The sequence below is a fragment of the Lissotriton vulgaris genome, chromosome 10 (genome assembly GCF_964263255.1).
Source record: "Lissotriton vulgaris chromosome 10, aLisVul1.2, whole genome shotgun sequence".
NCBI classification, from domain to species: domain Eukaryota; kingdom Metazoa; phylum Chordata; class Amphibia; order Caudata; family Salamandridae; genus Lissotriton; species Lissotriton vulgaris.
The window spans coordinates 969,960,737-970,219,350 of NC_141698.1; the positions used below are offsets into that span (position 1 = coordinate 969,960,737).

The 258,614-nt window shown below is 45.4% G+C and overlaps 2 protein-coding genes and 1 pseudogene across 4 annotated transcripts in view; 2 read left to right on the forward strand and 1 right to left on the reverse strand.

The window, feature by feature from the left end:
* Positions 1 to 20,791: 20,791 nt before the first annotated feature.
* Positions 20,792 to 129,869, forward strand: LRRC72 (leucine rich repeat containing 72). 2 transcript variants are annotated; one of them, XM_086940005.1, is made up of 10 exons: positions 20,792 to 20,896; positions 21,188 to 21,235; positions 46,662 to 46,738; positions 60,951 to 61,020; positions 76,529 to 76,610; positions 90,819 to 90,932; positions 93,615 to 93,704; positions 95,947 to 96,111; positions 117,249 to 117,276; positions 129,431 to 129,869. In XM_086940005.1, the coding sequence occupies exons 1-10, from the start codon at positions 20,876 to 20,878 to the stop codon at positions 129,594 to 129,596; spliced, it is 861 nt and encodes a 286-aa protein (XP_086796131.1). In that variant the 5' UTR covers positions 20,792 to 20,875; the 3' UTR covers positions 129,597 to 129,869. The 2 variants fall into 2 exon arrangements, with proteins under 2 accessions (XP_086796131.1, XP_086796132.1); XM_086940006.1 differs by lacking the exon at positions 21,188 to 21,235.
* A 59,308-nt stretch (positions 129,870 to 189,177) lies between these two features.
* Positions 189,178 to 189,371, forward strand: LOC147689080 (metallothionein pseudogene; annotated as a pseudogene).
* A 28,095-nt stretch (positions 189,372 to 217,466) lies between these two features.
* ANKMY2 (ankyrin repeat and MYND domain containing 2) overlaps positions 217,467 to 258,614 on the reverse strand; it is a 125,804-nt gene continuing 84,656 nt past the window's right edge. The window contains exons 9-10 of one of the 2 annotated variants that reach the window (XM_086941970.1): positions 231,512 to 231,653; positions 217,467 to 218,592 (exon numbers count right to left, since the gene is read on the reverse strand). In XM_086941970.1, coding sequence (XP_086798096.1) covers positions 218,543 to 218,592; positions 231,512 to 231,653 — 192 coding nt within the window. In that variant the 3' untranslated portion in view covers positions 217,467 to 218,542. Of the gene's footprint in view, positions 218,596 to 231,511; positions 231,654 to 258,614 lie in introns of both variants that reach the window. The other variant, XM_086941969.1, reaches the window with a different exon arrangement.

Here is a 258,614-nt window from a genome sequence, read left to right on the forward strand (position 1 = left end):
TTAAATTTTCTTTGGGCACAAATTACGTTTTCTTTGGTTTCATCGGGGGACGAAGCAACGATAATGAAGCGTTTATGATTCTATAAATTAGAAAGAGGGGAAAGATCATGTACCCTATTACTTTAGTTTCTTCTATATCTAACAATCTATAAGATTAGTTTAATAACAAACAGAGAGTCTCATGCTTATACCGCTAATTGTAGCTACAATCTATTTATATATAAATAGGTACTCTTAGCTATTATTGCTCAACCAACAACCCTGATGTGCAGAATGCTGGCAAAAATAACTGCTTCATTCTACATACTGTGCGGCAATCTCTCCGACCTGCAACCTCATATTAAAGTCGCTAATGAATATATATATATATATATATATATATATATATATATATATATATATATATATATATACACATGTGGCCCTTAATTAGCCACTATACTGAGCATGATGACACGCTAATACACAAATGGGCTGTAATGAGAAAACTGTTTCATAATAGAAATAAGGCGTCACTAAATCTTATACAGCTATCTCTAAGCGTTTTTGGGTACGTAGCAACAAGAGGATTGTTTTACCTAAAAATACAAATAGCAGTTATAATGGGGCCCCCTCAAAATTTGAAGTACGGCCAGGGAACAGAGGGGAAGAAATAGGACACAGCAATAAGAAGGTTGTTCCCTCAATGGCCACAATTTTTCAATACTGGTATACATCCCATTCTTGGTATATCAAAAGTGACAGATTCACGACAAACTTATTTTATTTTCTTCAAAAAATATATGAAGCTTTTTATTTTCTATTAAGCATTGCTTTCAAGTTTTTGTATTTTTTCATAGTATTTAAATTCATAAGAAACATTTAGTCACAATTATAACACTTTATAAATAATTTCATGGTTCATACAGTGATTTTTTTTTTTGACATGACAATAACTATGTACACAAAAAAACAATTTATACGAATTCATGTACCCCTGATATCACACAATCAATCACAACATACTAACACATTCATACCCTCATTACATTCACATCCACAACATCTGAAAAAGGAAGCTGAAAAATTGTGGCCATTGAGGGAACACCCTTCTTATTGTTGTTACCTAAAAATACAGCCAGTGTACGACGTGTTTGAAGTAACGTAACAATCCTGGCTCTTGTATCCAAGTATGTTCGGGATGAGGAATACGCACTCCCGTTGAACGTTAGACGGCCCGCAGTGTGTAGAAGTAAATTATATACACGTTAGTCAGAGTTTGAACGCAAGTACCTACGATTATTTCGCATGTTCCTAGGCTACAACACATACCTCTTTATAAATATAGCGTAGCGGCGTATGATGGTGTTCGTGCCTTGATAAAAAAGTGCATCATGGGAGTCGAGGAATCACTGTGTTTTAAACACCAGTAAACGCGCAAAAAATGAAGTGCGTAACCCCTAGAATAATTGCTTCTGGTATTTTAGGGTTTGAAATAGATGGCGGACAGGTATATTAGCAGTTTAGTAAGAATATAAATCATGTTATTGGGCATTATAGGTCGCCAATAATATCAAGAGATCCTACAACATCTGTAATACACCTAGTATATTTAAAGCGGCAAGTCGTAATCCGACAAATTGTCTCCTATAAATATAAAAACTGAGATATATTTTATGTATTTTAACAATAGATGAAGCCTACGATCAGACATTAATTAGTATATTCATATTACATGTGTTTAAAGTGAACCGCCATAAGCATTCTTTCACAACACTACATTCCAAGATGGCGGTCGGTGATTACTCATACTCGCCAAAGGAAGCGGTTGCTAATTAACCTCAGAAATCGATTTCTATCATTAAAAGCTATTGGGCTATATTAATAGTAGTCGAAATGCCCAAAAGGATATTATTGTACAGCTCCTCCATATCGAAAATGCATCCTTTATGTCACATTAATCATCTCAATATAAATGTAAACAATTGCTGATATTCTACTACAATGTATTTGCAAAGGAAACATATAAAAATGTTTATCCTATCAAAGGAAACATATGAAAACACTATTTACAATGGCTTTTCGTATTCCCTTGTCTTTCTTAGGCAAACATATGATGACATTTATGGCAAAATCAATACCCGCCAAAAACAAGCTTTGGTAAATTGAGCTCAATTGGCTTTACCTGTGATGGTTTCTTTTCTTTTTCACTGAAGCTAATGGCATAAGTACATTCTATGCAGCAGTTTCATTGCAAGATTCCCTCCAAAATTGTGTCACCCTCCGCTGCCTACCTCCAGTATAGCACAAGCAATACTAGTGAAAACTTATGACGTGGGCAGTGCACCAGTTTCCTGGGACCTGTGGACTTATTTTTTGGCATAATACTTATAATTGTGATTTGCAAACATAGGCAAAGACCTTGAAAAAGACTGTGTGCAGGTAGAGCTCCTGTCATGCTCCACGGCTACCGATTGCTTCAGTGGAAGGCAAAGGCGTCCTGGCTGCTGGCAGTGTGAGCTGATGTTTCAGCTTGCAGAAGCAATGAACTGCAGCACTCTACTTCGATCCTTCAGCAGCGACAACCGAGTAAAAGGTGCACTGAGCACTTTGGAAGGTTGCAGTTTCGATGCCTCATATGCAGCAAGACGGCCTAGAGAGAGTTTAACAGGAGTCGGAGCTTAAAATAGCACAGCTCAAGTGATGAGGTAGCAGGAATGTGAGACACTTCAGTAGTATTATTTAAACAGTGAGAAGCAGACACTAAAGGGGTCTGAAGGTTTTTGGCCTTCCCGGTGGTAAACATAAGCAGGACTGTTTGTTTAGATGTTCCAAAAGGGAAACAAGGGCACGCGCCTCGCACTGAAAGTGAAAAAAAGGCGTGCAGGCTCCAGTAGTAGGGACGTCAGAGAGAGGCGGAAGAGTGCACCCACGAGTGGTGTGCGCACGCACACTAGCAGTCTACTCATTTTTAAGCACTGCACTCGTGCTTGTGGCACGCCCCTGCGCGCTCCTGCAAGGTGGATGCCGCCACGAGCACAAGTGTGTGCTTGAAAATGAGCAGAGCGACAGCTAAAGGTCCCCTAAGCAGCGCATGAGCGCTGCGTAGGCAAGACTTAAAAACAGGGACATTTAAAAGTGGAACTCTTCCTGAGCTGTGCTTTTCATGGCTACAGCCTTATTGTGAGCTGCAGTGTTAGTTACCATTTCTGGGCTGAGCCGATCGTCACTATCAGTGTTCAGTGTACCCTACCCATGAAATATTAGTTTGACCTTATGTGTGTGACGTGTAATGTCAGTTAATTGTGTCATTGCATCAATCAATTAATCAAATACCATTTATAAAGTGCCTGGTACGCCAACGATATGTCCCCGTGCTAGAATATGACCAAAGAAAAGTGACGAGGCAGAATAGTTACAGCACAAAGTGTTACATGTGGTTTTAATTGCGGCTATTTTTAAAACGTACTCATTGTTTAAATTATTATTGCACTGCGGTGATTACGATCGCCTACTGTCTTGCCTTGTTCTGGGCTCCCTCTGCTGTGTCCCCGGTCCGCCACGGCTTGTGCCGGTTGAGCGGAGGGACAGGAAGCTGCAGAGCACCAGGCAACGTCAGCATAGCGGCCCTGCCCTTTTTGCATACTTATTCCCACCCCCAGCGCAGACGCACGCAGCGGCGCGCCGGCGGTGCGCCAAAGGCAAGCCCGTCTGCGCCCGTCCACACCAGGACGCCACCTGCCGCCCGGACTCCTGGCTTTACCGTGGCTGTTTACGGTGAGGGGATTATTATTGTTGCAGATATGATTCGTTATTCCAGGCAAGAACTCATGTCTCTCAATCCAAAAATTGCGGCCACCACTCACTATCCTCAACCCCTGCCTTGCACACCCACGAACAACCCCTATATTACTGCTGCCACCCTAGTGTTCATGTCCACCCCTGCGATTCCCATACCTGCCGTGAAATCTGCAGACCTTAAATCTCTCTCTGCTCTTTACATAAATACCAGGTCTATCCCTTGAGTTATGGAGTCTACTAGACAATGAACGACCACATATATGTTTCCTTACAGAAACGTGGCTTCACAGCCAAACATCGCCAGATATTGCCATTGCTTTCCCACAGGAATACTGTTAGACCTGGCATCTTTGGCGTGATTACCCCTATCTTTTTGCCTCTGCCTCCTGTGTTTTTGATGCTGTGCTGGATTTCGTTTTTGCTGGTTTAGATGCTTTGGACACTCTGCCACTGCTGATCAGTGCCAGAGTATAAGTGCTCCCTATGTAAATTGTTATTCTGATTGGATATACATGTTTGGCATATTTGCATCACCAGGAAGTCCCTAGTAAAGTGCACTGGGTGTGCCAGGGCTGGTGAGGGCAAATGCTACTAGTGGGCCTGCAGCACTGATTGCGCCACCCACAGGAGTAGCTCTAAAATGGTGTCTCAGGCCTGCCACTGCAGTGCCTATGGGCAGTTTAGAAACTGCCATGTCCGCCTGGCCAGTGTCCCCATTGACCAGGCCTAACCCTTCCCTTTTTGTGCACATCAGTCACCCCTATGGAAGGCCCAAGGTACCCCCCTGGGCAGGGTGCAGTGTATGTGAAAGGTAGAGCATGTACTAGTGCAGGTGACATGCTCTGGTACTGAATTACAGCCATTTTCGTTTTTCACTATTGTAAGGCTATCTTGCTCCATAGGTTAACATGGGGGATGCTGGCTACAGTGGTTAACAGCATTTATTCCCATAGGAACAAGATAGGACATAAGTATCTAGTATCCCTGAACTCAGAATTTAATAACACATCTTTTAGGAAAGGTGGTTTTTAAATCCTGTGTTTGAGAACAGCACCTTTAGAAAGTTGCTGTTCTCTTGTCTGACCCTTCTGTGTGCCTGGGCCTGTTTGTGTATTGACTGTCTGGTTTGTGAGTGACAGGGGCTGGGGAATTCCCCCAGAGGCTGGATGAGTCAGCACTAGGCTGAATGAATGCAATTGCAACCTGAGTGGTGGGAGGAGTTAGCACCTGGGCCTGAAAGGGCTGTGCCTGCATGCCACAAAGCTGGCTCCACCTCCTGCTGGGCAGCTGAGGACCCTGCCCCTCACTCTGAAAGGAAAGATGCAGCCAGCACAACAAAGTGCTCAGGATCCACCCAGAACTGGTTCAGACCGGGCTCAGGGCCCACATGCACAGAGAGAACAAAGACTTTAGGGGTATAAGTACAGGACCCCTGACAACAGAAAATCAGATCATCCTGGAATCAAGAAGGAACCTCTGCCAAGGAGAAAGCTGAAACTGAAGAAGGAAGACTGTCCTGCTGTTGCTCTGCTGGACTGACCTGCTGTTGCTTTGCTGCCAAGGAGAGGGGAAGGACTTTGCTGTGAGCTGTGTCCCCTGTCTTGAAGGAATCTCCAAGGGCCTGAGAAGAGCTGGCTCCCTGTTTTGAAGTCCCAGGAACAAAAGGACTTCACCCCCAGTTTCCCTGAACTCTGCTGAGAGAGTTCTGTCCTTCCTAGAGTGCTTGATCCAGTTGTGGGGCCTCTGGAAGTTGTACCTGAGCTGGGAAGCTTGAAACTAAGCTTGAGAGACTTTTGCAATTGAAAAGTGTCGCATCGCTCGCTTGCGGAGCGCATCCCAGACAGTGTGAGAAGTTTCCCACCGCTACGAAGGTCGAGATCGTCGCAGCACCTGACGCCGCTGCCAGAGCCGTCGCATCCTTCGTTTGCGAGACGCACCAGACTGGTGCGGGAGAATCAAACATCGCTGCGAGTGTCGTCGCAGAGCCTGCCGTCGCTGGGTGAGATCGCCACACCGCTTGCTTGCGGACCGCATCACGTCGCTGCGAGCATCGTCGCAGAACCATCGCATCGAGGAGCTGCGAGAGAGAGGATCACCGCTGGACCGCGCATCGTCACCCCGGAGATCGTCGCAGCCCCTACGAGATCGTCGCATCGTGCCTTTGCGAGAACAGACTTCTTACGGAACCTACGCACCGGAATCCATACAAGTGGCCTTCCTCCCCATACAGACCGGATTCGTCGCAACACGCCCGCTGCTGCAGCGGGGCTGTCGCATCGCCTCCCCAGGGTCTCAGGAGCAACGCATCGCTTGTTTTCCACCGCACCAGCTTCTGCTTTTGGAACTTTGTTGCAACTAAAAGGTACTGTGAGTAAACGTGACGCAACTGTGAACTTTTCACGCATCTGTGGATTATTTTACCGCAACTTGAAGAACTTTGATTATAACCTTAAGAACTCTTTTGAAACCATATCCTTGAACTGTGTATGTTGGATTTTTGTCGTTTTGGTCTTGTGTAGTTTAGAATAAATATCTTTATTTTCCTAAACTGTTTTGGAATCAGTTTGTGGTGTTTTCACTGTGTTACTGTGAGTGTTGGTACAAATACTTTACGCATTGCCTCTGGTTAGCCTAGACTGCTCAGGCCAAGCTACCTAGAGGGTGAGCAGGGGTTATCTCAGAGGGTTATCTCCTTGCCCTGACGAGAAGCAAGGGTCCCTATTTGGACAGTGGTATCTACCTCTGCCAACTAGAGACCCCCAGTTCTAACAAATACCATGTTATTAGACAAGATAGAGAGGGGAAGAGAGGAGGTGGAGTTGCAGTGGCATCCAAGGCCCGATTGGTATCTCCCTGCTCGAATCCTTTTCAAACCCCCTGTTTGAAATTCTTATAGTCAACATTACACATCTCAAAACGACGATGGGAAGAGCTGTTCTGGTCTATAGACGCCCGGGCAAAAAATCCAAATTTGTTAATGCTCTTCTGGACACTATTGCCTCACATGTGATAGCCACTGATTACTTCATTTTAATAGGAGATTTTAACTATCACATGGAACTTATTCACGACACTGACTCCTGTCATCTAAGGACCACTTTGGAAACCTTGGCATTAACGCAAAGGGTTCTAGGACCCACCCATCAGGCAGGGCACACTCTTGAATTAATTTTTACTAATATGCCCAGTTTCACCTGCGAACCCCCTCTGCCTATGACCTGGACGGACCACTTTCTAGTGAAATTCCGCTTCCCTGGTCCTAATAAGCCTAGGATTTCGAAGTGTTCAGGTTCCAGGCTCATACGGCCCTGGCATAAACTGACACTGGAGGCTTTTGAGACCCACTTTAATCCTCCTAATGATACAACCAACAACATTGACCTAATGGCCAACCAGCTGGAAGAATGTGTTAAGATTGCACTGGACAAGGTCATTCCCGAAACAAGAGTTAAAGTAAAATCTATTGCCTCCCCATGGTTTACGGAGGAATTGAAAATAGAGAAAACTGCTAGTAGATCAGCAGAAAGGTTGTGGAGGAAAACAAAAATGATGGAACATCGTAAAATTTATAAACCGACCCTCTTCAACTTATTTACAGCCAACTTACCACCCGCCCTAGAAATCTGCAATGGGCACGCCCCACGCTTGGGAGGTAAAGCGTTGCCCAGTATATCTTACGCAGACGACGTGGTCCTGGTCAGCCACACCAAAATAGGTCTCCAAAACCTCATCAACGCACTGCAAGGATATGCCGAAGCGAACCTGTTGGAAATAAATCTTGACAAGACCAAAGTTCTGTCTATAAATGGGAACAAAAAGCTGCATACTTGGTTCCTTGGAACAAAGGTTGTCGCAAACTGTTTAGAATATAAATACCTGGGAATATTGTTTGACAAAGGAGGTCGCTTCTCGAACCAATTAGAGGGAATCAGGAGGAAAGGGATGCTGATAGCGACCACGCTCAAACAGCTAAAGTCTAATCTAAATGGTCCTACTCTACTCCCACTGCTCCGTGTGGTTAAGCTAGAGTCATCTATTACATACGGCAGTGAGGCTCTAAAAGGCAAAGACGCGAAACTGCTGGACACAACCATTGCAAAGGCTTATCGACTTCTCTTTAACCTGCCAACCTATACCTCACAGGCCCAGATCCGGCTAGAGTTTGGACTGACCTCCCAAAACCTTGCGAGGAGAGGCGCGTACATAAAGTGCTGGCAGAAAATCAAGAACTCGCCAGAAAATCCACTTAACCATCTGCTATGGCTAGACTTAAGCAGCTCTCTTCAATTGCCGGCAAAAACTTTCTTAGAGGAATCCCTGACTGTCACAGGTCTCAAAGAACTATGGGAAACTCCTTTACCGCACGTGCAGTTCAAGCGTGTTGTAAACAAGAGCATAAAAAGTCAATCGCACTTGGAAGATAAAGCGACTTTTTCACAAAGGCGACACGCTTGGATGACTCTGGCCACATATAAATCGCCTGGGCGACAGGCATACTTTAGTCTGGGGTACGGCAGGAAATCAAAAGAAGCCTTTTTAAAATACAGGCTAGGAATTTTACCCTCTATTCCACATTTGCAACCATGGTTGAGAAGGGACTGTGGGACAAAATGCAGGCTGTGCGGGGCAGAAAATGAAGATCTCGAACACCTATTATGTATCTGCCCAAGGCTGAAAGAGGAAAGAGTAGCCCTGTTAAAAACTGCCTTCAACGAACAAAAATCCGCACACGTAGACAAGCGGTTCTTGCTTGTTTTGACCCAGGCCTTCCCCCACTAAACGGGAAGTTGGTAAAATTCTTGAAATGTCTGGAACTGAAACTAAAAAATCTGGCAGAGAGCACAAGACTGGACTAGTTGAAAAATGGCCAAGACTTTACATCATGACCACATACCCGTACCAAAACGTTTTTATTAAGTTCTCTTGTTTTAAAAAATAATATATCTTTCTTTACAATCTTTTATCTGAATGCATGAACTATCAATGTACTTTTGTAATGGTTTTAATTAACCTAAAAACAATAAAAATACTTACTACTACTTACTTACTCTGCCTATGACCTGGACGGACCACTTTCTAGTGAAATTCCGCTTCCCTGGTCCTAATAAGCCTAGGATTTCGAAGTGTTCAGGTTCCAGGCTCATACGGCCCTGGCATAAACTGACACTGGAGGCTTTTGAGACCCACTTTAATCCTCCTAATGATACAACCAACAACATTGACCTAATGGCCAACCAGCTGGAAGAATGTGTTAAGATTGCACTGGACAAGGTCATTCCCGAAACAAGAGTTAAAGTAAAATCTATTGCCTCCCCATGGTTTACGGAGGAATTGAAAATAGAGAAAACTGCTAGTAGATCAGCAGAAAGGTTGTGGAGGAAAACAAAAATGATGGAACATCGTAAAATTTATAAACAGATCCATTTAATCTATTTGAAAAACATAAGGGAAGCTAAATCCAGCTATCTCACCCAAAGAATCAACAAAGCATCCCACTCCTCTAAAGAACTATTCAAAATATTAAATGAGTTCACTGCACCTCAGGTGGAACAATCATCTTTCATCCCCACCATGGAGTGGGTAAACGCATTAGCTGCGCATTTTAATAATAAAATCAAGTCTATCTACTCCACGTTGGCAACCTCCGGACCCAACATCACCCAAGTTGATGAGGTCTCTTCCTGTAACTCTCTGATCCCATACCATACTGAGTGTCCTTCGCTTATGGAGTTTGAGCCTACCACGGCTGCGGAAGTGTTAGTTGCTCTTGGGAAAGTGAAATCGGGTTCACCCACAGACTCACTGACCCCCCGAAAGTGCAATGAAATATTCCCATTCTTGGCCTGCTCTCTATCTAACATCTTTAACACCTCATTTGAGCTTGCATCTATGCCCAGCAGCTGGAAGGTGGCTCATGTAAAACCCATCCTCAAAAAGCCCACCAGTGACCCTACCATTGTCTCTAACTATAGGCCTATATTGTTACTGCCCTATTTTGGAAAGGTACAGGAACACCTAGTTAATAAACGCATCTCCAGTTTTGTAGAATCCCATTCACTTTTAGACCCCTCGCATTCAGGCTTCCGTGCTGCGCATGGCACAGAAACGGCAGTAACGGAAGTGGTGGATAACATTTGTCTCACCATGGACAGAGGTGATTCTGCATTTTTAATCTTGTTAGATCTCTCAGCAGCCTTTGACACCATCTCTCACAGCATTCTTTATCAACGGCTGTGAGAGATTGGTGTCAGAGGCAAGGCTTTGGCCTGGTTCAAGAGTTATCTTGGGGACCGGCTTACTTACATTAAGGTCAACTCCTTTGAATCCAGTAGGACGCCTCTCTCTGTCGGGGTACCTCAAGGGTCCATTCTGAGCCCCATGTTATTCAACATTTATTTGACCCATTTAGCCAGAATTATAAAATCTTATGGTTTTACCACAGTATCCTATGCGGATGATACTCAGGTGCTTATCACCTGTAGTTTAGATGTTCTTGACACCCGCACTAGGTTTAAGAGGTGTATGAATCAGATTAGCGAATGGATGACTGGAAATAAACTCCAACTTAACTATAGTAAGACAGAAATTATGCTATTTGGCAAGGCAAAGACACTGTGGTCGCATGATTGGTGGCCTTCAGAACTAGGACCATGCCCTGAGCCCAAAGAAGTGGTTCGTGACCTGGGAATAATGATCGAATGTGCCCTTTCTATGAATGCTCAGGTCACCCAAGTATCAGGCTCCTGTTATGGCATACTGCAAAAACTGCGGAAGATTTTCAGATGGCTACCCATTGAGTCCAGAAAACCTCTGGTTCAAGGACTGGTCGTCAGCCGTCTGGATTATGGCAACGCAATGTATACTTCCATCAATGAGGGCTTGTTGACTAAGCTTCAAACCCTCCAAAACGCCGCCGCACGCCTGGTGCTAGGAATGCCCCCTAGGTCCCACTCCTTGCCCTGTCTTAGACAATAGCACTGGCTCCCAGTGCGACAAAGAAGACAGTTTAAGATCCTTAGTCTTACACATAAACTTCTTCATGGGATAGGACCCTCCTACCTTGCTGAGAAATTGGTCTGGTACAAGCCTTCCAGAACCTTAAGATCTAGCACCAAGTCCCTCCTGGCACAGCCAAGGGCCAGAACATCGAGAATTGGATGTAGAGCTTTTTTCTATATAGCCCTCCACTTTGGAACAAGTTACCTGCACATCTACTGCCTCTATCCAATCATCAGGCTTTTCGTAGGGGCTTACAAATCTGGCTCTTTCTAAAATAATTCCTCACCTACCCCGCCATACACTTGGTTGTGGTTTGTTGCTAAGCGCCTTGAGACTCTGGTGAACTGTGCGCTATACAAGAAACTATGACTATGACTATGACAAAGAAGCCAGGAACTAGAACCTAAATATCCACGTTTTTAATTGTTTGTGAAAGTTTTGTTCTACTGAAAATGCTTTCACTGGAACGGGTGAAATTACATCTTGTGCCTACAAGAGACCTGGGCCACCAAATCATGAATTCTTCACAACTTCTACGAATTACATTCCACAGCTATAAAAAGCAACATCTTCGGGAGAGCGTCTGGTGGGCTGTCAATTTACATAAACCAAGCATGCAGACTAGAGACTACTCTTACTTCTACCAACATCCCAGACATGCAAGCAGTCCTAGTTAGTGGACTGAAAATGAACAATAACCCAATTCTTCTCTTGGTAATCAACTGCTATGTAAACCCTGCCTCCCAACAAAAAAACATGTTCTAAAAACACTGACAACAAAAATGGACCAGCTCATAAACAAATATGTTTCACACCTCCCTGTTATTGCTGGTGACTTGAACACTCAGTAGTTAGGGAAGTCGAAAGTGCATATTCTTTCGCACATCGATGGTGCCTCACTGCAGCAGCTTTTTCTAAATTATAGTCTGGTCTCTGCTCACACCATCAAAATAGCCACGGATCCTCTCTTTCTCCCACTCCCCACCTTCAGGGATAAGTCCACAATAGACTACATTTTCGTCTCAGACCATATAGTACCATACTTTAACAACTTTGAAGTGGACAACAAGGATGAGAGCGATCACAGGCCACTGAGGATAACCCTGCAGCTAAACTGTAAATCTGCAACACAACTGGAAACACTAGGGGTTTCAACTGGCGAAGAACGCTACAAAGTCCTGAGGAGAATAAAAAGGACTCTCTATCTTGGCCCCAAACTCCTGGAGTGGGTAACTCACAAAGAATCAAATTCCATAGTCATGCGTCCAGTCTCGCCTCAGGTGCACTGGGAAGCACTCTTAGTAGAATTAAAATCAGCCCTAGGGATACAAATTGGAGGCACCCAAGTGCTGGATACCCACTCTCTGAGACCTCTGCAAAGTATTAAATCAAGAGACCTAATTGATACAAAACACAGTCTTTCAAGGGCCTTGAAGGCAAGAAGGAAAGGCATCAAAACCCCGCAAACTCAGGAAATAACAGCTCTCCACGCAGCGCACAGGAAGAAAGTCTGGGAAATACGCTCCATGAAAATCGAAGCAGAATGGGTGAACATTTTTGCCTCCTCAAAGAAAGGGGACACATCCAACTTTGGAGATATATTAAGCAATTCACCTACACCGGCCAGATAAAAGAAAATGGAGTGTCCGCCTTGGAGTGGGTTAAACATGCAACTCAGCTGTACTCAACGCAACAGTATATCACTCAAACTTACTCCCATCAATAATCTACAATAAAAGATAAAGTCATTAAAACTTCCAATATCACAGTGGAAGAGGTAACTACCCTGATCAAAAATATGAGGTCAGATGACGCTCCAGGACCCAATGGAGTTCCCGCATCTGTGTTTAAAGCCTCGCAGGAATTCTGGGCAGAACAGTTAACAACACTTTTTAAGAACACCTTCGCCACCTCTCCTGTTCCACTATCGTGGAAAGGCTCAATACTTTCCCCAATTTACAAAAAAGGGGACAGTACAAAACCCGAAAATTTCCGGCCTATTGCTTTATTAGATGTTGAAGCTAAAGCATACTCCAGAATACCTTTGAAAGAACAGGAAGCCTGGGTAACAGATAATAACGTTCTTCCCCTTTTTCAAACAGGATTTAGTGCCCAAAGCTCTACCACGGATAATATCTTAGTACTGGGCCACCTGTCTAACCGCGCTACCCAGAAATCTCAGTTACCACTTTTCTGCTGCTTTGTGAACTATAGTGCAGCTTTTGATAGGGTTGATCATGGGAAGCTGTGGGAAAAACTACATTCTTGGGTAATTCCCGAACAGCTGCTAAAGGGATATATCAAGGGACCTGGGTCCGCATTTAAATCAGTCAAACATTAGTGACCGCTAAGGTACCAACTAATAACGGCTTAAAACAAGGGTGCGTACTTGCCACTATACTGTTTAATCTGTACACAGCTGAGCTGACCCTGGGAAAGCATTGGAGGGGGCAAGTCTACTGCCCCCTAAACTGGGGAATACGCAGCTTCAAATGCTCCAGTATGCAGACGACATCGTAATTATGAACCACACGAGAACTGACTTACAGAAGGCCCTAAAAGCTTTTCACGGATATAACCAACAGGACAAACTCCTGGTGAACCAGGAGAAGACTAGGATACTTATATTCAGGAAGTACCCTTGTAAGGAGAACACACATTGGTGACTTGGGGCCCTGCAAATTAAAACAAGTATGAGCTACAACTATTTGGTCTTTTGGCATCTGAGAAGGAAAGCGGCTGGCATAATTTTTTCTTTAAAAAGCCTTAACCAGTGACTTCACAGTCCAACTGCTGAACCCATTTTGAAAGTTCTTAAGGCAAAACTAGTGCCCTCTCTTAATTATGACCATTTAGTTTTCCCCAGTGCCTTCAATAAGTTCCTCGCGAACCATCACATTTTGGCTTACAAAAAGGTCCTAGCTCCCCCTAGACAGGCCAGGAGAGCAAGAGTAAGGCTGGAGCTGGGTCTCACCAGTCCGGACATCACTTGCTCAGGTGATTTAATAAAATACTATATCAGGACTATGGGAGCACCAGAATTGTCATTAAAAAGACAAATTAAAACGCTCTTCGAAGAGGAGGGTTCCCCATGGCAGGTACACTTGGCAGCAGGCACTAGATTATTGGACATTAACGTCCAAAATCTGCACAATCCTGACATCCCACTAACAGCATGGAGGAAAACAGTGAATACTCATGCCAAGCGAATATCTTTTGAAAGGGACTTGGAAAGCCTGCACTATCAATTCAATCTTTCCTCACTGGACTCCTCATACACCATGGGAAAACTGTAGCCCTACCTGGAGAAAGCTCTTGCAGTCCTGGCTCGGGGAAGAATCACCTAAATGAGACTTCTTGCTTTGCCCATCACGGATTTTAAACCAACTTGGGCCCGGCAGAACAATTCAGTGGCTTGTCGACTCTGCAATTACCACTGTGAATCCAGGCTCCATCTGTTGTGCTGTTGCCCAAAGTTAGTCAGTGAGCGGCAGTGCTTGGTTCTCCCCAGCTGTAGATTGCTTGGCCTACAAAGTTGCAGGGAAGTTTCCGACTTGTGCTTCTCTGCTAAAATACCTCAAATATGGCCCAACTGGGGAAATTCACAGACACAATCCGAGCCTTCTATCCCTCCGCTATCCTTCTCACTCCAAATAACTGACTAATATCCACCACTCAAAATTACTTTCATATTTCACCATACTAATTCACCACTAATCCTTTATGGGTTTCCGGAGTAGCGTGTTTCAACACCCCATCAGGGGTAACAAGCGCTATATAAATACAAACCTTTTTTCCTCTTCTATCTTTCTGCTATCCTTTCGAATACAAATAACTGACTAATATATCCACCACTTAAAATTTACTTGCATGTTTCACTATACGAATTCAACAGTAATCCTTTATGTTCTCGGAGTAGCCGAAAAAAGCGCTTCAACGCCTTGGCAGGGGTAGTAACCGCAATACAAACGCAATTACAATGCAATACAATATGTAAGGCTTCTGCTTTTCCGTTTTTACTGGATTTTACAGATAAATACAGACAGAAAACAATGTGTTTTCTGTCTGCATTTATTTTTAAAAGTGGATAAAACCGGAAATTGGGCTACTTTTAAGGGATTCTCAGTGCTTTTATGAATTGTAGGCTGACAGCTGAGCAGATAGACAACATTGGGAATTAAAAACATGATGACATTTCCTTAAATAATGGCATATGTCAACATACATTTGTGATATAGTGCTAATATTTACCAGTTGGTGTATTGTTATGTTCTATTTGGCAGCTTAAATAGCTAAAACACGACAGACATCATAATATGGCTGTGCATCTATCAGTTAAATAAATATGGAAATGTAGAATTTTACATCTTCATTTATCCACACACCACAAAATAAATATGGAGAAATACCAGTAAGATGGCCAAAAAATAAATAAGGATAAAAACAGACCGAAATGTTAAAAATATAAATGCCATATAACCTAATCATAGGCTTGATACAGCTGCTCTGTTTCGGTGCAAATGTATGATCTCTGTGCCTGGTTTTGTCCCACCCCTTTGACCCCAAAATAGCTGTCAAGAATGGAAATATTGGTTTATTGCCAAAGAGGCAGGCTCGAAGTCGGTTGAATTACTCCTGGTTCAGTTGTCAACATATACAGGCATTCCTCAAGCTAGCTCTATTGACTCTTCTTGTGAGGTTGCAGGGTATCTAAAATATCAGAGTGTGCAATGAAGTCTCAAAGGGGTTAACGTCTCCTGAATTGTAAGGTGCTTTTGTTGCCTTCTGTATCTCCACAAGAGATAACACCTTACAAATAAAGCAGCTCCCAAAACTTTCCATTCTCAAGGACTTTGTGTGGGCCAAAGATAGTGTAGGAGTAAATTCTTCCATATCACTTTGGCAGCATTGGTGCATTTTCACCATTGATGGTATACACATGAACATTGCTAGTAAAGTGAGTGGTCACCACCAGTACTTCTGATTTCTTTTTCTGTCATTGAGCAGGGGCAAGAGGTTGATTGTCAGGTTTTCAGATTCAACCAGTGAAGTCCCATCCAAGCCTTATGTACGAAGGAAATGCCAGACAGAACATGCAAGGTAAGCAAAACTTTCAACTCTCATTTATGCATCTGATGTCTGCTGCTGCTTTAATTACTCCAGCAGGACCATAGCTCGAACTTCCACTTGTATAATGTTTCTCACTGCATACTTGTACCATTGTCATCAATGCTTGATTCTAATAAAAAATAACTAATGAAATGAAAAAGGCTACACAGCTAACTTTATCTGACTCTGACATCCAAATGTCTATGACACTTTGGAATTGACAGACCAGCAACTGGAAACCGTTGAATTCAGTTATATTTCCTTTTTCCACTTTTCGGAGCAGTATTTACAGCAAGACTCTTTTCTTCAAGGGAAGATGGATCAATGCACGGTACAGCTTTTAATTTTAATATCTGTTTTAGTTTTTCAAAATATATTGAGGGGTTAGTTAGAGATAGTCACTGCTACTTTTGTTTCAATTATTATTTATTGCATGTAGGTTTCAGTAAGTTTAAAAAAAAAAGATTATAATGATTTGTATTAATCAAACAATAAAGACTTATTACTACAGTAAGTTATTTAGATATTTCACCACATTAAATGGGTTTCCCGTAATGCTAAAGGAAGGCCAGTGACCGTGCTCACAAGCACACTTGTATCAAATTTTGATATGCTTTGTTGTATAGCATAGTCTTCTCAAGTACCAAATTCTGCCAGAAACCTGCATGTATGTGTCTAAGAATTTGCCACATTTTCTTTGAAATCTTCTATTGTTTTGAAAAGTGGCAGGTATGGTACTGTTGGCAGTTTTTGAGATTAGCAACCTTGAGGCAGGATAAATGATGATTACAGTCAGAAGACACATTTTGTAATAGACTAACTATAATGTTACTCCCATGTATGTGATCTTCAGTTCGTTTTCACTCATTTAACCCGTTCTGAATTAATATCCTCTTAGAATTTTATGGAATTTTGCCGGACTAAATGGTTCAACACATCTAACTTTCTTGCCTATTTCTACTATTGGTTATGAAATTACCAGATCCCCCATTGACACATATTGGCTCCATGTAACTTCAGTTGTCTAATCACCATGACGTAATTCTTTAATGTTAGTATCACCCAAAAAACTTGATAATTATACTCCCAGTTATTTGCAGCACTTAGAATGACGGCAAGAATAGCTTTTTAATAAACACATTATTAACATTGACAAGTACAATGGGGTGGAAAGAGCATTGTGCTGGAAGCATTCAAAGCATGGAACATACTGCCTCTGCATAAAAACATCACCCAGTCTCCTTGCCTTCCGGAAAGCTGTAAAGACCTGATTGTTCGGGTCCTGGTAGCTTTTGTGGTCCTGTGATACTCTGAGCCAGAACTGAATAGCGCTTGTAGACGCGAGGGACAGACTTTGGTGCGTGGAGACCTTTTTGGGAGTGCCTTTCCCCAGCAAGGACCCGGGAAGCAGACGGACCATCAGCGCGGGCAGAGGTACTCACAGTGGGACTGCGAGTCCCAGGATTCCTGGTGGCGTGTGTTCGTGCCGCCCCTGGAGACTCTTCCCCTGAGACCCCGCCTTCCTCCTGGGCGTTCATAACCGCGACTCGCGGCCCCCGCTGCGCGGGAGCCGCTCGTAGACGCGAGGGACAGACTTTGGTGCGTGGAGACCTTTTGGGAGTGCCTTTCCCCAGCAAGGACCCGGGAAGCAGACTGACCATCAGCGCGGGCGGAGGTACTCACAGTGGGACTGCGAGTCCCAGGATTCCTGGCGGCGTGTGTTCGTGCCGCACCTGGAGCCTCTTCCCCTGAGACCCCGCCTTCCTCCTGGGCGTTCATAACCGTGATTTGCGCCCCCCGCTGTGCGGGAGCCGCTCGTAGACGCGAGGGACAGACTTTGGTGCGTGGAGACCTTTTGGGAGTGCCTTTCCCCAGCAAGGACCCGGGAAGCAGACTGACCATCAGCGCGGGCGGAGGTACTCACAGTGGGACTGCGAGTCCCAGGATTCCTGGCGGCGTGTGTTCGTGCCGCACCTGGAGACTCTTCCCCTGAGATCCCGCCTTCCTCCTGGGCGTTCATAACCGCGACTCGCGGCCCCTGCTGTGCGGGAGCCGCTCATAGACGCGAGGGACAGACTTTGGTGCGTGGAGACCTTTTGGGAGTGCCTTTCCCCAGCAAGGACCCGAGAAGCAGACTGACCATCAGCGCGGGCGGAGGTACTCACAGTGGGACTGCGAGTCCCAGGATTCCTGGCGGCGTGTGTTCGTGTCACACCTGGAGACTCTTCCCCTGAGACCCCGCCTTCCTCCTGGGCGTTCATAACCGCGACTCGTGGCCCCCGCTGTGCGGGTGCCGCTCGTAGACGCGAGGGACAGACTTTGGTGCGTGGAGACCTTTTGGGAGTGCCTTTCCCCAGCAAGGACCCGGGAAGCAGACTGACCATCAGCGCGGGCGGAGGTACTCACAGTGGGACTGCGAGTCCCAGGATTCCTGGCGGCGTGTGTTCGTGCCGCACCTGGAGACTCTTCCCCTGAGACCCCGCCTTCATCCTGTGCGCCAGGCCTGCCCACTGGCTATAAGACTACGCCTCGCTACGCGCAACGCGGGACGTGCGCGGGCTAAGCCCGGGCAAAGGGCAGGCCGTTTGAGGCCGTTAGAGAACGGAAGAGACCGGACCGGGCCACCCCCCTAACGCTCCGTCTCCCCGTTCCCATTTACTGACTAGTTGGTTGCCTTGAAGTAGGACGCTACATAATGGCCAGTAGGGAATCAAGAAGCAAGACTGCTTCTGTGGTCTCAGGTACTTTGGACAAATTTCTCTTTAAAGCAAACTCTGCGGCTAACATTGGTCCTCTGGTGCTTGAAAAACTGACAGAGGAGGGTGTAGAGAATACTGGTTTTTCTTCTCCAGGTTTATCAACTAATACCAGCACACCGCTATTGCTTGATGCTACCCATCTGTCTCTAATGGATAGTATTGACCAAACCATAGAGTCAGCTTTACAACAGCTTAGGACACCATCAACCTCGCTAAGGGAAAGGGACACATCACGTATCATCAGTGATGTGGAGCTCTCCCCTGTCGTTGAGTTGGTAAAGCCCGGGGCTCAGGGAGAGGGTCTCAATTCACTAGAGCATACGGGGTGTAGAGAGGATCCTGTATTGAAATTGAAAAGGAAAAGATCTAGAAAGCCCAAAAGTGCTAAAAGAGCCAAAACTGATCCTATAATGCCCACGCGGGAAGACAACATGGGCGTTTCTGAGACACCAGCTACGGGTAACGATAGGGAAATGTTGAGTACTCCATCTATCCCCTCTATACCTGTGCACACTGAGCCATTTATCTTCGGTGGGGTTACCTGAGAAGATAGAAAACATTGGGAATTAAAAACATGATGACATTTCCTTAAATAATGGCATATGTCAACATACATTTGTGATATAGTGCTAATATTTACCAGTGGGTGTATTTTTATGTTCTATTGGGCAACAGTGGTCCCTTACAAATAATTATACTTAATCAATAAATATAGACAAAGTTGTTGCTATATTTGAAAACGACATGCCCAGCCGGGCAGAGGTCTTGGTATTTACTTTTCAGTCAATGTAAAACATGAATAACACTCAATATACAGGACAGGGCACAAGCCTGTGCCCAGTCAATCACACAAGAAATATCAGGACAGGGAACAATTAAAGGGAACAAACAAAAGGGCTTAGGCAAGAGCTTAACGTTCTGTAAACTTGTTAATCGCACAGTTTTGATTATATAACAGAACAATCTTAACACCTTGATATTTTTAAAGGACAAATAAATCATTCCATGTGTATAAGGTGCTCATAGTTGTCGACGCAGTTTCGGTCCGTTTAACACATTCTACGGCTCTCATCAGGACATTTAATGTATGCCTAATAGTAAAGCAGCCTCATTTGCCAAGGAAGAAGCCGAGGGGTTCAAGGCTTATTGTGTACCCGATCACAGGAATTTCCGGACGGGCTGTTGCTGTGACCTGTTGGGGTCAACTTGGATTCGATTGTGGTTAGCAATGTGCTTATGTAAGACTGAAGAAAGGCCAAGGTTTGGCCAGTCAAAGAGCGTCAGGCGGGCCACAATCGGGAATATAGGGACGTTCAAGATAGTACGGTACGATAACGTAAGGTTAATAATATTGAATTCCAAGGTCCCTTGCCGACTTCTTTGGGTTCCCTGGTTGTTTTCAAAATGTTCTATTTGGCACCTTAAATAGCTAAAACATGACAGACATCATATTTTGGCTGTGCATCTGTTAGTTAAATAAATATGGAAATGTAGAATTGTACATCTTCATTTATCCACAAACCACAAAATAAATATGGAGAAATACCAGTAAGATGGCCAAAAAATAAATATGGATAAAAACAAACCGAAATGTTAAAAATATAAATACCATATAACCTAATCATATGCTAGCTAATAGGCTTGATACAGCTGCTCTGTTTCGGTGCCAATGTATGATCTCTGTGCCTGGTTTTGTCCCACCCCTTTGACCCCAAAATAGCTGTCAAAAATGGAAATATTGGTTTCTTGCCAAAGAGGCAGGCTCGAAGTCGGTTGAATTACTCCTGGTTCAGTTGTCAACATATGCAGGCATTCCTCAAGCTAGCTCTGTTGACTCTTCTTGTGAGGTTGCAGGGTATCTAAAATATCAGAGTGTACAATGAAGTCTCAAAGTGGTTAACGTCTTGTGGATTGTAAGGTGCTTTTGTTGCCTTCAAGATCTCCACAAGAGATAACATCTTACGAATAAAGCAGCTCCCAAAACTTTCCATTCTCAATGACTTTGTGTGGGCCAAAGATAGTGTAGGAGTAAATTCTTCCATATCACTTTGGCAGCATTGGTGCATTTTCACCATTGATGGTATACACATGAACATTGCTAGTGAAGTGAGTGGTCACCACTAGTACTTCTGATTTCTTTTTCTGTCATTGAGGAGGGGCAAGAGGTTGATTGTCAGGTTTTCAGGTTCAACCAGTGAAGTCCCATCCAAGCCTTATATACGAAGGAAATGCCAGACAGAACATGCAAGGTAAGCAAAACTTTCAACTCTCATTTATGCATCTGATGTCTGCTGCTGCTTTAATTACTCCAGCAGGACCATAGCTCGAACTTCCACTTGTATAATGTTTCTCACTGCATACTTGTACCATTGTCATCAATGCTTGATTCTAATAAAAATAACTAATGAAATGAAAAAGGCTATACATGGAACTTTATCTGACTTTGACATCCAAATGTCTATGACACTTTGGAATTGACAGACCAGCAACTGGAAACCGTTGAATTCAGTTATATTTCCTTTTTCCACTTTTCGGAGCAGTATTTACAGCAAGACTCTTTTCTTCAAGGGAAGATGGATCAATGCACGGTACAGCTTTTAATTTTAATATCTGTTTTGGTTTTTCAAAATATATTGAGGGGTTAGTTAGAGATAGTCACTGCTACTTTTGTTTCAATTATTATTTCTTGCATGTAGGTTTCAGTAAGTTTTTAAAAAAAGATTATAATGATTTTTATTAATCAAACAATAAAGACTTATTACTACAGTAAGTTATTTAGATATTTCACCACATTAAATGGGTTTCTCGTAATGCTAAAGGAAGGCCAGTGACCGTGCTCACAAGCACACTTGTATCAAATTTTGATATGCTTTGTTGTCTAGCATAGTCTTCTCAAGTACCAAATTCTGCCAGAAACCTGCATGTATGTGTGTAAGAATTTGCCACCTTTTCTTTGAAATCTTCTATTGTTTTGAAAAGTGGCAGGTATGGTACTGTTGGCAGTTTTTGAGATTAGCAACCTTGAGGCAGGATAAATGATGATTACAGTCAGAAGACACATTTTGTAATAGACTAACTATAATGTTACTCCCATGTATGTGATCTTCAGTTCGTTTTCACTCATTTAACCCGTTCTGAATTATTATCCTCTTAGAATTTTATGGAATTTTGCCGGACTAAATGGTTCAACACATCTAACTTTCTTGCCTATTTCTACTATTGGTTATGAAATTACCAGATCCCCCATTGACACATATTGGCTCCATGTAACTTCAGTTGTCTAATCACCATGACGTAATTCTTTAATGTTAGTATCACCCAAAAAACTTGATAATTATACTCCCAGTTATTTGCAGCACTTAGAATGACGGCAAGAATAGCTTTTTAATAAACACATTATTAACATTGACAAGTACAATGGGGTGGAAAGAGCATTGTGCTGGAGGCATTCAAAGCATGGAACATACTGCCTCTCTGCATAAAAACATCACCCAGTCTCCTTGCCTTCAGGAAAGCTGTAAAGACCTGGTTGTTCGGGTCCTGGTAGCTTTTGTGGTCCTGTGATACTCTGAGCCAGAACTGAATAGCGCTTGGATGCCTCTGTGCAGTAATGCGCTCTACAAATCCTGTTGCCCAAACCCTATTTACCGTATTCTGTCATCTGTACTGGATTTCTGTAAACAGACCTTTAAATTTTGTTCTTATCTTGTCACATTTGCTGTGCATTCAAAGACAAAGGTCAAATTGTAGGCTCTGTCTTCTATGGAGCTTAGTATGTATTTTTCTTTCTCTGACTTCAAAGTGAGAGGATTTACACGACAATCCTGCTGCCTTCTAGGGGTCTGTTTGAGGAAGGCTGTACAATGTTATTTTTTTCTAGCACACAACACATTTAAATGTCTGCAAATGAACTGTGCCGATGAACAAAACAGATCAATGCACTAGGTGATAACATTTCCAGTCATTATCGTTTGTGCACTGTACAATTTGTATCAGTAAAACTATATGTCAGTAAAAATATAATGGTCATTTTAATTGAAGATGTGTTGTTTCTAATGGCAGTACACCACCACGCCATGCATACTCCTCTGTACCCCACTCCACTCTGCACCACTCCACTGCACTCTACTGTGCACCATTCCACACTACACCACTCCACTCCCAGTGCGTCACTGCACTCTAATCTATACCACTCCACTCTACTTATCTTCACTCTATGCCTCTCTACTCTGTACCACTCTACTCTGTCAATGCACTGTAACCCACACTGCTCATCACCGTTGTACTCTACATCACTCTATGCCACTCCACTATATGCCTTTCTTCTCTGTCATTTTATGCCACTGCACACTACCACAATGCACACTACTCCGTACCACTCCACTCTTTGCAGTGCACTCTATGCAAATACACTCTACACCACTCTAATCTACTCTCCCTCTTGCACTATACACCATTCTACCCTGCATCACTGCACTCTACTCTAAAACAATCTACCCTACACCACTGACCTCAGCACCACCAAATTCAGCGCCACTCCACTTTACTCTGCACCACTCTACTCTAACCACTGCACTCTAACCACTGCACTCAACGCCAATCCCAAAGTCAAACAAAGCTTTATTCGATTTTCATGAAAAAGACCAGAAAAGCATACACATACAAAAATAGTTTGTGCAGTCATGATCATGAACAATTAAACTAGTGGCTAAAAAAAGTCAATAAAACCTCATTACTAAATAGCCATTTGTTTCCTAAGATAAATCATAGACCATAAAAAGTTAGAAATCCTACTGAAAATGGGTAAAGAAGTGAGTTGTAAAAACACAAATGCAGTGCAGCATTGTTTAAAATTATTATCAGGAAGAGTAGGCAGTATAAAACATTTCTGAGGGACCTTGGAAAAATTGCAATAAAACACAATATGTATAATGTATTGGCTGGATAAATCATCAAAGGGGCATTTGATCAATACGGCCAACCGGTCATTAATGTTCGGAAAAGTTACTAGACAGGAAATTGTCCTTTTTTTTCAAATATCAGCAAAAACACATGAACTCCAGCCAACGCGTTTCGTTCAAAAGGTTGAACTTCGTCAGGGCACAGAAAAGTGGAAACTGTAGGAAATCCGAAATAAATGTTTTCCCCACTTGTTTACGCTGAAGATGAAGCACAGAATGCATCAATACTGCATGTCATCTTGACTGTCATCGCTCAGTATGTGACTCACAGTCCTGAATTGGCCACCTTGATAAGGGCCCGGTTAGTAAACCAGGAGCGCAGATCGTCAGAAGGGCTCCTCACCCTGTTACAGAGTTCAAGCTCTGTAGCAGGGCGAGGAGCCCTTCTGGCATTCCGTGCTTCATCTTCAGCGTAAATAACTGGCAGACAGACAGACTTTTTTAACTTCTATCGGAGGGTTATTGGTGCAAATGCCAACACGTGTGTGTCCTGCTATATGCGTAGGCTCACAAATGATTTGATTTAATTCAAAACTACCAAGTTTGTCTAGTAAACAGGTAGTGTCAGGATTGTTATTGTCTTCCAAATAAAAGTTAAAATCTCCCAATATAGTGAAGAATTCAGAGTCTAGGCAGGACTCCAAGTATGTCTGAAGGGAGACAGAAAAAGGCGACCTAGGGCCAGGGGGTCTGTAGATTAATAGGCCTGAAAACGTTTCTATATTGTTGAGTTTAAACACAAAAGACATAGCTTCTGCGCCTGCTATAGACTCAGGAGAGATCATGACTGTGCAGAGAGATCGATAAATTATCGCAATTCCTCCACCCTTTGCCCCTGTTCTATCAATGTTGGCAACTACATATCCATTAGGTATCGCTAAGTGCCAGTCATGATCACTGGAATTTGCGGAGATGCCCTCAACTGGATCCGATCTTTCCTCTCCAAACCCACCGACATCATCCGCGGGGTCCCCCATGATCCTCTCTGAGCCTGACTCTATTCAACATCTACATGGCCCCCATCGCCGCCATCATCGGACAGCACGGACTCAGCATCATATCCTACGCCGACGACACCCAGCTCATTCTCTCCCTCACCAGCAACTCCGAAGACACCAGAGTGAGCTTCCAGGAGGGAATGAGTGGAGTAGCCACCAGGATGAAGGACAGTTGCCTCAAACTCAACTCCGAAAAGACCGAGGTTCTCATCTTTGGACCCAGCCCCTCAGCCTGGGACGACTCCTGGTGGCCTTCCTCCCTCGACCCCCCTCCGACCCCAACAGATCACGCTCTGAACCTCGGCATAATCATCGACTCCTCACTCTCCATGAAAAGCCAAATCAACGCTATTGCCACCGCCAGTTTCAGCTGCATCCGAACCCTATGAAAGACTTTCAAATGGATCCCCTAAGACTGCCGAAAGACCGTCACCCATGCACTCATCACCAGGAGGCTCGACTATGGCAACTCTCTCTATGCCGGAATCAACAAATCACTACTTTGCAACCTTCAAACCATCCAAAACGCTGCTGCCAGGCTCGTCCTAGGACTACCACACCGGGAACACATGATGCCGCACCTACGAGAGCTCCACTGGCTCCCCATTGAGAAGAGGGTCACCTACAAGCTACTCACGCACGCATACAAATCCCTGAACAACATCAGACCCAAATACTGGAATGACAGAATGAGTTTCCACAAGCCCAAGAGGAATCTTCCCTCTTCCGACCTCGCCCTGGCAGAGGTCCCCCGCATCCACCAAAGCAGAGCCGGAGGAAGAGCTTTCTCCTACACCGCCGCCACAGCATGAAACGCTCTCCCAGTTGAAATAAGACGCTTGACTACCCTACTCACCTTCAGACGGGAACTCAAGACCTGGCTTTTCAACTGATCGGAGCTGCTAGACCTACCCCTCACCCAGCGCCTTGAGACCCTTACGGGTGAGTAGCGCGCTTCACCAACCCCTGATTGATTGATTGATTGATTGACTATTTTCATTTGCCCATGTTTCAGTTAAGAAAACAATATCCGGATCCTCCACTTGAATAAGACATTCTAAATAGAATTTATGTTTCACCATCGATCTGGTGTTAAGTAGAATACACCTGATAGACTTAGAATTGTTGTTTGTGGATACCGAGGTTTGTACCACTTGGCCACTTGACTCGACATTGTTCGCAGGCAATGAGTTATTCAAATTGAAAAGTGGGCCACCCAATCAGACTCATTAATGTAAGCCTCAAGTCTGGGGGCACTGTCTTCCTTTAGTAGGGGAGTGTTAATTACACGCCAGAAGACTGAGGAATCTTTGGTCAAGCTAGCGTCAATCAAGGATTCCCAAGCCACATTCTTCAGTTCTTTCTTCCCTATTTTCTGCACTAAATTATACTCACGTCTGCGCATTCTCACTTCCAAAGGGCAGCGCAGGATCTTATGAAGAGCTGCCATGAGATGCTTGTTGGCTTTGGAACAAATACAATCAAACCATCCTGGACTATCAAAACTGGACTAGGGCAGGGATCCGGCTTGTCCTTCTTTAATCCCTCTTGATATATTAAGGAAAGCTGTCTTGATAACATCATTGGAGCATTTGATCAATACGTTCGACCAGTCATTAATGTTAGGAAAAATGACTAGTTGGTAAATGATGCCTAATCTAAACACGTCAAAATGAACCTATGGTGACAATCCTGCGGAGAATTAAGATATGGCTTCAAGCCATCAGTAATAAAGGTCATCTGATTTTTGACAACACAGGATTTCACCAATTTCCGGCATAATCTTTGTTCTTCGTGCAAAGACAGACATTGTTTCTTTAGTTCACTTCTGCTGATGGAGTGAAGTAAGGCAGGGTTCTCAAAATATTCAATATGACCCAGATCTGAACAAGACTGTGTAAGAAATTTGAAATAAGAGAATAAGTGTACCGGGACAGTTTAAAACATTCATTAATAAACTTGTGGTTTAAATCAGTGGGTTTTAAACAAATGTCAAAAGCATCCCTGTGAACAATAACCAGTTTTTCAGGAAAGTTATCAGGGTTGACCAAGGACCAATGTAATGAAGCTCCATTGTGAGTGGCTAACGCAGTATTATCAACGTTGAGTTTGAGATGATTGCTTTTCTGGCCCCACACGTTTTACATTTATACTTTGGGGTAATAATCCCTCATCAAAATGAGATGGGCAATGAAATTGGATATTGTTAGACCTGGCAACATTGGCGTGAGTCTCCCTTCCATTTTTGCTGTTGCCTCATGTGTTTTTGCTGGTGTTAGATGCTTTGGGCACTGTGCCACTGCTGTCCAGTCCCACAGTGCAAGTGCTCCCTATTGTAAATTAATGTACTACATGTGGTTCCATGATTGGCTGGTTTGATTTACCTGTCAGACCCTAGTAATGTGCACCAGGAGTGCCCAGGGCCTGTAAACCAACAGCTGCTGGTGGGCTTGCAGCACTGGTTTTACCACCCACAGAAGCAGCCTTGTAAAGTGTGTCTAAGGTCTGCCATTGCAGAGCCTGTATTCAGTCTTGTACTGTCATGCTGACTGGGCAAGTGCACCCACTTGCCAGTCCCTAAACCTTCCCTTTTCTTCATATCAGACAGCCCTATGGTAGGCCCAAGGGCAGGGTGTATTGTAAGTATAAGGTAGGACAAGCCCTTATGTGTGTGGCATGTCCTAATAGTGAATTACAGCCATTTTCGTTTTTCACAATGTCAAGGCTACCTGTTCTCTATAGGCCAGAATGGGCAGTTAGATTATTAAATTCTAATCCTAACTGACTAGTATGCCTGAACTCAGAATGATAAAATACATCTTTTAGTGAAGTTGGTTTTATCATTCTGTGTTTGAAAATACCACTTTTAGAAAGTAGGTCTTTTCTTGCCTAAACCTTTCAAGCCTGCTAGGTTGTGTATTTATTGTCTGGAGTTTGTGAGTGACAGGGCAGGGATATTCCAGGAGATATAATGAGTCAGCCATGGGGTGAATAGAGAGATCTGCAGCTAGATGGGTGGGAGGAGTAGCACCTGGGACCTGACTGGCTGTGCTTTCTCTCCACAATGCTGGCTCCACCTCCTGTGGGGCGACTGATGTTTCTGCCTTGCACTGTAAAAGTAAAGGAGTCATGTACACAGTGTTCCAGAACTGGTTTGGACTGGGCAAAGGCCCCTCTGCCCTCAGAGGACAAAGGATTTTGGGGTATAAGTATTGGGACCCTTATCCCAAGAAATTAGATCACTTTTGGACTACAAGAATAAACCTCTGCTGAGGAGAAGGAACCTGAACAAACTGAGGAGAGACTATTCCTAAGCTGAAGTCCTTCTTAGGGGATTGGCCTGCAGTGGTTGCCTGACTGCCAAAGAGAGGAGAAAGAACTGTGTGTGCTTTACGTTCAACTTGTGAAGGATCTCCAAGGTCTTGGAAAAGAGGTTGCCTCCTGCTGAAGTCTCAGGGACAACAGACTTCACCCCCAGCTCCCCAGTGTTCTTTGGAAGCACCTACTGCTGTTTTGGGCCTTCTGAGGGACTGCGTGTCGCAAGAAGCTGCAAGCGCGACTCAACGAGGAAAAAGCGTGTCGCCGTCGCTGCTGCTGCCATCGCATCTCTGAACAAGGATGTCGCCGCTGGAGCTGTTGTATTGCACCGCATCGAGAGAAGCATCTCGTAACGAAGAGGAAGCGTGTCGCTGTCGCTGCTGCTGCCGTCACATTTCTGGACAAGGGTGTTGCCGCTGTAGCTGTCATATTGCACCACATCGCGAGAAGTGTCTTGCAACGAGGAAGAAGCGTGTCACCGTCGCTGTGGCTGCCGTCGCATCTCTGAACAAGGGTGTCGCCGCTGTCGCTGTTGCATTGCACCGCATCTAGGAAAGCGCCTCGCATCCTCAGAGAAGCACGCCACCGTCGGAGCTGCTGCCACTGCATTTCTGAACAAGGATGTCGCAGCGGTAGTTGTCGCATCATGCGGAAGCTTCTCGCAAACGCCGGAGAAGAGTGTCGCAGCTGAAGCTGTTGCCGTCACATCGCTGAACAAGGGTGTCGCCGCTGCAGTTGATGCATCGAGCCAAGACTTCTTGCATCATTGGAGAAGCGTGCCGCATCTGGAAGATCTTCAAGTCTTTATTTCTTTGCACCGGATCTTTGCTGCATTTCCATCGCTGTAACATTACTTGTTGTGGAAGTGCAACGCATCATAAGGTACATTGACGCAAAGTGTCGCATCTTAAGAACTGAACTAAGCTAAAACTACCATTTTTAAGTATAGTATTGTGGATTTCTGTTGTTTAATGGTCTTGTGTTAAGTCTATATAAACAATACCTATTTTTGATATAAACCTTGTGTGGTGTCCATTTGTAGTGTTGTCACTTGGTTACTGTATGTGGTCACAAATGCTTTACACACTGCCTCTGAGATAAGCCTGTCTGCTCGTGCCAAGCTACCAAGGGGGTGAGCAGGGGTTATTTTAGGAGTGTACCCCCTTACCCTGACTAGAGACAAGGGACCCTATTTGTCACAAGTACCTACCTGTGCCAACTAGAGACCCCCCAATCTAACATTGGTGGCAGCAGTGGGATTCTGGACTTGCATTTGTGACTCATGTACAGTGATTGGTGAACACTACTTAGTGAGTGCAGACCATAACGCAACCACATACTTTTTGGTAGATTCCTTTTTGTTTTGATTTTCTTTTTTTGAAAGATGCCAGATTCAGTTGCCATGGACAGAGCAAAATCCATAACCTCTATAGATTGTGATTGGGAAGAGGAAATGCTGGAAAGCTACAAAGTAAGACACCTGAAGTACTTCTGCAAGAAATTCAATGTTTCCACTGTTGGGCTCAACAGTAAGGAAGAATTCTACAAGGTGATGAGGGCCTATGTAGAAGCAAGGAAAGCCCCTGAGAATGAGGAGGGGGATGACCATGCAAATTTACAGCTGGAAGGGCCAGTGTGTCCAGGAGGATGGAAGGCACCTCCCCCCGCAGGTAGCAGCGCTTCTGGCAAGAGTCTGTCTCCAGAGGAGCTGGAGGACAGAGCGAGATCTAGGAGGCACGAAATGGAGATAACCAAGTTTAAGGTGAATAGGCAACTGGAGATAGAAAATAGGAGATTAGACATAGAGGAATAGAAATGACAGTTTGAGCATGAAAAGGTTTTGAGGCAGTTGCAGTTTGAAACCAAAAGTTTAGAGGTTACTCCCTCCGGTGGCAGCTTACCGCCAGTGTCTGTGGAAAGTAGAGTGTATATTCCCAAAGATGTGGTGAAGGAATTTTACAAAAATGATGATATTGGTCAGTGGTTCAGAGCCTATGAGGTAGCCATGTCTTCCCACCGGGTCCCTGAGAGAGATTGGGGAGCCGGGTTGTGGGGAACGTTCCTTAGTGAGGGGCGGGACACACTGTTAGACTTGCCTTCTGAAGTACACAATTCATACAGCCACATGAAAGATGCATTAATGTCTAGATATGGTTTGACCCCTGAACTCTATAGATAGAGGTTCAGGAAATGCAAAAAGTTAGAAAACAGTACCTGGGTTGAATATGTCACTTTCTTTTGCAGAGCATTGGATGGTTGGGTGAAGGGCAGCAAGGTTAATGATTTTCACGGTCTCTTTGATTTGATTGCATGGGAGCACTTGTCTGATAATTGTTTTTCAGAGCCGCGCCAGCATCTGATAGATAGCAAGCTAACTAACCCTAGGAAGCTTGCTGAGGAGGCGGACCGCTGGGTGAGCACCTGGGTCCACAAGGGTCACATGGGAGACTCAGTCAAAGGTGGGCAGGGTCCCCAGCAGAAGAGATGGGGGGACAAGGGTAAACAAAAAGAGTTTGGCGAAGGACCCCAAAGTAGTCCCCAAGGGAACCAAGGGAAAGGTTCCCAGCCTCCCCCTGAGAGAAAGTAAAGGGTCCCGACACGTAGTCCCGTTTCACAGGGACCCTAGAAATGTTACAAGTGTGGTGACCTGGGTCATAAAGCGAATGATACCAGGTGCCGCCTGTTTGGTAAACCAGCACCCACTGGTGCTCCGGCCCGGCAGATGGCTAGTGTAGCCTTGGGGGATGAGATTGATGTCCAAGGTGGGTGATATCCCGCACAGATGACCCTTGTCTCTTTAGGCGATTGTGAGATGGTCTCAGTAGCTCAGCTGCCCAGGAACACTAAGAAATATGGGCAGTGGCTGACCATCAATGGCCAAAAGGTGGAGGCTCTTAGAGATACAGGAGCCAGTGTGACAGCTGTCAGGTGACACCTGGTGTCTTAAAAGCAGATTGTCCCTCATGCATTTTGTTGAGTTGTTGCCGCCGACATCAGAGAGAGCCGTTGTCCAATGGCTCAGGTTCCCTTTGAGTGGGGGGGGGGGGGTCTCTGGTACTCTTCAGGTAGCTGTGTGGCCCTCCATGCCTGTAGACTGTTTGTTAGGGAAAGATTTAGAGAGCTCACCTTGGGAGAAGGTGGAAAAGAGTACTCACTTGAAGATGGTGGGACTGCCTGACTGGGGGCTGCGTGACCACCCGGTCAATGGCAGCCAGTAAGGGTGCTCAAGAGGACCTGGAGCCTGAGAGGGAGGCCCAGGAACCTGCCTTAGAGAGAATTGGCGAGGCGCAGGAAACCAGCCCCTGAAGTTCCCATGGCCCAGGAGGAGGTAGACCCTGAGGGGGATGCCCTGGAGCCTACCGGGGAACAAGTAGCTGACCTGGGGGACCTGCCTGAGCTGACCCATTGGCAGCAGGAAGGAGGCTCCTCCAGGGAAGAATTCTGCCGGGAGCAGAGAGAATGCCCTTCTCTTGAGGGCTTTCGGCAACAGGCTGCAAACCAGGCAGCAGGTGATCAGTCAGGATCACATTGGATCTACTGGGAGAATGGTCTCCTGTATAGTGAGCCTAAGGTTGCTGAGCTTGGGTCAGCCTGTGTGCTGGTGGTACCCCGAGTTTCAGAGCCTTCCTACTGGGGCTGGCTCATGATGTGCAGTTGGCAGGACATTTGGGGCAGAACAAGACCTTTGAGAGGCTTGTCAACCACTTTTATTAGCCCCAAATGCGCAAGAGTTCAGACACTCATTGCAGGATATGTCAGACTTGCCAGGCAAGTGGAAAGAGTGGGAGAGAGCACAAGGCTTCTCTCCAGCCATTCCATATGGTCATTACCCCCTTTGAGCAGGTGGAGATTGACATTGTGGGGCCACTGGACCCCAAGACAGCCCTGGGCAACAGGTTCATCCTGGTCTTGGTGGACCATGTCACCCGGTACCAGGAAGCCATACCTCTGAGGACAGTGATGGCCCCCGTGGTGAGACGAGCACTGATGGGAATTTTCTCCAGAGTGGGATTCCCTCGCGAGGTAGTGTCTGACCGGGCAACCAACTTCATTTCTTAGTATATGAAGTCCCTGTGGCAGGAGTGTGGTGTAACTTGCAATTTCCCCCCTCCATGACCACCCCCAAGGAAATGGGTTGGTTGAAAGGTTTAACCGAACCCTGAAAGGCATGATAATGGGTCTTGAGAAACCCATGAGGCATAAGTGGGACGTCCTCTTACCATGCCTACTCTTTGCATGCCGGGAGGCGCCACAGAAATCTCTAGGGTTCAGTCCCTTTGAGCTTCTCTATGGACACCCGGTCAGAGGACCTCTGAGTCTGGTCAAAGAAGGCTGGGAGCAATCTCCCACAAAATGCCCCCAGGATGTATATAGCTACATGCTGGCCTTCAGGAACCAGACTATGTGTTTCAGGCAACTCGCTGAGGCGATTCTGGAAGCCAGCCAGGAGGAGATGAAGCGCTGGTATGACCAGAATGCCACTCTGGTAGAGCTTCAACCTGCTCAGAAAGTGTGGGTTATGGCCCCAGTGGAGCCCTGTGCGCTCCAAGATAAGTGGACCGGACCGTTTGAGGTTGTGGAGCGAGGTTGTGGAGCGCAAGAGTCCAGTTACCTACTTGGTGGACTTGCGGTCTCCCAGGAACTCCTTGAGTGTCCTGCATGTTAACTGCCTTAAGCCCCACTTAGAGAGATCTGAAGTGGGCATGCTCTTGGCAACAGATGCTGGGATGGAAGAGGAGACTGAGCCTCTTCCTGACCTCCTGTCAGCCTCAGAGCAAGATGGGTCAGTGGATGGTGTTAACCTCTCTTCCACCCTGACCCGTGAGTGAATTTGAATTTGAATTTAAAGGTATTTATTGAGCGCTCGTTCACCAGGCGGTTTCATGGCGCTGTTGAGGAGGAATCCTGAGTTAGATGGCAAAGCGGTTTAGATTTTAAAAGCCTGTGAAAACAGAGTAGTTTTTAGGGCGCTGCGAAACTCCAGGTAAGATGGTATTGATCTCAGTAGGAGTGGTAAAGAGTTCCAAAATTGCGGAGCAAGGACGGAGAACTTAGAGCCTCCCATTCTGCTCTTCTTGAACCTGGGCACCACCAAGAGGGACAAAGAGGAGGAACGCAGTTGTCTGCTGGGGATGCAGGGTTCGATTTTGGACTTGATAAAAGACGGGGCTGTTCTTGCAAGGGCCTGGAACGTAATGCATCCCATCTTAAAAAGGGCCCTTTCTCTGATAGGGAGCCAATGGAGGGATCTTAGAAGGGGTGTAATGTGGTGTGATTTAGGTAAGCCGTAGACCAAGCGAGCAGCTTGGTTCTGCACCAGTTGGAGCCGCCGGATGGCTTACGCGGGGGCGCCATTGTACAGAACGTTACCATAATCTAAACGGGAAAGGACCATAGCCATCAGGATCAATTTAAGAGCTGAAAAGGAAAAAAAACGTGAAATCTTTCGAATGGTGCGCAAAATAAAAAAACAAGAAGAAACCACCGTGCTGATCTGAGAGTGTAAGGTGAGATGTTGGTTGAGGGTAATCCCCAGTGTCTTAACGGAGGGAGAAGGAGAGGGGGGGGGGGGGCAAAAGAAGGGGGCCAAAAAATAGAAGACCAAGGGTTGAGTTTACCGCCAGTGAGGAGAAGCTCGGTCTTATCAGGGTTGAGCTTGAGATGGTTAAAGCTCATCCAATCCCTGATAAAGACCATCACCGACTGGAAATTATAAATAGAATCAGGAGAATCAGAGAGGTTGAAAATGAGCTGGAGGTCATCGGCGTAATTAAACACCGTGACCAACAGAATAACTGCTGCCAGTTGCTGGGACAGTTTTCTGATCTGTTCTCCCTGGTGTCACAGATTGGTGTGTCCATGATGTGGACACAGGATAAGGTTTACCTGGGAAGCATAAAATGTACAGGGTAACTGACAGGGTGAGGGCTTGCATCAAAGAGGAGGTCTCAACGATGCTTGCGCTAGGGGTGATTGAGTCCTCCAGCAGTCCTTGGGCCAGCCTAATGGTCTTGGTCCTGAAGGCTGCAGCGCCGGGTGCCACACCCGAACTCTGGTCCTGTGTGGACTACAGAGGGCTCAATTCAGTCATGAAGACTGATGCGCACCCCATCCCCAGAGCTGATGAGCTCATTGATCGGCTAGGGGCTGCACAGTACCTCAGCACGTTTGACTTAACGTCTGGGTACTGGCAGATCGCCTTGACTGATAGGGCAAAGGAGAGGTCTGCATTCTCCACACCAGATGGGCATTTCCAGTTCCGTGTTATGCTCTTTGGGATGAAGAATCCCCCTGCCACCTTTCAGAGGTTGGTCAACCAGGTGTTGGTTGGACTAGATGAGTTCAGTGCCACCTACCTGGATGACATCGCAGTGTTCAGTGCCAGTTGGGAGGAACACCTGCGCCACCTCTGGGAAATGTTGGCGCTGCGGCAGGCAGGCCTCATGATCAAGACGAGTAAGTGCCAGATCGGGCAGGGTTCCGTGGTGTAATTGGGACACCAAGTTGGGAGCAGCCAGGTGGCGCCCCTACAACTCAAGATTGAAACCATCCTGGCTTGGGAGCCACCCAAAACCCAGACAGAGGTGAGGGCCTTCTTAGGACTCACAGGGTATTACAGGAGGTTTATCAAGGGGTATGGCAACATTTTTACACCCTTGACCGAGCTGACTTCCAGGAAGCAGCCCAAGAAAGTGATTTGGACTGACACCTGTCAGAAAGCTTTTGAGGCCCTGAAAGCTGCCATGTGCACAGCGCCCGTGCTCCTGGCACCCTACTTCCCAAGAGAGTTTATCATTCAAACAGATGCTTCAGAGCATGGTGTGGGGGCTGTTCTGTCACAGATGAATGAGGAGGGCCTAGATCAAGCTGTAGCCTTCATCAGTAGGAGGTTACTTCCACGGGAACAGAGGTGGAGTGCTATTGAGCGTAAGGCATTTGCTGTGGTCTGGGCACTGAAGAAGCTGAGACCATACCTGTTTGGGACTCACTTCCGGGTTCAGACAGACCACAGACCCCTCAGATGGTTGATGCAGATGAGGGGTGAGAATCCAAATCTGTTGAGGTGGTCCATTTCCCTACAGGGTATGGACTTTACGGGGGAACACTGCCCTGGTACAGAACACGCCAACGCTGATGGTCTGTCCATATTTTTCCACCTTAGTGATGAGAACTCCCAGGAGTTAGGGTAGTTCTCCCCACATTTCAGCTGGAGGGGACACGTGTTAGACCTGTCACCATTGGCGTGGATCTCCCTTCCATTTTTTGCTGTTGCCTCATGTATTTTTGCTGGTGTTAGATGCTTTGGGCACTGTGCCACTGCTGTCCAGTGCCACAGTGCAAGTGCCCCCTATTGTAAATTGATATATTAATCAGTGGTTCCATGTTTGGCTATTTGGTTTACTTGTCAGACCCTAGTTTAGTGCACTGAGTGTGCCCAGGGTGTGTAAATCCAAATGCTGCTGGTGGGCCTGCAGCACTGGTTGTGCCACCCACAGAAGCAGCCTTGTAAAATGTGTCTAAGGTCTGCCATTGCAGAGCCTGCATGCAGTCTGGTACTGTCATGCTGGCAGGGCAAGTGCACCCACTTGCCAGTCCCTAAACCTTCCATTTTTTCGTATCAGTCACCCCTATGGTAGGTCCAAGGGCAGGGTGCATTGTAAGTATAAGGTAGGACATGCCCTGGTGTGTGTGGCATGTCCTAATAGTGAATTACATCCATTTTCGTTTTTTACTATTGCAAGGTTACCTGTTCTCCATAGGCCAGAATGGGTCGTTAGAATGATTACATTTTATAATCCTAACTGACTCAGAGAACATGGTAGAAATTAGAGTTTAGTATGCCTGGACTCAGAATGATAAAATGCATCTTTTAGTGAAGTTGGTTTTAACATTCTGTGTTTGCAAATACCACTTTTAGAAAGTAGGTATTTTCTTGCCTAAACCTTTCAAGCCTGCCTCTGCTAGGTTGTGTATTCCTTGTCTGGAGTTTGTGAGTGACAGGGCTGGGAGATTCCAGGAGACAGAATGAGTCAGCCCAGTGGTGAATAGAGAGATCTGCATCCAGATGGGTGGGAGGAGTAGCACCTGGGTCCTGAAGGGCTGTGCTATCCCTGCACAATGCTGTCTCCACCTCCTGTGGGGCGTCTGATGTTTCTGCCATGTACTGTGAAAGGAAAGAAGGAGTCATGTAAACAGAGTGCTCTAGAACTGGTTTGGACTGGGCAAAGGCCCCTCTGCCCTCAGAGGACAAAGGATTTTGGGGTATAAGTATTGGGACCCTGATCCCAAGAAATTAGATCACTTTTGGAGTACAAGAAGAAACCTCTGCTGAGGAGAAGGAACCAGAAAAAACTGACTATTCCTAAGCTGAAGTGCTGCTTAGGCGATTGGCCTGCAGTGGTCGCCTGACTGCCAAAGAGAGGAGAAAGAACTTTGTGTGCTTTACTTTCAACTTGTGAAGGATCTCCAAGGGCTTGGAAAAGAGTTTGCCTCCTGCTGAAGTCTCAGGGACAACAGACTTCTCCCCGAGCTCCCCAGAGTTCTTTGGAAGCACCTACTGCTGTTTTGGGTCTTCTGATGGACTGTGTGTCGCAAAGAGCTGGAAGTGCGAGTCAACAAGGAAGAAGCATGTCGCCGTCGCTGCCGCCGTCGCATCTCTGAACAAGGGTGTTGCCGCTGAAGCTGTCGTATTGCACTGCATCGAGAGAAGCGTCTCGCAACAAAGAGGAAGCGCGTCACCGTCGCTGCTGCTGCCGTCGCATTTCTGAACAAGGGTGTCACCGCTGTAGCTGTCGTATTGCATCGCATCGAGAGAAGTATGTGTCGCAAAGAGCTGGAAGTGCGAGTCAACAAGGAAGAAGCATGTCTCCGTCGCTGCCGCCGTCGCATCTCTGAACAAGGGTGTTGCCGCTGGAGCTGTCGTATTGCACTGCATCGAGAGAAGCGTCTCGCAACAAAGAGGAAGCGCGTCACCGTCGCTGCTGCTGCCATCGCATTTCTGAACAAGGGTGTCACCGCTGTAGCTGTCGTATTGCATCGCATCGAGAGAAGTGTCTCGCATAGAGGAAGAAGCATGTCGCTGTGGCTGCCGTTGCATCTCTGAACAAGGATGTCGCCGCTGTCGCATTGCACCGCATCGAGGAAAGCGCCTCGCATCCCCGGAAAAGCACGTCGCCGTCTGAGCTGCTGCTGCCGCCACATTTCTGAACAAGGATGTCGCCGCTGTAGTTGTCGCATCGTGTGGAAGCTTCTCGCAAACGTCGGAGAAGAGTGTCGCAGTTGAAGCTGTTGCCGTCGCGTCGCCACTGCAGTTGACGCATCGAGCCGAGACTTCTCGCATCATCGGAGAAGCGTGCCGCATCTGGAAGATCTTCACGTCTTTATTTCTTTGCACTGGAACTTTGCCGCATTTCCATCGCTGCAACATTGCTTGTTGTGGAAGCGCAGCGCATCGTAAGGTACATTGGCGCAAAGTGTTGCATCTTAAGAACTGAACTGAACTAAGCTAAAACTACCATTTTCAAATATAGTACTGTGGTTTTCTTTTGTTTAATGGTCTTGTGTTAAGTCTATAAAAAGAATACTTATTTTTTATATAAACCGTGTGTAGTGTCCATTTGTAGTGTTGTCACTGGGTTACTGTATGTGGTCACAAATGCCTAACACACTGCCTCTGAGATAAGCCTGTCCGCTCGTGCCAAGCTACCAAGGGGGTGAGCAGGGGTTATTTTAGGAGTGTACCCCCTTACCCTGACTAGAGGCAAGGGTCCCTATTTGTCACAAGTACCTGCCTGGGCCATCTAGAGACCCCCAAATCTAACAGATATTAGCTTGACAAGTTTGTAGGAGGAAAGGATGTAATCAATGACGGTATTATGGCCACAACCATTAAATGTGGAGTTAAAATGAGGAGGAGGGGTACACAATTCATTAAAAAAACAAGGTCGTACTTTGAGATTAGATCATTCAATTTTGCTCCTTAGTCACTATAAAGAAAGTAGGTTTAATCGTTGTTGTGTATGTCCACCATACCACAAATCTTTTTAGATGGAAGAATGGCATAGATATATGTTAAAATCTCCAACCCACAATAAGAAGGACTCTTTCCATTCACTGCAACATAAATTGTCCCACTCTTGGTCAAGTTGTGATAGGAGTTTGAAGATATAAGGTAGAGGGTGCATTGCTGTAGGGAAACAACCTTTACAACGCAGCTTTTACAACGCACTACCGTTACAACAAAACTTTTACAACGCAAGATCCATTACATCGCATGCCATTACAACACAGTCATTACAACGCATACTATTACAACGCATGCCATCACAACGCATGTCATTACAATGCAGTCATTACAACGCATACGATTACAACGCATACCATCACAACGCATAGTACCCTTACACTATTCAAAACCTACCCTACTGTTGCACTCCCTGGAGTTAAAATAGTAATTTTTAACCCTACACTATCCAACACTTACCCTACTATTGCACCCCCTGGAGTTAGAATAGTAATTTTTACCCCTACACTATCCAACACTTACCCTACTGTTGCACCCCCTGGAGTTAGAATAGTAATTTTTACCCCTATACTATCCGATACTTACCATACATGCAATGTAATGGTATGCGTTGTAATGGTATGCGTTGTAAAGGTAGTATGCGTTGTAATGGAATGCGTTGTAATGGTAGTTTTTAGAAAATTTGTTGTAATGGCATGCGTTGTAATGGAATGCATTGGAAAGGATTTTGCGTTGTAAAGGCATGCATTGTAAAAGTATGCATTGTAACGTCATACATCCATTGTTATAAAACTTTACAAGTGTAACCTTAAGATTGTATGAAATTTCAGTAAAAATAATTAAATAAGGAGAACTAATCTCAGATTTTTTTGTGACATAAGCCAATACATTTGAAACAAAAATGTATAACCCACTGTTAGCTCTACAAGATTGAGAAGGAACTGCGGGTATGTGGAATGTCTTAAATCCATTGATATGGATGGGCTCAAGGACCCAGGTCTCCTGGAAACAAAGGATATGAAATTTGATTATAAAGTTCGTCCAGAGTGGAAGAAGCACCTTGCTGCGCAAACCTGTCACATTCCAAAATAGAAAACTGCAATGTGGTAGTTACCCCTGGTCCAAAGACAAAAGGCCTAAGGGAGCACAACTGGCCAAGCTAGATGAAGGGGAAATGTAGGAAAATATGGTGCTGCCGAGTGAACCTTAGAGACGGTCCAATACCCATAAACATAGGGTCAGCAGGTGGTGTATCTTCTCTGGCCAAAATAAATGTCAAACTCTTCCTTCTAGCTCAGCCAAAGGAGTAAAACGATTGTGAGTAATGACCATTGAATGGAGTACATGAGACTGTACATTACCAGAGACAGAAGTTCGGCATAACCCACCATTAAAATTCGGGGGAATGTAGAAATATCCCAGTGGGAGGGCTTGTGGAAGGCTGTATGATGTTATTTGTTTCATAGGACTAAATCAAAATTTTGATGTCTGTAAATTAACTGTGCAGATGATCAAAACAATTCAATACCCTAGATGATGACATTTCCAGTCAGTATCATTTTTATCAGTAAAACTGTATGTCAGTACAAATGTAATGGTCATTTTAATTTAACATGTGTTGTCTGTATTGACAGTAAGCTACCACATCATGCATACTGAAAAATTTCCTAGCTATTGTAACAAAAAGTTTCAATTCTATTAAGGACTCGGAGGCGAGGATTATGCTTTACTTTATCTGCTTTGTTCTACAGAAGCCATTCAAACGAAACAATAATCAACTACAATTCCCAGGAAGCCTTGGAAATGTGGTAAAGAAAAAACCAAGAAGCCAGTCAGGAGTCAATCCTGGTCTCCAGCTAATGAGAGGGAAGCCAAGGTCCACGTAGTCCATCATCCCTGTTCACCATGCCTCTTTCGATGCACGAGAGCCACATCCTCTTTTTCACAAGTCTTATTTATTCCAATTGCCTCCTACAATGAGAGGCACATATTACACCCAGCACCTGGCTTAGGTTGAACAAAGCATTGCAATGATTTCCACCTCGAACTGACTACAGTTAACATCAACATGGTCAATACAGCATTGAGAATATAGTGACTCAGTACTTACCAATCATGCGGGGGGGGGGGGGGTATTCCATTCCGTAATCACTGGGTGGGAAAATCCTCGCCTCTGAGTCCTAACTAGAATTGAAACTTTCAATTACGATAGGTAGGACATTTTTCCTTCGAAGCCAGGACTGGAGGCTCGGATTATGCTAGTTTAAAGCTGATTTATCACCAAACTAGTCATATCCAGGACTGGCTTGAAATAGAACCTCTTATAGGTTGAGTCTGAGGACCAATGCGCTGCATTGAGGATGTCCTCCAATCGGGCCCCTAGAGCAAAGGCCTTGGAAGCCATCGCACCGTGAGCTGAGTGGGCTCCAAACATGGGCAGATTAATGCCAGCCTCTTGCATCACCCATCTGACCCAAAAAACAATCGTGGGGGAGAAGACAGCCCTTTGAGGCTTCCTCAATGCAATGAGGAGCTGTTGTTCCCCAGGAGGTCGGAATTCTACGGACATCTCCTCATGCCTTGAGACAAGCAACAACGCACAACTTAGGGGAGTTGGGAAAGGCATGGTAGGAAACTGAACTGGTTCCACATTTTGTCCATCTACGGATCATAAAGGTCACACCAGAAGGTGAGAAAGTGTGCCAGGGCACGCACATCAGAGACTCTCTGAGAGCAAATTAAGAAGAGTAACTGGGCAGCTAGGCTGATGTTCTTTCCTGGACGCTTCTTGTCCAGATGGGTCAGATGGGTGATGCAAGATGCTGGCATTAATCTGCCCATGTTTGGAGCCCACTCAGCTCACGGTGCGATGGCTTCCAAGGCATTTGCTCTAGGGGCCCGATTGGAGGATATACTCAATGCAGCGCATTGGTCCTCAAACTCAACCTATAAGAGGTTCTATTTCAAGCCAGTCCTGGATATGACTAGTTTGGTGATAAATCAGCTTTAAACTAGCATAATCCGAGCCTCCAGTCCTGGCTTTGAATGAAAAATTTCCTACCTATCGTAACTGAAAGTTTCAATTCTAGTTAGGACTCAGAGGCGAGGATTTTCCCACCCGGTGATTCCGGAATGGAATAACCCCCCCCCTCTGATTGGTAAGTACTGAGTCACTATATTCTATATATATAGATATATATATATATATATTAGGTTGGTACAATAGGAAGAGGTTGAGTACCACATTGACATCCCATAGCACCGAGTACCTTGGCTCTGGAGGGAGCGACAGGCGTACCCCCCTCAACAGGCAACACACAAAGGGGTGCTCGCCTATAGGAGCACAGTTTACTGGGTGGAGTCCCACTGAAATTGCAAGCGAAAGGAGTTGATCGACCTGTCCAAACCCTATTCCACTAAGGAGGCCAAGAAATTCAGAACGTGAGTCACATCTGTTGCCACCGGATCTAGACTCTGTCGCAACACACACGGGTTCAGCGATTCCATGAGGATGTGTATCATTTGACCATGCTATTGGCCCAGGCTCTGGATAAGAGTCCCTTATCCGCGTCCCAAAGGCCTGGGAGTGACCATCGTACCATGTAATCCTCCATGCCATGAGCGACATCGACTCCCCCAGGATCAAATGATGAGGCCGATGATCCAGGTTGAGCAGAACCTCTGGAAATAGGAGGAGAAGGATTGGAAAATCCCAAGACAGTTCCAGAAGAACTGGCAACCACAAATGAGATCTCCACAGCGAAGTGACCATCACCACCTCGCCCTCTGAAGCCTGATCTGCGCTGAGGCCCTTGTAATCATTGCGAACTGGCGAAACGCATAGCCCCTCTCTTGAGACCAGCCCTAAAGAAATGTGGCTGTGGCTGCCACCATGGCATCCGGCTTCCAGCTGAAGAACTTGGGCATCTGATGGTCCAGTCTGGACGCAAAGAGGTCGACTGTGAATGGAACCCTCTACTCCCAAAGAGAAGAAAACATCGTCGGTGGAGCTTCCACAGACTCAAATCCTGGAAATTGCAGGACTGGAAGTGCACCAGTTGGTTGGCCTGGCCCGTCAAGTACTCTGCTGTGACTGCAATCGGATGGTCCAGGCAATATTGCCAGAAGTTGATGCGAGATCTGAGAGGGCCTTGGAGCGTGTGCTTCCCAAGTGATTTATGTATCACACAGCCGATACGTTGTCCATCTTGAGAAGGACACACACCTGCACCGAGTTCTTGGTCCAGCATCAAACCGCGAATGAGCCTGCCAACAGTTCGAGACAATTTATATGTAACTGTTGTTTGCGAGGAGACCACGATCCTCCGATGGAGAATTTGCCACATCTGGTGTACACCACCCTGACCTGCTGGCGTCTGACTCTATGACGATGTCCAGAGCCAACCCGAAGATTGCCCGACCATTCCAGGCCTCCATATTGGTCAACTACCAATCGATATCGGCACACGTCTCTCCTGAAAGGGTTACCATCGGAGTGTAAGATAGGCCCCTGCGAAAGTACGCGGCTTTCAATCGTTGTCGGGCTTGATAATGTAGAGGTCTGGGAAAAATGGACTGAATCGAAGATAATAGGAGGCCTGCCACCCAGGCTAGATGGCGAAGCGAGACCCGCTGCCTGGTCAAGGTTCTCCGCAACTCATGTCGGATATTTGTCACCTTCCAATAAGGGAGGCAGAGAGTAGCTTCAACAGAGTCTAGCAAGAAACCTAGAAAAATCACCTTCTGAGAAGGAACCAGGAGGGACTTGGCCTCGTTGACCACGAATGCCAAGCTCTGTAGAGGGTCCACTGCTGTTTGTAACTGGAGCAAATGCTTGTGGGGACACTGTGCCATGATGAGGATTTCTTGAGATAGACGATCAACCGGCGTCCTTGTGCTTGCATGCTTTCCATGACTGGCCTGAGAACCTTCGTGAAGCGCCATGGGTCGGAAGAGATACTGAAAGGCAGAGTGATGGATTCAATAGTTTGGCCTTGCCATAGGAACTGCAGGACCGCCAGTGTGTGGAAAAAGCGGGGACCGCGAGATAGGCATCCTTGAGGTCCAGAAGCACGATCCAATCCTGGGGGGCGAAGCACATCTGGTAAGAGGTGGATTCCCTCCATTTTGAAATTGTGCTAGACAAACCACTCGTTGAACTCGCTGAGGTTGATAAACGGCTGTTGGCCTGCACCTACTTTGTCAACCAAAAAGATATTGCTGATGAAGCCCTGTATGTGCGTGGCCGCCCGTGAGATGGCCCCTTTGGCTAAGAGGGAGCGTACTTCTTCATCCACCAACTTCTCCTCGGTCTCTGAAAAATGGAGCGGTCGCTGGGTGGCAACTTGCCAGGGTGAATCCTAGAACACTATTTGAAATCCCCGCACGGTCTGTAAACCCCGGGCATCATTTCTGATGGAAGTCCAAGCCAGGAAAAATGTTTGCAATCGGCCTCCTGCTTTTAAAAGGGAAGAAGGCAGAACACTCACCGGAGATGTTGGAAGCGGCTGCGCCTCTGCCACGCTTTCCTCTGCAACATCGCTCTCTTGTAGGTTAGAAATTGACAAATCTGGCCTGGTCCTGAAGCTGGCTATTGTGGGAGCCTTGTCTCCTGGGAGGGTTTGGGTTATTTGGGCGCCCAGACGAGCAGCCCCTACCTCGGCAGGCCCCATGGAAAACCCTGTTGGGGAAAACCTTCTTCATGGAAGTTTGCGCCTGGTCAAGGGAGGTAAATGTACAACATATGGCCACGAAGGAGTGAGATTGTTCCCGTGGCCATGAAGGACAACACAAGGCACTTGAAAAGCGAGGAACAATAGGGACTATTAACACAACAATTAAATTACATAAAAACATGCACATACCACTTTTATATAGTCTTTGACACAAGAAAGAGAAAAAGCCACTTATCTTGACTGCGAGCAGCAAAGATAGAGGCATGGTAAACAGGGATTATGGACTGCCGAACCATACTCCTGTCGGACAGCCCGCGGAACGCCGGGACGAGGGGTCACGTTCACTTTCAGGTCTTACCTTGTGACGATATATACTCTGGATTGTTACGTATAGGAACACTTACAGACGCATATTAGGACGTATCCGTCTTCACGTAGACCCTGTGATCGGCTATATACAAGCCCACTGTTTATCGCACAGCGGAGCTCTTTATATTTCACTGTAATTTGAATCGCTTCTCCAATCAAATCCGACCCCAACCGGGTTGGAATTATCACCGGTTTTGGGATTTGCCTTCTCATCTATTAAGATCTGGCCCTGAAAAGTCACAGTGGAATGTACTCTGATGAAACACGTGTCGGCTGGTGTCTATGCAAATAAGCATTAAATCAACAAGAGAAGACATGGCAAACTTTCTGTTTTTCTGTTCTGTGGATTGGCATATTATATGTTGTAATCATATGTGTACACAGGTCCTTGGTTTCTACTGTAGATGCTTGGAGTTCCAAATATTACTTTAGGGGTTGTGAGGGTCACCCCTTGCCTGTCAGCACCATATCACTTGATTTTCCTCCGGTACATTAGTCAGTTATCCTGCAGAGCGCAATTACTCCCTTAACACTAAAGAACCCTTTTCTTTGGATAACATGATGGACTGTGTGGACCATGGCTTCCCTCTCATTGGATGGAGACGGGACTGACTCCTGATTGGACAATCTGTTTTTTCTCTACCACATTCCCAAGGCTTTATGGTAGTTGATTGTTTAGTTTGAATGACTTCTGTAAAATCCGGGCCTGACATAGAATCCCCTTTACCCAACTCCACTGTACTCTGCACCACTCCACGCCACTGTGCTCTGTACCAATCTACGCTACGCCACCTCACTCAATGCTTCTCTTTTCTGCACCACTCTACCCTATGCCAGTGCACTCTACCCCACTCCACTATGCATCACTGAACTCTTCGCCACTGAACTCTACACTACTCCAGTCTAGGCTACTCCACCCTACTGTGTCCCACACCACTCTATGCCACTCCACTTTATGCCACTCCACTTTATGCCACTCCTATCAGCAATACTGCACTCTATTGCACTGCACTGCCAGTACTCTTTACCACTGCACTCTACCCTGCTCCACTCTACCCTGCACCATTCCACGCCACTTTACTCTACTCTGAAACAATATACTCTAAGCCATGGCACTCTATGCTACGGCTCTCTATGTCCCTGCACTCCACTCTGCACCACTTCACTCTGCGCCACTCCACTCTGCACCACCGCAATCTACACCACTACTCTATGACACTGCATTCTACCCTGCTCCACTCCAATCCAGTCTACACCGGGAAACAATCTACTCTCTGCTACCGCACTCCACGCCTCTCTACGTCACTGCACCCTACTCCAAAATACTCTACACCACTTTACTCAAAACCTGTGCACTCTACACCAATCCACTCTGCACAACTGTACTTTATGCCACTTCACTCTAGGTCACTCTACGACACTCCACTCTATGACATTCCACTCTATGATACTCTACTCTATGATACTCTACTTCATTAAACTGTGCACCACTCTGACTCTCTACTCCACTCTATGCCATTCTATGACACTACTCCACTCTACGATACTCTATACAACTCCCTCCATACCACTTTACTCCACTGTATTCTACAACACACCACTCCACTATCTCCGCTACATGCTTCTCCACTCTATGACACTTTATGCCGCTTGACTCTACAACCCTCTACTCCATTCTAAGACAATCTAATTCACTCTACCCCGCTCTACTCTATAGCACTCTATGCAACAACCTGTATGCCTCTCCACTATGCTCTATACTACTCCAGAACACTCTATGCTACTCCACTCTACTCCACTTAGACACTCTATTCTACTATACTAATCTTTACTCCACTCCATGCCATACCACTCTATGGCACTCAACACTCTCCTCTACGCCACTCCATTCTATGTCACTCCACTTCACTCCTCTCCACAATACCTAACTCTACTCTACCCCACTCTACACCACTCCACATCACTTCATACCACTCAATGCCACTCCATAACACTCCACTCTACTCCAGTTTATGACACTCCACTCCATGCCACTCTCCTTTACCCCACTAACTTTTAGCCATACTGAACAGCAGCCATGCTGGTGTACAATATGGCTGAAACATATTGGCAAAGCCAATAGCTCTTGCATAGAGGAGACCTATTGGCTTCGCCCACAGCTTGTTTTATTGGTGGTCACCTGACAAACATAGGAACTCCATAACTGGATCGGATGAGGATTTTGATGGGGTCTACTGTAAGAAGGATTAGGGCTTGTTGTAGCATTGGTATTAATTCACCCCTTAACTGAAGTGTAGAAGCTACAGAAATCTGGATCAGGTTGTGGGGAGGAACACGGAGAACATTTTGAGCAATGCGAGCAACCTGACCACAATTACATCATGTCTCCCATGGTTGCAGGTTGGCATTCTTTGTTTTGGAGAGATCAGTTTTTGGAAAAGTTGGGAGGTTCAGAGGCATCTGAGCGTAGATTGAAGTTGCAGGTGGGGGTGGGTGGGGGGCTTGTATGCTGCCCAGAACGCAGATGTGGTTACAGAGTGGTGCTGACAAGGGCACCTAAAACATCAAATGGGTACATTTTAACACTGTTGCTGCTATACAAGTTGTAAGTAAGATTGTCGATCAGGGACGTGCATTTTGAACTAAAGTGTTGTTTCTTTGCACGGTAGCAAGGTATTGAAGAGCAGCTAAAGAAGTGCGCCTATAAAAGATCTGCTGATGTCCAGGAGCTATACCTGGCAAGAAAGTGAGTACATCTTCAATTGAGATTAAAACGAATACTCACTACTGATTTATTCAAGTCATTTACAATATGTGTTGATTTTTAACATAAATGTAAAGTGTATGCATGTACATGTCTATTATGACTATTTTCAAATCAGTCCACCTATTTAATTACATTCTGAATCGCTCAAAGTGTATTTGTCAGAGACTCAGAGGACTCCGTAACAACTGAGCAAATTCATTATTTGACTCTTTAACTTAGTAGAATTTAGCACATACTGACTAGTGTAAACAGGCTTATGCCCAGATGTGTTTCCCATTTATATTGTATTTTTTCATAGTGCCCACATAACCTTTTCAACTGTCTATTATTACTCCTAAAGAAGTTTGTGGAGTAAATAAACCTCTGCCTGTTCCTTTGATGGACTTGCTGTTTCAGGAAGATTATGCACTGCTTAGGTACCCTAGAATGGTATTATCTCGAAGAGATTAAATACAAAACATTGTATCAGGAGAGGCAGTATCGTATCCCTCAGGGTGTTGTATTGTGCCCTAAAGAATAATGTGTACAGACCTTGCCACGTCCCCTTTATCACAAACACACAGAAGTCAATGTGTTCACCCGTCTGACTTTACTAGTGAAATAATTGGGACGACAATGGGAAGAGTGAAGTATATATTGTCTAGGGGTGATGTTGCAGACTGCTGCATCAGGACACCTCTGGAACGGAATAAGGCTTTTTGGCTCTCCAGGCAAAATTACATTTTGCAGTTGGAGTGCCTCCTTGTTACCAGATTCAAACGACATTGTGTAATGGAAGCAGCGATCTCGTTGTATCTGTGTTTGAATCCTGGATTCCCCACTTGAATAAATTGTGGTTTCATACAAATACCTTTGTCTCCATACACGTTCGGTTTGCTTCTCTTATTGGGATCACCTAGAGACATTTCTGAAGTGAGTGTCCAATATATTAGAGAATTAATTGCTTGGGAATGTTTTTAAAACTTTATTTCAGTTTCTCCTGTCTTTCATTCTTGATGCCTAAAGAAACCGTGACATATAATTATAAACTGCCCTTTGTCACCTCTCAGACGTCTATGGTCTTATGTCACCAATGTTCCTGAAAACATTGCTGCTTGTCTGTTGTGACAGCCTCTTTCCACAGGAATCGCTAGGAGTGCCTTCTATATCCCTTTAGTGTATGTAGTACTCAATGGCTACCCACTCTTGAGTCTAAGGCTGAGGTCTCACCAGAACACTGTGTATTCTTAGACAGGTTTGGCACCTGTTACCTTACTCTAGTCCTCTCGATTTGCCTATGAAATCAAATCCCAAAAGGAGATGGTAAAAGTTACAGCCCTACTATTTGTTCCAAGGATATCTTTCCTAGAGAGGAATTAGTTCTTCCCGTGGCCAGACGCAACTACAGCCATAGAGTTTTCCTTTATGAACTCATTTACCTTTTTCCAGAATTCCAATAGAGGCAGTAATGACGGAGAGCAAAAACAAGCGAACATCTTCATGTGTGTTGTACATTCCCCATTTAGGGTAATGATGTGTTTAGCCCTTGGTGTACTCAGATTTTGTACACAAGTATTATGGGATATCGCTTTTATAAAGTACTAAGGCACTTTTCCTGGAATGATTTCAAGACATTAGGCAGAACTTTGAATGTAATCCTTTGGTTGGCTGGGAGCCATTGGAGTTCTATCATTGCTGCAGTTGAATGGTCTTATTTTGTTAGATGTATTCAGACCCCAGCAGTTTTGTGCTGAATTCTCTGGAGTTTCCGAATGTCCTTATTTGAACCACCATAGTCTAAGTGTCTAAGTGTGACTGTGGAACTGCTCTTGCATGTCCAATTCTGTGGTTCAGCTGGTGCACTGAAGACTCTTCTAAGCATCATGATATAAAAAGGACTATTTTCTTTAACTCTGTTGCAATGTATTAGCTGAAGTAAAGCTATCAGCCAAAACAAGTAATGAGCTTTGTTACAATGAGCTGTGTTACAGGAGGTACCCCACTCTATTGATCGATCAAACGGTAAGGATGCCTCTTTTGTATGACCCCCTAATATAATCTTTATTTTGGAACCACTTATCATAGAAAATTCACTTTATTCTAGAATTAGATGTGTCTTTGGCATTTTCAGATCGTGGCGTTCTGCTCTTGGTTGTTTTTAGTTAGATGTTAGATGTGAATTTGCATATCAACAAACATACTTCTGAAACAATTACATCCAACAACATATGCATGCAAATGGTGGGAAGTCGTAGCAAAAGGGCTGAGCATTATGGAACACCTCTTCTCAAGGGCTTGAGTCATGAAGCAGCTTTGCAGAAACTCACTTGTTGACTTTTTCCCCATCAGGAAGGACTGTGTCCATTCTATCAGTACCCTCCCTTCTTCTTATGCTTCTACATGCCAAATCCTCAAAAAACAACAAAGGACACAGATTGTTCCTGCTTTTGGACAGACACACACACTTTTAATGAGATCAAGAACAGAAACCATCCTTTTCGACAGATTCATCTCACAGTCGCGGCATTCCAGCTCAACCCAGCTTGATTCAAGCTGTACAAAAACATTTGAAACAAATTGTGATTTTGTCATTTTTTTAATTTTGAACAGTCTTTTTTATTGACATTCAGAAAGTAGAGATCCGCTCTACTGCAATGTGGTCTAATCTCATGTTATAATAACAACATGAAAACAAGCATTTACAATGCAATATGTCTCGCATTATTAAAGTTTGAGCTATTGGCATTGTAAATGACAATGCCTTTTATTCATTTGTTTTTAAAACCTGCAATCGGTGCATAAACACGCACTTTGAACATATAGTCCTTCCTTAAGATGAGCAAGGCTGGCAGTAAAAGAGACTGCCAGCCTTGCTTCTCATAAGCATGGACTAGAAGTACAAAGTGCTTGTTTACGCACCAATGCAAATGAATAAAAGGCATTGTCATTTACAATGCCATTAGCTCAAACTTTAATAATGCAAGACCTATTGCATTGCTCTAACCATAAGGCTACATCCTCTCCCCTTGAAAATCGAAAAGTTTGCACCTTAACCTGCTTTGCTTACTGTACAGAACCAGAATGACAGTGGTTTACCAACGTCCACTAGGCCACAAGAATTTACGCGTATGAAAATCTTGGGAAAAAACAAACATTTTCACAACAAATATCTCAGGCCTACTGCCTTCAACATAACTTTACATAAACAGATCCGGCACACAGCCAAGATCACTGGCTTGAGACCATAAGCAACAATGTCCTGCTACTCAAGGCAACCAACATGTATGTGGGTGACGCCTAAGCCCCTTTCAACAGTTGTTATGAAATCTGTTTTTTACGTTGACTACAAAAGGTCACTCGACAGCTGCATTAGGAGCAAGAGCTAAAAAGTTTTGAAACTGCGATGAAAAAGTATATTGCAATGTGGTAAATAATGACCTGGTGGGGCACAGAGGGAGGTGGAGAAAGGAAGAACTCAGTGCAAGGGCCGATACTTAAGTTTGTAGGAGGGAGCGAGGAAACGAGAGCAAGAAATACAGAAGGAAAAACATAAAGAACTAGTTTTAAATGCGTGCATGCTGTTTGCGAGGAGCAAATTTAAAATACAAAACACGTGTGCAATGTTATCAAGTGGATTCTTGACGCAAAAACAGTGTTCAGTAAGTGTCAAATACTGGCCAAAGACAAATACTGCAGCTTTCACATAGGACATGCAAAAGAATTGTCAATGGCAACGGGCGCCGACTAGCAGGAAATGCAGCAGGAGGTGGTGCGGGACAGCAGGCAGCATCCCAAAAAAATAAATAAATAAATACCGCCTTCGGGTAAAGTCCGCGCTATATAAAAATGCATAAATAACTAACTAAATACATACCGCAATCACCGCCGTCACTCTGCCGGCCTGCGACCAGGAAGTCAGGCAGGCCGGCGCGACAACAGGAAACAGGAAGTAGGGGGGCGGGAGCCTACCCCGCCTCTCACGGAAGAGCCGCGATTGGACGGAGCCGCCGTGTTTGGAGCACCGGAGCAGGCAGGAGCCTACCCTGCGCCCCGGTGCCGAAGGAGGGAAGAAGAGTCCTGCTGCCGGGCCCTGCAGCTGAGGAGAGCCGCCGCACGAAGGAAGCCGGTGAGTGCGTTGCCGAACGGGGGAGCGGCGAGGGGGGCGGGGGAATAGCATGTGCGCGCGCGAGTGCGGGCGGGCGGGCGGGCTTTGTATGTATGTGTGTGTGCGTGCGTGTGTGTGACTGTGGGGGAGGGGGGGGTGTGTGTGTGAGCGAGTGTCTGTGTGCCTGTATGTGTGTGCCTGCGTGTGCATGCGCTCGCCTGTGTGTGCGTGCGTGCGTGCGTGCGTGCATGCAGAGGGGTGGGGGCTGCCTGCCTGCGTCTGTAAAAGCAAGGGCTGTGAGTTACTCTGCGCATGCGCGGGGGCAAGCCTGTTCATTCCAAGCCAGCCTCAGCCAGCCTCGGGAAAAACGAAAGTAATAAAAAAGCGAAACTGACACTGCCACTGCAGACAATGCTGCGCGCTCCCGAGGTGAAATCCGAGACTGAAAAAGCTCGTAACACTTTGGTGTCCACTCTCCTAAATAGTGATCACAATAGTTGTCGAGCTGACGTTAGCATTCTGGTGTCCACTCTCCTAAATAGTGATCACAATAGTTGTCGAGCTGACAGCATTCATGCTTCGCATGAATGCTAACGTCAGCTCGACCTAAAAAGACAAAAGGAAGTAAAATAATAAAACTATTTAACATTATCCGATCATTAATAAGTCATACAACCAACACTAAATTGTGCTTCTCTCCGAGTAGACGTGACACACTTTAATATACTGTATACTATACCAAAAGTTTACAAAATATTCTCTTCTGTCTTTCTATTAACCTCCCTATCTTCTCCTCAAGTGTCACAGGGGGGAAATGATTCTCTATAAAGGCCTTCGTTCAATAATGCCAGCTGATTGTGAACAAGCAAGCTCTTATCTACTATACCTACTGTCAGTTTTGTTATTAGTATCGCTATGGATCAGTATGTCTTGTTCACATAATTGGCTTTATACTACCAGTTACAGGATTACCTTCCTGGGAACAATCTGCACAAGTAACATATGATGACTAGCCATGTCCAGCCTGTTTTGATCTATTCCATCCTGATTCTAATAACCAGTTTCATATTTGTTCATATTTATCCATTTGATCGTTAATCGTGTAAAAATCTTCTCACATGAGGCTATCCAACACATTGCTGCCATCCGTTCTTCTAGTTTTGGCACAGACACAGTACACCATTCTTTGAAGATTTATATTTTAACCATTAGTAATGCTGTAGTTAGCCATCTGTTACTGTGGTTATTCAATCTTATTATCTCAGACATATCATGCAAAATGGACATATGTGCTCATGACTGTATACATAATCCAATTGTACCCCTCAATGGGTCTGTCTGCCTGTCCAATAAACTCGTATGATTGCTCAATGCCAGAGTTATGTAGGTTATCACATCCTTCTTGGTTTCATCTCCAACTTTGGGTGTATGGTCACAGTCTTGCTCTCTGTAGTTTTATTGGAGACCAATGCCAATCATTAAAGATTTTAAATGATAGAAATAAGAGTGTCCCTAACCTGTGCGTGTTCAGCAAGGCAGACCAGTCATCTTTATAGTAGTCTCTTCCCCGTAGTCTCTGCCAATATATTTTTTAGCTTTCCACTGTGGCGAGCAGAAAATATGTTGGATTATTGGGTCATAAAGGGGAAATAATATTCCTTATAATGCCCCCTGCCTTTGAGAAACTTTGTCAAATGTGACATATATAATGTGTCTTGTCCTGTGCCAATATTTCGTTCAAGCAATGGGTAAATTGCTTTTATTCCTATGCACAGATATCATTTAGTCTGAATTCCACTCTGAGGGTAGGAATGATTTCAGACTTCGGTCAACATATTATTGTCCTAAATGTTTCACTTTCTTGGTTATCTGACAACGGAGGTCTAAAGTCATTCAAAACCCTCAGAGCAGACTTTGGACTAAATGAGACCTGCATCATTGTCTTATAAATGGGGTAGCATGCCATATACATAATTGTAGCATGGTATCACCGACATCTTCATCACGTACAAACACACCCCCAAAAAAAGAGAGAGTTACAGCTATTCCCCAATCTATGACATCATTTTGTGTTCTCAGAGCCTATCCGCATACACTGGCCTTGATGGTTACATAGGACATTGGTAGTGCATCACTCTTGTCCTATTTGAGCTTATATCCGGAAAACTTGGAAAATTCACAGATCAAGTAGATCATTGCTGGCAAGAATGTGTCCTTGCTGGTGTCAGTAAAATATTTTCTGCTGACAAAAAAACTTCAATTGACCCACTGGCATAGTGATTCCTACTATCTCTGTGATTTGCATGTGACCACTGAGAGAGGTCCAAGTGGTAAAAGGAAGAACAAGGGAGACAGTGGGGGCATCCCTGCCGCACCCCCTCCTGATTGCAAACTGTGTATGGAGACAGCCTCCACAACTGAGCTGGGCTTCCAGCTTTGCACACAGCCATTTCACTATTGAACTAAAGCCTTCACCTTGAAGCACTCTGTGAAGGGTGCTAAGTAGGTATCGCCATTCAATGCAACATAAGGCAAGGGCTTCCATTCATAATTCACTGGATGGACTAAACAACCTTTTGCAGCTTGGTTGTACAAGTTTTGGTTGATATTTTTATGCCAATATTAATTAAAGCTATCGGCCGGTAGTTTCTGCATTAAAAGATGTTTTACCCCTTATTGGAAATTAAAGAAATAATAGGTTTATTGGTGACATGGCCTAGGGTCACTGTAGTTTCAACTTCGTTATAGGCTGCTCATAACACTGGAGGTAATAGTGGTGAACCTATTTTTATAAAACTCTCTTAATGACCCATCACTATCTGGAGATTTTTATATAGCTAATTCTTTGTTAACTTCCTGAAAGTCGCCTAGGGTTATTTCACCCTCCAGGGGTGATCTACTTTCTGGTGACATTGATATTATCTGTGAAGGTGTTAAGAAATTCTCTTCAGCTGTCACCGTGTCTTCCACCCAGGCTACATAAGCCTTCATAAAAGGATGCTATCTCTTAAGGTATGATCAACCTGCTTACATATCACTGAAATGGCCATCTGGGATTCCCACTGTTCAAATGATAGTCTAGCAGTCTCCCCGCTTTTTCTTTTTGATCATAATGACAGCACTCAATTTTACATAAATGTTTTCTGGTTTAAAAAAAGGTGTTGGGTGCCACTTCCACTTCAATGGTTTTCTCGAGTGAGTAGAGGGTCTGGTCACATACCTTTTATTGATTGTTCTAGCTTATGTTGTTCCATAGGGGCTTCCTACCATACTGTGACAGAATTTCTCATTAGCATCCCTCTCCACATGGCTTTGCCTGCAGCTCATAGTGTCTGTGCCAAGACTTCTGTAGAGCCTTTTTCAAGCTGATAGAGTCTAATATGGGAGCAAAACTTTTCTTTCTCAGAAGGGGTTTAACATTTAGAGGCCTGCATGCGCCACGATGTTGTAGACCGAACAACAAAGCCTCCCTCAATCTTTGCCTCCAAGGTAAAGATCAGAGTTCTGAAAAAGAAAATTATATGCGATTCAATGCCACACAGGGTGGATAAAGTAAATATCTTGTCTCACTGATGCAATCAATCAATCACACATTTGTAGAGCGCTCTACTCACCAGTGAGGGTCTCAAGGCGCTGAGGGGAGGTGGAGAGCTGCTTCTGGTCGAACAGCCACGTCTTGAGACTCTTGAAGGTCAGCAGGTCCTGGGTCTGGTGCAGGTGGATGGGGAGGGTGTTCCATGTCTTGGCGGTGAGGTGGGAGAAAGATCTTCCACCGGTGGTCATTCGGCAGATGAGTGGGACGGTGGCGAGTGTGAGGTCGGCCGAGCGAAGCTGTCGGTTCGGGGTGTAGAAGGAGAGTCATTCGGTGAGGTGTGCTGGTCCGGCGTTGTGGAGTGCTTTGTGAGCATGTGTGAGGGACTTGAAGGTGATCCTCTTGTTGACTGGGAGCCAATGCAGATCTCTCAGGTGGGTGGTGTTGTGGCTGTGGGGAGGGAGTCCGAGGATGAGGCGAGCGGAGGCGTTTTGTATGCTTTGGAGTCTCTTCTGGAGTGTGGCCGTGGTTCCTGCGTAGAGGGCGTTGCCGTAGTCCAGCCTGCTGCTGACAAGTGCTTGGGTGACCGTTCTTCTGGTTTCCGTGGGGATCCATCTCTATAACTTGCAGAGCATGCAGAGGGTGTTGAAGCAGGAGGATGACACCGTATTGACTTGCTGGGTCACAGAGAGCGTTGAGTCCAGGATGACTCCCTGGTTGCATGCTTGGTTGGTGGGTATCGGGGCAGCTCCCAGCGCGGCCGGCCACCAGGAGTCCTCCCATGCAGAGGGGGTGGAGCCAAGGATGAGGACCTCCGTCTTATCCGAGTTCAGTTTTAGTGGCTTTGCAACGGCCTTCATTCCCTCATGTAGGTTGGATTTGGCGGTGGCTGGGTCCTTGGTGAGGGAGAGGATCAGCTGGGTGTCGTCGGAGTATGAGAAGATGTTGAGGTGATACTAGATATCCATTAGTCAAAAGTCACTACAGACATCAATAGAAACAGGCCTGTCATTGTTAGACTGGTAATCTACTGGCCCCGTCTGGTCTAATTTAGGGTCTAACACAATGTTCCAAACCTATTAACATTTTATTGATATCAAATTCAATCAAAAGTTGCAAGAGTGTTGTGAAAAGACCTAGTTTGCTTAGATTAGCCTGCCAACAAAATTATACCCATCATTTTAACTTTCGCAAAGACATATCTTCCACATTGATCTATCCGTTTTCTCAGAATAGATGGGGTAGATTCTTGATCAAATATGGCTAGCCAGCATATTTTTGTTGGTCTGGACTCTACATGCTGAGACTCTAGTTGAATTCTAGACCTTCCACTGCCTACCACAATACCCACCCAATCCCATTTCAGTTTCAGGGCATCAGAATCTGTTAGGTGTGCCTCTTGCAAGAGAGCAATATCTATGCATTTAGTTTTTGGAAAAGATCTCCTGTGACATAAGTGTTCGGTCCATATACATTAGGCAATGGGATGGTCATTGGTAGTGTCATGCTGTCACTGCCGCCTCCCTTGCAGCATCACACCTACACCACCCACTGCTCACACCTCACCCCACTTTGATGGCATGCTCCTCAATACCGGATCTCTCTAACATGCCACCTAGGTCTGGGACCTCATCGGCACCCACTTCCTGGGCATCCTTTTTCTCACTGAAACCTTGCTAAAACCGTCATCCACTCTAGCCATTGCCATGGCCATCACTTCTGGCTACAAGATCGTCCGACGAGACAGTCACTACAAACCTGGTGGAGGTCTCGCCATCCCCCACAATGAAATCATCACCTTCACCACTCCAACGGACGAACCCACCGCTTTCATGGAACACATGCACTTCTGACTACAAATTAGCCACGTCACGACCGTCTCAAGCACCCTCGCCTACACACCTGCAGGACTAAGCACTCCATTCAGCAAAAATCTCAAGGACTTCATCACTCCCACCGCCAACAAATCCAATGAATTCATACTGCTCGGTGACCTCAACCTCCATGTCGATGATCCAATGGACCACATCACCGCCACCCTTTCTAGAGAGCCTCGACAACACTGGATTTCTACAGCTTGTCCAAGGCATTACTCACATCGCTGGGGGTACCCTCAGCCCAGTCTTCACAGCCAGCAACAAGATCTAAATCAGCCACCTCATCCCGCTCACATGGGCAGACCTTACATTGTACAATTCTATTTCAACGTGCCCCACTCAAGCATACCGAAGCATACCATCAACATTAGTCTAAACTGGAACAACATAGCAGAGGCAGACTGGACACACAACCTTAGATCCAACCAGCCTATCCTCACAGGTGGCCAGCAGAATAACCCAGCCACATTCAACAAATGGATCACAGATTATGCCAACACCGTGGCTCCCTTAAAGAAAATAAGGCAAACAAGAACTCATACTCAAGCATGCTGGTATATGGAAGACCTAAAAGGCTTCAAGCACTATTGCAAAGAACTAGAAAGAAGATGGAGAACCAGTTGAGATAACACCATTAGATCTGCCTACTAATCCACACTCAGAAGGTACCACGCCCAGATCAAAGGATCCCGGAAAACAGCTGTTGTACTAAGACTAGACTCCTGCTCTAATTCCAGCAAAGAACTTTTCAACATCATCAGAGAGTTAACCAATCCAACAGCAGCCACCAACACCATTACCCCCTCACAAGACCTCTTCCACAACCTCTCTGACTTCTTCCACCACAAAATATTCAATATCTACTCCAACTTTGCACCCTAACCACAAGCAGAAGACACCATCACACAACCACCCACCACCACCAAGAGCACCCACCATCTAACAAACTGGAAACTACTGACCACAGAAGGCACTGCCAGGATTATGCTGACCATCCAATCTGGATCCCCCACAGATCCCTGCCCTCACCACATTTACAGCCAGGGAAGAATACTGACCAGCATCAACCACACCAACCACAATCAACTCCTCCATCCTTAGCAGAACCTTCCCGGATAGCTGGAAACATGCAGGAGTCATAGCTCTCCTGAAGAAACACTCAGGAACCCTGAAAGAACTTAGCAATTACAGACCCGTCTCGCTCATTCCTTTCCCATCCAAAACGATCAAAAGATAGCTTTCCACTCATCTAGAACAGCACCACCTCCTTGACTCCGGCCAATCGAGGTTCTGCAGCAACAACCGTATGACACCTGCCCTCCTGGCTGGACCTGATGACATCAGATCCATTATAAACATAGGTGAAATCGCAGCTCTCATCCTGCTTGACCTCTAGGCGGCCTTCAACATCGTCTCTCTTGCCACCCTCAACAAGTCAGACTCCCCCATACACCTCTGACCCAAGAAGCTCATCTGCAAAGTCCCCCAGGGTTCCCCCCTCATCAAAACCCGTTTCAACGTGTACATGGAACTCTCAGCCGCATCATAAGAGCCCACAGCATCAACATTGTCTCCTACGCCAACATCACACAGCTCATCCGCTCGCTCACCGATACAAACAACACCACCAAGTTTAACTTCAACTCCTGCATGACCAACGTGCCCAACTGGATAAGAGAGAACTGCCTTAAACTCAACATGGACAAAACGGAGATCCACATCTTCAGAAACAAGAGCTTTCCCATGGGACTCTTCCTAGTGGCCATCCAAACTGGGTCCCACACCCACCCTTCCAGACAACGCCAGAAACGTCAGCATCATCCTTGACGACAAACTCACAATGAATAAACAGGTTAATGCTGTGGCCGCATCCTTCTGCCTCATTCTCAGAATGATTTGCAAGGTCTTCAAATGGCTCCTCATGCACACAAGACGCATGATCACCCAGGCCCTCATAACTAGCAGGCTTGACTACGGCATTACGCTGTATGTCGGCAGCAGCAACCAGCTCATGCAAAAACTCCAAACCATTTAAAAGACCACAGCCAGACTCATCCTTGACGTCCCCAGAAGTTCTCACATGACTCCTTGCCTCACTGGACTTCCCTGACTCCTCATCCAGAAACGTTGCCAATTCAATCTGCTCATTCAAGCCTACAGAGCCCTCCATAACACCAGACCAGCATACCTCAATGACAGCCTTGAACTCTACCAACCACCCAGACAGCTACACTCTACCTCTCTTACAGGTCCCTCGCATCCACAGAAGCAAGTCAGGAGGGCGTGCCTTCTCCTTCATCGCTGCTAAGCAGTGCAATGAACTTCCTCAACACATCAGGTCAGCTCCTTCACTTCTCAACTTCTGCAAGAAATAGAAGACCGGACTCTTCAACCAGGTGCTTCGCCCTGCCTACGTTCCTGCTCCAGTGCCTGGATACCCTCATGTAATAAGTTGCGCCATACAAATCAACTTAACATAACATAACAGCACCTCACAATCCATCTTTTAGCGGCCATTGTGACTGATCCCTCAGTGTGTGATGTCTGTTGTGTCAACAGAATTTGTTTCATTTGTCCTCTCCCTCTTCACTCCCTCCAGTCTGACTCTTTCTTCAGAACCACCTTGTTTCACTTCAGTCCAATCATCGAGTTGACTGTGTGTGGTAGCACCTTTGGGTTTCAATTGTTTATTCCTGCTTTGCCCACAGCATCCAAGAAGTTCTCCAAGTCTTCAGGTTCATCATACTCGCTCGTTTTACCATTCGCAGTAATCCACAATCACGCTGATTCCAATATGCCTTACCTAATTTCTCCCTTGTCCAGTCATGAATGAAGTTCAGGAATCCCTTCCTTCCTCCAAGCCTTTCTTCTCATTGGAGAAGTTTGCTGTTATATATCTTTGCTGATTTTCATAGTAGGAATGGCCCATGCTTCCTTGCTGCCTATATAATCTGTCTCACTTGTTGGTGCTGTAAACAACATGCTAGGATGTGTTGTGACATGCCTGCTCTGTTGTCATACTGAGACCTGGTTTCATGGGCCCTTTGGAAATTTAGTGAGGAGTACAAAGATATGTTGAAAAGATTCAGCAGGAGCTGGCCCATGAAAAGTATCATATTGTCTAATCTGAGTTTCTCTGATAATCCTGTAATTCATAAATTGTCTTTGTCACTTCTGTCCTCTAAGTCAGTGATTTTCTTGTCTAATTTCCAAATTTCTAGGCCCCATTCATGCTGATTGGGTAGCCTTTCCTTCACTTCCATCATCCGCTCTTCGGTTGGTTCTAGGCAGCATTCAAAAGCAGTAATATTCTTTTCAACCATTAAACTTCAAAGCCTGTGTGCGCTACTGTGGTATTTACTGAATTTATAGCTACCTTAGTACCAGCACTTTTTTGCGCAGCGTGTCTAAGGCTGAGTGAGCGATATTTGCTTTTTCAGCCATTTCCATTTGTTTCTGTTTTGCCTTATTTGCAACAGCTTCTGAGAACAGAAGCTGTCTCACTGATTTTGCTTTCGACATATGCAAAAAAAGCAGTCCATTAGACATAACCAATCTGGGGCTACACCTTTATGAACCTGGTTCCTTTGCCCTCTCCTGGGCTGTATTGGAATATACTGTCTAGAACAGCCCCAACTGGTATTATGGAAGAATCAGTGCAAGGCCAGGTCTTGGCTCCAGTGAGAGTCCTTGTATTTCTGTGTTGTCATATATTTACAATGTGTGTTGCTTAATCATACAACAGAAAATAAGGATGGTACAGAGACTGCATAGCCTGATCTGTGTTTTATTATGTCAAGAACTATTGTCAGGTTGTGGAATATCAAGGTCCAGAAGTCTTTCCACTCTCTCACAGACATAGATACAGAGTCCTCTCTTTATATGGCTTGCATCATGTCACATACCAAGACAGCCACTGCCATACGTTGCCCACGTTCCTCCTTTTATTGCAATATGTGTCAGTTAGGCCTTACCTGCACAGTACGGAGGCACGTCTCTCACTTTCTTCACCGCCGCCTTGAGTACACCTCCTCTGTGCCCCACTATCTTCTCCTACCCGGAGATGTCCACTCTTCTGCGGGGATTCGCCTAGGCGCGCTTCAAATTGGAGCCAATTCTCAATGCTTTCCCCCTATCTACCTTCACTACATGCGTCTAGTTTGTGAGCTGCTCGCCCTTCACTGGCCTCTGCACCAGCAGCATTCCTCTCCGCTGTCACAGGTCCAATTTCCACACAGTCTCTGCTTGCACTGAGGCTCCACCGCACAGGCCCTGGTGCCCACCAAAGGTAAGATCACTCACACACTGGCAGTGTGCTTATTATAGTTTCTAGTTGTGCTTGGGGCCTGCAGGTGCTGCAAAGCTTTGTAAACCTGTGGCCATGCTCCCCTGCGCCTGTCCACGCCCTGAATTGAACCTTTTCAAAATATATTAGTTTAGGAGAGTCAGGACCGCAAACCACCTTTGTTGTCTATGTAACCACTATCGAACAGGTGGTAACTAGTGGACTTTCCTTTCTATTTGAATTGGGATACACAATTCGGTGTCTCAGGACATACTAATTAGATGTTTAAATCACCTTATGCAAGCTTTAATAAAATTGGTGGTGGGGCAGGGGGGGGGGGGGGGTTTAAATGTGTTGATCATACAAAAACACATTTCATCGCAATCAATATGGTTCTACTTTACTTTTTCTAGAGGACTGGAAGAAGTTACTGATTTGTCAAGGTTCCAGACTCTAAAATACTTGTGGCTGAACCATAACAAGGTAACAAGTGAAGTTATCCCGAGCCTATTTACCAGATAATTACTGAGTTAATTATGTAATTTTGATATGTTCATAAATCTTTATTACTTTTGGTGTTAAGTTTAATTTCTGCTTTTCACCTGCAAGCATTCACTCACAATTCGTTTTGTCCTATTTTATCAACATTGTATACTATTAATTTAGCTATGCTGTTTATATTGTGCTCCAAATAAAGTAACCCATGACGTAACCCTGTATACCTACTAACCTGGGTTTCAATGACTATGGTTATGTTGGATTCATTTAGCTAGGCAGTTCATTACTCTAAGGAGATTCAGGAATGCATTCCCAATTGATGAATATAAAAATCATTTGAAATGGTGCAGCTCAGGTACGTTGTGAAAGGAGTGAATGAAGAATGGAATCTGTCAATGTAAAAGGCAGTGGCTGATACAAGGAGAGCTAGCAGGGGCATTAATTGTAGCACTCGTCTCACAAAGAACATTTGAGCTTCTCTGAATCTAAACGTAAATGGCGTTTCAACCCCACCAAAACTTTAAGAAGCTTTGGCATAGCCAATAGGTCTCGCCTTTGGGATCGTATAAGTGTTTAGCCAGAACTATTGGCTTTCCTAATGTTTTTAAGTATGTTGTAGAGCATTATGGCTTCTGTGCAGCATGTTGAAAAGTTAAACTAAAAAAATATTGTAGGCATTTTTGTTACCTTATCTATAGCCAAGAAGAAATTGTGTACTCACATTTGCTTGAATTAGGAAGTGGGATTGTGTGTTATGGAGTGCAATTATGTGGAAGGGTATTTTGTGGAGTGGTATGTCGTTTAATCATGTGGTGTGTTGTTGAATTTTGTGGCATGATGTGTCATTTTGTGGTGTGGATTGCATGTTTGTGGTGTGTTGTATAGCTGCATTGTTGAGTTTGTGGCAGGTTCAACAATCACGCAAGATGGCCTACACCAAACAGCAAGTATTAAAGAACATGCACACATACGATGGATACAACTCCACTACTCTAGCACAGTGATCCTCACTTTATTGGTGTGTGCATACCAGAACCATACAGCAACCCTTTGTCCAGACAGCACAGAGTACTCCTGCAAAACATATTGCAGACAGTTGAGAGCCATGCTGCATTGACAGCTGAAAAACGGAAAGCACAAAAGGACCAGTAACATAACATAATCCGATGCATTTCATACTCGCTGTTCCCCGTGCTAGAATTGGAAATATAGAAGTGGATGTACTCACTATTTAGAGTACCTGTTTGCTCCTGAGAAGTGCCAGTTGTCTCCCATTAAACATACTGCAGCAGCACTAAGAAGTGGCAATACTCTTCCTTTGAAATTAAAGAAGTGCAGGTACTTAGTACCGGACAATATATGCACATTTAAACCACTGCCTGTTTTTGACCCACAAAGCTCCTCCATGCACCAAGGAAATAAAGAAAGCTGAGGTAGTATTCCACTTGGCGAGTGAAGTAACCACAATGCAGTGTGTCTTGTGTTTAGGTAATTACTGCGGGGTTTATTGCTGACAATACTCAGCTCATGCATGGGTCTGAGAGCCCGGCCAGACTACCCTTAGCTCGGCTCTCCATGTTAATTTGTTGGCTTGCCTATCTCTATTAAGTACACAGCAAATGTGACAAGATAAAAACAAAATTTGTACATATTTATTGCTCATTCATCTTCTGAACTCCTCTTGCAGAGGCATTGTTAAAGATCTGAAATCAATCTCCTATTCTCAAACAAAATGTCCTGTTTTCGGATGGGTTTAAAATGTAAAGGTAAAGCAACAGACTTGGCATGTTATCCAGTAACTCTACCATGGGGTAATAAACTGTACATGATTGCAATTTCAATGCAATACCTCTAGACTAAGTAAACCGACATGCAGCAGGTATACCATGGCCTTGTCCACGCCACTTTCATAAGCTGAGGAGCGGAGCTCTGACATCACTGTAGGGCCCCTTTTGCAGGTTGTCCCTGGCTCTGCTGGAAAAACAGGAAGTAGGAGCCATAACATGGCAGTGGCGTTGACGGCTCTCAGGGTAGCCGGGGTACCCTCCGGGAAGTGTTTAGAAGGGGAACAAGAGCCAGAAGGAACTTTTACTGTCAGCAAAATGTCCATCTGTTCATTACCATTGTTTCATGTTGCCTGACATTGCGTTAAATGACATGAAACAATGGCAATGATGTGTATAGGACAGCCAACTGGGTGGGAGCATTTGAAAGTAAGAAACAAGTGGCACAGGTTACATCTCCTATGCCTGCTGCCTGATGTCCAGGCAGCGGCTACCACGTGCCCTTGTTAATGGTGTGTTCATAGCACAGGACTACTTAACTAAAAAAAATGTGTGTCAACAACCTATAAATAGATCCAATAGTAAATTGATGTGGAACAGGGACAGTTACCACAAAGTGAAACAACACCCCCAAAGGCTGAACAAAGACCTACTTCTACCAGTAAAAAATAAAGGACTACAGAAAGGTACATGAATGAACAAATGGGAAGTGGTGGGTGTGGTCTAAACACTCTGAGTAGATACAGCATGCCTTTCAGAGCAGCACGTGCGTGCTGCTCTAGGCTCGACCTAAAAAAGGCTCTTTATAGCTAAAAATCTTCGATCCACCTTTGTCCAAGTGGAACTTATGCCAGTATGGCAATAAGAGAAGGATTTGATGAAGCAAAATTGTTTAGCTTCATGTAGTCAGTAACAAATGGGATCACAGAATCCCAAGTCTCCGTGAAGAGAAACAGAACTGAGATCCATAGGGCTAGTTTCCTAATGGAAGCAAGTGCACTAATGTGGAGAAAACAAGAAAGCAAATTTATTAGCGCTCACGCTTGTTTCTTTTCACAGGCCGTAGCAGGCAACACATGTGCAGACATATTAAATAAACAGAGCCTGCTGCCGTGTCTGTAGGAGCGCAGATATCTATAAGAAAGACTTCAGCCCAAAAGAGATATATGCCAGCAGCACCACTTCATTATTGGCTAGTGCATTGTCCTGGAGAAACTGAAAGTAAACACACATTTTTATTATTCAAAAAAGAGGTGCGAAAATGCTATCTGAAGCTGGCGTCATCGCTCAATGATCGCTAGGTTTGAATAGTAGAGACATAGCTAACGAGTACAAAGAACCACTCTACGTGCCCGTCAAACATTAATATTCAACAAATATAGCAGAACATACAGCATTTCTCAAAGCCAGAAATGAGGAACCTAGCTGAACCTTGACAGGCAAGGATTTCAAGGGGTTTTGACACCCTAGAGAAATGCTTAAAAAGTGCTTCATTTCAGGTTTTGATTTTCTCCATTTTGTGTCACTGAGGCAATACCTTGACTTCTGGTGGTTATTAAGGCACAGAGTTTGAGCAATGGATCTTTTTTCAAATAAGAGGAATGCAGTACCATTTGAACCTGATTCGCGTTTCTAAGAATTGATTACTGAGTGCGTGTTGCAGCTGGGTGATGTAGTCTGTTGTCTTCACCTTGAGGATGACGTGCTGTCATGTGGTGGTGGATTATAAAGGGGCCAGTACATAGGTTGTTAGGGAAAGAAGTAAAGTGTGTGCTTTATATTTGTGGGACAGAGCTAAAACAGAAACTGCTTGGCAGATGTAACAAGTGATTCAGCATTTATTTTCCAAAGATGAGGTGATAGTACTCGGTTTTTCAGAGATTTGCTGCTTCCAGTTATGAGAGGTCTAGCACAAGCACTTCGGTTCTGAAGTGGATTTCTGTAAAGAAGGGTCTCACTGTTTCACCATCAACACTGCCCGCACCATCAAAGGACACATCTTGGAAAACCTAAGTTGAATAGTATAATCTATATTAGGGACGTTCCACATCTAGTCGGCAACAATAGTGTCGTTTTCTCCTTACCATTGTATTTATTTGAGACTTTATGCTTGAATTGGCCATAGCCAGCTGTTGTGACTGGCAATTCCCCTTGAAATGGCTACTGCTTGCAAGGCAGCATCTGCTGCGAGGAGAACGTACCAGGAGAGCTGTGCTACCACGGCAGCATGGACAAATGATCATCATGAGTCCTGGAGGTAGATCTCCACAGTGGGTGCCCTGTTCCAGGACCCACGCAACAAATGTTCCTGATCTGCAGGACGTTTTCCTGTCATTTCAGGGTGTTTAATTTACTGCCCTGATCCAATGGCAGCCCAGGAATGCTGGCTGAAATGACATCCGCTGGGCCACACTAAATTGAGCGGCCTGTCAAGTTGCATTCAAATAGCAGATGCCAAATTGGAACAGTGTAGAGAAGACATACCTCTATTTTAAAGGAATCCTTCTACCACTTTCCTCCTGATGAAACCCGAAGCTCTTGGGAGAGAAAGGTGTTTGTGTGTTCTCAGATTGACGAGCAGCAGGAACTGACTGGTGCAGGATTCTCTGATGCCAGACGCTAAACGCGGCGCTCCGCAGAAGGAGAAGCTGCCGCGACTTCCACTACTTAACCGCCTGCCGCTCATCGGCTTCTGACACCCGAGCTCTGAGACCCCAGGGTGGCGGCTACACCCGCCCCTACAACTGGCCAGAGGTGTGGCAGACTCCATATATTCCCGACCCGCATCCTCGGCCCGCAATCTCGGCGCAAGTGAAGGAGGTTGCTCGGGCCCACTATTCCGCCGTGCAGCGGGTGCCGCTGCTGGTCTCCAGCTCCAGAGCACCGTAGTGGCGGTGGTGGCTGGGTATAAGGTAAGGGGCCTGAGTTCAGAGGGGGCTATCCCCTTCTGTGGAAGAGTGAGCCGCGGAGCTCAGCGGAAGCGGCTTGTTGGGGTCCCCAAGTGCTCCCACTCGGGTCCTTTTCTTTCTCCTTCCTCCCCCTCAAAAGGCTCTTCTAAGGCTCTGTAATGCTCTCTAAGCTACAGGGACAGCAGCCAGTCGCGGTCTAGATGTTCCAGCTGCACCAGCTACTTAATCATATAGCCCAGTGGTTCCCAAACTTTTTTGACCTGTGGCTCCCTTGGACTAAGTGGCAGCTGGCCGTGGCTCCCCACCACTTTTTTTACCAGTGAAAGGTGGGGGGGGGGGGGGCAGTGAGCCCGACCTCGGGAATACTTCCTGTCGTCTTCCGAAAGTCAAGTAAAAGTAAAGTGAGTTGGGGTGTTTTAGAATCTTGAAGATGTCAGCAAGGTTGTTATTGTTTCACTGTAGTAAGAGAAATGAAAGAATCACATTTCAGCAATAAAAGAAGTGATTTAGAATAGCATGCATCTCTTTAATTAAGGCATGGTCTTCAAAGGTACGTCCACGGACTTAGAAAGGGACGGCTCTTCTGGAAAGGAGTACAATGGAAAGATTAAAAGAGGCTACACGAGAGGTAATAGTGGGGAGTGGGGATACCCAGAGAGGGCCGGGATCATGCTGTGCCTATAATTTTCTCAATTAACAAAGCCCTAAAAAGAACAACTGGCAAACCTAAATGAAAAACATTTAGCTATATATTTGTCAGGCTCCACTGACACTGCCCTTACACAACAGAAAGTTTCACACCAACACAATAAGCTGGTCCATGTTTACATTTTATTACTTGCACTTTTGAGGTTTAAAATACTATTTTTAAAGTTATACTGATGGACAGGGAAACTTGTATTAGTTTTTTAATCAGTGAAGGAAGTTTATATGTTTGCTATGCATATATGTTATTATACATAAGTATAAATAAACAGGTTAAAAAAACAAAGGCATGATCTTCTATCCACAGAGCTGCAGAAAATTTCCCTTAACCTGCCAAAGGAGTTTACTTCATATTTTACTCTCCAAAAGAAGTGGGATTGATTAATGTTTAGTTTTCACACCAGCTCGAAACAGAACACTGCTCATTATACCCCATCTGATTTCATGATATCACCTCAAGCGTCTGCCCAAACTTAGCAAGTTGGAATGCGAGGTTCAAATCAGCACACTCTGCCCAATATGTGACAGGTCTACAACATCTTAACGTACATTGTGCAAATGCGTTTTTCAGAAACCTACCATTAATGTGCACATTAGATTTCTTACCGTTAACAGTGTCTGAAGGCAGGTTAGCAGGTCAAAAGCAGGACCGGCATAGGTAGCGTTTTACCACCCCCAATGGCCCTGAAAACAGTGGAAGTGTGCAGTATTTTATAGCCCCCCTTCAGCCCTGTGTCCCTTCCACTGTAAAATCTGAGGGGATAAAGCCCCCACATCCCCACACTTCCTACGTTCATGCCTGTGTGACGCCCCCCGCCCGGTCCAGTGAGAAACATAACACCTCCGCCTGAGTAGTAAAAGGGAGATAAGAAGAGAGGCCCTACTACCTCTTGAAAAGCTGCTCAGGCGATTAGGCAGACCTGATAGGGGCTGGGGAAGGGCAGGATGCAGGCAACAATCAACAAACATCTCTCCCTTTGTCCTGGAACCGCAGACTGTGGTGGCAGCGAGAACGAGTTGTGAAATCATTCCTGGAGCTTTTCAGCACTACAAAAGGGAAGGTCACAGGTCAAGGGCAGGGCCATTGGCACATCAAAGCATTACTGCAATGAGCTTCAGTTTCCGACATCGTGTCCGCGGCGCCCCTGGCTTCTCATGACGGCGCACCGGGGTGCTGCGGCGCACAGTTTGGGAACCACTAATATAGCCACATAGCCACTTAGCTTAGCGCACAGGTTGTGGTGCGAGGAGAAGCTGGGGGGGAGCCCGCACAGGAGCTTCTATAGGGTCTTCTGTAGGGTCTCCCTCAGAGCCTCCAGACTAGCCTCCCACCACCCTACCAGTTCACCAGCCACCTACACGAGAGTCATCAAAGGGCCATTAAATAGTTAATAAAAACTAAATAAAAGGCTACTAGCATCAGGTTCAAACAGCCAATTCAGCCTCACCCGGCATCCCTCCTGGATCTCCTATCCATCTGCCCAGGCTTTCCAGGGCCACCATTAGCACAACCGCAGACACAGCCCTTCTAGGGCCCTAACACCAAGTCCATCCGAAAAAAGGGGATATATAAGGGAGCAGAGGGGCTCAATAGGATTAACTACAACGAAAGCAGCAACATCAATAACACCTGGGATATCCGTTCCTACTCCCATATCCCAACTCCACTTCTGGAAGGGCGCAAAGGCCTGCCAAGGAAAAAAGTCTGCAAGACATTGAGGTACAAAGAACGGGACCTCTGAAGTGATCTCCGACGCATCAGCTGTTAGCAATCTCCAGCCACCCTAAGTGATCCTAAGCATCACACATTTAATGAGGTCAGGAAGAACCAGGGTTGTCATGCCCTCCGGGACAGGGGGGAGAAAAGGAAAGAAACAAAATTTCCGCGTTCAGCAAAGCGCCGAACCGCAACTCCTAGCAACAGACCAGGTCCAAAGTGAAATATCAGTACCGACAGGACCTACTCATGCAGCACATTCATACCAAACCAAAATTTATACAAATGTCAACTTTTTAGGGAATGCGTGATCCGTTCTCTGCTCAAGCAATGCCACCCTCGAAGGTCTGCAAACTCCACTGCAACCCCTACAGTCGCAAGTGTCTGCCCCAAGCACATTGCCATCAGAGGAAGTCAGGCTGGGCAATAGAGGCACTGGGGTCCTAAAGAGCCCACCTAAGCCAGGAAATGCCACGGCAAACGGGTCAGCCAACCAATACGTCTTAATACTTAGCTCAACAGCTCAAGAGGCGGAAGGCACCTGGAGATATATGTGTATGGCTGGGCCTGAACAACAAGGCAGCCCAGAGGCCCAGCCCTTCGGTGCAGGAGACAACTTGAGTCCAACACAGCCATCGGTCCTCTTGGACACCCAACACTGTCGGCTCACCTACAACAACAACAAGTCCAGCAACAAGTCCAGATCAAGCTTCGATCTACAATGTATCCAGTGGAGGACCTAGCAGCAGTGACTACATCTCCTTCAGCTTCCACTGGGGCGTCTGTGAACTCTGGGCTCCCCCCAAAAACACTTAACCAACAGGGACGCTCACAGAGGGTCCCCACTCCAGGAAAACACGGATCAAAAAACAACTACGCAGTCACCACCCCCTGGGCATAGGGCAGGGGACAGCGCCACCAAGACTAAGGGAGGGAGTGATGCCACAGGGGCCACACGGAAAGCAAAATGGGGTCAAATTACCGATACCAATCTCAGCCCCACACAGAATACGATGACCAGTACCCACAGCACTCCCACTCCAACATCATATTTAGCAAACGCAAAATCACCAACCACTCCATTACTCTTTGCCCTAGTGAGTCCGCTTATTCAACAGGTAGGGACTCTGGACCCAATTCAGTAAGAGAAGGGGAAGGCGATTATTTCCTACTTGAACACACAAGAATGGGAAGATATGCTCGCCAGTTACTCATCAGATCAGGCACAAAGGGAGAACCCTTCCCAAAAGCTACACCGGGCACCCATATCTCACGGACCTAACCAAAAACGAGCCAAAGGAGAGTGCGCGATTAAAGGAACATGCTAGTACCTGGGCTTCCTTAATAAATACAATACAACTGGCCATCGAAGCACTTCAATATCAGTTTGAAAAGATAGAGATCCCGCTTACATTACTGAATACGTTGGCACTCTTCATGGCAGGCTTCAACAAGAAATTAGAAGACCTGAATGGCCTGATAAAGAGAGCTCAATCTGGCATTCTTCTCATCTTTACCTGCAACCAGATCTTAGACAAACTGTCCACTCTGCCCTCAATGCTAAGTAGCATGATGAAGGACATAAAATGCGCAACAGCTGGAACCACAAGCAATTGCCAGGGCAGCCTCAACACTATGGAGGGCATGATCAACGGTCAATCAATAAACACCTCAAAAAGTAAGATGCACCAAGGCAATTTCAATGAGAACACTGAGAAGATCGGAGGGCTCGGCAACGGAGGATCTCACGGTGAACCGACGAAAGTCCAACTATTAGGGGCGCAAGCTCCAAAGATAAATGCCAAAGAACGCTGTCAACCAAAAAGGAAAGGGCGCTACCAGAAGCCCTCCATAAATGCAACAGCCTACTTTTCCATCTTCTCAGGTCCTCACAATAAACGAGACATCAACGTAGGCAATTAAAGTCCACAAAATCAAGCACAACGGTCGCCTAACAGTTACAACAATTCATCAGAACAAGGATGCGTCCCAACCCGGACAAATGAAGCCAGAACTCATGCAGGAATCAGAGAAGAAAAACAACAAGGAACCATACCCATCCCCCTAACAAAAGAAATCTGGTACAGGCTACAGTCTACAGTCACCGCACTGTCAAGCCCTCCTAGGAGAACCATTGGCTTTATCCAGCAACCCTGAATATTTCCAACAGCCAAGAGGAGAGGCGGTTAACTCTGGGGCCCCAAGGTTGTCAGAAACAATGGGCAAAGAAACTAACATGAGCTTAAACAGCAGGTCCAGTGGAGGATGCATTGGAAACAAATCTCGGTCAAACCGGGACAGATAGGTCACAGAGCTCAGATGACTTTTCCCACCAACCAACGACTGCCCCTGCTGGAGGTTCCTGGATAAATAGGTCCAGGATGGTGTGCAAGATACAAGACAAGCACCCCCAGCTAATAACATTTAAGATAGACCCATGGAACGTTATGCCACGAACATCAAGTAACCAAGTGAATATCCAGCCTAAAGAAGCAACCAGCCTCATACATCAATCTGCACCGATTGCCACAGCAACTGCACATTTGCTGGCAATACAAATATCAAGAACCACGCAGCAAGAAATACAGGCTTTGATTTTCCACCCCCTGTACACCTCCAAAGGCCATCAGGACACGTTAAACAGAGGCAACATTATAAGACTAATGAAGGAAATTCCAAATCTCGCTGGTATAAGTCCAAATGATCTACTCTACATAGAGTTCAAACGCACTGCTAATCCTCTATGACCAAAGCTACAAAGGCAACGTAAAATTGTAGAGATAATCCTAGCAGAAAAGGGAACTTTACAAGACTGGGGTATTGACATCTCCCCCTTTCAAAAACCAGGCTATCCATCTCCTTTATTACCACGCAATTCAAGCTCTGGACCAACAATACATTAAGCACACACAAACTCCATGCTTGGAAGGGCTCGGGGAAGATCATGGCAACAGAGTGCTAGTGGACTGCCGGTCCCACGAGAAAAATTCTAGACCGCATCAGCCTCCAGGAGCCAATTATCAGACAAGGAGGTAATCTCCCGAACTATAACCACACGCGCAGAGGGGGATTGACGCTATTCACATGACGAAGGCTACAGTAGTGCAAAGGGGACCCAACTCAGACTATTCTCGTGGAACACTAATGGTCTAGCAGCAAAATTAGAGGACCCGGACTTCCTGAGTTACGTCAGAAATTTCGCTATAATCTTGCTGCAAGAAACTTGGCTCACGGACCCACAGCACATTCAGGGTTTTATGTGCTTTGCCACACAAGCCACAAGGGGTGGCAAATTCGGACATCGCTCTTGGGGGGCTTGCTACTTATGTGTTTACGCTCAGCATACCCTCAGCAACTCTCGTGGGCTCGAAATTAGCAGCAATAATAGCAGTTACAATTCCCATCTCCCTCCAGGACACAGAAATAGAGGTGGGCCTAATCAACACGTATATCCATCTAAAACGTAAAGCGAAAGATTTAAAAAAAACTCACGACCAAGTGGCAAAGTACGCAACAGAGATGAAAACACCAACGTTTATACTGGCAGGGGACCTAAACCAATACCTCTCTGGCTTAGCAGGGGGAGAGGAGGCAACTATACAAACTGGAATCTACAACATCCCTATCCAATGCACCCCATTGCATGGTAGGAAGAAACACATCAAAAGCCGCCTTCTAGATGACTTAGAACATCTAAACCTCCGAGCGCTTAAGAGCAGATTCCCCTACTACTCACCTCCAGTCGAATCATTCTATTCCGCAACATCAAGTTCCATACTAGATTACATGTTTGCAAGCCTCTCTGTTTGCTCATATCCTTGGGTTTAGAATGGGGGATCAGGGGGATAGTGATCACCACCCCAGATCAATTAAGCAAGATCTAGACCCTGGGGCCCATCTACACCTCCAACTTAAGAAGGATCAAATGTTCAGTATATAACACAGATCCTCAGGCAGAAGCTACAAATAAATTTCAAGCATCCAGCTCAAAAGACCCAATCGCCCATGGGGACAGTTCACTGCCACACTTTTAGAACACTACGTCGCCACTCATTCCAAAAGAGACCACTCTCAGAAATTGTGCTAGAAAACACAACACCCAAAGGCCAAAGAGATCGCCTTAAGTTCCTCAAAAAATCAATAAGTATCACAATGCGCAGGTTGAGAAGCCTTCCAGGTGATGCTAGCGCACGCTCACTCTTGAGGGATCAAAAATCATCATCATTCAAAAAACTAAAATATAACATCAGTAGAGATCAAGAGAACGCAACCTGGCCAAAACTTCTACATGAAATAACTCACAACGACAGTGCCTGCTTAGGAAAAACTGTGAATGGGATCACCAACCCTCATCATGAGGGCATCGCGTCATATATCTCAGAAGCAATCTGGGTTAAATTTCTTACCATGCACTTTAACAACCAAACGGGAGGCGTAGGAGCACAAATCTCTTACCGTATTTTCCGGCGTATAAGACGACCTTTTAACCCCTTAAAATTTTCTGGAAAGTCGGGGGTCGTCTTATACGCCGGGTACAAAATTTTATGGTATTTTTTCATGCGCTTTTTCATAGCGAGGACTTCACTCGAAGGTGTCAGACCGCTTCACAATACGAAATAACAAGAAACAACACACCTTATGTTAAAAAAATACAGCCACCGACCCTGGCAACGTCCACAAATACAGCCACCGACCCTGGCAACGTCCACACCCAGGCCCCGCGCCATGAATTGTGCAAGTATCGAAAGCGAGCGTGTTTTTGTCATAGCGAGGACTTCACTCGAAGGTGTCAGACCGCTTCACAATAGGAAATAACAAGAAACAACACACCTTATGTCAAAAAATACAGCCACCGACCCTGGCAACGTCCACACCCAGGCCCCGCGCCATGAAGTATCGAAAGCGAGCGTTTTTTTCATAGCAAGGACTTCACTCGAAGGTGTCAAACCGCTTCACAAGCGAGCAAATGGCGCCATGAGTCTTACCTCGACTGCCGCTGCCGCTGTACACGCGCCTCCAACCGCTTGCACATCCCCAGGCAGACGAGGCAGCAGGACGAGGCAGCAGGACGTCCGAAACACGGTACATGGTAATGGGCAGCCAGCGCCGAAGATGGCAGCGCCCAGTGTGTGGACACGTTTGGCACGTTTGGCACGTTTTGGCACGCTCACCTCTCCCCTTGGCATGGGCGTGGCATAGAAAGGGGACTGTACAATGTTCCCGAATGTTCCCGAAGGCAGTAGAGCACTTGCCGTGATTGGCTGGTTGTTGCTAAGAGGAAAAACAGTCTCGTGACCAGATAGCGTATTTGCCGTACCGTACGTGTGGTGTTGAAGACAGTCTCTGCACCTGTCCATTCTGTACAGCACCAGTACCGTACATCGAGTGCAAATGGCAGACAGCGAAGAACCCGGCAAGGCTCCAGCAGCGCATCCAGAGCAAATGGCTGGCAGTCTAGAACTCAGCAAGGCTCCAGCAGTGGCAAGGAGAAGAAAATATGAAGCCAGCTACAAACTCAAAGTTGTGGCTTTTGCCACGGAACATAATAACTGTGCTGCTGCTAGGCAATATGGAGTGACAGAGAAGATGGTTCGGGCCTGGAGAGCAAATGAGCAAGCATTGCGGAGTATGCCAAGGGGCAAGTGTGCACTAAGAAGAGGCACCCCACATTGGCCAGAACTGGAAAAGCATGTAGCAGACATGGTGGCCGAGCATCGGCAAAGCGGGTATGTCGTGACCCGAAATAAAATCCGCTTGGTTGCACTTCAGTGGGCCAAATCTAATCCCGATCTCAGCCACAGATTTAAGGCCACTGTGTCCTGGTGTACCAGATTCTTGGGAAGGCATAATCTGGTATTGCGGCAAAAGACAAAAATTGCCCAGAAATTACCAGCGGATCTTGATGCCAAAATGCATAGCTTCCATCGCTACGTCATTAGGCTGCGCAATGAACATGTGTATGCGCTAAGTAGCATCGGAAACATGGATGAAACTCCGATGAATTTTGATATGATCGCCAACAAAACTGTCCATCAAAAAGGCGAAAAGACAATTTTAATAAAAACAACAGGACATGAGAAGTCCAGTTTCACTGTGGTACTTGCATGCACAGCTGATGGTGGCAAACTGAGGCCAATGGTTATTTTTAAAAGGAAAACAATGCCGAAACTCAAGTTTCCTGCTGGTTGTTTTGTGCATGTGAATGAGAAAGGATGGATGGATGAAGAAGGGGTAAAGCTATGGCTTGATAACGTATGGAGCAGGCGACCAGGTGGACTTCTACAAAGGCGTAGTCTACTGGTGTGGGATATGTTCAGGGCTCATTTAACTCCCAGCACCAAGCAAAGGCTGGCAAGACTGAAAACGGATGCTGCTGTTATACCTGGAGGACTGACATCGTTGGTGCAGCCACTGGATGTGTGCCTAAACAAGCCATTTAAAGATCGCATCCGAGAACAGTGGAATGAGTGGATGGTTAGCGGTGAAAAAACATTCACAAAAGGAGGAAACATGCGTGCGCCACAGTTGGATGTTTTGTGCAACTTCGTCATAAAGGCCTGGAACGACATCGATGCAGAAACAGTCATAAAGTCTTTCAAGAAGTGTGGCATATCGAACTCATTAGATGGTATGGAGGACGACTATCTGTGGGAAGGTGAAGAGGATGCCGAAGAAGAGACCACATCATCTGATACGGAATTGGTACAAGATCCATACGATGACTGCCTTACAGATGTACCACAAGATCTCATAGACTTACTTATGAGATCAGATGACGAAGAGGAGGATTTTGAAGGTTTTTAAAGGGAACGTTATAAATCCTGTAGAAATCGCTTGGATTTATGGGAAGTTATGGAACGTTTAATGCACTTGCACTGTTTCTTGCACTACGTTATTTATGTTTGCCGTTATTCAGAAGTGACAGTTTTTGATATGGTTTTAAATAAAATGTTTCCGAGTAAAGCAAGATTGTTTCTACAACCAATTTCTTTGCGTTCAGTCTTTCAGTTTGTAAAATAAACGCTTATAGGTACCCACTGCCCACTGATAAAGCCTTACTGCTCACCCACAGGGAGGAGGACTAGACTAATACGGTAAGTTCAAAATACCGGTACATACTCGGAATGGCTATGCTGCGCTGGAAGTGGGGGGTCGTCTTATACGGCGAGTATAGCACTAAACCTAAAATTTTTCTGCCAAAGTCGGGGGTCGTCTTATACGCCGGGTCGTCTTATACGCCGGAAAATACGGTACTTTATTGAGAATGTCTTTGCCAATAATTAAAGTTGTAAAAGGAAATAGGCCAACACGTATTTGTGATTACTGATATCGCTTTCTTTTGGCCAAACGGAAACAAATAAGATCTTCACAACAGTCAGTTATCCAGTTTAAAACATGCTACGCTCCGATAAGCAATGAATTTGTTAACTTCCTAGACTATCATATACAGAATGACTTTAATTTTGGTATACAGTATTTTACATGTATACATCCATGGTTAATTTACGGCATGATAACCGAATCCAACCTCACAGTTAAAACCCCTCCTTGTAAGCTGGTGTTTCTTAGAATGTCAATGCTGAGGGGAAGACACAACCATACTTTTTGAGATCTGATTTGTCTGATCTATAGAGCCTATTCTCTCATGGTTTAGTTTCCTTATCCTTTGTAGGAGATATCAGCAGGGAGCAATATAGAGACCTAACAAGAGAGTTCAGAGGACTCAGGGTTGGGTTATGATGACTGTGAGTATGGCCCATGATGAGTGCCCGGAGACTGATAAAGATCTGTTCGCAAATGACGAGGATAAGCTGTCAAGTATCATGACTATATCACCTAGGAAAGAGAGGGCAGTAGCAAGTTGCAGCAGTCAACAGAGTTGAACGCAACAGAGTTACCGGAGGCGAGGTGGTGGTAGTGGTGGGCAGAGATGAGGTAGCTCGAGCTATGTGTGCTAATTGTTCTGGTAGAGCCAGGTCATACTGGATATATTTATTATGTAGTCCTAGATGGGGAATTGAGTGCGCTGTCCGAATTTTAGAAGTTCAATGGTTTTGGAAAAGAAAGACGTTCTTGAGACGAGTTGTTGATTGAAGGAGAATTGGATCATCAGTTGCCTCTCGGAGCTTGGGTTGTACAAGCACTCTTTTGAAAGATCTTTAAACATGTTTTTACTACACCTCAAATGGCAAAAGTAGGACAGCAAAACTGGAAATAGACCCCAATTCTTTTAAGGGATGTGCAATAATTCATGGTGTGATGTTGTGAAGAAAATATTTAAAGATTTGTCATAGAAAGCATTTCAATTTCAATCACAGTCCTTTCTTTGGTAAATTAAGAGCAACATACCATGTATAACATCTGTTCTCGCATTTCAGATACAGAAAATAACATGCTTGAAAAATAACTACTGTCTCTCAGAACTATATCTGAACAACAATGAGCTCAAGGATATATCAGGTACTATCATATTTTCACTAACTTTGTTATGAATATAAATATTAAGAGAAAACGTTTTAAATGACTCTACCCCTCTCCAAAGCTGTCAGGGTTCAGAAGCCACATGTTTGTGTTGATTACAAATGCTGCTCAAATTATCATCTCCATAACTACCCGAACAGCAAGGGCCAAAGGGGCAATCCTGTCTGGTGCTTCACTGCACCTTGAATGTGTCTGATGTGATTCTCCCAATCTTGACTCATGCTGTTAAATCAATGTATAGTATTCGCACAGATTGACAGAATTGGTGGCCAATGTCTAACCTCTTCTGAAGGAGAAACAGATAATCCCACCGCACCAAGTCGTAGGCTTTTTCAAAAACAGTCCGGAAGTGCTCCAATGGACCCTATATTCTGTCCTCCAGTGCGAGTGCATTGTAAACCCGTTTGATATTATGTCATGTTACACGTTTGGGCATGAAGCTAGATTGGTCCTTCTTAACCAAAGAGACAATTAGCTAAAGAGTCGGTTCATGAGGGATTTTGCAATGATTTTAGTTTCCGCGTTTAACAGGGAGATAGGGCGATAGAATGAACAGAGGTCAAGTGGACGATGGTACCACATTTAACAGCAAAATCTAATTTAGGTGTTAAAACATATTACGGTGCAAAATCTCTATTTGGGCAACATTACCAGGGTATTAAAACAACTGCAGTGGAAAAAAAACACATTAGCAGCAAAAGATAATTTAGGTGCATATGGGTGTGGGACATGTTTCCATGCAAAAACTGGTGCAAAAATTACATGTAAGCACATAAAACAAAGCAAGGTGAAAAATCCATTGGTGTAAAGTCATCATAAGTGTAGTATACATTAGATACAAAATCACTTGGTATATAGAGGAAATTCTGGAGTGAAAATTTCACCTTAATGCATCGGTATGACATCATATTTAGTGGACAGAATATTAAAGTGCAAAGTCACCCTTGGTGCCATATTAGCATGAGTAGGAAAACACTTTAGGGGCAGAAATTAATTATGTCCCTCTCTTTTCCATAGCTGGCCACTGCCATGACCATCAGAGTATACACCCTCTGAAGTGCGATGGGGAATACTATACACGCGTTTACCTTGTCCAGTTTGCCCTCTCACAGCAGGTTAGGCCTTCGTTCTGCCACTCTGACATTTCCACAGGAGGCTCTGTAGGCTAAGGGGGTGCTTTCTGGGCAGGAAAGGCTGCTTTCAGCTAGCCAGTCCTTTATAGCCCCTTTCAAGTCAGGATTCCTGCAATGTGGGACTGGTTTTAACATTTTTGCTTGGGCTGATTTTGGTTTCCAGTCTGGCCCCATCTATCGGCACAGTTGTCTTCAGGCATGCTTCCTACTTGGCGGAGTGGAATACCCATGATCTGCAGTTCAGAAGCACTTGCATTAAGGATCATTCGCTCTAAGAATACAATGGAGTTCACATGGCAGATATTTGCATACAGCTAGCCATCTCTCTTTTCCTTCTCTTTAAAGTCTTAGATACCTTACATTCATAAAACTGGTACAAGAGTAATTGAGTACCCTCCAATATGGTTTTAACCATTTCCAACTTCCCCTCTATGACTGTGATCTTAATTTCAATATTGCCTTTACCGTCTTGCCAAAGCTGCGTGGAGCTAAATTTAAGGATTTTTGGCACCCGGGGCAAACCATATTTGGTGGTCCCATTTCAAGAACAACTTTGAATTAATTACCTATTTATTGCGAATTTAAGTCCTCATGATGCTAAAAAACACTGAATACGATCCCTTAAACTTACAGAAACACTGGCAAGCAATTACAAATGAAAGCTCAAGCTGCTTGCGCTAGCCATCCAAATGGCACCAAAAGATAGCGCTAATAAACACTGACAAAGGAAAGACAGAGTAAGGATGGTTGGTGAATGCCTGGGCTGATGCATAATACCAAAATAGCACATACGGGTTATCACTTGAAATTGTAGCTTTATTAGCCACATATTCAAAGTCACATATCTATCCCCATTCAGAACATACATTTTACCAGCAAAAGTTAAATTCAAAGTACTGCTCCAAAGATTTTCACCATTCCATATTGTGAAAGCTTCTAATCTTCTCTTTAACTCTCTCTCGCTGCCTTGTACCTATTTTCCATTTTCTAGTTGCATGCTTCTCTAGCTATGCAGTGGCCTCTGAAATGAAAGAGGGCAGGAAACAAAAAAAGGACATCGAAGGAAAGAGAATGGGACACAGAGAGATAAAGTAGAGAGAGAAGGAAGCGTGAGATAGAATTGAGGTAATGAGATAAGTGAGTTAAAGAGAAAAGTAATATAAAGAGAGGTGGTCAAGATGGCCAGAAAGAAATAGATAGACAATGGGAGGTAGAAAGAGGAGAATGTAGGGAAGGAGAGGTCGAGAAATATCTAAGGGTTTAGAGTGAGGGAGAGTGATAAAGAGATACGGATAAAGAGAAGGAAATGTAAAGTGAGGATTGGGCTACACATAGAGAAGGAGAGGTGAGGTAAAAAGTGAGGCAGAGAGGATTTGTTGAGAGAAGGAAGTACAGATTAATAAGAGAAAGGGAATTAGTGAGTGATGAGGAAGAAGTATATGAGGTTCAACAAAACCGAGAAGTAGAAAGAGAGAAATAAGAGAAAAGTGATGTACAGAGAAGGGGAAAAGGAGATGCAAGGTAATCAGAAGAAGAGTTCAAACTATTTTTTATTGTAAAAGTGGACATGGTCTTTCCAGTGGGTGGTGTCGGAGACTCTCCTGTTACATTCTCATACCACTGCTCCTTTAATTCTAGTGGAATGTTAGTTATTCCTGTGTGTGCATCAGAATGTAGATTCTCAGTTGAAGCTATGCTGCTCATCTGGTGATATCTTAGGGTCTATTCCTCTACTAATAAACTACAAGTTAACCTCTATTTGCAAGAGTCTTCTTTACAAAAGTGGCGATGATGATGAATATCTTGATGCACTGAAAGCTTTGGAGGAAAATGTTGGTAAAAAAACCAGTATTGTGGTGGAAAGACATAAATTCTTTTCAAGAGCACAGTTAGTTGGTGAGACAGTAGAACAGTATGTCACTGCTTTAAGAAGGGTAGCAGTTACTTGTAAATTTAAGAATTTACATGAAGAAATCATAAGGGATCAGTTCATTAACAGAACTAACAATGTCAAAATTCAAGAGAAGTTACTAGATTTAAGAGATCCATCTCTCCATAAAACTATTTCTGTTGCTAGAAGGGTTGAGAATAATTCTCGTTATGTCAAGGAGTTAAACAGTGTACATAGTACAGACCGTAAACCTGATAACAAAGACTCCAGTGATGTATGTACTATAACTAATAAGTCAAAAACTTTTGATAGTAAGTATAATGTCAAACGTGATATCAAGGTTAAACCTCGAATTTTTTCTACTAGTAACAAAAGCACTTTATCATATAGCAAACCATCCTCAAGTAGATCAATGAGTTCTAGCAAACAGTTTTGTTTTAGATGTGGTAATACTAAACATACTACTGAAAATTCTTGGTGTCCTGCATCAAATATTACTTGCTTCAAGTGTAATAAGTCTGGTCATTTTGCAAAAATGTGTAGATCTGGCAATCCTAATGCTTGGAAAAATTCTGTCAATCTTATTGATGAATCGATTTCCAACAGTGATAGTGACATTGAGGTCATGGCAATCTGGAATAATGAAGTTAACCAGATTTCTGAAGAAATCCAACCTCCTAAATGTGAGGTCACCATCAACAACCACAAGTTATTTCTTTGGGCGGATTCTTGTTCATTATATACCATCATTGACAAGATCATGTGGGAAACTTGTGGTAAACCAGATCTAGTTTGTTCACAAAGAACTCCTGTGGGGTACTTAGGTATTAAATTGCCTGTCATTAGATGTTTTACATCTGAAACCATTTTTAAGGATAGGAATACTCTAGGAACTGTATATGTTGTGGAAAAAGGGAGAGCGTTGCTAGGTTGGAAAGAACTATGGAATTTAGGGATGACTCTTGATCCTAATCATCCTGACCAAGTTTTATTATCTCCCAATTGGCATAAAAAACATTCCGAGGAAGTTTTAGTAACCCAAGATGACAATGCATGTTTAGAATGGCATAGAAAATTCCCTGATTTATTTAGCTCTAAATTGGGTTGTCTCAAAAAGTTTGAGCATCGCATAATCCTTAAACCTGATTGTGTACCTATTGTTCATAAGGTACGCAATGTTCCCTTGGTGTTAAGATCTCAACTTAAGGTAGAACTTGATCGCCTTTGTCATCAAGATATTATTGAACCAATCGAAGCATCAGATTGGCTTAGTCCAGTGGTTTTGGCACGAAAACCTAACGGAAAATTGCGCATGTGTGTTGATTTGAGGGATTTAAACAAAAATATTTGGGTGGATCGCTACCCTTTACCCAAAATCAATGAAATGGTTGCATCTGTTAAAGATGCTAAATTTTTCTCGTCGATTGATTTATCTAATGCTTATCATCAGATAAAATTACATCCTGAGTCTCGCCATCTGACATCTTTTATTACTCCTGAGGGTGCATTTCAATTTTTGAGAATGCCATTTGGTTTATCCTCTGCATCAGCTGTCTTTCAAAGAGTCATGTGCAAAGTTCTAGATGGTATACCCAACATGTTAGTGTTTCAAGATGATGTACTTGCATGGGGAGAGGATAAAATTGACCATGACATGATTTTAAATGATGTATTGTGCAAACTCCAAAAGGCTGGTTTAACTGTTGCTGCTGAGAAATGCAAATTTGCTACTAATGAGATAGAATATCTTGGGCACACTTTATCAGCTGAGGGTGTTAAACCAAAAAAAAATTTATTAGATGCCATCAAGAATGCTCCGTCACCATCTGATAAAGATCAACTTCGTTCTTTTTTAGGACTTGCGGAGTATTATTCAAAATTTGCACCAAATTTTGCTTCTAAAGTTTTTTGTTTAAGGCTGTTAATGAAAAAAGGTGCGAAATTTCTGTGGAGTATTGAATGTCAACCAGTTTTTGATGATGTGAAGAAAGAGATTGCAAATGCAGTTGCACTTAAACCTTTTGATCCCAACAAAAAGTCAATCGTTGTGGTAGATGCTAGCGCATATGGATTAGGAGCTGTTTTAATGCAAGGCAAAGGCAGGTTGGAATGGGTTGTGGCTTTTGCTTCGTGCACATTGAAGGGTGCAGAATCATCGTATTCTGTTATTGAGAAAGAAGCTCTTGCTTGTTTTTGGGGTGTAAATTACTTCAGGAATTACGTCTGGGGCACTAATTTTGAATTGAGAACAGACCATAAACCCCTTGTTGATATTTTTTCTACTAAGGGTGCAGGGAAAGCCACTCCTAGAATTGCTAAATGGATTTACAAATTACAGGAATACGATTTTTCAATGGAGTATGTACCTGGTATCAAAAACGTCAATGCTGATTGTCTATCTCGTCTTCCAGTTGGGGAAGAAGACAATGTGGTGGACCAAGATGAAGATTGGTCAATAGCTACTGTAGATGAAGCTTGTAATGGTGCTATTAGTTTAGAAGTATGGAAACAAGCTGTTCAGGATGATGTATTGAAGGAAGTGATTGCACGTTTAACTTCACCGTGTAATAATTTTTCTTGGAGTGATTCCGATCTGTCTGAATATAAAACAGTGTGGCCTGAACTCTCATACGACCTTGTGGTTGGTATAGTTAGAAGAGCTGACAAACTTGTAGTACCGTTTTCTCTTCGCAATAAGTTATTGGATCTTATGCATGAGGGGAATTCAGGTATGTCTGGCATGAAGAGAAGATGTAGATGTGATTTCTGGTGGCCAGGCATGGACAAGGATGTCGAAAGATGTGTGAGGAATTGTGCTGCATGCACTTGTAGTGATAAATCTCATGTTTCCCATGAATCTACTATTAGTTCTGTTCAGTTTCCAGACAAACCATGGCAGAAATTGGCTATGGATATCTGTGGCCCGTTTAGCATTGGTAGCATTGCTGGAAAGTTTGCCATTGTTCTAATGGATTATTACAGTAAGTGGCCAGAAGTGGCGTTTGTTAAAGAGGTCAAGGCTTCCAGTGTTATAGGTTTTTGTGAAGAAGTGTTCCACAGAGAAGGTTTTCCTGAGAGTATTACCACTGACAATGGTCCACAGTTTACCGCTTCTGAATTTCAAAGTTATTTGCATTTGTGCGGAATAAAACATATTACCACTGCAGTTTACTGTCCTAGGGAGAATGGTATGGTAGAAAGATTCAATCGTGTTTTGAAAGAATGTATTCAGTTAGCTGGGGCGAGTGGAGATGATTGCAAGATTGCTGTTAAAAATATGGTTTGGAGTTATAGGAATACCCCACATTCGGCAACTTTAGTGTCTCCATTCCATCTTCTCAAGGGGCGTTTGGCTGGCAATAAGGTGACTCCTGCATGGATGCTTAAGAATTCTTCTAGTCATTTCCACAAAGAAAATCTTTGCAATAGGATGAATACATACCAGCCAAAGTATGTAGATAGACACAATGATAAAATTAAAAAATGTGTGAGTAATTTTCGTGTTGGTGATTTGGTAAGATCTTCATGCTTTGGCTTGTCAAAAGATGGTTCTTCTAAATGGTCTCATCCAAAGAAAGTTTTAGAAGTGAAGGGGAATTGTGTTCTATTAGATGATGGGCGCAAATGGAATTTTTGCAATATTGTTCTATGCAATGATTTAGAACGCGACCTATGGTTGAACGAGAAACGTGACATTTCTGTGTTGAAGTCACGTCCAAATACAGTGCTTCCTGCCCAAGTTCAGACCATGTCGTCTGACCATTCTAAAGTTGGTGCTCCCGTGCCAAGAAGATTATCAGGACGCATTATAGTGAAACCTGTTAAGCTTAATGATTACATGTTGTAATTACGTTGTATATAGTTGGTGTTTTCCAAAATGTATTATGATAGTATATAGTTTTTTTTAATTATTTTTTTTTACTTAGAAAGGAAGATGTGTTACATTCTCATACCACTGCTCCTTTAATTCTAGTGGAATGTTAGTTATTCCTGTGTGTGCATCAGAATGTAGATTGTCAGTTGAAGCTATGCTGCTCATCTGGTGATATCTTAGGGTCTATTCCTCTACTGATAAACTACAAGTTAACCTCTATTTGCAAGAGTCTTCTTTACAAAATCTCCCACGTTGGATCCAAGTCTGCAAGCCTCCTGGCCTCGCTCTGTTAGTAGTAGCCCATCTCCGAGATCACAGCAGGTTCCAAGTGCATTGTTCCAAATGTAAAATGCAGTTGCAGTAAAGGACAAAAGGAATTAGCAGGCTATGCGCACAACATCCTAAAAATCACACCAAGTAAATGTCAGGGTTTCACGCTCCTCACCTCATCTCTCAGTTTTATGGTAAAAGTGGGCATGGTCTTCTCCAGCAGGTGAAGTTGGAGACTCCCCAGTGCTAGATACAAGGTCGTAGGCTCCCCGTTTGTCTCAGTGCATCACCCCTAGTGATGAACCCACAGTTCTAGGCCAAAACGGAGATCACACCCTGTTCAAAGTGGAAGTAAGCTGGAGGTAAAAAGCACGTATTAAAACGCATGCCTTGTACCGAGAATGGATTTTTCATTCTATTTCATCTTTCTTTGTTTCCATTTTTTAAATCTATTTCCGTCCATCTTTTCTTCTTTTCTTTCGTTCCATCTTGCTTTAGTTTACCTTCCTTCTATCATGTTCCTTCTTTGTAAATATTTAATCTTTCTTCTTCTTTTCTCACTGTCTTCCCTTTACTATGCTTCTTTCATTCTTTGTCTTCTAATATTTCCTTATTTACGTCTAGCCATCTTTTTGTGTATGTCTTTAATGCTATTCCTGTCTTTCCTGGGGTTCCAGTCTTTCTCACATACCTTCTCTTCACCTCACTTCTGTATTCATTCCATTTTAATTACTTTCTACTGAATTCTCTCTCTCTTACTTGGTCACTGTATGTGGCTGCTTTGGAAGCAAGGCCCCACCACTCATCCTTGTCATGCTGTTGCTCTGTTTATGATCTTCTGTGTGATATAACTAATTAAATAATTGTTATGTTATCACTTGGTCTATTCCTTTCTCCCACCCCTCTCCCTTTCCCCTGTTTAGCCTCTCCCGTGGAATCTTCAGGTAGAGGCAATTTAGAATGTTGATGTGCCCTCACACAGTCCTGTGATTGGCAAGTTGGAGGCGTTCTACTTATACTTCATAAAGAACCTACTACATTCCTTCTGGCGTGCTCTCTTCACTTCATTTTTGGGGACGACGACGAGCAAGGGATGAAGTGGCAGGGACCGCGGTGACGCCTCCTGTTGATGTACATCTTGCCATCTTCAAAGTCCACTCTGCAGTAAATTTTGTGATCCTTGCCCCATTTCAGCTCTGGATGGAAGTCGGTTGTGGTGTTTCCCAGATGTGGGGGTGAGTTTGCACTGTCCACTAAGGTTCAGTAGCCCTCCATGTTCATGGACAGTATTGTCTAATACTGCTTTGGAGCTCTTCGCTTATTGCTGCAGGACTGCTTCTCGCTTCCTGACTTTTCATCCGTGTTGTCATGGGCTTCTGCGATGTGAGACCCCGCAGTATGAGGAGAGAGTGATGTCTGTGCGCTGACCATCTACATGCTGGTAGTGTCTTCAGCTTTTCCCAGAGTGTGTCTGTGTTTACCCTGCTCGCTCTCATTTGCTTACTGCATCGCATGGTCCCGGGATCATTTCCAACCCCGATTGCCTGCAGTCTCCGCGTTATTCAAGCTTGGAAACCCTTGTCTACACCTCTGCATCGGGGTGCTGGTAGTGCGTATCATTGCTTTTCTTCAATTCCTGTGGCCAGCGTTGCCTCATTCAGCTGACTTCCTCTCCCGAGGTGCGCTGGAGGAACCTCCTGGGCTCACTGCTTCGTGCTCTTTCCTGCTTCAAAGATCGTCAGTCAGAGTGACGTTTAAGCATGTGTGCGCACTTCCTCGTCGTTTCTTCCTCACAGTGGTTGGTGTTCCTGTCAGGATCCTTCGAGAGCACTGTGTGTTCAAGGCATGGTAAATAGGTGGGATCTAAGCTTTCTCCCAGTTGACTGTTCAAGAACAGGGTGATCACCTTTGATCCTGAGGAAGTGGGAAGAAGAGTGGAACTCCAACAAAAGGTATACAAAGACACTTATGACAAGAAGTGGGGTGCCAAAAGGAAGTCCTGGAAAACAGGATAGTGGGTACTCATAAAGAAGCCCCAGGTGGCAAGCAGCAAATGTGACAAATTCTATGAACCTTAGAAGATAAAGCATGTCAAAACAATGTAGTGGTTCTGAAAAAATGGTAAAATGTGGAGCATGGACCGAATTACTGAATGCCCCCTAAATCTTATTCCCTCTGAGGGAATGGAGGAGGAATCAGCTCGAACTCAGTGTGGTACAGGGTTAGAGAAGAAAGTCAGTAGAACTGTGTGTCCTACCAAGTGGCAGAAAGATTTCGTAATGACCTAGTTCAATGGCATCTGTTTTGCAATATCCTGTATTTCTTATCCCTTGTAAATAGTATTTGACATTGTAACTACAAAATGTATTGTAGTTTTGTTGCCAATTATTCCTTTTCTTTTCTGGTAGACTTTTCCGTCCCAGGGTATCTTTCTTTCTCTCACTCTCCTTCTTTCTCCTCCCCTTTTCGTCACCCCTGGCAAGTTCTCTCCTTCTTGCTTTTCCTTCTTTCTGTTCTCCCTTCTGGGAGGGAGATGTGTTATATTATCACTTGGTCTATTTCTTTCTCCCACCCCTCTCCCTTTCCCCTGTTTAGCTTCTCCCGTGGAATCTTCAGGTAGAGCCAATTTAGAATGTTGATGTGCCCTCACACAGTCCTGTGACTGGCAAGTTGGAGACGTTCTACTTATACTTAATAAAGAACTTACTTCTTACCTTCTGCCGTGCTCTCTTCACTTCAATAATTCAATGTAATAATTTGACTTTCCCCATCACTTTATCTTGGGGGCCGTTGAAAAGTTGGGTCCCTCCCTGGGCAAGTGCCATGTTTGTCCATGCCTTATAACTGCATGATTCCATGCACAGCAGTGGCTTAAATTTAAAGAAACACAAAATTCACTGAAAAAACTGCTGTTGAAAACTAAGTGAGAGATCTTGCTCAAACATACCGCTGAAATTCATTAGTAATAGTTAGCAACATATACAACACACACCATAATTCACACCTTCACCCATGCTTAAAACACTGATTTGCCAATGGCGCCAAAACAAAAAGAAGAGCTAGCAAGAGACCAACATGTTGGTCAGAGAAAGTTATTGTGTGTTTTGTGTTCATAGCTAACAATTACAGTCTACTTTCAGTGGTTGTGCACATCTGAACCATAACATAGCTTCTGTATTTTTTCAGTGAATATTTTAACATATACTGTGTAGTTATAGTTAGGACAGTTTACCTATAGGAAAACATTTTTTGGTTTGCTCATACCTTTGGCGCTGCTTGACAAATCATGGTAAAACTTTCCCAAAAAAGTCTCATACACCTCAGCTCCTTTCTGGAAAATTTTGGGGTGATCCATCATGTGAGGGCAGAGGAAAAGGGAACCTCAAACTGCATTTTCCCCTTTCAGTTTTCCATAGGAAACCTGAACAGCGATACCGCAAAAACTGCTGAACGGAATTACACCAAATTTGACCAAAAACTTGTTCTTGGTCCAGAAATCGTTCTTTTTGTGATTTGGTGTCATTCCTTTTAGTAGTTTTTGAGAAATTAAGGTTAATAAAATATAGATATTTCACGCCACAGAGGATCGGCAACAGATCCGCAGAGCCAGGAGCTCAAACTCTGGTTTTGATTATCTGGCTGCAACCTGAAGGAAATGTTGTGACTGCCATCTTAGGACTCGGGGACTCAGTCCCCAACTCCTAAAATATAAAACTAATTTAAGTATAAGGGGCACAGCAGAGGCACCCTGAACAGCTGGGCCTGGCGAAGGGGGGAAGGAGGTCCCAGGGGCACTCCTCATGGAGTCAAATAAAAAAAAAGGTTTTGGGGGGATTGCGGGGGTGCTGGATCCACAGATCCACTGCGATGCCCAGCATAACACCTCTTGGGATTCACTCCAGGGTTGTGTGTCTGCGAGAGGTAGCATGCCAGCGGGTGGTTGAGTACAGGCCTAGCCAGGTTTTGTGCCCAAACTCTTGGTGCAATCAACATCTTACTTTACGTTAAAAAAAATTGAATTCACTGAAAACTAAAAAAAAAAGGTTAAAGTGATGTAATAGTTAGGAATTATGATAATATCTTACTTCAGAATTTTTAAAAAATGTAGAAATTTACTAAAAAAACAAAGGTTAAAGGGACATTATATTAGCTGAAAATCTCAGTTAAAACATACTGTTTTAAACTTACAAAACCACAGAAATTCACCAGTTATAGTTTTCTCAAGTAACAATCACTTTTGCCCTAAATTAACTATAGCTTACGCCCTGGCCTGCGGCTAGACCCTGTGGTCAACCCCAAGCATGGGGTTTGCTGTAGGTATGGTAATAAAATATTACTTTACGTTTAAAAAAAACTAAAAGTTCACTGAAAAAAACAAAGGTTAAACTAATGTTATAGTTAGGTGAACATTTCAGTGACAACATAAGGTTATAAACTAAAAAAAACACTGAAATTCACCCAGTGCTTAATTTGTGGAAAAATAAGTGCCAGGGCCCTTATCAGGCTACAGCTTGCATCAACCATTACCCCTGCCAGCGTTGCCAATGACACTACCAACCTAACTACTAACTATGATACTCCTACAAGTGTCACAATTCAGACTATTCCTGGTCCCCAAAGCTATAAGAATGGTTTGGGAGGCAGGTTTTTATCATTTTTGATGTATATTGAAATAATTAACAACTGTTGTTGTGCTAATCTCCTAATTAGACAAACTCCACCACCATGTGTCAGGCTTTCATGAGTCCTGACGCTAACAATTAAGGGTTGATGCCAAGCACTGGAAAAAATGGCTCAAATTAAGCACTTAATTCCCCAGTTATAGTCATCTTAAGTAAATATAACTCATGCCCTGAAGCATCTATAACTAGTGCAACTCTTCTATCCCCCAGTCTGTCAAAGGCAGGTGGACAACATTTAAACTCTTACCTATTATGACAATCTGTAAGATTCATGTAACAAAATACCTCTTGTGGGCTTTAATGCAAACAAAGGGTTTTCACAATAAATAAGTCACACCTACTGCCTACATTGTAACTTTACAAACTAAACAGATGGGCATATAGCCGTCGTCATTGACTTGCCCCTATAACCAATACAGTACTGCTGTATTGAGCATAAGCTTTCCCACAAGGCAAAATATACAATACAAGCATTCTTTTTTTAGCACACAACTTTTGCCCAGTAAAGGAATCAACAAGTGAGTGAAGCTAATTCCCTTCTCTCAGTAGTACGTCTGAACAGTTATTTTTCTGTTGATCATATAAGGTCTGGAGACAGCTGCGCTGTGAAGCCAGGCCTAATAAGAGAGCCCAAGGCAGGCCTCAACAGATCAGTGGCTGCTGCGCATCCTGACTGGCTCCAGCTACCCACTGTACTCATGATAACAGTTGGTAATGGTTTCAAATATTTAAAACTCATAAATGTATGAAACCATCCTGTGAGCCACATGACAAGCCACCAAAAGCATGTTTCTGAACAATAGCTCATGTAACTCAGTAAGTTATAAGGGCTGAATCTGGTGGAATGATGGACTAATGCACTCCAGGGATGTAGGTTTGGCCTAATGACAACAGGTTCAAATCCCATCCATCCCCATTGAGCCTTTCATCATTTCAAGGTCGATACAATAAGAAGCACTGAGTTGGGTAACTGACATTCAGTCCCGATGGGTGTACGTGTGCTCTAAAGATTATCTTATGTTCTATTATAAATACATATTATTCAGACATGAACAAATAGACCATCGATTTGCATTCGTCGCCCATACCCTCTGTCTGCGTTTGTCCCTGCTAAATAGAGTGTCAGAGACCGTGCAAAGCTTTCTTGGCAATAACCTAAACCTCTATCAAGATTTGAAAACAACGCTCTTTACCAATGTATGCGTGGTATAGATTTGCCATGTTATACCTGTTTCACGGCTGACATATGCAGACGACTAATAAAGATTCTTTAATATTCATCTATAAATGTTGGTCCCTTTTTTGGAAGGTGTTTTCTTTCCCTCTAAGCATTATCAGATGTTAGAAACCATGTGGGACATTGGGGTTGGTCTTTTGCTAAAATCATTTCATGGAACACAATTGATGATGGAACTGATCACTTTCAACCCTTGAGCACTAGGTTATGAAATGCGCCGCTGCAGAGGCCTCGATTAGCCATCTTTACACTAAATGAGTACACAAGCTGCAGCGGGCACTCCTTAACGCTGAAGAATGGTTGCTCGGATTAACTCTTATTACTATTGCCACTATCCCCCAGATGCACCAAGCATCCATTTTACGATTCCTTATTAGCGAAAAATAAGGAATCGCTAATAAGGAATAGCAAAATGCTATGCAAGAAGAACTCGCTAAAAAAATAGCAAATTCTTAAAATTCCTTAATTGCGACTCGCAAATTGCGAGTCGCAATTAAGGAATACCTTCCCATTCATTCCTATGGGCCTAAAGGCCCATAGGAATGAATGGGACGACATTCTCAATTTGCGAATCACAAATAGCGAATCGCAAATTGAGAATGCGATTTCAAGGGTGCAGGGGTGTCCAAAGGACACCCTGTTGCACCCCTGAAATTGATCTGTGCACATGTGTTGCACACACACATGCCCTTAGGGCATGTGTGTGCGCAAAATGAAACTTTGAAAAATGTACAAAAGTGCATTTTTCAAAGTTTTTGCAAATTACCATGAAGTTGAACTTCATAGTAATTTGCCACTCCTATTAGCGAAATCGCTATTTTTTTTTTTAACTTTGATGCATTCCTTAAATGCAAGTAATTGCAATTTAGCAAATTCTTAATTTGCGATTTTTGCATTTGGGATTATGCATCCCAAATGCAAAAATACTTGTCGCAAAGGGGCAGATTCTGAGAATCTGCCCCTTTGCGAGCAGATTTTACCTTGATGCATCTGGGCCTATATCTGGGCAAAATAGTCAGTGTTAACTAAACGCGCGCAAAAGCTTGCCACTCGCAGCACTCTGTCATTTTAAATACTGATGTCTCTGCTCTGCCCTCCAGGTGCGCTGAGGCACTTGACCTCCCTGCAGATTCTGCTGCTGCACAGCAACCACCTGACAAACCTGGAAGCCACAGTAAACGAACTCAAACGGATGACTGCTCTGCACACGCTAAGTAATTCGTTTTATGATTAATCGTGCTCAGCACAACATATAAACATTGCCCCCCCCCTTAGTATGTTGGGCTTGCTGTCCGTTTGGAATTGAAAGTGCTTAGAGGTTTAACTGTGGCTTCACCCTTACGCCCCGCGCTTAAGTACTTCTAGAAGCACTTTCCATTGCCACCCAACTCCAAGCCATGGGCCAGATGTATGACGGCTTTTAGCAGTTGCAAATGGAAAATTGGGCCGTTTGCGACTGCTAAATAGCCTTTTCACATGTACTAACCTTATTTTGCGAGTCTGTAAACTATTATCCACTAGCAAAGTAGAGTTTGCGAGTCGCTCGAGTCATTATTAGGAAATGGCTTGCCAAATGCGTTCCTTCCTAATAGCGAGTCGCATGGGCATGTATGATTGTTATGCGACCGGAATGCAGTCTCAAAACAAACTTACAACCTACTTCAAGTTAGGTGGTAAGCGACTTGCAAACGGGACGAGGTCCCCAGGGGACCCCTTCCCCTTTGTGAGTGAGAGCGAAAACTTATTTTTAGAGTGGTCCATTTTAAGACCAGGCAGTGGCACAACAGACCACTGGCTACTCTTAAAAAATAAAACAGACACTTTTCATTTTTCTTTTTGAAACAAATCCCGTTTTCCTTTGAGCAAAACAGGCTGCATTTGAAATAAAAGTTTCTTTATTTAAAAGCAAAGGCAGATATGGTGGTCTGCTGTCCTGAGCTGACCACCATCCCTGTGTTATTGCCCATTCCCAGTGAGTAGTAAATTGGGGCCTGCCTCATGAATATTGATATTGATGTGAGTCGCAAAATGTAAGGGTCGTACATCTGGCCCCAAGCCCTTTGATGTGAATATTTTTCTTAATGAAGTCTAGTTTTGCCCTTGTAACACTGTCGCTCTGGGTTCTCGATTAGTAGTTGCATGCTCCTACATTTCCAGGAATAGTTCACTACTACTCTTGGAAAAAATGATTGTGAATGGGTTTATGTCCCCAGTTTTAGGGGAGCGTTTATAGGTCTGCAGTGGCTGGTTACCTCACTAGCAGTGTTTGTCTCTAGTTTAATGGCCACATGAATACCAGCAAGTGTTCTAGCAGGGATACAATGCTCCAGAAATGGGCAGTGCAAGGAAGGCATTCCTGGCATGAACGCGATCGGAATGTGCCTCACAGGAGCGGAATTCCGGCCGCGGGCAAGGGGTTAAAACCCATTTTATTATAATTTTATTTTCCTTGTGCCGAGTCTTGAAGGCGGCCCACATTGATGACAGGCATTGAGGAGACTGGTATGTGCACTCTCTTCACTGCACATGACGGTTTGGCCGGTCGTCTCAGGCCGGCCAAACCGTCATGCGCAGTGAAAGTTCTCTCCAACCCATCAATGCAGCTAAGTTGGAGAGAGCAGGCACAGACTCCCAGTTTGTCCTAGAGCACAAATCGAAGGCACTCAGGCAAATCCTGAAGCTGCTCTCATGCATGGGAGCAGATTCAGGATTGGCTGCAGGGCAGGCTGGCACCCTGTGCCTTTGGAAGAGGAGAGGAGAAGACAAGCGCGATGCGATGGTGGAGGGCAGCGGGTAAGTCCTTTTTTATTTTTTACATATTTATCTCCCTTGTCCCACTTTCCACCCCCCTCGCCCGCCTCTTTTCCCTGAAATGAGCCGCACCGGTGTGATAGTAAATGAAACCCTATGTAAAAACACTTCCATCTCAAGGATTATGTAATGCTTCATATTTTAGAGTTTATTTTTGCAGTTTTGTATAGCACAACTTCGGCACTTGAGCGCTTTACACAAGCACCAGCCACATTACACAAGGTCAGATTCAGGGTTTTATACACGGGGACATTAAATGATTTACTCAAAATCACAGGATGTTGAACTGTCCCCTGTGACTCAAACCTGATCCCCTAGTTCCAGTAGTGGCTGGCATTGCTCATGGGTGGGGTGGCGGGCTCGAAGGGTCGCGGGGGGATCGCAGGGAAATAAAACATTTTTTTTAACTTACTTTCTGCTGGGTTCCGCTTCTTCTCTCCTCCCGCTCTCCTGCCTCTGACAGGAAAAGAAAGCAGGCAGCCAGGCTTCCTCCCCTAAGCCATTCACAACGCTGCACGCAGCATTGTGATTGGTCAGAACGGCGTCCAGCCAGGTGCTAAAGGGGTGGCCATGTTCTCTATGCAGGCTGCAGGCAGAGTGTACATGACTGGTTTGGGCAGCCTGAGAGGGCCGAACAAACAGTCTCTGCGCACTGAGGAGGTGGCAGACCACTCCTCCCCTGACCTGCTCAAAGAACAGAGCAGCCCCACCTGCCCGCCATGCGCGAAGCTAGCATAAAATGGTAAAAACTTTTACCATTTTATGTTTTGGCTTTCTCACACTGCTAGAAAACAGTGGGGAGACGCTCCTCCGCCCTAGGGGAGGAGCCACCCCTGAATATTTCCCTTCTATGTCTTCGACAAATACCCGCTCTTGATTCTGCTGCCCTCTACTGGCGCTACTCTGAATGTGTCCATTGATAATATTTATGATAAGATAACGTTACTTTTCTGTGATTTACTTTAAACATTTATGAAACAAGTTTTTTACTTTGTATTGCAACATATTTTTTCCAAATAGAATGTGCAAATGTATCTCTGTAAAACGTTCCGGCTTCCCCTTATTGTCAATGTGCTCCTTTTCAGACCTGTTTTATAATCCTCTTTCCCAAGACACCGGATACCGTTCTTTTGTCATCAACCACCTGCCCTCAGTGCAGCTTCTGGATCGCCAGAGTAAGTCCAATCAATGTCTTGCCCTTTTAGAAGCATCAGAAACCGGAGGTCCACAGTTAGAAATCCGGATTAGCTTCATTTGGTTTTAAGAATGTTTTGAGTGAGTGTTTTCCTATCTCTATTTTTCTCTACTTATGCTGTTTCTCCCTTTGTGTAAATTATGTGCACTGTTTAAAAAAATTAGCAACATTAAAATAAAAGTAAAAAAATGTGCACACGTTTTAATATAATTTTACAGCAAAGCTGAGGGGCTTATATTATGCTTTCTCCACCTGCCAGCATTTGATATAACAGGGACAGATAGCAGAAAACTGAGTTTGCCAGCAAATCATGGGAGTAAAAACAGGAAAAGAGAAGTAAAAAAATTAGTGAAGGGCTACTCTGTGAAGCCCCTTGTACCCCAGCAGCTCGTTTGTTTGCTGCTCAGCCACAATTTAAGTTCTACCCGCTATGCCTCTGCCTTCATATTGTTATGGTTGATTGTCTGCTGTTTAAAATCTAAGTAGGCTTGCATTACACACCAAGGAACGGGTAATTTGTCTTCTGTCTTGTTCGATTGTTTCAGGTTTCATTTTATGTTATGTGAACTGTTTGATTATCCAATTGAGAACGTTCCTAGTTCTTAAGCAACAGCTACAGCCTTCTAGTTTCTTTGGTTTGGAAACAAGCACTGGCAAAACCAATAGGTTTCGTGTTGTCAGCCATCCTTGTGGCTTCGTCATTCCTTGGTTTGTCTTGCTTTGTTTTAAAACTTTATATTTGAGGAGCTGCTATGCCCTCAACTAGCATAGTGATATTAATAAAAATGAGGGCTTTGCCCTGTTGTCATCCTGAGTCTATCCTTTATTTCTAGGCAGGACATATTTCGTCTAAACAGGATATAATATGGATATAATATGTAATATTTATGGCATCCCTTCACTTGCTGTAATACATTTGCTGCTATTGAAATTCTATGGGCCCTATCTGAAGTTTGTCAGACTATACTCCACCCATCAGGGTGGCTGTGGACATTACATCCTCCACCCTGACAGACTACCTTCTGTCAAATTTAGAGATCATCCTAGCCCAGATGTGATCTCAGTATGATGTCAGGAAAGTATCAAAAGTTTGGTGGTCATATGCCTTCCATTTTGATGACTGTCCACCTAACTTCAACTAAGTTTTTGATTTTCAACTACAAATTCCAAAAGACTTTGCTGTTGAAATAATGACCACCAACCCCAGGGCGTTTTGTCCTGGGTGCGGTGGTCATTATATGATTTTCTCACCACCAGGTTTTATCTAGCAGTGACTGCGGAAAAAAGTACTTTACACCGTCCACCCAAATTAGGTGCCTATTAGGATGGCGGACGGACCAGCGTCCGTCCGCCACCCCAGAGGTGGAGGGACGGTCCGCAGGGGCAGCGGCGGTCCCTCCATACCAATTAGGATGTGACCGCCACCCTGGCGGTCACATCCCGTATCTTTTACATTGCGGCGGGTGCTGCTTGAAGCAGCACCCGCCGCAAGGTTAAAAATGCATGCTTTGCACTTACATGCACAAAGCGGCAGGCACCGCGCGGTGCCTGACGCTTTGTGCATGCAAATGCAGGGGGGTACCATAGCTACCCCCCAAGTGCACCCCCCCCCCCTTCACCCTGGGGGCCCGCAAGGGGCCCCCAGAAGCAAAGGTCCACATGCTTTTCCACGGCGGAAAATCAGCTGCGGAAAAGCATGTTTAAACACACATCCTGATTTGGCTGACGGTGTCTTGCAGACACCGCCACCAAATTGCGGTCAACACCCCGAGGATCAGCAGCAGACGGACCTGCCGTCCGCTGATATTCCCACCACCATCATAATCTTGCGGTGGGTGTTTTCTGTGACCGCGGCGGTGAATCCGCATCCTCCGGGCCGGCGGTTGTTTCCACCGGCCCGGAGGATACGAATTCACCACCATCATAATCGACCCCTTTGTGTGGTGGTGTAATGCCCTTCCTCCAATGGCCCGTACTACAGGCTGTTGGAAGAAGCTTGCCTTCCATTCAGCCAATGAGGGAGGTCTCCATTGATGGAAAGCTGGCGGTCCTCCCGGCCATATGTAGGGTAAACAGATTATAATTTTGGTGGACAGAGTACTCATAACTTTTTCAAAAGAGTACCCTGTCAACAAAACTTTATTCCCACCTCCTTTGCTGTGCATTGATTAATCCAGCTGAAATTGGTTTTATGACTAAAACAATTTCTTATATTTGAACAGAAGTTACATTAAAGGAAAAGAAAGCTGCCTTTATTACATGCAACCCGAAAGAGGCCAGTGTCCTTCAATCCTTAGCTTTTGGGCGGAGATCAGGCACACCGCTGGTTCCTAAAAGTGCATCATTTTTTCACAGACTACCGATGTATCGATTAAGGACTCAAACAGGTAATGGTGGAAAATGTTGATATAGCATGTTTCAAATGTCTGTAATGAACTGTTTTGAACAGCTTTTTGAAACGAGGAGGAAGATCAGGTTTTCGACTTTAACGACTGATTGACAAAGCTGTTTGCAGTTGTTAGGCTCACTTACCTGTTCAGTTGTGAATGAAATGTCATTGTTGTAATTCATTAAAACATGATTTGCACTCCTAAATGGATTTACTTACACAGGGGTTTCCGTGTGGATAAATATTCCTGTTTGGGTGAGGAGCGGGATTTGCAGGACGGGAATGCCTCGAATTTTGTAAACACATGCAAAATCACATTTTGTGGGTGTTCATGAACACTTTTCTTACAATTACGCACCCTGCAAATGGCCAGAAATTAATTCTTTCAGGGGCAGGATTAAATCCATTCCCTGGATGGGAAAAGAGCACTCTTCAAAATCATTGTGGGTGTTGTGGAATGGGGTGTGCCAAGGGAAACATGTTTTCTTAGTGCAGAAAAAATAAGCTGGGAAGTTATCTAGGTTTCTTTTCCTCAGCTTAAAATGTACTTGTGTGTATTTTCATCCCAGAAAATGAATTAACAAAGTATTATCTGGATTATGCCAGGAAAGCTGTGACTGGTCATTCTTCCACGCGCTAACTAGACTCTATTTCGAATTCCAAACAGTTGTAATCTGCACCACTGCAAGGTAGTATATGAGGCCATACGTTGTTCTTTAGTGTTACTCAAACTAATAGTTGACACTTCCAGAAGGAAATAGTGTATTGTAGGAGGGAAAATGAAATTGTATTTATAAAAGCACAGGCAGGAGTGTTTAAAATGTGTGAATTTCAAGTGACAACGAAGGAGAGATTTGCAAAGTTTTGACTGAGCTAAAATGTAATTATTTTATTTTAGCTACATTGAAGGATTTTTTTTAAATTATTTGTGGTATCGCAACAGACAACAATGAATGTTGTAAGTAGTTTGTTTATAAAGTTCTTGTGGCTGTGGTGGTGTGTGTGGGGGTGGGGGATGGGGACACTACCCAATATGTTAAGTAATTAGTGCAGAGACCCAAAGTCTTTCTAAGGAGACTGAATTTGGCACGGCCAACTGGTGGGGTTTTGGAGTACCAAAGTATCTTATTGTTGAATCCACCTGATGCCTCTTTCTTCAACCACCCCATGCTTCTTGTCTCATTATCTCACTACAGTAGGCTTTTGTCTTCTGTACTTTGTCCCTTTGTCATTGTTTACCTATCTTTCAATCCTTCTTTTCCTCCTTCTTTCTCCCTTGTTGTTGGTCAAAGTCTAATGATAAAAATAAGTCCTGCTCCCCAAAAATGAGTACCGATACAGGGTCCATAATCTGCAAATTCCATCTCAAGTTCAGCGGTGGAAGTAGTGAGAAAAAACTTGGACGACAGTCTGGCCAGGTTTATCCCAATGCAGAAAATCGAGCTTCTCTTGACAGCTAAGGTCAAGTCTAACTGAGATGGCAGTGCCATGGGTTGTAGCGATCAACCAGTGTAAAGTCCAAACCAAGTTCTAAAAACTGGCAAACCTGTTAAAAAGTAACGCTAACTGTTTTAATGAAAGTGAATGGTGGCAATTCTACGGGTTTCACAAGTCATCTTTTCTAGAGGTCTCTTTAGCATGAGTTGGTCCATCGGCAGCCACATGACTGTAAAACTTGAAAGAGCACATAATCAAATACAGTTTGGAGTGAACAAGTTACCAACTTTTTTGGAGTACAAACTTCAACAGAGGGTAGAGTCCTGAAGTCTGATCTAAGAAAGGCTTTCCAGTATTGGATGTGTTGGAATGGCTGGGCGGTGAAGAAGATCAAAGAAAAACACAAAGCTTCCGGCTGGGTGTCCCTCAGAGGCCCTTGCAGCATGGCGTTAGTATGCAATATTAGATACACCAGGCTTCTTTTCATATTAGGTTTCATAGAAATTGCAGAGTTATTTTTTTCCCAGGGTAAGAGTAAAAGTTTAGTCCAAACAGGTTTAGGACACGCGTGAGGGAGTTTATATTGAGGTGCTCTGGTGAAAAGGATGCTCCATCCGTTCTTCCGCTGGATCTCAGAAACATTGTCCATTAGAAGCAGCAATGTTTTACAGATGGAAATGAAAATTGCACTTGTATAGCGCGTAGCTACCCGGAGGCCTCGCAGCGCTTGTGAATGATTACTTAGTGCGGGCTCAGGGTAGTTCAGCAGGTGTTGGCAAACAAGTGCGTTTTCAGGGCCTTCCTAAAAGACATATGGTTGTTGCGTTCCCGAAGAGAAAGCGGGAGGGAGTTCCAAAGTCTCGCCGCTGTATGAGAGAAAGAGCGGCCTCCCCAGCGGGCTTTCTTGACTTTGACGGACGTTGCCAGCTGAAGGGTGCAAGAGCGAAGGGAACGGGACGGGACATATGGCGTAACCATAGGGTGTAGAATTACAGGGCCCGTTCGATGGAACGATTTGTGTAAAATACACATAGCCTTAAATTGCACTCTTGCCGCCACAGGGAGCCAATGAAGTTCCTTTAGGGCGTTCTTTGCTGACTGCCAGCGGGGGATGTTGTAAAGTAGGCGAGCCGCACTGTTTTGTGTGACTTGGAGCTTCTGAGTGACGGAGGTCGGGACTCCCATATAAAGAGCATTCCCATAGTCCAGGCGGGAGAGTATCAGGGCCTGGACCATGACCCTCCTCGCCTGGAATGGGAGCAGAGGGAGCACCTTCCGCAGCATCCTCATTAGCCCGAAACAAGTGGCGGCCGTCTTGGTAGCCTGGACCGAAAAGTCAAGTGCTTTATCGAGCCAGATCCCAAGGCTCTTTATCTGGGACTTAGGGACGGGGGATGGGCCTAAACATGATGGCCAGATGGATGCAAGGGCAGAGGGAGAAGGGTTGCCCAGTAGGATGATGTCAGTTTTCTCCCCATTGAGCTTTAAACAGGAAGATTGCATCCATCTGGCAACAGCCTCTAGACAGGGGCCTAAGGTGGGGGACGATCCCTCAGAGTGGTCTAAAGAGACCACTGGAAACCGACCGTTGACTATTTTTAAACTTTGTTTCCTGCAGATCATGAGTCCGCTCCAAAGTCCTCTTTTCCATATCGCAGGATCTTACCGTTGCTCAAGATGGCCCTTTCTCCAGCTCTGCCAAGTCTGTCTAAAATTAGAATAAAGATAATCAAAGTGGCTTGTTGGGGGGAAATGATTTTTGGAAAAGAGACCTGCAAAAGCAAGGTTAGAAATTAGTTTGTTTTACTTCTTATCCCCACACCTCCCAGTTCAAAGACTGTCCTCACTAATCACTTGAGTGACTGCTTGCTTTCCCTGGCTATGAAAGAGCCTTCTGCTGAGAAAAAATGAACGACAACAGTTTTTACACATTGTACAATACATCCGTTTTACAATGTGATCCTTGAATTACTTCTACTGAATTTACTTTTGAAAATGCTGCAGATCTTGAGTTCATGCACTCTTCAACAACAGTCATATTCAATAAACCAGCAGTTTCGATCTCCTCTTTGAAGCCTTAATTAGACACAAGTCTCCAAAATGAAGTGAAGTTAAGGTTTGAGGGCTCTGCACAATGTTGTTCCATCAAATTGACCTTCCCAGGTTTTCTGTAGCCCACAGTCTACTCTACAATTTCAAACACACAAACTAACCAATATATCGAATATGGCTAAATAAAGATTGCTTTCTGCAATGTTGAAAGTCAGAAAACCTCCAAACACTGTTTGGAGTAAAAATAACTGGCATGCAGAAACATTATTATCAGCACTCAAAAGCATTGTAGTCTTCTAGAATGAAGTGCTTCAGATTTCCAGTTGAGTGCTGCTGCCACAAAGCTTTCCTATAGGAAGTCCAAAGAATACTGAGCAGCATTATTGTGATTGTGGCTGTATTTATAGGGAAACCACACCCATGATGGCTACTCTAAAACTTCTGGGACATATAGTCCCTAATCCATTCACACCACTGACGCCTCCACTAGGTCCTTTTGTGATAACGTATAGGTTGGAAATTGCTCTTAGCTGCTGCCACATGACCCATTAAGGTAATGGAATACATTTTAGATGCAACTGGGGAACGGTGTGTCCTGCCATCAGCCTGGAACCTTCAACCCAATCCCTTTATATCCAATATCTTTAGAATACCACTCCTCCTTTCCATAGCAAGACACTAGGCACAAAGCATACTGCTCCACAAGAAGTATTCACTGCAGAGATCTCTGGATCCCCTTTCTGCTAAGGTATCATTCATGCTTCCTGGCAAATAAAAGGCATGTCTTGCAAGCAAATATCACCGTGCTGTCCCTGGAAGGAGGTGTGTAAACTGACTCTGCAAGCTCTGGTTCGTAAGTCAAGCCTAGCAGTGACTCTAGGGCAAGGCAAACAAGAAGAGAAATCCAGGATTTCTCTTCTTGACTTCTCTGCTATCAAATGAAATGTCATTCAAACTTACATTTCGATAACGTTTATCCCTAACATTATTGCTGCAAATTATAAGCCATCAAGGAACACATCCTTGTCTTTCACTGAGATTTCCCTGAGCACTACAGTATCATATCTGCAAATTCTGCAGTTTGATTTCTACTACTCTCTCTAAATTCCAAATTGGCAGACTTCACAACCTCTTGCCTGGGCCTCTCTTTTGTCTTTACCCCTTGAACATCAAAGAAGAGGTCCCTTCTGACCTAGATGAGTGCTCCCTATTGGAACTGGGACTAAAAGACTAACCTTCTCCTAGTAAGAATAACAACATTACTACTTGAGCTAACTTTTGCTCCGATGGCTCTTCCTGGGCTGGCCCTGACATGATATTCAAAGCAGGCCTTCACAAGCAGACTTGTGTACATTTGGATAGGATTACTCAAGCCAGAACCAAACAAGGCTGTATGTATTGAAGTGACTGAATTAAAGCACTATGCTTCAGGACAGATAAAATATTATTTATACGCACAATTTTACCAAACTAACTTCAGATGAGTAGGTTGATAAAGGACTCCTTAGACTTACAGTTTTTGTGTATGTTGGCGTATCACTGGGAAATCTTGAAAATATGTTCATGGTTTAATCCAGAAGTTATTGGCAACTCTGTGTCATGTCATATATTTTGGCAGGGCCCAGAACAAGTGCATAACAAGGCACTTGGATGAAAATTAGCATTTTCCTCGCTTCTATTTTAATTGTAACAAAGTGTTTTGTAAAGGCTTTTTGCCCTTTGTGCAAACAAACGCTTTAAAAACACTGTGTCGCGTTGATTTTAATTGTAAAATAAAAATGTAGTCCTTTTGTACAGACCAAAATGCCTTGGTGATGCTAATACAAACTTACACTACCAGGGAGGAGGGACTTCCTTGTCCAAGTTAAATGCATTAAACATTCTGAGGCACAAATAGCCTTCAGCTGAACAGTATGCTTGGTCAGTGTTACGGGCAGCCAAAAAAAAGCCTTGCACGAGATAAGTTTCAGGTCACGCAAGACTACTAGCTCAAAAAATGTGTCTATTAATGTGGCCAGGATGCGGTTGAGGTGTCAAGAGACGGTCAGGCACCTGATCAGAGGGAACACATGCTCAAGGCAAGCTAAGCGTCTTTTGATGTCTCCAATGAGGGTAGTGAACAATTCTCCAGACCTCTCTCAGAAGACCTTCATGGGCTCAAATTAAGTCTTGCAGTGATTCATATGTATCTGTTTCTTTTCTAAATTGTGTGGTAGTTGTTCTCAAGGGAATAGTGATGTGGAAGGTGATGCAGTGATGGTCAGACCAATCACAGAGGATGATAGATTCCAATTGGGTAGAGTTATTTTTTGAGATGATAAGAGCTAAGATCTCTCTCCTGTTGTATGTGGGGCTATCACAAATTTGTATAAAGTTAAGATCCGTAAGAAAGATTTAAGGCTGTTAACTATAGGGTCATTTAGATCCCACCAGTCTCCTAGGAATATTTGAGTGCCATGTTGACCAGTGTGTGTTGTGATGATATCCATGATTTGTTCTACAAAGGAGAGATTATCACCGGCAGTTTGCAGAGGGGATCTTTGTTGCAGGCAATTTCAATACATAGATATTCACATGATGAAAGAGCAGGGGACTGTAATTGTTTAACTGAAAGGCTGTTGCAGTGAATAAAAGTGGTGCCACCCGCTAGTCTGATAGGTCTATCTAGTCTAGTGATATCTTAACTAGGAGGGACTAGAATGTCGAGGATAGGTGCAGAGGAGTCATTCAGCCAACTTTCTGTCAGGATCAAGAGGCCGAGATCATGTGCTAGGATGAGATCTACGAGGTCAGCTGCATGTCTAACAGCCAATCTACAATTGAGAAGAATGCATTTAGGAAAGGATTTGGGAATGTCTTTAGGAGACTGGGTAAGTTTAATTCTCTTGAGGTTATGTTTATTTATCATTCTGAGGTTGGATTTGATGTTTCTGTGAGGGTTTGTAGAGATAGATTGGATTTGACTCTGATTGTCAATATTCTCATGGTGTAGAGAGTTGTATGATAGTAGGAGTGATTCGGTATCTTCCTCTGATAATGAGAGGATCTTAAGGGTCTAGAGGATACGTTGGGGCAGGGAAGTGTTCTCCAACTCAGAAATTGGTGCTTCGGGACAGATTAGGACAGGGTGGGTGTAGGGAGAATTGGAAGCATTGAAGGGAAAGAGTTAAGTTGTTCGCAGCCAGGCGAGGTTGAACTGAGCTGCTTTCTTATCCCATAATTGGTAGTCGACTTAATGGTAAGATGTATAAGACTATGTAAGTCTTCGGTTATTTGATGTAATGTTTGTGCGATCTCATCCGTCCAGGATGCTAGTAGGATGTGTGAGGATAAATAGGGGGCTTGATTTATGGGGAGAGGGGTAGATGGAGTGTTGGAATCTATGCTGGTCCGGTATGTTTGACTAGCAAGTAGCGATGTGGGAGACGTGGCATCAGCCTTGTCATCTTGGAGTGCTGGGAATGTAGCAGGTGTGGTGTTGAATCCTGGGTTGGCGTTTTGCTGTTGGCCAAGGGTGTGTGCGAGTAGTGATAAAGGATCTGAGGAGTCTGAGGGCTTCTGATTAGTTCGTAGGGGGTTAGTGTGAGGTGAGGGAGGCAGGGTGAGTGACTGGTTGAGGTCTGTGATATTAGGTGTAGTCTTTGGGACTTCTATGGATTGTAGAGAGAGGCGGTGGATAGGCATGTCAAAGGAAGTGAATGGTTACCATGGCTATATGGTTCAGTAGTGTTTGCACTTGGTGTGCAGTGGGAATGTGGTGTGGTATAACGAGCGATAGGGGTTGGTTAAGATCCCCTTGAAGGTGAGTGCCTGTTGCACGCCTGTATAGAGCTGCCTTGGGAGGAGTAGGGCATATTCGTGGATACAGCTTTTTTGATATAGGGGAACATTTTTCTCAAATAGCTATGGGTTGTCATCTGATGCTTCAATGAGTATTGTCTCATAATTATAGATGGAGATGGAGGGGGTTACTGAGAGTCTTGAGTCATGGGGATTTTTTAGGATGTGGAGATCTGGAGCAGAGAGAGAGAAAGGCTTTCCTCCAACGTGCCCTTCTTCTCATATAGAGGATGAAGTCACAAGTGTTAACATATTTTTTTATGCAGAAGTATGGGTCAGAGATCAATGTTTCAGGAAGGGCTTTTAGTAGTCTGTGTTTAAACTTCTTATCCACATTTTTTGTAATGTTTGGGGGATAATTTATTTTATAAACATGTTTGCCAGATTTTACTAGGCTAGTATCCGTTGCTGTCAAAGGTTCCATAGCTGAACAAAATGCGTCAAGCAGGTTTTTAAAGTGCACACGATCAACCTTAGGAATGATGTGAGGCAAAGGCTTGAGTCAGGTATTCGTCTTTCTCGTGTTGTGAGGCGAAGGTGTGAGTCCATTACACATCATTATAGATGAGTGTGAGAGAAGGCTGGGGAAGGTGAGGGACCAAAGTGTTGACCTGATATCTATGAGTGAGTCCTCTAGGGCCCGCCAAGATAGTGAACAGCGATGACGAATGACATCAAGTTACTGGGGATCGTGCGAGTGAGCAAATTCAATATTTTTATAGGTTTCTAGGATAGGTCAAAGGCAAAAACATTGAGTTGGATAACTAAAACTGTAGATCCTATTCTGTTATCTGATAATCCGACTAGTATACAGTTTATGATAATAGTCCTAGCTTGCACGCAATTTAGGTCCAGTTCCAGTATAAGCATTTCAAACTAGTACAGGCCCTCTGATGATAAAACATGTTTACAAATAGTTTAAACCATGGAGTTGCAGGAGCTCGAGGTGATATTTAAAGAGGGCTCCATGTTTTAGACTGTATGCCTGGATAGTTCTTGTCCTCTTTTTATTTTTATTTAAAGGTGGAGCAGTTTCTTCGTCTATCTCTATAGGCTGAGTTAAGGCCCATCCTTTGTTAGTGGCGTGCTCGACTTTCAGAAGAGGCAAAGGTAGGGATTGGTTATACACAGGCGAGTAGTAAGCGAGATAAAAGGGGGGTATCATTTACCCAGCAAAATGGAGACAGGTGAAATGAACGTCTTGAGATCCACCAAGTGCACTGAAAGAATATGCTGCTTTCCGTTCTTGCACAGTGCGACTTCCCTCCGGTGGTGTACGGCGAGGTGAAGGGCATCTCACAGGGATCGCATCCCTCCGTAGTGTTTCGAGAGTGCACTTCAAGATGAAAAAAGAATAAAGGGAAGCAAACTCTTCCTGTAGGATTTCCCACTCATGCTGAGAGGGAAAATGCTTTCTCAGGCTATCTGCAATAGTGTTGTCCATTCCCACAAGGTGAGACCTTGCATTCTTGCATGGAAGAGATTTGTAGGCTTTTCTCTCATAACTGTTTTCAATGCTAGAAAGACCAAATTTAACTTCAAATCATGTAGGTGTAAGTGTGAATCTAACCTGTTCCTTAACTTGCTGATGAATACTTTGCGAACATATAAACTCCCAGCCTGTTTGACCTGACTGCCTCAGGGTGGTCTTCCCCCAAATCTTTTGCCTACTTACCTCCAAATGTGCTGATTTTGTGTTTGTTGGCCCAGTGGTGTAGCTAGTCGTTAGGTCTCCATTGGCGGCCCCTACATTTGCCGTCTGCAGTGGCCTGATCAAAGAGCGGGGGATAGGGCTGGCTAGTCATATGGTCACCACGGCTGCAGGTAGGTGGGGGTGCTGCTGATTCTTCAGGCCACGAGGGCCTCAGGTAAGAGCGAGGGAGGGTGTCCGCTACCCCATAACTTGTGCCGCTTGAGGCAGTACCCCCACCCCCCCAGCTACGCCACTGTGTTGGCCATAGGACCCTGTGCACTTTATCACTGCTGACCAGTGCTTGTGTTCAACGCTCTAAACATGGGCTTGATTGGCATAACCATGCTTGGCATATTTAATTTACTAATTTACCTATAAGTCCCTAGTAGATTACACTACATGTGCCCATGGCCTGTGCATTAAATGCTACTAGTGGGCTTGCAGCACTGCCTGTGCCACCCACTGAAGTAGCCCTTTAAAAATATATTGAGCCAGCCAGTGGAGAACCTGTTTGTGCAGTTTCATCATGCCATGTCAGCCTGGCAAGTTAACCCTCTTGCCAGGCCCAGACCTTCCCTTTTAATACATATGTCACCCCTAAGGTATGCCTTGGAAAGCCCAGAGGGCAGGATGCAATGTAGTTAAAAAGCAGGAGATGTACTCTTAAGTTTTACATGACCCAGTAGTGAAAAACTCTTACATTCGTTTTTCACTACTTAAAGGCCTATCTCTGCGATAGGATAACATTGGGATTAACTCATTACATTTCTTAAGTGAAATTTCTAATTGCGAAGAGATAACTCTTCAGGTCTGGGGTCCCTGGAATCACAATTTAAAATCCAAACTTATGGTAAAGTCGGATTTTAAAATGCCGTTCTGAAAATGCCACTTTTAGTAGGTGGGCATTTTCTTACTTTAGCCATTTGGTGCCTACTGCCTGTTTCTGATCACATGTCTGGGATGGGTGACAAATGCCTTTGTGTATTCCGCCTAGACAGCCACACACAATAGGAGCTTAGGTGTGACTTGATGGGCCATCTCAATGTAAATCTACCTTTGTGAATCAGTCCCAAAGTCTTTTTTTCTGCAGTGCCTTCTCTTTGACTGCTAGTTCGTTTCTGAGAAAGAGGAGGCTAATGTCAGGAATCTATAGTCCATATTTCTTAAAAGACTGAAGGCATTTATCAGATGAAAGAGCTGAGGTAGTTTTCGTAGTAAATTTTGCATGGTTCTCACCTATTTGGCTGTGATAATCACTCATTTCTTACATGACTTTGTCAGTTGAGGTATCAGACTAGTTCTTCTCATCAAAAGGAAGTGCAATCAACTTTACTTGGCCTACTGCTTAAGAGCCTAACATTTGAGATTTGATTGTTATCATAAGGAGTTATTTGTTCCCGTGGCAGTTTCAATGAAACCTGAGACATCAGCAGTTCTGCATGAAAGCTTCATCGTTCCCGGTTAGGAATAAACAAATAATCCTCCTAAGCATAGACTTGGAAGAAGGAAGCATATTGGTAAAACTCTTGTCACAGATGCAGACTGTTACTGTCTATGATCATATTGGCAATGGCTTACCTGAAGGAAAGACTATGGAATTGGTACATTTTCCTACCTGATGTTTGGAGACACTTGCACTTCTTGTACATGTGGGAAGACTTTGTCTAGCACAGCAAGAAAGTGACTATCACAGACTGATAAATACTAAGTCTCTTTGGAAGCCCATTATTTTTTGTTCTGAAAGCCTGAGACTGAAATCTCGGAGACTAGACTTTCCTGATCATGTTTGAGGACTAGAGGCTCAGTAGCTAGACCAAGCATAAGTGAGGAGCAGTTGCCACCACCAATTCATAAATACCCTGATTCTCTAGCAGCGGTACCAGCCCACAGTTTGCAGTTGTCTTTCAGCTATTGGTAGTTACTGTTTGCTACCATTTAGTCAGGAGAAGCTGCTTCTTGGGATTAATTCCAATAAAAAAATCACCTGCCCCTAAGACCCTTGGTAGGGAGAGGTTGAGGGGTGATTCGTGTTTCTGACATTCAGGTTTGCATGCAAAGCATCAAAGATGGAGTCCAAGTTTTAGATTTTAGATTGAAGACTTAATGTACACAGATTCTACACTTGAGACTGAGGAAGATTCTTACAGTGAGGAGCTATTCTCTACCTTTGTCTGCAAAGGAGAGCCACAAGATTGCTGCCCACTGCTCCTGTGGTACCTTCTGTACTTTTCTGGCCCTCTCCAGTGCAGTAAACCATTTGTGGATTTCATCCCCATTTTGATAGGGAGGGACAATCTTGTTAAGGTTTCTATGGTCATACAACCTATCCCTACCACTAGGGACATTGCTGCCACCATGGGGCTCTAGCCCCATCTTTTTTTTTTTGCTTTTTCAAGCTCTAGGGTCTCCTTTTCTAAGGCTACTTGTGTCTCCTTATTCTCAGCTGGGCTTCTTTCATCCTAGCTTGATGCTTTCTCTTCTCTAGGGAGTTACTCCTCCTATAAGAACAGGCAGAGGACCCTATAGATACCAGAATGATTAGACTCCACTGAAGGAGATCTGGTCCTTCTGGGCACACCATCAACTCTAACTGGGGGGACAAAGACAGGGCCACCTTGGCCTTCCTCCTCTCCAGGCAGAACTGGATTCCCCAGGTCTAGATCATTATCGATGGACTGGTCTTCATCAGTGTCAGAGTCCTAGTGAGGCAACCCACCAGGGTTCTCTTCCTCTGATGTACCCACCCCAATGCCTACCCTGTCAGGATCTGATGCTTTCTTAAAGTCATCAAGCAATAACACCTCTATAAGGCGTTGGGTATTGGGATTCTGTCCTGGCTTCAATTTCCTCATGGCACACAGAGCCCTTAACTCTTAGAAAGGGAATGTGTCATACTTAGATGTCTGTACTTGACTGACATCAGGAACACACCCACTAGGTCCTTCCTTTGAAGACATGTCTAGTGAGGTGTGGTCATGACTAGTGAGGTATGGTGTATGCACCTACCTACAGTATTTGGTTTCCTACTAAACCTCTCTTAAGCCGTGGTAAGGGTGTGCTAGGCCCTTAACACACAGTTCAGTAGAACTTACTGTATTATAAGCTTGCATTATATTATAAGCTTGCATTATATGTACCTATGGTACCTTTAGTGGTTTTTTAAATGATCAATCTTCAAGATTATCTGGTAAAACAATGCAAGCTGGAATCCCACACGCTGCACACCAATGTGAGAAGTTGACCTGGCATATGATGTCCACTATTCTAAAGGGCACCTTGCACCAGTCCAAACGACCCTTATTGATGGTAGGTTTAGACAACCTTTATAGAAAGCTATCCTTGTGGTAGCTGTGGAGAGCAGCCTTCAGGCTAAGTCTTGAAGGAATGTAAAGCAGCTTGTTTTACCAGTCTATAATCTCTTGAATGACCAAATAAAAAGAGCACTACACCAGGTATATATATAAAATATATGTATTTATTCTAAACACACCCCTCTAGTCTCTTTATGAGGCTAGAGGCAAAAGTACAATACAAGAACTTAAATAGCACACAGTAAATTAGCACAGTATACGTTTTGCCCTAGGGTCCTCACAAACCATGTACTAAGAAAGTGGTATAAGTACCGCTCTCAACATAGAGACCAGGCCCAGAGCCTGTAGAACCGCTGCAGCAACCAGGAACTACTCAAGGTAGAGACGCAGGAGACCCATGGGGGACGTGTGCAGTGTCTAAACACAGCTGCAAATCACCAATGACTTCTATGGAGAAAGTTAAAGTTACAATTTTAAAGAATAGGGACACTTAGGAGCGGACTACGGTGAAACCCTTTCAATACTGGACACTGCGAGACTCAAGACACACGGTAGCACCGAAGTACTCGTGTTACATCACCCAGGGAAGCCGGGTGCATAGGTGTCTTTTTGTGTCGTGTTTTGTCATCGATTCTAATGGAGAGCTGCAAAGAAGTGTTGCAGGCGTCTAGGTGAAGAGTGTCCGGATGGATCCAAGGGTGGATCGGAGATCTGAAGAACCTGAAAGCAGAGTGGACATAGTTTGAGTCACTAACCAGTGACCAGGAAGGTGACAAGCCTTGGCAACAGCAACCCACGCAAGATGACAAGATTGGCTTCAGAGCAGACCAGCAAGATCTGAGGGAGTCACCCTTTGGAGGGGAGTCAGGGCATGTCTGGAGCAACCAGAGAAGTCCAAGAAACAAAGGATTGTCCTTCATGGGAACCCACCAGTCGACGGACTAGGGATCGCGAAGGCGCCTCGAGCTGAAATGCTGAAAGCGGGCCCACGGAACACTCGTAGGCCCACATTCTTCGATGCAAAGGTGCTCAGGGTTTGGACTACAAGTAGCACAATGCACAACTTCAGGAAAGCTCGGGAAGTCGATGCACTAGTAAATGTGCAGGATGGCCAGAAGTTCCGGTCCCACGTCTCTCGTGATAGCTACAGGTCTCAGCTTCGCTGGGGACTTGTGTCAGCCTTGGAGATGTCTGGAAGTCCATGTCCTGTGTCGCAGATTCTTCGGGATCTATCGGGAGCCTTGAAAATACAGACTGGCAAGCTGCTTCTTTGGTGCCGGTTTGAAAAGGGGAGTCACTCCTTGACCCCAAGGGAGATTTCTTCCATCTTCCAGTCGATATGGAATGTCGAAGGTCCAAGATTTCTGATTCAGAGGTTCGTCCAGGATAATCTAAAGTTTTAGTGACTGGGTTCCTATACTTCTACTAAGTTTAGGGGTTGGACTAGGGTCCCACCTGCTGAGTGCCCCAGCAACCGGTTTGAACTAGGAAATGCACAGGGACACCTTGTGTGCCCCAGGCACTGTCTGAAAAGCATTCACTGAATGCAACCCACCCCCCAATACACTAAAGCCTGTCTGGGGAGGACAGGAAACCTATTGTCCAGGCCTCCCCTGCCGGAGCTTCATCCAGCAGCAGGAGGTCAGACTTGTGTCTGTGGCAGCAGCATCCATTTTGCGATGCTGGGGCTCTTTTAAACATTTACCAGGTAAGTAAGTGTGTACATGTCTTCTCCCTCTAAGGGTGGAATTCTACCCCCGCCGCCAGAACTGGCGAGGGGGGGGGCAGGGAGTAGGATTCCAAAGTGTTTGACATCAAACACAACATGTTTTGATCAAACCATTCCAAAGTTAGCATTAACCGCGAGGATTATAATGCATTTAGGAGTATATGATATGGCTATATCATAGAACAGCTATAAGGAAGGGATTCCGAAAGCTGCAGGGGGGCTCAGCTCATGCTAGTGCACCCTCTCACACAAAACTAAGCACTCTGCCTTCAGGATTGTCAATATTTACAACAAGGGGTGGTGAGGGACAGAGTCTCTGAATTAAGCAGAAAGCTCTCACCCAGTCAAGAGATCAGGGCTAGATCCAACACCGTTTTTTAGCTCACTGCACCATCCCAGTTTCAGAACCTGGCTGTATGCAAATTAGTCTGTTCCTGTCCCAGTGCATGATGGGAACAGGGCAAACCAAACTACAAAAGCCAATTCTTACACTGGGAAGGAAACAAGTTCCCGGAGACCGGTTTCTGGCATTACAGCCGTCTTCGGCCCGGTTTGCTTGAATCCTGATGGTGCAATGAGCAAGGGTCTCACATCTGAGAATACCCTTCCACGCTTAGGGTGGACAAAAATATTTACAACAAGGGGTGGTGAGGGACAGAGTCTCTGAATTAAGCAGAAAGCTCTCACCCAGTCAAGAGATCAGGGCTAGATCCAACACCGTTTTTTAGCTCACTGCACCATCCCAGTTTCAGAACCTGGCTGTATGCAAATTAGTCTGTTCCTGTCCCAGTGCATGATGGGAACAGGGCAAACCAAACTACAAAAGCCAATTCTTACACTGGGAAGGAAACAAGCTCCCGGGGACCGGTTTCTGGCATTACAGCTGTCTTCGGCCCAGTTTGCTTGAATCCTGATGGTGCAATGAGCAAGGGTCTCACATCTGACAATACCCTTCCACGCTTAGGGTGGACAAAAATATTTACAACAAGGGGTGGTGAGGGACAGAGTCTCTGAATTAAGCAGAAAGCTCTCACCCAGTCAAGAGATCAGGGCTAGATGCAACACCGTTTTTTAGCTCACTGCACCATCCCAGTTTCAGAACCTGGCTGTATGCAAATTAGTCTGTTCCTGTCCCAGTGCATGATGGGAACAGGGCAAACCAAACTACAAAAGCCAATTCTTACACTGGGAAGGAAACAAGCTCCCGGGGACCGGTTTCTGGCATTACAGCCGTCTTCGGCCCGGTTTGCTTGAATCCTGATGGTGCAATGAGCAAGGGTCTCACATCTGAGAATACCCTTCCACGCTTAGGGTGGACAAAAATATTTACAACAAGGGGTGGTGAGGGACAGAGTCTCTGAATTAAGCAGAAAGCTCTCACCCAGTCCAGAGATCAGGGCTAGATCCAACACCGTTTTTTAGCTCACTGCACCATCCCAGTTTCAGAACCTGGCTGTATGCAAATTAGTCTGTTCCTGTCCCAGTGCATGATGGGAACAGGGCAAACCAAACTACAAAAGCCAATTCTTACACTGGGAAGGAAACAAGCTCCCGGGGACCGGTTTCTGGCATTACAGCCGTCTTCGGCCCGGTTTGCTTGAATCCTGATGGTGCAATGAGCAAGGGTCTCACATCTGAGAATACCCTTCCACGCTTAGGGTGGACAAAAATATTTACAACAAGGGGTGGTGAGGGACAGAGTCTCTGAATTAAGTCTCTGAATTTGGCCACTATAGGTGTGGCAGGGTATACTCAGACATGAGTCCCTTTCTCACTGCTCCATCAGGATTCAAGCAAGCCGGGCCGAAGAAGGCTGAAATGCCAGAAACCGGTCCCTGGTAGCTTGTCTCCTTTCTGGTGAAGAATTGGCTTGGTAGTTTAGTCTGCCCTGTTCCCATGATGCACTGGGCCAGGGACAGACTGATTTGCATATAGCCAGGTTCTGAGCTGGGATGGGGCAGTGAGATAAATAACGGTGATGGATCAAGCCCTGATCTTTGGACTGGGTAAGAGTGGTCTGCTTAACTCAGACACTCTGTTCATCACCACCCCCTTTTCTAAATCGTTTTTGGCCACTATAGGTGTGGCAGGGTATACTCAGACATGAGTCCCTTTCTCACTGCTCCATCAGGATTCAAGCAAGCCGGGCCGAAGAAGGCTGAAATGCCAGAAACCGGTCCCTGGTAGCTTGTCTCCTTTCTGGTGAAGAATTGGCTTGGTAGTTTAGTCTGCCCTGTTCCCATGATGCACTGGGCCAGGGACAGACTGATTTGCATATAGCCAGGTTCTGAGCTGGGATGGGGCAGTGAGATAAATAACGGTGATGGATCAAGCCCTGATCTTTGGACTGGGTAAGAGTGGTCTGCTTAACTCAGACACTCTGTTCATCACCACCCCCTTTTCTAAATCGTTTTTGGCCACTATAGGTGTGGCAGGGTATACTCAGACATGAGTCCCTTTCTCACTGCTCCATCAGGATTCAAGCAAGCCGGGCCGAAGAAGGCTGAAATGCCAGAAACCGGTCCCTGGTAGCTTGTCTCCTTTCTGGTGAAGAATTGGCTTGGTAGTTTAGTCTGCCCTGTTCCCATGATGCACTGGGCCAGGGACAGACTGATTTGCATATAGCCAGGTTCTGAGCTGGGATGGGGCAGTGAGATAAATAACGGTGATGGATCAAGCCCTGATCTTTGGACTGGGTAAGAGTGGTCTGCTTAACTCAGACACTCTGTTCATCACCACCCCCTTTTCTAAATCGTTCAGGATTGTCAAGGCCTGCCATAGGAGTGGCTTATAGGTTTATATGTGTATATATATATATATATATATATATATATATATATATATATACACTAGCAGCCCGCCCCGGCATTGCCCGGGGGCAGAAGGGGGCTGGGGGCAGCATTTTGTGCTTTTGTTTAGTCCTGGCCGAGCCCCCGCCCGCACACCCGCCCGCCTCGACATTGTCTATAACGGCCCCCGCCCGCCCGCCCCGACATTGCCTATACCACACCCCGCCCACCTGCCCGTCCGCCTGCCTCCCGCCCGCCTGCCTCCTGCCTCTGCCTTACCTCAGCTGCGCTCACCGCCACTCCCGGGCCCCCGCCCGCCCCGACATTGCCCGGACCGCCTCCCGCCTCGCCTTACCTGAGCCGCCGTGCCACTCCTCGTCTCTCCTCGTCGCTCGTTGCCACTCGTCACCGCTCCTCCCCGCCTGTCGTCATCACGCAGGTGTTGGTCGCGGTCAGCGCTACGTCGCGGCCGGTGCTAGTTTTGGGGACTACTTTGTTTTTAAAGTTACATTTTTTAAGTTACGTTTTTTAAAAATTTTATGCAGCCTATGTCCATCTACACACCCTGAGGATTACAACAATGTATTGGGTGTGTGGATTGGCACTGTGGTTCCCGAGTTTACCTTGCCAAAAGGTTTCTGTTCTCTCTTTATAATAGTAGTATAGATATATATATATATTATATATATATATACTTCACCCTGCTCCCAGTACTTACGTGAACTTGGTGCATACTGGGAGTTGCAGTCCGATACAGAGACTACCTCTCTTTCCAAGGAGCAGGGTCAGCTGACTTTTCCACCAATTGGGAATGCCGTAGTAACTTTAAAGGAGGGTGGAGGTTTGACCCTCGGGCTGTGGCGTCTGAAGAAGGCTTGGTTGCCGAAATGCATTATGCCTGTCAGCCTGTGAATAAACGGATCACCTCGACTGCCCCGCTGTGTCTTCTTTGACTACTTTTCACTAAAGTGGTCTTTCCTGTAAACATATATATATATATATATATATATATATATATATATATTTATATTTATGTAGATATAGGTATACTATATCTAAGTAAGGAGTGCTTACACCACCGTACACAGGCTGCAAGTGCAGACCTGTGGTGCCATTTTGGAAGGCTTCCCAGGGGTGGCATAGTACATGCTTCAGCCCTTGGTAGGGCTCTAGGGTACCTATGCCCTTGGTACCTAAGGTACCATATACTAGAGACTCACAAGGGTGATCCTGTAATAAATCTGGAGTGTACCTAATGTACAGGTAATCAATTTAGAGAGCGGACAGCTAGGCTGTGGTCCTGATTAGCAGGGCCCCAGCCAGACTAAAATCAATAAACCAGTGAAACACAGCAAAAACTGGGGGTAACCATAGTAAGCAGATCCTACTTTCCTACACATTGGACCACCCCAACTGCTCTTCATGCCAGGGGAAACAACACCTTCTCACTCCGAGGCCATTGTCCTTGGTCTGGGAGCAGTTTTCACTTCCCATTCACGCCCAAACCAGGCATGCATACTCTGCACTTCTCCTTGCAGGCTGCATTGCAGCCTACATGGAAAACATGAAATGCCCTACACCCCTTGGCTGGGCAGCCTCCCGACCAATCACAACAATCCACTGGAACGTTGTGATTGGCTTGATGGCTTGAGGGAGGGGAGGGAGGTTGCCTGCTTCCTGTTCCTGAAAGCAGGAGCAGACCGAGCAGTGAAGACGCGGTACCCGGGAAAGGTAAGTTTAAAATATATTTTTTTTATTGACCCCTCCCACACTGTGCAATCCCCCTCCCTCGTGACCCATCGCCTCTCCTCCCTACCCCGCATGACTCCGCGCCCGCTGCCCCACCCGTGACCCGTGCCGGCCGCGACTGGACAGTCCCAACCCAATACATTTTATTTTGATGTGCAAGCATTTAGCATAGCCACCAGTTCTTTATCTACTCTTTATTATGAAAAGCATGTTAAAGAGAATAGCCTTTATGGGGGAATCTATACTACTATTATAAAGAGAGAACACAAACCTTTGAACCAGGTAAACTACAAAAGTAATGCACCAATCACTACACCCAATACACCATTTGAAAGGGGAGATGTGGCAGAAGGACATAGGCTATAGATATGTACACCATATACATTAAAAAAGCAAAAACGCCAAAAGTGGTAAAGTAGTCCCTTGAGGGCGTGGTCGTGGGCGTCTCAAACAACAAATGTGGGTGTTTACAGGGCCGTGCCAAGTGCAAATAACAAACATAGGCCGAGCGACTTCACAACACACTTACATATGCACACATAGAGCGGAAATGCGCTTTCACTGAATTTAGAACGCACAATATGCAGACATAGAGCGGAAATGCGCTTTCAATGAATTTCTAACAAACATTTGCAAATCCCAACACATTCAGCAGAAATGCGCTTTCAATGAATTTAAATTCACACATACAGCGCGGTAACACCAATATACAAAAACAGCAGAGGTGCGCGCTATAAGAAATATACACACATTTGTTGCAGTTACCCAGACAATATTGACGCCTTCGCATTAAAAAAAATGGGCGGGCCTTCCATCAACGAGGAGTGTCAAATGACGCCTCACAGGGTGCAGGATTAATTGCATACTACACCAATCACAACGCACTAAAGAAAACACACACACGACTTCGGCTTACCAAAAAAAAAAGTCTTTAACCATTGGCCATTGACCAACGACGTCACAGGGGGGTAAAAATGAACAAAAAAAGCCGACCTTTCTTAACGGAGAAATGCAATCGACTACGCAGCATTCACAAGACTTTCCTCACATCTTGCGGACAAGATAAAACGCTTACAATAAGACATGCGAATAACGAAAATAACACAACTGCCCATAATCACTCTAGCACTGCCAGGACTTCACCACACATTTGACAAAACGAAAGGGAAACTTCTTTGAAGGGATACAAAAACAAACACACGGAAAAAGCCTTCGAAAGAAAAAAAAACATTAAACAGGTGACACAATACTTTCCTCACATCTTGCGGACAACATAAAACGCGGAAAACAATACATACAAATTAAAAAAATAACACAAGTGGGCCAAATCAGTTGAACAGGGCCAGGACTTGCACAGACAACTCTTCTGCGGGGCGGGCGGGCCCTGAAGCAGCCTTTTGCTCCCGGACAACGTCGGGACGGGCTGCTAGTTGTTAATAAACTGTGTCAAAGACAGTAATCAGGTATTTTGGTACACGGAAGCTCACAGATCATTGGAGTATGTAAGGGTTTTGATTTTTGTTTTCCTCTCTGAAAAACCTTGGGGGTAGTAGATTTACTTTGTGAGAATCCATGTTAGCCATTTTTTGGAGGCTTAGTATATAATTTTGCCAACTGTAATTTTATACATATTTGTAATTGTATGACTGCAGCCCTGATAGTTGCATTTTTAAAAAGCTTTTGTTGAATACGGTTTGCTTTAATTGGTGATGGTGACAAATCAATGATAAAGGCTTTTGGACGGATTGGTTCATTGAAGAAAGTTTGGTCTGCTGCCATAGGTCTGATCTGCTAATTATGAAAATGTATTACAAAGGCAAACCAACAAGTGTTTGTGTGGATTGTTATTACACTTTGTTACATCGCTAAGTATAGACTATGTGTGGTGCCATTCCAAAGAATCAGTGGATGGAAGAATGGATGCATGAGTGGATGGACAAATGAATGCACAAGTGCAAGGATGACTGACCGAGTGAATGTGTGATGAGTTATTGAGTCCCTATACTAACCAGTGAATGAAGAGGTGCTTTAGTTATATGCCAGACCTATTGGCATTGCCAATGCTTTGGGGCTCTTTAGCTGCCTGTGAGAAAGTATGCTGCTGCCAACGCTTGGCTGCCATTCGTTCTCTAGTTCCTCTCCCAGAAATTAGACCTGCTTTCAACATGCCCTTGTTTTTCTCCTGCCTTTTTTTCTGTATGACTACGACTAATTTATTGTCTATCTGCACATATATTTTTATTGTTAATTTTCTTTTAATCGCACGTGTACCACGATCTGTAGAACGTAGTTCACCCGTAGACTTGTATTTCTTTCTGCCTTCTTGGTGCCACCTTAACTATGAGTGCCCTTATGCTATAAAACCCGAACATTTTTTGATTTGCCTTAAGAAATATATTTATTGAGCACCATTATTATGTATGCTTGTTTTGTCTAAAATTGTTTAACGCCTGGTTGTAGTTTATTATTCTGTTTTCTGTATTGACATTCCTAATGTTCTTTGCATTCTAATTCCGAAAATATGTTTTGTTACAGACCATGAGATTGGGAATAATTTAAGTAGGTGAGTACATTTGCAAACGTTTGTATTTTACATAATTATTTTAGTCCATTCACTGTTACAGAGCCGAAGATGGCAATGTTTTTTCCACAAGGTGCAGATATTCATAACGAAGGGCCTCATTTGTAAAGGGAATGGCCTGTCTTTCCACTAGGGGTTGGATTAAATTATTCCTCCCCCCGGGTGGAGGGGCCATCTGCCACATTTATAAATGACCGCAAAGCAGGTGGTAATTTATAATACACTTGAAAAAAGAACAATTGATCGACAGAATGCTGATCAATGTCAAACATTCACCCCAGTAGAGAGATCTGGGCCGAAATCCATCGGTGTTTTGCTCCCCATGCCATTCCAGTTTAAACCCAGCCATATGCAAATCAGTCTTGACCCTGTTCCACATGGGAACAGTCCAACCCGAACTGCAGGTCAGGTTCTCCCTGGACCAGAATCATGCATCCTAGGACAGCTTTTAGGATTTCACCCCTCATCAGCCAGGTTAGCTTGATTCCAGTGGCATGGGGAGCACGAGACCCACGTCTGGGCATACCCTTCCCACTCGGGTGACAAATGCAAAAAGAACAATTGATGGACAGAATGCCAAACATTCACCCAAGTACAGAGATCTGGACCTAAATCCATAATTTTTGTGCTCCCCATGCCATTCCAGTTTAAACCCAGCCTTATGCAAATCAGTCTTGACACTGTTCCCCATTGAAACAGTCCAGCCCAAACTGGCATGCTAGGTTCTCAGTCCATCATCTCCTTGTGTTTGCTTTTTTCACTCTAAGTTGACAGGGTATGCCCAGACGTGGGTCCTTTGCTCACTTTGCCCCTGGATCCAAGCTAGCCTGGCTGATGAGGGGTGTTACCCCGGAACAAGTCCCAGGATGCTTGTTTCCGGTCCAGGTAAGACCTGGCTTGGCAGTTCTGGCTGGGCTGTTCCCACAAGGAACAGGATCAAGACTGATTTGCATATGGCTGGGTCTGAACTGGGGTGGCAAAGTGAGCTAAAGATTGATGATGGATTCAACCCAGATCTGTGACTGGGGGTGAGTGTCTAAAAAGTTTCAGTGCTCTGTCCATCATCTCCTTGTGTTTGCTTTGTTTGCCCTAAGTTGGCAGTGAATGCCCAGGCGTGGGTCCCTTGCTCACCTTTGCCACTGGATCAAAGCTAGCCTGGCTGATGAGGGGTGTTACCCCGAAACTGGTACCAGGCTGCTTGTTTCCGGTCCAGGGAAGACATGCCTTGGCAGTTCGGGATGGACTGTTCCCATAAGGAACTGGGTCAAGACAGATTTGCACATGGGTGGGTGTGAACTGGGGTGGCGAAGTGAGCTAAATAATGATGATGGATTCAACTCGGATATGTGACTTGGGGTGAGTGTCTGGAAAGTTTCAGGGCTCCGTCTATCATCTCCTTGTGTTTGCTTCATTTATAATACACTATCAGGAACCACTGCCATGCAGCTCTCTACCAAACAGTTTTCTGTTTTTTTAATTCTCAAAAAGAAAATCCCTAAACAGCATTTTACTGTCCCTAACGCCAGGGTTTGCCTTGCAGTGATGGACAGTAAACAAAATGGCCATATGCCCACCAATCGTGATTGGGTGGGCAGATATATAGCCATTTCTTCGACGACCCTTACTCCGTCGGAGAGGTTGGCAAGGGCAGTGATGGAGTACCGCCATAGCTATAGTACACCCGCAGCTAAATCGTGCATGCAACCATTATGTTGTCGGTAAGGCTACTCCATTACCTTTGCGATGGCTTATCCTTACTGCCAACATATAAATCAATGCCTAAGACCTTTATATACCAACACAGTTCTCCACAGACACTGAATGGGGAATCTGCTTTGATAAGTCAGGCTGTAAATCTTCTCTCCAGAGCAAAATATTTTTCATTAAAGTGTAAGAGTTTTTAACGCACAAAACATGTATTCAAACCTTTAATGGTTTATACAAAGTCATATAGTTTCCACAGCCCATTTTTCGCAAAGCCTAAATCCATGTTTAACAGATAACTTAGATAATTTATCTAACGTAAAAACGCTAGAAATTACATGAGGTGTTCATTGTCTGTGGTGAAGGTGAAAAGTTTCCATAGTGTTCGATCGATGTTCAAAGATATCCTAATGTGTGCATTAGGTAATCTCGTTATTATAGATTCAGTGTAAGAACATGTAAATATTTTAAACTCTGCAATTCTACTCCAGCAACCAGTTGAAGAATCAAATCACTTGTTTTGCATAGATTGAAGTTACTTTGTGAAATATTCTCTGACTTGTCACCAATGTCAATACAAACATTGCAAGTGAGGCCTGATGCTTCTTGCACATTTTATTATCCTAGCAACAAAACTGTTTTACCTTCATTATGTTATTGCTGAGTATCCTCTGAATAGATGTTGCCTAGAGGTATCTACTGTTCTTGCAATAAGTCTTTTCTTTTTTTGTTTAAGTCTTTAAAAAGAATAGATAATAGAGAATAATTTTATTGAATTTTCAAACAAAAAGTGACATAAAAAGACAATACTAAAAAGGCATGACATAGCAAAAAAATCCAATCGATTGAGCAGTACAAAATATGAAGAGGTAATAATGGATCAATAAATTACTATAAACGAACAGTCAATCAGAGAGAAAGAAAAATGAGAGTAGAGGAGGAAGGAGGAAGGAAAGAGGGGAGGGGAAGGGTACATATTATATCATATTAAATAGAACTTAGAGTTACTATAAACATAACAATATAAACTTCAAACAATTTGAAACTAGAAATAGAATAATAATAAAAGCAGTAATTATAACATCATGTAAGAATCTATAGGTGACCAAAAAGATTGGAAAGAAAGCAAATTATGATTAATTCCTTGCAGTGATAGTTGAGCACCTCTTCTTGTAAGTATAATCTATGACCACCAAGCATGAACAGAAAGAGAAGTAGCATCTTTCCAACAAAAAGTGATTGATTTTAGGGCAGCCGAAATCAATAAATTAAACAATTTTGCTTCACAATCAGGAAAGGAATGTGTAAGTACAACTGATTTACAAATTAACAATTTATAAGAAAGAACACCATGGATTGGTAATAATTTCAATATCATGTCCCAAACTTCAGACCAAAATTTTGAAATGATAGGGCAGTCGAATAACATGTGACGTAGTGAACCAGGATTTGAATTACAATGCCAACAAAGATTTGATGGTAATAGTTTAGCATTATGCAAACGTATTGGGGACCATAAAGAATTAAACAAAATATATGCTTTTGTTTGATAAAGAGACACCGGCAGCCAACCAGAAATGCTATTAAGCCAAATAACCTTCCAAGAGTCATTAGAGAGAGAAATTGAAAGCTCAGTGTTCCAAAATGTTGATAGTCCATCAATATTGGTACCAATAGAATTAGTAAATTTTTTATACATAATAGAAACAGCCTTTGAGGATGCAGAAACAGCATGAAGATAACGGGTCAAATCAGTTGTAAGCGTAGAAGGAATACAATTCGGGAAAGAGTTACATAACAATTGATATTTCACCAAATCAGCATTAGGTAACTTAAATTTTAATTGCAGGTGATCAAAGGGAATAAAGGCATCAACACAAAATACATCTTTAAGAGAGAATATACCCGCCTTAATCCATGAAGTCCAGAAAGTTATCTTCCTATTTAGTTTAATAAAGGCACTATGCCAAAGAGATAATTCCATAGTAGAGCTTAGGGGTAAAGCAAAACTGGAGTCTAAATCATTGAGTATCAATCTTGAGGATTTGATTATGGAAGAGAGATGTACAATAGTGGACTTATGCGACATAGTTAACAAGGAGGATAGAGGGAAAGGATCTACAATAGATTTTTCTATATCAAACCAAATAGGGGGTTTAATTATAGGGGAAGCATTAAACCATATAGAACTTTGTTTAAGTATAAAGCTTTATAACAAAGATAAAAATCAGGAAGGCCAAAACCTGCCTGACATTTAGGATTTTCAATTTTTTGTACGCAATTCGAGGTGGTTTATTGTTCCAAATTTGGATAACAATTTATCAATGTCTTTATAAAATATTTGAGGAAATTGAGTGGGAATCATAGCAAGGGAGTAAAACATTTTTGGAGCAATATTCATTTTTATAGATTCCATTCTCCCCCACCAGGTAAGATGAAGGGAAGACCATCTAGAAGTCTTATTTTTAACATATTCAAGTATAAAGTTACTATTCAATTTTAATGTTGATGATAAGGACGAGGAAAATAGAATGCCCAGGTATTAAAGTTTACTTTTTTGCCAAATAATATCTGATACAGGCAGCATATCAGAGGTACAAAAAACATTTAGAGGGAAAAATTCTGTTTTAGTAACATTGAGTTTATATCCAGAAACTACCGAATATTTGGCAATAATGTCTAATAAGGATGGGACAGAGGAGATTGGATTACTAATAAACAATAACACATCATCTGCATATGCTAAAGTTTTAATAGTAACATCTTTAATTGTAATACCTTGAACATCATCACAATTTCGTATATAATTAAGGAAAGGCTCTATTCCCAACAGAAATAAAAGTGGAGAAAGTGGACAACCTTGTCGTGTACCTCTAAAAAGGGGAAATTGAGAGGAAATTTGGCCATTGATAAATAAACGAGCAGTGGGGGCATAGTATAAGGCAGAGATCATGCGAATAAAAGAGGGACCGAAATTAAATGACAATAAAGTACTAAATAAAAATTGCCAATGAATGTTATCAAAGGCTTTTTCTGCATCTAAAGCCATAACTCCTGCAGGGTCAAGAAGGTTAGAGCTCTGCTCAATAACATGTAACAAGGTTCACGTGTTGTTAGCAGAGTATCTATTTTTCATAAATCCTGACTGATCAGGATGAATAATAGAGTGAAGAACAGGGGCTAATCTAGTGGCAAGGATTTTAGCATATAATTTACAGTCCTGATTTATTAAGGATATAGGTCGATAATTAGAGACTAAAGTAGGATCCTTGTCAGGCTTCGGAAGAACAACAATTAAAGCTTCCGCAAAAGAGCCTGAAATGGTTCCAGAAGAACCAAAAAATTTAATAAAGTTGAAATAAATAAGGTAGAAGGTGGGATTGAAATTCTTTATAAAACTCAGCAGGGATACCATCAGGTCCCGGAGACTTATTTTTGGGAAGCGATTTGATGGCCGTGAGGATTTCATCATTAGTAATGAGTCTGTCTGAAGGGGAAATTTGAGGTAAATCACAAGCATTCAAAAAAGCATCAATTAATGAATTATCACAAAAATCTGGTTTATTATATAAGGTGGAATAAAACTTTAGGAATTGTTCTACAATATCCTTATGGGACAATGCAATCTTGCCTTGAGGACCATGAATAGAGGTAATCTGTGTTTTATCCCTTTTAATACGTAAGTAGTTTGCAAGGAGTTTCCCAGACCTGTTTGAATTAAAACGGAACCGAGCATTAGATTTAGCAAGTTGAACCCCAGCTCTTTTACTAAGGATAGCATTAAATTCATATTGAAGCTTTTGTAGCTTGACTTTGTATTGGGGATCATTGGATGTAATGAATAGTCTCTCAAATTTTGACATTAGTATTGAACAGCTTATTCTCATGAGCCAAAATAGAGATTGTAGTACCTCTAATATAAGCTTTAAAAGCGTACCATCTATTAACTACTGAAGTAGAGTCTTCTGGGTTAAACAAAAAGTAGTCTCGAATAGCGTGTAACAATTTAGGTTTATGATTTTCATTGAGAACAATACCAGTATTCATACGCCATCTATTTTGTTTAGTGAAAGTGGAAGAAACATTTAAAATAAAGGAAATTAAAGCGTGATCCGATAGATCAATAGTACCAATGACTGGGGTAGTTACAGATTGAATAAGAGATGGGGAAATTAGAAAATATTCAATTCTAGAGTGGGAATTATGAGGATTGGAAAAAAAGGTAAAACATTTTTCAGTAGGGAAGTGTAAGCGCCAAATATCTGATAATTTTGTGGTATGAATAAAGGATTTAAATGCATGGAACACTTTGGGAGGACGAAATCTAGTGGCAGATAACCTATCCAACAACGGGTCTGCAATAACATTAAAGTCACCCCCAACAATCAATGGAACTTTACCTAATTTTAAAACTTCAGTAGTGATAGTGGACCAAAGCGCAGGATCATCTGCCGTAGGACCATAAATATTGAGCTAAAATAGAGTAGAATCATGAATTTTAATTTTGGCTACAATATAACTACCTTCAGAGTCTGAAATTTTACTTAAAACCTGACAGTGTAATCTTTTAGCGAATAAAATTGCAACCCCATTTTTCTTTCCCTTAGCAGGAGAAGATACAATAGTGTCTACCCACTTTTTACTCATATACTGTAATATCTGATCATCACCATGAGTTTCCTGAGCAAAACAAATATCAGCTTTGCATCTACCTAAATAATCTAAAATTTTTGTGCGCTTAGCTGGGTGACGCAAACCTTTCACATTAAGAGAAATAATTTTAATATTATGAATATTAGCCATTAGAAATAAGAAGCAAGGAAGAAAAAGGACAGAAACAAGAAGAGATAAGGAAAAGCATAACTAGAGTATAAATACAAATAGCAACTCTATATACGAGATATGAATAGGAGAAAAAGAAAAAAAGAAGAAGGGACAAACAAGAAACATAAATAGAAACATGGAAACGCACACCCGTTCCACAAGCATGGCCAGAAACTGTTGGAGCCCATGAATATAAAATTATGCATGTATGCGTCAAGTGAAGTCAAATTAGAAAGACAAGTGTTAGGATCATGAGTAGCCATTGATGGTGGGGCTTGTTGTTCAAGAAATTGCCTTAGATCTTCAGGACGTTGAAAAGATTTGGAAACGTTGTCTTTCCAGACGCGCATCGTAGAAGGATCAAAAAGTCCATACTTAAATCCAAGGCTTCTTAGCTGCGGGCGATAAGCAGAGAACTCTTTACGAATAGCAACCGTTTCCTTAGCAAATCCTGATGAATAAAAATTTAGTTACCATTCACTAAAAGTGAGGGAATTGCTCTCACAGCTTTCCTGATTAGAACCAGATGATGATGACGTAGAACTTTGAATATCATTTGCCTGGGTTTAGTATGACGAGGATTACGGTGTGAGGGGACTCTATGGGCTTTATCCACCTCAAATTTTTCTGGAAATTTGATACTCAGAAAACCAGGAAGGAGAGATTCCAGATATAAACGACAGTCAGACCCTTCAACTTCTTCAGGCAAATTAAAGATACGAAGGTTGTACTGCCTATTACGATTTTCCATGTCCAACAGCTGAGCATGCATAGGAGTTATTTTAGCCACTAAAGGCGTGAAAGCGTCAATTTTGTTCTTATTATCATGAATTTTGATAGAATTATCGGAGACTTTCATCGATATAGAAGCTATATCTTTATGGATATTTTTAACTTTTGAGACAATAGAGTCAGTATTCAGACGCAATGCTTGAAGTTCCTCCAAAATTAATGCAAGGGAAGGTTCGGATGACTCCACCACTTTAGATTTATTTGGGGGAGGAGAAACTTGCTGCTTTCTTTTATTAGTAACTGGATTTTTCGTTGCCATTATGAGGTGATTAAATTCACAACTAGGCGTGAATAATACACAAAATGCGAAAAATAGCCCCAAAATGTGAGATAAATGAGGTAATTAGTGAAAAAAACAGCAAAACATCTCTTCAAAACTAACAGTGCAGCAGCTAAATTGGACTGTGGGCGTGGCTAGGCCCAAGCCAGGCCCTTTCCTGAAGAACACTAGCTCCTTAAGCACTCAAAGCTGGCAGTACCTGAAGGAGAGGCTGGGAGCAGGAACCATGGAGTCAGAAAGGAGACTTCCGCCTGTTAAAATCATCCACAAATCACCAACCGGTAGGAAACAGCAACAGCATGCAAGCGCTGTCATTTGCGCCGAGAGTATGACACAAAAATAGTCGGTTTTCCGAAAATCGGGCCGTTTTAATCACGGAGCTCCGGTGGCGACAGCCATCTTAGTTGATGCGCGCGTCTCCCGCAATAAGTCTTTTCAATTTCCACAATCCTCTGCATAATTATAAAGTGGGCAAGTGGTCCCAAAAGTACATGCAAATCAGAAGGGAACTAAATGACCCTGTCTGCCTACGTGGTGTATTCTAACACATTACAGAACAGTGCAGAATTCAACACAAAGTCTATGCAGCTGGAATTTATAACATTGTCAGTTCTATAAGTCAAACATTCATGTTTTCAAACCATCATGGTCATGATTGGTAAGATCTAGCTCAACTCCGCACAATGGCCATCAATTTTCTTTTCTGGAGAAGCTAGATGTTGTCATAATGGCGTAACAAAATTGCAATTCTGGCTGCTCTAATGTTCCAAAGCCCTCATACAGGGACCTTGGGGGTTTGTTTGGTATAAACCTCTTGCAGTCGCTGCAAAAACCTTGCTCATATTGTCATCTGTAAAAAGGCTAATTCAAGTTATTAGGAGGTTGTTTTACAGTAACAACAATGTTGTATGCCCAAAGGAGATATTAACAACCATATTAACAACCATATCTGTGACACAAGCTCAATCGTAGTCTATGCATTAGTTAATAAAATGGAAATCATTGTGGACAATGCAGAGAAAGTGTTTAACCAGGACAGTTGGGGCTATTTGTGGAAACGGATTCACAGATATCGATTTGGGCTGGTATTTATGCAGCCAATCATGGACCTTTCTAATGAAATATGGCCCATTATAATGGTAAACCAGGTCACTCCAACAACATAAAAATTTGTGAGGAACCTGAATGAGAAGCCTTTCCTCTTCCAGGCTGCGTGCATTGTACACATAATGTAAAGATATACCTACACTTCATCTAGGCCTTCAAACACATCACGTTAAATTATATGCAGACTCCTGCTTGTTACATCAAACCATGAAGTGGATAAGAGATAATAATTGATTTTGCCAAAATATCTGGATACAAAACATAAGTAAAACAGATAGTGACACTTAGGGCCAGATGTAGGTCGCCTATTACCGGTCGGTAACGGACGAAATTAACGAATTTCGGCCGTTATTGACCGGTAATAGGCTTTTTAGATGTAGGTGGCATTTTTTAGGATTCGGTATTTTACCGAATCGGTAATTTAAAGATTCGGTAAAATACCAAATTCTCAACATACCGATTCAGTAAATTACTGAATCCAGGATGTAGGGAGCACTCAAGTTAGTGCATTCCTCAGTTAAGGATTCGTTATTTACCACCAACTATTCGGCAATTACCGAAACTTACAGATTCGGTAATTTTTAACGAAAAATTACCTACATCCCATTTACCTATTCTTAAATACCGAATCGATATGATTCGGTATTTAAGAATAGGTAAATTGAGATTACCTACATCTGGCCCTTAGTCTTTTAGATACTATTCCTTCATTTCAGACCAAGTTATTACTTATATAGGTGTAAAAATTCCAGTTGACCTGTCTACAGCATTCCAGATCAGTTTCTTTCCATTCCTTAAAGTTGGCTGACTAATGGATGTTAACCAACATATCTAAGTTTCTCTAGTAGGATGCCTAGAAAATAGCACTTTCTTTATTTCCAAGATGTCTTCAACTTTATAGATGCACTCCTCAAACGAAGCGCTTGTGGCCTGGACCTATGCATTACAGGGTCTCATTGTGCTCTGATGTAGACTGGTTCTTAGACTTCAATTCTTCTCCCAATCCCTCAACCCATGAGACCGTACAAAATTAGGACTTTTCTTGGGACCTCACATTTTTTTAGTTTAGAGCTAAGCTTGTTTGGTCTTGAAACCAGCATTTTTCTTTTGAACTTTTCCCCTGGTAGTAAGGCAGATAAAGCAATCTTTTCCCGGGTGATTATTGTAAGAAATTGGGGTTGTTGGTTGACTGGAGTTTGAGCCCTGGTCCATCAGCAACCACAATCCTTGTCAGGGTGAGGCAAAAGACAACCCTAAATTGACTTGTGCTCAATCCGTTAGTAGCTTGGCACAGAGCTGTCAGGTTTAACTTAAAGGGAATGGGTAAGGTATTTGTGCAATTCTTCAAACAGTAATAAACACCACAGAAAAGGGATTCCACACCCGATTAATACAGGACCAAAACAACAAAAATCCAATCAGTAGAACCACAGATTTGAAGTTTATAATGAAAATAGTACTAAAACCACAAAGCACCAACTGTGATATCTGGTAGTGTCGTACCAGGACAAAGTCACAAGTTCAGGCTGACTGCGATGGAGCATGGGCCAGCTACAGGGAACCGGTTATGCTCGCTGAACAAAGTACATTAAATCATGGATGTTTGAGCATTGCGAGGATCTGTGTCAAAGATGTGGTGCGCAGCCAAAGCGATGTGTTGGTTCTGAGGTGCAGCTCAGCTGCGATGTGAGGTCCTGCGTCATTGTAGAAGATCCAGTCGACTAAGGCTTGCGATGTAAGGTCCAGCATCAGGGGTGCATTGCGCAGTCGATGCGAGAAGGTGATGCAAGGCTGCCATACGGAGTCTGTCCTCGAAGCTGCTGTTGATGAGAGATGCAAGGGCCTGTGCTGAGGATGCATTGTGCTCTGAAGAGGCCGCAGGCTGTGAAAGCAATGCATGTCTTTGCTATGGATTCAATCCATGCAGCAGCAGCTATGCGTCGATTCTCCTCTGGGTTGAGCCGCGCAACAGAGGAGATGCATCAGTTTCGCAGGCTCCACAGAGACTGGCAGAGCACCTTAGTCCTACTTCCAAGGGTCCAGGGTTGGCAGGGTAGACGCACAGATGGCAGAGTCCAGGTGCTGGGGTTGAGGTTGTTTTAGCCTTCTGTTCCTGAGGCTCAAGTCAGGATACTAGCCAACTACCCATTGGAGTCACTCTTGGGTCCTGGGTTTAGCAGATGCCGTTCCAGTCCTTGCCCAGGCAAGAGTGCCGCAGGTTAGCACAGCAGGGTAGCAGTCCTTCAGAAGAGCAGTCTAGCAGAGTTGCAGTCATTTCAGCAGCACAGCAGTCCTTCTTCCTGACTGAGTATCCATAAGTAAACTGAAGAGTTGGTGTCTGCAGTCCAATATTTATACCTTGGCCTAGGGGAGGTGGGGTGCCTTTAAATTTTATGATAACTACATTTTCCCCAATCTGCCTTCTTAAGAAGGCATTTCCAACCATTTTTTAAGGAGGGACAGTATCAGAATCACCATAGAAGTATGGTCAGACATCTTGCCATCACAAATGTTCTAATAGAAAAATGTTTTAAACAGCTACCACCAAAGGGATCTGCAAATAAAACACACTCAGGGGGTCATTAGGATCGCGGACGGACTTGAGTCCGTCCGCGACCCCAGAGTAGGAGGGAACGTCCGCATGGGTTGCGGTGTTCCCTCTGTGCAGATTAGGATGTGACCACCAGGGTGGCGGTCACATCCTCTATCTTTAACATTGCCGCGGGTGCAGCTTCAGGCTGCACCCGCCACAATGTTAAAAATGCATGCACGGCATTTGCGTGCACAAATCGGCAGGCACCGCGCGGTGCCTGCTGCTGTGTGCATGCAAATGCAGGGGGGTACCATAGGTACCCCCCATGTGCACCCCCCACCACCCCTTCACCCAGGGGGCCCACAACGGGCCCCTGAAGTGAAGGTCCGTATGCTTTTCCACGGCGGAAAAGCCGCTGTGGAAAAGCATAGAAGTGCAGACATCCTAATATGCCTGGCCGTGTCTGATAGACACCGCCAGACATGTTAGTGCTTTTCCGCCGCGGTCGGAAGGCGACTGCGGCGGAAAAGCTGCGGACAGAAAACCAGACCCACCAGCCATCCTAATTTGGCGGTGGGTCTGTGGAGGCTCCGAAGCGGTTTTCCCGCATCCTCCAGGCCGGCGGTGGCTTCCGCCGGCCCGGAGGATGCGGGAAAACCGCAATCATAATAAGCCCCTCAATTAGGTGAGGTATATGAAAATTGTTCAAATTATGTTTTAATGCTATCTCATTACAAGTGTAGAGATTTTGATTATTAAATTATTTTCTCTCAGTTATTTAGTGTCACAGCATTTTTGAACTGAACTAAAAAAGTAAGTCTTACTTGCAAGCTATATAAATGATTACTTCACATTAACAAATTTTGTGAATTTTCCAAATATCCTTTTTATTGTAGAGTTCGCTTTCCTGATCCCGAGGATGCAATTCTCTTCAGAGCAATGCAAAGATGTGAAATGCATTTTTCGTTTGTAGACTGGCATCAAATGCTCAACTCCAAACAAAGAAGGCTTCAGCAGACATCAGCACAAACACCTCAGCTACTTACAGTAAAACTCAGATAATCAGGCTTTCCAGAGGACATAGCAAATAGTTTGCCAAGACTTAAGAATGGTTGTTACAATATGGTACAAATATTTAACTTTATCAATAAAAATTCCAAGATTGTTTGGGTTCATGTGGAGCCAAAACATTTGGAAATAGTATGAGTATATTTGGTGAATGTATATGTATGTGGAATAAAATAAAAAGGAAAGCAAGAATTATTAAACAAATCTAAAAAAATGCAAAAAACCAAAGCAGCTAAATAGTTTATAAAAATAAAACTTTTCAGGTGCAGTTGAAGTCGCTGGGCCTCTGATTTCTAGCTTGAAAGCGGTTTAAGTGCTTCACCGGAAACTATTAAAATATCTCTTTATATATATACCTCTTAATTATGATCAAACATTGTCATGTCTGCAAAATTAATACAAAAACATTTTTCACCAACTATCTTTCCTCAAAACCATATACTCTTCAAATCCCAAACAGCAAATCTTACATGTATCGCCATCCAAGCCTTCCCAGCCAAAAAACACAGATCGTGAACTTCTGACTGTACACCCTAGCTACTTCCAAGGCCTTTCTCAGACATTTGATAGAAAATCAGTCACAGAAAAAAGCCCTCAATAAGGCTTCACTTACCACTTGGCTGCAATAATTGCACTGAAATCTTAAGAAAAAAAAATGGATTCTTTAATAACCTCATTCAAATTAAATTCCTTCCAATGCTAAATCCACCCATTACCGATTAGAATCACTGCCTTCAAGCAGGCTTTATAAACTGCCACTCTGCTTCCACCCATCATACTGAAATCCATAATGTTATGGGTATTTGTAAAGTGTACTATCACCTGCAAGAGTATTCTGGTGCTGAGCAGGTGTGTGTGCCTAGCCCTGCCTGTGGTAGTTTGGTTAACTGAAAAGCTAGATCTTCAGCTTCTCGTGCAATACAAGAAGAGAGGAGGAGACTCTGATGTGGAGTGGGAGGTTGCTCCACCCTTAAGAGCATAAATGGAGTATGCCCGTCCTCCTGATCTGGTTCTGTGTATCCATGAAATGTGTGCGACTAGGACTCCTGCGTAGCAGAAGTGTCTGGATGGTGGGTGGGAAATAGATGCAACTGTTCGGGTAAGGTAGGTGGGGCCTAAGTCTTGTAGTGCCTTGAATGTTTGTGAGGAGTTTGAAATGAGCACCTGGTGACCCCTAAATGACATCCAACGGAGGTTGTGGATGAGTGTGGCTGACGGGTTCTAGATGGTATGTAGGCTTCTGGTAAGTTGCTTTCCATAATGCGCCTGTAGTCCAAGTTGCTGGTGACTAGGAAATGAGTGGCGGTTTTTCTAGTGTTTGTGAGCCATTTGAAAATCTCCCTCAGCAGCGTCCAGGTGTGGGACAGTATAAGCATGATCGTATCCTAAAACCGAACATTGACTTTTAGTTTTTTTCTGAAACTCAACATAATGAAACCTCTCAACCCATGATCGAGGTAAAGTTACCCAAGGACTTCTTAACCTCATCAGAGCGTCGAACATTCAGCGCCCAGTGCTGAACGTTCGGATAACGAATGCTGGCCCGTTGGCCAACGGTCGTACGCAGCACTGGGGAGGTAGTGCTCGTGGCGACCGTTGGCCGACGGCAGCAGTTAAGGGATTAATGTCTGCACAGAATCAGCAGAAACCGAGGAGGACTCCTCAGGTCTGCTTTCACCTGCTACCAGGACACCACCCAAACCCCCCCCACGTTTTTAGTATGTTCATATTTGCCTTATCAGCCTTCAGGTGAATAATGTGTTCGCTGTAGAGTGCCCTAGCCTACTCTACTCATGTACTCCAACACTAACATCTTCCCAGGTGACTAATCTCAACTGGAAACTCCAAAGCAAGACAGTGGTTAACGGCAGAAAAGCTTTCTTCACTGCAAATAACCTTGGTCAGCTTTCCTGCTATCTCACCCACATAAATGGTGGCTCTCCACAGCTAATCAGCATTGACATAAAATTTATCAGTGTCTAGAAACCAATGCCAACTGACTGGTCTGACCACAAACAAACCTCTTTCTACAAAAACGAAGAACTCTTATTATGAAATGTTGCCATATTGCGACGCATCCATAGTTAGATCCCCTACAGAATAATAGACACATGGGGAAAACAGACTGGCACCCACTAACCCACAAAAAGATATTACACCATCACAGGATGAACATCACATTGAATTAAAGTTGAAAGCATCCTTTCTATTTAAAAATGCCGAATAAAAGATAGGAAGTGTGGCTGCAACAAATGTGTGTGCAGTCTAAGATGTTCAAAGGAACAAGGAGGGGACAGCAGAGGCTCCTCCGCTAAGGGGGAGGTGTGCCATCCTACTTGAAAAAGGAAAAATAAAATGATAATAAAACTATGTTATTATCATTTTATTTTTTCGTTGTCGGGTAGGTTTACAGGACGAGCGGGGCTTGGCTGTTATCACTGCCAGCAGGGGAAGAGTGGTTGGGGCCCCTAAGTGCTCATGACAGTTTGGCCACTCGTCTTGGGCAGGCCAAACCCTAATGCACACTTTGCATGTTCTCCACTGGCTATATTGTACATCCTGGGTGGAGAATATGCACAGGCTCCCACTCTCTGTCTGAGTGCCGAACCACAGCGTTCAGACCAATCACGATGCTGCTGTCATGGTGACACAGTACAAAAGGGGGTGGTGATGGACGGAGCATCTGAGCCAATCAAACACTCACACCCAGTCAGCAGATCTGGGTTTAATCCATCACCGTTCTTTAGCCCACTCTGCCACCCCAGTTCAGACATGGCCATATGCAAATCAGTCTGACCCTGTGCCTCATGGGAACAGTCCAGCCCGAACTGCCAAGCCATGCCTTCCCTGGACCGGATTCAAGCTTCCTAGGACTGGTTTCTGGCATTACAGCCGTCTTCAGCCAGGCTTGCTTGAATCCAGTGGCAAAGTGAGCAAGTGACTCACATCTGAACATACCCTGCCAACTTATGGCGAGCAAAGCGGTACAAAAGGGGGTGGTCATGGACGGAGCATTTGAGCCAATCAAATACTCACAACCAGTCAACACATCTGGGTTTAATCCATCACCGTTCTTTAGCCCACTCTGCCACCCCAGTTCAGACATGGTCATATGCAAATCAGTCTGACCCTGTGCCTCATGGGAACAGTCCAGCCCGAACTGCCAAGCCATGCCTTCCCTGGACTGGATTCAAGCTTCCAAGGACCGGTTTCTGGCATTACAGCCATCTTCAGCCAGGCTTGCTTGAATCCAGTGGCAAAGTGAGCAAGGGACTCACGTCTGAGCATACCCTGCCAACTTATGGCGAGCAAAGCGGTACAAAAGGTGGTGTCCATCAACTGTTGTTTTGCATGCTGTCATGGTGACATCAGTGTCGTGATTGACCTTCGTGCTATGTGAAATACTTATGTAAACATTGATTAAAAGTAGTGTGCTGCATGGTGGTTCTGAAATCTGAAAACTGAAATCAAAGTGAATGAAAATAATAACAAACACAGAAAAGGTGACAGCACACAACATGAGTCAGTTAGCATATGATAAGGAAAGTAAAAATCAATGAAAGTTTTTAAAAGATTTTTTAAACTATAAACAAACAAGGTGAATAATGTAAGATTTATTTCCTTACCTATACAGGAACTAAAAGACCACTTGTGTCAGACGTGACCGTGGGACATGTCTGACAAGCCCACTTACCTGTGGGGGGTCGCGGAGGGGTTGAGTACCGACACTGATACTTTTCTCACCTATGGTGAGAAGGGGGCTCCTGTGGCTTCAAGTGTATGTGCTGCGAAAGGAGTTGAGCAAAAAGCAGGAAGTTGCGGTGCTATGTTGGGGAGGGAAGTCTTTTTTGGGCTTTGATGTAGTTGGTCCAAACCCAAATAGAGAAACTACTTCATATACCTTCTTAATCCTCTTCCAGATCACAATACTGTATGTAAACTTTACAGGAAATCAACCACTGCGTTGCAATCCTGCCGAGTTTTTGACCAGTTCTTTTTCTCCCCTATTTTCCCCTTTTTTTCCTGTCTTATTGCCCTTCGCTTGGCTTCCAATCACTCATGGTGGTGCCTAGTTGTGCTGTTCTTTAATTAAAAAAAACAACTCTATTTAACCCTGCTACCCTAGCTAGCTATCGACCAATCTCACTTCTCCCGGCTGTGGCAAAGGTGTGTGAGAAGGCCGCTCACAAGCAGCTCTCTGAGTTTGTTGAGTCCTCTGGCGCCCTCCACACTGCCCTGTCGGGTTTCAGCGCCTCACACAGCACTGAGACAGCCCTAGTTGAGGTGGCGGAGGCTATTAGAGAGTGCATTGATGCCGGTGGCGGAGCAGCTCTGGTGCTATTAGACCTCTCTGCCGAATTCGACACTGTGCTGCACCGTCAACTTTTGGCCGGGCTATCTTACATCGGCATCTCTGGTCTGGTGTGGAAGTGGGTTGAATCCTTTCTGGTGATTAGAAAACAGCAAATATGGCTGCCTCCATTCTCCTCTACATCGAGAAGTCCGACTACGGGGGTTCCTCAAGGCTCAACATTGAGCCCTCTTCTTTTTAATGTCTACATGACGCCACCCATATATCTGGCGGAGGAGATGGGTGCTAAGATCATAGCTTATGTTGATGATGCCCAGCTCCTCATCACATCGAAGAAAACTGATCTATCCCTAACGCTGCCAAAAACTGTCTTGCAGAAGTTTTTTTAATGGTTAGCGCAGGCCCAACTCAAATGCAACTAGGAGAAATCTGAGGTGCTCCTTTACGGATCCTTTACCCCGCATTTCAGAGAGGACATTTGGCCCGTGGATTACCCCATACCTAAATCAATGGGGAGCTCAGCAGAAAACTTGGGAGTCTGGTTCAGTGAGGAACTCCGATTTCTGCTGCAGATCAATAAACTATCTGGCCTGTGCTTCGGCACACTGAAACGCCTAAAGAGGTTTCTGCCCCTACTGCCCAAAGTAGCTGAAGAAATGGTGACCTGTGATCTCATCTCTCACTTTTGGACTACACCAATGCTATTAGATTGGTCTTCCTGCATATCAGCTAAAAAAGATGCAGATTGTCCAGAACGCACCTGCTAGAGCATTACTGGGTAATCCTGACCGGTCTAGCGCTAGGCAGACTCTACGGGATTTGCACTGGCTCCCGGTAGACCAACGTGTTTTGTTTAAGGATGTTACGCTTGCCCACAGTGCTCTTAACAAGGCGGGGCCTCTGTATCTTAGGAGACGCTTTGAATTCTATGTGCCGCCCAGACATTTACGCTCCATGGGACAAGGCCCTGCGGTTATACCCAGGTACCGCCTTGTTAGAATGGCGGGCAGCTCCCTCTCTGTCAAAGCGGCCATGGCTTGGAATGCCCTGCCCTTCGAGCTTCAGAACATCTGCGACCTCAAGCAGTTTAAAAAACAGCTAAAAACCATCTAGCCTGTTTGGAGCCCCTCTGTCTCCCTCATTTGGCTTCTGCGCAGAGGAACTTCCGAGTATCCGTGCACGTTATAAATGGAGAAAAAAAACAACAACAAAAAACCTTCATGCTCTACCTCTTAAGAAAGAGGATCCACAGGCAGCCTATGAGGCTTCATCTTTAAGAAAAATTCCTCCCTTCTCTAACCTTTTTGAAAGAGTGTGCAGAGAACCATAACTCACTTGATTCTCCCACCTCTGGACTCTTTTGGGTGGCTTTTGTTCTACTCACCTTTGAGAAACATAATGACCCTTACTATAGCTGCTTACCCATTCCTGATACGATGCTGATGATGTACCCCAAGGTCTATTGTCACACACATCTTGGATTGTAGGACAGTGGCTGCATCTATTTGGTATTCCATCCTTATGAGGACCCTCTTCTAAATAATTTTGTATTGAGGGTCAAAACATCGACAACTTCTACAGTGGACTGCTTTTGAATTTGATTGAGGATTTCAACACTCTTACCTTGATAACGTTCCTATCAGTCACAAGTGTATATATTTGCATTATGTGTACCACTTGCACACCACTTATTCACTTCATCACTTTCACTGTGCCATCACTGAATAGGAGCACCGTGTCTTAAATTGATACTTTGAATTGCCAAACCAATTTCCTGTTTTAGAACAGGATTACATGTGAAAAATTTAAATAAATGCAAAAATAGCAAAATAAACCTTACTTGTAGGAGTTGTTTTGTAACTATTGCCGTGGAAGTCAAGGGACACACTTCCACCATAGGGACCACTTGCATTGATAATAATTGTCCTAACCAATTCCCAGGGTAACTGAGTTGCCCCTTTTTCTCGAACACCTGATTGCCCTAACTTCTCTGATAATTATGGGGAAGAAGGTGAAGACCTCAACTCTCCTCCCTTTTCCAGACCCCCTTCATCAGTGGGAAGTGACACAGGTCACTCTAGTCGACCACCCACTAGTAGGAACCCTTGAGGATGAGCATGACCAACTCTCCCTGGAAGAGAAAAAGCTTGAACTTGAGGAGAGGAGACTAACCCTTAAACAGAGAAGCCCAAAGACTGTAGCAGCAACAATAGTGCCAGGGAAAAGGAGGAATCCTTTGACACTAAAATCCCCAAAGGGATTGTCTCTAAGTTTTGTGATGGTGATGACATTGACAATTGGTTTGCAGCCTTCGAGAGGGCTTACAAAATGAGGAAGATAACACACCAGCACTGGGGTTTTCTGCTTTTGGAGTTAGTCACAGTGAAGGGCAGAGATAGGCTTCTGACCCTTAATGAAGAGGTAGCGGAGTCCTATCAGCACATAAAACAGACCTTGATAGAAGAATTTTGACTCATTGCAGAAGGGCACAGGGTAAAGTTCAGAGATGCCCATAGAGGTCAAAACTAGAAAATAGTGGATTTTGGGGGCTCCTCAGACAAAGCACTAGAATGCTGGATAAAAGGTAATGAGGTGGCCACTTATGATGGGCTGTATATTTAGATGGTGAAAAAGCACATTTCATCCAATTGTACCTCAGACAAGTTACAGCAGCATCTGGTAGATTCTGAGCTTTCTAGCCCTAGAGAGAAGGGTAAGAAGGCTCATGAGTGGCTAACAACAAGAGTACCTTAAATGGCCCAGGGAGTGACCTCAGAAAAGGGAGGTTAGTCCCACAAAAAGCAAAAGAGGGGGGTGGTAAGCACACCCAAGAGACTCCCTTAGGACCCCAGAACCCTACAAAGGAGGGGACTAGAAACCACCCCAACTCTGGCAAGCAGAGTCAGCGGGACCAGGACTTAAAAACTCTTGAAGAACAGTAGCTGTTTTGACTGCCATCATTCAGGTTACTACATAGGTGATCCAGCCTGTTCCAAAAGGGTGGTTAGCACTGGCCTGTCCAGTATAGCCATAGAGGAGCACACCTCAACTAAGGAGGCAGTCTTAGCATTTAACTGGGAGAAAGATCCAGATGGTAAGCTGGTGATCCCCGAGGGTTTTAGTAAACACTTCCACTCTATTCAGGTGAATGGGATCTCTACCACTGGCCTTAAAGACACAGGTGCCAGTCACACCATAGTGGTTGACAGGTTGGTGTCCCCAGATCAGTCTGTGCCAGGGGAAACAAGAAGAGTAAAGGTGGTCCATGGGGAGGTCACTGTTAAATCCTGTAGCCACAGTGCTCCTAGAAAGTGAGGATAAACTTAACTGGCATATGGTGGTGGTTACTCCTGACCTCCACCCAGATTGTATCCTAGGAAATGACCTCCCTGAGGTTGGTCTGATCCCAGTAGGGGTGGTCGCCGAAGGCACCACCCAACCCAAAGATTGTGGGGATTCACTCCCTACAGTTAGGATACTGGGGTCCCAAAAGAAAGGTAAGAAGGAAAAGGAAGGAGAAGCCACTCTTAGAGATTCAGTGAGCTGAGGCTTCTACCTCAGTAAAGGGAAGACCCAAGAATGGCACTGGTAAGGCCTCACCTGGCTCCAAAGAAGTCTTGAAAAGTCAGCCAACTGTTCAGAATCAGGGTGTCACCCCTGAACTGACAGAAGGCAGAGTGGAAGTATGAAGCCTCCACTATAAATAGCAAGAGAGGCTCCAAGAACCCACAGATGCCCCTAGAGCAGCTCACCCACATCAGTAGAGGGCTTAGGGTGTGATTTTGGATAGTGACAGCTGTCAGTAGCCTCTGCTGAGTGCTGGCCTTCATGGCAGCAACATATTTGGCATGAGAAGCAGACTCCATGACCAAAGGCAAGTTAGGGCCCCTGACTGTGCTAGTCATGGTGAGGTTGCTCAAGTGTTGGGTGACCTCTGTGAGTAAGGTAGGTGTTGCCCTAGCAAAGATAGGGTTAGAAGAGGCGAGCACCCCACTACCCAAAGTAAAGGGGAGGAATGAAAAGATACAACTAGTTAAAGTTCAATTTAAAATTTGTTTTGTTACTGCTGAGATGGGCCAAATGCCCAGAGGGTGGGACTTTGACAGGAGGATGTGAACAAGCGAAGGGCCTGCAATAATAAAGCCAGTTTTCTTTACAGTCTTCCTTACTGACAAGCCAGGAATTCTCTCCCAGAGTTGGGCTGAGTCTCTCCGGCATGATGGCTCAGGATGGGGTGGGGGGGGGGGGTTATGTAAGAAAACAGGGCTCTTTGTAGATGCCCCTCCACTTTTTGCCCCCAGTTGAACTACTAGATGCTAATTTCTGACTCTGACAGTGCACTGAAGCCTGCTAACCAGGTCCCGGTGCCAGTGCTCTTTCCCCAAAACTTTTATGTGTGAATTGGCAAACCAAACTGGTAGGGACTTTACCCCCCTATAAGTCCCTAGTGTATGGTACCAGTGGTGCCCAGGGCATAGGTGGTAAAGTAGTCCTCATTGTTACAGCGTGGCTTTGTGCCACCCTGAGTGACCCAAGCAAAATATTGATAGCAGACCTCCCACTGCAGACAGCAGGATAAGTGCATATTGCTCAAACTCGACTGGGCCCTCACCATGTGTTGCTTAGTCAAATGAACTACTTTGGGTCAGCCACCCCTAAGGTAGGCCCCCTCAGCCCAGGAGGCAGGGTAGAGTATAGTAAAGGTGAGAACATATAAGGGCAATCATTTATGGCCCTATAGTGGTGTTTTAAATAATATAATACATGAGTGTTCCACATTGGAAGCTACTATAAGTGTTAGCAGTCCACAGAATAACATGAGCTCTTGAGATTGACAGCTACATTATGGAACTTCTAATATACATCCTGTTTGGTATCAAACAACATACCTTCTCACCCCAAAAACAATTCTTGTGCCCTTGGTGGCGTGGCCTGCACTCAGGTGGCACCGTAGAGGTGACCCACCTGGTTGCCCCAGATTTTCTGGGCTCTGGCTGACCAGCCTTTCTAACAAAACAACGATCCTAAGCCTAGAACAATATTTAAAAAACAGTAATATAAAGGCCACAATCGGACAATATATGCAGTTTTCTTATACCCAGCCGGGCAAAGAGTTTATTTGAAAAATATATGACACAAGGTCAATTTATATGTTACAATATAACAACAAACATTCAGTGTTTGAAGTAAGGCACAAGCCTGTGCCGTACTCAGAGTAGAAAAAAGGTTGTGAGAAAGGGTGCAAGAGAAAAGACAGTATACATCAGGCAAAAGAAAAGTGTGAGCAAAAAGCCTGGTACTGCTTAGGAATTTAAATTAGCAGTATTCCCTGGGGTAGAGCATACATGTACAAAATAATAATGAAACAACTGTATGTCTACAATTAAAAGTCGACGGCGTTTCGATCCCGTGCTCAAAATAATGGGATCATCATCAGGACTTAATAGTTGCCTGGAATTTACATGAAACAATATACCTGTAAAGAGAAACAGGGGAGAAACAAACAGGAAAGAAGTTTTTAAATTACTCCTAAGCGTTTAGAAAAATGTCAACCAAGTCAGACTCTTACTTCCATGCAATTCGGAATCGCAGTGCAGTGACTGGTGTTTTGGTCGTTGCTGGTTAAAATTGGGAAAAATTCGACATAGTCTTGTGACTAGGCTGTGCCTATTATGTGAAAAAACTGTCATTTCAGTGAGCGTGGCGAGATGACAGCGGGTGTGTCTATCTGCTAAAGGAATTTCAGAGTTATCACAGAGTAGTGAGGCAAGTGGAGGGTGCAAGGATTATGCTCCGACGTGAATATACTCTGTTTTAATGGTAAAACATGATTGCATACCCTGAGCTGGAGGGCAAGTTCAGTGGTATTGGCAAGGGCTGCTCAAAATGGGGCTACTCAAGCGCAGGACAGATACTTCTGGAACCTGGGAAAGATGTGCTCAATGTTAATTTATCAAGCGAGACGGTGACAGAGGCAGGACTAAAGTAATTTCGACTCTTACCGATTTGAAACAGAGGTGGCTGTGAAGATAAGGATGTGAGTCGCCCAATATGCGAACTCCGTTTAGTTTGTTCTCTGTATCGAAGTACGATCTATGGGCGGAGTTCGCATATTGGGCGACTCACATCCTTATCTTCACAGCCACCTCTGTTTCAAATCGGTAAGAGTCGAAATTACTTTAGTCCTGCCTCTGTCACCGTCTCGCTTGATAAATTAACATTGAGCACATCTTTCCCAGGTTCCAGAAGTATCTGTCCTGCGCTTGAGTAGCCCCATTTTGAGCAGCCCTTGCCAATACCACTGAACTTGCCCTCCAGCCCAGGGTATGCAATCATGTTTTACCATTAAAACAGAGTATATTCACGTCGGAGCATAATCCTTGCACCCTCCACTTGCCGCACTACTCTGTGATAACTCTGAAATTCCTTTAGCAGATAGACACACCCGCTGTCATCTCGCCACGCTCACTGAAATGACAGTTTTTTCACATAATAGGCACAGCCTAGTCACAAGACTATGTCGAATTTTTCCCAATTTTAACCAGCAACGACCAAAACACCAGTCACTGCACTGCGATTCCGAATTGCATGGAAGTAAGAGTCCGACTTGGTTGACATTTTTCTAAACGCTTAGGAGTAATTTAAAAACTTCTTTCCTGTTTGTTTCTCCCCTGTTTCTCTTTACAGGTATATTGTTTCATGTAAATTCCAGGCAACTATTAAGTCCTGATGATGATCCCATTATTTTGAGCACGGGATCGAAACGCCGTCGACTTTTAATTGTAGACATACAGTTGTTTCATTATTATTTTGTACATGTATGCTCTACCCCAGGGAATACTGCTAATTTAAATACCTAAGCAGTACCAGGCTTTTTGCTCACACTTTTCTTTTGCCTGATGTATACTGTCTTTTCTCTTGCACCCTTTCTCACAACCTTTTTTCTACTCTGAGTACGGCACAGGCTTGTGCCTTACTTCAAACACTGAATGTTTGTTGTTATATTGTAACATATAAATTGACCTTGTGTCATATATTTTTCAAATAAACTCTTTGCCCGGCTGGGTATAAGAAAACTGCATATATTGTCCGATTGTGGCCTTTATATTACTGGTTTTTAAATATTGTTCTAGGCTTAGGATCGTTGTTTTGTTAGAAATACTTGATACCCATGGTCCCAAGCCATTAGGTGGGTCCCCCTTGTTTTATTAAAAAACTGGCTGACCAGCCAGCGCTTTCCTGTGCAGCCCGCACTTTCCTGTGCATGCTGCTGCCAAGACAGGTTACTGAGCTCCTGCCAGGCAGTGTGATCACTCCCAGCAGTCAGGAAAAAAAAGTTTGGTCAGGAAAGAGGTCACACCTCCCTCCTCCTATGCAGGCTAGTGAAGGCGGTGAGCTTCAAAGGCTGCACCTCTTCTGATATGCATCAGGGCTGACTCCCACTGGAGGAAACAGCCCTTCGACAGCACCAGGCACATTTGCACCTGAGCTGGTGGGAAATCAGCTATGCAGGGAGGTGTATACACCCCCAGAAGGCTAGCCACTCCTACAGGGTGAGCAGTCTGTTCTGTATACCACCATTTGATTTTTGCCATTCTGGGTAGCAAAAGGTCACCTCAGGGGCTAGCTGCCATTGGCTGCTAACTCCCACACCCATAACTTTTCCCAAATCTAGAAATTAAGGGATACCCCTGACACCAGAACCTCAGATCTTAACATCTTAACCTCTTAACCTCAGATCTTCCATCAAGGAAGGCCCAAGAGGAGACCTGTGTCACCGACAACAGTACTTTGCCCACAGCACCACATCAAAAGCTGGATACTTTGTACTTGTGGCAACAGAATTGTAACTGAGTGAACAAACCTCATCCTTGGCTAAAACGTAGCACTCCTGAAGTGAGGGACACTTGTGGAAACCAGAAGCACCCTCAGTCTCTCCTGGACTAGTGGCACTACTTCCTTGCAAACTGCAGGTAAAACCACTCCCCGGATCCAAAGAATCTCTGGCCTTCAGGCCCTCTCTGGGATCGCCCAAATCGAGGTGGCCCAGAGCATTGTGGGAGTTGTAGTCTCGACTGCTCTGAAGTCTCAGTCCCACTCTCCCTAACCCTGTGAAATTCCAGAAGCTTTTTGCTGTGCTTGTGGCTGCCAAGACTTGTTGGTCACCAGTCCAGCAACCGACCCCTTTACTTGAAGATGCATTAAGAGGGAACTTCAAACAATCATTGACCGACATCAGCAACCTCTCCGTTGTTATCCTTTTGCATTTTTCCCCCCGCAGCAAGGGAAAAAGCAGCTCTTCTGGATTTCCAGTTCAGTACCACAGATGGCCAGGACAACACTGCACCCGGGCTCCACGGGCCAGGTAAAATTGGATTGGTCGTGGCTTGGGATCCGCACTACCTTTACCCTACAAGGGTACAAAGCAACTCGACTTGCAAGTGACCGATTGTCACCAGTAGTTTTTGCCATTGACCGCAACAGTATCTTTTCCATCTATTTTATTGCACTTATTTAATATTGCTTCAAAAATCTATGTCTCTGGTTATATGTGAGCTATTCTGTCCGTTTTGGTATCTACATTAAGATAAAAATAAACTCTATTATTTTTAATTGGTGTGGAATTTCTCTTGAGTCATATTAATTACTTTACGTCCACGTTGGTACTCTCAAATACTTAACACATGTTCCTATAGTTGCCTGACTGCTCTTTGCAGCTCTACCACGACGGAGCTAAGGATTTATTAGTGTAAATCCAGGGACCATCTTTGGGGTATTGTGACAATATTGCATGGTAAGGCTTTCCAGCCATTTCACATAATATTCCACTTTCCTACAAATGTCATAACCCTTTTAGTGATATTCATTGCAGCCAGAAGAAAACATTGGATCTAATACTTTGATCCTTTAAATGGCTCACAGTGGTGATAGATCCTTCCTCTTGTTCTGTGGTCATCTATGCCCATAGCCCTGGTGCACCTGAACCATGGTACACCTTTTCAACAGATTTGATCGTAGATCTGCTGAAGTCTAAAGGTTTCCTCACAATCATAATTACTTTAGATATATTCTAAAAAATGGCCAGTTTTTCTACATTCAAGATGATACCAATAGCACAAGGCATGACGCACAGGGTAATTAAAGTCTTCTGCATACATGGACTATCATTTGTGATTATTTCTGATAGGGGCCTTCTATATATTTCCAAGTTTTTGGGAAACCATCTGTCCTGCGTTATCATAGGACTGTCTTCAGAATTTCACCTCAAGAACAATAGACCTACAAAAGACCCCCAATCAAATCCTGGAGCAGTTTTTACACTGTTTTTGTAATGCTATATATACTAACTAAGGATGACGGATGGATTGCCTCCGCCAGGCCGGCGGTAGCCACCGCCGGCCCGGCGGAGGCAATCCGTCCGCCATGCTCACAGAAAAGACCCCCCGCCACATTAGGATGGCTGAGGGCTCCACGGCGGATGGCAAGACCGTCCGCCGCTTTTCTCCCGGTCGCCTTCGCGACCGGCAGAAAATAGTGCATGCATATGGTGGCGGTGTCTGCGGTCCTATGCCTTTCCACGGCGGCATTGCCGCCGTGAAAAGGCATACAGTCTTTGCTTTGGGGGCCCGTTGCGGGCCCCCAGGATGAAGGGGGGGTGGGTGGTGCACATGGGGGGTACCTATGGTACCCCCCTGCATTTACGTGCACATAGCGGCAGGCACCGCTCGGTGCCTGCCGCTTTGTGCATGCCATTCCAGCATACTCCCCATGCCATTCCAGTTCAGATCCTGCCATATGCAAATCAGTCAGGTCCTCCCTGGACTACAAACAAGCATCCAGGTACCGGTTTTGGGCCATCACCCTCATCAGCCAGGCTAGCTTGACTCCAGTGGCATGAAGAGCATAATGGTAAATAGGGTACATTCCTGCCCTCTCCCGTTCACACAGTGTAGTACAGCGCAGCACAGCAAGTTGTCTTGTTGTGTTGAATGAAAAAAATCTAAATATAGGGATAAGGTTAGGGAGCTGTCAAAGAAAGGTTGGAGAAACATCCAGGCAAACATTTTTGTACTGCTCCTGATTATTCTGCGGGATATGAAGATTGGCTAGGGATGCAATTGCAGTTTGCATCACCACCTGCCTCTCCCACCAGTGCAAAATGTCCGTAGAATGTCTTTGACACACTGTTTTTACTAGTTTGCTGTGCTTGTTGCATTGTTAATCTGATTTGCTCTGCTGAAAATAGTCAAACATCATCACCTTGTGGTAAACTATCATAGAAAGGTGCCCGCGTTAAGAAGTGACAGTGTCAAACACAGGCACAAATTAAGCAATGTCATTATTCTCAGCTCTACCTCTGGATACACTCCTTTGAAGGTTTGTATTTTCTTACAGATTGCCTGTAACAGACTGGATATCTCAATGTAAACTCAGAGTCTAATCTTATAAGACAAAATGTTTGCTGCTGTTTCCCTTCGAAGATAAACCATCAGCACGAAAACGGGTTTACGTCCCTCGCACCACTAGATCTTCATCTTTGATATTTGCTTCATCTTGAAGATCATATTATGAACATGGAAAAGGGTTCCAAAATCATTGGAGTGTGATCAGCAAAATTAAACTATTCAACCTAAAAGAGGACAGAAAAAACACAAGTTTCTCAAGCATTACTTATCAAGAGAATTGATTATGGCAATACCCTCCATATCAGTCTTCGTAACAAAGCGTTTTTTCATGCCACAGTGTATTTGGTAGCTGCAACAGGCTGAAATGATCATATCACACTAGATTTAAGGTCCTCCTATGGTTTCAACTTAAAGTAAGAAGGAAGATTAGTTTAAGCTTGCTGGACAAGTTATTTACCTTCAGTAACGCCTTATCTGGTAGAAACATGATCTAGATGCAGATTCCTTACCTTTGAACTTCCAGGCGTCAGGCTGGATGCAGAAGATCTTTCTTAGCAGTATCCCTGCGCGCCGGTAGGTAGCGTCAGTCGACTTCGCGCGACGTCGTCGGCATCAATATAACCGCCACTCCGGCGCGCTGACGTCAGTACTTTTCCCGACTTTCCACTCCAGAAGTGTGAAGCCATGAAGTGACTGACCATGGTGTGTTAACAAATTACAGCTAGGACCCTGAAGAGGAACTCCCTGACACCTAAAAACAAGCATTGACATAGCCAATAGGTCTCGACTTTAGGACCTTATAAATGTTTAGCCATGCAACAGTTGATGTTGGTGCACCAAGGATATTGAGCTGCATAACTAAATACTTATAAGGTCCCAAAAGCGAGACTTATGGGCTATGCCAATGTTTGATGCACATGGTATGGACTTGTCCGATGATTGTTTCCTAATGGGCAAAGAGCTTCCAGGCACTCTGATGTGTGTTGGGGCATTCAATAGAACCCACACCCGAGTTGCCTTGTTGGGGATACAGAGGGCGTGTTTGCCCCTAAGATGGAATGATAGGTAGGGCTGGCACACTCATAACCAAGTGAGACATAACCTGGGCTTAGGCCTCTGCCACGCCTCTGGGCACTAACCGTCTGGGGTGCATTCATGGACTGGCGTGCAAAACAAGAGGAACACATCTATGCTGCGAGGGGCTGCCCACAAAAGTTTCACAAAATATGGGGCAAGTGGTGTGCCTATTACGTACTGGAATGACGGTGGAAATGCACTGCATGCAACTCAATTATCTTAGATTGTGTGATTCTGTTTCCACTGTACTGATTTATGCTTAAATCAAAAAATCTATAAAATTGGTTTATAAAAAAAATTAACAAAGGTCATAACCCTTTTCACCTTAGTACATTAGATTATTTGAATAGCATTTCTTAAAACTGCCGTTTTTAAACAGAACCTGGCAAACACTACTTCATCAGCAATAACGACAATGCATTAGTGAACTAAGAGGCAAGTCAGTTATGTATACAGTGGCCGAGATTACTACTATATACAGGCTATTAATTTAAGCACAAGACAGAGTACAGAGCACAGAGCACATCCCAAATTCTAGTATTTGAAGGTGGGATCATAGGTGATAATGAACAAAAACAGTTCTTGCTGAAATAAAGTATTTACCTAGGATCACACAGATTGGCCAAGCAGGGAGGCTGGGATTGATTCCAGATTTTCCAGTTTCACTCTAAGCAATTCAGTCACTAGATTGGTTACTCTTTCTGCCATCAAAGGGTGATGCTTTGTGTTTAATTCTTGGAGTGGGAGATCATAGTTTGGGCGATGGGCAGAATCCATATTTTATTTGGGCAGTTTTTCGTAGCAAGAACCTTGACCTAGGACATAACAGCGCTTCAAAATAGGTATAGACTGTGTTATATGTTCTTTTATTCGGCACAGGAAGATTTGCTGGGATTCATAGGATGCTGAGCTTAAGCCCTAATTTAAACCTGGCTCCGGATGATACATGGTCGGCAGCTGTAGCCACCAGGTAACATTGCGTGCCGTGAAAGTTCAGCTCATCTCCAGTTCAAAGTTCCTGGAGGACCTTGAGCAGAGCCAGGCAGTTGGCTCGAGCCTGGTTGGAACTTCCAGTGATTCGCTTACCTCTATCTTTACTGGGCACGTTGTGTAAACTTGGTTTACTTCAACGTGCAAAATGTACAAGAACATGGGAGCCCTCAGCTAAATACTCTGAGATTAGGGCCCCAGACAATATGGGGCGTCCACATAAGAAGCGGGTCTGAACAAACCAGTTTCTATTAGGAGTGTCAAATAAACAAATGTAAATTGGGGTTGGACCTCACAAAGGGGCTGAAGCCGTTCTACAGTAAGAGGCCTTGAACTACCTGGTATCGGCCTATGGGCGATGTCCCCTGACAGGCTGTTGCTGGACCATGTTGGCAGCTCAAGATGTTTCTGTCAGGGAGTAGCACAGAGTTAGGTTTGGCAAGTAGTTATGCATTTTACCAGACAAGGCTTTGTGAACGGTGCAAAGAATCTTGAATTTTATTCAGTCTGTGACTGGAAGCAGGTGGAGTGCTTTTAGGGGCATAATCAAACATGGTCTTCAAGTTGTTAGTGCACAATGGTCAGTCTGTGTCTTGTGGTCCTAGTGTTCCAAGAAGCTCTGTTACAGCAAAGAGCCTACATTATGAAAGCTTGCTGGGTTTATGCACTTGACGTGGAGACCATTGAATGGGGAGTCCTAATATAGCACAGAGATCAAACGGATTGGCTTCTGATTTTGGAAGAACAAGGAAATTAGGTGCAGAACAACAAGGTGTTTTACCCAGGATCCCACACATTGGGGTCAAGGGGAAAGCAGCTAATGGGACCCAGGTTAAGTGCTCTGATGTTTTCAAGTTAGCGAAAACAACACATATTCACTGGCAACATACAGGTAGTGAGTGCTAATGTCAGTAGGACACCTGTTACCAGTCAGTTGTGAGAGTGGTTGTCTTGGTTCACCTCAACTGAACCAAACAGCTAAAAATATTGAATTGCTAAAAAATAAACAAGGCCCTGAAACGTGATGTGATTGCCACATGGCGCGATCTGGGAAGCTGATCGATCTACTGGTCACAGGTTCACTTCCCCAGCTTGGGTGACTCACTATTTTGTGAATGGTAATGCATGAACGCACCGGCTCATTTAGAATGGAAACTACGACTTACAAAGCCCTGGAGCCACATGGATGCAGTCGCTATCGAAAAAACAATATTTTGCATAAGACCAGAGGCAAATCAGCACAACGAATATCCGGAGGGAATGGGGACTAAGAACTCATCCCATCAAACAGAATTTATGCACTCGCCTCCTTTCCTCCCTGCTAATGCCCGCTTTCACACACATCTGTCCCCTTGTTCACAGTCAACAAAAGGCTGCCCCCTGCCCCGGATGGGGCACACAGCTGGCTTGAGATAGGCTCTGAAACAGGCCAGTGGTCGCTCGGTAACAACCTGCTGAGCTTCCCCACGCACTCCTCCTCAGCCCAGCACTTTCTGGACCTCTTGTGTGCTTAGAGTCAGCCATTCCACCTCCTCACAGTGCTAGAGAAAGAGAAAAGGGCAAGGGCTGGTCCGTTTAACTTAGAAAGTACGTCAGGAACGCACACAGGAAGCGCTTTGTGCATGAGCACTGCTTCAATCTCAACCCACAGGAATGGAAATTCAGCAGAAATCCAGCTTTGTGAGTTCGATCGTGGCTATAATGCAGAGTTAATGTGTTATGTGTGAAACAGACATAAGACATAAAACCTGCAATACAAAGAAATATGAAGATTTAATCTGGTGTGCCAAGAAACCTCAAAACAGTGTGAATACACGCATTTAGAAAGCTCAGAGCGCTACAAAGTCATACTGAGTTCCGAAATATGTTATACAAAGGATGTGAATATAAAAAAAACAAACAGAAGAAAGTTTACATAAAACCTTAGACTAGAAGTCCATGTCTACTGACCAGGATAAACGAGAACGTCCATTCACCTCCTAAAATTAAATGAAACAAGTACAAACTCGCACACACAAAACAGCAAACAAAAGGGTTAACAAGTGGGAGGGGTGGGGGGAGTGTGGCGGAGAGAACACACAGTGACTCCCTTGCGGGAGCGAGCCTTGGGCCCCACCTGTTTGGAAGTTAATTACAAACAGATGTTGCCAAAGCTCGCTCCCGCAAGGGATTCGCCAAACGTGCACGCATTGCCATTGAAAGCAATGCAATGTGTGCACGTTTTTGGCACAAAACCCAAATCGATTTCTAAAGGTCTCCTCCTATGCAGCGATTGCGCGCTGCGTAGGCGAGACCTAATTCTGAAATCCAGAGAGGATGGGTGGGTCGGTAAGGAATCTGCGGCTAGATCATGTCTCTACCAGATAAGGCATTACCGAAGGTAAGTAACTTGTCCATCTGATAGAGACATATAGCTGCAGTTTCCTTACCTTTCAACAGATACTAAAGCAATACCAAAACCAGAGGAGGGACTGCGGAAAGGTTTAGACCAGAAAATCCTTCAAAACAAAGCGACCGAACAGGCCTTCTCTTCAATCCTTGGAATTCAGGCAGTAGTGTCTGGCGAACGTGTGCAGTGAGGCCCACGTGGCTGCTTGGCAGATATCAGAAATGGGAACACCATGCTGAAGAGTGGTGGCCGCCTTTGCCCCTGGTGGAATGGGCTCTAAGCTATTCAGGGGGCTCTTTCTTCGCTAAAGCTTAAAAGGTCATTATACATAGGATAACCCGGAGGGATATAGTCCTCTTTTGGACAGCACGCCCTTTCTTTGCACCCACATACCCTATAAAGAGTTAGTCATGCACCAGGAACTCTTTTTGCGTTCAGACGATGGAGATGCTCCTCTTCCTTGGAAGAGTGCGGCGGTGCATAGAAGCTGGGTAGAGTAATTGACTGCCCATATAAAAGGGTGTTACCACCTTATGCAGAAAAGATGCCCTAGTGCGAAGCACCACTTTGTCTGGAGAGACCATCAGGTGAGAAGGCTGTGAAGACAGTACCTGGAGTTCACTTACCCTCCTGGCAGACGGTATTGCCACCAAAAAATCTATTTTGATGGTGAGCAACCACAGAGGGCAATTTTGCAGTGGCTCAAACGGTGCACATATCAGAAAGGTGAGAATCAAATTAAGGTCCTATTGTGGCATACTAAAAGATGAAGATGGAAACCAGTGGGTTAACCCCTTCAAGAATCTATGCATAAGAAATGATTTGAAAAGAGAAGGCTGATCAGGCAGTCGAAGAAAGAACGAAAGGGCCAAAAGATAGCCCTTCAATGTACCCAGAGCAGCGCCCTCCTGGGCCAAGGAACGTATAAACAGAAGCACTTCAGGTAAAAGAGCAGACAGAGGGTCAATAGACCGGTCTGTACAATATTTACAAAATTTGCCTTCAACAACCAGTCATTGAGAAAGGGGAAGACTGGAACCCCTGATCTCCGCAGATGGGCTTCAGCCGCCACCATCACCTTTGTGAACACCTGAGGAGTGCAGGTGAGGCCAAAGAAAGCACTGCTAATTGAAAGTGCTTGTAAACCGTAGGTAGTTACAAAGGGCAGGCAGGACTGGGATATGAAAATAGGCATCCTGCATGTCCAATACTACCATCCAGTCTCCTAGGTCCAAAGAAGACAGGACCTGAGCTAGGGTGAGCATCTTGTACTTCTCCTTTTTGAAGTAGTTGAGGGTCTCGAGATCTAGGAAAGGACAAAGGCCTCCGTCCTTCTTTGGGACCAGAAAATAGCGGGACTAACAACCACAGCCCACTTCTGGCCTGGAAACCCTCTCTATAGCCCCCTTGGCCAAAAGAGTCTTGACTTCCTCGCGGAGTAGGGCAAGGTGATCCTCCGTCAGCCGATCGTATACTGGAGGCATGGAAGGAGGGGTAGACTCGAAGGGAAGGGAGTAGCCCCTCTGGACTATTTGCAACATCCACCTGTTAGACGTGATATCCTGCCAGTGGTGGAGATGATGTCGTACTCTGCCACCAACTGACTGTAGATGATGCTGGAGGATCAGCCTAGGAAGGTTTTGCGGTGGAGGAGGGGGTTGTAGCCTGGCTTGACCTCTGGCCTCCCGAACCGCGGGTTCAGGATGAACCACATCCAAGTCCCGGAAGAGGCTGCTGAGCTTGCGGGGTCCTCTGGCTGGAAAAGAGTTGATGCAGTTGATAACCCCTTCTGTAGCCACAAGAGTTCTTGAAGAGCTGAAGGGCGGCATCTGCCTTGTCTACGTAGAGACGTAGCCATTGAAGATCATGTCCATGAGGTTAGCTTGGACATCGCCAGAGTAGCCAGGTGTGGCGACAGATGGCCACCATTGTGGAAATTACTCTGCCCAGCGAGTCTGTCGTGTCTAGCCCACATCTATGGAAATCTTTGCTGCTTATCTCTTGGAAATAGCTGGGGAAAATAGAGCCCGGTCCTCCTCGGAGACCCTGTGAAGCACTTGCACAACCATGTCCCGTATAGAATGGGAATAACAGCCCAAAAGGCATGCAGTGTTCACCGGCTGCAATGCAAAACTGGCCGAAGAAAAAATATTCTTCCCAAAATTCTCCAGTCTCTTGGATTCTCTGTCTGGAGGCGTGGAAGGGAATGCGCCATGGGAAGTGGAAGGTTGGACCACCAAGCTTTGTGTGGTCGGGTGGGGTGGATAGTGAGGAAAAGTGGGTCGCTCGGTGAAGGCGATGGTGGCAGGCAATCGTCCTGTTCACAGGAGCCTCTGTGCTGGGTTTGAACCAGTCGCCCCGGAAAACCTCAGTTGAGGGCCTCATTAAAAGGCAGCAAGGTTCCAAACTGGGGACCCCAGTTAGCAGGACCTCTGTCAAGACATTAGTCTTGACTGCCACCGTATGGAGCTGCAGGTCCAGGACCTCTGTAGCCCTAGGCACCACCATGGCAAATGATGCCCTCTCCTCATTAGCTAGTGTAGGTGGAGATGGCATGCCAGAGTCTGGGAGGTGCCCAAACCACTGGCATCACCCAGTTTCTCGCACCAGTCCATCTCTTGTGGCTGCTGGATTTCTAAGGGATCCTGCTCCCCTTCCCAATCCTCTTCAACCATCCCCAACCCTTCAGAAAAGGGCAGGTTGAACGACATGGCGCAGTACAGCTCCACACAAGATGATGGACGGAATGTTGCACAATGGCAAAACATTCACCCCCAGTCACAGATCTGGGTTTAATCCATCATTACTGGGGTGGTGTGGAGTGCAAAAAAACGATGAATTTAGGCCCTGGTCTCTGTACTGGGGTGAATGTATGACATTGTTCTGCATTCTGTCCATCAATTGTTGTTTTTGCATTTGTCACCCCGAGTGTGATGGGTATGCTCAGATGTGAGTCCCATGCTCTCCACACCACTGGAGTCAAGCTATCCTGGTTGAAGACGGCTGATAGCCAGAAACCAGTCCTAGGATGCTTGATTCCGGTCCAGGAAAGACATGGCTTGGCAGTTCGGGCTACACTGTTCCCATGAGGCACAGGGTCAAGGCTGATTTGCATATGGCCATGTCTGAACTGGGGTGGTGTGTAGTGCAAACAAGCGATGGATTTAGGCCCAGATTGCTGTACTGGGTGAATGTATGACATTATTCTACATTCTGTCCATCAATTGTTGTTTTAGCAGTACAGCTCCACCGGCGCCGGTCTCTGCATTGTGGGTCTCCCGACCAGCTCCATGTCATCACGTATGAGGATTGGGGAAGCGCCGTTGGCGACGCCAAAGGTGGTAAATGTATAAGGGGGGTCCCCGTGGGAGAAAGATATGAACAAACACAATTTAAAAATTTCCAAAAGACTAAGGTGGTGGTTCAAAAAGGGAAAGATGTTGTCATTTATTCAACAAACATCATTATCATTAATGAAACATTATTGCAATCATTACAGGAGAAATGAAAATCTGAAAATTGAAGTGGCCCCAGTAGGGGAAGAAGAGAGGAAAGGGGGTGCTCAGAGATTGTGAAAAAAGTTAAGGATAGTACACAGACTTGAACATAATGTACATCAATACATAAGTCAACAAGGAATCAGGAGTTGTTCCAAAAACCAAACAAGCCTATATCAATTAAGGCCAATCTTGCGAAAGTACTTCAACTAAGGACATTCTACGGTCACATGTGTGGTTCAATGTGATACAGGGGATGTGCCGGACGTCCAAGTATGAAGAGGCGTCGACGTTTCGACCCCTTTGTGTAGGCTCGATTCAGTCCTTTACCGGGGTCTTCATCAGGACCGTTTACAGTGGGGGAAGGAACGAAAAGTGGGGCCGTCCTGTCTGAAAAAATTAAAAACCAATATCAATAATGGGGTATGAAGTTTTAAAAGTTTCACAGTCACTGTCCTGTATACCATAAAGGTGGCTTATTTGAGAACAAACTAATACCATGGAGTCCGGGTCATGAGGACCTATGGACTGAAGGGACCAAGAGTTGGGTGAGCGATAAATCAAACTCCAACTCAGTAGTGTACATCTGAAATTTATCAAAATGCCCTACTTGATTCAACGAGGGAAACATTAGCCAACAGAAGATTAATATCTACTTAGAATAGATAAGTCAGTAATGCAATGTGTCACCATCTCCCGGTGACTCACCATTACCCGAACTCAGTGAACAAATACAATAAGTGATTACCTTGAATTAAGTTAACCACACTCCGTCAAGATAAGCATCAGCAAAAACAGTGGCAGCGTGCTGGTGTAGTCAAAGCCGCTGGGCAAATCTAGATCAAACCAGATACTTTTGGTTATTGATTGTTAAGGTACTGGTGTGATAACGTACCAAGTCTCAGAGGGTTTAGAATTACCTAAGTTGCAGTTAAACACCTTGCAATAAGAGGAACATCCAGGAAAGTGATTGCTGTCAACAATGGTGGGCGCCGCACTCGTCAGTTAACAAAATGACTGGTAAGTCTAAATCAAGTCAAAAGTGTCAAGACGTTAGTGGGGGAAGGCGTCTTTATAATACACAACATGAGCCACATGTGCGGATGGTCCCTACCTTTTAAAAAAGGCCACGCCATTTTCTATGTAAACCAGGCGAATCAGGATATACACGATGGTCATCAGATGACAGTAAAATCTAAACCAAGCCAAATGTTTCGAGATGTTGATTAGGGAGAGGCGTCTCTATTATACACACCATGAAGATAAATTACACGCAAAACGCAGCGGCGTTCGTCCATACCTTATAACAGTCCACGCGGTGTCTGTGTGAACTGGGAAAAGGGTGCACGCGGCGGTCGCCGAAAACACAGGTCGGCTTGGTGCCTTCACAAATATCTGTAAGAGTAGAGTGTAGGAGCGTTTTACCTTTAAAACTATTCAGGACGTCTACCAAAAGAAGACAACCGATTGCAGCACTTACTTGGTGCACCGGGAGCGTGGTGACAGAACTGCTTGTTGCTGGTGAAACTCCGTACTCCGTCAGCCGCTACGCGGAGTTTGGGGGCGGGGCCTATGGCGATACATTGCCAATAGAAATAGAAAAAATGTTGTCATGCGCCCACGACTGGGAAGTCAGAATCGGAAGCGGAGTAGGGTAATAGTCGTGCGTCCTCTCCACAGTGCTTGAGAACTGTGAGTAACAATAAGCCAACCAAGGCTGGGATTACTATATCCTGAATTGTGCGCGAGTTATTTTCATATTAGCCACATGTTGTTTTACAAGAGAAAGTAAAAACAACATTTTTACGACATAATTCACCAAAAGTAAAACATAGTACTCACGCACTACCCTTACAAGGGAGTGAAGGCGAGCTAGCACATGATAGTTTGCCATTATAAATCCATAACACACAATTTTCCACGTAGCTGGGAAAGAGTTGTGGAACCAGATTAGTTCATTGCTCTGTTGTAAAACGTAGTTCTCGCGCACTACCCTTGCAAGGGAGTGTAGGCGAGCTAGCACATGAATTTATTGCCATTAAAATACATAACACACAATTAAACATAGTCTGGGGAAAGGTAAGGAAACAGATTGCGTTGCACTTAAGTGAACCCAGAGGATGAGAATGCTCGTGCACCTGTCACACATAACGGTGTAGACGAGTAACCTAAAGCAAGTTTACTATGTCTCATCTGGAGGGGTGGTGCTATACCTCTCAATTGTTGGAATAGACTAGTGTGCCACTCTCAATGCAGCCAATTGGGCAAGACTGCCATCTTGTTCATTCAGACCATTTTTAATGGAGTCTAGAAGAGACATCCATTTGCATTCCCGTAGGTTGAGCACAGCTGGTAAATTTCCGCCTCTCCTGCCCAGGGAGACTTTCTCAATCACGAACCACTTTAGATCCGCAAGTGTGTGTCCTGCGGTCTGCCAGTGGTCCACCAGTGGGGCACCTAGGACCTTGCAACGTAGTCTGCTACAATGTGCAGAAATACGGGATTTTATTTTTTGCTGGGTTTGCCCTACATATATCTTATTGCATGGGCATGTAATTATGTAAATCACACTGTCAGTGTTACAATTAGTATGGTGTTTTAGTTTGAAGGTCTGCTGTCCATGGGTGAAGGTTTTTATCTGGATCGTTGACTCGCAGGCTGTACATGTCCCACATCTAAAATGACCTATCACAGGTGGTAGATGCCATAGGCTAGTCAATGTTGGAGGGCTCTCAGGTTCCAAGTAAGAGTGGACCACCAAGTCTCGAATATTTTTGGACCTCTTGAAGGAATGAAGAGGAAGTTGTGGTTGATCAATCTCGTTAGCTATTAGAGGCCAGTTCTTATTGATCACTTGTTTAACCTCATTACTCCTTGTTGTAAAAGTAGTGACACAAATCATCCGGTTCATCTCAGGGTCTATGCGAGCTTCAGGATTCAGCAGATTGACTCTCGGGTTATACCAGGCTCGCTTCCTGGCACGTCTCACCATGCGAGCTGGGTAACCCCGTGAGACCAGGCGCTCATTAAGAATCTCTGACTCTTTGATGTAGTTGGTCCGAGAAGAACAGTTTCTTCGGATTCTCAGAAACTGTCCTACAGGAAGATTGTCTCTGAGGCCTCTCGGATGGTGGCTGCCATATTGTAGCAGAGAATTCCTCTCTGTCGGTTTTCTGTAGAGCGTAGTTGAAAGATGCCCATGTTCCACATAGATGGAAATATCAAGAAAGGGTATGGATGTGTTGCTTGATTCCAGAGTGAATTGGATGTTGGTATTCCGTTGATTCAGCCAGGTGTGGTAATCCTTTAAGTTGTCACTGTTACCTTGCCAGATGCACAAGACATAATCGATGTATCTGACCCAGAGGGTCAACATGGATGAAAAAGGATTGTTAGGTGAAAAAACATGTTCCTGTTCGAAGTGATCCATATAGATAATGGCCAGATTTGGGGCAAATGTTGCGCCCATGGCTACGCCCTTGGATTGTACATAGAACTTTTCTTGAAAAATGAAGAAATTTTTCTTCATAGCTATGTTCAGTAAGTCAATTATAAATTCCGTAGGGACTTGGAACGGTGCAGGTCTTTGATTTAATGCCACCTCCATGACATCTAGAGCCTCCTGTTGAGGAATGCTAGTATAAAGTGATATAATATCACAAGTTACCAATAGAGTGGTGGTTGGATCGAAAGGTCTTTCATCAATCATTTGGATAACTTGGGTGGTATCACGTAAGTAGGCTCTAGTCCTTAGGGCAATTGGCTTTAGAAAAAAGTCTATGTATTTACATAGTGGCTCTAATATAGAGCCACATCCAGATACTATGGGGCGCCCAGGAGGGCTGTCGAGATTTTTGTGAACCTTTGGCAAGGTGTAGATTGTCGCTAACCTCGGTGATTTCTGATTTAGGAATTTAAACTCTTGTTCGCTGAGAAAGCCTGATTCCAAACCCTTTTGTGTGGTGAATAGGATGGTACGAGCTAGGTCTTTGGATGGATCACTAGGTATCTCTTGATAACTGACCCCTTCATTTAATTGTCTGTGGATTTCCTCTTTGTACTTAGATAAATCCTGGACAACGATTGCCCCACCTTTGTCGGCGGGTTTGATGACAACTTGTTTGTTAGTAGACAGATCCATGAGGGCTTGTTTTTCTTTCTGGCTGAGGTTGAATCTAACAAACTTTTTGGTGTTTAATGTCTGCTCAGCTGCCTTCGTGACTATATCCTCAAACGCAAGGATTCTGGGACTCATAGCATAGGTTGGTGGAAAGAAGGTAGATGGTTCCCTTAGGCCAGTAATGGATCCTTGTCGTCTGGTTGTTTGATTCCTAAAGAAATACCTTAGGCGGATCTTTCTGAAAAATCTGTAGAGTTCAGTTTTCAGTTGGAATTTGTTAGCCGCAGCCGTAGGCACATAAGAAAGACCTTTACTTAGTACCTTGATTTCTTCCTCTTTCGACGCCAAAGACCTTGGAACTAGACGCAGTGAAGGGAAGGTCGCTGTGGAGATGCGACTGGCACCGTTTGGACCCAAGAACGGGTCCATTTGGAGGCTGTGGTGCCAGAGCCGCAGGTAAAGAACCCACGGGTACTCCTCCGTTATCTGAGTCTGCATGGCCCAAACACGTACCGGCAGAGTCAGTCCGCCCAAATACAGTGCACATGGCTTTGTAAAATTCTTTTAGTTGGGTGGGGGGTCCCTTCCAGACCCGGAAAGTGAGGGGAACGTGTAGCGGATTCAGGCACCTGCTTCGCAGATCGGGACTTCGAACGCCGAGTTTTCTGCGCTGCGTTGTGAGACGGGCAGGGTGAAGTCAAAGCACGCTTCACCTTCTTGTGCTTTTGTGGTGCTTCTTACCTGACTGCGACGATTTTGACGAAGAGGAATTCAATTCACCAGAATGGTGGTCGGACCTTCCTCTCGACCGAGACCTGGACCGAGACTGGCGAGGTGACCTCCACGGTGCCGGACGCCGAGCCAGGAGCAGCTTTAGGGATGTTGTAAATAAAACAGCAATAATGTTAAGTATTCACTGAAAACATGCTATCCTGTCAGATTCTAGTTTTCCCGCTTATACTTGAAATACGGCCAGACTCCATTTTGTTTTCTGGCATCCATTTTGTACGCTATACTTCGCCATGTGCTCGCCACGAGGTAAGTCCTACTTCGCTGATTGTCACCCCTGAAGTTTGCCCAGCAACAGGCTATAAATGGTTCCAGCTTGCCTAGCGCATGCCCAGTACGTGTAACATCTGTTTCAGCTTAATGAAGATTGGAATGTGCATTCGGCGGGCTCCATGAACCGTTAACTCCACCCCTGTATCGATCATGTTCGAGAAATGTCCATGTATGGTTGTAAATCATGCTTTTGAGCTGTAACCGCCCACTTATGAACCCCTTCTTTGTGTATAAAAGGGGACCGCACGTCTGAGTTCTTTGTGCTACCTTGTACAATACTGTAGAGTGTTGTGTGGGCTGTAGTACCACCTTTAAAGGTTTATTAAACTATGTTTTTGTATTTCCAGTTTCCATGCCAATTTCATATGTAGTCTGAGGACTTTGCGTACAGAAGGGCGAACCCTTTCGCACTCGCAGGCCTTGCTGGGGCCTGTATTCATCAATTGGCGCCCGTCACGTGGGGCTCATCGATGACTCGGATGCTCGAAGGACTGGTCGTGACGAAGGATTGGAACCTTGCCGGGGACGTGATCACTGCCAGCGGCGCCTTTAGTCCTGGCATCCCGAGGTATTCTTCCTTCCCTTCCGATCTGACCATCTGGGTGGCGCCGGTCATCGACTGAGACCTCTTCTGTCGGTTTGCCGCATAGTGGCCGTTTAAGCGAATTCGTAACTTGGCGGTTGGAATCTGGACGCTCTTGATTGGTAAGAATCGTTGTACGATACTTGCGCCGAGCCTTTGATAGTCTTGCTTGGCAAGGCAGTTTTATACGCTTGCCCCGACTGAATTGTTTGTTTGTTTGGAGTGACTAGTCATATTATTGGTTTAGTGAACTTATATATGAGTTGCAACCCATATAGGGGGGCAATGTGGAGATATTTCTCCTGATCTGTGAATTTGAGCGGCGCAACGTTTTAAGTGCCATTTAATTATAATATTGCATATTCTGCATTATTTTTAGACATGCCTGTTTTTAACGCACTCCGTAAGTGGTGCTGCTGCTTTGAAAATGACCGGTTGGTACTTGAAGAATCACAGCCGGCTCCCCCAGAGGGGACGCCGAATAGGGATATGTATATAAAGTTTGGTCTTTCCCCCATAATGTACAGCACATTGTGGCGGAAATATACCAAGAAGGATCCTGAGTTACGATGGCCTATGTATGGATCGTTTGATTTGAAGAAAATTGAGTATGTGGAACAGTGTATGTGTAAGCAGCGAGCGAGACAAGATATGTTTGAATGTATACGAATGTGGGTGAAAGAGGTGTGAGAGCGTGAGAAGCGTGAGCAAGCACTGATTGAGAAGGAGCAGCGAAAGAGTGAGCGTGAGAAAGCACATGAGGCGAAAAAATGTGAAGCAAAGGAATTAGAAGAGAAACAGGAGAAAGAACGTTGGTTGCAAATATCTGGCCAGTATCCTGTTCGACAGCCTCTTTATCCTGTCCTTAATAAATCGGATGATGATTTTTTGTTATTAGATCGCTCTCCGCCCCCGTACGTTGGTCCGTCTGCCCCGAGAGGAGGAGATCAAGATTCTAGACCGCCCGGACAGAAGGTGGATACGCGGTCTATGTTATCGACTGAGCGTATGGTTGATCTCCGTAAGATTGCTTATCGGGTCACCTAAGATACTATTCCCCTTGCCGATCTATTGAAAGAGCTTGAGGCATGGGAAGATAGGGAGAAACTATATTTCGTTGATTTTTTTTCTAATGAAGTAGTGTAAGCCTTTCGGAAATATTCCGATGTTCTTGAGCCAGCTGATGTGATAGCTGATGCAAAGGAACTGTGTAAAGGTCTTTTTCTTTCTCCTCAGGTACCCGATGCAATTCGACGGCTATTTGCGTTACGGGATGAAATGTTTCGGCTCCGGGACGAAGTACGGAAACGGAAAGCTGGCGAGGAGCAATCGAATCCGACTGGCGGCGGGAAGCAGTCATCCATCTTTTATTCAGATAAGATCGATGCAGTGCATGCTAAACCAATGCGGGAGGCAGCGCCTTTGTATGTTCCTCCTAAAGGAGCGGGTACTAGTTCAGATAGAGGGTCAGCGGATGCTCAAGGGTATTTAATCTATAATTGGATTTATACCCCTTGGAACAGGGCTGATGTTATGGCATTGAAGGCAACATTACCTGATCCACAAAAGAATTCTGCAGCCTTTTATGAGGAAGTTGAGGGGGCTTTGAATTCCTGTAATATGACTATGGCCGATGTTGATTTATTTTTCGGGCTAATATTACCCCCAGATATGTGGAGATCAATACGAAAGATAGATGACCTTCAGGCATTTAAAGTTCGATGGGTGGATCTTGAGGATGAGGACAGGGAGAGGAAACCAGCACAGGAACCACCCCAGTCGATTTTAGATCTTCCTGCTGCTATCTTAGCTAAATTAAAAACGCTTATCCCCCCTAAAAAGATTGATTGGACTATGCTAGCATCATGTAAACAGAAAGTAGATGGATCCGTGTCAGATTTCTTTACACGATTTGAGGAAACTTTTCATGATTTTAGCAGCCAGCCGCTTACGGACGACACGGGTCGACACCTTTTTGTTGATAAATATGTTTCGAATTTATTACCAAGTATAGCACCTCGATTAAAAGCGAGTGAAAGTTCTTGGACGACTTCGACACCAGCATTCCTCCTGACGATGGCTCAATATTACGAGCGTCAGGAATTAGAAGCGAAGGGTAGTGAGGAAAAGAAATCTAAGGATTTGAAAACGAAGGTTATGTTAGCGCAAGTATATGGGCCGCCTCGTAGAGGTAATGATCGGGGCAGCAGGAATTTTTCTAGCTCTCCTTCAGGCCGTACTGATTTGGCCCGGGATCAATGTGCGCATTGTAGGCAGAAAGGCCATTGGGCGAACGAGTGTCCGTTCACAGCTGCAGGAGTGCGGGCAGGGGTCCATGAGGGGTAGAGGAGGTTTTTCAGGCCCTAGGGGCAACACGAATGATCGAGCTAGGTTCGAGTCTAATATGCGACCCCGAGATGGGTCCAATGTTTTTGATCGACGAAACCAGTAGCAAATGTCTGATTATGCACCCCCTGAACAGCATGATTCACAGTATGCATAGGATTGCATAGGATGGGGTATGGAACCAGATGAAGTGCCAGTAGATCAGAGGGGTCCTTATGTTACAGCACATGTTTTGGGCTCTACTGATCGGTTCCTGGTTGATACAGGAGCTACTCGTAGCACTTTGTCCAAAAAATTGGTTCCGAGGGCTCCCCTGTCTGGCTCAACAGCTACGTCAATAGGGTTCGATGGAACGCCTTCTGTTAGCCCACTATCACAACCTCTTGCACTTTATGTGGATCAGTTTGCTGCAACATGCCCATTTCTACTCTCTCCAAACACGCCTGATAATATTGTGGGCCTAGATATGCTCAAACATTTTCGGGCCACAATACGGTGCTCCCCTGAGGGAGTACGTGTTATCCTGAATGATAATTATCCAACAATGGAGAGGGTGTACATGATTACAGTAGAGGCTGCACTGGCCTCGTTGCCCAAATCTTTGTGGGCCACGTCCGATACTGACGTGGGACAGATGATCATCCCTCCGGTGCACATCAGTGTAAAGGAGGGAGCTGTGCTGCTGCGCCTGCCTCGGTATCGGATATCACAGGAGGGGGAGGAGGCGCTCATACAGATAGTGCAGGATTTGATTAAAGTAGGGGTGGTTGAAGAAGTTCCATACAACGTGTGCAACAGTCCTATATTACCGATTTTGAGAAAGACACTGACACCAGGATTTATCGAATTATTATCGATTTGAGGGAGGTTAACAAGATAGTGATACCTCAATACCCAGTGCTTTCTGATATTACGACACTCCTCACTCTGGTTCCACCAACTGCGACAACGTTCTCGGTTATAGACTTGAAGAACGCCTTCTTTTCAATACCTATTCATCCTGACAGCCGATATCTTTTCGGCTTCACGTTGAATAATAGATCGTACAGATTTTGTAGAGTTCCCCAAGGCTATACTGAGAGCCCTAGCATTTATAGTCAGGCATTGAAACGACAGTTGGACTCTTTCGATTTGCCCGGAGGTGTGGCGCTTATACAATATGTCGATGACATCTTGTTGGCCGCCGACACCCCTGAAAAATGCGAGGAGTGCACATTGTCTTTACTTACCTTCTTGGCATCTCACAATCACAAAGTATCGAAAAAGAAACTGCAATATTGTAGACCAAAGGTAACCTACTTTGGTCACCTTTTGTCTAAGGAGGGGCATGCACTTACACCAGATCGTATTCAAGCAATTTTAGACACACCAGTACCCTACACGCAGAAAGAAGTTCGAGCTTTTTTGGGGCTCACCTCTTTTTGTAGACAGTGGATATTAGGGTTTTCATATATAGTTAAACCACTGTTAGCGCTTTTGACAAAGGATACCCCAGTTCCCCTTCCATGGACAGATGAATGTGAGAATGCTTTTCAACAATTACGTCAGGCCCTTTTTTCAGCACCAGTGTTAGGTACCCCTGATTACATGAAGCCCTTTACATTGTATGTGCATGAGAGAGATGGATGCGCGTTATCAGTGTTAGTGCAGATGCACGGCGATAAGCAGCGCCCTTGTGCATACTTCTCGGCAGTACAGGATCCTGTTGCTCGAGCATTGCCTGGATGTTTTCGCTCAGTAGCAGCGACAGCTGTGTCAATACGTCAGAGTGAAGGGATAGTCTTATCTCATAAGCTGTTGGTGTTGGTCCCCCATGCTGTTGATGCCCTTTTGAATCAGACAAAGACACAGCACTTAACTAGTGCTCGTCTGACAGGATACGAGCTGACGTTGTTGGCTCCTCATATAACTTTGAAGAGATGTGCAACGTTGAATCCAGCTACGTTGTTGCCCTTCCCAGCGACTCAGCCTGAGGCGCAAGAGACACATGACTGTGTCTTTGTGACTGAGGAACAGACAAAGGGTCGTATCGATTTGCAGGATACGCCCTTTACAGATGTGGATGGAGAGCTGTGGGTGGATGGGCCCTGTTTAAAGTTATCAGATGGAACCACCTCCGCAGCATATGCAATCACTACACTGCACACGATAGTGGAGACAGCACGGATACCACAGAAATCAGCTCAGGCAGCAGAACTGATAGCGTTGACACGAGCTTGTGAGCTTAGTGCAGGATTATATGTGAATGTCTACACAGATAGCCGCTATGCTTTCGGAGTAGCGCATGATTTTGACCTGCTCTGGAAGGAAAGGGGCTTTTTGACATCACATGGAACCCAGATAATTTATGGAGAATTAGTACAAAATCTCTTGACTGCACCGACGCTCCCTAAAAGGATAGCTATAGTGAAATGTAGTGTACACAAGAAAGTAACAGACAAAGTGGGACAAGGAAACGCTTTTGTAGATCGAGTAGCACGTGAAACTGCGATGCAGCCTGGCTCCACTTCAATGTATGTTGTGAAGTCACAAGCTGAGCGGTGGCATGATGCTAGGGAAAAGGTGCTAGAAATGCAAAAGACTGCTACTGAGAAAGAACAAGACCAATGGTCCAAAGATGGAGAGTTGGACGATGAGGGTTGTTGGAGGAATAAGCAAATTGATATGTGGAAGTTACCTACAGCCTTCGTACAACCTATGGTTCAGATGGCACATGGGCTAGCACATGTTGGAGCTTCGGAAATTGTGAAATTGCTTATGCAAGTTTGGGAGCATCCAGAAATTGCTAGCACGGCTAAGAGAGTGGTACAGACCTGCATGATTTGCCTTAAATATAATCCAGGAAAAGGGACACGAACTCCAGCAGGAAGATTTGCAACACCCACTGCACCTTTTGAAGTACTGCAAATGGATTATATTCAGCTGGATCGCTGCAATAATCTAAAGTATTTCCTGGTTGTGGTTTGTGCATTCAGCAAATGGATTGAAGCATACCCTACTAAGTACAATACTGCAATGACTACTGCTAAGGTGCTTTTGAAGGAATTCTTTCCTCGTTTCGGTGTTTGTAGATTGTTGTGGAGTGATAACAGGCCCCATTTTGTGGTGGATGTTATTAAATATGTCTAGAAGGGATTAGGCATTGTGCAAAAGTTCCATGCAGTGTTCCACCCGCAATCAGCAGGATTGGTGGAAAAGTACAACGGCACGCTTAAGCTGAAAATTTGCGAAAATACAGGCTTCTACTTCTCTGACTTGGCCAGATGCTCTGCCTTTGGCGTTGTTGTCTATCAGATCAGTACCACACTCTCGGACGGGTTTAACGCCCTATGAAATTGTTTTCGGGCGTCCCATGAATATATGGGAGGTACCCAAACCAAGTTCAGTGTACGATGTACCTTGTGTTTTAATGAATGACTATTTGGCACAATTAACTGACAGCTTGGTTTCCATTCATCAACAGGTTCGAGAAGCACTCCCTGATCGGTACACAGGAGAAGGTCATAATCTCCGGCCTGGTGATTTTGTCCTCGTGAAGTCCTTTGAGAGGTCGAGTAGTCTGGAGCCGAGATGGTGTGGCCCTGAACAAGTCCTTTTAGCAACAAGAACAGCAGTGTGGGTAACCAATCGCAGAAACTGGATTCATTCCATCCACTGTCGAAAAGTGCAACCTGACCTGGTGGAACCTGCTGTATTGACCGACCATCGAGATATCCTGACTACGGAGAGAGGCTGTGCTGTGGTACCTGACAATTCTGAGGAGTTCTTCCCGGACCAGACAACACCTGCATCGAGAAGATACAATCTACGACCAAGGAAAGAATCTGCAATTGTATGAGAAGTTGTCAGAACGGTCCCTAGGTTAGTGAAACGGAGAGCCAATGAGGCAAGGGGGGGATCAGCCATGCATTAGAGTAGTGACACCCGTCTTGGCCCGATGGTGAAGAAAACAACGGCTACCTACGGGGTAAGAGTTCTGACAACACTTTAGTTTCAGGAAGATACTGTGTACATTTGCTTAAGATGGATAAGAGAAAGATTTTGGGTTCTGTAGGGTTCATTTTCGTTATAGCAGTCATTGCTACAGTCATGTGGTTTGTTGAGGAGAAGGCTCCTGCCGTTGAACTATATGTTGTTTCTACTCCAGTCCCTGATGAGCACTTTTTCTATACACTTCCATATCAAGAGTTGAAACATCGACAGTCATATTTGAATAACACCTTCATTCAGATGTTGCATCATACCCACGTTGCTACAAACGCCACAGATTGCTGGATATGCGGGATGATGCCAGCGCATCAAAAGAAAGGGGGAACACCGTTCATACCTCTTCCTTTTTCTCATAATGGCTCTTGCAGAGCGTGGTACACTTTGCTTTTTGCTACGAGAAAGCCTACAGTAGGAAGACTAATTTTCAAACTGAATAAAGAATGCCATCAAGATAAAGACGGCTATCCACAAGCCAACGGAACTATATGGGAATGGGAAGAGTATCGACGGGACAATGAATCGACACCTTATGTCTTTACGAACACTAGAGACACTGTTGGGCAAGAGAAGTTCGTGATTTCAGTGGCCCAAGCACAAGCTGATTTATGTGTACAAAGTGTAGGCCACATTCCTGTAGGTGTTAGTGATTGTATTGTTGTATTGAACATTGATGACCTGAATAACAGTACTTTCCTTGCTTCACATAACACCTATTTTGTATGCGGGAATCAGGGCTATTATCGATTACCAGCCGGATGGTCTGGAGTATGTTATGTATCGTTTTTATTGCCACCTGTATTTTTGGCACCTGCATCATATCATAAAGACTTGAAATTATTAAATAATTTAACTGTGAACAGATTCAAACGGACTTTATCCATAGACGATGTTGATCAGACGGACACTAGTCTGCAACACTATATAGATTTCAACTTAGGACTGTTTTTCTTTGTAGGAGCTGCTCTGAATAGCAGAAAGATACGGCGATTAACAAGAGTAGTGGAAGCTGTCACCAATCAAACTGCTGCGGCTCTTGGAAACCTTACTGAAGAGCTGCAAATTACTAGGATTGTTGCGTTGCAGAACCGGATGGTTCTCGACGTTATGTTAGCAGACAGAGGTAGAGCTTGTAGAATTATTGGAAGCAGCTGTTGTGTTTTTATACCCGATCACACTCCTTCTATGTATAAAGCCATTAACAAATTACACAAGATTGCAGCTGATATACATCAATAAAATGGATCTTGGACTTTTTCTGGGAGGTTCTGGACCTTGATTTCTACATGGGGTTGGAAGGTTCTCACTGGACTATGTATAATTGTTGCTATATTATTCACCTGTTGTGTATGTATTCAATGTAGTCGGATGATATGTTCTCTATGTGTCTCACTTTGTGTGCCTAATAAACAAGCTGTTGCGGATGCTGCCCATAAGAAAACTATAACTAGAGAGATAGCGGATATGATGAGCATCGATATAAACGATGAGTATTTAGATTATCTGAGAAAACCGAATGTCTTCAGCAAATGCTGAAAGGGTCGTCTGTTGTAAATAAAACAGCGATATTGTTAAGCATTCGCTGAAGACATGCTATCCTGTCAGATTCTAGTTTTCCCGCTTATACTTGAAATACGGCCAGACTCCATTTTGTTTTCTGGCGTCCATTTTGTACACTATACTTCGCCATGTGCTCGCCACGAGGCAAGTCCTACTTCGCTGATTGTCCCCCCTGAAGTTTGCCCAGCAACAGGCTATAAATGGATCCAGCTTGCCTAGGGCATGCCCAGTACGTGTAACATCTGTTTCTGCTTAATGAAGATTGGAATGTGCATTCGGCGGGCTCCATGAACCGTTAACTCCACCCCTGTATCGATCATGTTCGAGAAATGTCCATGTATGGTTGTAAATCATGCTTTTGAGCTGTAACCGCCCACTTATGAACCCTTTCTTTGTGTATAAAAGGGGACTGCATGTCCGTGTTCTTTGTGCTACCTTGTACAATACTGTAGAGTGTTGTGTGGGCTGTAGTACCACTTTTAAAGGTTTATTAAACTATGTTTTTGTATTTCTAGTTTCCGTGCCAATTTCTTATGTAGTCTGAGGACTTTGCGTACAGAAGGGCGAATCCTTTCGCACTCGCAGGCCTTGCTGGGGCCTGTATTCATCAGGGATGGCCCCTTCAAAGCTGTGCTCGTGCTCCAGGCAGCGCAGACACTCTAAGTGAGGGTCCATGACCGACATGGCTTGGTGACAGATGCCACACGGCTTGAACCCTGAGGCCTTCATGGATGACATCCTACAGACCAAAAGGAGTCAACAAAAACTCGAAAAAGGTCTGTCAAAAATTGACAGGGGGTAGCTCTCTTCAACGAACCGGTGCTTGATGGTGCGGAAATAAAGGAATTGATGTCAGCACGCCGGAGTGGCAGTTATATTGACGGGCGGACGACACAACGTCGACGAAGATGCCAACATTATGTGTAAGTTCAAAGGTAAGGAATCCGCGCTAGATGTCTCTATCAGAGAGTATAACATATACCAATAGCAATTTAAATAAGCCTAGAGTGTTCGCACAGAAGATGAAGCTCTCTAGAGGCTTCCTGACTTGAAAAAGTAAGAGAGGACTGCATCTGAAAACCCCTAAAACTGTTATATCAAAGTAGCTTTAAGAAAGCCTTCTCCAGAGCAACCCTGACAATAAATCTTAACTCATTGCCAGGCTGTATCAGGAAAGCTACTGTTATGAATGTATTTATGACTGCTCTCAAATCTTTTCTATTAGAGAGTTATTTGATCTAAACAAAACTGTGCAATCACCTCTCATATGAGGACCTTCCCACAGCTATCCTGCGATGGCTACTTGAGCTGTCGGAGACAGGCACCTTTGGCCCTATCTATTTATGAATAGCTGAAACGTAGGTGTTGTAGAAACTCTGATATAGCCTTAGAAACTTTAAGAGGCCTTTATGTAGGGTCCCAGTCCTGTCATGGTAGTAGGCAAAAACCTTTATAGAGCTATTGTTCGTTATCATTGCTGTCCTAGGGCTACAGAATTCAAAGAGAGGAGTCAAGCCGTCAAAACGTACTCCTCCAGGAAGTGGTGTGGGGTTATTTCTGTATATTAGGAATGGCCTACAGTTCTTTATTTAGAAAACAAAATGACTCTTACTTACTGATTAGTAACATTTTTACACTCTAAAAACAGATAGACATGCTAAACTAGAAACGTTTAGAACTTCTGGGACAGAGAACCATAAACATTATAGGCACTAAAATACTAAACCTGAAGCCCTCTTGATACTGTTAGCTTATGGGGACAGCTCGACTGCCCTCCAGTTCTCCATGAAGTGTTCAGGTTTAGTATTCTGACAAAAGAGACTTCCGCTTTCTAGGGTTTTCGGTATGCAGTGATCACACTGTATCTAAACGAACCAGCATGTGATGATCTAAAAGGGGACCCAAAAGTCTAACATTGCAAGAATCCAGTGCCCACCATGGAAAACAAGAGATTGTATGTGTTTCTAAGGGGCTCTTTTTAGTGGTAGCAACGGTGATCTGGTGCCCATTTACTGGAGCGCAATTAAAGAATGCAAGTTTCTTACTGGATTCCCAAAAGTCTACTATCAACTGGACCAAGCCAGTACACCTTGGGCCTCACTTTGGTGTTCGGGGTGTGCCGTGGGGGAGGGGGTCGAGGAAGCAGTAACTCAGGAACCACTGGTTGCGGGGGCAATTATGGGTGAAGGAGAGAGGGTGATTTGCATATAGCTGGGTCCAAACTGAAGTGCCATGATGTGCAAAATGATGATGTCTGGAACGTCGCCTAAGTATTTGGACTCAAACATTCCCTCCATCACTTTTTTTTATACCTTAGTAAAGTGTCCTCAGTGGGACAGGAATGCTCATATGTAGGTCCCTTGCACAGTGGGCCACTGGAACCAAGCTATACTCAGCTGATGATCCAATAACAAGGGAAAACCAGTCTTGGGTTTTTTGCGTTGCAAGTCAGAGAGGACCTGGTTTGGTGGTTCGGACTCAAATGTCCCTTTTAGAGCAGGGTCAAGACTGATTTACATATAGCTGGGTCCAAATTAAGGTGGCATGGCGTGCAAAATTGCGATGGACTGGAATAAGCTGTCAGGTTTTAAGAGCGTTGCGCCTACCTGACTATTTAAAACTACATTTCCCATGAGCCTTCGCGAGCGTGACACCATAAATGTGAGGGCGGGGCAGGCAAACGTGCGTGATTCTGGTTGGCGATTCTCCTGGTAGTTCGTATTCTTGCAGCATCCCGGTCGGTGGTTGGTATCCTGGTTACTTCCACCGGACCGCACAGTCTTTGGCGTCTTGTTATCAAAGGTATTGTGTTTTGGTTGCGCCCCAGCTTGTGGGCGAGTTTTGTTTTGTTTTCTTCAAAGGAGTTCCTGTGACAGTCTTTGAACAGCTTCCTATTTATACCGTGAAAGGTATCGAACGAGAGCTGAATGCAGTGGAGGTTTCCATGCATTACCGTTACGAAACAATAGAGACAGCATACTTCGAGCCTGGATTATAAGAGCCAAAGCGGAAAGTAGTAGCGACTGGAACTATACTTTACCATATTTGGAGTCTGGATTGTGAAACTGGTGGATAACGATCAAAGCGGAAGATAGTGGTACAGACGCCACATCTTACCGTATTTGTTATTCCTACCTGGGATGTTTGGTTGAGCTATGGATGAAGGAATCCATGTAACACTGAAGTCTTTGTAATATAGGAAGGGTACCGGATATTGATTTACATTCTGCTTTCATATGTCTCTGGAGAATACTGTGTCAAGAATTTATTGGCAGTGGTGTCTTTTAGAGGGATTCCATTTTTCTGTTTGGATATGTACAACATAGGGTGCGTAATAAGATATTAGCACATACACTCACCCTAGATCATTCATACAAGTTATAGTAATCAAGGTGTTCTTGTGTTGTTTAGGGGGAAGGAAGACTGCATGACTTCAGGTTCTATCTCTGCTGAAACAGGAGACTTTGAGAGCATGTTTCAGGTGATTAACATGACATTAATGAGAATGCAATGAGAGTAGCATATTATGTGTATGTTATAACCTTGTGTGTTTTCTTTTACAGCTTCTCTTTCCCCGCTGTTCCCTTCCCTTTCTTCCCTCGCCCGATTGCTCGAACACCCTGTATAATTAAATATATCAGTATGTTGGTGAGGTCCGGAGGTGGAACATAATTGCTACAACTGGATCCTGCGGAGTGCATCCTGACATAAGCCCCAAACTTTTTGTATACCTTGGTATGGTGTCCTAAGTGGGACGGGTATACGCAGCCGTGGGTTCCCTGCACAGTGTGTCACTGGAACCAGGCTATAACCTGGCTGATAAGCCTTTACAAGGCAAAAAGCAGTCTTGCGTTGCTAGTTTTCTGATTCAGGGAGGACTCGGCTTGGCAGTTCAGACTGGACTGTTCCCATTGGTGCAGGGTCAAGACTGATTTAAATATATCTGGGTCCAAAGTGAGGTGGCATGGTGTGCAAAATTTTGCTTTAGTATTGCTCCGAGACCATCGACAGCAGTTGGGCAACCAAGTCCCAAATGTGTGGGAATACTGGCCAAAGAGGACCGCAGTGTTCCAGGAACGCAGTGCAAGGCTCCTGGAAGAGATAATCCTCTTGCCGAAGGTGTGCAGCCTCCTGAATTTCTATCTGGTTGTGTGGTAGGGAAAGCACCAGGACTGACCTTGGGGGTGGAAGCCTGGATGGACAGGCTCTCCAGGGTGGGGTGCCAGGTAACAAATGCTGGGTCCCCAGGAGCGGGGCAATGGTCAGGACACAGGAGGACCTGTACAGGGCTTGGCCCAGGCCATGAGCCGGACATCAGTGATGGCTTCATTAAAGGGGAGAAGAGGTTCTATGGGGGTACCACAGGTCAAAGCACCTCTGTCAAGACATTAGCCTTGACTGCCACCCAGGGCAGCGTGGGTCCAGGACCTCTACGACCCTCCTGACCACCATAGCGAAGAAAGACACGTCCTCCGGGCTACACTAGAATAGACTAGGCCAACGTCATGTGCAGTGTCCAGACCACTGGCATCCTCCAGTTCGTCATTCCAGTTATCCTCAGCCAAGGGCTCGTTCAGCCTTTGGCTAGATAACTATAGGTATCCCCAGATCCTCACAACAGAATTTCCCACAAGGCCTATCAGAAAAGGAAGGCACTGTCTCTGACTCAGATGGTTTTAGTCCAGTCAGAAGTGCCGGAGTAGATGATGCTGATATGGCTCTGTATCAAGGATGGGTAGAACAATGAGGTCAGCGGCACCTGGAACGGTGCCAGTGGGACAGACTCCGGGGAAGGCCATGGGCACTGGACCAGAGACGATCTGGGAACGGATCCAAAGGACCCAACTGGTGTCGAGGGTGAACCTACCGGCGGTAATCCAGTTGGTACTCCTGCTGAACCTTTGAGGCCCGAACATATTTCAGAGGGGTCAGGCCACCCAAAGATGAGGTGCATTGCCTCATAAAATTATTTAAGCTGGGCAGGAGCTGCTCCAGCTTAACGTGGCACAGACTGGACCCAGACTCTGTGGCTGACGTGAGGGAGCAGGGCCTAGATTTGTGGTGTTTCCCGTGCATCGCCCCATGAATTGGACTGGTAGAATGAAGTCAAGAAGCGCTTCAATTTCTTAGATTTCTTTTTCTTGTGAAACTTACCTGAGGATGATTTAGAGCACAGTGACTACTGACGGGAACGACTCTGAGAGTGGAACCTGGACCTGGAGCAGGTCGGAGTAATCTGGTGTTGGGAGGCCAAGAGCTTCAGGGAACACTCCTGGCCACCTTGGGATTCCTCAATCGACAGTCGGGTAGGCCTTAGAGTCATGGCCCGGCTTCATGCACCACAAGCAAACTCGTGGGGGTCTGTTCCAGACCTCTGTCTGTGACAGGAACCACAGGGCTGGGCCCCAAATGTTCACAGGTGTTTAGAGGACATCCCTAAAAAACACCAGGAGATGAGCTTGAAAAGAATTTCGACAAAAAGTAAAAAAATGTATTCCAAAAAAGGACTGAGGTTACAGTCTCCGAATCTATAGCTGATGGAGAGTAAAGAAGAGGACTGATGGCAGCATGCTGTATTTGGGCCCATATAGTGAGCAAGCATGTCATTTCTAGCACGGACAATGGCAACACGGTTCCAACCTACACCACCTATCTTCATCATGAAGTATGCAATAAGAGATGAAGAGAATGCTTGAATTAATTACAGACACTGGTAATTACTCGGGCCTCATCCCAATCCATCAATACTTTATTATGCCACCCTAAGTGAAATGGGTTGGCCTAGACATAGTTCGGTTGCACACTGCATCACTGAAACCAAGCTACAGAAGGCTGAGCCCAAAACAAGGGTGAAGCCGGTCCTGAGTTGCTTGTGTTTTGTGTTTTGGTTTAGGTAGGACCTGGCTTGGCAGTCTGGGCTGGACTCTTCCCATTGGAGCAGGGTCACGCATCTAGCTGAGTCCCAACTGAGATGGCATGGTAAAAAACACAAACAAAAAAACAATTGTCCTTACGGGAATCAGCATCCCAATCCATTGCTTTTTTACACATCAACATTTCAACAAATGTCACACGTGTATTCACAGTTTAATAAGAACTATATCAATCAACAAAACAGAACCCCCCCTTACCCCAAATGTGTGTACGATCATGGTACAGTCTAATACTTCTCTATCTCCTGTAACTATTTCGATACTCATAGAATGCTTCACAATGGGCAAATAGTTCATCGTTGGCAATCCCCTGATAATGTTCCCTAAGTAGTCTCCTAAACCTAGCTGCCCAACCCTGAAAACTAAGTGAGGTGTCTGGTGGTGATGGATGGGAGGAGGAATACAGGGTAAATATTATCTCCCAGAGTTAGAAAAAAGCCTCCCCTGGGGGCAGGGTAGTCATCTGTCTTCACTTCAAGCTTTTCCAGGTAAGTTTCCCAGCATCCCAGTGGATCTGGCCCATCCCCCCTCATGCACAGTCGTCTGTGTACCATTACCTCCTCGTTAGTCTTCCTCGCCACATGACTTACATAGTGAGCTTCAGCTCCACACCAGAACCCTCCAAAGCAAAAAGTCAGCCTCCCATGCCTCCCATCCCTTCCCAAGATGGCCGACCCATTACTTGACCTCTATAAGAGGCGGGCCGGCCCAACCCATCAGCCTGTTTTTTTTGTTCTGCGCGTCATTACTCTCCAGATGCGTCTTCAGGTAAGTGGTTCCTGCTGTTGCGGGAACATGGGTCCTTGGTTGGTGGTCCTGCGCTAGCGGACTCTGGGGCTTTTGGACCTCTCCCCTTCCTTCCCCCGGTCTCTTTTGGGGCTGGTTAGGCTCTGCCTTAGCGGGCCACGGGTCAAAAGGGGGGCTGGGCGGAGTGGTCTGGGGCTCTGTTATTCTGCTCCCATTTGCCCTGCGCCTCGCACTGTCTCAGTTATGGCTTTTGTCTAAACTCCACGGAGCTGTGGCTAAGTCGTTGTGCTCCTGTTTTGGATGGACACGGACGTGCCTTCTTGTGCTCGAGCGCTGTCTACCCCTCTAATGCACGAGGTATCACGGTATGTATTTCCGTACTTTTTGTTGCTAGTGGCCTCCCCGGTGTATCCCATGGCCCCTATGTGTGAATGGCTGTTGGCGGGGTTGTGCTGGGTGCCCGGCGGTTTGTCCTGCATACCGCGGCTGCGCCCCCATTGCTCTTGCGGGCCCCTGGTACACTCATGTGTGCGCTACCTTCGGGTTGTGTTCATTCTTGGACGGTGCTCCCTGCGCTCTCGGTCCGTTGGGGCTGGTGGCGGCTACGGTTCTGCTCCTTGTACATGCCGGTTGCTTTGCCGGTGCGGCTCGTTTCTTCCCGTGGATTTCCCGCGCTGGGCGGTCCGAGCTTCTAGGGGGCGGGGTGCCGCTTGTCCTCGCATTTTATGGCTCTGCCTCTGAGGGGGCATGGCCATGGCCGCCCGGCGGGCTCTCTATTCCTACGTGGCTATGTGCGGCTGTGCTGCTCTGCTGGTTCTCTGCTCTGTTTGGGGTGCGTCTTCCTTCCCGACCTCCAGGTGGTGGTTCTGTGTACTCCCTCTCGCTTCTAGTGGCACTGCGTGTCTTCTGTGTCTGGTGGCGGCGTGCTTGTCCGTTTTCGGTCTTCCAGCCCTGGGGGTGTCTTTGAGTGGAGCCTGGTCGGTGGTGCATCAGACTTTTCTTCTGAGGGCCCGGGGTTCAGGTCCCTGCTCGGTCGGCTTGGTTGCAGTTCGGGGTATATTTTGCATACTCTTTTCGGGATCCGTTGTGTGGGAATTTCAGTTACTGATGTTTCGGAAATGTCTTCTATGGGTCGTTACTTTCCCATCTGTCGTCTACTTTCTTTGACGTGGGTTAAGTAGACTTACACACACTGTATCATTTAATAGCCTCTTGCTTTCATGTCTATGTGTCCTCACATGAGGCTGTGGGCATTGCTGTTTGTTTTGGTATGTGTTGTTCATTTGCCCTCCTGTTACATGAGCCTGTCTTCCTTCCAGGGTCGGTTCATCGGGTGCTGTGTGGTCTGGATTGCCGATTGGCCTACGGCGCTGCATTAGGGCTCACTCTCTTGGAGTCCTGGGTTCTTGTCACCCTTCTGTCTGTTCTTTCCCTGTTTGGCGCCTGTGGCCGTGCCTTCCTGGTAGCCCCTTGTCTCGTGTGCTCTTGGTTCTGGTTCGGCGGCTCAGTGATCTGTTGCTTCTGCTGCGGATGCCTACTTCGACCTCTTGATCTTGGGTTCGTCTCCCGGAGGGTCCACTCGGCCTTTCTTCCATTGAGGTCGATAGTCCTGTGCCCCTTTGTGTTGGTTGACAATTTACTTCTGTTGTTTCAGCAGGCTTGTTGCCCCGTTGTTGGGGTGTTTGTACTGGTTGGCGCCTGGATGGAGATTGGCTGGGATTTCCGGGTGCTGTACGCTGCCATCGTACTGTAGCTCAGTGGGGCGCCTTGGGCCTCTGTTGGCACAGACATCGTCTGTTTTTTCGGCGCTTTGCAATTGCACCCACATTCGGTTCTTCGGATCGGGTTTGGTGGCTCAGTGGACTGGTGCTTCTGCTGTAGGTGCCTGTGTTGGCCCCCATGGTCACAGGTTCGTATCCCTGTGTGTCCGCTCTGCCCGTCTTCCGTCTTGGGTTGGTAGGATGAGTGCCACTGTGTGGAGTCACATCTATCTTCTGTTGTTCTGTGCCTAGATGCCCGTTGTGGTGCACGTGCGCTTTACACTTACACGTGTGATGTTTACGAATTCTGGGGTTGCTTTCTGCTCCTGAATTTACACTGCTGCATGTTAGCGCATGTGGCGTAGGGTTGCGGGGCCTCAGCTTCTGTGTTGCTGTATTGTCCCTGTCTCCTTCTTCTCCTTTGGGTTTTTGGTCTTGTGGTCCTTTCGTCATGTGGACTCCTATTCCCGCCGTTGTTGTGCTGTCCCGGTCAGTTCCTTGGTGGTCATCCTCGGGGGGGTTCCGGTGGCTGTGTGCTGGCACATGTCTGGTGTGGACTGGCTGCGGTGGGCACCTGTCCGCCCGTCTCTGGGCTGCATCAGTGGGACTCCTAGTGTGTCTTTTCTGACTGTTTCTGCTCCTGGCTGGCTCACTGTCTGGAGGGGCAGCTCCTGCATCTCTTTCCAGTTGGTTTCCTGCTGTCCCATGCTTCTCGCCTCCTGGGGTCGGAGTTTTGTTGTGGTCCTTCTGTCGCCTCCCCTCTCATCCTGGGTGGCACGGTTCCTTGGCTCTTGCCCTCTGCCTGCCTGCTCCGATGGTCGGTTCTTGTCCTCCCCGGCTCCTGTCCATGGGGCTGTGGCTCTTCGGTTGCTCTGCTTGGTCCGGGGGTTCGGCGCCCCTCTCTGGTGGGGTGTGCGTTATTCCCTGTTTTGTTGCGGTGTGGCTTTTTGACGGTCTCGCTGGACCTTCTGTGTCGAGCTGCCTTGGTGGGGCCTTCCTCGGTCGTGTTTTGATCTGGCCCTTCCTTGGTTCTTTTTGCCCCCGACCCTTCCCACTCTGTCTCCTGGTACGGCTGGGTTCCTCCTTCCTGTGTGTTGGTGTTGCCTTCCTGGGGGCTTGCTTGGATTCCCGGTCTGTGCTGGGTCAGTTGGTTTCCCTGTGGGCTCTCTCGCGGGTTGTGGTCGCCCTTGCTGTGTTGGGCGGACTGGTTGTCTCTTTCTGCTAGTGATTTTTTTTGTTGGGCGCTGTGGTGGGGATGCCCTTTGTTCGTTCGGTTCCTCTCTTTGGACTTTTGCTCCCCTCTCACTTTGTGCTGCCTGTTGGGCTGCCCTGGTGTGTTGATCTGGCCTGCTCTTTTCTGTTCTGGCCCTGGTTGCTGTTGCCTTTTTGGCTCCGTACGGTCCGGTCCTGTGCCTTTCTCTGCCTTCCTTCGGTTGGGGCAGTTTTCCTGGCGGCTCTTTGTGTCCGGTTTGTTTTTCGGCCTTCCCGGTGTCTTCGGTCCCGGGTTGGTTCTCCTACTCGTGGTTGCCTCTCTCCTGGGTGGTCCTTCCACTCGTACTGGTCTGTTGGGTTTGCCCTCTTTCGTGGTCATCCCCTTCTGGTCTGTTGGTTTCTTGTGAGTTTCCATGAAGCCGCTTGGCTTTGGTATGTGCTCGCTATGTAAGTCATGTGGCGATGAAGACTAACGAGGAGGTAATGCCCCGGTTACTGACCAGTAATCTTCATTACTCCGAGTATAGTCTTCCTCGCCACATGAGTTCCCATCCCTCCCTCCCTGTCTGGCTATCGGCTTCATGTTTGTGCTTGGTTGTTTCAGGCTGATGGGTTGGGCCGGCCCGCCTCCTATAGAGGTCAGGTGATAATGGGTCGGCCATCTTGGGAAGGGATGGGAGGCATGGGAGGCTAACCTTTTGCTTTGGAGGGTTCTGGTGTGGAGCTGAAGCTCACTAGGTAAGTCATGTGGCGAGGAAGACTATACTCGGAGTAATGAAGATTACCGGTAAGTAACCGGGGCATTACTTCAGCAAGTGCCCATCGAAGCATGTCTTCCCGCCAATGCCCCAGTGGGAGTGTAGCAGCTGATTTCCAGGCCATAGTAATGTATCATTTATCCAAGAATATTGCCAAATTCAGAAATCTCACAGACCTTTGTTTATTATATGCAATGTATTAAGTAAGCACCAAAGCAGTAACACTTTCAGTGTATTGTGTAAAGGCGCAGTGGGTATGAATGAAATCGCAGAATCTTTATCTGTATTGTTGATTAGCCACGAATGGGCCATGCTATTTTTGTTAGCGCTCAACAAACAGCGCGCATGCTGTGTTGCTGCGAGGAGTATGGTATACAGTAAAGGGCTTGAAGACCGACCTTACCATTGGTTCGCTCCCACTTCACTCTTCTTTCCAGCCTTGTAATTGGGCATCACAGGCCAATGGGCAAGTTACATTCCTTCAGTGGAGCATGGACGAAGTACAAATTAACTAAAGTTAATGAGTGGCTGACCTCGGCTGGCGCTATGTTTAAGGTCTTATTTCTTTTTTCCCCAACTCCCCCTTGTGCGTGGTACTTCTTTCACCTCTTGCACGAACTCGATCGAAGGTATTGGAGCACTTAACACTTAACATGAGCTGCAGTTTCATTACATTCATGTTTTTTTTATTTAGGTATAGAGTTACAATCAATAATGTTACATGCATTTTATCAAAATGTATGTTTAAGCATGGAGCGATTAGGTGAATTACCTAGAATCACAGTATATAAGCCAATGCTGAGACTCGAACCTGGCCGCCTGTGCAATTTGGCTGTGTTTGGTGCTTTCAATTAAATTAAGTCATGGTATAAGTCACTGCTTTCCAAGCTCCGATGCCATCAGGAAGGGATTGCTTGTTTTAGAAGGTTGCATTATCATTTGGGGGTGTTTTGTATAAATCCATGAAATGACGGCGCCACCCGCTCCTAGGGGCGTGGCGCCCTTAGAGGGCATCTGGGGCGGGAGGCCAGCAGGAATGCCCTGGAGGCAGCAGCAGGGCAGGGGAGGGGCAGCCAGCAAAGCAGGTCCAAGTGAACCTATCACGGGAGGCCAGAGTCGCCAGGAAGGCAGGGTCGACCTTCCCTCCCCCGAGGGTATAAAAACCTCGGGGGAGGCGGAGCTAACCCTCTTGGTCTTCTCCCTACAGCTGGCGGGAGATTTGGGGCTGACCTGCTGGTGGTCCTGTATTTCCTTCCCTACCTGGAAGCCGTTGGTTGCCACAGGTGGTGGCAGTTATCGATTATTTACCTGCAGCCCCGTTAATCTGAAGGCATTTTAATTTTAGGGAGAGTAGTCTATCTATCTTGGTTGTGGCCTGCTGTCGCAGCCCGAAGGTTGAAGCAAAGACCCTTGGAGAACGGGCGCTAAGATAGAATGATTACGTATTCATGTATATGTATTTGGATGCAGTTATGTTCATAATTGAGGAACAGTTATGTCAAAGAGTTGAATGAATGAAATTTGATTTGTAGGGAGCATGGCTACCCGAAAGCGTCCCAGCGCTTCCTTAAGGAACCCGTCCTGGTATTCCCCTGCGAGATAACCCATTACTGGGCAGCCCCAAGGTGTAAGCCAGGCATCCCGCTGCAAGGGGCCGTGGTGGAGATTAGGCAAGCTATTGCCCAGAGTTACAGAGTGGGACTCCATGATTGGAATAGGCACCGAGGCGAGAATTGTCAGGTCCAGGGAAATTTGAGCCCAAGACCCGCCGAGGCGGGGAATTGAACCCTGGTCCGGGCCGGACCTCTGCATCGGGGTCTGCCACTCCAACCACTTGAGCCACACTTCTCACCCTGTGGTAGCTTGGCACAGAGCAGGCAGGCTTACTTTGGAGGCAGGGTATAGATTAGGCTTGCAATTTTCCTTCAACAAATCAGTTTATGTCGCAGATCGTGACCTGGTGTCTTGGCTCTATTAGCCCTTCCGAAAGGACTCAAATCCAGAGGGTTACCATTAACAAAATACTTGGTAAACATTACACTAGACCTGTTCTCTATATTTCAAACAATGTTCTTAAATGCCGTTATTATATGGGTGGGCTTCAAGCGGGTAATGTACCTTTCCGCATTAAGTACTCATAGGCCCAGGGCGATCCCGTTCATTATAAATCGGTAAACAATTTCTTAAAGGGACAAGTATTGGATCTTCGCCGGTTGCATGGTTTGTATTGCAATGATTTACGTAATCTGTTAGACCAGGCATCCTCAACGAGGTATTCTTATAAATCTTGACGTCATGAGTACAATTAATACGCGGTAAAGGTGTTGCATTTCCCCCCCTTTTAAACAAAAAAAATTGGCATACAAGCAAATGGCCCATGCTAGTTACTTATTATTTTTCCTTAGTGCACAGCGGTTGCATGTACAACAAAGGCAGGTTATACCATGTAAAGCAAACCTTGTATAGTAAAAGTAAAGGAAGCATTTACTTCAGGGTGTAACATTTCTAAGCTCCTCTTCGGGTTGTTCTTTACGCATCTTTCTTTTCTCCAGTGTCTTGGTCAGTAAATAGTAAATAATGTACACAAAAGTTATGCGAGGTAGGCCTGAACTAATCCCAACCACGTGTTAGTATCCAGTCCACATCCTAGTTCATTGTAAAGAGCCGCACATGTAGAAAGTTGCCACTTTCTGCCAAAACAAACGTGCCTCTCTGGAAGCGTCCATGTCACACGAGCTTGGATGGTTTAGGCATGGTGTTTTAAATGTCGGACCTATGTGTTTATGGGCTACATGCCCTGACGGTGAAAAGTGCAAATGGTCACTGACATTGGGTTTCATGGCTCATTTTACTCATGGATTAGCTATACGTTACCTTAGTCTCAGTAACGGATAACCTCATTTCCCGGAAGAAAACATTAATTTGTTTCCCTATGAATAATTGGGTTATTAATATTATGGTATGTCATTACGATGATTAATTGATGTTAATCAGATAACTTACTAAAGCAGCTTATATGTACATGGTTAAGGCGTTCACATTGTAAGGGGGTGAAGCATGCCTTCATTTAGATATAATGTACTTAATGTGACCACCCGCAGTTAATAAGTGTCGGAGGTTACATTTACTGAAATACCCCATTAGCTAAGATTAGGCTCCGTCAGCCGCGGGGCATGCGTCGCATTATTCATTCTTTGCATCATCTTTCCTTGGGTATCACATTTGATAATGGAGTAAAGAACCTCCTAGAACATAGAATTCCCAGATGCTCCCTGTGAGAAGTTGGCCCGATATGCAACGTTCGCTATTCTAGCGACCGCTATGTATCGTTCCAACGACCCTTATGGTGTTTGGTTGTAAGTCAACCTATAGACCAGCTATCCTAGTAGCGTGGATACGAGCAGTCTAAGGCTAAAGACTCGAGAGGGCGCGTTAAGCTAGCTGTTTACCACACATGTACCCCTTGAACATCCAGTGAAAGGACACCACACAAGTGTTATGAAAATAAACAGTATATTTATTAAGAATCACAACAGCCCTGTACTCTTTATGAGGACAGGGTACTAAGCACAAACCAAATCTCTTTAGCAAATACTTCAAGTGCACAATTAAAACAAGTGTCCGAGGACACGGAAAGGTTAAGGTCTCGGGCGGACCCGATAAGGCAAGTCGGAAGCGAGGGACTCGGGACCCTAGAGTAAAGAGACTATGCAGGCACCGAAATGCCGAGTTACCTAGCCACGAGGGCTGCGGCTGCACAAGTCTTACAGGCGTCGGGGTCTTCGCTGACGAGCCAGGAGCCGGAAGAAAAGGAGTTGCTGGCCGGCGACCAGTGATGAATAGTTCGTAGAGATCCAAGCCTGGATCGGAGATTGATGAAACCTGAAAGCAGAGGGGACCAAGTTCGTACTACTAGCCAGTAGTCAGAGGGTACCAGGAAGGCCCCGGTTGGCCGTCACCTCGACCAGGTGAGTGGGCGACGCTAGGCTCTGCAGTCTCACGGACCAGGAGGCGTTGTCGGCGACCACGGTGGAGGTGCGAGCTGTCCCACGAAGGAAGATGCTGTCGGCGTCGCTGGGCCCAGGATGGGGCAACAAGCCTTGGCAGGTCTCAGGGCCACGTGGTGGGCCTAAGATGGCGTCTTGAGTGGACCAGGAGGGTCCGGGGTGCTTCTCGCAAAGATGGAAGCAAGGGCCAGTCTGGAGCAACCAGACCAGCAGTGATGTTTGTCGGTCGTCGTCAAGGAAGGACACAAGCCAGCGGCTAGTGACCAGACAACGTGCTGAGCAGCGAGCAGAAGGGCCCCCCGCAGATCGTGGAGATGCTGGGAGACTGCACTTCGGTGCTGGAGCGGCTCAGGGTCGGGGCTTCTCGGACCCCAGAGCACTCACCAGAGAGTTACCTCGATGGTCGTGCTGGTTTTAAGAGCGTGCAGGTTCGGATGATGGCCGGTCCCTCGAGGTCTCGTCGCACCCACAGATCACAGCTGAGCTGATGACGTGGGTAGAGGTCAGAGGTGCCAGGGAAGCCGGTTCTCGTCGAGCTGGGCCGTCGGATTCCTTGAGGAAGGACTTACAGCAACCCGCAGAGTTCTTAGATGGTGCCCGCTGATGCAGGGTGACTACTCCTTAGTCACAAGGGAGAAATCTTGAGAAGAGTCTTGAGTGTCCTTTCGTAGAAAGTAGTTCTTGATTCAAAGATGATCTAATTTGGAAGGGTCCCCGCTCCGGCCTTTATTCTAAAGAAAGGGGTGGGTACATGACTAGGTCCTGCCCTAAGGGTGGGACCAGGAAGGGGGGTAGTTACACCCCTCTCCCCGGCCGGACTTTCCCCAGGCCAGGGCTGTCGCCCCTGGAACTGGTTCTAACCGGCAGATGCGTAGTGAGCACCGGGGTGCCACTCCGCAGTCACCTTCTCGCAAAAGCCCTACCTACCCAGAATACACAAACCCTGTCTGGGACGGTGCGAACACCGCCCTCGACAGGAAACCCTTTGTCCAAGCGCTCCTCGCTGGAAGGACTCCCAGCAGCAGGAGGTCAGACTCGTGTCTGTGGTGGCAGCATCCATTTTGTGGAGCTGAGGCTTTCGTTAACTTTAACCGGGGTTCACAGTTACGTACATGTCGTGTCCCTCTAGAAGGGCGGAATGCTAACCTCGTCGCCAGGGTTGGTGAGAGGGCAGCACCCCGATTCGTATGACACCTTACTCGACATGTCTTGATAACGCGACACCGAAGTTACCGATGTGGTACGCGTTATCATGGAACAGCCATTGGGTCTTTTCTCCGCAAGCTGCAACCGGCTCGGCTCGGGCCAGAACACAGTTCACACGAGCCCATGCACTCTGCCTTCAGGATTGTCAAGGCCTGCCATAGGAGTGACTGATAGGAACTCGGGTGTCCATTGTATGGTTAGATATAGAGCTACTATACCTAAAGCAAAGGGTGATTACACGACTTCGCCCCAGCTGTCATGCAGCCAGTTGTGTCAAATTTAGGAGGCCAGCCAGGGGTGGCATAATACATGCTGCAGCCCCTGGCGGCCCTGGGTACACCCATGCCCTGAGTTACAGGGTCTGATAAGGTGGCCCAGTACCAATTGGTAAATGCACCTAGGGTACATGGAATCCATTTTAAAGAGAGAGCAGTAGGCCTGGGGTCCTGATTGGCAGGGTCCCAGGTCGACTATGTCCAAAACCAGCTAAAACACAGGGCAAAAATTTGGGGGCAACCATAGTCAGGATGTACCTTCCTACACAACCCCCCCCAAACGAAAGGGGATAAGGCTATCCTTGTCCAGGTAAGCCTCTATTACCTAAGTGGCCATATAAGGAAGGACCAGCTCTGGCTTGGTTTCCCCCTGTGTCATGGTCCACTAGGCAACCCCTCACCCTAAGGGTATCTGAGGGTCTCCACCATAGGGAATCTCTGTCTCTGGTGTGTCTTGGGAAAGAAGAAGGCTGATGCTGGGATGGAGTACTGAAGTGAGGCTCCTCTACCTTTGGGCTCAACTTCCTCCAATCACCACTCATCATGTGTGCCTTCCTTTCTTTAGCTGAGATGCACTGAGCTCTCAGAGTCAGCCTCTGGCTACCTAAAGCTGGAGGCTGAGTCCCTCTGTTTGGCTTACTGGAGGGACAGGTCAGGTCTGGGGTTTTTAGGCCCCATGTTTGGCTGTGCCCAACAGTGTCCAGCTGTGGGAGTTCCCTAACTACTTTTAAGGGGGATCCCTCAGGAGTCTGTTCTATTTTCACTTGGCTAGGTCTACCAGCTTCAGTGATCCTAATCTGCTGATTAAGGGGTTCTTTTGGACAGGGGGCCCTTTTGGGTCCACCACTGGCCTCCCTGGTCTCTTCAGCCCTGGGCTGACTGAGGCAGGGTAGAGAGGTGCAGGTTACCTGCTCCAGACTGGGTCCCACCTGGGAAGGGTCCACTGACATCAGAGGCTCTGCCAGGCTAGGCCTGACTACCTCTGGGGCAGTTCCTTCAACAGGGGTAGAGTCAGTTCCCTGAGGAGGCTGGCTCTCACCTAGTGTCTGGGAGGGGGAAGACTCTTCTTCCTCCTCAATGCTCTCTGTTTGAGTGGAGTGATCCATTGTTTCAGGCTTCACAACCTCACTATCTGTTTGAGTAGAGGCTGAGACCATTTCAACCTTGCCAACCTTTTCAGGAGGGCACTCAGTTTGCGTTTGGGCTGTGACTGTCACAGCCCTCCTATCCTGTTCTGGAAAGTCTGTCTGAGCCTGGGCAGTGGCTACCACTGCCCTTCCAACCTTTTCAGGGAGGAATGGTGCTTGGACTGGGGCTGTAGCTATTACGGCCCCACTAACCTGTCTGGATAGGCCTATCATTCTGGAGTGAGTCTCTTGCTCCACCTCAGCCCATGCTGAGAGTTCCAGGTCATTCCCCAGTAAGCAATCTACAGGTAGGTTATCTGTCACTGCCACTCTCATGGGCCCTGTGACATTACCCCAGCTGAGCTTGACCACTGCCATGGGATGCCTTCTCTTCACTCCATGAATGTCTGTCACCTGATAAGTAAAACCAGGGGTCAGTTGAGCAGAGGGGACCAGATGGTCACTCACCATGGTGAGGCTGGCCCCTGTGTCTCTGAATGCCTCAACTTTCTGACCATTCACTAAAACTTCTTGTCTATACTTTCCCAAAATGTGGGGTCCAGTAGTGAAGTTGGCAAACCCCATGCCAGTCTCACAGACAAGAGTGTGGTCAGGGAACCTGGCTAGGCCATAGTCCTCCTGATTGCCCAAAGTAATCCCCACCACATTCTTGGGGGCACTCCCACCACCTGGGGGATTACCACTAGTGGTAACAGGAGGTCTGGGAGTGTTACTTGGGGGTATGTTTTCCTTATTGCTATTTTTAGGGCACTTGGTATCACTTTTGTAATGGCCCACCTGTTTACAGGTATGGCAATAAGGTTTCTTCTGCTCTGAAGGAGTGTTCTGGGACCCACCACCCTTGTTGGAGTTTTGGGGCCCTTGGGAAGTCTTCTCTGTGGATTTATCCCCACCCTTCTCTTGAGGCTTGGTTGATTCCTTTTTCTGGTCACCACCCTGGTTTTTAGGCCTAACCCTGGTTCTGACCCATTTGTCTGCCCTCTTACCCAATTCCTGTGGAGAGGTCAGATCAGAGTCTACCAGGTGCTGGTGTAATAACTGGTTCTGACAATTATTTAAGATTTGCTCCCTTATAATTAGATTATACAATCCTTTGTAATCAGTAACCTTACTACCCAGTAGCCAGCCTTCAAAAGCCTTAGTGGCACAATCAACAAAGTCAGACCAATCTTGAGACTGCGTTTTCTGGGTATCCCTGAACAGCACCCTGTACTGCTCAGTGGTTAGGCCGAACCCTTCAACGAGTGTATTCTTCAAGACTTGGTAATTATTAGCGTCCTCTACCCTTGTGGTGAGGAGCTTGTCTCTACCTTTACCTTCAAAGGAGAGCCACAAGATAGCTGCCCACTGACTCTGGGGAACACCCTGCACAGTGCAGGCCCTCTCCAAAGCAGTAATCCATTTGTGGATGTCGTCCCCTTGTTTAAAGGGGGGCACTATCTTCCCAAGGTGTTTCGTATCGAAACTCTTTTCCCTATTACTAGGTACATTGCTGCCACCAGTGGGGACCACCCCACTTAACTGTTGCTCTCTCGCAAAGGCAAGCCTTTCTTTGGCCAGGGCAAGTTCTTCCCTTTCGATCCTCAGATTAGCTGCCCTTTCCTTAGCTTCGTACACTCTCCTCTGAGGGGACGTCATCCCTCTCTGAGAAGAGTTGTGAGAGCCATTGGTTCGAAGGGATCCGCCAGAGTCTCTTGACAGAGATCGGGCTCGTCCATTCCCAATGTTAAGCGGACCTGATAGTAGCGCCGGGGGTCCCCCAGTACCACTATCATGTTTGCTTAAGTTGGACCTGCTTAGTCTAACGACTTCTACCTGTCCCTTATCTGCCTCATCCCCAGAGAGATCCTCCTCCTCATCCTCCTCATCATCTTCGTTCTCAGTTGCGAGGTGGATGAGGTCAGGATCGTCCCGGGTTCCCTCGAGGGGAGGCATGTCTCCTTCTGGATTAGAAAAGCTACGAAGTTTCTCAGCTCTCCTGGCATCATAAGTCTCCAAGAGACCAATCAGAAAGGACGTTGTGGGGTTAGACCCCTGCTGAATCTTCCTGGAGTGACACAGCCGTCTTAACTCCTTGAAGCTCAGCACAGTATACCCTGAAGGGATGACCTGTGGAGGGTCAACTGACACAAGGGGAGACTCAGAGTTTCCTCCTTTGTCCGGCATACTGTTTCTAGTGTGGTGTAAGTGATGCACCTACCTACACTATGTGTTTTCCTACTGTTCCCTTGCTAAGAGTTGTAGCCAAGGTGTGCTAAGCCTTGAGGAGCTACAACAGCTGGTTCAGTAGAACTCAGAGTATTCTAAGCTTTTAGTTATATGTACTAACAGTACTTGTGCGATCTTTCAACAAGATATTCTTAGGATACGTGTGGTAGAACAACAGCAAGCTCAAATCCCAACCGCTGCTCACCAATGTGAGAAGTTGGCCCGATATGCAACGTTCGCTATTCTAGCGACCGCTATGTATCGTTCCAACGACCCTTATGGTGTTTGGTTGTAAGTCAACCTATAGACCAGCTATCCTAGTAGCGTGGATACGAGCAGTCTAAGGCTAAAGACTCGAGTGGGCGCGTTAAGCTAGCTGTTTACCACACATGTACCCCTTGAACATCCAGTGAAAGGACACCACACAAGTGTTATGAAAATAAACAGTATATTTATTAAGAATCACAACAGCCCTGTACTCTTTATGAGGACAGGGTACTAAGCACAAACCAAATCTCTTTAGCAAATACTTCAAGTGCACAATTAAAACAAGTGTCCGAGGACACGGAAAGGTTAAGGTCTCGGGCGGACCCGATAAGGCAAGTCGGAAGCGAGGGACTCGGGACCCTAGAGTAAAGAGGCTATGCAGGCACCGAAATGCCGAGTTACCTAGCCACGAGGGCTGCGGCTGCACAAGTCTTACAGGCGTCGGGGTCTTCGCTGACGAGCCAGGAGCCGGAAGAAAAGGAGTTGCTGGCCGGCGACCAGTGATGAATAGTTCGTAGAGATCCAAGCCTGGATCGGAGATTGATGAAACCTGAAAGCAGAGGGGACCAAGTTCGTACTACTAGCCAGTAGTCAGAGGGTACCAGGAAGGCACCGGTTGGCCGTCACCTCGACCAGGTGAGTGGGCGACGCTAGGCTCTGCAGTCTCACGGACCAGGAGGCGTTGTCGGCGACCACGGTGGAGGTGCGAGCTGTCCCACGAAGGAAGATGCTGTCGGCGTCGCTGGGCCCAGGATGGGGCAACAAGCCTTGGCAGGTCTCAGGGCCACGTGGTGGGCCTAAGATGGCGTCTTGAGTGGACCAGGAGGGTCCGGGGTGCTTCTCGCAAAGATGGAAGCAAGGGCCAGTCTGGAGCAACCAGACCAGCAGTGATGTTTGTCGGTCGTCGTCAAGGAAGGACACAAGCCAGCGGCTAGTGACCAGACAACGTGCTGAGCAGCGAGCAGAAGGGCCCCCCGCAGATCGTGGAGATGCTGGGAGACTGCACTTCGGTGCTGGAGCGGCTCAGGGTCGGGGCTTCTCGGACCCCAGAGCACTCACCAGAGAGTTACCTCGATGGTCGTGCTGGTTTTAAGAGCGTGCAGGTTCGGATGATGGCCGGTCCCTCGAGGTCTCGTCGCACCCACAGATCACAGCTGAGCTGATGACGTGGGTAGAGGTCAGAGGTGCCAGGGAAGCCGGTTCTCGTCGAGCTGGGCCGTCGGATTCCTTGAGGAAGGACTTACAGCAACCCGCAGAGTTCTTAGATGGTGCCCGCTGATGCAGGGTGACTACTCCTTAGTCACAAGGGAGAAATCTTGAGAAGAGTCTTGAGTGTCCTTTCGTAGAAAGTAGTTCTTGATTCAAAGATGATCTAATTTGGAAGGGTCCCCGCTCCGGCCTTTATTCTAAAGAAAGGGTTGGGTACATGACTAGGTCCTGCCCTAAGGGTGGGACCAGGAAGGGGGGTAGTTACACCCCTCTCCCCTGCCGGACTTTCCCCAGGCCAGGGCTGTCGCTCCTGGAACTGGTTCTAACCGGCAGATGCGTAGTGAGCACCGGGGTGCCACTCCGCAGTCACCTTCTCGCAAAAGCCCTACCTACCCAGAATACACAAACCCTGTCTGGGACGGTGCGAACACCGCCCTCGACAGGAAACCCTTTGTCCAAGCGCTCCTCGCTGGAAGCACTCCCAGCAGCAGGAGGTCAGACTCGTGTCTGTGGTGGCAGCATCCATTTTGCGGAGCTGAGGCTTTCGTTAACTTTAACCGGGGTTCACAGTTACGTACATGTCGTGTCCCTCTAGAAGGGCGGAATGCTAACCTCGTCGCCAGGGTTGGTGAGAGGGCAGCACCCCGATTCGTATGACACCTTACTCGACATGTCTTGATAACGCGACACCGAAGTTACCGATGTGGTACGCGTTATCATGGAACAGCCATTGGGTCTTTTCTCCGCAAGCTGCAACCGGCTCGGCTCGGGCCAGAACACAGTTCACACGAGCCCATGCACTCTGCCTTCAGGTTTGTCAAGGCCTGCCATAGGAGTGACTGATAGGAACTCGGGTGTCCATTGTATGGTTAGATATAGAGCTACTATACCTAAAGCAAAGGGTGATTACACGACTTCGCCCCAGCTGTCATGCAGCCAGTTGTGTCAAATTTAGGAGGCCAGCCAGGGGTGGCATAATACATGCTGCAGCCCCTGGCGGCCCTGGGTACACCCATGCCCTGAGTTACAGGGTCTGATAAGGTGGCCCAGTACCAATTGGTAAATGCACCTAGGGTACATGGAATCCATTTTAAAGAGAGAGCAGTAGGCCTGGGGTCCTGATTGGCAGGGTCCCAGGTCGACTATGTCCAAAACCAGCTAAAACACAGGGCAAAAAGTTGGGGGCAACCATAGTCAGGATGTACCTTCCTACACTCCCCAAGCTTGCAATCATCTATGAATTTATCAGAGGATCAGTACTGCCAGGTAGCTTGACAAGGAAGGCATGTCATTGCAAGAAGTTGCAGTCAGCTTGAAGTTAAGTTATCAACTGTCTACCTTTTACGTTACTGTTGGGAGGCCCTGTGTGTCATCAGCTATGAATTGATACAGGATCAGGGTGTGGTGCGAGGTGGCACCCAGCAACAAACTATTTTAGGTCGGGGGGAGGGCGAGCGCGCCAGTAAGCTACTCGCCCTGTGGCGGGGTCCCAGGCAAGAAAAGGCGGTGGACTTCCATTTTGGTATGGACTGGATGCCCCTTGGAAAGGGCAAGCAGTCATTGTGGGGCTCTGGGCTGGCGGGAGAGGGGGGACAGACCTGCTGGTGGTCCTTGACCTCTCCTCCCCTACCCAAGATGCCTTGGTATATGTTTATAACATTGAAGGGGGTATGCCCCAGTATGGTTGTCTCATGGAGGCACATTATTTACCTGCGGCTCCGTTGACCGGAGGGCGGTCAACTTAAGGAGAGCAGGCTATCTTGGTTGATTATTTACCTGCGGCTCCGTTGACCGGAGGGCGGTCAACTTAAGGAGAGCAGGCTATCTTGGTTGTGGCCTGCTGGCACAGCCCGAAAGTTAAGAAAAAGGCCCCTTGGAGAGTGGGTTGAAAATATAATGACAATGTACAACCGTGAGATTTATTTATAAGCAAAGTATTTTAAAGATTTACCATAAGCAAGATGAATAAAGGATTAATAATCCGAGATGAATAAAGGATTAATGACACTGCTTTAAGATTCAATAAAAGACTACGCGGTGAATGACAACAACTTGTTTCGTGTCTTTTATGGGAGGGCGACTCGCACCCGGTATGCACACTATACCCCGTTTACCAGCGTCCTTAACTGGCCAGTACAGGCGGCACATCATTTCCGATCCATTCTGAGGAGCAGCCAGGGACCAAGCACAGGTTGATTCAAGTCAATCCGTGCCTGTCTGCTGCTTCCAACACGATTGAGATACAATGTCTTACTCTCTCCCACTTTACCTTGCCTGTTGCTCCGCCCACTTGTGCTTGGTTTATTTATTTTTACTTCTTTGTCTGTTGCTTAGACATTGCTTGTTTTTTAGGCACACCGGCTAAATTTGCAGACACTATATTCTTGCCTAATACCTACAAAACACTTTCACGTCGACACATAATTCCAAAACAAAGTAACGGCAAGGACCTTCCAGATCGCATTCGCACCACTGTTACTGGGTTTATAATCCGTGGCTGACGCCTTCTGTAAACCATGGACCCTAAAGACTGCAGCTGTGCCACTGGTGGCTCTTGTTCGTGTGCTGGGTCGTGCAAGTGTGAGAACTGCAAATGTATATCCTGCAAAAAAAGCTGCTGTTCCTGTTGCCCTGCTGGGTGCGATAAATGTGGCCAGGGGTGTGTGTGTGCAAAGGAGGATCGATGGAGAAATGCAGCCGTTGCACCTAATTTGCAGATTGGCTTGTCCAGTGGCTGCGCAGTTGCTTAACACATAATGAATTTGCACATTTTGATTTATTTTTCTTTATTGTGCAAATGAGCAATCTTAACTTTCGATAATATAACTTTGTATATAAATGTTCTTCTAATAAAGTAACTTAAAGACCTTCCAGATGTTGCCAAGTACTGGATGGATCTGGATGTAAGAATCTTTATCAACCACTGGCATGGCACAAATGCTAAATGCAGCTTAACTTGAACATACTGCAAATTAGCAGTGTCGGTTTTATGTAACATCGGTACACCCTTACAATCGTGTTTTATCACCCTGACCTCCCGCTGTCTTCGGGAAATGAAGCTCAGAAGACAGGCCCTGGGCTGATATGTTTTCAACAGGACACCGGATATTACATAGCGCCTCGTGAGTCTTCCACGCACAGCTCGAAAAGAAGACAAATCAGCTGAGCTCTCATATCGGCTATTACTGGCCCGGGATTTTAACCAGTAGCACAGAAGATAGAGGGCCTTACGCCAGCGTTGCCTTGGAATAAATGACGAGATGAGCCCTGGAAGAATTATCAATTTTAACGTTCGGTACTATCTCTGTTTTCACTTAACTATTTAATTCTGAAATTATCCAACATAGACACGATCCAATAAAACACAACCAAAATGTTTTAACACAATTGAATAGCTAAAACAGCAAGAATTCATTTAAGAATCAGGAAGCCAAAGTAGCAAGAATGAAGCGATGTCAGTACCACTTGCATGCTGAAATTTAGTGACCACGTGTTTAGCAGCTGGATACGGGTACTCCTCCTAGTCCACACAAATGGTACAGCTGTTCATTGTAAATTTAGATGATACCAACTATCTACCTGACATAAAGGGGTGGACACGTCACACGAAACACTGCAGGGATCGTGTCTGATCCTTCTCTTTTACTGCACTATCAATTGCACATAAATTGAGGGTGGAGTCTCTGCGTCTGGTCAACATCCTGTGATTCTGGGTAAATGACTTAATCTCCTTGTACCTATCAAAAAAGGAATGAGTCCTTGTGTAACCTGACTGGTGCTCATGTAAAGTGCTACAAAACCTTCAGGTAGAGTTTGCTCTATTTAAAAATACAAAAAAAATCCCAGCCGTGGTCAGTTCCCACAGTTTGAATTAGAGCAATTATGCCCTGGGTCATACAGCTGACCAGGTATATGTTCGAATCCGAAGCGGCCAATCGGATCTCAGCATTTGGAATCAAACATCATTGTGCTGATCGATCTTGGTGCTGTACTACGGCTACTTCAGAGAGAAAATGGTGACATAAAGTCTTGTTGGAACTAGCATAAGAGACGGCCATTCTGGAAGAGGTTTTGGTTGATGCTCTGAGGTAAACAATGGTGCGCCTGCCTACGCCATTCACCGGCTGCAACTAGTGCAGAACCAGGCGGCCCGACTTATCTATGGCCTGCCTAAATATCATCGGGCCACCCCCTTACTGCAGGCACTGCACTGGCTGCCGGTGAAAGAGCGGGCCCTGTTCAAGCTTGGGTGCCTCACCTTTCAGGCCAGAATGGGCACAGCACCAGAGTTCATCTGTTCGGCTATCAAGCCTTACACCCCAGGGAGAGTACTTCGCTCCTCCCACCTGGCCCTCTTAACTGTCCCCCGATTCAAAAAGAAAAAGGCTGGCGGCACCAAGTTTTCTGTTCTGGCCCCTGTGTTTTGGAACTCCCTGCCCGTGGCACTTCGCACAACACCCTCCTACACTGAATTCAGGAAAAACCTCAAAACTTTCCTTTTCTCTCGTGCTTTTGCTGCCTAACTCTCCTCGTTTGCCATCCCCTCGCAATCTGAAGCGCCATGAAACCGCATGGTATAAGTGCGCTATATAAATGTTTTTAAATTCAAATTCAAATTCAAATTCAAACTGTGAACTTGAAATGAAACTGCATTACTCATTTGCTGCTTCTCATTTATTACAATTTAAGACTCATATTAAATTGTTAAAACAAAATGGAAAGGTTATATATAAATATTATTTCTAAAAAGATTGGAGTAAAGATTAAATACATTGATGGGATTTTTATATATGTTTTTCGTTACCCTTGTGAATATTTCAGGAAGATGTCCGCAGTAGGCAGTATACGCCAGATTATAAAAGTGCAGCGCATTATGTTTTAGTCATTCACAAACACACCTGACACACGAAAACCACACTCAATCGTCATGATCACAAATTGTAGAGCAGGGTGGCTGCTGTGCAGCGTGGCTAAAAGTTATATTAAAAAAAATCCAAAAAAACGCTATTTTCCATCCTGCATCACCTTGCTTTTTTTTAAAAGAACTTTTATAGTGCTTTTTTAGGTGGAGTTATCTTTGAGACATGCTGTAATCGGTGTGTGAGTTTCAAGTCCACCTCCTTTCATGCTATTGCTTTTCATTTGTCTATGTCAGTGTCCTTTAAAAATCCCTGCTTGCTAGTGGCCAGTCCTGCCTCTTTGTCCCGCCTTTCTCTCTTCTGTTCCTCCCACAAAGCAGGGACTTAGAACTGTCTCATTCCGCTATGGTTCTTTATCTGTTCGTTGGAGGACTATTTCTTTCTTGGTTTCCTGCTCTGTTACTCTTTGTCTGTGTTTAGCCTCAGCACCCTAGCTGCTTACATTCTTTCTCCCAACTCCTCTTAATACCATTGCTGTGTTCCCGCTGCCTCCCCCAACTTGACTCCCGCTCATTGCTTGTTTTAATTTGCAGCCCACACACTTGTTTTTTGAATGATCCTCTCCCTGTGCCACTGTTTTCTTATAGCTTGTTTTTGTGAATGTCCCTATGCCCCTGTTTTCTTACACCTTTGTTTAAAATGTTCCTTTTGTTTGGGTTTCGTGAACCTTGTGCAAAATTTTTTGTATGGCTTTCGAGTCTTGGCAGGAGGCTCAACATCCTGTGATTGTAAGGAAATCACTTAATCTCCCTATGCCAAGTGAAAACTTCTTTACTTGTACTGTGGTTTTTTGTCACATACGCACGTTTTATTTCCAGAACGGTCCAGAAAGCAGGGATGCTCGGAGTTAGAAAATTCATCAAGTTGCAAATCCGTTGGCTTCTGTTAATTCCCTCTAGTGCCTCTATGAGTTGCAAAGTGTGTAGGGTGCGGCAACATGTTTAATGGCCTGAAAGACGTTCTTTCTCTCAGAAACCGAGTGCCCCTGTATATTGTTTACATCAGTCACAACTAGTTTGCAGTCGCTCTATACCTTGGAAACAAATTGAACAGATGTTAGTGACATTTAAAAATGTATCTGTGAAAATATCTTTTTGGCTGTGTTTTTTAAATTATTATAATCGCATTGTGAAAAAATGCTTTATTTGGAATAAAAGGAATAATTTATTTTTATCTAGTTATGTTATGTTATGTTATTTGTACCGCGCACAGCTGCGCCAGCGAAGGGGCGTCCAGGCACTTTGACAAGGTAAACACAACACCAGAAGACACAGTAGAGGCAAGAAGAAAATCAGAAAACGAAACAAATAAAAAAGTCTTAACAGCCCGTCTAAACTGTAAAAGGTCGTCAATCGCCCGGATGTGTAGGGGAAGAGAATTCCACCACATAGCCGCTCGCACCCGGAAAGAGCGACCACCCGCTCTGGCCAGTCTGAAGCGAGGAACCACTACCAGATTCTGACCTAGAGATCTAAGGGTGGGAGGAGGGACATACGGTGTTAGCAAATTCTCCAGAATTTGGGGAGACATACCTTTGAGGATTTTGAACGCAAGGCAAAGAACCTTGAATTTAATCCTTTGGGGTATGGGGAGCCAATGGAGCGAGTGCAGAGATTTAGAAACCGAACACCTCCTTGGCAGACCAATCACCACTCTGGCTGCAGCATTTTGAACTCGCTGCAGCCGGGTGAGTTCTGCCTGATTGATCCCTGCTAACAGAGAACTGGCATCATCCAGCCGGGACAGTACTGATGCTTGAACCACCAGTTGCCTGGTTGATGCATCAAAGAATTTGAGAATAGGTCTGAGCCCTCTAATGATGCCATAGCAAGAAGCTGCCACCTTCTTGGTATGACCGATGAAACCGAGGGTCGGGTCCAGCCATACCCCTAGATTTTTTATCTCCGATGCTGGGAGAGGGGTCACACCTAGTTCAGAAGGCCACCAATTATCACCCCACAATGCCACCTGCTTACCGACCACCATAACCTCAGTCTTCTTTGTATTTAACTGGAGACAGTTGGAATTCATCCAGTTAGCCACTGCCCGTAGCCCGTCACAGAACCTAGGAGCCTCCAAATCTGAGTCCCCACTCAGCGTGACCGCCAGCTGCGTGTCATCAGCATAGGAGACCCTCGTCAAGACCCACTGCTTGACGACAGCAGCCAGCGGCCTCACGTAGAGATTGAAAAGGGTGGGACTCAGCGATGAACTCTGTGGGACCCCCAGGGTTAACGGGTAAGATTTAGACTTACCGGGTGAAATCGCCACCTGGAAAGACCTTTCTGTCAGGAAAAATCTAAACCAGCATAAAGCGGAGCCCGTAACACCCACTTCCTCAAGTCGTTGGAGCAGGATCCCGTGCGAGACCGTGTCGAACGCGGCACTAAGATCTAATAGCAGTAGTGCCGCCGTCCGACCCGCATCAAGCACAGACCGCAGATGTTCGACCATGGAAAGTAGGGCCGTCTCCGTACTATGGCCCGCACGGAATCCATTCTGAGTAGGGTCAAGAATGTTAGCCCTAGTGAGATGGTCTGTAAGGATGCCGTTCACATGGGCCTCAGCGATTTTCGTAGCCCACGGAAGCAAGGAAATGGGGCGGTAGTTCTCGGGTTTAAGGGGGTCAAGGTGGCCTTCTTCAGACTAGGCGTGACTACGGCCTGCTTCCACCTAATGGGAACAATTCCAGATGAAAGTGACAGATCGATCAAAGAGAGCACCGGAGTTCGGCATAGCGGCGCCATATTCTTAAGCTGGGCCGGTTTCAGTGGATCTGCCGGAGATCCTGACTTAATTCTGAGGCTTAACGAATCAAAAGCCTCCATGGATAGAGAGGGCAAGATAGTGAGGCACTCGTTGTCACTTAACAGACAACTGGTCCGATCAGGAGGAAAGGAGCCCATCGAGAATGTGCGGTAGATAGCGTGCACTTTCTCGAGAAAGAAGGAGGCCAAAGCCTCACAATGGGAATCTGAGCATATTTGCACCGTCGTTGTCCTCTTGGCCATCAGATCTTTTAATACTTTAAAAATAAGTTTCGTGGGATTTCCACTATTCTGAAACTCTTGAGCATAGAAGGCTGCTCGTGTTCTACACACCGCGCTGTGGAATAATTTCGTTTTAGCAAGATAACTAGCTTTCAATACCAGATCAAACGATTTTCTCCATAGTCTCTCCGCCTGTCTGCAGGCTCTTTTGAGGGACGCCAAAGCACCATCGTACCATGGGCTCGGCTCTTTTGGACGGCACTTGGACCATGACACAGGGATCAGCGAGTCCAGAGCCTGGGAGATCCACTCACAGAAGGAGTCATATCCGTGGTCAACGTCAGTGAGAGGGCCTAACGGTGTCTCTTCTAACAGATGATAGAATTGCTTTGGAATACTGTTTTTCTGGTTCATGACTTACTTTTAGGCTCACTCTTGCCTGTTTTTATCGAGTGACTTTTTGGCATATCTGTATTCAAGTGTTGTTACTTGCTTAACTAGGGTTTGAAGTCAGCGTTGCTTTTCTTTTATTTTTTTGTAGTATTTTTTGTTTTGATTGCACTCTTTATAAACATAAACATACCTAGATGAAGGACAGCTGCTTGAAGCTCAACTCAGAGAAGACCGAAGTCCTCATCCTCGGACCCTGCTCCTCCACCTGGGACAACATCTGGTGGCCCTCTGCCCTCGGGAATCCACCCACCCCTACAGACCACGCACGAAACCTCGGCATCATCCACAGACTCCTCCCTCTCCATGAACAGCCAGATCAAAGCTGTTGCTTCCATTAGTTTAAACTGCCTGCGCTTCCTCCGTAAGACCTTCAAATGGATCCCATGCTCATAACCAGAAGACTGGACTACTGCAATGCCCTATATGCCGAAATCAACAGAACTCTTCTACACAAACTTCACACCATCCAGAACGCTGCAGCCAGACTCATCCTCGGGACACCGCATCACAAACACATGACCCAACATCTACGAGACGTCCACTGGCTCCCCGTCGAGCAGAGGGTCACCTTCAAACTCCTCACCCACGCCTACAAATCCCTCAACATCATGTGGAATAAAAAGCCTTTTTAGGGGCTCACTGATGCACCGGTCCTTAAACCAACAAAGAGAAGAAGAAATTGGCACGGAAGCTGTAATATTAAAGAGAATACATTTATTAACCTCACATGAGGGAGACTACGTTAATATGGTACCCTCAGGACACATAATGAGGTAGACCTAGGAGTACAGAAACCATGGGTCTTTTATGCCCAGTTTGTAGCTGAGTTATCATGAAGACTCAAAAAGAGGCGGTACAAGTATACACAAGAATAGCTATTTTACATATATGGATTAACAGAAAATACTTAGTCAACAAAGTAGGAGGAGTAACAGTGTTGCTGACATCAGTTAAAATAGCCTGACAGTTACTTTAAGAGCAGGTGCATTCTAGCAGCTACAGCCCTTTCTGAGCATGCATTGCTCCGGCTCAGTGCTGAAGGAGTTAACTGTAACTGATGAGTCAAGCAGAATACAAGAGCAGGCAACAGTAAAGAGGGAGAAAGCACATGGCGAGCACATGGCTAACTAAAATGGCTGCCACAAACAAAATGGCTTCAGCTCATGCGAACAGCGATTTCTGCTAGTTTCCACAATCGGACCTAAATACCTCAACGAGAGAGTATCCTTCCAAGTACTCAAGAGAAACCAACGCTCCACTGACCTTACCCTGGCAGAGGTCCCTCGCATCTGCAGAAACAGAACAGGTGGGAGAGCCTTCTCCTACATCGCAGCCAAGACCTTGAACGAGCTCCCGGTGAACATCTCATGCTCACCGACCCTGCACATTTTAAGGAAGGACCTCAAGACCTGCTCTTCGACTGATCCGGAGCTGCTCCCCCACCTCTAGCGCCTTGAGACCCTCCCAGGTGAGTAGCGCGCTTACAAACCCCTGATTGATTGACATATTGCAGTCACACTATAAATTTCTTAGAAATTGAACAGATACTCACAATGTCAATGAATTCTCTCCAATTTATCATTTGTCGCTGTATATTTTAAAGCAGAAAACAAACCTTTACACATTTGTGCATTCTGGGGTCTATGGAGGGGATAATGTTTTTGCTCTTCTCACCCCTCTAGCTGCGCTTTTGGTGTGCACCCCACAACAACCCACCCGCCTAGTCCCGGTGTGTTTTGCGGTTGGTAACTTTTACAGACAAATGTCTAGGGTGCAATACAAATCACATATGCTGGTTAGAAGGAGGATAACAATCTTTACAGCTTGGCACAACTACAAAGGACTCTACTGTCTCCCACTACTCCAGACTTCTTGTTTTACTAATTTTCTTTTTGCTATCAAAAGGTGGTCACAAGGTCAATTCTATATTCAGAAACTGTTAGGCTATATTTAGCACGTAAGCACTTTCTAATGTTGGCACCTTACATTCTTTGTAAACCGAGAACAATGAGTCTGCAGTCCCAGAACAAGGTTAAATACTTTGAGTTAAAAAGGCAAAAGGACGCCATTAGCAGAACTGTTACGATCGTTAGCGGAGGTAAGACTGGCAATGGCATATGTGAGATTTAGTGGGACGTAAATATGTTGCCAATTGCCCTAAATCACATTTTGTGAAGCTTTCCAGAGTAGGAGAATGTACTTTTTAGGATGCTTACTTATTTGCTGTAACTCACATATTACATTACTGTTTTGGGGGGTTATTTAACATTTTACATTATTGTAAAAGGCAGAAATATTGATTTAGTCACTGGTTATGTTCCCAAGTATAGTTTAATATATTGTGCATAGAGCACGGTTTGTGTTAAACATGTAGCGCTTGGTGTGTGTTAACCATACCACGTTTGGGTAGGATGTATGATGATACAACACGATCATTTAGATCTCGGTACATTACATCGCTGTTTTTACAACGCAAGTCGTTACGATGACTTAGGAATAGTGTGATTTACTATTCCAACTCCAGCCTACGTAACAGTAGGGAAGGTTTTGGAATTGTAAATCACACTATTCCTTAGTCTAGAGCACCATCTAGCGCAAGTCGTTGTAACGACTTGCATTGTAAAAACAGCGATGTAAAGGCATTACAGTGTTTTGACCGCGTTGTAAAGGTCGTTTTCCGTTTGGGCATATATCAACTTTTACATTTCTGTAAGAGGCAGAAATATTTCTAGTATAATTGTTGGAAATACAACATCCCGTGGATTGCACATGAAGTTTAGTGAACTCTGTGTAAAAGACGGGCACAAATAATGCGCCTTGCGCCCTTACTGAGGTGCACAATGTGACAGAATGTTCTGCATATTGTAGAATGCTGCTGTACATTTCCTAGCAGAGAACACCTTTAAATAGAGGCGATAGTAAGCATTAAGATAAAATTACCTGTTTCGTCGTTGGGCGATTGCGCCCTATCTCAATCTTTGTTTTTTGCTGCTATGTTTTCAGCACGCTGTGGTCCTGTGGTTTTGTAATGTTTCATGTCTTCTAGCTTTGGAATGGGCTGCAAGAAGCAGTGAAAGCCCAGTCACACTGACTGAGAGCCATCTGCGTAAACAACAATGTACTTGGGATAATATGTTTACAGAAATCCTAAAAAGGTCGGGACTGAGATAGGATTTAATAAAACAAGCATTTGCAATGCAATAGGTCTCTCATTGCTGAAAGTTTGAGCTATTGGCGCTGTTGATATAATGCAACATCAATAGCTCAAACTTTCAGTAATGGGAGAGCTAATGCATTGCAAATGGACGGTAACACTCGCACTTTAGATGTTTAAGCTAAAGCGCGAGTGCCTTCATTGTTTTGTAATGGAATAGCTTTTGCATTGCTGAAAGTTTGAGCTATTGGCATTGCATTATTATTAGTAACACCAATAGGTTAAACTTTCAGCAATGCGAGACCTATTGCATTGCAAATGCTTGTTTTTTTACTTTTAGTCATGCTGCACAGTAGCCACGCTGCTCCACAACATAGCTAAAAAATATTGCTAAAGCCAATATCTCTTCAGTAGGCGAGACCCATTGGCTTTGCCATTGCTGGTTTTTAGATAAACACTTTTGATCATCACTGTCACAAAAGTATTACAAATGAGAGGGTTCAAAGTGCTTTAGTTACTCACACCCACTACGCCGTTATACAATGCTTTTATAAAGAAACATTTTCCTGGTTATTGTTGGGACGAAATAACCATTTGGCTGGTTACATTGTTGCAGTCATATGTATGGGGGCCGTTGTTTTGCATTAGTGTTAGCACATGGTCCCTGAGGACTCTTGTGTTGCCTTGTTATTTAGGCTCACACAATTTGCCTACAGTCAAACATACACCAGGGGCTATATTGCAGTAAAGGCACATTTTCAATGTTTGCACCAGGTGCACCTTTTACAAAGTGCGCCCGGAGCAAACAATGAAAACGCACCCTATTACCATGAATGTGCTGCCTCCAAGGTAGCAGCGAACTTGCACTGCCCTGGAGGCAGCGCATTCAGGTGAAAAATGGGGCACCTGCTTTAAAGCTGCTCCGTGTATTCACAGTACAGGCGGCAACCTGCCTGCACTTTGAAGGGGGATTTGACATCCCTTTACAGGCTGGTGCAGTCAGTCACTGTACCCACCTGCAAGGGAATGTATGGGGGGAGCCCATATGACTACGTTTATCCCCTGCAGAGGGCTGCCATCAGGGGGCGCACAGACAATGCGCCACCTCAGAGGTGGTGCAATGTCAGTGCGCCTCCTAACAGCTTCTTTGCCTCAGCTCCACGTCTATTGTACGGATAAGAATTGGCTTGGTAGTTTGGTCTGCCCTGTTCCCATGATGCACTGGGCCAGGGTCAGACTAATTTGCATATAGCCAAGTTCTGAGCTGGGATGGTGCAGTGAGCTAAAAAACGGTGATGGATCAAGCCCTCATCTTTGGACTGGGTAAGAGTGGTCTGCTTAATTCAGACACTCTGTTCATCACCACCCCCTTTTCTGAATCGTTTTTGGCCACTATAGGTGTGGCAGTGTATACTCTCACTGCTCCATCAGGATTCAAGCAAGCCGGGCCGAAGAAGGCTGAAATGCCAGAAACCGGTCCCCGGTAGCTTGTCTCCTTTCTGGTGAAGAATTGGCTTGGTAGTTTAGTCTGCCCTGTTCTCATGATGCACTGGGCCAGGGACAGACTGATTTGCATATAGCCAGGTTCTGAGCTGGGATGGGGCAGTGAGATAAATAACGGTGATGGATCAAGCCCTGATCTTTGGACTGGGTAAGAGTGGTCTGCTTAATTCAGACACTCTGTTCATCACCACCCCCTTTTCTGAATCATATTGTACGGAGTGGGCGGAGAGGCAAAAGGATTCCCTCTTTTGAATGGGGCACGTCTCCATGCAAATGAGGTAACGCCCCCTGCAGATAGTGCAGGTGCTTTAAGGGCACCAGTTGTATCGGGAATACAGAAGGGGGCGCCAAGCATCTGACGCCCCTTCTGTAATACCAAAGTGCCCTTGGGGAACTCTCTCCAATACAGCACCTGGATATGTATCAGCACTGAGTGGGCATTTGGACTGTTGTACTGTATCGCAATGTTCAGGTGGTGCCTTGGCATATGCAATAGACGAGGCTGAACCTCCAAACTCCTCTGTTACATGATATTGCAGTTAGTGTACGTGCTCCAATGCGGGGGAAGGGTGTGTACCCAATGTCAGCTCAAGTGATGATGCAGAAGCTGCTCAAGTTGCTCGGGGATCACATTGTGGGGGTGCCAGTGCTGCAGAGAAATTTGCAATAAATGCTCAGGTGGTGCCTTGGCACATGCAACAGATGAGGTTGAACCTCCAAACTCCTCAGATACATGATATTGCAGTTATGTTAAGTGCTCCAATGTGGGAGGAAGGTGGGATGTACCCAATGACAGCTCAAGTGATGATGCAGAATCTGCTCAAGTTGCACAGGGACCACATTGTGGGGATGCCAATGCTGCTGGCTGCAGATAAATTTGTAATCACTCACTGCATTTGCACACTAAATTGTGTATATTAAACATACTTTTAAGTATTCACTTAAACAAAATACAACCCTCTCCTGGTTGTCCTTTTCTACCTCCCATCATATTTAATTTCTCTGATGGCTCTATTTTATTCCCATCCCACCCACAATTAACCCATCAACTACATTGATAGCTTACTACTAGAATATAACCACATCTATTTACATTGCCTCCGAAACAATCTCAGGGGATATAAGGGTAGCGGAGTCAGGCACTGGAGGGAACGCCAGCAGGAGCAGATGTGGTGGTTCAAGCCGGTGGTATTGTTGGGTGGTGGTAGTTCCAAACTGGGGAAGCTGCAAGAGTAGGGGCTGATGTTTTAGCCAGTGCAGTGGTGGTAGAGGTCCAAACCAGTGCAGCTTCAGAGCTGGTGGTGGCCCTGGTGCCAGGGTGGCAGTAGAGGTGAGATTTTCGTTAAAACAATGGAAATCCCACTTATTATCTTACCACAGGATTCATCTTATAGAACAAGTAAAAGAGCAAATGATGTCCCTGTAGGTATTGCTTTTCACTACCAGGCAGATCCAACTCTATGGCAACCCATTCAGCACTTTTCGCCAATTGCCCTGCTTGGAGGTTTCAAAGACTCTTCTGTCGGGTTGGCTTCAGCATCCATGTTGCTGCTTTCACACTGTAGCAGTTAAAGGTTCTTCATCAACACCTGGCTTTGTATTGGGTTCAGTCTCAGGAGCCGATGTAGAAGATGGTAGGAATGCCCAAAACATGTTTTAGTGTTAGTTCTTTGATCAAATTAGGAGGTAAACCTCTTAGGTTTAAATTTCTTAATTAATTTCAGCATAGTTATCAAACACAAGAAATGCGTTACCTGTAACTGCAGTTATCCAGTATTGGTGTCTTTCATATATTCACATGCCTGAATCATTCCCCGCCATCGAGTCTCCGGTACATAGAAAAGTAATGTCCTATAGACATATATAGAGAGAACTAGGCCTAAGGGCCTCACCTTAGTAGCCTATCTATGTCCTTTTGTAAAAAGGACCAAACTCTAGAAGAGCCAATCAGCTAACACCTCCCTCTAGAACCTTCCTGTCAGGAGCCTCAGTCTCTCAGATTTTCGTACGCGCCAAGCTAAGTAGGCGTAGCACTGATAGAGAGATAGGTGAGTCCTTCCAAGGGAGGCGGGAGGGTTGCATGTGAATCTATGAAAGACACCAATACTGGATAACTGCAGTTACAGGTAAGTAACGCATTTCTTATCCAGTATTATGGGTGTCTTTCATAGATTCACATGCCTGAATCAGAGTAGCAAGCAATACCTTGTGCACATTTCAGATGGAGCATCATACACAAGTCATTAGATAATACATATCAAGCGACTATGAACCATCAATACATATCAACAAGAAGCAGTAACAGAGAAATGTGCATACCAGAAAAGGATGGAGGAAGGCTCACCTCACTAGAATAGATGGCGTAGCACTGCTTGTCCCACTGCTGCATCCTTCATCAGCTCTGTATCCAGGCAGTAGTGCCTGGTGAAGGTATGCAGCGACTTCCATGTTGCTGCCCTGCAGATGTCAATAACTGGCACTCCTGAAAATAGTACCATAGAAGTCGACATGGCTCTTGTAGAGTGCGCCCTGATTAGAGAGCAATGGCTGTCCTGCTCGGTCGTGGCAGAAGGCAATTGCCGAAGAGATCCATCTGGAGATGCTTTGTTTGGAAAGCGGTAGACCCTTCCTAGGCCTACTGAAGGCTATGAAGTGTTGGTTAGATTTTCTGAAATGTTTGGTTTTATCAATATAACATTTTAGACACTCTTAAGGTCCAATGAGTGCAGCGATCTCTCAGCTGCGGTGCTGGGATTTGGAAAGAATGATCTGAGAATCACAGGCTCATTTAAGTGGAAGTCCGACAGGACCTTAGGAATAAACCTAGGATTGGTCCTTAAAATTACTCTGTCATCCCTAAACTGCAGGAAGGGTTCTTGGATAGAAAGAGCCTGCAGTTCACTGACCCTCCTTGCTGATGTAAGCACCAGGAGGAGAGCTGTCTTCCACGAAATGTATTTCAGTTCTGCCCTGTAAATGGGTTCAAAAGGGTGTTTCATTAGTTGGTTAAGAACCACATTTAGATGCCATGTTGGAGGGACCATCCGTGGTCAAGGAAAAGATCTATAGGGACCTTTAAGGAATTGCTTTATCAGTCTACTAGACCAGAGAGGGCTCTTTAGGTGTCCTTTTAAATCGTGATATCGCCGCCAAATGTACTTTTATGGAGGAGTGGGCAAGGCCCGACTGCGCCAGATGGAGCAAGTAGGGTAATATTTGTTCTGGAGAGGTGGCGGAGGGACGTAGACCTTTGTCCTCACACCAGATGCAGAAGCGTTTCCACTTCAGGGAATAAGTCTTGTTAGTGCTGTCCGCTCGTGCCCTGGCTAGGATATCTTTACAATCCTGCGGGATGTTTATCTTGGTGAATTCTCGGTACTCAGGAGCCAAGCCGATAACCTGAGAGATTTCAGATCCGGACGTTGAATCTGCTTGTTGCTCATCGTGAGCAGAGATGGATGCTGACGTAGACGGATCGGCGGCTGCAGTGAGAGGCAATGAAGGTCTGCGAACCAATGTTGCCTCGGCCAGAATGGGGCTATCAGAATTAAAGTGCAAGGCTCCGCCTTCATCTTTCTGAGGGCTCTGGAAATCATAGGAAATGGCGAAATGCGTACGCAAAGACGTTGCGCCATGCGATAGAAAATGCATTTCCGAGAGACCCTGGTTGGGGATGCCAACTTGCGAAGCTTTGGCATTTGGTGTTCTCCCTGGTTGCAAATAGGTTGATTCGCGGCATTCCCCACCTTGAGAAGACTTGAGCGGTGGTCGCCATGTCTAGCTCCCATTCGTGCGATGAAGAGCTCTGTCTGCTTAGGGCGTCTGCGATGACATTGTCCTTGCCTGGGACGTAGTCCACCCTCAACGATACATTGTGGAGAATGAGCCAATTCCAGATCTTCTGCGATTCGCAAGAGAGTGTTAGCGAACGTGTCCCTCCCAGTTTATTCAGGTAGTGCATCGTCATAGTGTTGTCGGTCCTGACGAGCACTAGGGAGTTCTTGATCCTTGGCAAGAAGACCTGCAAGGCTAAGAAGACTGCCCTCAGCTCCAGCAGGTTGATATGGAGCAGCGTCTCCTGTTCTGACTATCTGCCACTGATCAGCAATTCCTGCAGGACTGCTCCCCAACCCTCCAGGAAGGCGTCCGTTGTAATGACATGGGGAGCTGCAGGAAGCAGGAATGGCAACCCTTGTGAGAGGTTCTTGAGCAACCTCCACCACTGCAATGCCTTGACGATCTTCCTTGTGATCTTTATGTGGTCGTCGAACGATCCCATGCATTGCGTCCACTGCTTGGACAAAGCTTCTTGGAGCGGACGCATTCCTAGCTGGCAGTGCGGTATGAGTAGGATACACGAGGACATCATGCCCAAGAGGGATTTGAAGGTCCGGACTGGTAAAGTCCTCTTCGAAGTCACTGATGTGGCCAGAGAGACAAGCTTGCGTTTTCTCTCCTGAGACAGGAAAGCCTTCGCAGCTCTTGTATCTAGTGTTGCTCCGAGGAAGGTAATGACTCGAGAGGGATGTAAGGTGGATTTTTCTTGATTGAGTGTAAGACCCAAGTGCTTGAAGAGATTGAGACAGGCGTTGGAGGATTTGGTCGAGCCTGACAAGGATGGTGCCTTCACCAGCCAGTCGTCCAAATATGGGAAGACTTGATGCCCGTGCTGTCTGAGGAATGCTGCCACTGAGGAAAGACACTTGGTGAAGATCCGAGGTGCAGGCTTGAGGCCAAAAGGGAGGACACAGAACTGATAGTGTTGGCCAGCCACTGCAATTCTTAGGAATTTCCTGTGATTCTTGTGGATTGGGACGTGAAAGTATGCATTCTGCAGGTCCAAAGACGTCATGAAATCTCCCTCCTCCAGTAGGCCCAAGATCTCTTGAATCGTGACCATGCGGAACGATTGCTTCTTTAAGAATGCGTTGAGCGCCCTGAGGTCTAGAATGTGCTCCATTTCTTTTCCTTCTTTTGAATGTGGAAGAAGCGGGGGAAAAATCCTCTCCCCTTGTGAGCTGATGGTACTCGCTCTATTGCCCCTTTTCGAAGCATGATCGAGATTTCCTGAAGAAGCAATCACAGGTTTTTGTGAGGCATAGGGCGAGGAGGCGTTGTTGATAATTTCGAACTCTAGAGAATGTCCAAATTGAATTAACTGGAGGACCCACTGGTCCGTTGTTATTCTCCTCCAGTTGTTGAGGAAATGGGTCAGTTTTCCTCCAATTTTCAAAGAAGGAGATGAGGGATGGACTGGCTGTAGTAATAGGTCATTGGCGTCCGCCAGCGGGCTTTCGTTGGGTCTTTCCCCTAAAGTTAGACTTTCCAAAAGAGGACTGTCTGCCCTGTTGTTGTTGGCGCGGCTGGTATTGTGACTTGCCATGGTCATAGGAATATGAGGATCTCTTTTGATAATTGCCTCTGTAAGAGGATTGTCCTCTGCCCTTGTTCCCTCTAAAGGACTGGTTTTTAAATTGCAGCGTGCAGAGTGCTCTCGCTGTATCTGTGTCCTTTTTTATTGTTTGTAGCGCTTCATCAATCTTTGCGCCAAACAGTTGTTGTCCATCGAATGGCATGTCTAGGATCGTAGACTGTACCTCCTGTCTGAAGGAGGTAGATTTGATCCATCCCTGCCTTTTGCAATACAGCTGCTCCTGCTAGTTGTCTGAAACCAGTCTTGCAACATCCAGAGCACAGTCTATTTATTCAGAGGCCGAAGACTGACCTTCTAAAAGCAGAGATTGAACCTCCTCTTTCGTGTCGTCCGGCAATTCAGACATGTACGGAGCAATGTCTGCCCATAATTGTCTATTATATTTTCCTAGCAGCGTAATAGAATTTGCCACCTTTATTGTCATTGCCGATGTGGTTGAGAATCGTTTTCCGATATTGTCCAGCTCCCTGCCCTCCTTATCTGGCGGGGCTGTTAACGGTGAGGAGGGATTCCTGGAATTTTTCTGCGCCGCCTGTGTAACCACAGAGTCTGGTTTGGGGTGCCCTGTAAAACAGGCTGGCGCCGATGCTGGGGCTTTGTATTTATTGTCCAGTCTTGGAACCAGCGTAGAAACTGAGGCTGGTGTCTGCATCAACTGTAGACCCTCTTTCCATATGTATTCAATGATGGGAATTGATCTGGTTGTCTTCCTAAGTGGCTCCTTAAAATCATAAAGGAAACAATCCGTTTCCTGAGACTCCATCGTTATGTGGAACCTTTTGGCCGCTCTCTCCATCAGATTGTGGAACCCTCCTATGTCCACCAGAGGTGAACCTGATGTTGCGGACTCCGGGGACGCTGGAGAAGAAATTATATAATCATCTCCGCCACCATGATTGGAAAGGTCATCTTGGATCTCCCCCTCTTCATGTGGTTCTTCCTCATCTTCAGATGACGGAGGATCTTGTACTTGTTCCCTTTCCTGGTGAAGCACTAATGGTGGTGGTCTGGGCCGCGGAGACGCAGCTGCTCTTGCCTCTGGAGGAATCTGCCTATCCGCTGGAGCCGAGGACTCAGGGAATCATTGTTTATAGTCCTCTATTAAAAACCTTAAATCAGACACAATAGACTCTGGTAAACATACCATGGGCGTAATTTGAGTCTGAACCTGTGTCTGAACATTATGCTGCTGGGTAATTTCAGCATCATTGTCATCCTCATCCGTACTTTGGCATTTGACCACTAGATGAGACGGACAGGTAGCCTGCGTGCTATCCTCCTCATCTTGCAGGAGACGAGCCGGAGGCAATCTTTGCACCCTACTTGGGGACGTCAACTCAGGTGTAATTTCCATTGAAGGACTCGTCGACGACAGGATTCTAGATGACTTATCGTCTACAGAGCATAGGTCTTGTGTCTGTCTCATCGATGGTGGAATCGTCGGAGACTGCTTCCATTGTGGCGTCGACGATGTCCTCGTCGACGGTGTAGCTGACGACGGTATGCCCCTTGCCGTCGTTGCTTTCGTTGTCGATGTTGTCATCGACGATGACTTTATCGACGACATTCTCGTCGACGATGGCACAGTCGACGGTATCTTTCTCGTCGTCGATTCTTTCGTCGATGGTACACTCGAAGACGATGATGATTTTGTCGACGGCACACTCGTCGGCGATGAAGACATCGTCGACGGCACAGACGTCGATGGGGCTGGTCTCGTCGTCGACACGGACGACGACGCTGTCGTTGACGACTATTTTTTTATGACAATAATCGATGACAAAGGCTTACCCGCCGTCGATGAAGGTGTAGTTTTTGTCGATGCGGACGTCGTCGATATTGTTGTCGTCGACGTCGAGACATAGACTTGAGACACAGTCTTCCTTTGCGCAGATGAGGGCGTCGACGATGTTGTCGTATACGACGGCGCAGGCTTTTTGAAGGTGTGAATCTCCTTCTCAGACGCTGATGACTTGACCTCTGAAGACTTTTTTGCAGTCTTCTTTGGAGGAGCGTCTGTAGGGCTAGGGGAAGCCACCCATTGCCTTTTTAAAGAAAGCTGTGAGGAGACCGGAGTACTCATCCTCCTCTGAAGATTCCAGATTGTCACTGGTCTTGAGCCTGTTCAGCCAGAGTAAAAGACGTCCTTCTCTGTCTTTCAGCGTTTTTGTAGAAAAAGTTCTACAAATTTTGCAGTCTTTTGCTGAATGGTCCGGATACAGGCAATACAAGCATGTCTTGTGCTGATCTTCAACATGTAACCTCTTTTTTCCACAAGAAGTACATGCTCTGAAGAGACCCTTCTTCTTCTGAACATGAGCCATATCAGTCGTGAAGAAAATAAATCCAAATCTGTGAGGAAATACGCTATAGTAAGGAAACCTGAGGAGAACTCAGGTGGAGACTCCCTTGGCACAACGTGGGGTAGAAAATCTGAGAGACTGAGGCTCCTGACAGGAAGCTTCTAGAGGGAGGTGTTAGCTGATTGGCTCTCTTCTAGAGTTTGGTCCTTTTTACAAAAGGACATAGATAGGCTACTAAGGTGAGGCCCTTAGGCCTATTTCTCTCTATATATGTCTATAGGACATTACTTTTCTATGTACCGGAGACTCCCGTCTCGACGACGGGGAATGATTCAGGCATGTGAGTCTATGAAAGACACCCATAATACTGGATAACAACAATACTTAAGTGCACTTATGTACCCCGCACTTACGTGGGGTAGCTTGTATGTAAAAATAACAAAACCCCCCAACAGCCCCATCCCCATAAAGCAAGGAAAAGGCAATAACACAAAGGGATCCTTCCCTCAGCCCGGCCCTAATATGATACCCCCTACATAGATTATGTGCCTGATAGAGTTCTGCTTCACCTCGTGGTGCTGTCTGTGGGGGTTCCGTCAATCGTTGTAGTAGCAGGTATCTGGGGCATGTGAGCTCTTTGAATTCTGAGGATGAAAGTGATAAGGAAGGTTTCCAGAGGACCTGGAATGAGGCTCCTTGATTGGAGAGAGTGAGAGAAACCCTCTCCATCCAGAGCGTGTACCATAACCGATGGAGCCTTCCCAGATGAGTAGCGGTGGCATCAGTTCCCCAGTGAGTTAAAATATTTTAGAGGGAGGCCCCCAGCCCCAGTAGTGTCAACCTCTTCGCGATTTAAGAGCAGAAGTGAGGGGGTTGGAGAGGCCTAGTAGAGTGTATGCAGTGAAGTGGGGGAGGAGTGTCAAAGTGACCATCAATGTCATCCAGTACTTGTGTCCAGTATCCAGAGAGTCGAGGGCACTCCCATAGTAGGTGAGTCAGTGTACCCAGTGAACGGCATGCTCTGCAGCACAGAGGGTCTCAAGCTGGGTTGCCTCTATGGAGTCTCTGAGGGGAAAGTACCAGTAGGTAACGACTTTTGTAGTGGTCTCGATGCTGCCCACTTTGCTCACCGTGTGACGAGCTCTAACATAGATGTCAGTCCACTCCTTTCCTGATAGCGTCCTCCCCAATTCCCTCTCCCATCTCAATTGGCCTGGGGATTCGTCATCCCGGGGGGCGCTCCTGAGCAAGCCATAAGGTTTGGTTATCAGGCGAGAGTCTGAGTGCTTCGTCACCAGCCATTTCTCAAACTGAGCGAGGTGCCTCTGTGCCCCATCCCGAACAACTGCTTGCAGCACCAAATATCTAATTTGGTGATAGCAGAAGCGCTCTCCCTCAGGGAGGTTCTGTTGTGTATAGAAGTCATCAAATGACAGGGGGCCGTCAACTTCAAAGAAGTGTCCTATACACCTATGTCCTTATCGGGTCCAATGAGTGTATGCCCCTGATTCAAGTACTGGTGTGAATGCAGGGTTGTGTACTATGGGGGTTAAGGGGGAGGAACAAGTTTTGAATGCACGGGTCATAGCTACCCTGTTCCAGGCTTTCAGGGGGGCTTGTGTGACTCTCGAGAGATAGAGGTTGCAGGGGCACGCCTCCCTGGTGAGAAAGGGAATCCCCAGAGAGGTTGATTAGCTAAGGCTCTTGTCCATAAAAAGCCAGTGTTTCTCAGATCCTGCCAGTGACCACTCTAGCAGGGCTCTCCGCTGCACCGCCAAGTAGTACTTCTGCAGGTTTGGGATTGGCAGCACCCCCTCTTTTGAAGGGGTATATAGCATAATTCTCTGAGAAGTCTGGGTCTTCTGTCTCGCCATATAGCGCTCCAGATCGCGCTGCATAGAGTGTATCACTCCTGAGGGTGGGGCTAATGGAAGGGTCTAGAAAAGAAATAGTATCTTCTGCAAAATTGTCATTTTTATCACTGCTATGCGGCCTAGCCAGGACAGTGTGTGCGATCGTCATCTACGTAGGCATTCTCATATGTACTGGAGCAGCGCTGCGTAATTCAGTTAAGTGGTGCTTTGCATGCTTACTGTGAGTTGAATGCCTAAGTAGGGTATTGCTTTCTGGGCCCATTGCATTTGGTAAGAGCGCTTCAGTTCCTCATCTGTGATTGGAGTGCTGGGCAGGATGAGGGCTTGTGATTTGTGGACATTGACTCTAAAGCCTGCCGCTTGCGCAAACTGCTCAAGGACGGGAAATGAGACGTTAGGATTCTCCGGGGTGGTGACTACGTCATCTGCATATAAACTAATCTTGTGCTCCTCCCTACCAAAAATCCACCCTGGATATCAGAGGATTAGTTCGTACTCTATGTAAAGGGCGAATAAGAGCGAGGAGAGCGGTATTCCTGCCTCGTTCCCAGTTGAATAGGAAAAGGGAGCAGAGATGAAGCTACTTACTCGGACCGAGGCTGTTGGTTTGTTGTAGCTGTATAAGACCCAGCCCATGAATTTCTCCGGTATGCCAAAGTGTCGCATTGTAGCCTCTAAATCGGGCCAATGCACCCTATCACATGCTTTTGCTGAGTCAATAGAGAGAATCATATACTCTGTACTAAAGTGCTTCGCTTTATCAATGATATGTAAGAGGCGCTTGGTGTCATCAGAGCATTGGTGACTGGGCACAAAACCTGCTTGGTCTGGGTCGATCCATCCTGGTAAAAAGGTGGAAAGGCACTGCACATGAACCCTTTGAATAATTTAAGGTCCACGTTAAGGAGGGAGATAGGCCGGTAGAATGCACATTGTCGTTTAGCCTTACAGGGCTTAGGTATCACTGTGACTAATGCCTCTAGCACCGATGATGATTAGGGAGGAAATCCAAAAGGAGTTGAATACACTTGCGAGCATTGGAGCTATTATGGGGCAAACAGTTTTGTAAAAAAAAGAAAAAGAGCGAAAAGCCGTCTGGACCTAGGGATTGAAGCAGTTTGTTTGGAAATGGCAGAGTTCACCTCCTCTAATTTGATTAGGGATTCAAGCTATTCAGCCTGAAAGGGCATTAGTTTGGTAGTGCTCATATTGTGCAAATATTGGGCAGGGCCATTTGGGGGTAGGTGTGTGCTCCATATAGTTCTGCATAATAGTTACGTAACGTTTCAGCAATAGCCTGGTCTGAGGCCTGCTCTTGCCCTAGCGGGCTGACCACTGTGGAGATGCTGAAGGTCTGTCTCTGCACCCGGAGTCTGTTGGCGAGCAGTCTCCCACTTCTGTCCCCCCCCTCCCCACGCCCCCAGTGTAGAAGGAGTGTTGAAGGCGCAGTGCTACATTCTCTGCCCAATCTAACTTCAGTGGTTTATCGAAGAAACCAGTTACAGGAGTTTCAGCGTCAGGCACCTGGCAGGGAGGGCCACGCATCTCCACTGGAGGTTGGGGGCTTAAGGAGGAGATCCTTGACTGAGCACAAATTTTCCCCCTTAGTTTAAGCCATTTGTTAGTCGCAAGATGCCTTCCCGGTTTGGGCTCCAGAACGCTTGGGTGACCTGTTGTCTTACTGTGAGCGGCTCACAGGGCTGTGGCGTCTGCCCCTAGTGCTCTGCGTTAGTCTTCCAAATACCTCCTCTCTCTGTCTGCATGGCCCCTTGGAGGTGTGCTATGTTTGGGTGTGGAGCTGGGGAGTGTTGCCCCAGCTCCGGTGATAAAATGCTCCGGTTGGCCTCCACGCCGCTCAGCACAGGAGGGGAGAAGGAGCCTGCAGGCAGCCCCTCTCGTGCACTCCAGGCTACAAAGTTCTTGCTGAAACCCCTCTTGGTGGCCGTGGCCTTCGCGGATGTGCTGGGGGTCCCAACGCGCTCAAAGTCCCTCTCTATGTTGACCGGCCATTAGTGGTAGCGTTCTCAGCTCCTGTCCAGGACCTGACCCACAGCGACTTTCAACAGTCCCAAGGACTGGTTGGGTGCCTGCCGGCCTTTGGGGATTCCTCCTCTCGCTTTAGTTAGCCATCCCCTCGGGCCTGATCCTCTAGCCCCCCTCCCTCAGGGACCGCTCTGTCCTCCAGCTGCATGCCCCAGGGACCGCTCTGCTTCATGCGGATGGGTAAGGGCTCCGCCAGCTCCCCGTTGCCCCCTGACAGCAGCTCCACTGACCTTACTCCGGGAAGACTCTGCCAGTTGGCGGGGATGGGGGGGATCCTCGGCCCACTCCCTCTCGGCCTCTCACTCTCTCGCTCCGAGCGCCGGCGGTCGCAGTTCCAGTCCGGTCTCCGGCACTCTGGTCTTCGTGCCGCGATCTCTACGCATCTGGATGGGGTCTCGGGTCTGAGCGACCCCGATCGCGAATGGGCCTCACTCTGCTCCGCCCGCGTGCCGGCATGCTGGATTAGGCCGTCACGTCGCTCTACGCTGCTCCGCCCACGAGGAATGGGCGGTGGCCGAATTACCTCCGCAGGCCGCCGTCCCCGCTCCAGCTCTGCTGGCTCCCCAAGAAATTTGCGGGGGAAGCGGAAGCCCCAGGAACTCCACCGGGCCAGCTGTGCAAGGCTTAAACTACGGGGCCCCGCCAGTGAGACAGAGCTTCCAGCAGGCACGTCCTACTCAGTCGCCGCCTTGTCCACGCCCCCAGGTAAACCTCTTACAGGGTTTTCAAAGCCGGCAACCAGTTTCTCAAATCTAAACTGACCATGGATTCAACATAGTAGGGCTGAGAAGCTCACTGCATAAACCAGAAGACTAAAATCTGAACGGATCAAGACAAATACATTCATGCAGTTAGTTTAAGACCATGCTATGGTCCCTCTAATTCTTCCTTCCTGGTTCTAGAGGGAAAGTTTTTCAAGCTTGTCTGCATATAAATAGCATCATGTTTTATTTAACTAAGCAGGGAGAGACTCAGTCTTTTACTCTGATTTCTTTCAGCCAAGGAAAGGGACTTGTCCACTGAGAACAAGATCCTCCATTTACATAACACATGAAGGAATTGAGCACTACAGAGCTAGAAGAACAAAACTCTATCATACTCCTCAAGAGAAGTAGATTAGTTGCAAAGCTCCACTGATCATGTTCCAGAGCTGTGGCATGTTACAAATCTATTTGCACACACAAAGCAATGCTAATTTCAATGTCCTTAATTTGCCTTCAGACTGGGAGTGGAAAAAACATTTTTGGCAGGGGTCATCTACAGGAATGGACAGATAAGTTTGATATACTTCTCCGTAACCCGGCCATCCCTCTTTGTGGTTCCCCACATTCACCAGACTCATTAAAAATACCCCTAAACTCCAAAAAGATAGGGACATTCCATTTTGGTGTACCAACACAAAAATCGCATGCTGCCATGGGTTTCAGATCAACCAGCCCAGTAAAGTAAAAGGAATTGTTATTATTCATTGCACCCACCCATTGTTGAGAACAGGCTGGTTCCTGAAAAGTAAAGTTAGAATATACTTCTTTTAATACCTTTGAGGACAGCATTGTCATCATATGCACTGCTACAAAGGAATAAAAAAAAAAATAAAGAAATAAATAAGCAAGAGCTCCAGTTTGGATAAAATAAGAATCCCCCTCAAAACTTATTTTCCTGGCGTATTGGCTTTTTGTCTTATGTAACTGTGACATGGATATGGCTCTTCCTGCAAGCATTATCTAAACAAATGTTAAACATATACTTTGAGAAATAAAACTGCAGTGTGTGTCACATTCATTGCCTCTATTTACTGCCACTCTACCAAAAATGATTCTCACCCTCTCTTGTCCTTGCATTCGGTCTTAACCCATCTGATAAACAAATTTCAGTTCAAGGATTTTTGTGGCATGGACTTACCTACCTGAAAGACTACATATTTTGTGAAAACTACATCTGATAACAGAATCACCAAACTTTAGACCCAAAGGTGCCTTACAAAGTCTTCGTCAAAGACAAGGATTTGCTTAAATTCACTCCACAAGCCCTTAAATTAAAGCAGGGGATAACTGTTATTGGCAGGCCTGGCTCTCAGTTAGCCTGTATTGTTTATTTCAGTTTCTGAATATTATAACCCACTGCTGACATAGCAACAGTTGATAACAAAACTAGTTACCCACTGTTGTCATATAAAGGCCTTCAGTACAGCCTGACAGGTCAGTGATTCTTGTCTGCCTTGACTGAAAGCGGAAAGCACAGCTGCAGGAAAGGTGGTGGGGGTTGCTCAAGGATGGCAGGTAAGGTATTTTTTGTTTACCTTTGGGGCAGGGATAAATACCAGAAGCCATGTTATGTATGGCTCCCCCATGCCACTGCAATGCAGCTGTAGCAGGGGCAGATTATTTTGGGGACCATATTTAACATCAAATTATAGATGGGTAAAAAGTGAATTACAGGGATTGTTTCCACTTCGAGCATCTCCGTGGTATATAAACTCAAGCAGTAACTCACTACTGTGTCACAGAAACAGTGGGTCTCGGTCTCAAGCAGCTGGTGAACACCCCCACCCACTACGCCGGACACACACTGGACCCCGTCTTCTCATCCAGCAAGAACATCGCCTTCAGCCACGCCACCGGACTCCACTGGACGGACCACAGCTGCGTCCACTTCAGCTGCAGAAAGAACACGATCCACCACCACCAGCAGCAGCAGGTGGCACGCAGAAGCTGGAACAAGATCACTGCCGACCAGCTCGCCGCATCCCTGAGCCCGGACCCCCCCACCAGCTCAGCGAACCCCAGCCAGGCCGCCAACAACCTCACGAAATGGATCAGCAACTGCGCAGACGACCTCGCCCCTCTGAGGACCCCGCTTAGCAGACCCGGCAGCAAGAAGGCCCCATGGTTCACCGACGAACCCAAGAGCTCCAAGAAGAACTGCCGAGCCCTCGAGAAAGCCTGGCGCAGAGCCCCAACGCCAGACAACATGGCCACCCTCAAGCTCGCCACCCGAAAACACCACAACTGATCCACACCACCAAGAAAACAGCATTCAAGGAACGACTGGACAACAACGCACACAACAGCAAGGAACTCTTCAACATCGTCAAAGAGCTCTCAAACCCAATGCCGGAAACAACGACATCACCCCATCACAAGACCTCTGTAACTCCCTCGCCTCCTACTTCCACCACAAGATCGCGGACATACACAACAGCTTCAGCCTACAACCGACGCACCCCAGGACCGCACCGACGCCCCCCACCCCCACCCTCCGCGCCTGGACCCCGATCAGCACCGAAGACACCATCCGCACGATGAACTCCATCCACTCCGGATCTCCAACCGACCCCTGCCCTCACCACGTCTTCAACAAGGCCGACGCTGTCATCGCACCCCACCTGCGGGACATCATCAACACCTCCTTCGACACCGCTACCTTCCCAGAGAGCTGAAAGCACGCCGAACTCAGCGCTCTACTGAAAAAAACCATCAGCGGACCCCACCGATCTCAAAAACTATCGCCCCATCTCGCTCCTCCCGTTTCCGGCCAAAATCATCGAGAAGACCGTCAACAAGCAGCTGGCCGCCTTCCTCGAGACGAACGGATCCCTCGACCTCTCGCAGTCTGGCTTCCGGGCCAACCACAGCACCGAGACCGCGCTCATCGCAGCCACTGAAGACATCCGAGCCTTGCTCGACAACGGGGAAACAGCGGCCCTCATCCTCCTGGACCTCTCCGCGGCATTCAACACTGTCTGCCACCGCACCCTAGTGCAGCGCCTCAGCAACGTCGGAATCCAGGAGAAGGCACTGGAATGGACCATCTCCTTCCTCGCCGGGAGGACACAGAGAGTCCGCCTCCCCCCGTTCAGATCAGAAGCCACCGAAGTCATCTGCGGCGTTCCTCAGGCTCCTCGCTCAGCCCCACCCTCTTCAATGTCTACATGAGCCCCCTTGCGGCCATCACACGCCAGCACAACCTCAACATCATCTCCTACGCCGACGACACCCAGCTGATCCTCTCCCTCACCAACGACCCCGCCACCGCCAGAGCCAACCTACACGAAGGGATGAAAGAAGTAGCCGAGTGGATGAAAAACAGCCGCCTGAAACTGAACTCAGACAAGACGGAAGTACTCATCCTGGGCTCCTCGCCCTCCGCCTGGGACGACTCCTGGTGGCCCCCCGCCCTGGGCAGCGCACCCAAACCAACAGACCACGCACGCAACCTGGGCTTCATCCTGGACTCCTCCCTCTCCATGACCAGACAAGTCAACGCCGTCTCCTCATCGTGCTTCAACATCCTGCGCATGCTACATAAGATCTTCCGGTGGATCCCCACTGAGACCAGGAAGATGGTCACCCAGGCCCTCGTCACCAGCCGACTGGACTACGGCAACTCCCTCTACGCCGGAACCACTGCCAAACTCCAGAAGAGACTCCAGCGGATCCAGAACGCCTCATCAAGACTCATCCTCGACATCCCCCGACACAGCCACATCTCCGGACACCTGAGAGACCTACACTGGCTCCCGGTCAACAAGAGAATCACCTTCCGTCTCCTCACCCACGCACACAAAGCCCTACACAACCAAGGCCCAAGATACCTCAACGACCGCCTCAACTTCTACACTCCCACCCGCCAGCTTCGATTGACCAGCCACGCCCTCGCCGCCGTCCCCCGCATCCGAAGAGCCACCACAGGAGGAAGGTCCTTCTCCTACCTGGCCGCCAAGACTTGGAACTCCCTCCCGACCCAACTCCGCCGGACCCAAGACCACCTCGCCTTCAGGAAGCAGCTCAAGACCTGGCTGTTCGAGCAGTAGCGGACCACCCTTCCCCAAGCGCCTTCAGACCCTAAGGGTGAGTAGTGCGCTATATAAATGCATTGATTGATTGATTGGGTACCAGAACTTGGTAACCGCTGCTGCTACGTCAAAAAGGTATTCAAGGCTGCTCTGGCAGGGCTCCCCGAGAGCAGTTCTCAAAAGCATAATGCACAACTTCTGCAGTAGAAGAAAGGAAAACCAGAAAAAGTGGTGGGGATGCCTGTCAGGATGCCAGTTTTTTTATTTTACATTTGGAACAGGGGGGAGAGGTCAAGTTATGTATGGCTTGACCATTACTTCTCTGCCCCTACGTAGCAGTTAAAGAAAGAGGCAGATGTTTTTGTGGGCTTCCGGTTTTATGGTATTTATTTTTTGCCAATTCCATCTGTATTTATCCATATTTATTTTTTGCTAATTTAATCTGTATTTATTCATATTTATTTTGGGTTTTGTGGAAAAATGAAGCTGAAGTTTGTATATTTCCACATTTATTTAACCGATAAACATGCACTACTGCTTGAATGTCTACCAGGTTTCAGTGCTGTGAACACCTGCAGAAGATAATTCAGTGCACTTATATGAACATATGCAAATTCCAGTATCAACCTTGTGCATATCGATTGCTGTTAAAGCCTCTTTACCAAAATGCCATTCTTTTTTACCCCCCTAATCTATTAATCCATACATCTATTGGCCTGGCAGTTTTGGAAGACAGTATTTAGAATTACTCAAAAAGCAACCCAATTTCCGTTTTTATCCACATTTAAAAATAAATACAGACAAGAAAATTGATGTGTTCTGTCTGTATTTAGCTGTATAAATCAGTAAAAATGGAAAAAAGGAAGCCTATGCTATACATAACAAAATTATAGATGGTGAAAACTGAATTACGAGGATGCTTCGCTCTCTTTGCCTATTTAATGTCGTGCAGAGCACGAAGGTGAAAAAACATCCCTATAATTCACCATTACTCATCTATAATTCTATATGTTCTCTAGCTAGCCCCATGGCATCCAACCTCCTGTTTTTTGTTAACTGAAGAGACATTTTACAATCGACTAGATTTCCATAGCTTCAATTTTGGCTTATGTCTCCAGATCTGTTCACTGCGTATAGTAGACTTTCCCCTGGCAACAAAACTTAAAGGCAATATAAATCAAGTAGACAGTCACATATGGAAATCTCATGACATCAGAGGAGTTGAAACTCCTTGGGCATGTCGTGCTTTTTTAAAAAGAACAAGGCAGCATCAGTTATTTTTCACTTTTTTAATTTTGCTCCTTTGCTCTCAGACACATCATGAAAAGAACCAATGATTGGCTTAAGACTTTATTTTTTCCACAGAGAAAAGACATGTTATTGCAAAAGATAGATAATTTGACCATATTCTTCACATACATTCACAAAACACGAATGATGACCCCACTCTCAGTAATTCAACTCCACCTTCTGAAATTCACCTATAAGTGCGAGTATTTGCAATGAAAGAGCACAACAAGAGGACATGGAAATCTAATTCCTCCTGATGACAATAAATAAATAGATGACCACACTGCACCATCAGACATTCTGCTGCAAGGAATACAATTTGACTTGGGGCTCAAAGGTCCAAAGACCGGCAAACAAAAACTAAAAGCAAATACATTTTTATATATAAAGACATATTTAAAAAAATATATTTCTGAGCAATTTAACTCAAATGCTTCAAAATCGTGCCATCGAAAAATAAATTGTACATTCATCCCCAAAAGACACTCGTAATTTAGGCTTTATTTTAATGCAGCTGCCCCCTAACCATTCAGTTCTATATTATTGCATACCACTGTAAATATATTTATGCGAGTAGTCTAAGGAATCAAAAATATCGTGGACAGTTTTCCTCTTTTTAAAAAGGTCTTCTCAGCGCTCCCCTTCCCAGCTGCAATTACTTTGATCCAAGACATATTTTTTTTTTATAAATGTACGCTTAAACATTTTAATTAATGTTATAATTTAATTTTACGTTCCTTGATTCGGAGGCATTACATTGGCATTCACCTCTGATCTACTGCTTTTCATTGATGAAAAGATGGAAACAACACTGTATTCCAACACTATTTGGAGCTTTTATGAAATTACATTTTTTCTAGATAAATCAGAGGCATATCCTACAATGCACATTATTTAGCAAAGTAGATGATTTCGAGATTTTTTATTCACATCATTAAGCCACATAGCTGTAAATGCACGTCTTACACAATGAACACCCTTTCTGCTGCCTCCACTGTTTCAGAGACTGCTACATCGCTCTCAGTTTTGGAAGTGATTCTATGTTTTTTTACGTGCAACTATTGTTTCCGGTTGTCCGTCTTTTTGTGCCATCAGCACAATAGCTCACATCTCCAGTTTCTTCTTAATGTGTGGTGGAGGATTCTTCATTTGTGGTGCTGGTCTCTACTTCTTCTACTAAAGAAAAAGAAGAGTAACGAATGTGGACAGTTGTACACAATTCCCAAACCTAAAAACATCATGTTTTGATATATATGAATAACGAACATTTGAAGGTAAGTGTTTAAGGTAATTGGTTGTTAAACTAAAAATGGTTTACCTTTATGAACCTTTCACAAACTAGAAGCACATCATTTAGCCTTTTGGTGGACCCTATTTTTACTGTTCAGTTCAGTTCATTTATTTGTTTCGAAGGTTAAAAACCATCATGAAAATGCATAATAATAATCATAATATGTAATCACAAAAAAAGAACATTCTGAGCAACGTGACAATTGTTAAAAAGAAGACAGAGAAAAAGTTTATCCAATAAAAAAGTTGGGTTTTTGTAAAAGATAAAAACCTGTAAGCAACAGTGATACAAGACCCCGTATTATAATAAAATTTCTGGTACCTCCCTAACCCATCATTCTTCATTCCCTTGTGTTTCTCAATTTAAAAGCAATTTTGAGGAAACTTATAACAGCAAATAGGGTTCGCGTTTCAGCGGCTCTTTGCAAAAACAATAAGGCAGATTTAGCATGGATAATATTTGAGTCCTTCAAGACATCCACTAAAAATCTTTGGCGCGGTGTTTTATAAAAAGGACACAATAATACAAAAAGAAGGGTGTCCTGCGGAGACCTATTGTCGCAGCCGCAGGCACCCTTCTGCTCAATTGTTTGAGTGAAACCTGATGGATAAGCTAAAATATGGTGCAACAAATTGAGCCTAAAACGAGTCATTAAAAACCTCTCGTGCTGACTGTACAATAAAAAGAGGTACGGTTCCATGCCAGCTTGATTAGAGACAAGGGAGTGGGCAACTGCCGAGGATTTAGCTAAATCCAACTCCCTCCTCCTGCCATTAAATTTGTCCAACAATAAGCTTTGAACGTAGTGTCTGGAATATATGTCCACCCTGGAGGGGTCCAGGAATAGCATTTGTTCATCAATATCCCCCAGAGTGTCTTTAACATATTTCAGCCATGGGATTTGAAGGCATTTCTCTTTCAACAAGCAATCCTGGATGATCTGTCTGGATAATCCTGCATTTGGGTTTGTCCAAATTTTGAGCCAGGCCAGTATAGGTCTCAGTCTAATAATGTCAGCAATATATGTGGTTCCCAGCTCTTCATGAGTAATTGCTGCAGTGATGCTCGGCGGATGTTTTAACAGTTTTTTTTAAAAATGTGTCTTCCTCACTTTGAATTAGTTGTGCATCTCTGCAGCCCCACACTTCTGCTCCATAGATGGTCTTTGAAATACTAACTGATCTATACAAAGTCATCACCTGTTCTGGTGACCAACGACCCATTCGACGTGCAAAGCTCAGTATAGCCCCATTAGCTGAGACTAGTCTCCTTGCCCTCTCCTCAATCAGAGGGACAAAGTTTAACTTATCGTCAAATAAGAGGCCCAGATATGGAAATGTTTTAACAGTGTCCAGGACCTGATCCCCCAGTTTGAATACAAATTTCTTTTGTGGTTTCTTCCCCGCTATCATAATGAATGATTTTTTCAAGTTGACGGAGAGATCCAAATTCCTCATGAAATCCGCGAAACCCTTGATTAAAAGTTGCAGACCAACCGCTGTTCGGGCTAGGAGCACCGCGTCATCGGCGTACAGAAGTACTGGCAGATGACGCGTGCCCACCTTAGGGCAGTCAGTTCCCAGTGCAACGAGGTAGTTCTCCAGGCCATTTATGTAGAGGGAGAACAAGAATGGCGCCAGGATACACCCCTGCCTCACCCCGCCCGAGCATGGGAAGGGATCAGTACTCACCCCCCCCCGCACTGTAGCGGACCTTGGCAGTGGTGTTCCAATGTAGCTCCCTTAAGATGTTAATGAGATCCGGGTCAATGCCTAGGTTAGACATAAATATCCAGAGTTTAGCTCTGTTGACATTGTCAAAAGCTGCTGCTAAGTCCATAAACCCCATGTACATGGTGCCTTCAGACGTCTTGGTATACTTAGCATTAATCAGGTATAGGTTAAGGCATTGGTCGGTGGTTGACCTGCCTGTTCTGAACCCATACTGGGTGTCCACCAGGGTGTTATTGATGTCAGTCCAATCTATTAATCGATTGAGGAGTGCCCTTCCTAGTATCTTGGCGGAGACGTCAATGAGCGAGATTGGTCGATAACACTGCGGGCTGGTCCCTACAGCCTTTTTTATAAATAGGGACAATCACCGCAGTGGACCATGATCTCGGCAGACCCGTTTTAATTGCTGCATTCAACACTCTTGTTACCATTGGGACCCATAGCTCAATGTTGCTAAGAAAAAGATCCGGGGGGGTTCCCGTCCGGGCCCGGGGCTTTGTTTCGTGTTAGACCTAAGATTGCTTTGCGAACTTCATCCAAAGATAGTTCAAATTTATCTGCCCTTGGTCCCCTCCATATTCCATCACCAGTGTCCGTCTCCTGTTGATTATACAGGGATTTGAAATGAGCAATCCAGTGTTCTGGTAAGATGTTAGAGCTGATGACTGGAGAGTTTGAGTCGTGGAAGCAAGGTCTATTTATAATTTTCCAGAACTGGGCATAATCTTTGTTCTCACCAGCCTCCCTTAGGTCTGCCCATACTTCTTTTTGAAGGGTCCCTTTCCTGATCTTTAATTGGTTTTTATAGTTTTTTCTGCAGCGAGCAATTTCTACCTTGTCCCTTGGGGTTTTTTTCAGGCTGAGTTTTAGATCTCTTAGCGCTTTGGAACAGGTAGAGTCAAACCATCTTGGCGTAGATGACTGCATCGCGGGCTTCTTGGTTGTTAGGAGTCTCTCGATTATTTTAGTCAAGTTCTCAAACGCCTCTACTACTCCTTTGTCCTCGGTAGTGTGTTCTAAACAGGTCTCTATGTGGGCTTTCCCTTCATCCACTAATTTGACATAAAATTCCTGGGGGTTGATCACTGACCACCTTAAGCGTCTTCCTTGGGCTATTGGTTGAATTTCAGATTGGTGAATCAACCCTGGGTCTTTTTTAGTTAAATCATTCCCTTTGAATTCTATTATAATGGGATTATGATCACTGAAGGGACTCCACTCTGTCCTGGTATTTAAGATCTGATCTCTTGCGCTAGCTGAGATAATTATGTAATCTATTATAGACCCCCCACCTCTGCCCTTGAATGTCGGTGTTAGGGATTCGCCTACCTTGAGAGCAGCTAAGTCCATGACATGACTGAGGGCAAAGTCTTCTAATAACTTCATCAAAGTTGTTCCCTCTTTGCAATGAGAAAAGTGGGGGCCCTTTTCTAATGGGCAAGCTGACCAATCAGGGGTTGGGGGGGAGTAATTTGGGGCATAAATGACAATTAAAATCACCCATTAACAGAACAGTTGGTTCTGGCCCCTTCGTCCTTTGCTCGAGTTCCTCATTTAGTCTCCCTTCCAGCTCCACTAATATTGGGAATTTCCCTTCCACTGGGCCAGAGTTATAAAAGTTTGCAAACAGTAGACTCTCCCCCTTGTGGAGAAGTCTAACTGTTTGTATGTTGTCTGACGAACAATCAGGGTAAGTCCAGGTACCTTTCAGATCTAAGTCCACATAGACTACTAGGCCTCCTTTTGCCCTACCCGAGTTTGTTCCTTGGGCGGGTCTAAAAAAACACTTGTAGCCCTCCAATTGACATGGGCCTGAGTCCTTTGCCCAAGTTTCTTGGAGTGCTATGACATGGAAGCATTTTATAAATTCTAACCATTCCTTACTTTTAAATTTGGCTTCCAACCCTGCAATATTCCAAGAAAGGATGGTCAGACCCTCCATCTTGTCCTTGCCTTTTGTTGTGGGTGTCAAAGTTAATCTGTCCTCCCCAGCTATAGGTAGATCGATATTGGGTGATTTGGTTCCCCCCTGCCTCCGAGGTAAATCCAATCTCCCAGATTGGGTACTTTCCTCAATCCCACGTGTACCCCGTGAATCTAGGCCAGAGCAGCCACTGGTAGCCAGGCTTACTACACTGGTGATTACTATGGGTGTAAGTCAATCAATATCTTCTAGTGATTGGAATGGGGCAAATCTATTTGTCCATTGCGCACGATCTCTGGGGGATAGGGCTGTTCAGGGCGGCTTGCTAGTCTCGGTCTATGTGGGCGCTGTGCTCTAACCCGCGTCCACCCTCCCTCGTCACCCCCATAATTGTTATTCCTAGATCTAGGGTAAAAATACACGAGTGGGAGTGCACAAATGGTACTTGTTTGGTTCCTATTAGAGTTCTTCAGAATGTACTCAATCAGACTAGTGTCCGTGAAGTGTGCAACTATGCAGTCACCTCTGATGTCTTTATTTCTTCCCCCAATCCAGCTTGCCCTTCTTACACTTGCTATCTCTCCTCTCTCCCCCATGCTTAAGGGTCTATGGATGTTCAGCCACTTGGAAATTTTGGTGAGCAATTGATATTGGGTTTCTCTCTCATTTGGCCTAATTTCCGGGACCCCTGCAAAAATAACTACAAAAGGACACTCCTCGGGGGGGAGATCTATGTGTGGAGCGTTGTTGTTATAAAAGGGGTCAGGGTCTGTGTAACAGTTATTATAATTCCCTTCCCTCTGGGTGCGATCGTCCTGTCTCCATTGCATTAAAGGTTGTGGGATCGGTTTCTCTCTTTGGGTATTACTTACACCTTGATTGTGTCTCCCTCTGGAGTTATCGTTAGTACCCCCTTTGGGGTTTTGGGCAATTTTGGGGGCCTCGTGAACCTGGACTATTTCTTGGTGGGAATGACTAACACAATTGCTATTTTGTGCTCTCTTTGAGTCTGCCTTATCATTTGTGGTTACCTCAATTGATTGGGGTGGAGCAAGTGGAGTTTTAGTAAGTGTCTGCTCTAGAGCTTTAGATAGTTTGGCGAGCTCACACATTATTTTATCCACCTTACTTATGATAGGCTTTAATTGTGTTGTGATGAAAGATTCTAGCTGTTTTTTCAAATCCAAAACTACCGTGTCAATCCACCCTGGTGGTGCGGATTCTACTTGAGAGTCATTTGCTGCTATTGTGTGCTCTTGGGTCCATGATAGGGAATTGTCTCTTGATGGTTCTTTCCTCTGTCTCTGATGTCCCTTATTTCTCCCCAAACGCTTCCTTTTTTTCCTAAGGGTCATATCAATCCGCTCAGAGGTTTCTAAGCCTGCGGTTTGTGCACAGGGGACGTCCTCTATATCGTTGGTTGTTTGGGATACACTGCCCTGAGTATTTGGGCTATCTACTATTAAGACATCTCTAGAGGGTGTTTGAATGATGGCGTTAAGGTTAGGCGAGGAGGATAAACTCCTTTCCATACGTTCAATTTCGCCAGTCACTTTCTTTAGCATTAAGTCAATTGCAGTTGGTTTCTTCCCACTTACAAGGGCGCCCTCCTTTGTTGTTTCCCCCCGGGTTGGTTTAGGGGTGGGTTTTTTATTTGATTTATTCCCAGCCGAGCGAGTGTTGGGATGAGTAGACATAATTCCCCTGAGGACAAGGGTAAGAGCACTGTATTTCAAAGGGATTCAATACCCTGTCCAGCTTCCCTGCGCAAACAGGTAGTACAGTACCTGGATCTAATCTCAGATGCAAGCGTTGGGGCCAAGGGGGGTTGCCCATCCCGTCCCTCGGCGTCCCCGGACGGCCACAGACGGCCCGCCCTCTGCCTGGGCTCCGCCCGGTGTCGCCCGCGCGCGTCCCGCGACGCGGGAGGTGCTCCTGGTGTTTATGCACCTCCAGGCGTAAGCTGCACGGGTCAGGAGGCGGCGTCCCGGTCCCGGTAGTGCTGGGAAGTGTAGTCCTGGTGCAGCTGGTGCAGCGCTCCTCCCCTCTCGGCGGCCGTGGGGACTCGGCTGCAGGGGAAGGCGACAACAATCCGGAGCCTCCTCTGCTGTCAGGTACGATGTCCAAAAGTGCCCCCTAGCAGTGCCAGTGACCCCAAGCAGTGCCAGTGACCCCCGCTCCACCGGAGGTGCTCCTGGTGTTTATGCACCTCCGGGCGTAAGCTGCACGGGTCAGGAGGCGGCGTCCCGGTCCCGGTAGTGCTGGGAAGTGTAGTCCTGGTGCAGCTGGTGCAGCGCTCCTCCCCTCTCGGCGGCCGTGGGGACTCGGCTGCAGGGGAAGGCGACAACAATCCGGAGCCTCCTCTGCTGTCAGGTACGATGTCCAAAAGTGCCCCCTAGCAGTGCCAGTGACCCCAAGCAGTGCCAGTGACCCCCGCTCCACCGGAGGTGCTCCTGGTGTTTATGCACCTCCGGGCGTAAGCTGCACGGGTCAGGAGGCCTATTTTTACTGATATTACAGTGCCAGAGTGTGTGTGATTTGCCATAAACTGGTAATGTCAACATGGATTTCACCCAACTGTACTACTTGACTTTTCGGTCAGGTCATGGTTTGTGAAAACGATCAGTCATGTGTGGACTACTGCAATGTCTTTCTGTACTACTCAAATATATGACAAAAACATATGGCTCGCAGGGGCACCACTGTGCTCTGACTGGCTGCACTTTGAAAGAACTGCTGTGACACATTAATAATTCATCCCTAAAGTGTGCCTTAAGCACCCAGGACTGCGGTTTACAATGTATAAAAACTGGACACACTATGCATTAGAAAGAGTGTGCCCCAACAACTACTAAATGTCCAAAAGCTGTTCACACTGAGTAAGTAAAGGTAGATTTTCCATTAAGAGGCATACATAAAACAGTATTTTCAGCTGGAGAAATGCTAGCACACATAATTCAAGGTTTTCACTTAGTTTTAAACATCTAATTTTGTGGTGAAAGACTGATTATAAGTTTGGTGGAAAAGTAACTCTATAAAACTATACTTTGTGCTGACTTGGGTAAAAATGTCTTGGAACCAGATGTGTGTTCATCTCAAGGCCAGCAGCCGAATTCACATTCATGGCTGGAGTGAACTACCTTGCTCTTTCTGCAGAGGATAACAATCTGGCCTCTGGGCTAAGGAAGGCAGCAGTGTTTTCAACAACTGGCCACTTAACACAGAATATCCATCTCCGAGGAAGACAAAAACATTTGTCAGAACAAAGGACAGCTTTCACATTGCCTCTTTTGACTTGGAGATGCCAACTGGGGCTAACATAATATGCTTCCATAAATTCCCTGGGGGAAAAAGACAGTTACGGGCTCTGATAGAGGGTAAAGATTTCTGTAATAGACAGAAATTACATGCGTTAGGGAGAGTTATGCCCCCCTTCTGATGGAGGAAGAAATTAGCCATGTTGGACTATTTATGTTACGTGCTGCAAAAGGAGGTGAGCATTTGGTGAGAAAGAAGGCAGGAATGGGTTGGTAGGAACAATTCTACTCTCAATGGCTAGCACACAGGATACAACCTCACCACCACCTTCTCAAAACATCATTGAGCCAATGAAAACCACATTCTCCTTGGTCTTGTTCTTGTTCAAGAAAACTGGAGAGTGTCTCTCTTGCTCTTCATGCAGTGATTATTCGTGGGTCTTCGTAACGGTCGGCCTAGGGAGGTGATGGCTTGACCAGGAAGTTGGGCACCAGTGATGTACAGTAATGGGGTAGGATTTATTGGGTTGGTGTAATTGTCACAGCCAGCTTTGGAAAATATCTGAAGACGCCAGCCCTACTGAAAGAAATACTCAATGGCTCCCGACTCCTGATGGCACTCTGCGACTGAAACTGCTCTCCAAGTGGCATGGTGCTTTTTGTTGTGTTTTGTACATAACAAAAAACACCCCGCCAAAAAGCACAAAGATGTGACACGGTTATGACACACCTTTGTATTACAGAAGATCTTTGGGAATGCAGACTTGCAGGAACATTTTCAACCTCTTAGCTCAAGCCAGGTTCCTGTATATCACCCACTGATAAAATAATTTCTGTTAACAACCCCTGACTTTATATACTAATTGTTAGGCCCACATGCACCACTCCATGCCCACCTTTCATCGTGACACCAATGGAGGTTCCAGTTTGCCGCACATATGAGCAATGTACCTCATGGCAGGCACCAGCGCCACATTGCAAAACAGGACAGCAAATTTGGGTGAAGTTTGATCACTCCATATCCCTGAGGAAAACAGTTGCTGGGTAGCCTCTGAGAGGTACAGATCTCCCTGTGGCCAAAAGCGTTGTAGCCTTGAGCGCTCCTGTATAATATATAGAATATATAACAACGTTCCACGCAGACAACAGCCACCTATCACCCAATGTTTTGCACAATTGGAAGAGCCAAGTTTTGCTGTAGTATTATGCACAGTGAACTATTTTCAGTTGCACTAATCTGAATCTTGACTTAATATCTGCCTCCCGTGGTGATCGGATTACCTCACCCAAGTCATCCGTCACCATTCCCACGTCCCCTTCCTATTTACCCCTGAGAACCAAGAGGGAAGACTGACAATTATTAACGAGTGTCCTGTAGATTTGGAAGATGTGTTTGAGTAAGTGGTACAAAAGGGGGTGGTGATGGACGGAGCATCTGAACCAATCAAACACTCGCACCCAGTCAACAGATCTGGGCTGAATCTATCACCGTTCTTTAGCCCACTCTGCCACCCCAGTTCAGACATGGCCATATGCTAATCAGTCTGACCCTGTGCCTCATGGGAACAGTCCAGCCCGAACTGCCAAGCCGTGCCTTCCCTGGACCAGAAACAAGCTTCCGAGGACCGGTTTCTGGCATTACAACCTTCTTCAGCCCAGCTTGCTTGAATCCAGTGGCAAAGTGAGCAAGGGACTCATGTCTGAGCATACCCTGCCAACTTATGGCAAAGAAAGCGGTACAAAAGGGGTTGGTGATGGACGGAGCATCTGAACCAATCAAACACTCACACCCAGTCAACAGATCTGGGTTGAATCCATCACCGTTCTTTAGCCCACTCAAGTGGGCTTTCATGTGCCACTTCTTGTAGAAAGGCCTTACACACCTTGAGGGCATGTTGAATCTGTCCCTGCCAATATATCTGGTGGCCACCAGGTCGCACTACTGCTGCAGCTCAGCAAATTGCGGAAGCCCTGTGGGCCCCAATTATCCACTAGCTTCATTATCCCAATCACAGCTCATTGTTTCCTTACACTCTAGTCTCCAGAGGTCTCCCAGAGCAGCAGATTCCCACAACAGACACTTCAATGTTAGGCACCACTGTCCCATTTACTTAGTTGCTACCTTCCATTTGTTAACTACTATGTCTGTGGAGGAGTGACGACGAGTCGGCAGTTTTTGGTCATATAACTTCCGCACATACCCCTGGGGTTCCAGGGAGTATCTCTCAGACTTATGGGTGGGTTCCTGCCAAGTGGCGAATGGCCAATGATTGATGTCCAACATCTGTGTGCCCAGTAATAGAGACAAGGTCTGGTAAAGCTAACTCACCCTTTAGGAGCCAGTGGCGGCTGGTGACATTTGAAAGTGTTGGGGCGTAAATACTGCACTGTGGCGAGCGAGTGAGCCTGAACCACCTATGGTGGGGTCGGGGGTTCCTCCCTCGAGAACATTTAAAAAAAAGCAAATTTGAGAAAGAGGTGGCTTGGCGAACACATCTCTGGGTGTAGCCAGACAAGTCTCTTTGCACTTGCACACATACATCACTCTCCCTGCATTTACATAGGCACAATACTCACCCTGCACTCATAGACCCATTACTCACCCTTCCCTGACAGATCACTAAGCCTGCATTCACCCATCCACATCACTCACCCTGCACTCACACAGGCACACTGCTCAACCTGCACTCACACAGACATCACTCACCCTTCGCTGCACTGCACTCAAGCACAGTCTTGTTTGGTTGGGCGAGGTAAGCTAGGTTTGTTTTTATAAGCTGAAAAAAAAGTTATTGGTAACCAACAAAAGCCCTGCCATGAGTCCAATTTCAAAATGATATCAAACCAGCTTCAAATTACTATCAATATCAATGTTCTAGAGGGAAAATATGTGCACCCCTCCATAAACAGAAAAAAAACTAGAGCACATCTGGATATACACAAACATGCCCTCACATTCACCCACAGGTCTATCAAATCTATCAGGGCCTAATGTTACATTTCTACCTTTAATGATTAACTTCTGCAATTATTGCTCTTCTTTCATCCCTTGCACATCAGTCTCACATTCCTCCCTCTCACGTAATAACTTTGCATCAGAGTTCTCCTCAAAGGGCTTAGGTATCGGAACACACCTGGCATTTCCTTAGGCCCACCTATTTGTGCTTACATTTTGCCCACACTTTTCACTCTCTGTCACACTACTTTGCATTTTCTCACCCATCTGTCACTGAGCTAATTATCATTCTCAAATATGCTAAGCCTTCATATGCACAGTGTGACCATCAAATCCCAGAACACCAAACCATTCGCCCTCCTCTCTCTTGCTATCTTGCATAATATCATTTTTCTATCATCCTTTCTATCTATCATTGCTTCAAATGTCTGCAGTTGTCTTCTAAACCCTTTAAAAAAAATAACATTGATGACCCTTCATGCCCAGATGTCCATCTTCCTTGACTCACTCGTTCTTGAATGACAAGCATTGTTTAACATACTTCCTCACCACTCGCAGACTTCCTCACCTCTTTCAATCGGGATTCAGGATGCTGCACGCCACACACGTCAAGTCAAACAAAGGCCTGCATAAGTTCAAATAATGTTTTACGTCGTACAATACCCATCGACATCACACATCCATCCTTGTGATTGTTCGTCCCATTCACATTTCGTGTTTATTTCTGTCACTGTGCAACTCAGTGCACTCACTCACCTGGGAAAGCAAACACACCTGAAAGTAAAGCATGCCGGGCATCCCTCCAGTACCAATAACATCAGTGGGATTACTTAAGTCACATGAGACATGAGACGATCGAGTTGGAGGGAGGGGAGGTGCCAGCAGCCGCCGGAGCTGGCCGAGTTGGTAACTGGAAGCCAAAGGAGGACACCCTCTCACAGCCCACCTGTAACCTCCGCTGCATGCTTTCATCGCTCGCTTGCTGTCACGTTCTCATCTGGGGGTGACTTGGCGACTCGGGTGTGCTCCCTGTCTCCTGTCTCTAGCCTTCAGTCAGGCTGGCAGCAGGCGCGCCCCTACTTCTGTTTGCCTCCAACCATGCAATCCCGGCTACATCCTATCCTAAACGATTCCGGTCCTTCCCGCACTTCCTATTCAGGCTCTGGGCAGGGGTTATGAGACCAGCACATGGAAAGTAATGCGCGAATGCAGGGCCCAAACAAGTCTTACTTGGGCCATGTGTCCACTTCTTGCTGGCGACCCTTAGCCCGGGTATGAACCGCATCAGCAACTAGGCCAGCCACTTCTGCCCCCTGGGGTAGAAGACGTTGCAGTGCTTAATGCAACGCGGGTCCACTGGGAGTTCGCTTGCTCATGCTCACCTTGGCCCCGTGACTCTTACAAGAGCCCCTGTGCCACTCTCACTGCTGTGGCCGCTACCGGGGAGAAGCCAGGTCAGCAGAAAAAAATAGCGCCAGCCAGACCTGCCCCCACCCCCCTTCCAAACCTCCGCTTCATCATCAAGAGAGAGCTTAGAACCAGGAAACATATCAAATTGCCTCGGCTCCTGCTAGGGCTGAGCCGTCCCCTCCAAAAAACTACAACCCCTCGGGCCAGCTACATTCCACAAAAGTCCCTGCAACTAACCACCAACTCATCCACTATGAAGCCCACCACCTCACCCGGGCAGGAGGATGCCTCTTCGGGCAGCCGCAGAGGGAGGCCTCTTAGCTTCTTTAAAACCAATAAAACAGCACTTAGCAAAAGCAAATCTCACACTCATAGAAAACCCAGTTTCAGTATTCTACGCTCACTCCCTCAAGAACTGCGCACATACCATACCACTCTTCAGTATTTCAATTTCACCCTTTTGGGGACGAAGGTCCTGTAGCAGAAACCAAGTGAGGGGGAAGGGATCGGTGTTACTGGCTAGGCAGAGTCGTACTCTCCAGGCACACCACAAGGAGAATTTGGCTCCTGAATAGATTGTGTGCAGTTAGGGGCTCCGGACTCAGGATCCGACATTTAACACGAGTCCTCGGGTTAAAAAAAGGGAAAAGGCTTGTTGATGGGTGAGGGTTCTTCTAAAAACGAACTAGGAGTTCCCATTCAATTGGTCAAGGGATTTATTAGGACAAAGGTAGCAGGTTCTCTTGTTGTTTGGTTGATATAGACGGGAACTGGAGTGAGCCCTTACTCTTCCCACTCTTGATAGTGGCTCTGAAGTCTGGGAACACCATCACTGTCTGGTCATCGAAGAGCAGAGGGCCCTGTTGCCGTGCCCCTCGGAGCACAGTGTCCGGATGTCTAAAGTGCAGGTAACGTGTGATGATCAGTTGTGATCTCATACCCGTTCTGGAAGGGGTCCAGTTACTCTATGGGCATTCTCCACTGAATAGTGTGTAGTCACAAAGTTCTTGATGATTTTTTTCTACATTGGTACGCTCTGCTTTCTCAGAAATCCAGACAAATCTTACATTGTTACTGCATGATCTGTCTTACACATCCACTGCTCTAGCGCACAGACACTGTGATGACTTGGTGGACTTTGGCGCTCAGGGTCTTGATGGAGGCCTCGCGTTCCAGCATGGCGATTTCAGCAGTGCCCATCCAATCCGCTATTTTCCCCATGTCATTTCAGATCAGAGTGAAGTCCACTGCCACTGTGTCTATTTTGGTCTAAGGAACCATGTAGGGCTCCAAAATGACCCAGAGACGTTCTTTAAGGGTAAGGCCTAACCGTTTTTGGACTACCAGCTTGCTTGTACCACAACAACATCATGTTAATAGATTTATGCATATTTACCAAGGCTGTTGGGGGCTTACTTAATTTTCTCAATACACATTTCTCAATACAAGCACGCAGTGTCCATTTAATGTTAGTGGAATGTATATTCTTAAATTGCATGCAAAATACAGTTTATTACTAACCTTTTTTCTGCAAATGATCTTGTATCTCTCTTAGTTTGGCAGCTTCAGCTTCCTGCTTTTCTCGATCTGCTTTCAGATTTTTACAAACTTTTTTGTGAGTAAACCAGTGAGCTTTCTGACAGTCCTGATCACAATAGATCACCTGTGAGGAAAAAAAATATATCAGATTGTCTTTTTTCTCTAAACTGTGAGTCTATTTACATGAAAGATTCCAAGAACCTGGTCATATGGTGCAAATAAATGTTGTTCCTCCTACTGAAGTATATTGGCACTCCTTTATCCACTTGCTCAACTACAAGCAAGGATCAGAAGCACATTTATACTGCACTGAGACAGGGTGGAGAGTGGCCTTCGAGTCAAACGGGTGCCGGAAAAATGGGACAAGTACACCTAGCTATGAATGGTTCAATTGCCAATGTGTAGCTGACCCCACTGTGCCCTTTCTGGGCCAAAATGGACGGGAAATGTGTGCATCAGGAAGAAGTAAAGTCACAAGCCCATCTTTCACTGCTAAGGAAGGGTGACCGTCCAAGAGATCGAGAACGGATTAAATGTTTGAAGAGGAGGATTGCAATTATGTGAAGAAAGAAGTATCCATCCACTACTAGCAAGGGCTGCCATAATACCTGGAAATATTCCGCAAAAAGAACCACCAAGAGAAGTAATCATTCACAGAGGAGGTGGAGGTGCTGAGCACACAGTCAGATACCTGGATATGCTACTAAAAGACCCAGTCACCCAATGGAGAAAGGTGCTGAATCCCCTAATGCTATGGTTTAGACAGACAAACAGACCTTGGGCAAGTTCACATCTTGGTCTCCATGCAGATTGAGGATAGTCCCTTTGGATGCTGGGCAGAATGCCTCACATTTTCTCCTATATTTCAGTGGTGGTGTGAACTGGCCCAGATAAGATCCACCAGACTGTATTTTCACATAAAAAACTAAGTGTGCAGTGACAGAATAATTTTATTTGGCTCCATATTAATCACAATAGATTTTCTTTGTTTTTGTTTGTGTTTAGGTGCAGATACTCTTGTCGGGGAGCCGATGAAGATTAACATGGCCATCAAGGCTTAAAGAAAGGAACATACTATATCCTTACATGTAAACCAGAGAACAGATGTGATGAAAAGTTTTTGAGTTAATTTACTAAGTGTGCCATAATCCAAAAAGCATTTCTTTGTATAGAGTAGTTGGAGGACAATAGAGGCCATGTGTTAGAATGTTTTATGAAGACTATCATGCACCATTCAGACCTAAATAAGGCAGGGTTTGTGAACTGGTAGAAAAGTCCAACACTTATTCAAAAGGACACATTCCTGCAGCTTTCTTTGGGAGAAAAACGTTACAACTCTGAATTTGTTTGTGCTTCTATGTTGACAAGAACTTCATCTGGTTACTGTAGTCAGTCAATTGATAATCACACCAAAGGACTTCATCCAGGGAAAATAAAAAGTTACTTACCCTGTAAGTGTCTTTTCACAGCATTTAGTGCTGTAGATTCACGTGCTCTTATTCCTACCATCTAGTGTTGGGCTTGGACATTTGCAAGTTTTTCTGCGAATAAAGTCTTTTGAGTCATGGTATGCAGGCTCCACCCTTAATTGGCAATGCACATGGGCACTAACTCGACAGAATATAGTTTTTTTTTTACACAGTGGGTGACAGTAGTATGGAGTGGCAAATAAACACACATAGTGCTTGTGATTTGTGAAAGGGCGTAAGTTAGTGATAGGAAAGAGATCTGTAGAGTCGCATGCTTCCGGGGAGAAAGGCGGGCCCATGTGAATCTAGAGCACTGCAGATTATGAACAGATGCTTTCAGGGTACATAACATTTTCCATTTGTAGCACATGTTGCTGTAGATACATATGCTCTCCATGGATTACAAAGCACTACCCTCGTAAATGTGGTAGCAAACATATACATGATGCAGATGTCTGGAATAAAGTCCTTTAAACGGATTACCAAGCTTTCTGCCAGGATATCCGCGCAATAATACTTGTTGAAAGCGTCTGTGGTTGACCTAGTGCCTGCCCTACATATGTCACCTAGCGGGAAATTGACAAGAAAGGCCATGGTTGCTGCATTTTTGCATGGAGGCAACGGGAAAGACAATTTTGGCCTGATGAATAGTTGGTCAGCCTTGAGGAAGGGCATGGCCCAATCACTAAGACATAAGAGCTCACTTGGCATCCATGTGAAGGGCTCTCTATGCTACTAAGTATGATTCAGGAAAGAAGACAGGGAACTCTATGGTTTGGTTTAAATAAAAGGAGAAAACCACTCTAGGGAGGAACTTTGGGTTGGTTCTTGGTACAACTCTGTCCTTGTGGAATGGAATGAAGGGTTCCTGAAATATGAGGGCCTGAAACTCAGTAAAGCACCTGCGAGATGCTATGGCTTAAAGAAAAGCTACTTTCCAAGATAAAACTGAAGAGGGCTAGAATGTAAAGGCTTGGAGCCGGGTAAGGTCCATATTAAGATTCCACACAGAAGCAGGGGAAACCTCGGAAGGAATGATAGCTTTGAGACCATCTATGAAAACTTTAACCACGGACATGTGAAAAAGGGAAGAGTTTTCCCAGTTCTGCATCTAAGTAGCTATTGATATTGTTAACTGGATGAATGTGAATTCACTAAAGCTAAATGGGGACAAAACTGAATTTCTATGCTGCTCGGCAAGTAGAATCTCCATGACTCTCCCCCATAACTTTTGACCCCTTCCATCTGGAGAGGAATCGCAGCCATTGTCCACTGTCTACAAACTTGAGGTTGTGTTTGATGACCAGCTATCACCGGAGAGCCACGTCACAAAAGTAGCAGCCACTTGTTTTGCTCTTCTGCGCAGTCTAAGGAAGGTGTTACCACTGCTGCTCACACAAGCCGAATCGCATGTGGTGCATAGTGTCATAGTCAGCAGATTAGAATACTGCAATGCCTTGCTACTTGGAGACCTCAAATAGATGGTTAAAAGACTGTATTGAGTACAAGTGGCAGCAGCAAAAGTGGCACTGAACAAATCTTGCAGATCCTCTGCATCCAATACCTCAAAGGAGTTGCACTGGCTTCTTGTGAAGCAGAAGATTATCTTTAAAGTTGTGTACATTTTGTTCAAGGCACTACAGATAAAATGCCTCACACCTGTACAAGTACTAAAGAGTCAATTTGAAAGGCAAACCAATAAGCAAAAATTAATCAAGAGACAAATAAGTTCACATTGTTAAAAGTAGTCGTTAATATCCAACTCCACGCCCTAAATGCCTTCATTAATTGAAATTTGTGGAGTATGATGTTTTGTAGGAATGATGTATTGAACCATGTGGTCTAAAATTCCTACACACATTGTGTAGCATGTACAGATGATGTGTATTGATTGATTTATTTGTCACTACAAGATTCCTCTTTTCCCTCACCTCTTCCTCACAGGATCACTCCCCTCCTCCCCCTTTTACCAATTTGGGGCACTACGCAAATTGTTTTTATGTGATGAAATTCAGATATTTGTTAATACTCACATTGTGATTAAAACAATGTGAACTTATTTGTCTCTTGATTAATTTTTGCTTATTGGTTTGCCTTTCAAATTGACTCTTTAGTACTGGGACCCCTTCCTTTCACTACATTGATCACCCAGGTCCCAGCGACATTCTTGGGTACAACCCCGTATCAATACCCTCACACCTGTACAAAGCAGACTTGGTTTGCATAAAAACATTCGGAAAGCCAAGACAAGGAAGTCGGGCATTCATAGTCAAAGCTGCTCAGCTGTGGAATAAGATGCCCGCCCCGTTTAGGTCCTAGGAAGGCCTTGAAGACCTTGTTATTTCCTAAGTAACCAGATCTGTCTGCTGCGTGTGCTTGTGCATTTTGTGGACAGTATAGTTCCTATATGTAAGCTTAGCACCAGGATACTAGTTTGAGACAGTGCACTCTGAAAATGTAATAAATAAATAATTGGAGCTTACTTGAAATTCATGTAAGGCCCCATTTCTGTAGATGAGTAGGTAACAGATAGGTAAGAATGTCTTGGACTGTAGGCTTGAGGGAGTCCAGGTGATGGGGGATGCAATGATGGACAAATACTTTCCATTGTGCTGCAAAGCAGGCTGGTGTGGTGGCCTGAGAGATGCGCATGGATGTCCATGCACTCATGCGGAAGGCGCATGTAGCAAAATTCAAGGACCTCTGGTGTCAGATCGCTAGATTGAGCCGTTTGGGGTTGGGGTGTCTGACTTGACCTAGGTTCCTGGTGAAATTATTGTTATTAGGGAGCTTTTTTGGGGGGAGGGGAATGGGGTACTAGGATGAGGGGTTTGAGACGTTTGCCACACCTTTCTCACCACATGTGGAAAGAGGGGGAGTAGCAGAAAAGCTTAGGCAGAGATCCATTACCAGTTCAACCAAAGGCTATTGCCCATGGACTGTGGGTAACTAGAGGCGAAGTTTGGGCATTTTGTATTTTCAAGAGCAACAAACAGATCTATTGGTGGAGTGGCCCAACGGAGGTATTGGAGTAGGGCTTCAAGTGTCCACTTGTGGACTTGTTGATGCATCCTGTTGGGCAGGTCTGCCAAGTTGTTGACCATCCCAGAAAGATACCCGGATAAGAGGCGAGAGAGTGTGCGATGCTATGATTGTTGCACTAGAAGTGACAGCGGGAGAGTGTGCTGCCCTGTTTTAAGTGATAGTACAAAACAGTCGTCTCGTCTGTTTTGACCTAGACTACCTTGTTGCAAATGAGTGGAAGGCTTTGGGAGTGAAATGCAGAACAAGAAGCTCGAGGCAGTTGATGTGGCACCCTTGGTGATGAGTGGGCCCCCGCTGCATTTCTGGTCATCTGGTTGAGATGCACCAATGCACCGACCCCCCCCCTGCATCCAGCTAAAAAAAGAGTCTGTTGGGATGGTGACTTGCCAAATGGAAAGGCCTGCCCTTTAACAGTTTGTTTCTGTTCAACCACTTAAGAGGACAATGGGTGCGGGCCTTCACCACCAGTATCTCTACCCAATGTCCCACCTGTGACAACTGTGGTCATAGGCATTCTTGCAGCAGACATATGGAGCCAGGCATGGGGTAATATGGTGATGCAAGAAGCCATCATGCTTAGAAGGGGCATACAAGTTCTGACTGCGAGTTGCCAATATGGGTTCAAAAAGAGGCAAGAGTTGCTGGAAAGCCAATCGCAGTGGTTTATAACAAAAACAATGTCTTAACAGGTAACGTTTATAAGACACATCAAATTGCAAAAAGGAAAGAGAAGAGAGACTCAAGGTTTGGTGAGAGATGCACGAAGCAATCTGTATTTAGGTCCAAAAAATACAAATAACAGTAGCAGCACGGTTTACAATAAATGTTGTGTAACCTGAAAGAACTTCTGCACCAGACTGTCTGTGAGACATACAGTGAGGGGCGCAAGTGACAAGTGACAGAGAGGGAACAGCGCAAAATAAACATACAAGGTACTTTTTGTTCACAATCGCTTTTTACATGATCTGTTTTACAAGGGATAGAACATTTTGTGAACAGTAGAATTGCGCCAAGATTTGCGCTTGGAGGTCAATGGCGTTTCGACCATTAATAAGTTAAGGCCATCTTCATGACCAGGTTACTGTTAATTTTCGTGCTGTGCAAGAAGGGAGAAGAGAATTGAGTTAAGAATGGAGTGGAGCAAGGAAAGGGAATTGGCACAGTAAGTTACCAGAGTTCGGGGTGGGTCCTGGGAAACGTGTTAATGATTCCTAGACGCGAGGAAGGAGCAATGTAGGTAAACATTTGCACCGCCAGCCGCGGTGCTGCGCTAAACTGATCTAAGTGTGGGAGGAAAACAAAAGCATGGGTTGAAGGAGAACCAGAGTAGGAGGGAACAAGTGCGAAAGCCCAAGTGGCATAGGTCCATGTGGGCAGCAGTGTTTAGGAGTCACCAGTTGAATGCATAAAATGTGGACTCGTGTAGAGGTCGGAAGGAGAGATAAGGTCCAGCGTAGGCACAACGAATGTCGTGTGGGTTCACGGTCCCGGCATCACGGTTACGGCGTCTGGTGGCTAGGCAGAAGGGAAGTGGGGGGATTACAAATAAAAATCAAGCCTTGGCATAGCCAATAGGTCTCACCTTTGGGACCTAATAAGTGTTTACCCGTGCAACAGTTAATGTTGTTGCACCAAGGATATTGTGCTCCATAACTAAATACAAGTTCCGAAAGTGAGACCTATAGGCTATGCCAAAGCTTGTTAAAATATGCAATGGTCATTGCGCAGTGACAGCCCCTGCCCTTGGAGGTTACCCTGGAGCAGCAATGCCACACAGAGAAAATGGACAATGTGAAGGGGTGGTGGAGAGGGAACAGAAGAAATAGAGCCTGGCTGGTAGTGAAATCAATGAGGAAAATAGACTCTCTGGAAGCTGGGCTCAGCCTGCATCTTCGGCAGTTCCTCGCACTAATCTGTGCCTTTGAGACTTGCAACCGAGCAGCCCACACATGCCTCGGGTTAGCCATGTACACACATACAAGCTCACCCCCCACTCAACGCCACTCCACAAACCTCTGTCACCGGAGCTGTCTCCCTCACTCCCCCAAGGTACACACAGTACCCTCTGAACTTACCAGCAGTGTGAGACTTCCCAGACTTGGCTCTTCACAGTTCAGCTGATGCTCAGGGGGTATCAGGCCCAGGACAGTGGTGGCGCCGGGGCACCCTGTGCACATAGTTACACCATGCTGAGATGGGCGTGCAGGGCAGCCCTTGGGATGTCGGCAGACAGAGAGCTGATCAGTGGTCGAACAGATGCTGCTTTTCGTCAGATAGTTCTTCTCTCCTCCGTGCTCATGCATATGCTCTTTGGTGCGCATGCTTATAGTGGAAGAAACACACGCTTGCACAAAAGCTTTTACGAATGGCACAAAACAACGACGACCGTAGCAGCTTGTCCTTCTGTGGGCCACCGGGTTGGAGCTGGTCGGGGCTGAACTGTCGATCTCTGTGGTGAAGAGAGAAAGGAGGGAAGAGGCAGGTCACAGTGGTATTTATGCCGCTTCCTGCTGGGCGCTAAGTGCGTCTAAATGAAAAGCGGGGTGGACAGTGGCAACTCTTCTTGCAGCTCGCTCTGCTGCCCTTGTAGACTAAGCAAAGGTGTCAGAGGTAAGGCACGAGAGTGGGCGGGTTGCAGGGTCTGCGGAGAGCACATTCAGTGTCCGTCTGCAGCCCTGCCGGGGAAGTAGACACTGATTGCTTTTAGAGCTTTGTCAGAGGGAAAGGAGCACGGGGTAGGCAGGGGGTGTTTCCTGGAAATAAGGAGCAGTAGTAGGTGAGAGCAGCGAGGGCGCGGGTTCAGGAAGTGGAGGAGGCCGATTGGATTTCTGCGTCCCACACCAAGTCCTGGGGGAGGGTCCGTGCCTTGAGATGCCGGCTGCTGCCAGACAATCACTGTCAAGGGGTTCCCAGTCCGCAACGCACTAGGAACCTGGAAATCAATCTGAGCATCATGGGTGGGGCAAAGGGGCGTTCAGTCCCCAGAATCCGCCAATTCTTTCAAACAAGCTATGCACGGCTTCATTTCCAAATTGCAACCAGAACTAAGGCGCTCATTTCCAAATCTACATCAAAGTGCATTTTTAAATTAAATCTTCAAATTTTAGAATGTAGCGCATCGACCCTATTAAAACACGGAAGAGCTGCAAGAAAAGAAAACAAGTACAAGCGAGCACAGCTGAAGAGGGGAGGGGAGAGAGCTGGGTCTGCGCCGGATTCCCCTGTGGGAGCGAGCAGCAAGGCACGATAATTGCTAACATATAGCGCTGCTGCTTGCTCCCGCAAAGGAATCGCCAAACGTGCATGGTTTGCCATTCAAAGCAATGCAACACGTGCACGTTTTTGCCCGCAAAGCGGTGCCGATTGCTAAAGGTCTTTTTCCTATGCAGCGCATGCGCGCTGTGTAGGCGAGACCTAATTACCACATGGCAGGCAAGGAGGTCGAGGGTGCATTAGGGAAAAAAGACTGACCTGCAAAAATTATTTCAAAGGTGGTGACTACGGGACAAGAGTTCCAGCGGGATCATCAATCGGTAAGAAGCTGTCCTCAGCGTTAATCCAGGTGAGAAAACAGCACGCGAGCAATCGGGAAAGACGTTAATATGTTGTGGACGTGGTACATCACGGCATCCGGAGTGTGTGGGAGGGAGGGACTAGGGGCATAGATTAAAGGGAGAGGGCACTCAAGGGGAAGGGGAAAGGAGCCCCGGGATACATAGGAAATTTGAACACAGAGAAATAAGGATAAGGACACTGAAGTAAGAGAAGGCAATTCAAGGACTGGAGTTATAGAGTGAGAAAAGCCACTGAGAAATAAGTGCCAACTGAAAGGTAAACCATATAAATTTGCGATCATAACATATCATGGTGAACATTAACAAAATTATTTATAAAAAATGACGTGTGAATGCATATGTAGGAACCACTCATGAAATTACACAAGGAAAGGAGAAACAGCGATTTAAAACATATAGCCATTATGTCAAGTCGTCGCTCCAGAGTAGTGGAGTGAAGGTTGTAGGTGTTTCCCCTGTGGGTCCCCATGGTGTACCCTCTTGCTGCCTACTGGTGGAAAGAGTATTGATGCCACTGGTATGAGGGTTCAGGATCCAGGCAGGCAGCCTTGGCATCTCCTCTAGACTGCTGCCTCTGAAAGGAGCCTCTGAATTGGTGGGGGAAAGGAGGTCTGAAGGGCACCCATGGACATAGAACGACGCGGGCAGGAGCTTCTTCGGCTCCAAGGCCTTTTGGTTGGTGCCAACTGCATCCTAAAGGGGACGGAGACCCGGAAGGTTGCATAGACTTTGAAACGGGGCTCACCACCCAACCCCCTTGAGGTAGTGATTTGCCTCTTTGGGAGCCCTGGCTTAGTTAGTATATGTCGGCACCGACACTCATAACCCTGGCGGAACTCTTCATTCAATGGCCAGTGGTTGGGAGGTCAAGGGAGCCTCCTCTTCTTCCACTGGTCCAGAGTCAGTGTAAAAGGCCACATCATGACTAGATGACAGCTGGGGGGTAGAACGCCCAGAGATTGTGTGCACACCTTCCTAGACATCGAACAGTGCCTGTTCTCCGGTATCTCTAAATAAGATTGTTGCAGTATCATCTGGTGTGGCCTGAGCCTCTACCGTTGGTACCAGAGGGTGTTCTTCTATCAGAAGGTTCAGCAGGCTTCACACGCTGTGTCAGCGTGGTCAAGGGAGCGGCACAGGTTGCAGACCTCACAACTGTAGGACACACTTACTTCACACATGACTGGCATCTTGAATCATCTCTCATTTTTGGGAATTCATCCTACGGACCAGGAAGTGGAACGAGTGAGCAGAGTGGAGCGAGAGCAAGGAGATCGAAGCTAGTTTGAGTCCTTTTATGGCACGCAGTAAGAGCTCTCTGATACTAACGTAACTTATCAATGGGAAAACCAATACTGAACCACTGGATAAGGAAGATATTGAGCCAGAGAAGTAACTGGGGGTACCTGGGACACTCTCCTGTCTACCATGGATGCCATGACAACGGCAAAACATTGTCAGCCGGATAAACAGGAACTACAGTTAGACCTCTTAAACATCTTGGCAGTCCACATAGTGGGTATAGACAAGAAACTGCGGGCTCTAAATTATCTTATACAGAGAACGCAAGATCATAATTAGAGACAAATTAAATGTCAATGCGCAATTTTAGGGGATACGCCACAAGTATTGTCCTCAATTCTTACTGAAATTTTGACAGAGGTAAGATCCCAGTCAGTCAGTAGGATGGAAAACGTACCTGCTTCTAATCTTATAACAAAGGAAAAAACAGCTTGCAAGAACCAATAGGAGAACCTTGTTTAAAATATTTCAGCTACATTCGAAACAGGCAAACAGTGCAGTAACTGATCAGTGCTGAGTGACAGAGAGATCAGTCCCTCAAAACAAGTAATTGAGGAAAAGGATGATGAGAACCAATAAGCTGAGAGTCAAGAAATGACAAAAGGCCACGCAAGAAGATGGCCGATTGAATCCGGAGCTCCGCGCTGTGAGAAGCCCCAGACAGCGGCAGGAGTTCTTCAGCATTACGGAAGTGGCTTTAGATGTGCTACCCTGACGGCAGAGAGATCGGGGATGAGACAGCGCTGTTTGTCTCGAGTGACTGCTCCCGCTACGCGTTTCAGCGGAGGAGAATGGTGGCTCCTAAGCTGAATGGAAAAACGCCTCACGGACTGCGGGGGCGGCGCTAACGAGTGGAGAGCCTGGAGGTGAGACAGCAGCTTCTTTAATTACGAAGAGTGGCTCCAGCTGAGCTATAATTAAGGTTTGTGGAGTTCATGTGTTGTGTGGAAGGTTGCCTCGACAAGATGATTTTTACACAGCTTAATTGAATAAGTATTTCCGTCAGTTCTGAGGAAAATCTGTGGAGTTTGTGAATAGACTAACATTGTATACGAAGGCTTGTACTTTAATTTCTGTGCAGTGAGGAGCCTTGTATGACGACAGGAGTTCTCTGGCAGACTTTAATATAATCTATTAATAGTGGAGAGTCCAAGAGTGAAGTGGTGGCTTCTTTTATTTCAAATAACGGCTGAAGACTACAGTTAAGGAATACATGAACTCATATATTGAATGGAAAACTCCTCATAAAAACGCGGGAAGCACGCTGCTGAGGTAATTAGTGTCAACTTTATAACACTTGACTTCCTGTTATAAAGCATTGGTCTTTAGACAAACTCCAATCATTTGCGGCAGTCAAATGATAAAGTAGCGATGTATGCTTCATTCTACTTCAGGAAGTTTGATTGTGCACTTCCACCAGCTCTGAGGAATATCTGTGGTATTCATAAATTGTCTGCAACGTTCTATATGACGGTCTAAACTATTCCAGTTTGAAACTTTTTCAAATACTTATGCTACTTTGTCAGTAAGATAGAGTCTGAGGTCTTGAACTTCGTCTTGACGGGACTCAGTGAAATTGTAATTACTGACATTATGTAAACCGAGTCGGTTTACTCACTTCGGATAAACTGCGTGGTTTGCAGTGGATATTTTTCCTTTGTATTGCACCAGTTATTTTATGCCAAATATACTAGAAGATCCATAGAGTGACTAAGATTCTCTAAAAAAAACATGAAGCAGACACAAGATATGGCCTTAAGCTCTCATAAATCTAAAATAAAATTTCCATTTGCTGCTTTTGAACAGTCCATCTGGGTCGCTAAAAAACACATTTATAACTGCTAATAGATGCACAGTAGACATATACAGAATATAACTGTCCTGTACCAAAGAAATAACACAGTTAAATTGAAGATGCCTGCTGGTAAAAGAAATGGAAAACGTTCCAAACAACTCCCCTTTTCTGAGACCCTAAACCAAGGTCGCTCTACTTCAGATGCAAGAGGTACCACTTCCTCAACACCAAATCACCCTCAATCTACTGCCTCATCGTCATCAGACTCAACTATGGAGCGTATACTCCAAGAAATCTCTGCTGTAGGTCGCTGTCTGGAAGGCATGGTAATGTCCATATCAACTCTTACGACCAAAACTAAATCTATTAGAGCAGATATTGCTGGATTCCAGAGTTGTATGGATGGTCTAACAGCACGAATAGTAACAGTAGATAATGGCCTTGATGCTATTCCAGATTGGGACCAAGAACTTCTCTTTGTCAGAAGCAAAATAGTAGAATTAAGACTGAAGCCCTTTGAGATAGGGTCAGATGCCAAATCCTCTCAGAGAAATTCACCCAAAGATCACAGGCCTCACTTTCGAGCCTTCATTCAAGATGCAAGGAACACATCCGTATTGGGCCACAACACCAGGAAAAATATTTGATCACGTCCGCTCATCGCCTTCTTCCTACAACATGAAAAAGGCCCGTCAACTGATCACTGCAGCTCAGACTTAATGACCATACATATTTGAAGGTCACAAAATTAGAATAGTTGTAGATTTCTCAAAAGAAACTAACAAATGTCACAAAGCTATCCTCTCTCTAAGACCCCGTTTTCGCCAGCATGACATCAAATTTGGCCTTTTCGAGCCTGCCTGTCTGCAGATCACCAAAGATGGAATTTCCAAAGACTTCTTTGATCCAGGAGACCTTTGTCATTTTCTAAACGATTTTTCTCCTCAAAATATGGAGCGAGTAGAATTCATTCCAGATCCTCTCTCATCCTCTCCTCGAAATCTAAGATATCTTCAAGTGAAACCAGACGTAATTCAGATAGTTTCCAAAGCATGGACGAGACTTAGACCGACCTGTACGTTCCTTGCAAGATCGAGCGCAGAAGAATGATGGCCGCCGCGCCTCCTGCATCTAAAAGTCTCCTGCTTTCCTCCACAACCGCCAGCAGAGCAGTCTCCGTGTTCTGCCCGGGTCGAAAGCCTAATTGGGAAGGATGTAACAGGTTGAAGGTTTCCAGGAACTCGGAGAGGATGTGGTTTACATATTTCTCAGTGATTTTTGAGATTCCTGGTAAGAGGGAGATAGGGTGGTAGTTGCCCAAATCTGCGGGATCGAGATGCGGTTTTTAGGTCTCGCAGACGTAAAAAGCAGGCGTAAGCCTGCTGTCTGCGAGACATCTTTTGTTGGCGTGTTAGAAGGAATCTGAGACGGAGCTCACGCACGAGCGTCGCTGTCTCAGATTCCTCCTCGGTGCCGCGCACAGCACCACACACACATGCGCATACACAGAGACACACAAGCGCCCATGCACGCACCCATACATACAGAGAACCCACCCCCGCCGTCGCATACACACATGCGCGCAGACACACACACACTGCATACACACACTGCATACACACACGTTCCCCTCCCCTCCCCCTCCCTTCACGGCGCTGTGCCCATCTCCTGCCTCGCAAGCACCACACACGCATGCGCATTCACAGAGACACACAAGCGCCCATGCACGCACCCATACATACAGAGAACACATCCCCGCCGTCGCACACAAACACACTGCATACACACACGCATACACAGAGACACACACACAAGCACCCATACATACAGAGAACACACCCCCGCCGTCGCATACACACAAGCGCACCAAGACCCCCGCCGCCCCACTCACGAGGTTCTTTGTTCCTGTCCCTCGGCAGCCATCCGGTCATTCTGGGCATCAGGCGGGTGCTGCGCTGAGACGCAGTCACGCAAATCTTCCGGCGGGCACTGGAGCGCGGGGTAGACTCCCGTCTGCTTCCTGTATTTCTCTGGCCCCGCCCCCGTCCCAACACAGATTGCCTGGCTTCCTGTTGAAGCCGGGATGCGGCGTTTCATTATTTTTTTTCTCAACGGCAAAAATATTAATCTTCACTGGCTGACTCCATTGCAGGAGTTGTAATCTTGGCTGGCTTTAAATTAATTGGAATATAATCGTTTTTAAACGAACAAATTGAATAAAGCCTTCACTGGCATACGCTCTCATCGTACGAGAAGGCACAGATTACGTGAAGAAATTGCCATAATTGGATATTCCTTGTCATTGGATCATTATTGGGTATTTATTGGAACATTGGATAGCCTCATCGGAGCAGCTTTTGAGCGTTTGAAATTCGGCCATTAGTGTTGAACGATGACTGGGGTTTGTTAAACTTTTTTCTCTCTTTTGACTACGTCATGCATTGCTTCGGTCTTATTGGCCATTGACGGTGTTGTGTGTCTTCATTGGTCGACTGTTCTAAGGCAGCGTTCGTTGCTACACATGCTGCCGGCTGCTTCAGCCTCACAGGGAGACTTTAGACAAATATTTTTTTTATGTTTCATCTTTTTCTATTCTCTCAAATCCTTCATTACTTTAGCAACACGTTAATAATAAATGTAAAACGCAGTATATTGTTTTGCTGAGCTGCTTTTAAAACAAAGAGGAACCAGATTATTGCTGCATAATTTTCATTCTGTTGCCCCACAATTTAGTCACCCTGCAGCATAATTTTAGACTCCAGTCCTGTATAATTCCAGTGGCCCTCCTCTTACTGCGCTAGGCTGTTCCCTGCTTGCAACAACTAGTAACATCTCAGTTGACTGCTTCTTTCTCCTGCTGCATCACTTACAGTTCTAAAACACGTGTCTCAGTCAAATTCAGCATTCAAGCCCCACCTGCGTGTATCTCACTACATTGAGGGTTCTTATTTAATGGCCCTAGAAGATAATAAGTGTGTTCTCTCTATCCCCACTTCAGTGTCTTCCCAATTCTCTTTCTCTACCCAGTCATTCACCACACACTATATACTCATCTACAACTTCTTTTTCCCCAACTTCTTTTCTTTTGTTAGTTTACTCTCACCTAATAAAATGCGTTTCTTCCTGTACTGCACCTTTTCCTCCCTCTCACATCCTCTAGGAGCCCTTTCTCCTTCAGGGCTCTCATTTGTTGCCCTTGATGTCCTTTGATAAGTTGCTTCTGTTCACACTCTCACCACACTTTGTCGCCCTCCTCAAATGGCTTTTTCACTGTCATCTGCCCACTGCACTCTCCTCGGCACCCATTCCTCACTGCGTTGTTTCCGCTCGGTTCCTTGCAACCCTTTCCTCGTTCTCAGTTCATAACTACATTCTCTCTTCCTGATCCCTTCCTGAGTTATTTTTTGTTTTTCCCTTCCGCGATACACTCCCGTTTTCTCTTATCCTCACTGCGCCATCTATTAAATATACTGGCTCACAGCACTTTTCCCCTCTTGCACTCTCACACTCTCTTAACACTCTATCTCTTTCTTCTAACCTCCTCAAAACACTCTTTCTCTTTTACCTTCCCCTTTCTCTTTCTTTATCACAGCTATAATATAGCGCTAAATGCTAACTTTCCATCTCACAACATTTTGCATATTTTTTTTTAATTACCATGTTAAAATCTAAAGCGCGGGTGCCAAAATGGTCTTGCATTTGCTTGTTTTCTCCTATGCTGATCTGCTATTCCCTTCCACCACCTCCTTCTCTAACTCCCTGTTCTCTACTCCCATGCTAATCTGCTGTTCTCTTCCTCCCGCCTCATTCTCTAACTCCCTGTTCTCTTCTCCTGTGATGATCTTTCTGCTATCTTCCATCCGCCTCCTTCTCTAACTCCCTGTTCTCTTCTCCTTTGCTGATCTGCTGTTTACTTTCACCCCGCCTCCTTCTCTAACTTCCTTTTCTCTTCTCCTGTGCTGATCTGCTGCTCTATTCCACCCACCTCCTTCTCTAATTACCTGTTCTCTTCTCTTCTCCCATACTGATCTGCTGCTCTCTTCCACCGCCTCCTTCTCTAGCTCCCTGTTCTCTTCTCTTCTCCTGTGCTGATCTGCTGCTCTCTTCCACCCCACCTCCTTCTTTAACTCCCTGTTATCTTCTCCTGTGATGATCTGCTGCTCTCTTCCACCGCCTCTTTCTCTAACTCTCTGTTCTCTTCTCCTGTGCCGATCTGCTGTTCTCTTCCACCGCCTCCTTCTTTAACTCCCTGTTCTCTTCTCCTGTGCTGATCTGCTGCTCTCTTCCACCCCGTCTCCTTCTTTAACTCCCTGCTATTTTCTCCCGTGCTGATCTGCTGCTCTCTTCCACCCGCCTCCTTCTTTAACTCCCTGTTCTTTTCTTCCGTGCTGATCTGCTGCTCTCTTCCACCCCGCCCCCTTCTCCAACTCCCTGTTCTATTCTCCCTGCTGATCTGCTGCTCTCTTCCACCCGCCTCCTTCTTTAACTCCCTGTTCTCTTCTGCTGTGCTGATCTGCTGCTCTCTTCCACATACATCCTTCTCTAACCGCACACACACATACATACAACCACACACACACACATACAACCACACACACACAACCACACCACACACAACCATACACATACAACCACACACAACCACACACACACAATCACACCCAACCACACACACAACCACACACACACACAATCACACACAACCACACACAACTACACTCAACCACACACAACCGAACACAACCACACACACAACCACACACACACAACCACACACACACAACTTCTCACACACAACCACACACACAACAACACACACACAACCACACACACACAACCACACACACAACCACACACACACCCACACACACAACCACACACACAACCACACACACAACCACACACACAACCACACACACAACCACACACATCTATCTATCGCCCTGACTCTATCTATCTATCGCCCTCACTCTATCTATCTGTTGCCCTCAATCTATCTATCTATCTGCTGCCCTCAATCTATCTATCTATCTGCTGCCCTCACTCTATCTATCTATCGCCCTCACTCTATCTATCTATCTATCTATCTATCTATCTATCTATCTATCTACCTATCTATCGCCCTCACTCTATATATATATATCTATTGCTATCTATCTATCTATCTATCTATCGCCCTCTATCTATCTATCGCCCTCACTCTATCTATCTATCTATCTATTGCCCTCACTCTATCTATCTATCCCCCTCACTCTATCTATCGCCCTCACCCTATCTGTCTGTCTATCTATTGCCCTCACTTGATCTATCTATCGCCCTCACTCTATCTATCGTCGTCATTCTATCTGTCTATCGATCGCCCTCACTCTGTCTATCTATCTATCGCCGTCACCCTATCTATCTATCTATCTATCTATCTATCTATCTATCTATCTATCTATCTATCACTCTCTCTCTATTTATCTATCTATCTATTGCACTCACTCTATTTATCTATCTATCTATCTATCACCCTCACTCTATCTATCTTTCACCCTCCCTCTAGCTATCTATTGCCCTCAGTCTATCTATCTATCGCACCACCACAGCATCACTCAGGGGCACCACAGCATCACTCAGGGGCACCACAACATCACTATGCGCTACTAAAGCATCACTGAACCCCCACAGCATCACTTGTTGCCACCACAACATCACTCAGTGCCACCACAGCATCAATCTGTGCAACTATTCAACAACAACTGGTTCAAATATGTTCTCTCAATGTTTCAAGCTTTATTACAAATGTCACAAAAAGATGTTAATATTTCACTTCTGTTCTTGGATTTTTGTCACAATAAAATACACTGAACATAATCTTCACAAAAGTTATTTACTAAAGTTCAAGCTATTGCCATTATAAATTACAATAACTTTTATTTAAGTATTAATTATTTAAAAAAATTAAAAGCCATTGTTATTTGTGATATCAATACATCTAAGTCACGTAAATACAAAACACGTTGCAATTAAATTTGCAAAAGTTAAAAGTATTGTCATTGTAAATGACAAAGCTATTAATTTTGCTATTTTCAAAACCAACACATAAATAAAAAAATGGTCATTTACAAGACCAATAGCTCAAACTTTCCTAATGCGAGACCTATTGCATTGCAAATGCTTGTTTAATAAGGGTCTTGACCGTAGCTCCCTTCCACAAAGGGTGGACTACTCCTGAATCAAGGGAGGCATTGATAGTATCTGGGATTGTGGGGCCGATAATAGAAGCGACTGTGGTTAAGATGTTCATAGGCGCCGGGTCACTAGGTGAGACGCTTTTTACTGTAGGCAAGAGTGATAGGAGCGTCTCCAGGGATAGAGGGGGGACATTTTCTAGGTGGTGAGTAGTGGAAGGGGGTCTGCTGTAGGAAACGTCGCTAAAGGATCGATTGCGGTAAGGGTTTTTAGAATGTTCTGAATTTTATTGTCAAAGAACTCGGCCTGGTTTTCGCAGCGGGTTCCATGGGGTCTGTTGGGGCGGGGGGGGGGGGGGGGGCATGGGGACTGGACATTTAAGGAGTCTCTCTAGGGGAGTTGGCGGCTTTCTGGATTTTTGCCTCGAAATAGGTTGCCTGAGCTTTACTCATTTCATCTCTGTAGTTGTGAATAGCTTCCTTATAAGTGAGCTTGCTTTCAGCGGAGAAGTCTATCCTCCATCTTCTTTCTAAGACTTTACAGCTCTGTTTCAGTGTGCGCAGTTCAGCTGAGTACCAAGGCGACCTGGTGGAGCCGTGCTTTTTGGTTATCCAGACTTTAGGGAGGACGGTGTTCAATGAGTCATCTATCCAGATGCAGAGGTTATTGTACATAGTCAACGGCATGGAGTGGACTGGGGTAAATTCTTTCCCAGTTCATGGATCCACTTCTCCTGAGGGAGCTTGGACCAAGGGCGGATGAAGGTCCGAGGGGGAGGGACTGGGGTGCTTTTCAGGAAGCGGTACAGACATCTTCTCTTGGTCCTATTTCTAATAAAGTATTGATTGCAGTCATCCCCAAGCCGGGGAAGGATCTGCTCGTATGTGGTAGCTACTGCCCCATTTCCTTGATAAATGGGGATGTTACATTTTTGGCAAGTATTTTAGAGTCACGATTGCATAAAGTTATTCTCTCTCTAATACACCATTCCCAGATTGGCTTTGTCCCAGTTTGTTCTTCTAGAAACCATTAGCTCATACTTTATTGTCCAAAAGATATGACTGAAATGCGATCACTCTTTCTTTGGACGCAGAAAAAGCGTTTAACTGTATTGATTGGATTTATCTTTTTGCCACTATGAAACGCTTTGGCCTAGGGGATCAGTTTACCTCCAAGGTTTGTTTATTATATGATAACCCCATAGCACAGATCAATTGCAGAGATTTTTTTTCTGACTCCTTCCCAATTGGAAGAGGTACCCGCATAGATTGCCCACTATCCCGAGTTTTATTTTTATTAGAAATAGAACTCCTTGCCACACTCATTCGCCACTCATCGCAGAGTGGTGGTATACCTATAGCGGGAAGAGTATCAAAGCTATATTTATATGCTGATGATATCCTTCTCATGCTTAAAGATGTCTCCCATTCCCTACCAACTTTTTTTGACAATATCAATGAATTCCCAATCATTTCTAGTTACAAGGTGAATTGGGACAAAAGTGAATATCCCACTCTCTTCTGGTACCACAAACGCTTCAATTGATGGATACCCCTTTTGCTGGAAATCATCCCAATTAAAATATCTAGAAATTTTGATTAACCGTGGACTTGAGGGAATGATTTGGGATAATCTTGAATTCTTATAACACAAATGGAAACTGATTTTGCCAAATGGTCACTTTTGGGCTTCTCCATGTGGGAAGGAGTTCAGGCCCCCCCGCTTAACTTATACCCTTAGAATTCTTCTGGTTTTAATACCTTTGAACTTACTTTGCCGGATAGATTCCCATATACGGTCATTTGTCTGGGGAACCATGCGTCCTCGTTTAGCAGCTTCTAAATTATTGGCACATCAATCCCATGGCGGCTTAGGCTTACTATCATGGAACATTATTCCTTGGCCTTACATCTCTCAATTGGCTTATTTACTTCCAGGTGTTATTGATTCTCCACAATGGGTTGCAACAGAACACTTAATTGCGATGATGGTCTACATTTTTTATACATTATTCATAAAACTCAAATCTCCTTTCCACATCCTGAGCTTCATGCTACATACCAAGCATGGCAAAGACCACATCGCTTTTCAAGAAAAAGCAAGTTACTTACCTGTACACTGTGGATATCTTTCCTAGATTCACATGCTTGTATAATCCCCATCGTCATGGTGGAAGTCTCACGGTATAACAAAATAGATAGCAGTATAAAGAAAAAAACATCACTAATACCATGGAAATGCCTTATACTTAGTAACCCAGTACCATCATTATATGGCCCAAATACCGACCAATGAGAAGTCAGCCCTGAGATCACAATCCCCAGCAGAGCCAAAATACCTCAGATTTCTAGCCCTAGTGTGAGCCAAGGAAGTATCAAGAGGTAAAAGTGCTCTACCTTAGAAACGGGGAGGCGGGGTGGTCGCATGTGAATCTATGAAAGATATCAATACTGGAGAACCACAGTGTATAGGTAAGTAACTTGTTTTTTCTCCAGTAATGAATCTTTTATAGATTCACATGCTTGTATCAGAATAGAAAGCAGTATCCCCTCCATAAAAAGCGATTCGCGGGTAGAAACTTTTATTTCTGAATCATCAAATAGTGTGTTTTGCAAGACTACCCGATCTTCTATATTATAGATTGGATTGTGTGTCTCAGCATGTATAATAGTCAACTGTACCATTTATTAGCATAAACATGTCATGCGTTTTACACCAGCAACACACATATATTATCACTACCAGAACAAAAAGCATTCTTTAAAATGTATGAAAATACCTTAAAGAAACAGTAGGCGTAGCACCGCTTGTCCCACTGCTGAATCAGTTTTCCACGCTGTGTCAAGACAGTAGTGTTTGGTAAATGCATGGACATTTGACCACGTTGCCGCTCTGCAAATGTCCGCTAGCGATACTCCCGCGAACAATACGGCAGAAGTCGCCATCTTTCTTGGTGAATGAGTCTAACTGCCGAGGGTAGAGGCCTTCCAACCTTCTTGTGACAGAAAGTAATAGCGGAGGCTATCCATCTGGAAATACTAGTTTGTGATATTGCCCAACCTTTCCTGGAGGCAGCGTAAGTGATTAACGGTTGATTTGTTTTTCTAAAGGATTTTGTCCTGTCTATATAACATTTTAGACATCTTATGATATCCAATGGGTGAAGAGATCTTTCTGTTGTAGAAGATGGTCCTTTAAAATATGTAGGTAAAACAATAGGTTTGTTTAGGTGGAAAGACAGAACTTTTGGAATGAATTTTGGATTTGGTCTGTGTAGCACTCAGTCTGCTTTGAACTGTAAAAAGGGTTCTGTTATAGAAAAAGCCTGAATCTCACTGACTCTTCTGGCTGACTTCCGAGACCAGAGTAAAGCCACTTTCGAGGAGACGAATTTCAGGTCAGCCTTGTGAATCGGTTCGAAAGGTGACTTCATCAGCTTTGTTAAGACTGTGTTAAGGTGCCACGGTACTGACAGATATTTAATTGGAGGGAATACCCTAAAAAGACCCTTCATGAATTCTTTAATCACTCTCTGAGACCAAAGAGACAGCTGAGCTGGTCTTCTGCGATATCTTGCGACTGCTGCAAGGTGCACTTTCACTGATCACCAATGCGTGAGAAAGCCCTGCTTTGGCTAAATTCAAGAGTTATGGAAGAATGTGTTCTGGAGCTGATAGTAAGGGTAGCAAAGCTTGATCCAAACACCACTGAAAAAACCTTTTACACTTTGCCGCATATGTCTTATTGGTGCACACTGCGCAAGAGTGAGAGAGAATATCTCAGCATTCTTGAGGGATTTAGAGATTTGAAGATTTGAATTTGTACTCCTGAGGTTCCAGGATGATAAATTTAGTGAATCCAATTGTGGATGAAGCACGTGATCCTTGTTCATTGAAATCAGATCGTGCATCAGGGGAAATTGCACCCAGGGAGCCACCAACATCTGTAGAAGCTCTGAGAACCAGAACTGTCTCTGCCAAGCAGGGGCTATGAGGATCAAGTAACATGGTTCCAATCTTATCTTCTTGAGTACCTTTGAAATCAAAGGAAAAGGAGAAAATATGTACGCCAACATCCCTGTCCAGCGAAGGTGAACAGCCACTGCCAGATTTCTTGTGCAGACAAGGATTTCGATCTCGTTCCTCCTTGTTTTCGCAGCTAAAACATAGTGGTTGTACTGTCCGTTCTGACTAGGACTGGGGAATCTTGAATTCTGGGCAGAAATGCATGTAGGCCTAAGAACAATGCTTTGAGTTCTAACAGATTGATGTGCAGCTGTGCTTATTCATTGAACTGAGCTGGATCATATTTTCTTTGGAGGAATAAACTTGGACATTTCAACTGATATATAACGACTGGAGGACTTCCATTTATTATTATGGACTTTGAGTGCTTGGAAGTACATTTTCCCAGCTTTGCGTCCCGTTTGTTCCAATGGTCTAGTATTTCCAGGTCTTGTAGATGTGCTCCCCATGCCTGTAGGGAGGCATCTGTTGTCATTACATAACTGGGAGATTATGGCTCGAAGAGTAGTCCTTCCGAAAAAAAAATCTTATCTGCCACCATGACAGAGCTTTTTTTTTTAATCAGAGGATTGATTACTATCAGATCTGCGAAAGATCCTTGATGTTAACCCCATTGTAGGTCGAGAACTTCTTTAAGAGGCCTCATGTGAAGGCGGCAATTCGGGACTAGAGGAATTCAGGATGAAAGCCTCCCCAACATGGACTTGAATATCCTCACTGAAGCGAACTTTCTTTTTCTCAACTGAGAACTCAGTTTCAAGATTTTCAGAATGCGCTCCTCCGATGGGTTCGCCTTTGCTTCTATTATTTTCAATACAGCCCCCAGAAACTGTAGAGTCTGATATGGAACTAGAGAGGACTTTTCTAGATTTATCTTTAAACCCAGGGATACAAAAAGGTTTATGGAACTTTCCAATGATTCTTGAGTGTCTTGATACGATGGGCCCTTGACCAGCCAATTGTCCAGATATCGATATATACCTGGTGATCTTGTTGATTAAATATGCCACCACTGGAGCCATGCACTTCGTGAACACTCATGACGCGGACCGGAGGCCAAAGGACAACACTCTGAACTGGTAGTGACACCCTGCAACCTTGAACCTAAGATACCATCTGTGCTTGACATGTATTGGAATATGGAAGTATGCATCTAATACATCAAAAGAGGTTAAATACTCTCCTCTGTTCGGCATCAGCAATATACCTTGCAGGGATAACATTTGGAAAGACTGTTTCCTGATAATTTGTTTCAATATCGTAGATCCATCACCTGTCTCCACTTGGTAGACTGTTTTTTTGTATAAGGAAAAAATGAGAGTAGAATCCTCTCCCTAGTTGTAGACAAGCAACTTCCTCTATTGCACCTTTACTGCTTGTCCAGCCCACCCATGCCTACTGTCGATTGAGTGAATGTACAAACCAAATGTCTCCTAGCAACACAACCCGCAGATGCGACACCGGCAGGGAAAACAATGTGCGTTGAAATATCTGTGACTGTGAGGACAATAAAAAAGAATTACTCAAACGTGACCCTGCTGAGCGTCAATCTACAGGAAATGCTTGGGGCAAATCAATAAACTTCACTTACCAAGCCTACGATTACCCTGCTCAAGCCCAGAGACCGAGCCCGGTCAGCCCCATACGGCACCTACTCGGGTAACTAATGTGTCCCGAATAAATATAGTACAGGAGAAGCCTCCCCGACTTGCTAGCAGTGACCCGAAAATGTAAAATAAAGTGATACGAGGTCACGTGAACATGTTACCACTACAAACATAAAAGCTGTAAATACTAAGTTAGGAGAGGGTAAGCACCACTTACCACTCCTCCGTTGCAAAAAGCTCAACACAGCAGGGTTCAGCCATGCGTGGCGCCCACTTTGAGAACCAGTGCCCAAGCAAACAATGAATCAACCAGAATTAGGCAAAACATGAGTGTTTAAGTAAACGTCCTACCTGTGACTACAACAAGGGCAGGGGACAGACTGCCTCCGTGTCCAGAGAGATAAAAAAGAGACTGTAAAAGAGGTATCAGAGAGGTAGAAAGGAGACTAGTGGGGATAACAAACTCGTATTTTAAAGTACAAAATTTCAAGAAATGGCACCTAACCTGAAGAACAAAATTGCTCAGATTGTGTAGTGTATCTTTAATAGGTATGTGGAAAGAAAACATGACATGGATCAAAATTGCAAGCAACAACAAATTGGGTGTTGCTGCTACACAGTTGGTGCACGAAGGTAAACAAATGTGCTGCTAAAGAAATATGATAAATTAAAACAGATTTGTACTATCATGAACAGATGACATTAGCAACTGACGTAATATACAGAATATTGTACAAATGAGACTGTATATTGCATGTCTTCAACTTCATTAACAACAGGTCAAGCAGAAAATGAATGTGGAAAAATGAAAAAATAACAGAGTACAGATGGCCCTTTGAACGATTGATACACGCAAGACCATATCATATACCACACTGTAGGTATGGATGCTCCTACGTCAACACTGTATGGCACCCCATATAGCCCACTGTACCAAAGGAACCAGAACTTAAAGACACAACCTTGATGTGTAAAAACATGATACTCCTGCGGTTTCCAGATAACAGTGCAAGAAATGATTAATTCCAATACTGGCAAGGAACAGGTCCCAAAAATTGTAATAACAGCAGGGCACATAAGGTACAATGCATAATCATGATCACCATACCCATAAGTTGTACAAAGCAATGTGTAAATAAACAAAATGTGTGGTACCCCAACCAGATAGTAGATGAATAACGGCTGTGAAACTAAGAGGTGTAAATGATACCTCTACGTTACAAGAAACAGGAGAGTTTGAGCTTATCATTAAGACCTTTGGGGGCATGAGGGTATCCAAAAAGCGAATCCATTTGACTCTCACCTTGAGTCAAGAGCTTAGACATGTCCCTATCAGTTTGAACCTCTCCGTTTTGCCCACATAATATAACCCACATGGGCACCTGATCTCGTAAAAAACATTTTGTCCATTGCAATCCCCCATGAAATTTAAGTAGATATTTTTCCCTTACCATGGATGGGAAATGCTATGACCAGTCAACACATTATTACAATGAGAACAATTAAAACATCACTTTGTGTACTACTTCCGTGTCTATGTTGGATCTCAAAAGGATCTCTCTGAGATTGCCCAATCTTTTGTATGCAAAAATAGTAGGATCCATAAAAATGCCATAAAAATCAGGTTCAAATTGCAGTAAATCCCAGCAATTCAAAATAACTTCCTTAATGGCTGATGACTGAGTAGAGTAAGTGGACACAAAAACCTTTCTTCTGACAGTCTCCTTAACCCGCTTCATCAACATGTCTGCTCTTGGTAGAGCCTGAGCCATCTGCTTTCCACCATCCACTACGTTTGCGGGATAACCTCGATCAAAAATGTTTTGGGGTACTCATGCAGTGCGATGTCGTATTGTGCCGTGTCCGAGGTGATCTGTTTAACTCTGAGAAACTGGAAATAAGTGAGATGTCGCTTCAGAGACGGAGGGTGGAAACTGCTGTATACCAAAAAGTTGTTACGGTCAGTTGATTTCTTGGACACAGAGGTTTTAATACTAGTGCCCTCGAGGTCTATGTTGACATCAAGATAAGAGATGCGTCTTTGATCCATGCTGAATGTGAATTGGATCCTGGGATTCCTTTTGTTCAATAGGGTCAAATTACCTTCTAGATCTGGACGTGTGCCATGCCAAATGATGAGTATATCATCTATATTCCTGCGATAGAGAATCAGATGATCAGTCCACTTCCTGTTCGACTAGATGTGTTCTAATTCGAATTTCATCATAAAGATGTTGGTATAATTGGGAGCCCCAGAAAAACCTATGGAAGTCTCACTGGTTTGGAGAAAATACCTTTGTTTCCATCTGAAGTAACTGTGAAACAGACGATACTGTAACAATTCCAATAGGAAAACCTTGTTTGCTTGTATCTCACGCTGTTTGAGGAGTGCCCATTCGAAAGATATTGCTTGGAAAAATTAAGTTCATACATTCACTCCATCAACAGTAGGCATGGGTGTGCTGGACTCGCATGGATGGGAGTTTACTGCGTTTTAGTTTTCACATTGGGCAAATATGTCAGATTAATTTAGTATCTTGCATGAAGGTGTTGGTTTTAGTGATTTCACTTCTAGATAAGGAATACGTTTGGTGATTGAGTCACTTCTTTCTTTCATCTTATTTTTTCCAACCTTTTTAGGTTCTTCCTGAATTCTTCTGAGCAGGCCTATCCTTTGTGTTTTCTTTCAAAGATATTCATGAATGTTGAATTCCAACATCCTTGATGTTCGCCTCAAAGGGTGTAGTGAAGTTATTTTGAATCTATTATTTTGATGCATTGAATGTGGTGTATTCTTATTGCCATTATTATTTGCTCATAGACAACCCTGAAGAAAGGCTATTGTGATTGCCCGAAATGCACTGGGACTGGTGTAATCCATGCGGGAACTATTTGAACATCATCTAAAGTCATGTGGAATGGATTTCCTATGAAGCACCTGAGTTTGCATAATACATTATGAAGAAGTCATATTCAGGATCTCTGGGATGATTTATTGATGGACTTTTGTATATTGGAATGTTGCTTTTGTTTTGAGTTTCGTATGTACAATGTTCAAACTAGTTCACTATTGGAAAATAATCTTGGATACACTCTCTGGGTGATCAACAGTAGTGCACCTTGTGTCTAGGGCATGAGTACTCATAGTACGGCCCGTGAGCCGCCAGCGTCCCGGCAAGCCTTCCGTGGTGGCCCGCGGGCCTTGCAGACCTCGTACCCGTGTTTTAAAAAAAAACATTTAAAGAGTGTCTGCAAACACTCTGAATGACTCTGCTGCTCTGTGGGGGACTGGCTTTCCGGAGATAGTCAGAGTGGAGCTGCAGGGGCATAAGAGGTGAAAAACAAAAAGCCTCATTAACATACAAACGGTCTTTTAAAGACCTGTGAAGTGGTCGGGGTGCGGCTGTCTGTGTGTGTGTGTGTGTGCCCGGGAAGCGGTCTCATCCCGGGCGCACACAGGCAGGGTGAGATGACAGGTGGAGGTAGAGGGAGGGCAACTCATGAAGGGAGGGAAAGGGAGGGTGACAGAGGGAGGGAGAGGGGAGGGAGAGAAAGGGAGGGAGAGGGAGGGAGGGGGAGGGAGGGAGAGGGCGGCAGGGAGGAAGAGGGAGGGAGGGAAAGGGAGGGAGGGAAAGGGAGGGAGACAGAGGCAGAGAGGGAGAGGGAGGGAGGGAAAGGGAAGGTCGGGGAAAGGAAGGGAGGGAAAGGGAGGGAGGGGGGAGAGGGAGGGAGGGAGGGAGAGAGGGAGAGGGAGGGAGGGAGAGGGAGGGAGATGGGGAGAGGGAAGGAGACAGAGGCAGACAGGGAGAGGGAGGAAGGGAAAGGGAGGGAGGGAGGGAGAGAGAAGGAGAGGGAGGGAGAGAGAGAGGGAGAAGGAGGGAGGGAGGGAAAGGGAGGGAGGGAAAGGGAGGGGGAGGGAGACAGAGGGAGAGGGAGGGAGAGGGAGGGAAAGGGAGGGAGGGGGAGGAAGGGAGGGAGGGAGGGAAAGGGAGGCAGGGAGAGGGGGAGAGAGGGAGGGAGAGAGGGAGGGAGGGAGGGAGAGAGGGAGGCAGGGGGAAGTGGGAGGGAAAGGAAGGAAGGGAGAGGGATGGAA

Bases quoted from the DNA above. Each gene is read 5' to 3' on its own strand.
- LRRC72 (XM_086940005.1), top strand. From the start codon at position 20,876: ATGCCAGACAGAACATGCAAG. The intron at 76,611-90,818 runs GTACTATCATAT...TCTGCCCTCCAG, and splicing joins TGAGCTCAAGGATATATCAG to GTGCGCTGAGGCACTTGACC. The intron at 90,933-93,614 runs GTAATTCGTTTT...GCTCCTTTTCAG, and splicing joins GACTGCTCTGCACACGCTAA to ACCTGTTTTATAATCCTCTT.